This window comes from Pan paniscus, chromosome 20, assembly GCF_029289425.2.
Source record: "Pan paniscus chromosome 20, NHGRI_mPanPan1-v2.0_pri, whole genome shotgun sequence".
NCBI classification, from domain to species: domain Eukaryota; kingdom Metazoa; phylum Chordata; class Mammalia; order Primates; family Hominidae; genus Pan; species Pan paniscus.
Genome location: NC_073269.2, coordinates 52294063 through 52580903, shown reverse-complemented (window position 1 = coordinate 52580903; position 286841 = coordinate 52294063). Strand labels below are relative to the sequence as shown.

General features: G+C 47.5%; 6 protein-coding genes, 1 long non-coding RNA gene, 1 other non-coding gene and 1 pseudogene across 20 annotated transcripts; 5 read left to right on the top strand and 4 right to left on the bottom strand.

Moving 5' to 3' along the window:
- The first annotated feature begins 5327 nt into the window (after nt 1-5327).
- PNMA8C (PNMA family member 8C) lies at nt 5328-9989 on the top strand. Its single transcript, XM_055102987.2, has one exon. The coding sequence runs from the start codon at nt 6305-6307 to the stop codon at nt 6917-6919; it is 615 nt and encodes a 204-aa protein (XP_054958962.1). The 5' UTR covers nt 5328-6304; the 3' UTR covers nt 6920-9989.
- Nucleotides 9990-19141: 9152 nt separating this feature from the next.
- CCDC8 (coiled-coil domain containing 8) lies at nt 19142-24135 on the top strand. Its single transcript, XM_003846045.6, has one exon. The coding sequence runs from the start codon at nt 21927-21929 to the stop codon at nt 23541-23543; it is 1617 nt and encodes a 538-aa protein (XP_003846093.2). The 5' UTR covers nt 19142-21926; the 3' UTR covers nt 23544-24135.
- Nucleotides 24136-50556: 26421 nt separating this feature from the next.
- PPP5C (protein phosphatase 5 catalytic subunit) lies at nt 50557-94374 on the bottom strand. Of its 2 annotated transcripts, XM_003817491.5 has the most exons (13): nt 93957-94374; nt 87073-87314; nt 65530-65677; nt 64707-64828; nt 57800-57865; nt 57398-57496; nt 56367-56472; nt 54041-54183; nt 53823-53910; nt 52828-52868; nt 52547-52725; nt 51286-51367; nt 50557-51125 (listed from the first exon to the last, which is right to left on the bottom strand). In XM_003817491.5, the coding sequence occupies exons 1-13, from the start codon at nt 94075-94077 to the stop codon at nt 51063-51065; spliced, it is 1500 nt and encodes a 499-aa protein (XP_003817539.1). In that variant the 5' UTR covers nt 94078-94374; the 3' UTR covers nt 50557-51062. The 2 variants fall into 2 exon arrangements, with proteins under 2 accessions (XP_003817539.1, XP_063456493.1); XM_063600423.1 differs by having other exon boundaries at nt 50557-51367; nt 93957-94282.
- Nucleotides 94375-97691: 3317 nt separating this feature from the next.
- HIF3A (hypoxia inducible factor 3 subunit alpha) lies at nt 97692-180585 on the bottom strand. 12 transcript variants are annotated; one of them, XM_063600421.1, is made up of 15 exons: nt 180447-180585; nt 137260-137450; nt 135959-136104; nt 133057-133141; nt 132587-132699; nt 132003-132211; nt 129098-129204; nt 128713-128860; nt 120822-120940; nt 119417-119607; nt 115779-115883; nt 111929-112326; nt 110199-110316; nt 106105-106186; nt 97692-101601 (listed from the first exon to the last, which is right to left on the bottom strand). In XM_063600421.1, exons 1-15 carry the CDS (start codon nt 180449-180451, stop codon nt 101504-101506), a joined length of 2115 nt encoding a protein of 704 aa, XP_063456491.1. In that variant the 5' UTR covers nt 180452-180585; the 3' UTR covers nt 97692-101503. The 12 variants fall into 12 exon arrangements, with proteins under 12 accessions (XP_063456491.1, XP_034802764.2, XP_003817541.3 ...); XM_034946873.3 differs by lacking the exon at nt 180447-180585 and adding an exon at nt 144245-144324; XM_003817493.6 differs by lacking the exon at nt 180447-180585 and adding an exon at nt 144245-144324 and having other exon boundaries at nt 111929-112200.
- On the top strand, nt 134769-134876 carry LOC112437937 (U6 spliceosomal RNA). The gene has a single exon (XR_003026439.1). It is a non-coding gene; the product is annotated as a U6 spliceosomal RNA (small nuclear RNA).
- Nucleotides 180586-192082: 11497 nt separating the features above from the next.
- Nucleotides 192083-236965, bottom strand: LOC129394706 (uncharacterized). Its single transcript, XR_008622046.2, has 3 exons — nt 227748-236965; nt 220053-220158; nt 192083-196220 (listed from the first exon to the last, which is right to left on the bottom strand). It is a non-coding gene; the product is annotated as an uncharacterized LOC129394706 (long non-coding RNA).
- Nucleotides 236966-240108: 3143 nt separating this feature from the next.
- On the bottom strand, nt 240109-242027 carry IGFL2 (IGF like family member 2). Its single transcript, XM_055102859.1, has 4 exons — nt 242018-242027; nt 240925-240978; nt 240512-240779; nt 240109-240324 (listed from the first exon to the last, which is right to left on the bottom strand). The coding sequence occupies exons 1-4, from the start codon at nt 242025-242027 to the stop codon at nt 240306-240308; spliced, it is 351 nt and encodes a 116-aa protein (XP_054958834.1). The 3' UTR covers nt 240109-240305.
- A 17943-nt stretch (nt 242028-259970) lies between these two features.
- On the top strand, nt 259971-277047 carry LOC117977004 (homeobox protein TGIF1-like; annotated as a pseudogene).
- Nucleotides 276715-285999, top strand: IGFL3 (IGF like family member 3). Its single transcript, XM_008970706.5, has 4 exons — nt 276715-276739; nt 277043-277096; nt 277208-277478; nt 280154-285999. Exons 1-4 carry the CDS (start codon nt 276715-276717, stop codon nt 280167-280169), a joined length of 366 nt encoding a protein of 121 aa, XP_008968954.3. The 3' UTR covers nt 280170-285999.
- The last annotated feature ends 842 nt before the right edge of the window (nt 286000-286841 follow it).

The following is a 286841-nucleotide window of genomic DNA, read 5'->3' as shown; positions in this document are numbered from 1 at the left end:
TTCGTCATGTTGGCCAGGCTGGTCTCGAACTCCTGACCTCAGGTAATCCGCCCACCTCAGCCTCCCAAAGTGCTGGGATTACAGGTGTGAGCTACCACGCCCGGCTCGAATGCAAAATTTTTTATCACAAAATTAGACTTAAAAGAAATCTCTGTGGAAGAGCTGGTCCCTAAAACCCCTAAATGAGAGGGCACACTTCCCTTGTTTTCTCTCTACTGGAAAACCTGAAAAGTAGTATGTTAGTGCAACTGATGTTTATAAAGGAAGAGTCATGGTTGTTCAGGATCGGTCGGTGTTAAGCAGAAGGAGGTCTGCTATGAGCCACGTGGGATAAGAAACATTATGTGATTGGATCTTAGACAATTGTGGGTGAATCTGGGGAGGTGAGGACCCAGAAAGGGATGGTGGTCAAAACTAAAATAAGATAAAGATATCCATCTCACCCCAGTTAAAATAGTTTATATCTGGCCAGATGCAATTGCTCACACCTGTAATCCCAGCACTTTGGGAGGCTGAGGCGGGCAGATCACCTGGGGTCGGGAGTTCACGACCAGCCTGACCAACATGGAGAAACGCTGTCTCTACCAAAAATACAAAAAATTAGCCAGGCATGGTGGAGCATGCCTGTAATCCCAGCTACTCATGAGGCTGAGGCAGGAGAATTGCTTGAACCTGAGAGGAGGAGGTTGCAGTGAGCCGAGATTGCGCCATTGCACTCCAGCCTGGGCAACAAGAGTGAAACTCCGTCTCAAAAAAAAAAAAAAGCTTATATCCAAAAGACAGCAAAGAACAAATGCTGGTGGAGAAAAGGGAACCCTCATACTCTGTTGGTGGGAATGTAAATTGGAGATTCCTCAAAACTAAAAATTAAGCTAAAAATTGATCCTGCCATCCCACTGCTGGGTATATACCCAAAAGAAAGGAAATCAGTAGATTAGGGAGATCTCTGCACTCCCATATTTGTTGCAGCACTGTCCACGACAGCGAAGATTTGGAAACAACCTGAGTGTCCATCAACAGAAGAATGGATACAGAAAATGTGGTGCTTATACACAATGGAGTACTATTCAGCCATGAAAAAGAATGAGATCCTGCCATTTGCAAAAACGTGGATGGAACTGGAGGTCATTATGTTAAGTGAAATAAGCCAGGCACAGAAAGACAAACTGCATGTTCTCATTTATTTGTGGGAATTAAAATAATCAAAACAATTGAACGAGGGCAGGCATGGTGGCTCACGCCTGTAATCCCAGCACTCTGGGAGGCCGAGGCGGGTGGATCACTTGAGGTCAGGAGTTCCAGACCAGCCTGGCTGACATGGTGAAACCCCATCTCTACTAAAAATACAAAAATTAGCCAGGCGTGGTGGCGCGTGCCTGTAATCTCAGCTGCTAGGGAGGCTGAGGCATGAGAATCACTTGAACCTGGGAGGCAGAGGTTGCAGTGAGCCAAGATCACACCATTACACTCCAGCCTGGGCGACAGAGTGAGACTCCATCTCGAAACAAAACAAAACAAAAAAAACAGTTTTTTTTTTTTTTAACATATAGACAGAAGGTTACCAGAAGCTGGGAAGGGTCGTCGGGGGGATGGATGGGGGAGGTGGGGATGGTTAATGGGTACAATACTCAACACAAATAGAAAGAATGAATAAGACATACTATTTGACAGCACAACAGGTTGACTATTGTTAATAATAGTACATTTCAAAATAGCTAAATGAATGTAATTGGATTGTTTGTCACACAAAGAATAAGTTCTTAAGGGGATGGCGACTTCATTCTCTGCAATGTGATTATTTCTCACTGCATGCCTGTATCAAATATCTCGTGTACCCCATACATATATACAGCTACCATGTACCCACACAATTAAAAATTAAAAAATAAACTATATTCGTGATGGCAAAATAATAATAATAATATAGGGATGGCGGGATCTTGTTTAAAAGTTACTGAGGCTGGTGGCTCATGCCTGTAATTCCAACACTTTGGGAGGCCGAGGTGGGAGAATCACTTGAACTCAGGAGTTTGATACCAGCCTGGGCAACATAGAGAGACCCTTATCTCCAAAAAAAAAAAATTACTATCCAAGGAGCGCTAGGGTTGCTGGAGGAGGGGTGTATCAAAGTTTTTTTTTCTGTGACTAGTATTGGGTTTTAAGTCTCTGTAGGCCAGTCTGCTGGGCAATTTAGAAACTGAACCGGGACAGGGAGGACAAATTGGAAACTACAAGGACAATCTAGGCCAGGTGCGGTGGCTCACTCCTGCAATCCCAGCATTTTTGGAGATTGAGGCGGGCGGATCATTTGAAGTCAGGAGTTCGAGACCAGCCTGGCCAACATGGTGAAACCTCATCTCTACGAAAATACAAAAATTAGCTGGGCATGATGGCAGGTGCCTGTAATCCCAGCTACTCAGGAGGCTGAGGCCGGAGAATCGCTTGAACCCGGGAGGTGGAGGTTGCAGTGAGCAGAGATGGCGCCATTGCATTCCGGCCTGAGCAACAGAGCGAGATTCCGTCTCAAAAAAAAAAAATTAGAATCCTTGAAGACAAACTGGAAACCCCGCCCCCCACCAACATCTCTTTTCCCACCTTCAACCTCAATTCCACGCTTGACCTGCAGGGGAAGCTGGTGCCTTTTGCCCCCACAGAGCTGCTCCGGTGCTGGCCCCAAGTTCACCGACGCTGAAAAGGAGACCGGCAGGAGCAGGTGGAGTCCCAGAGGCTGCCCCAAGCCAACAAGGTGAGCCCACAGACCAGTCACGAAATGCATGAGCCATGTGGCACCCTGTGCAGACCTTCTCACAGCACCAGCCGCTGTGTAAATCTAATGCACATTTCTCTTTTAGACGACTCTAACCAACAGCCACCTGCAGAAAGCTATTCTAGGACACACAGGCCCAGCTTAGCTAAACTGGCACTGAACAAAATCAACATACAGCCCAGAGAGGGAACTGTCATCCAGAAACTTCACGACAGAACAGGAACTAAGCCGCGTGACACAATATGGGACCCCTTTCTCAGGGAACTCCATGGTATTGTATAATGTTAAATCTGTGTGCCCAGGAGTCAGGGTGCTGAGGCGGGAAGTCTAGCTTTGCCATTCACTAGCTGTGTGACCTTAGGTAAGTGAATTAACCTCTCTGATCTTTGGTTTTCCTGACTATAAAACCGGAGGCATCAGGCCGGGTGCGGTGGCTCACGCCTGTAATCCCAGCACTTTGAGAGGCCAAGACGGGCAGATCACGAGGTCAGGAGATCGAGACCATCCTGGCTAACACGGTAAAACCCCGTCTCTACTAAAAATACAAAAAAATTAGCCGGGCCTAGTGGTGGGCGCCTGTAGTCCCAGCTACTCGGGAGGCTGAGGCAGAAGAATGGCGTGAACCCGGGAGGCGGAGCTTGCAGTGAGCCGAGATCGTGCCATTGTACTCTAGCCTGGGCAACAAGAGCAAAACTCCATCTCAGGAAAAAAAAAAAATCTAGTATTGATGAGCATGTGGCGAAACTGGATTTTTTTTTTTTTTTTTACACTGTTTGGTGGGAGAATAAAATGGTACGACCAGTTTGGGAAACTTGTAGAATCTGCTAAGGCATTTGTTCAGGCTTAAAACTAATGGATATGTACATATACGTTCACCAAGAAACATAGACCACGTAATATGTGATTCCATTTATGTAAAATACAAAAACAGGCAAAACTAACCTATGCTGTTGAAAGTCAGGATAGTGGCTTCCCTTGAGAGGATACAGTGATTTGGAGAAAGCACAGGATATCCTCTGGGAATGCTATGATGTTCATTTACTGATTTGGGTGCTGGTTACACCATGTGTTCAGTTAATGGATTTTCATTTATAATTCGTGCACTTCTGACTACGTGCAAAAACAAAGTTTCAGGGGATGTCGGTTTCAGGTGTTGTTTGATCCTGAGGCATATGATGTCTTCCTGACTATGGCCTGGTTTCTGGTTGTTCCCTCAACTCTGCCTTCCTCTAGATGCAAAGTTCATCCTCAGAGTGTTTATTGGCTGGACGCGGTGGTTCATGCCTGTAAGCCCAGCAGTTTGGGAGGCCGAGGCAGGTGGATCACTTGAGGTCAGGAGTTTGAGACCAGCCTGGACAACATGGTGAAACCCTGTCTCTACTAAAAATACAAAATGTTAGCCGGGCGTGGTGGCGGGGGCCTGTAATCTCAGCTGTTTGGGAGGCTGGGGCAGGAGAATTGCTTGAACCTGGGAGGTGGAGGTTGCAGTGAGTCGAGATCGCGCCACTGCACTCCAGCCTGGGCGACAGAGCAAGACTCTGTCTGAAAGAAAGAAAGAAGGAAAGAAAGAAAAAAAGAAGGAAGGAAGGAAGGAAGAAAGAGAGAGTTTGTCATGCTTCCAAGACAGCCTCCTGCAGCTCCTATACTTAGTCTTTCATGTCTAGGAGGAAAAAGAGAGTCTTCCCCCTCTTACCAGTTGCAGAAATCCTTACCTTCATTCTGATTGGACTTACTGAGTTCACGTGTCTAACCTTTAACCAGTCTCAGAGAAGAGGGGCATATTACGCAGTAATTGCTTTTTGTCCAGGTTACCTGGGTGACCATTTCTGAACCAATCACTGTGGGAAAGGGGGTGAGATTATGCTAATTGGTTCAAGCCAATCAGGGCTTATCCCTGGAACTGGGGGTATAAAGGGTGTCGACCTAACCCAAATGTTTTGACTTTATTAATGGGGACTGGGGAGGAGAGGAATAGACATTGTGGATGTCATCACATGGGGGAGACATTTCTTATTTGTTTTTAAACATTTATTTGAAACAACCATAAACCTACAGAAGAGTTGTAAATATAGTATAAAGAATGTTTTCTCGGCCAGGTGCAATGCCTCTGGCCTGCAATCCTAGCATTTTGGGAGGTCGAGGTGGACGGATCACCTGAGGTTGGGAGTTCAAGACCAGCCTGGCTGACATGGTGAAACTACATCTTTACTAAAAATACAAAAATTAGCTGAGCCTGGTGGCACATGCCTGTAATCCCAGCTACTTGGGAAGCTGACGCAGGAGAATCGCTTGAACTGGGGAGGCAGAGGTTGCAATGAGCCGAGATCGGGCCACTGCACTCTAGCCTGGGCAACAGAGGGAGACTTCATCTCGTCATATCGCTCTGAATATTATTGTGTGTGTGTGTGTGTGTGTGTGTGTGTGTGTGTGTATGCTACATGCAAGAACATTCCACTGTAAAGATACATTTGTTCCCTTTGATGAGTATTATATGGGCAGGTACTTTGATAGTTCACATTCCTCACCAAACTTTGCATTCATGTGCTTATATCTACATCAACTCATAGATTCTAATTTTATTCAAGGGGTTATAATCTGTTACTTTCATTTTTAACGTTGATGCTCAAATTGTCCGAGGGTTGGCCAGTGGGAGCATTTCAGGCTGGTTCCTCTGTCTTTCCAGGTGTTCTCATTTTTTTTTTTAAATCACTTCCTTACTTTCTGACCCCAAAAGATGCCCCGGGTGCCTCTTGTACATTCGCTGTCCCCTCACCCCTGGAATCGGCTATTATTCAAAGGAGAATTGCGGGCGCTTCTGATGGCTGGTGGCCGACACCTCACCTCCGAATGACCCCCTCAGACTCTTGATTTCAATGCGGCCAGTCGGCCAATGGCAGAGGCGATGGATGCTCCTGCGGTTGCCATGGAGACCGCCAGGCCGCAGAGCGGAAGGAGGCGGTGACGTCACTGCGGGAGCAAGTGCAGCGGCCACATCCTCGTCCTAGTCCGGCCACGGGGCACTGAGTGCAACCTCTGGGCCAGCGGTGAGGGACGCGCCTCCCTGCCTGCCAGGGCCGCGCCTACGACACTCCGTTGGCAGTTGTCCCAGGGAGATCAGCAGTCCCAGATCCGGAGAGACCGCTGGGGCCTGTGAGACCTTCGGAGGCCACGCCAAGAAAGGGGAAGCATCATCTTTAGACCCTCCTTGGTGCAGCCTTGCCCAGGACCCGGGAGCCACGAGTCAGGTGGCAAACACCGCCTTCTGCTTCTCCACCACGCGTAAGTCCCTGGGAATCTTCGAGCCCACTCAGAGGGAGCCACAGAAGCCCCGACGTTGCACAGCCCTGCAGGCAGGGGCTGGGGGCATCCTTCACTGAGCTGGACGAAGGGGTCCTGGGAGCGGCCTCCGGCCCCTGAGGCCTCACTCTCTCGTAGCCTTTGGGAAGGAATCGCGGCATCCTGGATAATTTCGTGGATTCCCGAGGCAGCTCAGGTGTCCACCAGCGGGCATACTGCTGCCTCAAAGAGTTGGGCAAGATGCTGTTCGGGGTGAAGGATATTGCACTGTTGGAGCACGGGTGCAAGGCCCTGGAGGTGGACAGTTACAAGTCCCTGATGATCCTGGGGATCCCGGAGGACTGCAACCATGAGGAATTCGAAGAGATTATTCGGCTGCCCCTCAAACCTCTAGGCAAGTTCGAAGTGGCTGGGAAGGCCTATCTGGAAGAAGATAAATCCAAGGCGGCCATCATTCAGCTGACGGAGGACATCAATTACGCCGTGGTCCCCAGGGAGATCAAGGGCAAGGGCGGTGTGTGGAGAGTGGTCTACATGCCCCGGAAGCAGGACATTGAATTCCTGACCAAGCTGAACCTCTTTCTGCAGAGCGAGGGCAGGACGGTGGAAGATATGGCCCGGGTCCTGAGGCAGGAACTGTGTCCCCCAGCCACGGGCCCCAGAGAGCTGCCTGCAAGAAAGTGCTCTGTGCCTGGGCTGGGGGAGAAACCGGAGGCTGGGGCCACCGTCCAGATGGACGTGGTGCCACCTCTGGACTCCTCCGAGAAGGAGAGCAAGGCTGGAGTTGGCAAGAGGGGCAAAAGGAAGAACAAGAAAAACCGCCGGCGGCGTCACGCCTCAGACAAGAAGCTGTGAGGTGGTGGCATCGGGTGGGCGTGGGGAGTGTCTGAGGGGGTGTGGGTGATGACTGTGGGAGGGTAGGTACCACCTCACTACGTTTAAGGAGTGCGAGTGAGTGTGGGTAATGCAAGCGAGGGTGGGAATGACTCTAGTGAGTGGGTAACTTTGGAGTAAGAATGGATATCATTTGGATAGCACAGGTAACATCTGACTAGTGCGAAAGAGGTAGATATCTTTATCTGAGTTAACTAACTTGTGGGTTACATCTGAGTGGGTGTGGTTAACGTCTGGGTGCCCGTGGCTCATTTATTCATCCTACAGATATTTATTGCATACCTACTATGTTCCAGGTACTGTTCCAGGAGCTGGGGATATGGAAGGGAGTAAACTCAATAAAAATCCCTGCCTTCATGGCACTCAGAGTAAGTGGGCAATATTTGAATTACTTGGAGACATCAGAGTGAGCGTAGGTAGCATTTGAGTACATGTGGGTAACAGCTGAATGATCATAAAATCTGGTTGAGTGTGGATTGCTCATTCATCCATGTATCCATGCAACCAACAAAATTTCCTGAGGACCTACAGTGTGCCAGGCACTGGGGATACAGAAGGGGAATAAACAGACCAAAACCTTGCCCGTGACTCTCATAGTAGCTATTTGAGTAGGTGCGGGTAACATTTGGGTTACTTGAATACACGTTAGTGAGTGTGGGTAGCATTAGAGTGTGTGGGTGGCGTCCGCGTATAATTGAAAGTAGTTGTGGGTAATATTTGAGAGTGTGCGGGTAACACCTGAATATGTGTATGGGTATCATTTGAGTAGATGAGAGTAATTTCTAAGCGAGGAAGGGTCTCAAAGACCCACAAATATCTTCCGCCACCCGGGAGACCCCGCGGGACCAGCTGCGCAGGCGCAGTCAGAGCCAGAACCTAGCAGCGCGTCCGACCGTTGCTATGGAGACCACAGGCTGCCCCCAGGCGCCTGCGCCCTTTGCAGAAAATGGAGGAGGTGGAAACGGTCCTGGATTCCAAGGTTTTGCAGATCTCTTACTGGAGTTGAAGAAAACTCACGCAGACCCAGGAGGAACGTGTCAGGGAGATCCCTACTCGGGAGAAGGGCCGCCATCCTCCTTCGGTTGTCACCCACGGCCTGATTCTGGGGACAGCCTCTCTTGCTGGGGGGAGGCGGGCGGCACGGACCCCTCTAGCTTTGCGCCCTCCTGGGAATCCTGTTATTGCAAAGTCTAGAGCCGTTTTCTGTGTTTCAAAAGCATGTACCTTGAATGTACCTCTGGCACAAACTTGTTTGGAGTGGGCCACCCTGTTTTGCGCATGTCAAGCAGAAACCATGGCTGAGAGTGAGTTGCCTGCTCCCCACCTCTGAGGAACTCACTGATCTGTAAGCGGCTCTTGAAAAGCTGTCGCCTTTCTCTACACGGTGAGTCTCTCTTACAGAAGTGGTCAGAAGCGGGACCCTTCTGCCCCGATTGGCGCCTGGGGTGAGGGTGTGAGTCTCCCCAAGTTAAATTCCAGAAGCTCTGGCTTGGTGAGGAGGAGTGAACTCCACTCTCTAAAGAAGAGGCAAGGCTTCTGGGCAATGGTCCAAAAGGAGGTAAATAATTAAGAGGCCATTTTCAAGAGTTACCAATGAACGACGTTAACACTGAGGTGAAGAAGAATTTTAAAAATCAGGTAAAGTCCAAATACATGTGAGTAGGCAGATCTTTTGCTCAGAGGCAACGGACCTGTCAATTTGCAAACTTCTGTTAGTTCAAGGATCTGCAAAGGTTTGAGCTGAATCTCTTCAAAAATGTAACTTACACACAACACAAAGACTCAGCCTACCAAATTGTAATGTCAGAGACTCCTAATGTCTTTTTTTTTTTTTTTTTTTTTTTGAGACAGAGTCTCGCTCTGTCACCAGGCTGGAGTGCAGAGGTGCAATCTCAGCTCACTGCAACCTCTGACTCCCTGGTCCAAGCGATTCTCCTGCCTCAGCCTCCCTAGTAGCTGGGATTACAGGCGCGAACCACCACATCCAGCTAAATTTTGTATTTTTACTAGAGAAAAGGTTTCACCATGTTGGCCAGGATGGTCTCAATCTCCCGCCTCGGCCTCCCAAAGTGCTGGGATTGCAGGTGTAAGTCACTGCGCCCAGCTTCTCTGTTGATTCTTTTTTTTTTTTTTTTTTTTTGAGATGGAGTCTCCTTCTGTAGCCCAGGCTGGAGTGCAGTGGCACGATCTTGGCTCACTGCAACCTCTGCTTTCTGGGTTCAAGTGATTCTCCTGCCTCAGCCTCCTGAGTATCTGGGACTACAGGTGCGCACCACCACGCCCAGCTAATTTTTGTATTTTTAGTAGAGACAGGGTTTCACCATATTAGCCAGGATGGTCTCAATCTCCTGACCTTGTGATCCGCCCCCCTCGGCCTCCCAAAGTGTTGGGATTACAGGCGTGAGTCACCGTGCCCGGCCTGATCTTTCTATTCCTTGTAAATGCCCGGCCTGGGCTTACCCACTCGCAGAATATTGTACTACTGTGTTCGTTGTTGCATCCCAGAGTCTGAGCTTGAATAAATGCTACGAAAGCCTCCAGCGTGTTTGTTGCATGCTGCTCTCCCATCAAGGCATAATTGTTGTATAATAAGGGATAGTGTGACATTTCTTATCATATTGCAGCATGAAGACTGTATTTTGTGCTTATTGTGGATTTCAGGGGTATAACATTTATATTTGTGATACACAACATGCGTGGTTGTTCAATGTTGCCCATGAAATCAAAATCCTACCACTTCTCTTTCAAGATTTTCTGGACCAAAGTGTATCCTGGGACTTCAATGCAAGTTGTCATGCAAAACTGTCACCATTTGAAGCTACTTAGCTGAGTGAAAACATCACTGGTAGGGCAAATCCCAAGCAAAAATTCACAAGTAAATTGAATGTGCCAGCTGTTGGAGGGCTGCATCTGACTTCTGTAAACCCCTGATTTCAAAAGGGGGTCCAGCTAAAACTCTTCATTGTTCTTTGTGATTGAGATGCTCTTTTGTACAAATATGAACTCATAAAATAAATGTATGCTAATGAAATCATAGTCTGCCCCTTGACATATGGGGGGGAAATCCATGTAAGATTTAATGTGGAAAAATGATGTGGCTGCTAAAACGAGTACTGAAAACTGCTTCCATGGCCTGAAGTCTTCCAGGACTGCATTTATTTTTATTTTTATGTACTTATTTATTTTTGAGACAGAGTCTCTCTCTGTTGCCCATGCTGGAGTGCAGTGGCGTGATCTTGACTCACTGCAAGCTCCGCCTCCCGGGTTCACACTATTCTCCTGCCTCAGCCTCCCAAGTAGCTGGGACTACAGGCACCTGCCACCACGCCTGGCTAATTTTTTTGTATTTTTAGTAGAGTCGGGATTTCACCGTGTTAGCCAGGATAGTCTCGATCTCCTGACTTCGTGATCTGCCCGCCTCTGCCTCCCCAAAGTGCTGGGATTACAGGTGTGAGCCACCGCGCCCGGCGGAAACACAGCTTTCTTTTATCCTACGGACTTCTCAGGATGTCAGGTCATTTTCCAGTGGCTGGTGTGAAAGGTGAAACAGTTTAACTGAAATAAAAACAGTAACAGCTATCTTGTGTTCCAGGCACTATGCCACATTCCTTCATATCATTAACCCATCATATCCTGCCAACCCTGTGAGTTATGGCCCTATAGGTCCATAATCCCTTATAAAAACCCTCAGCCAGGTGTGGTTTCAGGGGTATATGTGGTTCAGAATTCAGAGTTTTGGATTTTAGAAAAATGATACAGTGACTATACCTTATATTGTAGAATTTACTTCCTAGGGGGATGCGGGAAGCCCTTATAATCCCATCAATACTTCTGTAGTGGGCTAGGTGCAGTGGGTCACGCCTGTAATCCCAGTATTTTGGGAGGCCAAGGTGGGAGAATTGCTTGAGGCCAGGAGTTCAAAACCAGCCTGGTCAACACAGCAAGACCCCTATCTCTACAAAAACTAAAAAAAAAAAAAAAAAAAAATTAGGCACGGTGGCATGCACCTGTAGTCCCAGCTACTCTGGAGGCTGAGGTGGAAGGATCGCTTGAGGCCAGCAGATCAAGGCTGCAGTGAACTGTGATTGCACCACTGCACTCCAGCCTGGATGACAGAGTGATACCCCCCTACATCTCAAAAAAAAAAAAAAAAAAAAGACCAGATAAGAGATTAGATTATCAAACTGTACTATTATTAAGATCATCATCTCATTCTACGGATGAAGAAAGTAAAGCTCAGAAAGGCTAAGTAACTTGTCTAAGGCTACAGAGCAAGGCACAACAGGAATTGAAAACAGGCCTCTGACCACATTCTGTGCTCCTAACACTGATTTGGGTCTCTCTCAGTCTGGGAGGCCCCAGCTGACATCGGAGTCATAGAGCATGATTTCTCTGGTAAACGGCTGGGCAGAAGAAATTCTTCAGGATTCCTTGAGAAACAAGCCAGAGGTGGGTGGCACTCTGAGGGCCTGTTTGAAACTGCAGTACACGCTCTGGTTCTAAGTGGGGGCTTAGAGCAGAGAATAATCTTCGTGCATATTGAATAATCATATCTACCCGGCACTATTCTAAGCATTTTACACAAACAATTAATTTAATCCTCATAAGACTCAACACCATGAGACTGATACAATCTCATTCTCCAGATTTGGAAACTGAGGCACAGAGCCACACGATTTGTAAACAGAGCCAGGATGTGAACCGGAACTGAGTCTACAAACAGCTAGACCACACTGCTTTTTTTTTTTTTTTTTTTTTTTTGAGATGGACTCTCGCTCTGTGGCCCAGGCTGGAGTGTTGTGGCGCGATCTTGGCTCACTGCAACCTCCGCCTCCTAGGTTCAAGTGATTCTCCTGCCTCAGCCTCCCAAGTAGCTGGGACTAAAGGTGCGTGCCACTACGCCCGGCTAATTTTTTGTATTTTTAGTAGAGTCAGGGTGTCACCATGTTAGCCAGGATGGTCTGGATCTCCTGACCTTGTGATCTGCCCGCCTTGGCCTCCCAAAGTGCTGGGATTACAGGCATGAGCCACCATGCCTGGCCCACTCTGCCTTTTCTAATAACTGTGAGCATTTACCATCCCTGGGTTCTGTGCCAATACCTATCATGGTCTCGTGAACTGCTCACAACCTGTCCATGAGGTTAAGTCTCATTACAACTGCCATTTTGCAGAGAAGGAAGCCAAGGCTCAGAGAGGTGAAGGAACTGACCCAAGATCACACAGCCACAGGGTGATAGAGCCAGAATTTGAACCCAGGCAGCCTAGCTCCAGAGCCCACGTGCTCCACCACATGGAGGGCTGGCACAGCACAAAGAGGAATGAGGTCTTGGTGAATCCAGGGAGACAGCACCCTGAGGCCTCCTCCGAACAGTCCTTGGTGAGAAACAGGGATTCTGAAGGCAGTCTCTGAGTCTCTGAGTGACCGACACATAACTTGTGATTCCGGCCAGGTGCAGTGGTTCACGCTTGTAATCCCACCACTTTTGGAGGCTGAGGCAGGTGGATCACTTGAGGCTAGGAGTTTGAGACCAGCCTGGCCAACATGGTGAAACCCCGTCTCAACTAAAAATACAAAAATTAGCCGGGCGTGGTGTTGCGCACCTGTAATCCCAGCTACTCGGGAGGCTGAGGTGGGAGAATAGCATAAAGCTGGGAGGCAGAGGTTCCAGTGAGCCAAGATCATGCTACTGCACTCCAGCCTGGGCGACAGAGTAAGACTCCGTCTCAAAAAGGAAAAAAGCATATATATATGTATATCCCAGCTGCATGTGCCCTCTGGTGCTGTGGGACCCCCGGCTGATGGGGCAGGAAGTTGGGGGGGACAGGGAAGGGGTGGGCATATGTGCCTAGGTGGGCACAGAGCACACGGCTCTTCACCTGCTGTTCCCTCTGACTTTCAGTCGCCCTTCAGGCTTTCTTTTTATTTTTTATTTTTTATTTTTTGAGACGGAGTCTCACTCTGTTACCCAGGCTGGAGTGCAGTGGCACGATCTCAGCTCACTGCAAGCTCCGCCTCCAGGGTTCACACCATTCTCCTGTCTCAGCCTCCCTAGTAGCTGGGACTACAGGCTCCCGCCACCACGCCCAGCTAATTTTTTTGTATTTTTAGTAGAGACGGGGTTTCACTGTGTTAGTCAGGATGGTCTCGATCTCCTGACCTCGTGATCCACCCACCTCGGCCTCCCAAAGTGCTGGGATTACAGGCGTGAGCCACGGCGCCCGGCAGCAGCTTTATTTCTAAGAACCAAAAACTAGAAACAACTCGATGACCAACGACAGGTGAATGAATAAACAAACTGCAATGTATTCATGCAACAGAATATGACCTAGCAACAAAAAAGAATGTACTGGCCGGGCGCGGTCGCCCTCCCAGCACCTTGGGAGGCTGAGGTGGGCAGATCATGAGGTCAAGAGATCGAGACCATCCTGGCCAACATGGTGAAACCCCGTCTCTACTAAAAAGACAAAAACTAGCTGGGCGTGGTGGCGGGTGCCTGTAGTCCCAGCTACTCGGGAGGCTGAGGCAGGAGAATTGCTTGAACCGGGGAGGCGGAGGTTGTGGTGAGCCAAGATTGTGCCACTGCACTCCTCCTGTCACAGTTTGGTGACAGAGTAAGACTCCGTCTCAAAAAAAAAAAAAAAAAGGAATGAACCTCAGATGCATACAGCAACATCGGTGAACCTCAGAAGCGTTATGAGGAGTCAAAGAAGTCAGACCAAAAAGGACACACACTTTATACTTCCTTTTATATAAAACTAAAAAAACACTATAGGGACAGAAATCAGAGCAGTGGTTGGGCACAGTGGCTCACGCCTGTATTCCCAGCACTTTAGGAGGCCACAGTGGGTGGATCACTTGAGGTCAGGAGTTTGAGACCAGCCTGGCCAACATGGTGAAAGCCCGTCTCTACTAAAAATACAAAAATTAACTGGGCATGGTAGCGCATGCTTATAATCCCACGTACTCCAGAGGCTGAGGCAGAATTGCTTGAACCCGGGAGGTGGAAGTTGTAGTGAGCCAAGATGGGGCCACTGCACTCTAGCCTGGGCAACACAGCGAGACTCAGTCTAAAAAAAAAAACAAACCAAAAACCCCACCACTTCCAAGGTGCCCGTCACCCATATGTAATTCCTAGGGCGCAGGACACTGTACAAGGATTCTTTCGCTTCAGGGATAATTATTCCTGACAGACAAGGTCACAGAATAAAATTAGCATGTTTTAATTTGGAATTGCCCTCACTGGACTCAGGGGAATTCGTGGCCACACAATGGGCTCTGTATTCGTTTCCTGTAGCTGTTGTGACACATTACCATATACTAGATGGCTTAAAACATCACAAATGTATTCTCTCATGGTTCTGGAGGACAGAAATCCAAAATCAAGCTGTTGGCAAGGCTGAGCTCCTTCCAGAGGCTCCAGGCAGAGGAACTTGCTTGCCTCTTCAAGCTTCCGGTGGCTCCAGGAGTTCCTTGGCTGCTGACTGCATCTCTCCAGCCTCTGCCTACAGGGTCACATCCACATCGCCTCCTCCACTCTGTACGGCTTTGCCTCTGTGTTATCTTCCTTGGCCTCCTTTTTCTTTTTCTTTCTTTCTTTTCTTTCTTTCTTTTTTTTGAAACAGAGTCTCACTCTGTCTCCCAGGCTGGAGTGCCTTGGTGCGATCTCGGCTCACTGCAACCTCCGCCTCCCGGGTTCACGCCATTCTCCTGCCTCAGCCTCCCGAGTAGCTGGGACTACAGGCACCTGTCACCGCGGCCGGCTAATTTTTTGTATTTTTGGTAGAGATGGGGTTTCACTGTGTTAGCCAGGATGGTCTCGATCTCCTGACCTTGTGATCTGCCCGCCTCGGCCTCTCAAAGTGCTGGGATTACAGGCGCGAGCCACCGTGCCCAGCCCTTGGCCTCTTTTTTTCTAAACTTTTTTGAGACAGCATCTCACTCTGTCACCCAGGCTGGGGTGTAGTGGTGCGATAATGGCTCACTGCAGCCTGGACATTCTATGCTCAGATGCTCCTCCCACCTCAGCCTCCCGAGTAGTTGGGACTACAGGCTTGCACCACCACGTCCAGCTAATTTTTTGTACTATTTTTGTAGAGATGGGGTTTTGCTATGTTGCCCAGGCTGGTCTTGAATTCCTGGGCTCAAGCGATCCACCCCACCGAGTGTGGAGATTGGGGCCAGGCATGGTGGCTTCCATCTGTAATGCCAGCACTTTGGAAGGCTGAGGTAGGAGGATCACTTGAGCCCAGGAGTTCGAGATTAGCCTGGAAAATATGGCGAAACTCCAACTTTACAAAAAACTAGCTGGGCATGGTGACATGGGCCTGTAGTCCCAGCTACTTGGGAAGCTGAGATGGGAGGATAGCTTGAGCCCAGGAGGTCGAGGCTGAAGTGAGCAAAATCGTATCACTGGGCGACAGAGCAAGACCCTGTCTCAAAACAAACAAACAAACAACAAACAAACAAACAAAAAGTGTGTGGAGATTGGAATCTAATAAACCTGAGTGATTCAAAGCTTGGCTCTGCCACTACCTAGCTGTGTGACTTTCTTTGGACTCAGTTTTTTTTTTTAATCTGAAAAATGGGAATAACACTTGCTTAAGGAAGGGTTCTAAGGACTGAATGAGAAAATGCACAGGGCCAAGGATAAAGTAGGTGCTCAGTAAAAATGAATTATTATCAGTATCACGTTCCTGGCTTGAAGGAATAAAGATGGAAGCTGTCGTGACAAACAAAAACAGACTGGCAAGCACTGATACAGAAGGACATTAAGTGAAAACACATTTTATAGTAATAAATCTAGTGCAATTCTCAGCATTCATTCAGTTAATAAATATTTGTAGCTCCTACCTGAAGTGTTCTAGATGCTGAGACTTCAGCAGTGAACAAACCAGACTCATATCCCAGACCTCATGGGGATAGTATTCTAATAGGGTGAAACAATAAATAAGTACATACAAATAGGCCCAGCGTGGTGCCTCTCGCCTGTAATCCCAGCACTTTGAGACCCAGAGGCAGGAGCATCAGTTGAGGCCAGGAGTTCAAGACCGGTCTGGGCAACATAATGAGAATACCTCTCTACAAAAAATTTTTAAAAATAGCCAGGCATGGTGGCACACACCTGTAGCCCCAGACACTCAGAAGGCTGAGGTGGGAGGATTGCTTGAGCCCAGGATTTCGAGGTTACAGTGAGCCATGATCATGCCACTTTACTTCAGCCTGGGTGACAGAGTGAGACCCTGTCTCAAAGAAAAAAAAAAAACAAAAACAGAAAGTGGTAAGTGCTGTGATGAAAATAATTTAGGATGATGGGGGAAAAAAATCTCTGTGAGATAAATTCTAAAATTAACATTAAAAAAAAAGCCAGGTGAAGTGGCTCACGCCTGTAATCCCAGCACTTTGGGAGGCCAAGGTGGGTGGATCACCTGAGGTTCGAGATCGAGACCACCCTGATCAACATGGAGACATCCGTCTCTACTAAAAATACAAAATTAGCTGGGTGGGGTGGCCTGTAATCCCAGCTGCTCTGGAGGCTGAGGCAGGAGAATTGCTTGAACGCGGGAGGTGGAGGTTGTGGTGAGTCAGAGATCGCGCCATTGCACTCTAGCCTGGGCAATAAGAGCAAAACTCCGTCTCAAAAAAAAAAAAAAAATTAATAAAATAAAATATAATTAACACATACACTAATGCAAGCATTTTTTCTCTGGAAAAATACAGAGATATTTAACTGGTTACTTTTTGGGGAGAGGCTGGAAGGTGGGGTTTGGGGAGAAGAATCCTTTTTTGAAAAAATTTACCTTTCTGTAACGTTTGCTTTTTCTGACCGTGTATCCTTTTTTGAGACAGGGTGTTACTCTGTTGCCCAAGCTGGAGTACAGTGGCACCACCTCAGCTCACTGCAACCTGTGCCTCCCAGGTTCAAGCGATTCTCCTGCCTCAGCCTCCCTAGTAGCTGAGATTACGGGCGCCTGCCATCGTGCCCAGCTAATTTTTGTACTTATAGTAGAGACGGTGGGGTTTCATCATATTGGCCAGGCTGGTCTGGAACTCCTGACTTCAGGCGATCGCCGGCCTAGGCCTCCCAAAGTGCTTGGATTACAAGCTTGAGCCACTGCCCCTGGCCCGTGTGTCTCATTTTTTTTTTTTAATGGCAACAAAATGTAGCTGGGTAGAGGGATTTCAGCCGTGTTTTGTTTCTCTTCCCCATTCTTTTCCAACTTTCCATTTATTTTAAACAAATGCAAAAGTGAGGCTACAGTTCTCGTTTTTATTATTTTATTCTGTGATGGCTGGAGAAGGGTCTCACCTGCCAGAGATCTGTGCAATTAAAAACACCCACAGCTGAACCGTTCAGGGGCTGGCAATTTTTTTTTTTTTTTTTTTTTTTTTGAGATGGAGTCTCGCTCTGTTGCCCAGGCTGGCGTGCAGATGGGCGATCTCCGCTTCCTGCAGCCCTGACCTCCCGGGCTCAAGCGATAGGCCCACCTCAGTCTCCCGAGTAGCTCAGACCACAGGCGCACACCATAATATTCGGCTAATTTTTAAATTTTTTGTGGAGACTGGAGTCTCGCTATGTTGCCCAGGCTGGTCTCCAATTCCTGGGCTCAAGCGATCCTCCTGCCTTGGCTTCCCAAAGTGCTGGGATTACAGGCATGAGTCACCGCCCCCGGCCGGAGGTTGACGATTTTTGCAAAAATGTGGAACATTTGGGATTTTCATTTCTTAGATTATCCACCTTGCGCCGCTCCCTGCTCCCCCACCAAATAAAAAAAGAAAAACAAACAAAAAACAAAACAAACAAACAAAACGAAAACCCTTTTATGACTACAAAACCCAAACGTCTCATCTGCGAGGTCACCACTTGGAAGGCACTGTCATGAGCCCTCAGACTTGAGATTCTTTAACCAGCATTCCTGAAACTTAGGTGTCCTTAGGATTTTTCATTTTTTGGTTTCTACAAACAGCTTTTCAGGGAAGCTGGCTTTGGGGATGAGGCCTAAGGGAGGCACCAGGGGCAGAAAAGAGGAGCTCCTGCCCTCGTCCTCCGTGGCGCCCCCACCCCCACCATCTCCCTGCAGCCTCGCCTCCGCCTCCGCCCCACCCGCTTAGCTTTGATCCGCGCGGAGGAGCGCGTCCCGTGGTTGCCATGGAGACCGCCGGACTGCGGAGGCCACAAACTGTGCGAGAGGGAGGCGAGGGGCGGGGCCGCGGGAGGCCCGGGGGCTGAGCGCGGCGGCTGGGACTGAGCCAGGGAGAAAGAGGAGAAAAATCCAGCGAAGCCCAACGACCTGGCTCTGCAAGAGAAAAACAACCTGAATAAGCCGGTAATTGTGAACAGGCCGCTCGCTGAGACCTTAACTTCCCCTAAGCCCCCACATCTTTTCTTTCCCTCTCGCCCGTCTCTTTTTCCTCCGTTCCCTCTTTAAAAATTTGCCTGGTTCCTTTATGAGTTAAATAAGATCACATTTATTTATTTATTTGAGACGGAGTCTCGCTCTGTCGCCCAAGGTGGAGGGCAGTGGCGCTATCTTGGCTCACTGCAACCTCCGCCTCCCAGTTCAAGCGATTCTCCTGCCTCAGCCTCCCCAGTAGCTGGGATTACAGGCATGTGCCACCACGCCCGGCTAATTCTTATATTTTTGTTCGTTTCGTTTTTTTTTTTTTTTTGTTTTGTTTTTGTGTTTGTTTTTGAGACGGAGTTTCGCTCTTGTTGCCCAGGCTGGAGTGCAATGGCACGGTCTCAGCTCACTGCAACCTCTGAATCCCGGATTCAAGCGATTCTCCTGCCTGAGCCTCCGGAGTAGCTGGGATTACAAGCATGCGCCACCAAGACAGGCTAGTTTTGTAGTTTTAGTAGAGGCGGGGTTTCACCATGTTGGCCAGGCTGGTCTCAAACTTCTGACCTCAGGTGATCCACCCGCTTCAGCCTCCCAAAATGCTGGGATTACAAGCGTGAGCCACCGCGCCCGGCAATTTTTGTATTTTTTAGTAGAGATGGGGTTTTGCCATGTTGACCAGGCTGGTCTCAAACTCCGGACCTCAGGTGATCCACCCGCCTCAGCCTCCCAAAGTGCTGGATTAAAGGCGTGAGCCACGGCGCCCAGCCTGAGATGGAGAATTTTCAAAAGAGTAGAGACAGATCGGACCTAAGTTTTTAAAAGATGCCCCCAGCTTCTGGATGGGGCCTGGATTGCAAGCAGTGATGGGGAGGCGGGGAGCCCAGTGAGGGGGATTTGTACACATCCAGGCAAGAGTGGCTGCAAGTATTGTGGCTGCTAAGTGGTTAAATGGTGCAACACATTTAGGAGAAGGGGATTAGCTGTGTCTTTAGCGTCGGCTAGTGTTTTAAATGCTAGTGCCCAAGATCTGGTTCTAATATTAGATCCACCACTCAGAGCTGTGCAACTTCAGACCAGCCTCAGTTTCCCCATCTGTAAAAAGATGATCGATGGCACTGGCCTTACCATGTACCTCTGAGGGTTCCTAACAACGAGGCCTATTCAACATGTCTCTGGATGCCTGGTTCCAAAGATGTGGACCAATGCTAGTCGCATGTACTGTAGCAGGAGAAGCCACGGACAAAACCCCTCAGACACCGGGTTAAGGAAGGATTTGGCTTTTTTCGGCCGGGAGCTTCGGCAGACTCGCCTCTCAACTGGCGGGAGCTTCGGTAGACTCGCGTCTCAAGAACCGAGCTCCCGGCCGAGTGCGACTAGCATTGGTCCACATCTTGATTCTTTTTTTTTTTTTTTTTTTTTTTTTGAGACGGAGTCTTGCTCTGTCGCCCGGGCTGGAGTGCAGTGGTGCGATCGCGGCTCACTGCAACCTCCGCCTCCCGGGTTCAAGAGATTCTCCTGCCTCAGCCTCCCGAGTAGCTGGGACTACAGGCACGTACCACCACGCCCGGCTAATTTTTTTGTATTTTTAGTAGAGACAGGGTTGCACCACGTTAGCCAGGATGGTCTCGATCTCCTGACTTCGTGATCTGCCCGCCTCAGCCTCCCAAAGGGCTGGGATTAGAGGCGTGAGCCACCGCGCCTGGCCATCTTGACTCTTTGGTCGACACAAAAGGCAGACTATTCTGGATTCAAATCCAAACTCAACCACTCCCCATGGCTGTGACCTTGAGAGTGTGGTTTTATGTCCTTGGGCCTCAGTTTCCTCAGCTGTCTAATGGGAATTGTACTCATGCTACCAGTCTCCTGTTATAGCAAGGATTTCCTGAGTTCATTCATAGAAAGCACTGGGAATGGTGCCTACTACATAGGAAGCGCCTCATAAACCGTGCCTATCCTTAGCCATCTCATTCTTTTTTCGAAGTTGCAAAATAGTTCACTGTAAGATACTACCATAAAATAGAGGCAGTCTCTACTCATGAACTTTTAGGGTTTTTTGTTGTTATTTGTAGGGTTTTTTTTTTTTTGCACTTTTGTTTTTTTGAGACAGTCTCCTTCTGTTGCCCAGGCCGGAGTGCAGTGGCGCGATCTCTGCAACCTCCACCTCCCAGGTTCACGCCATTCTCCTGCCTCAGCCTCTCGCGTAGCTTGGGACTACGCACGCACACCACCACACCCGGCTAATTTTTGTATTTTTTGTAGAGATGAGGGTTTCACCATGTTGGGCAGGCTGGTCTCGAACTCCTGGCCTCAAGTGTTCCACCCACCTGGGCCTCCCAAAGTGCTGGCACTACAGGCATGAGCCACCGCGCCTGGCCATGAACATTTGGGTTTATTCATCCCCTCAAAAATATGTATTGAGCCCTGACCTGCCAAGCGCCACAGTGGGACTGTTGCAGTCAGACCCCGGTACCCATTTCTCTACCCACGCATATAGGTGTACGGGTACCGATAGTCGCGTGAATTTAAAATGCTAATCTGTGGTGCCAGTGGCTCTCAAAAAGTAGAATCCACTAGCACACCCACCTCCCGGACTTGGCTGGAAACTTGCACATTTCGGATGGCAGGTTTGGGAACCGCTGCCTTTCAGGAAAGGTGCTGACGTGGGCCACTGCCGCTTCGCTGGGAAGCAATGGGCCCAGCTAGGCCCGGGGCGCGGCCACACCCCTGTGGGGGAGGGGAAGGAGGCCGCCCCGAAGGGAGTGGACAGCCCCCCTGTCAGTCTTCCAGAGTCTGGGAGTGTAAGATGAGACGGGGGAAGGTGGGCCTCATTCTGGCGGAGGGCAAGGAGGAACTTCCTGCCCGCGCGCTTCACCGTGCAGAGCTCTAAGCGCGCGGGCTGGCAGGCTGCGGCGCGTCAAGGTCAGCCTGGAGCTGGGTGGCGGCCTGCCTGGGGGCGGGAGACCCTACTGGGGGGCCGGGCTGGGGCCTCCCAGCGCCTCGGCCATATTGAATAGCCTCGACTGGACCGTCTTTGTCTGTGAAGTCCTGTCCCAAGTTCCAGCCGCGTCCTTGGGGCCTGGGGCAGGAAGAGTCGCTGGCAGCCCGCGCGCCCCAACTTGGAGCTGGGACACCACGTTTCCAGCTTGGAGTGGGCCTTGAGCCTTGGGACTGACCTCGCCCCCGGCTCACGTAGGCATCCTGGAAATTGATTCCCCCAAGTCCTTGGTGGGGGAGCCGGACTTGGTCAAGACTGTACTTGTTGCAGGCGAAGAGATTGGAGGCGTTGGCTCGTCCCTGGCTGGGGAGGTGAGACTCTCCGGTCAGCGTTGCTGGAACTCCCCCCATCCAGTCCCTCCCTCAAGACTAAGGGCTACAGTAGTTTGTTGGGGCTCATTGCCCCCTCACCCCAGATATCACCCTGGAGATCTTAAAGACTCTCGAGAAAAGCCACGTGGGGGGCTGGTTCCCCTGGGGCTTCCTGCCGTCCCCCGACTGCCTCATTCTTTGGAGCGTCCCCGATGTCTGCAAAGATGTGGATTTGGACGTCCTCGTGGAAGCCCTAAAGCCCGTGGGGACATTTAAGAAGATCGGCAAGGTGTTCCGCAAGGAGGAGGACTCCACGGTGGGGATGCTGCAGATCGGGGAGGACGTCGACTATTTGCTCATCCCCCGGGAGGTCAGGCTGGCCGGGGGCGTCTGGAGAGTCATCTCTAAGCCCGCCACCAAGGAAGCAGAATTTCGGGAGCGGCTGACCCAGTTCCTGGAAGAAGAGGGCCGCACCCTGGAGGACGTGGCCCGCATCATCGAGAAGAGCACCCCGCACCCGCCCCAGCCCCCCAAAAAGCCCAAGGAGCCCCGAGTGAGGAGGAGAGTGCAGCAGATGGTGACTCCTCCGCCCCGGCTGGTCGTGGGCACGTACGACAGCAGCAACGCCAGCGACAGCGAGTTCAGCGACTTCGAGACCTCCAGAGACAAGAGCCGCCAGGGCCCGCGGCGGGGCAAGAAGGTGCGCAAAATGCCCGTCAGCTACCTGGGCAGCAAGTTCCTGGGAAGCGACCTGGAGAGTGAGGATGATGAGGAACTGGTCGAGGCCTTTCTCCGGCGACAGGAGAAGCAGCCCAGCGCGCCGCCTGCCCGCCGCCGCGTCAACCTGCCAGTGCCCATGTTTGAGGACAACCTGGGGCCTCAGCTGTCCAAAGCGGACAGGTGGCGGGAGTATGTCAGCCAGGTGTCCTGGGGGAAGCTGAAGCGGAGGGTAAAGGGTTGGGCGCCGAGGGCGGGCCCCGGGGTGGGCGAGGCCCGGCTGGCCTCCACCGCAGTGGAGAGCGCAGGGGTATCATCGGCGCCAGAGGGCACCAGCCCGGGGGATCGCGTGGGAAACGCGGGAGATGTTTGTGTGCCCCAGGCTTCCCCTAGGCGATGGAGGCCCAAGATCAACTGGGCCTCCTTTCGGCGCCGCAGGAAGGAGCAGACAGCACCCACAGGTCAGAGGGCAGACATCGAGGCTGATCAGGGGGGAGAGGCTGCAGATAGTCGAAGGGAAGAGGCCATAGCTGACCAGCGGGAAGGGGCTGCAGGTAATCAGAGGGCAGGGGCCCCAGCTGACCAGGGGGCAGAGGCTGCAGATAATCAGAGGGAAGAGGCTGCAGATAATCAGAGGGCAGGGGCCCCAGCTGAGGAGGGGGCAGAGGCTGCAGATAACCAGAGGGAAGAGGCTGCAGATAATCAGAGGGCAGAGGCCCCAGCTGACCAGAGGTCACAGGGCGCAGATAACCACAGGGAAGAGGCTGCAGATAATCAGAGGGTGGAGGCCCCAGCTGACCAGGGGTCAGAGGTTACAGATAATCAAAGGGAAGAGGCCGTACATGACCAGAGGGAAAGGGCCCCAGCTGTCCAGGGTGCAGATAATCAGAGGGCACAGGCCCGGGCTGGCCAGAGGGCAGAGGCTGCACATAATCAGAGGGCAGGGGCCCCAGGTATCCAGGAAGCTGAAGTCTCAGCTGCCCAAGGGACCACAGGAACAGCTCCAGGAGCCAGGGCCCGGAAACAGGTCAAGACAGTGAGGTTCCAGACCCCTGGACGCTTTTCGTGGTTTCACAAGCGCCGGAGAGCCTTCTGGCACACTCCCCGGTTGCCAACCCTGCCCAAGAGAGTCCCCAGGGCAGGCGAGGCCAGGAACCTCAGGGTGCTGAGGGCCGAGGCCAGAGCAGAAGCTGAGCAGGGAGAGCAAGAAGACCAGCTGTGAGGTGAGGGCTAGAGACAGCCCATGGGCCCTCCCTCCAAGTGTGGGAGGGAGAGATGCTCTGCCTCTGAACTTCAAAGTGGAGGTGGAGTGCTGGCCACGTCTCCACCTAACAACCCTCTTTATTCTCTTGTTAAAGTTTTGTTCATGCATTGATTTTTTTTAAATTTTTTAGAGACAGGGTCTCACTCTGTTGCCCAGGCTGGAGTGCAGTGGCATGATCATAACTCACTGCAGCCTCAAACTTCTGGCCTCAAGTGATCCTCCTGCCTCGGCCTCCCAAAATGCTGGGATTACAGATGTGAGCCACCACACACACCATCTGATTTAAAAAAAAAAAAATACTGATTCCTTGTAGCAACCCAAAATATGTAAAGAAAGAATTCGATACAATGGGGTTGCGTCACCTATAGTTTTAATTTCCTCAAATGCAACTCAAGGTGCTCAGCTTGATAAAGGGAGAGAGGGAGGGCAGGGGAGAAACTGACTCCTTTTTCCATCTCTTTTTTGCCTGCACACTTAATGTGGACTGCCTCCTTGGACTTAAAAAGAGGGCTTGAGCCAACATGCAAATAAAAAAACATTTATGAACTGATTTCTTAGCTTTGGACTTGACAACTGACGAATGCTCTGGGGGTGACCTGGCCCTTGCTGTCCGTTCCACTCCCATCCTTGATGATGGAGACACCTGTGTTTATGTTGTCACTTTGCTTGCCATCCTCATGCCCCGGGCTCTGCTGGTTTGGAGGGGACAGGGGCCCTTGGTTTGCACACCTCACCCGATCTTGGTTATAAGGTACAGTAAAAGCGTCTGAAAAATGCATTCAAAACACAGATTCTGGGGCCCTCGGCACCAGAGGTGTGGATTTGCTAGCGGTGCCTGTGTGGCTCTGAATTCTGTTTGCATCAAGCTCCACAGACATCTGGGCAACTCGGCCACTGGACACATTGAAAAATCATTGCAATAGGAAAAGGCCCAAAAGAGGGGCTGTGGTTGGCCGGGCATGGTGGCTCACGCCTGTAATCCCAGCACTTAGGGAGGCCGAGGCGGGTGGATCACGAGGTCAAGAGATCGAGACCATCCTGGCCAACATGGTGAAACCCAGTCTCTAATAAAAATACAAAAATTAGACTGGCCTTGTGGCGCACGCCTGTAGTCCCAGCTACTCGGGAGGCTGAGGCAAGAGAATCTCTTGAACCCAGGAGGTGGAGGTTGCAGTGAGCCGAGATTGTGCTGTTGCACTCCAGCCTAGTGACAGAGTGAGACTCTGTCTCAAAAAAAAAAAAAAAAAGGCTGTGTGTATTGTGCATTAATTCCTGCTGCTTTTTTTTTTTTTCTTTTTGGAGATGGAATCTCACTCTCTGTCTCCCAGGCTGGAGTGCAGTGGCACGATCTCGGCTCACTGCCATCTCCGCCTCCCTGGTTCAAGTGATTCTCCTCCCTCTGCCTCCCGAATAGCTGGGACTACAGGTGTGTGCCACCACACCTGGCTAATTTTTGTATTTTTAGTAGAGATGAGGTTTCACCATATTGGCCAAGCTTGTCTTGAACTCCTAACCTCAGCTGATCTGCCCACCTCTGCTTCCCAAAGTGCTGGGATTACAGGCATGAGCCACTGCACGCGGCCAACTGCTTCCTATAATTGGGAAGAAACTGGGTTGCTAAAGCCCTGTGGAGGTTAGGAGGAAGCTGGGGGCCTGTATTGCCTTGTGTCCCCACAACCCCTAGCAGTGAAAAACAGCAAATGACCACACTCTAGCCTTGCTGAGGGCAGGAGAAAAGAGAGTTCATGGAGGTCCAAAGGCCAGTCTGTCTTCCTAACTGGTTGCAGCCCTGGCCTAAGTTTCTTATTTTTTTCCTCAGGAAAGTAAAGAATTCTATCCCACCACCCTCCTTTTGTTTTTCTCTCTTCCACGCTCCTCCCTCCTTCCCTCCCTCCCCTCCCCTTCCCTCCCTCCCCTCCCCTCTCCCTCTCTCCCTCCCCTCTCCCTCTCTCCCTCCCCTTCCCCCTCCCTCCCTCCCTCCCTCCTTTCCTTCCCTTCCTTCCTTCCTTCCGTCTTTCTTTCTTCCTCCCTCCCTCCCTCTCTCTTTCTCTCTCTTGCTTTCTTTCCTTTCTCTTTCTCTCTTTTCTTTCTTTCAAGACAGGGTCTGGCTCTGTCACCCAGGCTGGAGTGTGGTGTTGCAATCACGGCTCACTTGCACTCTTGGGATCAAGCGATCCTCTGGCCTCAGCTCTGGGATTATGGGAGGGAGCCACCGCGCCCCACCCCTGCTCTTTTCTGAATGGAGTGGTTACTGCTGGTGCTGCTTGCTGCGTGGCGCGCCGCATGGCCTTGCTAGAGCCCCTTTGTGCATGCTGGTGGATACTTGGCCGTGTAGTCCACGGCTCACAGCAAGAACGAGGCCCTGGGAGGTTTGGAAGAAATACAAGCTGTGGACCTCACCTGGAGGGGAGGCTTTGCAGGTGCGCGGAGGAAGACAGGCTGGGTGGGAAGGTTCTGGTTGGTGGTGGGGAAGGAGGCTGTCCTTTGTCGCTGCCCACCTCGGAGGGCAGAGGTCTCATGACCATGGGGACCTGGCCTGCCTGAGGAGCTGGAAGGTAAAAAGGAACAGCAGAGACAGATGTTTGGAGGGATTCGGAGACTGGAGGAGCCGACGGCATGAATGCAGGAAATGAAGGCTCAGAGCGAGTCTCTCTGCTCCTCCTCCCTGCAGCGCCCAGAGCTATGGGGGGAGGGGGGTCTCGGGGGAACATCAGGGGCCCACGAGAAGGAAAGTGGTGTGGACCCCAAACAAGTGGCAAGATGGATTTAAACGAGGAGCTGCGTGGATTTCACAGACATCAGGCAACACTGGGTCAGTCTCTCTCACTGCCATACACGTGTGGACACACACATAGACACATGCACACTCAGATCCAGGCACACAGGCACAGCACATACCACAGACACATGTACACTCAGGCACCACTGGCAGACCCACATTCACCAACAGACATTATGATGAATCTGCCCATACATAGACACAGACACGGACACACACATGTAGTACACACACGTGTACTCAGAGGCACACAGACCCAATGTGCTCCGGGAAGCCAACCCCCACACACTCACAGACCCATTCACACAAACACTGACATACTTGGAAATGTCAACGTGTTCACCCACTCAGGACCCGTCACACACTGCTAGATGCCGTTGGACACTTTGATTCCCTCAGCCAGATGGACACACTCACATGTTATCACAGAAACTCAAAAGCCAGGCAGTCACAGACACACAGATGCTTGCAGAAAGTTTCACAGCTGGGCGCGGTGGCTCACGCCTGTAATCCCAGCATTTTGGGAGGCCGAGGTGGGTGGATCACCTGAAGTCAGGAGTTCGAGACCAGCCTGGCCAACATGGTGAAACCCCATGTGTACTAAAAATACAAAAAATTAGCTGGGCATGATGGTGCATGCCTGTAATCCCAGCTACTCGGGAGGCTGAGGTAGGAGGAGAATCAGTTGAACCCAGGAGGTTGCGGTGAGCTGAGATTGCGCTATTGTACTCCAACCTGGGCAACAAGCAAAAGCCTGTCTCAAAAAAGAAAAAAGAAACAGTTTCACACCGTCTCCCTGGGTTTTTTTGTTTGTTTTTGTTTTTAGGCAGAGTCTCTGTCACCCAGGCTGGAGTGCAGTGGTGCGATCTCAACTCACTGCAACCTCTGCGTCCTGGGTTCAAGCAATTCTCGTGCCTCAGCCCCCCGAGTCTTATTTGTATACCCGGCCATCCCTGGGTCTTATTTGCATAGTCTTTCTGGGTGGCCCTGAGGCTTTGGGCAAGTCTATCCCCCACTGAGTCAAAATTTGTTCTCCCTCGAGTGAAAACAACCTTTTCTGAACTGTTCCCAGCATCCCCACCGTGAGCATTCAGGGAGGCCCCACAGGTAGAGGGAGCCCTCTAGTAACTGAGACAGAACAGAGTGTTCGCTATTATATTTCATCACAGGGGCCTTCAAACAGCACCTGCAGGGCCAGTCAGTCCCTTGATGCCTCTGGGGTGTGGTTTCAAATGCACGAAGGTTTCCAAGAGGAAGCCCAGGAAACCAGAGATTGGTCTCTGAATCAGCCTTCATCTGGACCAGTCCAGCTGCTCCTCATTGTTTTTTGTTTGTTTGTTTGTTTTTGAGACGGAGTCTCGCTCTGTCACCCAGACTGGAGTGCAGTGGCGCGATCTCGGCTCACTGCAAGCTCCGCCTCCTGGGTTCACACCATTCTCCTGCCTCAGCCTCCCGAGTAGCTGGGACTACAAGCGCCCTCCATCACGCCCAGCTAATTTTTTTGTATTTTTAGTAGAGATGGGGTTTCACTGTGTTAGTCAGGATGGTCTTGATCTCCTGACCTCGTGATCCGCCCGCCTCGGCCTCCCAAAGTGCTGGGATTACAGGCGTGAGCCACCGTGCCCGGCCCAGCTGCTCCTCATTGTTACCAAAGAGGAAAATAAGAGGCCACAGGTGATTCCAGAACACAGACATGGAAGGGAGGGTTGCCACCCTGAGACATGGGGGTGGAGGGGCTGCGTACAGTGTCTCACGCCTATAATCCCAACACTTTCTGGGAGTCGAGATGGGCAGATCACTTGAGGTCAGGAGTTTGAGACCAGCCTGGCCAACATGGCAAAAATCCGTCTCTACTGTAAATACAAAAATTAGCTGGACGTGGTAACAGGTGCTTTTAATCCCAGCTACTTGGGAGGCTGAGGCATGAGAATTGTTTGAACCCAGGAGGCGGAGGTTGCAGTGAGCCGAGATTGCACCACTGCACTCCAGTGTGACAGAGTGAGATTCTGTCAAAAAAAAAAAAAAAGACATGGGGGTGGAAGGATTTCTGATTTGTGGGTCCCCCTCCCAGGCCCACAGGGTGTGACAGGAGAGCAATTTGGAGCTCAGCTGCCTGGCTCCCCCAGCACCGCTCCTTGCAAGCTATGTGACCTTGGGCCGGTTACTTGACCTCTGTGTGCCTCCATGTTCTCATGGGAAAGGGGGACCATAGCAGAGCTTTCCTTCCAGCATTGCTCAGGGTACTGAAAAGGGTGTGATGTGTTCGTGCTCCAATCAACCCTAGGAGACATCATCTCGTCTTATTCCTGCTAGATATCAGCAGCGGCGAGTTTTTCACTGCACACATCGGCCTTGACAGAGACCCCAGGGCAGCAGTCCCCGCCCCGGCTGCCCCTGAAATGACCCGGAGCCCATGTCCAGCATGCACGCAGGACCCACTCTCGGAATCTCGGGATGGTGCAGGCCTCCGCTGGGGCAGCAACAGTCCCTAAAGCTTCCCAGGTGATTCCCAGCAATGGGCAGCCGGGGCTGACAACTGTGACCCTAGGGGTCCTAGGGACCATCAGACCCCACAGCTGGGGTCTCAAACTGTGATGCCGGACCGTTTCTCCAACTGGTCCCGTATCGCAGGTGCCTGGGGGGGTCCTTCGAAAATTCAGCTTACTGGGCTGCCTGCCCAAAGGGGTTCTGTAGGTCTCGGGTGGGCCCGAAAATGAGTATCGAGTTCCCAGGAGACGTTGGCGCAGCTGGTCCAGAACCTGACTTTGAGAACCGCTGTCCTGCCGCTTTCTGCAGTCTAGCGTTCAAAGGCCAGGGAAAACTTAGGCGCTTCGAGTGCTCGGGAAACACCATCGCTGGCACGATGTAATATTTATTTGCTTATTTTATTTTATTTATGTATATTTATTTTTGTATAGACGAGAGGCGGGGAGCGGGGGTTGGGGGTGGGTCCCTATTTTGCTCAGGCCGGTCTTGAACTCCTGGCGTCAAGCTATCTCTTCCCTCACGATTTTAACCTGCGGCCCTGGAGCGCCTCTTGGTGGTTAAATGGGGCGCTGCAGCTCTTGCGCGTTGACAGGCTCTCTGCATATCTATGTGTAGGAGATGTGGCCTCCTATGCAAGGGGCGAAGACCGAGCTGGGGAAGGCGGGGCCTCAGTGGAAACCGGGTCTGGGGAACCCGTTGGCGGTAGGGAGTGTCTTTTTCTGTCCCCGGAACCCAGACTTCTCCCTCCCTCCAGCACCTGGTCATGTCCCTAGGAGTTTTAGGGCGCCCCTGTCTCTGAGCTGGCTCTGGGATCGGGGTGGGGGCGGGTTCAGGATCGAGGTCCCTGCCTGGGCCCGCTCTCTGAAAGTCTACACGGCCAAACCTCCCCCACGCCTCCAGCGAACTCTGCAAGCTCATTTCCAGGCTGCCTCACTTTTAAACTCCAGGCACGTGGAAACCCAACCCGACAGCGACCACCATGGAGGCAGGTGGCCTTCTTTGGCCCCACTGCCTCCCCTACGCCAGCATCGAGCCTGGCACGGGAGGGGCAGTAGTCACACATTAATAGCCCCCTATTATCACACTCTGGCTTGGGGCTTTTAACCTGGCTCTTCCTGCGCCTCCCGTCATGCGCTTTCCCCAGGCATCTGCCGGCCGCAACCCCTCACCTCCTTGCGGTCTTTGGCACCTTCTCAGTGAGGGCTTTCCATGCCGCCCCGTTTACGGTGACTGCAAACCCTCTCCTGCCCCGGCCCTCCTCGGGCCCTGCCTGCCAGACTTTTGTCCCCAGAAGGCCTCACTTCCTAATGCGTGGATCTCCTCCTCATCTAGGAGGCGTACCCCCTGCCTCCCCACCGCATGCTCGCTCCAGGAGGTTCCTGTTTGTTGCACCTGGAACAGGGCCTGGGACGCCCCGGGACCCTTCCTTGCGAGACCTCAGGGCCTTTACGCAGCCACTCCTTCGATCTCAAACGCTCCTCCCCACTTCCTGGGCGCACTCCCTCCAGGGGGCGTATCTTTCCAGCACATTCCCAACTAGGCGCATCTGGGGTCGGCCTTCCCCAGTCCGGGTGGTTTCTTCCGACCGACCGTCAGCAGTCGACAAATAACTGAGCAGCTGCTGGGGCCGGGAACACCGCGGGGACAGGTCAGAGCTGACCCTGAGCGACTCTACTGCCTCTCCCCGCCACGCCCACCTGCCCCTTGCGAGGTAGGACCCCGCAACCACCACTTCAGAGTCCTCTGCAGGGACTACTGTTGCTATGGGAGAGGAAGCCAGAGGAAGGGGACGCCATCTGGGCGATGCTTGGGCCGTGGTGGCTGCAGAAGCAGCAGCAGCAGTGACGGCCACCGCCGCCAACCAAGAGCTTCTGCCTGGCCAGCGCAGCCACCTGGGCTCCGGGCAGCAGCATTTTCCACGTGGCTCCTCCAATCCTCACGAGAGAGCAGCTCCCTGCATTGCTAATGGTGAGCCCACCTGACTTCCTACTCTCAGCACTTCCTGATTGCAATGTCTGTATCACCAGTTTCCTCTATTAACCTTCCTGACAAGTCGGCGTGCTATTGAGAAACAAATGAGTGAACCAGGGGCAATCAGAGCTCTGAAAAATGAAGCGAGCAAGTGCAGAAAAGGTTACATTTTTTTTGTTCTGTTTTTGAGACGCGGTCTTGCTCTGTCACCCAGGCTGGAGTGCAGTGGCACGATCTCGGCTCACTGCCCCTCTGCCTCCCGGGTTCAAGCGATTCTCGTGCCTCAGCCTCCCGAGTAGCTGGGAATAGTGGCACGCGCCACCACGCGTGGCTAATTTTTGTATATTTTAATAGAGACGGAGTTTCTCCGTGTTGGCCAGGCTGGTCTCGATTTCGTGACCTTAAGTGATCCACCCGCCTCGGCCACCCAAAGTGCTGGAATTACAGGCGTGAGCCACCGAGCCAGGCTAGGGTTTTTTTGTTTGTTTGTTTGTTTTTTGTTTTGTTTTTGAGATGGAGTTTCGCTCTTGTTGCCCAGGCTGGAGTGCAGTGGTGCCATCTCCGCTCACTGCAATCTCCACCTTCCGGTTTCAAGCGATTCTCCTGCTTCAGCCTTCTGAGTAGCTGGGATTACAGGCATGCACCACCACGCCCGGCTAATTTTATATTTTTAGTAGAGACGGGGTTTCTCCATGTTGGTCAGGCTGGTCTTGAACTTCCAACCTCAGCTGATCCGCCCGCTTCAGCCTCCCAAAGTGCTGGGATTACAGGGGTGAGCCACTGCGCCCAGCCTGGGTTACATTTTTATAGGTGGTCAGGGAAGCCCTCCCTGGGAATGTGACATTTGAAGAAAGAGAACAGCAGTGCAAAGGCCCTGAGGCAGGAATATGCCTGGTGTGACCCGGAGACCTGGGTGGCTGAAGCCACTGGGGGAGACACAGAGAGGGAGGTGGGAAACAAGGCAGGGGGTGAGATGGAGGCGGAGTGTGTAGACCTGAGCTGTGCAAGAGAACTGCGTGCGATGGTGGCAGTGTCCTGCACCAGCACTGCGTGATGTGGTAGCCACTGGCCACGTGTGGCTCTTGAGCACTTGCGATGCAGCTACTGTGACTTCAGGATGTGGATGTTTAATTGTATTTAGTTACATTGAAATTAAAATATCCCCATGTCAGTAGTGGCTGCTGCACTGAACAGGTCCAGACCCTGTTACAGGGACTCTGGCTTTGACCTTTAGTGACATAGGAAGCCATAAGAGGATTTGAAGAGAAGAGGAGTCATTCGATGGGACTCAACTTCTTGGTCAAACCAAGTCATAAGGCTAGTCTGGATTCAAGCGGAAGGGAAATAGACTTCACCTCTTGACGGGGGGAGGTACCAGGGGCATACGGGGAAGGGAAGAATTGACAGCGGCTGTTTTTTGGAGACAATGCGCCACGGTGCGCCCCCTGGCGGCAGCTGGGAAAAGAGGCCCGGAGTCTAAGTTTCACTCGGAAATGGACACAACTTTTTCTTTCTTTGCTTTTTCTTTTCTTTTCTTTTCTCTTTTCTTTTCCTTTGCTTTTCTTTCTTTTCTTTTTTCTTATTCCTTCCTTTCCCTTCCTTCCTTCCTTTCTTTCTTCCTCCCTCCCTCTCTCTCTTTCTCTCTCTCTCTTTCTTTCTTTCCTTTCTCTTTCTCTCTTTTCTTTACTCTTTTCTTTCTTTCAAGACAGGGTCTGGCTCTGTCACCCAGGCTGGAGTGTGGTGTTGCAATCACGGCTCACTTGGACTCTTGGGATCAAGCGATCCTCTGGCCTCAGCTCTGGGATTATGGGAGGGAGCCACCGCACCCCACCCCTGCTCATTTCTGAATGGAGTGGTTACTGCTGGTGCTGCTTGCTGCGTGGCGCGCCGCATGGCCTTGCTAGAGCCCCTTTGTGCATGCTGGTGGATACTTGGCCGTGTAGTCCACGGCTCACAGCCTGGCAAGAACGAGGCCCTGGGAGGTTTGGAAGAAGTACAAGCTGTGGACCTCACCTGGAGGGGAGGCTTTGCAGGTGCGCGGAGGAAGACAGGCTGGTGGGAAGGTTCTGGTTGGAGGGAGGCTGTCCTTTGTCGCTGCCCACCTCGGAGGGCAGAGGTCTCGTGATCATGGGGACCTGGCCTGCCTGAGAAGCTGGAAGGTAAAAAGGAACAGCAGAGACAGATGTTTGGAGGGATTCGGAGACTGGAGGAGCCGACGGCATGAATGCAGGAAATGAAGGCTCAGAGCGAGTCTCTCTGCTCCTCCTCCCTGCAGCGCCCAGAGCTATGGGCGGGGGGGCTCTCGGGGGAACATCAGGGGCCCACGAGAAGGAAAGTGGTGTGGACCCCAAACAAGTGGCAAGATGGATTTAAACGAGGAGCTGCGCGGATTTCACAGACATCAGGCAACACTGGGTCAGTCTCTCTCACTGCCATACACGTGTGGACACACACATAGACACATGCACACTCAGATCCAGGCACACAGGCACAGCACATACCACAGACACATGTACACTCAGGCACCACTGGCAGACCCACATTCACCAACAGACATTATGATTAATCTGCCCATACATAGACACAGACACGGACACACACACGTAGTACACACACGTAGTACACACACAGAGGCACACAGACCCACTGTGCTCTGGGAAGCCAACCCCCACACACTCACAGACCCATTCACACAAACACTGACATACTTGGAAATGTCAACGTGTTCACCCACTCAGGACCCGTCACACACTGCTAGATGCCGTTGGACACTTTGATGCCCTCAGCCAGATGGACACACTCACATATTATCACGCAGAAACTCAAAAGCCAGGCAGTCACAGACACACAGATGCTTGCAGAAAGTTTCACAGCCGGGCGCGGTGGCTCACGCCTGTAATCCCAGCATTTTGGGAGGCCGAGGTGGGTGGATCACCTGAAGTCAGGAGTTCGAGACCAGCCTGGCCAACATGGTGAAACCCCATGTGTACTAAAAATACAAAAAATTAGCTGGGCATGATGGTGCATGCCTGTAATCCCAGCTACTCGGGAGGCCGAGGTAGGAGAAGAATCAGTTGAACCCAGGAGGTTGCGGCGAGCTGAGATTGTGCTATTTTACTCCAACCTGGGCAACAAGCAAAAGCCTGTCTCAAAAAAGAAAAAAGAAACAGTTTCACACCGTCTCCCTGGGTTTTTTTGTTTGTTTTTGTTTTTAGGCAGAGTCTCTGTCACCCAGGCTGGAGTGCAGTGGTGCGATCTCAACTCACTGCAACCTCTGTGTCCTGGGTTCAAGCAATTCTCGTGCCTTAGCCCGCCGAGTCTTATTTGTATACCCGGCAATCCCTGGGTCTTATTTGCATAGCCTTTCTGGGTGGCCCTGAGGCTTTGGGCAAGTCTATCCCCCACTGAGTCAAAATTTGTCCCCCGTCGAGTGAACACAACCTTTTCAGAACTCCTGTTCCCAGCATCCCCACCGTGAGCATTCAGGGAGCCCCCACAGGTAGGGGGAGCCCTCTAGTAACTGAGACAGAACAGAGTGTTCGCTATTATATTTCATCACAGGGGCCTTCAAACAGCACCTGCAGGGTCAGTCCGTCCCTTGATGCCTCTGGGGTGTGGTTTCAAATGCACGAAGGTTTCCAAGAGGAAGCCCAGGAAACCAGAGATTGGTCTCTGAATCAGCCTTCATCTGGACCAGTCCAGCTGCTCCTCATTGTTTTTGTTTGTTTGTTTGTTTTTGAGACGGAGTCTCGCTCTGTCACCCAGACTGGAGTGCAGTGGCGCGATCTCGGCTCACTGCAAACTCCGCCTCCCAGGTTCACGCCATTCTCCTGCCTCAGCCTCCTGAGTAGCTGGGACTACAGGCACCCTCCATCACGCCCAGCTAATTTTTTTGTATTTTTAGTAGAGATGGGGTTTCACTGTGTTAGTCAGGATGGTCTTGATCTCCTGACCTCGTGATCCACGCGGCCTCCCAAAGTGCTGGGATTACAGGCGTGAGCCACCGTGCCCGGCCCAGCTTCTCCTCATTGTTACCAAAGAGGAAAATAAGAGGCCACAGGTGATTCCAGAACACAGACATGGAAGGGAGGGATGCCACCCTGAGACATGTGGGTGGAGGGGCTGGGTACAGTGTCTCACGCCTATAATCCAAACACTTTGTGGGGGTGGAGATGGGAAGATCACTTGAGGTCAGGAGTTTGAGACCAGCCTGGCCAACATGGCAAAAATCCGTCTCTACTATAAATACAAAAATTAGCTGGACGTGGTAGCAGGTGCTTGTAATCCCAGCTACTTGGGAGGCTGAGGCATGAGAATTGTTTGAACCCAGGAGGCGGAGGTTGCAGTGAGCCGAGATTGCACCACTGCACTCCAGCCTAGGTGACAGAGCGAGATTCTGTCAAAAAAAAAAAAAAAAAAAAAAAAAAGACATGGGGGTGGAAGCATTTCTGATTTGTGGGTCCCCCTCCCAGGCCTACAGGGTGTGACAGGAGAGCAATTTGGAGCTCGGCTGCCTGGCTCCCCCAGCACCGCCCCTTGCAAGCTGTGTGACCTTGGGCTGGTTACTTGACCTCTCTGTGCCTCCATGTCCTCATGGGAAAGGGGGATCATAGCAGAGCTTTCCTTCCAGCATTGCTCAGGGTACTGAAAAGGGTGTGATTTGTTCGTGCTTCAATCAACCCTAGGAGACGTCATCTCGTCTTATTCCTGCTAGGTATCAGCAGCGGCCAGTTTTTCACTGCACACATCGGCCTTGACAGAGACCCCAGGGCAGCAGTCCCTGCCCCGGCTGCCCCTGAAATGACCCGGAGCCCATGTCCAGCATGCACGCAGGACCCACTCTCGGAATCTCGGGATGGTGCAGGCCTCCACTGGGGCAGCAACAGTCCCTAAAGCTTCCCAGGTGATTCCCAGCAATGGGCAGCCGGGGCTGACAACTGTGACCCTAGGGGTCCTAGGGACCATCAGACCCCACAGCTGGGGTCTCAAACTGTGATGCCGGACCGTTTCTCCAACTGGTCCCGTATCGCAGGTGCCTGGGGGGTCCTTCGAAAATTCAGCTTGCTGGGCTGCCTGCCCAAAGGGGTTCTGTAGGTCTCGGGTGGGCCCGAAAATGTGTATCGAGTTCCCAGGAGACGTTGACGCAGCTGGTCCGGAACCTGACTTTGAGAACCGCTGTCCTGCCGCTTTCTGCAGTCTAGCGTTCAAAGGCCAGGGAAAACTTAGGCGCTTCGAGTGCTCGGGAAACACCATCGCCGGCACGATGTAATATTTATTTGCTTATTTTATTTTATTTATGTATATTTATTTTTGTATAGACGAGAGGCGGGGAGCGGGGGTTGGGGGTGGGTCCCTATTTTGCTCAGGCCGGTCTTGAACTCCTGGCGTCAAGCTATCTCTTCCCTCACGATTTTAACCAGCGGCCCTGGAGCGCCTCTTGGTGGTTAAATGGCGCGCTGCACTTCTTGCGCGTTGACAGGCTCTCTGCATATCTATGTGTAGGAGATGTGGCCTCCTATGCAAGGGGCGAAGACTGAGCTGGGGAAGGCGGGGCCTCAGTGGAAACCGGGTCTGGGGAACCCGTTGGCGGTAGGGAGTGTCTTTTTCTGTCCCCGGAACCCAGACTTCTCCCTCCAGCACCTGGTCTTGTCCCTAGGAGTTTTCGGGCGCCGCTGTCTCTGAGCTGGCTCGGTGATCGGGATGGGGGCAGGTTCAGGATCGAGGTCCCTGCCTGGGCCCGCTCTCTGAAAGTCTACACGGCCAAACCTCCCCCACGCCTCCAGCGAACTCTGCAAGCTCATTTCCAGGCTGCCTCACTTTTAAACTCCAGGCACGTGGAAATCCAACCCGACAGCGACCACCATGGAAGCAGGTGGCCTTCTTTGGCCCCACTGCCTCCCCTACGCCAGCACCCAGCCTGGCACGGGAGGGGCAGTAGTCACACATTAATAGCCCCCTATTATCACACTCTGGCTTGGGGCTTTTAACCTGGCTCTTCCCGCGCCTCCCGTCATGCGCTTTCCCCAAGCATCTGCCGGCCGCAACCCCTCACCTCCTTGGGGTCTTTGGCACCTTCTCAGTGAGGGCTTTCCATGCCGCCCCGTTTACAATGACTGCAAACCCTCTCCTGCCCCGGCCTTCCTGGGGCCCTGCCTGCCAGATTTTTGTCCCCAGCAGGCCTCACTTCCTAATGCGTGGATCTCCTTCTCATCTAGGAGGCGTACCCCCTGCCTCCCCACCGCATGCTCGCTCCAGGAGGTTCCTGTTTGTTGCACCTGGAACAGGGCCTGGGACGCCCCGGGACCCTTCCTTGCGAGACCTCAGGGCCTTTACGCGGCCACTCCTTCGATCTCAAACGCTCCTCCCCACTTCCTGGGCGCACTCCCTCCAGGGGGCGTATCTTTCCAGCACATTCCCAACTAGGCGCATCTGGGGTCGGCCTTCCCCAGTCCGGGTGGTTTCTTCCGACCGACCGTCAGCAGTCGACAAATAACTGAGCAGCTGCTGGGGCCGGGAACACCGCGGGGACAGGTCAGAGCTGACCCTGAGGGACTCTACTGCCTCTCCCCACCACGCCCACCTGTCCCCTGCGGGGTAGGACCCCGCAACCACCACTCCAGAGTCCTCTGCAGGGACTGCTGTTGCTATGGGAGAGGAAGCCAGAGGAAGGGGACGCCATCTGGGGGATGCTTGGGCTGTGGTGGCTGCAGAAGCAGCAGCAGCAGTGACGGCCACCGCCGCCAACCAGGGGCTTCTGCCTGGCCAGCGCAGCCACCTGGGCTCCGGGCAGCAGCATTTTCCACGTGGCTCCTCCAATCCTCACGAGAGAGCAGCTCCCTGCATTGCTAATGGTGAGCCCACCTGACTTCCTACTCTCAGCACTTCCTGATTGCAATGTCTGTGTCACCAATTTCCTCTATTAATCTTCCTGACAAGTCGGCGTGCTATTGAGAAACAAATGAGTGAACCAGGGGCAATCAGAGCTCTGAAAAATAAAGCGAGCAAGTGCAGAAAAGGTTATATTTGTTTTTTCTTTTTGAGACGCGGTCTTGCTCTGTCACCCAGGTTGGAGTGCAGTGGTACGATCTCGGCTCACTGCCCCTCTGCCTCCTGGGTTCAAGCGATTCTCGTGCCTCAGCCTCCCGAGTAGCTGGGAATAGTGGCACGCGCCACCACGCGTGGCTAATTTTTTTATATTTTAATAGAGACGGAGTTTCTCCCTGTTGGCCAGGCTGGTCTCGATTTCGTGACCTTAAGTGATCCACCCGCCTCGGCCTCCCAAAGTGCTGGAATTACAGGCGTGAGCCACCGAGCCAGGCTAGGGTTTGTTTGTTTGTTTGTTTTTTGTTTTGTTTTTGAGATGGAGTTTCGCTCTTGTTGCCCAGGCTGGAGTGCAGTGGCGCGATCTCCACTCACTGCAGTCTCCACCTTCCGGTTTCAAGCTATTCTCCTGCTTCAGCCTTCTGAGTAGCTGGGATTACAGGCATGCACCACCACGCCCGGCTAATTTTATATTTTTAGTAGAGACGGGGTTTCTCCATGTTGGTCAGGCTGGTCTTGAACTTCCAACCTCAGCTGATCCGCCCGCTTCAGCCTCCCAAAGTGCTGGGATTACAGGGGTGAGCCACTGCGCCCAGCCTGGGTTACATTTTTATAGGTGGTCAGGGAAGCCCTCCCTGGGAATGTGACATTTGAAGAAAGAGAACAGCAGTGCAAAGGCCCTGAGGCAGGAATATGCCTGGTGTGACCCAGAGACCTGGGTGGCTGAAGCCACGGGGGGAGACACAGAGAGGGAGGTGGGAAACAAGGCAGGGGGTGAGATGGAGGCGGAGTGTGTAGACCTGAGCTGTGCAAGAGAACTGCGTGCGATGGTGGCAGTGTCCTGCACCAGCACTGCGTGATGTGGTAGCCACTGGCCACGTGTGGCTCTTGAGCACTTGCGATGTAGCTACTGTGACTTCAGGATGTGGATGTTTAGTTGTATTTAGTTACATTGAAATATCCCCATGTCAGTAGTGGCTGCTGCACTGAACAGGTCCAGACCCTGTTATAAGGACTCTGGCTTTGACCTTTAGTGACATAGGAAGCCATAAGAGGATTTGAAGAGAAGAGGAGTCATTCGATGGGACTCAACTTCTTGGTCAAACCAAGTCATGAGGCTAGTCTGGATTCAAGCGGAAGGGAAATAGACTTCACCTCTTGACTGGGGGAGGTACCAGGGGCATACGGGGAAGGGAAGAATTGAAGGCAGCTGTTTTTTGGAGACAATGCGCCACGGTGCGCCCCCTGGCGGCAGCTGGGAAAAGAGGCCTGGAGTCTAAGTTTGACTCAGGAATGGACACAACTTTTTCTTTTTTCTTTTCTCTTTTCTTTTCTTTTCCTTTGCTTTTCTTTCTTTTCTTTTTTCTTATTCCGTCATTTCCTTCCTTTTCCTTCCTTCCTTCCTCCCTCCCTCCCTCCCTCCCTTCCTTCCTTTCTTTCTTGTCAGAGTCTCGCTCTGTCTCCCAGGCTGGAGTGCAGTGGCACAATCTCAGCTCACTGCAACCTCCGCCTTCTGGTTTCAAGTGATTCTCCTACCTCAGCCTCCCGAGTAGCTAGGATTACAGGCTCCCGCCACCTCACCCTGCTAATTTTTTGTATTTTTAGTAGAGACGAGGTTTCACCATGTTGGCCAGGGTGGTCTCCAACTCCTGACTTCATGATCTGCCTGCCTCGGCCTCCCAAAGTGCTGGGATTACAGGCGTGAGCCAACTTATTAGTATCTCTGTCCTCTGGATCCCACGTCAGAATCGCCCAGGACTCAGATGTGGAATGGACACTTTAGTGGCCTGCAGATGGCAGCAGGGGGGGTTCACTATTTGTAACACAAAAAGGGATTTAAATAGTGCCTGCAGGGTCCAGTCCCCCAATTTAAACTTTGGCATTTGTGGTTTCAAACTCACAGAATCTGAACGGTTGCCCCAAAAGACCGATGTCTTGATTCCAAATCAGCCTCTATCTGACAGGCCCAGCTGCCACCCGCTGCCACAAAAAAACAAGTTCAGGGGAACAGTTTGGTTTTTTGTTTGTTTGTTTTTGAGAAGGAGTCTCGCTCTGTCGCCCAGGCTGGAGGGTGGTGAAGCGATCTCGGTTCACTGCAACCTCTGCCTCCCGGGCTCAAGCGATTCTTCTGCCCTTGGCCTCCCTAATGGCTGGGATTACAGGCTCCTGCCACCACACCCGGCTAATTTTTGTATTTTTAGTAGAGACGGGGTTTCACCATGTTGGCCTGGCTGGTCTTGAACTCCTGATCTCAAGTGATCCACCTGCCTTGGCCTCCCAAAGTGCTGGGATTACAGGGGTGAGCCACCGCCCCTGGCCTCACTCTTTACTACGGGCAGATTCATCATAGCCTTTGGGGTTGAACTCTGTAATTCTCACAGCAGCCCAGGGATGCAGCTTCCGTTATTATCATCCCCATTATATAGATGAGGAAACTGTGGCTCAAGGAATTGAGGGACCTCTCCAGGGTCACAAAGCATGGTGGAGACAGAGGCAGGGGCCTTAGCCAGGGCAGGACACAGAGGCAGAGGCCTCAAATGGCAGGATGAAGAAATGGAACGCCTTCCTATGAGAAGGAGGGAAGTAATGGAAGGGAAGGGAGAATAAGGGCCTATTTATCAATGAGGATAGGTCAGGCTTTACGTTTGCATCCAAGCTTCAGGGGAACCTTGAAGTCTTGGAAGTTCTTTTTTTTTTTTTTTGAGACGGAGTCTCGCTCTGTCGCCAGGTTGGAGTGCAGTGGCGCAATCTCAGCTCACTGCAACCTCCAGCTCCCTGGTTCAAGTGATTCTCTTGCCTCAGCCTCCGAGTAGCTGAGATTACAGGCACGTGTCACCATGCCCGGCAAATTTTTTTATTTTTAGTAGAGACGGGGTTTCACCACATTGGCCAGGGTGGTCTTGATCTCCTGACCTCGTGATCCACCCACCTCGGCCTCCCAAAGTGCTGGGATTACAGGCGTGAGCCACCGCACCTGGCTGGAAGTTTTTACTTTAAGAAGTCCCTGAAGGATGCAGACTAGGGGGCTATTAGAAAGAACAGTTGCCCAGGCGCAGTGGCTCATGCCTATAATTCCAGCACTTTGGGAGGCTGAGGCAGGAGGATGGCTTGAGCTCAGGAGTGAGAAAAGACTGGGCAACATGCTGAAACCCTGTCTCTACAAAAAATTAGTCGGGCGTGGTGGCATGTGTCTGTATTCCCAGCTATTCAGGAGGCTGAGGTGGGAGGAGATAGCTTGAGCCCAGGAGATGGAGGCTGCAGTTAGCTGAGATTGTGCTACTGCACTCCAATCTGGGTGACAGAGCAAGACCCTGTCTCAAAAAAAAAAAAGAAAAAAAGAAAAGAAAGAAGGAAAGAGAAAGAAAGAAAGATCCTTACAGGCCTGCCTAGAAAAAAATGTCCAGATAATAATGAGGAAAAAAATGATAGAAATACATATGTAGAATGAGTCCATTTTGGTTAAATAAATAAATTTATAAAACTAACATTTATCTCCTGCTAAGACATGCCAGGGATTGTCTGAATGTTTTTGTTCGTTTGTTTTTGAGAGGGAGTCTTGCTCTGTCGCCCAGGCTGGAGTGCAGTGGCACAATCCTGGCTCACTGCAAGCTCCGCCTCCCGGGTTCACGCCATTCTCCTGCCTCAGCCTCCCGAGTAGCTGGGAATACAGGCGCCCGCTACCACGCCCGGCCTGTCTGAATGTTTTCTATGGGCTTTGTCACTAATCCCACAACTGTTAACTATTCCCGTTTTACAGGCGCAGAGGTCGCACAATGCCCAAGGATGGCAAAGTGAGGTGGCAAACCTAGGTCTTCTGACTCCCGAGCCCAGGCTCTCAACCCCTGTGCCCTGGTGCAGGTGGCCCTGGACTTGCTTGGTGCACCAGACCTTAGTAATTCAGTCATTTTTCCCATAGCGCCCCCAAAGAAATACCTAACAGTTCCATTCTCATCTGGTGAGGTCTAAACAACCTAAGCTCTTATATCCTAAGACGTTAGTAGCCATTTGAAAATATGTAGAGCTAAGGAGTTTGAGATCAGCCTGGGCAACATAGCGAGACCTTGTCTTTATTAACGTAAAAAATGAAAATATAGACACATAAATTGAAAGAAAACAGTTTTTTTTACTTCATTCTTAACCGTATTTCCTTACTAAGGGGAACGTGTGTGCTTGTTAGGCACTGCACCAGTTCTCAAAACCCTGGGAACAGACTGAACACCGCCACCCTCAGTTCCTGGTTGGCATTGATTTTCTAGTGGGACTTGCCTTTTATCCTTGCAACCAATGAAAATGCAGGTTGGGGCCAGGCGCGGTGGTGCACGCCTGTAATCCCAGCTACTCGGGAGGGTGAGGCAGGAGAATGGCGTGAACCCGGGAGGCAGAGGTTGCAGTGAGCCGAGATCCCGCCACTGCACTCCAGCCTGGGCGACAGAGTGAGACTCTGTCTGGGAAAAAAAAAAAAAAAAAAAAAAGCACAGACAGCATATGTCCACTCCTGTGAACCATTCCATTTGGAATCATTTGGCACCTTCGTCAATAGGGTGTTGGGGTTGGGCACTATGGGACATTTTTTTTATTATACTTTAAGTTTTAGGGTACATGTGCACAACGTGCAGGTTTGTTACATATGTATACGGGACATTTTTAAATGTTTTATTTATGGATGTAGTAAAGATCCCATGGAGATCGAGATCTTGTACAAATATCCATCCTCATCTGTACATTTTTTAAAACAGGATAGGAACATTACAAGAAATAGCCCGTTTCATTAAATCTTCTGTTGTAGGAGTTTGCACATGTATGGCTTTTTGTAAAGTGGTTACTGAGACAACTTCAACAGTGGTTTTGAAAGATCAATCTGAATTTTCATAGGTTCAGCATTTTTTATTTTGCCCACATCTGTGGAAGAAGAGTCCCATACAGTGTCGGGGATCTCAGAGAGATCCATAAAAATCTATCTATCTATCTATCTATTTTTTTTTTTGAGACAGCATTTTGGCTGTTGCCCAGGCTGGAGTGCAGTGACGCAATCTCAGCTCACTGCAACCTCCGCTTCCTGGGTTCAAGAGATTCTCCTGCCTCAGCCTCTGGAGTAGCTGGGATTACAGGCTCCCACCACCATGCCCGGCTAATTTTTGTATTTTTAGTAGAGATGGGGTTTTGCCATATTGGCCAGGCTGGTCTTGAACTCCTGACCTCAAGTGATCCGCCCTGCCTTGGCATCCCAAAGTGCTGGGATTACAGGCATGAGCCACGGTGCCTGGCTGACACTGGGAATTTGAGATGGAGTCTCGGTGTATTGCCAGGCTGGAGTGCAGTGCAGAGGCGCGATCTCGGCTTACTGCAATCTCTACCTCCTGGGTTCAAGAGATTCTCCTGCCTCAGCCTCCGGAATAGCTGGGATTACAGGTTCCTGCCACCATGCCTGGCTAATTTTTGTATTTTTAGTAGAGATGGCATGGGGTTTTGCCATATTGGCCAGGCTGGTCTTGAACTCCTGACCTCAAGTGATCCGCCCTGCCTTGGCCTCCCAAAGTGCTGGGATTACAGGTGTGAGCCACCGCGCCCGGCCATAGTTCTTAAACATATAAGCAGGTAGAGTTCTAGATGGAGAATACTGGGATGTTCTGAACGCACCCTGGCCTTTGTTTCCTCTGAGACTCTGCCAAATAAGCTATGGGGTGTCTAGCCAGGGGGTTACCATTCTAGGATGCAGGGAAACACAGATCCTCCTCCATTATTGAACAGGAAAGAATGACTTACCCGAGCTCAAACTCAGACAGACAAATAGAAACAAACAGAATCGCCCCCTTTTGTGTGACAAACGGAGAGCTCAAAGGTGAAGAGAAGGAAGCTCAGATCCGAAAAAGACTTATCCCAAACCCCTTGGTTAGCAAGAAAGTAGTGAACACAGCTGGCTGTGTGGGTGCCCATGCCTGGTTACTCCCTGCAGTCAGGGCTCCTTGGGATCTTCTTTGAATCTCACTTCTAATTCCCCCAAAATGTCCAGAATAAAATAGGCTCCAATTAGGGGGGAAAAAAAAGTTTATTGTCATGCAAAAAGCATGAATCGTGATCCAGGAGACTTCAATCTGAGCGGTAAGCAACTCAGAGGCAGGCTGGTGTAGGATGGCTTAGAAAGCAAAAACCGGCCGGGCACAGTGGCTCACGCCTGTAATCCCAGCACTCTGGGAGGCCGAGTCAGGCAGATCACGAGGTCAGGAGTTCGAGACTAGCCTAGCCAACATAGTGAAACCCCATCTCTACTAAAAATACACAAAATTAGCCAGGCATGGTGGTGGGTGCCTGTAGTCCTAGCTACTCAGGAGGCTGAGGCAGGAGAATCGCTTGAACCCAGGAGGCAGAGGTTGCAGTGAATGGAGATTGCACCACTGCACTCCAGCCTGGGCGACAAGAGTGAGACTCCATCTCAAAAAAATAAAAAAAATAAAAAAAATTTTAAAAAAAGGCCAGGCGCGGTGGCTCACGCCTGTAATCCTAGCACTTTGGGAGGCCAAGGCGGGTGGATCATGAGGTCAGGAGATCGAGACCATCCTGGCTAACATGGTGAAACCCCGTCTCTACTAAAAATACAAAAAATTAGCCAGACGTGGTGGTGGGCGCCTGTAGCCCCAGCTACTCGGGAGGCTGAGGCAGGAGAATGGCGTGAACCCGGGAGACGGAGCTTGCAGTGAGCCAAGATTGCACCACTGCACTCCAGCCTGGGCGACAGAGCGAGACTCCATCTCAAAAAAAAAAAAAAAAAAAAAAAAAGCAAAAACCAGGAGGTGGCTTCACCTTCACGATGACCGACTATGATGGTGGGGGCTTCCATATGACAAGGGATCGGTTAAAAGTGATTGTCTTACATCCTTTTGGAAGGCGATTTCAGCTTTGTTTATGATTCTCAGCAGCATTTATTTACAGGGAATAAGCTAAGTTTCACTCACATTCAGAAATCAAACTAGATTAAGTTTTGTTTACATGGCCTAACTGCTTTTGTCTGCTTTGGGGAATTCTCAGTCCTGGTCTCCATTTTTAAAAAATTATTTATTTTTTGAGATGGAGTCTCGCTCTGTCACCCAGGCTGGCACGATCTCCGATCACTGCAACCTCCACCTCCCGGGTTCAAGCAATTCTCCTGCTTCAGCCTCCCGAGTAACTGAGATTACAGGCACCCGCCACCACACCTGGCTAATTTGTTTTTTGATAATTTTAGTAGAGATCGGGTCTCACCATGTTGGCCAGGCTGGTCTCGAACTCCTGACCTCAGGTCATCCGCCCACCTCGGCCTCCCAAAGTGCTGGGATTACAGGCGTGAGCCACCACGCCCCGCCCATGTTATTTTATTTTAACACAGATAACTGTCTTTGAGTTAGAGACAGGACTTTGGGGCCCAAAAGGGGCGGGAACTCCAAGGGGCTAAGAGAGGGGAGGCTGGGCCCACAGAGGAGGTCTGGAGGGGAGTGTCCACCATGCTATTTGAGAATCCAGCAGGCAGGGCCTTAAGAGCAGCTCCACTTTCCAAAAAGAGAGAAACTGCCCCAAATGGGCCATCAGGACAGCTCTGGGAAAGGGGCCCCAAAAAAACTCCTTTAAACATCCCTGTTTCACTGACAGGAAGACTTCGGCCCAGATTGGAGGGGAAACAGAGAAGCGTAAGCCTCAAATAGTTAGAATGGTAGCTGAGACCAAATTTTGAGCATTGGAAATGTTTGCATACCATACAAAGAAAATTAGAAAAATATATGGGGATTGGCGAAAAGGCACCCTCTTTCCCCAACACTTTGCCGCCATCTGCTGGAAGAGTGTTGTAATGACTATAAAACACCGTGGTGTTACAGCGCCCCCTAGCGCCATACAGTGGACAGTCAGAACAGTTCCAAGAGAATTTTTTTTTTTTTTTTTTTTTTTTTTTTTTTGAGACGGAGTCCCGCTCTGTAGCCCAGGCTGGAATACAGTGGCGCCATCTCGGCTCACTGCAGCCTCCGCCTCCTGGGTCCTGGTTCAAGCAATTCTCCTGCCTCAGCCTCCTGAGTAGGTGGGATTACAGGCACGTGCCACCATGCCCAGCTAATTTTTTTGTATTTTTAGTGGAGACGGGGTTTCACCATGTTGGCCAGGCTGGTGTTACACTCCTGACCTCGTGATCTGCCCGCCGCGGCCTCCCAAAATGCTGGGATTACAGGCGTGAGCCACCGCGCCCGGTGGAGAAATGTTAAAAAGACCGCTAACAAAAATGCTTTGAGGCCGGGCGCAGTGGCTCACACCTGTAATCCCAGCACTTTGGGCAGCCGAGGCGGGCAGATCACTTGAGGTCAGGAGTTCAAGACCAGCCTGACTAACATGGGGAAACCCCGTCTCTACTAAAAATACAAAAATTAGCTGGGCGTGGTGGCACACGCCTGTAATCCCAGCTACTTAGGAGGCTTGAACCCAGGAGGGGGAGGCTTCAGTGAGCGAGATTGCGCCACTGCACTCCAACCTGGGCGACAGAGCAAGACTCCATCTCAGGGAAAAAAAAAAAAAAAAAAAAAAAGCTTTGAGAATGCACAGCTCTGGGGGAAGTCGTGAGTTTTCTCTTCAGGGGTAAGGTTAGGGAACACCCATGTACTAAAAAGGGAAAAATCAGATTAACCAGGCAGGATAAATTCTTGCCATCATAACATTTTTGTTTGCTAAAAGGGGTCAAAAGCTTTTCCCCAAATATTATTTTAGCATTTGGCATCAAAGGTTTTATTATCTCCCACCGAATACGGTCTATCCTCCTTCCTAGTTGTGTGTCCTCAGGTATATTGCTGCTTCTGTGCCTCAGTTTCCTCATCTGTAAAATGGGGCTGTTGCAAGGACCCAAAGTGCCTGTAAACCGCCTGACACATAAAGTGCTCAATGCTACTGCAAACTGGCTCAGGGCACAGAATCTGCAGCCAGTCAGCTGGTGCTCAAGTCCCGTTCTGCCATTTGCTGGCTGTGTGACTCTGAGCATGTAACTTAACCTCTCTGTACTTCTTATCTTGCTTATCTGTAAAATGGGCATCTGAAAAGTGTCTGACTCACTGAGTTAGAAAGAAATGTTAATGCGTATAAACTCTTAGAACAGAGCCAAGGGGCCGGGCATGGAAAATCACCCTGCTGCTCTTCGACTCATCTGAGATGGGTGCCCACCCTGCCCCTCCTGGTCCCCTCAGGTTTTAACTGTTTCCACCCATTTTCCAGTGTCCAAATTCCTCAACCTGTTTACCCCCATCCGCTGGACCACGGAGATGAGAGCCACAGGAGGGTGTGGGCAGAGGGAACCATGGGCCCAGTTTCTCCATCTGTGGTGCTGGCCGGGAGGGGAGGGGTGGTGGCCTCTGTCCCTCTGGCTGCCAAGCAACTGACACCCCCCCACAGGTGGGAAGCAGGGGCCCCACCCGGTGCTATGGAGGTTAGGTCATCTTTCTGCCTTCCTTGGTGGCCAGAGCTTGGGTCTGTGATCTAATCATGGCCATTGACAGATGGGGGTGGGGGAAGACAGCGTGAAAGGGTCCAAGAGAACGACAGGGAGACAGAACTCAGGTCCTTCCTGCCTTGGAGTCTCTGTTCCATCCAGCTGGGCAGATGCCTGGGTCCATCCTGGTCGATGGGGTGGGGAGCACCTAAGACCCCCCCTCCCCCCGGTTCTCTGGTCTTCCCTTCACAGCTTCCTTTGTCAGTGGCGAGGCTTCTTAGGACCCCTAATTCATGTCCATGACTCCTGGGAGTCCACATCTGCTCCTGCCAAACCCTGAGACTCCCCAGCAGCCTCCGACACCATTGCTTAGTGTCCACAACTGCCCCCAGCATCTCCCCCACCTCCGTTTGCCTGGCACGTCCCCAGCGTGATGACCCCGATCCAAACTGTAACTAGAGTGGTGTCCCCTATTTTAGCAGACTCCTGTGCTCAAGCGATCCACATGACTCAGCCTCCCCAAGTGCTGGGATCATAGGCGTGAGCCCCCGTGCCCGGCCAGCCCTGGATGTTCATCACCTGCCTCTATGGGCGTCTCTCCGTCACACTCCCTTTTGGAAGTTACTGTTTCTTTTTGGTTCAATTCATTGCCTCTAACTTCAGAGCCCTACTCATGTGTATTTATCCCCCTTGATTCCCCAAAACTTAATCGGCTTACCCAGACCTTCCCCCATTAAATGCTTTCCCTCCCTCCCATGGCCCTTCCGTTTTCCCGAGCCCAGCTCTGTGGCGTTGATCTGCTCAAAGTTTTGGTACTTGTGGTGTGTGTGCCTGAGTCTCTTTGTTCTGACTTTACTGAGACATTGATCGCCGTAAAGGTCCCATCTCTTGCAGCATCTTCTGAATTTCTCTTCTCGTTTAAAAACTTCCTCCAATATCCACTTGGAAAAAGATAAAATTAGACCCATTCCTCACATCACATACAAGAAGGAACTCCAAATAGACTGGAGATCTTGACATAAAGAAGAAAACTGTACAAAACCCAGAAGAAACCCGAGGGAACTTCCCTGAAACCCGGGTGTAGGGAGAAGTACTGACTCCCACGCCAGCACAATTAAAGAAATACTGATACATTTGGCTTCATAAAAATAAACTTGTACTGTGGCAACAAGCCACAAGTGAAGTCTAAAGATAAAAGACAGTCTGGGATATATACTTTCAAATGGTTAAGGTGGTACAGTTTATGTTATATGCTTTTTACCACAATTTAACAAAAAAGGACAGAATGGGGGAAAATGATCTGCAACATACATCACAAGCATGGGGCCTCTGCTGTGTCCCCTCCGCAGCACTCCCTCTGGAGAACCCAGCCAGACCCGACAGGGAGAAGACGGCAGCCAGTCAGGGAGCACTCTTCAGACACGGGGAGCGGGAGGAGCGTGATCATCACAAACGTCCATGTCAAAGACAAAGCGGGGCTGAGGAAATGTTCCAGATTGAAGGAAATGAAAGAGACAATTGACTGTGTGGCAGGACATTGCTGAGGCAAGAGCTACAGCTGGAATGCAGTTGGTTGATTTAAATATAAACATTTAATGTTCCCTTGAGGGACCCAGCTGCCACGTTGAGAGAAGCTCAGGCCACATGGAAGCCACACACAGGCGTTCCAGTGCCGGCCCAGCTAACAGCCCACAGCAACTGCCGTCACGGGAGTGAGCCCCCACGGAGTCCAGCCGGGCGAGTCTTCGGATGCCTCCAGCCCCAAATGCCCCTGACCATAAATGCCTCAGCCCTCAGGTGCGCCCTGCACGGCCAAGCCCAGCCAATCACAGAACTGAGGAAGACAGCAAGGCATTCGTTGTTGAAGCTGAGGGGGTGGGGGGAGGTTAGGGTGTTTGTTATGCAGCTGTGCAGCATGGCTGCAGCCCTGACGGAAGAAAAGGCTGGCTCCTGGGAGGTCACTGGAGAGCCCTCGGTGTGTCCTCCCTCATAGGAGCGTCTCTTTATCTGGGGCCCTGGGCCACAGTGGACAGTCTATGCTAAGGATGTGATTTAGGGTGGGGGCCGTGGGTCTCTCTGGAGGCTACGGTCAGCCACGCGGGGTGAGCAGTCCCCATGACCAACCCCTGAAGAAAACCTTGGATGCAGAGGCCCAGGTGAGCTTCCCTAGGTGGCCACACTCCAGCACGCTGTCGCATCCATGCGGGGAAAATAAGCGCTGTCCACACAGCTCCACGGGAGAGGGCAGTGGGATGCTTGCGCCTGCCTCTTCCCTCCTCTCATTCTCATCCCCATATTCTTGCTATAATAGGCCCTAACTGTGAGGATAATGACCATACTGGGTCCTGGGAGACCTCCTGAACTGCAGCAGCAAGGAACCCCGACACCCAGTGAGTCTGAGAGCCTCACAGCTGCCCGCCTGGCTGACTCCCATCAGGTCTGAAGCACCCTCCCGACAGTCATGGTGGCTGTTTTTGTCTTTCCCAGGAGAAATGAATGGCACTGGCAACCTGGGCCTCGTGCCTGTTTTCCTGAAGCCATGTGTAGTTGGCTTCTGGACCGTGGCGCACCTGACCCCAGAAGGCGGTGCACTTACTGTAAGGCCGATGGGCCTTAGAGAACACCTACCCAGCGCCTACGCGCAATCAGGACCGCGGACGCCTCATGTCTGCCTGGGAGGCCTCCAAAGGGCCAAACGCTCCCGGACTCGGCCCTGCAGGAGTCATTTGCTGTAGACCATCCCCCAGTGCCACATACCACTGGAGAAAGCCGAGTCCAGAGGAGCTCAAACTTGAAAACACAATCTCTCTGGAGGGCCAAGGCCTGGCAGGGCAGCCTGAATGGAATCCAACGTTACCTGTGACTAAGAGCCAACTGGGAGTGAGACAAGGGTCCTCTGGTCTCCCTGGATGACAGGAGATGCGTGCCTCATCGTGTGATGTCAAGAACCACTGCTGGGCCTACCCTGAGCCGTGAGCAGGGAGCGGCACTGTCATGCTTGTTGCTGGAGCCAGCAAAGGATGAGGCTATGCCTCAGCTTCCGCTCCGCTCCACTCAGTGCTGGCCTCATCGCCCCACCCAGGAGGCAGAACTCTCCCCAGGAGCCCACGGTGCTGGGCAGAGGCAGAGGCCACTTGGGCGGTCAGCCCAGAGCTGGGTGGGCCCGGCCAGCGGGACTTTGCGGCCTCCCCACCCTCCGGATCTCCTGAGCAGGCGTAACCCAACCCGGGCAGCTCCTTCGGCTCCACCATCCAGAGACAAGCTGACTTCCGATAATGACTTTATTTTAACATATTTAATTACAGACATAAAATAGCTGGGGAGGGGGGTGAGCCCCAGCCTAGCCCCACCATGGGGCTATAGGAGGGGAGGCGCAGGCGGGGCCCCCCTGCTGACCCTCTCTCTGGGGGTCTTCCTATGGCGGGGCCCTATTGCTTGAGTGGGGGACGAGCCATGCAAATGAGGGGGGCAGGGCAGCCACTCGGCCCCACCCCACCCCGAGAACGGCCTCCCCACAGAATGCCCGGGCTGTGCCCCCAGCCCCAGCTGCTCCACCTCCTTCCTCTCTGTCCAGGGAGCAGACCCTCTGGCCAGCCCCTGACTCTGCCCCTACCCCCTCTGCAAACCTAAAGGGGAATAAATACAAACTTTACAAAGTAAAAGGGGGTCCAACATTGCCCTGGGGCGGGGCCTGCTCTGCCCCTGGCCTGGGGCCTGGGTCGGGTGGGAGTGGAGGGGCCCTGGGATGCAGGCCGCCCCGCCCGTCACCTCACATCATTCCTAGCTGCAGCAGCGTGTTGGCATAGGCCATGGGCTTGACGTTGGGATGAGGCTGTGGGACCAGGGCAGGTGGGATGGACAGAAGTCAGAACAGAGCCCCTGAGCACCCAGAGCACCCACCAGCAGAACCTACCCCTGCCCCTTACCAGGGTCTCAGCCTCCTTGTCCCCAGGCCGGGATGGGAGGGGCGGGGGCCCTGAGGGGTGACTCACCACTGCTGTGAACTGGTGGAACTGAGGCCGTAGGTCGGAGCCCTGGAGGTGGATGTAGGAGGCTTTGTTCCCCATCTGGTCGCTGCAGGGACAGGAGCAGAGTGGACAGTGTGGTCAGGGCTGGTGGGTTAAGAGAAGGAAGGGCTGGGCAAGAAGGGACAGAGGGAGGGACAGAGCCACAACAGACACAGATGGACAGAGAGACAGAGATGGGAAAGACGAATCCAGGGGAAAGAATGGGAGGGGCAGGAGGATGGGGATAGGGAAAAGAGGGTGGGAGTGAGGGAAGCAGGAGCAGGAAGGGGCAGGGCATAGCTCATGGAGGTGGATGCTCGCCAGACCCCACTAGGAATCTGACCACGCTTCTAGCTTTGCCCACCCGGAGATGCAGGGAACAGAGGAACATGTCACACGGCACCACGGGGATGCAGTCAGCCTAGTCCAGGACACAGGTGACTCGTACAGCAGGCAGTAACCTATTCTTCAACAAATAAATGATGCAGGTGGGGAGAGACAGGGAACTCACAGGCAAAGAGACTGAAAATGTCCTTGTTTAGGTCCTGTCTGGAAGAAGTCAGCTGGAAAAGACACTTAGGAGAGACCAGGAGAAAGAGAACTTGGCAGGATTCGGGTGGGGGCAAGGGATCAGCACTCGTGTGTGTGTGTGTTTTGAGATGGAGTCTTACTCTTGCCCAGGCTGGAATGCAGTGGTGCAATCTCAGCTCACTGCAACCTCTACCTCCCGGGTTCGAACAATTCTCCTGACTCAGCCTCCTGAGTAGCTGGGATTACGGGTGTGCGCCACCACGCCCTGCTAATTTTTGTATTTTTAGTAGAGATGGGATTTAACCATGTTGGCCAGGCTGGTCTCAAACTCCTGACCTCAGGTGATCCGCCCACCTTGGCCTCCCAAAGTGCTGGGATTATAGGCGTGAGCCACCATGCCCAGCCAGCACTCAAAAGTGTAAACACGATATTGTGGTTAAGAAAAAGATCCCTTTCCTTCTGAAAAGTGCTGGGCAATCAGTGGGAGAAAGGTGAAGTGCCAGGGGCTTGCTGTAACACAGGGCAGCTGGTCAGCACCCACAGGCTGGCCCCACTGGTGCTGCATGGGTGGGTGACACATACGGGGGTGTTCGTCATGTTCTTTTATCTGCTCTTGCCTGTCTTTGAAATGTACCATCATAAAAAGGCAAAACAAAAACCAAGACAAAAACCCATGGCTTGGTAGAGGCCCTGGGTGGGAAAGGCAAAGACATACCAGTAGTTGGGGGCAGAGAAGACGGTGACACAGCGGCCTCCGTGAGCCACCTCGTAGCCCTCAGCCTTGACTTCGTGGCTGCGGATGATATAGTCCAGGTTGTTCTCTTCCAAGAAGGCCTTGGTGACGTCAGGCCCAAACTGACAGCTCACGCCCCGCTTGCTGACCGAGCGCCCGTTCTGAGGGTGGGCAGAAGGGAGAGACGGGTTCAGGGTGACTGTCTGCCTCCACCTGCTGCCACAGCCCACACCCGCCGGCCGTGCCCCCCACCCTAGACTCACCTGCGGCTGTGGATCTGACCAGAGCAGGTCACACATGGGCCCTGGTGGGGAGCGAGGGAAACATTAGGGACCCGTCCACCTCCCCGGGGGTGGTCACTCACAGGCCGCCACCTGGCCCGGCCAGGTGCTGACCCCACAGCCCCGCCTGGGTGGGTGTTGGGCAGGGGACATCCAGCATGGACATGGACATTCAGGACAGGCGACTGTGATTCTGAGCCACCCCCACCCTCTCTGCTGATCTGCCCTCCAGACCCCATTCAATCCCCTGTGACCCCGAAGCCAGACAGAGCTTTCAATGTCACTATTCAGATCAGGCCCCTCTCCCACTCAAAGCCTTTGGTGGCTCCGCACTGCCCTAGGAACAAAGTTCCTCACTGGGGCCTGTAAAGCGCCATAGGATTTGGGCCCAGTGAACCCCATGTCCAATGTCAGCCCTCAAAGCACAGCCCTGCCCACTCGCCAACTTCTCCCTGCCTTAGGACCCCTCCTCAAGCCTGGAATATGCTCGCCAGGCTCTGTGCATGGCAGGTGCCTCTGCTTCCCGCAGTGTCAGCTCAAACCTCGCCTCCCTGGAGAGGCCTTCCTGAGCACCCGGCACCAGCCCACCCAATCCATGTCCTCTGCAGCACTCACAGTGTGCATGTGTGTGTGCACCTGTGGGTGAACTCTCTGAAGTGTGCCCGTCACTAGGACAGGAGCCCCAAGACCTCCCCTCCTTCCAGGGTTCCACAGCTGAACTCACAAATAAATAAGGACAGGTGTGCTCGGCGGTCACCGTGCCTTCGCCCCGCACCATGGTCACGACCGTGCTTGCCATCACAGCCCCATGAAGGAGGTGCACTGGCCCAAGTCGCAGGTGAGGAACCTGAGGCTCAGACCCGCTGTTTCTTGCCAAGGGCACAAAGCCCATCCTCTGAGGCAGGGCTGGGTTGTGGGGGAGAGCTCAGCCCAGGCTGCCCCTTTCTGCTGGAGATACCTGGCCCCGCGCTGCTCACCTGAATCTGGGGGTTGTCGATTCCGCTCAATTTTCCGGATGTCGTCCAGGGTGACACCGTCTTCACTGAACAGGCCTCCGTGCATGATCTGGGGAGATGGGGGATGCCGCTGTGAGGGAAGGTGCCACCCACCCACAGGCCCCAACTTCCTTCACCAGCATATCTGCCCAGGTGTGGCTGGGTGGGGAACCCACACTTGGGGCTCGCGCCGTCCTCACCAGCACTTTGCCGTTGATGCACTGGGCCAACGGGAGCCACTCGAACACCTCGCTAAAGAGCTCGTACATCTGGGCTGTGTACTTGGCCTTCACCTCACCCTCGAAACCGTAGATCTGGTTCATGTTGTCTGTCTCGTGGTTGCCTGGCCAACACGGGGACAGAAGAGAAAGCTCAGCCTCCAGGTACATCAGTGTCCTCCAGCCTGGCACCCTCAAGGCCCAGAACTGTGCATGTGTCCCTTGCCCCCATGGGCCTCGCACTTCCCACTGCGGTGCCTTCCAGACTGGAGGTACCAAGGGGGGAATCTTGACAAAAAGTAGGTCCATGGCTAGGCACCATGGCTCACGCCTGTAATTCCAGCACTTTGGGAAGCCAAGGCAGAACTGCTTGAGCCCAGCAATTTGAGACCAGCCTGGGCAATATACTGAGACCTCTCTATAAAACAATTTTAAAAATTAGCTGGGCATGGTGGTGCGTGCCTGTAGTGCCAGCTACTTGGGAGGCTGAGGCCAGAGGATCACTTGAGCCCATGAAGCGGAGGCTGCAGTGAGCTATACTCATGCTACTGCACTCCAGCCTGGGCAACAGAGCAAAGCAAGACCGTCTCAAAACCAAAAAGTAGGCCCATCTACAGAACATGTGCCCTAGCCCACCCCACCCTGAGCTCCATCCTTCTGTCTCAGACACAAGCACCCGGCCTCCTTCTTCCCTTCCAGAGCTTGGGGGCAAGGAGAAGGCTGCCCAGTCTCGCATCTGCTCAGACTCTGCTTGTCCGACTCCTCGGCCTGAGCACTTGTTGCCTCCTGCAACGAGGCCCACAGTGGGGCTTCCTGAGCTTTGACCCTGTGCTGGACACTGCTGCGTGAACCCTGTGAGCCCAGGGACACGGGCATGCAGGCTTCGCCCCAGCCTATCACTCACCTCCCAACTCACCCCGACCCCGCCATGGGCAGGGCCTCCCCTGTGTGGCCCTCACATCCCGGTGAGCTCCTCTTGTCTAATCTCATCTGGACACCAAGAAACCTACATTTTCAACACCCCTTGGAACCCCACCCACATCCCATGTCTCCTGATCTCAGCCACATCCAAAGGGGAGCTCCTCAGCTCCTGGCCACACCCTGCTCTACATGTTCCCGTCTTCGTCACTGGCAGCCCTAGCCCTCCAGATACTCCGGCCAAAACCCTAGAGGGCCCCTTTCGTTCCCTCTTTGTCTCACACCTGTGTCTGTTCCTCCAGCAAATACTCTGGGCTCTACTTCAAGTTTCTTACTTTTTTTTTTTTTTTTCAAAGAGACAGGGTCTTGCTCTGTTGCCCACGCTGGAGTGCAGCGGTGTGATCATGGCTCACTGCAGCCTCACACTCCTGGGCTCAAGCAGTCCTTCCACTTTGGCCACCCAAGAAGCTGAGACTACAGGTGCACGGTGCCACCATGCCTGGCTTTTTTTTTTTTTTTTAGACTGAGTCTCACTCTATCGACTAGGCTGGAGTGCAGTGGTGCAATCTCGGCTCATTGCAACATGTGCCTCCTGGGTTCAAGCGATTCTCCTGCCTCAGCCTCCCAGGCAGCTGGGATTACAGGCGTGTACCATCATGCCCGGCTAATTTTTGTATTTTTAGTAGAGACGGGGTTTCACCACATTGGACAGGCTGGTCTCGAACTCTTGACCTCAGATGATCCACCTGCCTTGGCCTCCCAAAATGCTGGGATTACAGGCATAAGCCACTGCGCCTGGCCTTTTAAAAAAATGTTTACTGGAGACAAAGTCTCACTGTGTTGCCCAGGCTGGTCTCAAACTCCTGGGCTGAAGTGATCCTCCTACCTCGGCCTTCCAAAGTGCTGGAATTACAGGTGTGAACCAGCACACTCAGCTCCAGGCTCTACTTCAATCAAGAGAACCCAAATCTGACACCAAGCCTGAATCTGAGGGGGCACAACTGCCTCGTCAACAGTCTCCTTACTCCCACCCTCAAGCCCTGGTCTGTTCACTCAGTCACTCAGCTTTAGTGTCAGATTTAGGGCCACCCAGAAGCCTGTTTCATTGCCCTTGTGCAAATTAGAAAAAGGGGCCCATCCTCACACCCTTGTTTGCCATCTGCTGAAAAATGGTCAGAGTAAACATCCATTTCTACACTATCTATGATGTAAACGAATCCTTTGGTGTGATGCTATTGTGCAGTGCACTACATACTCAATCTTAAAAGGCCGCCCTGTGCATGATCTCCGAGTCCACAAAATAAATACAGCTGCAACTATTATCCTTGCAGAGTGAGTGCCCCACTCAGGACCCCACAATGAACCCAAACCTTGTCACTTCCCAGCTCACCTCGAAGTAGGTGAAAGTGATCTGGGTACAGGAGCTTGAAGCCGAAAAGGGTGAGGATCACTTCTACAGAGAAGGAGCCTCGGTCCACGAAGTCACCATTAAATATCTGTCCTGCTGAGGAAAACATGGCAAGCGTGGAGGGGAAGGGGTGCGGTGCGGTGGGGTTGGGGGTGGTGGCAGAAGATGGGCCAGATGGGCTGCTCCTGCCTGGCCTCAAGCCTCCTGTCAGCACCTCCCAAGGAGTGAGGACTTGGCAGGGCTCAAGGGATCTGGGTTTCTAATCCTTTCCTCACTGTGGCTCCAGCCAGAGCTTGGCCGCTGAGCCTCAGTAGTATGGCACTGAGGACCCTGCCTCTTGTCTCCCGGAAAGCCAGTGGTGGGGAGGTGCAGGGACTAGTCAGTCCACCTCCTTCAGCTCTCCTCAGAGAGGCCTGGAGCCACGGGGGAGATGGGACACGGGCCCTCCCACTCAACAATGCATAGGCCTAGTGGCCCTACAAGTGGCCATTCATCAAGCAGATACCATAATACGGGGAAATACTTAGATAGTATCAAGCGTGGGCCAGGCCCTGTTCTTAACCTATCCTCTCAGTAACTGCTGAGTAACAAGGTTGCACGTATTATTATCCCTCTTTGCAAATGGGGAAACTGTGACACCAAGCAGTGAAGTAACCTGCTTCGGTCACACAGCTGGGAAGTGGCAAAGCCAGGATGGACCCAAGTATGGCCAGTGCCAGGTGCCATTCAAATGCGATCCTGAGGCAGACGAAGACAAGCCAAGACCCAGAGAGACGGAGCTACCAGCTCAGGTCACACAGCAGGTGGGTGTTGGCCCAGGCCTGTCCGAGCCTGGAGCCTGGGGTGCATGGCCAGCCTGCAGCTCCACCCACACCTTGGTGCCCCAGCGTGGCCAGGCCTCTCCTTTCCAAGGTCATGTCTTTTCCTGGCAGGGGCTCCTCCCACTCTGTGCAGACCTGAGGCTGCGGCTGGGGGTGGAGGTGGGGAGAGGGTGGCTCTGCTGAGAAGGATACATAGGGGTTGGTCTCCGAGGGTAAACCGTTGAGCTCGAATATGTTGAGGAGGTCATAGAACTGGCCATGGGTGTCCCCGCATACTGTAATCTTCTCTGTCTGAAAGAAAAGAGGCCAGCGGAGAGGGAGGGGCCCAGAGAGAGACGTGGGGAGGGGGCAGAGGTGAGGGGAAGGGTAAGAGTTCACAGTAGACCAAGAAGAATCATGCAAGAGACACAAGCAGGGAACACAAACGAAGACCAAGAGGCCAGGAGAGAAATGGGATATTCAGGAGGAAAGGCACAGGGGTGGGGTGTGAGGGAGAGAGGGAGGTGGATCCGTGAGTTCCTGAGCTCTGTGGCCCCTCCCCAGCCAGAGAGCCCACCCCCGCTGGCCCTCCCCGCACTGCCCCACAACGCGCACCTCTTTGAGTGTGGTTTCCACGAGCGTGCTCAGCTTGGAGAGGACCTCTTTGACCTGTACCAGAATCTGGAAGGCAGGGCAGACTCAGTGGGACCGGCTGCAGGGGCTGCTGCCCAACCCGGCCCCGAAAGCCTGGACTGCCCATGAGACGCTGCTGGGCTGAGGGCGAGGGAGAAGCAGGAAGAGAAGAAAAAGGGCAGGGCAGGCCTGGGGGAGCGGGAGCAGGCGGGGCCGGAGGCAGCCGCAGGCTTCTGTGGCCTGTGCAGTGCCGAAGCATTGCGATCGTTTCATACGAAAACCTGATTCTTGAATTATCTTAAAATACTCAGCATCATGTGGAAATACATGCATGAATCCAGATCGTAGAACATTTTATAAAAGAACTGGCCTGGACACAGCGCAATGTCACTGTCATAAAAGAGTCTCCCAAAAAAGAAGTGAGACTTTCTAGGTAAAAAGAGGTAAAAAGGCAGGTCATAGGCAACACTGGTGCTTTCAACGGACGCTGAATTTTTTAAAAGCAGCTAAAAAGGATGTTTTGGGGAGAGCTGGGGAGAATTAAAATACTAATAGATGTCTAGAAATGCAGATGATTTATTTTTCACAGATTGGAGATGACCTTGACAATGACATGCATATTTGTCAATGTTTCCAGATTTTCCGGATGGCCTGTGGACTGTCTACCTTAGTCAGTATTATCACATCGATGATGAATTTCTAAGGTAGGACAATTCAACTGTGGTCACACAAGAGGACGTCTTTGTTTTTGGGGAGATCCAGGTTATGATGGCTGCAACTTACTCTCAAATGGGTTAGGGGAAAAAAAAGGAAAAAGTATACACATACAAATGCATAAATAAGTAGACAGACACATAAAGTTAATGCATTAAAATGTTCACAAGTGGTGAATCTGTGTGAAGGGTGGACAGATGTTAACTGTACTGTTCTTTCAGCTCTCTGTAGGTCTGACGATTTCCAAAATAAGCTGGGGAAAAAGGTGTTAAGAAAATGCAGGCGGCATCCACTTCTAGTCAGAAGGTAGAAAAGTTACAAAAGACTGTCTCGCCCTAAAGATGAAAACAAGCCAAACAAGCAACAAAATCAAAGGTAAAGCCATCTGAGAGCTGGCAATGCAAAGGGACCTAAATTAATCAAAATGCAGACAGGACGAGCCCTTCCTTGGGGAAGGAGCCCACAGCTTTCACCCTGGTGCGAGGCAGCAGGGCGGGATGCCCTGCATGAAGGGAAATGAGTGGAAGTTCATGACCGCGTGGGGACTGGCGTGACAGATGAGGACTCCAGGGAGCCCCAGCACAGCCCGCCTCTGCCCCCTGCCAACTCCCTCACATGGGCTTCATGGAAGGTTGGGCGCGAGGGAGTGAGGTGCAGAGAAACCTCCTGAGGTACAGAAGTGGGGGCGAGACTGGGGAGCGGAGAGCACCCCAGTGGCCCCACAGTCTAGCGGCAGGGCTGAATACCAGAGGCCTCCCACAGTTCCAAAAGCTGGCGACTTTAAAACATAAAGACATCCCTGGAATTCTGCCAGGGCTAAGATCCCAAGCTCTGCTGAAGGGAAAGTCCTAATTCTACTCTGAACACATTTAAAGCCGGTGGTAAAGAAACTCCAATAAAAGCTGCCCCTAAACTACAGATGAGGTTCACACAGCCCCTCCCTCTTGTGGCTCAACAGGAGAAATGTGTACCATTTTCTTATTTGTTTATTTGTTTTAAGACAGGGTCTCACTCTGTCACCCAGGCTGGAGTGCAGTGGCTCGATCACAGTTCACTGCAGCCTCAACCTCCCAGGCTCAGGTGATCCTCCCCACTCAGCCTCCCAAGTAGCTAGGACTACAGGTGCCAACCACCATGCCTGGCTAATTTTTGTATTTTTTTTGTAGAGGTGGGGTTTCTCCAAGTTGCCCAGGCTGGTCTTGAACTACTGGGCTCAAGCGATCTGCCCACCTTGGCCTCCCAAAGTGCTAGGATTACAGGCCTGAGCCATGGTGCCCAGCCTAAGTGTGCCATTTTCTGAGGAAAAACTTTATTTACCTCAGTCTCTAATGTTCTTTTATACAAAATAGCTGGCATACAATAAAATTGTAAAACACATGAAGAACTGGTAACAGAGCAGACTCAGAGATGAACCAGATGATGGAACTATCAGACAGAGACTTTAAGATAACCATGGTAAATGTGTGAAAGGACTTCGTGGAAAAGGTGGACAACATGCATGAACACATGAGACACAGAGATGAAAAGTCTGTTAAAAAAAACACAACTAAATGAAAATGCTACCAATAAAAAATAGAATGTAAGAAATAAATAATTCATTTTTTGGGCTTAACGGCAGTTACAAAGAATCAGTGACCATAAGGACAACTGAAATTATCTGAACTGAAATACATAGAGGAAAAATCGTGAAAAGAATTAAAAAAATTCAGGTCATTAAGATCTAAGGAATAGTATCAAATAGTATCAAAGAACATGTTATTAGTTTTCCAGACGGAGAGGAGAGCAGAAATGGGAAGAAATATAAGAAATAATGGCTAAGAACTTTCCAAAACTAATGAAAGATATTAACCCACAGACTCAAAAAAAGCACATCAAAGCCCATCATAGTCAAACTACTAAAAACCAAAGATAAAATCTTAAAACCAGTGAAGAAAAAAACAGACTATATAGAACAAAGATATGAATGATTGCTGAGTTCTCACAGAAACAATGGAGGTCAAAAGGCAATGGGAAAAAAACACATTTAAAGCACTGAAAGAAACAATGTCAACCTAGAACTCTACATCCAGCAAAGACACCCCTAAAAATGAAGACAAAATAAAAACATTTTCAGGCAGACCAAAGCTGAGAGAATTAGTCTACAGCAGACGTGCACTGTAAGAAATACTAAAAGTACTCAGGCAGAAGGGGCATGATACCAGATAGAAACTCACATATGGAAGGAGAAACAAGGATTAAGAGAAAGGGTAAATATAAAAGACATTTTCCGTGTATTCATACGTGTATTTCTTTAGAAGACTAGTGTCTATTTAAGGAAATGACAACAATGTATTTATAGCAGATGCATAAGCATGACAAGAGCACAAAGGCTGGGAGAAAATAAAAGCAATCACAATATTGTAAGATTCTTTTTTTTTTTCTTTTGAGATGGAGTCTTGCTCTGTTGCCCAGGCTGGAGTGCAGTGGCACGACCTTGGCTCACTGCAACCTCCACCTCCTGGGTTCAAGTGATTCTTCTGCCTCAGCCTCTCGAGCAGCTGGGATTAAAAGTGTGTGCCACCACGCCTGGCTAATTTTTGTATTTTTAGTAGAGACAGGGTTGTAGAGATGGGGTTTTTGCCATGTTGACCAGGCTAGTCTGGAACTCCTGACCCCAAGTGATTCACCTGCCTTGGACTCCGAAACTGCTGGGATTACAGGCATGAGCCACTGCCCCAGGCCATAAGATTCTTATATTGTCCATTAAGTATCATATTATTATTTGAAAGTAGAATAGGACAAGTTAAAGTTACACATTGTAATCTTTGGAGCAGCCTTTTTCATCCAGGGTTCCGGGAAATGATTAAGCCCCACAAAAAATATTTCCAGTGATATCTGCTCAGTTCTCCCAAGGACAGCACACAGATTCACAGGAGAGGAGTTAATTCACTGCGGATATAATGGATGCCTAAGGGAGTTAGGGCTTAATTCTCTCTATACAGCCTCAGCTGAGAAGGGCTGCTCTAGAGCAACCATGTAACACTCCACCCCTCGCCACACACATTCAAAAGTATAACAAAAAATTCAATGAAACAGATGAAATGCTAAAAGATTCCTGATTCACACAAAAGAAAGTCAAAGAAGGAGAAACAAGGGGAAAAAAAAACAAATGGGACATATAGAAAAGAGATATCTAGACAGTAGATTGAAATGCAATCATATGATTGCTGATAGTTAAACATAAATGAACTAAACACTCCAATTAAAAGGTAAAGATTGGCTGGGAATGGTGGCTGACACCTGTAATTCCAGCACCTTAGGAGGCCGAGGTGGGTGGATTATCTGAGGTCAGGAGTTTGAGACCAACTTGACCAACATGGTGAAACCCTGTCTCTATTAAAAATACAAAGATTAGGCCAGGCATGGTGGCTCATGCCTGTAATTCCAGCACTTTGGGAGGCTGAGGCAGGTGGATCACGAGGTCAAGAGATCGAGACCATCCTGGCCAACATGGTACAATCCCATCTCTACTAAAAATACAGAAGTTAGCTGGGCATGGTGGTGCACACCTGTAGTCCCAGCTACTCGGGAGGCTGAGGCAGGAGAATCACTTGAACCTGGGACACAGAGGTTGCAGTGAGCTGAGATTGCGCCACTGCACTCTACCCTGGTGACAGAATGAGACTCCGTCTCAAAAAACAAAACAAAACAAAAATTAGTTGGGTATAGTGGCGTGTGCCTGTAATCCTAGCTACTCTGGAGGCTGAGGCAGGAGAATTGCTTGAATCCAGGAGGCAGAAGTTGCAGTGAGCCAAGATCACACCATTGCACTCCAACCTGGGCAACAAGAGCGAAATTCCACCTCAAAAAAAAAAAGGTAAAGATTGTCCAACTGGATAAAAAGGCAAGACCCAAGTATATGCTGTTTATAAGAAAAACATTTTAAATATAAAGATACCAATGGGTTAAATACAAAAGGGTAGAAAAGTTATAGCGTGCAAATATTAACTGTAAAAATCTGGTTTAACTATTTTAATAGAAAACAGGGATTTCAAGCCAAAAAGTACTGAAGTCACTTCATTATAATGAGTCAATTCATCAAGAAAGCATAACAATCCTAAATGTGTGCCTAATAAAAATTTCAAAATACAGGAAGCAAAAAATTGAGAATTATAGGGAGAAATAGGCAAATCTACAAGTATAGTCGGAGCTTTTAACAGCCCCCCTCAATAAATGATCGAGCAATTAGAAAAAAATAGGCTATAAAAGATTTTTAACAGCAGTCTCAACCATCTTGAACTAATTGACATTTATAGAGCCCTATGACTAACGACTGCAAAATACACATTATTTTCCAGTACATACTGCATGTTTGCCAAGACAGATCTAAAAATAGCCCCAATGGAATCATCCAGAGTGTGTTGTCTGACCAAATTAGAAATCAGTAACAGTAACATCTAGAAGTCCCCAAATGTTTGGGAGTTAAACAATACCCTTCTCAATAACCTATGGATAAAATCAGAAACCATAAAGAAAATTAGAAAACAATTCTAACTCAATGATAATGAAAATACGACATATTAAAATTCATGGGACGCAGCTAACTTACTGCCTGGAAGGAAATTTAGTTTTAAATGCTTTGTGTAGAAGAAAAGATGTAAAATTAACAGCATTAATGTCCATCTTCAGAAGCCAGAAGAAAGCAAATTAAACCTCAAGCATGCATAGAGAATAATGAATGAAAAATCAATGAAACAAAAGACAATCAATAGAGAAATTCAACATGAACAATGAAAACATGTTCACAAAGAGACTTGTCCAAGAAGTTCATAGCAGCTTATACTTATAAAAGCTACAAAGTAGAAATAACCCAAATGTCTCTCAAAAGAAGACTGCATAAACAAGTCATGGGCTGTTCAGACAATGGAGGACTTGAGCTACCGATATACACAACATCCATGTATGAATCCCACACACATTGTGCCACATGAAAGAAGAGACACTAAACGCTGTAAGCCCATACGACATTGACATGAAATTCAAAACCAGGCAGAATTAATTTACAGTGGTGAAAAATCAGATCAGTGGTTGCCCCTGGGATGGGAGTGAGGGCTGACTAGAAAAGGGTCAAAGGGAGCTTTCTAGTTGATGGAAATGTTCTGTAACTTGTTTGGGCAGTGGGCACATAAAACTCTAAAAACTCATCTAACAGGACACTTCAGATTTGTGTATTTTATTGTGCATTAATTATACTTCAATTAAAAACAACCAGGAATGTGGACATTCCTCCTCCTGTCTCACCTTTAACAACGTAATCATCAACAGCTAACCCATACAGAGCTCTAACCATGTGCTAGGCACTATTCGAAGCACTGACGTGGATTACACGCAGTTACTCCTTACAACAGTCCTTGGTGGAGACGGTATGATTATCTCCACTGTACAGAGGAGGAAATCAAGGCACAGAGAGGTGAAGCCATCTGCCCACAGGCACACAGCTAGTATGTGGGAAGGTAGAGATTTGAACCCAGGCCACTTGGCTCTCTAGGACCTATCAAATGGCGGCTTCCCATATTGCCTGCACACTCCTGTAAGAGTCACCTGCCTGTCAACCTGACTCACAAGAAGTCCCGCATCCTCATAACCAACCCAGGAGGTGGTGGATCTCAGCAGTTCCCCAAAACTATGGTAAGGTCCCTGTAGCCCTGAGAGGTCAGGGCAGGGGGCCTTGTCCAGATGGGATACCAGAGCCTGAGTCTCACTCAACCAGTTAACACCCTGTGGCCAGCTGCCCTCCTGGGTCGGGGAGGGGGTGGTCTCAGGACTAGGAGCGACCATCAGGTCCCAAACAACCTGCAACAACCAGCAGCCACAGACGCCCAAGAGCCTGGGATGAGAACTCAAAGCAACAGACTCTACTGCTTCTTCACCTTTCGCCCTGGGCCAGTCACCTGACCTCTCTGGCCCTTTGTCCCTGCATCTGTCAAATGGCACTGCCTGCCACCTCCCCAAACTGCTGTGGGACGAGATGAGATCATGTGGTAAGCCCTCGGCACAGTGTCCGGCACACGACTCCTGTTTGGTGTTGGCTGTCATGGCCGCCCTTCTCCTGTCGTTTTGCTCAGTGCCTGCGGCTGGCAGTGCTGTGATGCCATCCCAGGGTTCCCGGGTGCCCGGTACCTGACAGATGCATTACCTGGTAGGCACATTTCCGGTGCAGTTTCTTCTGGTCCTTGTACCACTGCATGAGCTCCTTCATGAAACTGATTGTCACTTTGCCGTCTTCAAGCTTGGGTCCGCTGTACTCATCCTCAATGGCTAGGGTGTGAACAACGGGACACTAGAGTCAGTGACCACAGCCACTGTGAGGGAGAAGGGGGTCTCGCTCCCAGGGATGGGGCAAACTTGGGTCTGGACACACAGGTCGAGAGAGGGACAGAGTGAGTGAAGAGTCCCCTCCTGGGTCAGGTCTGGCCCAGAGGCCTCTTCCTGACCTCCCTGTCTTCCTTCACCCACCCCCTTTTACTCTATTCAGTTTTATGGCACTTAGCACTATTCATTTCATGACTTGTTCATCATCTTATCTCCCTCCTAGAATATCAGCTCCATGTGGACAGGAAGGGTTTTGTTCATAGCTGTACCCCTAGTGTCTAGGACAGTGCCGGGCACATAGGAGATGCTCAATAATCATCTGTGGGATGATCCAGAACAATCCCTTGGATCTTCTCAGCACCTAGAGGTGAATCAGACACAGCCTGTGGGGACTGTGCTACTACCCGGAGGAAGGGCCCGTGAAATGGCAGGGGGTCCATGGCTCTCCAATCTCACTCACTGGGAAGCGTGAGGCCCAGCTTTGGGCTGCGGATGGAGCGCCCTGGAACACAGGCAGAGGAGCGATAGACAGCAGCCTGGGGACAGAACAAGGGGCCACCCCTGAGCCCAACCCCACCCCCAGGGAATGGAGAAGGTCCGTGTGGAATGTTCTGGGCTGGAGCGTGGAGCATCCAGGCCTGACTCACTCATGCTCTCGATGTCCAGCGAGTCCACCACGGAGCGCTTGTGCTCGTCGCCTGCGATGGCCCGCTCAAAGGCCTTCTGCTTCACGATCTTGTTGCACTCCTGGTATTTCATTTTGGCATCCTTGTCGTGGGGCTTCACCTTGACCACCTGGGTGGGAGGGAAGGGGCGTGCACACTGAGGCTGAGGTGGGGGCACAGCGGTTGCCCCCAGGCTGCCCAGCCCTGGGTTCCATGAAAGTGGAAGTCAGACCGCCTGGGCGCCAGGTGCTGATGGTGCAACCCTAGACGTGTTTAACTGCCGAGCCTTGGTTTCTGCACCCCAAAACTGGGCACAGCAAAGCTGCCCGCACGGGTGCACTTCATCAATCTTAGCTATGAGTGCGCTAAAATCAAACAACTGCCTGTCTGAGGACTGCGGGCTCAGCTTCAGGTGCCCTGTGAGAATCCCTGTGGGGTGAGCAGCATCCCAAGCACAGGTCCTGATGCTACTATGGTGACTACCAAGCTGGCGGAGCATGAGAGGAAGGGCCCGGCTGGGTCTACGGTCACAGAACAGCCCAGACTCACGCAAAGGGCCAATGACTTGCTGGACGACATGGACTCCCCAAGCTCAGGTTACCTAATCTCTAACAGGGAGGTGACACAGGGCTCCCCTGCCAGGGCTGTGGGAAGGAATAAGTAACACAGGGGGCCCGGCATGCAGCAGGGGCAGGCGGGCAGCAGCACCGAGTGCTGTCACTTCCCTCCCTCACGCTCTAGGGAGGCCCAGGACAAAAGATTTCCCTGTTTTGTCCACTGAAGAGAGGAACTGAGGGTCACAGATCCCTGAGTTCAAATCCGGGTTCAAATCCCAGCTCTGCAAGTCATGAGCTGGGTGACCTCAGGCAGGTGAGTCTGCCTCTCTGTGGCTCAGTTTCTCTCTGAGGTGGGACTGAGAACCATATCTCCCTCAAGAGGGCCACTGGGAGAGCTGCATGGGTGAATGCTTGTGAACCCTGCACAGTGGTGCCAGGTGAAAGGAAATTCCACGTGGGCGCCCACTGCTCTTCACGGTCCCCCTTCTGGGGCTGCTGCGCTGATGACCAGATCATACATGATAGGCATGGGGTGTTCAGCTTTGGGACATAGCAAGTTCCCAGTGAAAGGAGCCCTAGCCCCCCCACCTTATTTACCCCGATTCCTGCAAACTCTGATCTTCTAACCTGAAAAGCAGACTGGATTTGGGGGCTGGATTCAGATCCTGGCTCTGCTACTTACTTGCCATGTGACTTTGGGCAAGTGACTTCACCTGTTTAGTCACGTAGACCCCCGTCTGACCTGCCCACCATCCTTAGCCTCCCCAGGAGTGGACCCCCGTATCTCCTGTGCCAGAGGACAGACTGGGAGGTCCCAGGGCAGGCCCTCAAGGAGCACGGGTGGCCTCTGGTGGAAAGCCTGGCAGCGTGACTCAGAAACCTCCACAGAGACACCCACTGACCCCTGCAGGTTGGTGTGACAGAAGCAGGGGGTGAGGCTCATCCATGCTGGAAACAGGTGTGTGCGCCAAGCGGGGTGAGAAAAGCCCAGGCCCAGCAGGCCACGGCCTCCTCCCTGTCTGGGCAGGCCCAGGGCACCCTGCCAGGCAGCTCCACCTGGGCTGTGGGTGGGTGTAAGGCAGGGGAGGAAGACAGTGCCAGGCAGCCCCTGGCATCCTTCCCAATGAGGAGTGGTTATGTGCCCACACCCGGCTGGCATCCAAACCAGCATGTGGCCTGGCCCATGCGGCTCCTCCCACCCCTCTATACCTCCCAGCCAGACCACTCATGTCCCCGGCATGCTGGCTCCAGGCCTTTGTGCAGGCTGCCTCTGCCCAGAGCACCTCATTTGCACCTCCAGCTCCTCCTCCAGGTCTCAGCCCCACCGATCCCTCCTCTAGGAAGCCCCAGAGGCTGGGTCAGGCACCCTCTCTGGGCTCCCAAAGGCCCCTGGGCTCCCTTGTTCCAGCCGTGAGCCCTGCTGGGAACCGGTCTGTCCACCCCACTGGAAGGTGGCCCTGTGAGGGCAGGGCTGAGGCTCAGCCATAGCTGTGCGTGCAGCAGTCAATGAATTTCCCTTCCCCTCTTTCTCCAAAGAAATGAATGAGTGACTGAGCATTTCCTCCCCGCCAGTCTCCTGTTCTCCAGGGGTGGGCGGGCTGGGAAGGCAGATGAAGGCAAACAATGACAGTGCAGGGAGGAGAAAGGGAGTGGGAATACCAACAGTGGCAGCGGCAACAGTAATAATACACAGCTCACTTCTAGAGCACTTACTATGTGCCTAATATTGTGTAAGCAATTCACTTGCTCATTTATCCTCCATGCACCTCTACATGGCAGTGTTTTCACAATCCTCATCTGACGGACAAGAAAACCAAGGCCCGGGGAGGTGAAGTCACCCACCCAGGAAGCCAGGATTCCCTTCTCTCCCAGGCGAAACTGCGCCAAAGCCCAGGCTCCTGATTTCCGCCATGCACGCTGGGATGGGCTCCCCTTCCGCCACCTCCCCTCCCTGCCTGGGCCTCTCGTCCCTGGGGCACACCGCATGCCCTCCAGGGAGGCAGCGTGGGGCAGTGGTTATGAGCCTGGGCTCTGGGACTAGGCCTCCTGGGTCTGAATCCAGGCCTGCCAGGACAGGCGGCCTCACATCTCAAGCCTCCCTCAGTTTCTAGAAAGTAGGGGTGGTGCCAGCACCCCCTGGAGGATTGTCGTGAGAACTTAATGCCAGGCAGCAGCAGGCAAGTGCTCATCCCAAGGCCTGCTGCTACTGTAGCTGCTGCGACACGCAAGGTCTAGCTGGGACAGTGAAGATGCCCTGCTGGGCTCCTGCTCCTGAGGAAGGTCATTCAGTCCAGACCAGAAGGGACTCAGCTCCTGAAGGCCCACCGGGTCAGAACTTCACACTGAACTTTTTTTTTAAAGTGGCATTTGGATTGTATCAAGGTCAGTATTCTGACTGTGATATTTATGTAGTTATGCCAGATATACCTTTAGGGAAAACTGGGATTTCTGCATTACTTCTTACAACTGCAGGTGAATCCACAGTGCTAAGTAAACAAGTTGTTTCTAAAAGCATTATCTTCGGCGGCGAGTACTCATGGGTAATGATGTCTGGAGCTGGTGAAATGGTAACACAGGTTCACAATCCCCGAAGAAGCCCTGGGGGCTGGGTGTATTTGGGGATTGGGAATTTTTTGCATTTTAGTAAGGTGATTTGGTAGATGGCCGGGTGTGGTGGCTCACACCTATAATCCCACCACTGTGGGAGGCTGAGGTGGGAGGATCACTTGAGCTCAGGAGTTCAAGACCAGCCTGGACAACATAGTGAGTCCCTATCTCTAGAAAAAAATACTAAAAAGAAAAAGAAAAAAAATTAGCCAGGTGTGGTGGTGCATGCCTGTAGTCCCAGCTACTTTGGGGGGCTGAGGTGGGAGGATTGCTTGAGCCCAGGTAAGGCCGCAGTGAGTCATGATTGTGCCATCACACTCCAGCCTGGGTAACACAGTGAGATTCTGTCTCAAAAAAAACCAAAACAAAACAATACAAAAAAACCCACATGATTTGGTGTACATGCTCTATCATAGGACACCCCTGGCAGGTCCAGGGCAGTACCTAGTAATCACAAGCACACACACGGCCATTTCTGCAGCAAAACCTCCAGACATGCCACTGGAGAGTAATCAAGACCATCAGCAGCTTCTTAGTAGTTCAGGTCAGGTTTTGCCACTGAATGAGCTGCCCAAACTTACCAGAACAACTGTTCTTCAGAACTGCTTGGGTTTTAAAACTGAGGGTGAGGGATTATAGAGCAGCATCAAGATCCCACGTGGAGTGGACCCACAGTACAAGGTGTAACAGGGCATTCTGAATATCCCCAACATGCAGACAATGAGCAGCAGCCCAGAAGGGAGCCGTGCCCGCCTGAGGCATGCAGGCAGCTGGGGGAAGTCAGGTTTCCAGGGCAGGAAATGCCGCTGCTAGTGACAGCCTGAAGCCTGACATAAGGGTTTTTACCCTAGTGGGTTAGTTTCTGGTGAATGAGTTTGGCAAGTCATACCCAGCATTCTCTGTATAATAAGTCAGAGGAGAGACCACCAAGGTGCACTGCCTGAGCTAAGGGTGAGTGCTGTGCCGAGAAACTCGGACCCGCTGCGCCTGCCCTGCTTATGGCCTGACTCTGGGACAAAGCTGCCACCTCCTGGCTGTGCAACCTCAGTGGAGTGAGCTACCCTCTGGGCCTTGGTTTCCTCACCTATAAACCAGGGATAAAGAGAGTCTCCACTGCGCAGGGTAGCCGTGAAGATGAAATGAGTTATTACTGCATGAAGGTCACAACCTGGGCCCTGGTGAGCGCTGGATGAAATAGTGGTTGTGACTATTCCTGTTACTTTCACAGATCCATGCTGTAGGTGTACAGGCACTAGTATCCGCTTGCAAGGCAACACGCATTTCTAACTGACTGTGCTGGACTCTGATGTAAGGAACCCAAAGCCACAGAACAAAAATCAGGAGATCCCAGGAAGGGCTAGGGAGCGCAGACGGAGTCCCCCAGATCCGGCCTAGGTCTGCACCCAAGTTCCAAGCATAGACAGGAAAGAACGTAGGTGGTGTCTTCCGGAAAAGGACCCCGTGAGGGACAGATCCATCATGAGAGTCAGGGTTCTCCAGAGAGACAGAACCAATGAGAGAGAGACACACACACAGGCTGGACGTGGTGGCTCACGCCTGTAATCCCAGCACTTTGGGAGGCCGAGGTGGGCGGATCATGAGGTCAGGAGATCGAGACCATCCTGGCTAACATAGTGAAACCCCATCTCTACTAAAAATACAAAAAATTAGCGGGACACAGTGGCGGGCGCCTATAGTCCCAGGTACTAGAGAGGCTGAGGCAGGAGAATGGTATGAACCTGGGAGGCGGAGCTTGCAGTGAGCCGAGATCCCGCCACTGCACTCCAGCATGGGCGACAGAGCAAGACCCGTCTCAAAAAAAAAAAAAAAAAAAAAAAAGAGAGAGAGAGACATACACACAGTCATGAGCTGTATAATGATGTTCAGTCAACAGTGGCCCGCATATACAAGTGTGGTCCCAGAAGATAAACACAATGAAATAGTCCTATTGCCTGGTGACAGCACAGCCATGGGAATGTCTCAGCACAACGCCATTACTCACACAAATCCATGACGAAAAAAGAAGCCAAGCAAACCACCATGGACATTTTTCTGAAAAGAACCACACCTTCTCAAGGGCCTCACGCAGGTCCTTCAGGGGTATCCAGAAGGCACTGTCACCCTAGATGACAGCTCTATGCGTGTGACAGCCCCAGAGGACCTTCCAGTGGGACACGGTGTGGAGGTGGGAGACAGTGATACTGATCTCCTGACCCTGCGTAGGCCTAGGCTAATGTCTGCGTTTGTGTCTTCGTTTTTAACAAAAAAGTTTAAAAAGCAAAAGAAATATTTTTTCAACAGAAAAAAGCTTACAGAATAAGGATATAAAGAAAATATTTTTGTACAGGTGTATATGTGTGTTTTAAGCTAAGTGTTGTTACAACAAAGTGAGAAAGTTTTAAAAAATTAAAAAGTTTATAAAGTAAGTTACAGTAAGCTAAGGTTAATTTATTATTGAAGAACCAAAAACTTTTAAAAATAAATTTAATATAATCTAGTGTACAGTGTTTATGAAGCCTACAGACATACACATTACTGTCCTAGCCTTACATTCACTCACCACTCACGCACTGACTCACCCAGTGAAACTTCCAGTCCTGCAAGCTCTATTCATGGTAAGTGCCCTAAACAGGTGTACTAGATTTTACCTTTTTTTTTTTTTTTTCAGACGGAGTCTCGCTCTGTTGCCCAGGCTGGAGTGCAATGGCTTGATCTCGGCTCACTGTAACCTCCGCCTCCCGGGTTCAAGCAATTCTCCTGCCTCAGCCTCCCGAGTAGCTGGGATTACAGGCGCATGCCACCACGCCTGGCTAATTTTTGTATTTTTAGTAGAGATGGGGTTTCACCATCTTGGCCAGGCTGGTCCTGAACTCCTGACCTCGTGATCTGCCCGCCTCAGACTCCTAAAGTGCTGGGATTACAGGCGTGAGCCACCATGCCCAGCCTATCTTTTTTTTTTTTTTTTTTGAGACAGAGTCTCGCCCTGTCACCCAGGCTGGAGTACAGTGGCGCAATGTCCGCTCACTGCAAGCTCTGCCTCCCAGGTTCACGCCATTCTCCTGCCTCAGCCCCCAGAGTGGCTAGGACTACAGGCACCTGCCACCATGCCCGGCTAATTTTTTGTATATTTAGTAGAGACGGTGTTTCACCGTGTTGGCCAGGATGGTCTTGATCTCCTGACCTCGTGATCCACCCGACTCGGCCTCCCAAAGTGCTGGGATTACAGGTGTAAGCCATGACTTACCATCCCTTTTCTACGTTCAGATGCACAAATACTTACTGTTTTGCTACAGTTGCCACAGCATTCAGTAAAGTAACATGCTGTACAGGCGTGGAGCCTAGGAGCACTCGGCCATGCCACATAACCTAGGTGTGTATGCAGTAAGCTGTAACATCTAGGTTTGTGTAAGCACACTCTATGATGCTCACACAATGAAATCACCTAACTACACATTTCTCAAAAACTACCCCTTGTTAAGCAATGCATGACTGTACCTATGCATGTGGCTATATATGAGAGGGTGTTTATTAGGAGAATTGCCTCACTCCACACTGTCTTACCAATAAGTACAGAGTAGCTGCTTCATGCTCACTAGGTCCAATTAGCAAAATGCCATCAGTGTCGTGGACCAGTGTGATAGCTTGCAGAAGGGAAGGGTGATCAAGATCCCCATGAAGGAATACTACTTTACCGTAAACAAGAGCAAAATAATGTCTTTTGTAGACTTGGATGGAGTTGGAGGCCATTATTCTAAGTGAAATAACTCACTAATGGAAAATCAAACACTCTATGTTCTCACTTGTAAGTGGAAACTAAGCTATGGGTATGCAAGGCATACAGAGTGGTATAATGGAAAGTGGAGACCTAGAAGGGGGAGGGTGGGAGGGGTGAGGGGTAAAATCTATGTACTGGGTGCAGTGTACAGTACTCGGGTGACGGGTGCACTAAGATCTCAGACTCTGCCACTATACAGTTCATCCCTGTTATACAGTTCATCCATGCCACTAAAACCACGGGTACCCCAAAAGCTATTAAAATAAAAAGGTAACAAATTAATAAAAATTTCATTAATTTTTTAAAAAGAAAAGATCCCTGTGAGGGAAACTGTAACCCAGGGCTGAAGGACTGATATGTCCCTGAGGCAGGCAGCAAGGGTGTGGCACTGGCCTTGCCAACTGAAAGCAAACTGCTTCTGGTGGGTCTTATGGACAGGGATGGAGAAAGGACACTTGCCACATGAGTAGCTGCATGGCAGGTCCAGGAGATGCGTTCACCTGCTCAAGCAATGAAACCGCAGGCTACAGCAGCTGCAACTGGGGTCACCACCTGGTGAAGCTTACGATAATCCCCTGCCATTCTCCAGGATGCAGCCGTCTTCTGCATAGGCCAAACAGGAGAGTGAAGTGGGGGTGTGGTAAGGCTCTCCACCCCTGCAGCTTTCAAGTCTCTGATGGTGGCACTAATCTCTACAATCTTTCCAGGGATGTGCTGCTGTTTTGATTTACAATTTTCCTAGGTAGAGGCAGCTCTATGGCTTCCATTTAGCCTTTCCCACCATAATGGCCCTTACTCCACAGCTTAGGGAACCAACGTGGGGATTTTCCGCCAGCTGCTGAGTACATTTATTCCAATTGTGCAGCTGGAACGGGGGAAATAACCACAGGAGGGGTCCAGGGACCCACTCAACCCACTGAGAGTCGGACCTGAGCTAAAACTCCATTCATCACCAGGCCCCCATAAGCCCTTATTCTGACTGGGGCGCAACAGTCAGATTATTCTAATTGTGGATTTGCTTCTGTGTCCATGACAGACATCTTGCCTTCAGCAACTGAGTGCTGATACTTGGTCCCTGCCTCTCCAGGATCTAATTGTTCCCACTGCATGTAAGTTTTCCAACTGAGTGACTGCGGTTCCCACCGTAAGGTCCAGCTTGCAGAGAGGAGCAACCAGGGATGCCGGGGCCCCCTCATAAATCTGCTTCTCAAAGTATTGGTGAAAGGTGTGTTCTCTGGACCCTCCAGTGTGGGTGAGTGGGTTTTAAGTTACAAATCCACTCAAGCATTCCAATTTCCCTAAGCTTTTGATTCCCCGTCCTCTATGTTAAACCAAGAGAGACCGGGCATCTCCAGCTCACTCCTGGTGGGCCACCTTCTGATCCCTGTTTCAAACTGTCAGCATCTTCTCAAATTCCCCGAGCAGCAACATTACATGCAGAATCTGGGGAAGAGGGGTTGGGGAAGATGTTGGTGTGACTCTGCAGTTCTAGCCAAGGGAGAAATACGCTGGTACAGTGATTATAAATTTTATTTCTCTCTTTCTTTCTCCTACCTGATGTAATGGTCCTAGCACCAAGGTTCTATCTACAGTGCTGGAAGCAGGGATAATTCCTAAGAAACCGTAACTGTGTTTTTAAACCTTCTGTCAGAATTCCCAAGGGCCGGATGGGAGTGGGTTGTGCTTTCACACCATCTGGCGAAACTGGGGCTAACAGTGAACGCAGTTATATAGCCTGCTGATAAAAATAGCCCACTAGTCCCGCACCTATGTAACCCCACCCTATCTGAATGGAAGTGATCTAAGGGGAGGCATGTGCTAGATTAGTTTGCTGCCTATGACCTAGACCCAGCACAGTGGCCAATTGCAATGTCCCTTCGAAAAGGGTGGGTATGAGAAAGAAAAGTTATCTGGTGAGCCCCTTTAAATGATCAGGCCCAGAGAGGCACTGGAATAGGACAGCAGTCATATCCCACTTCTCACTTAAGAGAAGTACTCGTCACCTGAAGCCACGTGCTACGTGGACTCTAGACTGCCACCAACCACAGACACCGTAACTCACACCCTCTAGTTCCACAATGGATGGGCAATTATTAATCAATGTTATTTCTGTAAACCAATGATATTTCCTGCAAAACCCCTTTTATTATCACCCCTCTTCTCATTTGTCCTTTTTTTCTTTAAAAGCTCAAGCAGGCCAGGCATGGTGCCTCACACCTGTAATCCTAGCACTTTGGGAGGCTGAGGCAGAAGTCCAGGAGTTCGAGATCAGCCTGGGGAACACAGCAAGACCCCATCTCTACAATAAAGAAAAAAATTTGCCAGGCACGGTGGCATGCACCTGCAGTCCCAGCTACTTGGGAGGCTGAGGTGGGAGGATCACTTGAGCCCAGGAGTTTGAGGCTGCAGTGAGCAACGATGGTGCCACTGCACTCTAGCCTGGGTGACAGAGTAAGATTCTGTCTCTAAAAAAAAAAACAAAAACCACAAGCCTCCCCCTTGTTCTCCAGTGCTCTTTCCAAGGTAACTTGAAGTGTTTCCAGGGCTGCAATTCTCTCAACCCTGGCCCAAATAAACTCTATGTTAATTTTGCCTCAGTTTCTTCGGTTATGTCAATGTTTTCTGGCCCTGTGAGCAGGGTTCAGAGCTACCCACTCAGACACTGGGTGCCCCTGGATTCGATGTTCAGTACCAGAACAAACCCACTGTGTTCCTCCAACTCCACAGGTTCACTGGGGGCAAAAGGGTGAGTGCTCCTGAATCTGGACCCCCTCTCTTGTCAGATGAGGTCTAGACTTTATTTCAGTGGTTCTTTCTATCTCTCTTTTTCTAGAATGAAGGTTTCCATCTTTGTCTATGAGCAAGGGATTCGAGTTTCAGGGGGAAAAAAAGAAAACTGCCTTCTCCACCGCTGCTTCACAGCAGGAGGCCTGGGTCACAGTACTGGCATTCTGGCACTGGTGGCTGCACTTCTGGGCTGAAATTAGACAGCATGCTTTTTAAATTGCAGCTGCTTCTGACTAAGCTGCATGAGGGTAAGTCGTCTTGCCTCAAAGAGAAGAGAAAATTGCCCCCTTTGACCCACTGGATTCTTTAGGCAACCAGAGACTTTGCAGAGGTATGGGGACGTTTTTCCATGCATGACGTGTTGGAGTCTTAAAGGGCCTCCCATTAGGAAGAAGACCAGTAAGGACTCTTGCTTAGCTGGAAAGGTATGAATAAGGGACTGGTCACTCTGATACCTGAAGCACTCTGCTGCCACAAGGTGATAAGAGATTCCAAGACAAATAAGAACACGCCTCACGATTCACTGGTGACACCTGGAAGAGTGACACCCACAAAGCGGCACACCTCGACCCAATATACCGTCCTGGCCTTGGTCACTTTTGAGAAGGAAATTCTAAAATTAAAGGAGGCTGGGTGTGTGGCTCACGCCTGTAATCCCAGCACTTTGGGAGGCTGAGACAGGTGGATCACTTGAGGTCAGGCATTTGAAACCAGCCTGGCCAACATCGTGAAACCCCGCCTCTACTAAAAACACAAACATTAGCTGGGCATGGTGGCTCACGCTTGTAATCCCAGCACTTTGGGAGGCCGAGGTGGGCAGATTACTTGAGGTCAGGAGTTCAAAACCTGCCTGGCCAACATCATGAAACCCCGTTTCCACTAAAAACACAAAAAGTAGCTGGGCGTGGTGGCTCATGCCTGTAATCCCAGCTACTTGGGAGACTGAGGCAAGAGAGTTGCTTGAACCCAGGAGGCGGAGGTTGCAGGGAGCTGAGATTGCGCCACTGTACCCCAGGCTGGGTGACAGAGCAAGACTCCATCTCAAATAAATAAATAAATAAAATTATAGGAAACTGCTCATTGAAACTGAGCTTTCCCTTAAAGGACAGCCCCCCGGCCTCGGCCCCGAAACACCAGCTGGATTTATGTCTAATACCTATGGAGCGCCATCCTGCAAATACCTAGGTAAATGGACCCAGCGGCGTGAGATACCCCAAAGTGCAATGGCCCAAATGAGGGTCTTGAAATTCCTAAATTAATGTATTTGTGCACACAATTGGAAAAGGCAGGATTTAGAACCAGACAAATCGAATGGAGACCTACTTCCTGTTTGTCCTGGCTGCAATCTCATAAGAGATTTGAAAGGTACAATTATTTTTTTTTTTTAGGAAACTCCCCCAGAAAACCCTTTAAATGCTCAAACTGTCTGCTGAACTTGTCTGCTGCAAGATTTACAAAAGACAAATAGCTTTAAATAATGATTACCCTAGACCTCTAATAAACAAATATGCCCCACCTCCCACAAAGCAAACTCCTTGATGTGAATTTCAGAAAGGGAAAGCCAAGAAACAGATAGGTTTGCTATCTGTTTAAAAACATTTTTTTGAGACTAGAGAAGAGGTCTTGCCATGTTGCCCAGGATTCTGACCTCAAGTGATCTTCCTGCCTCGGTCTCCCAAAATACTGGGATTACAGGGGTGAGCCACTGCATCTGGCCGAATGTTTACTATCTGCCTGGCTAAAACCTGATTAAAAGTTTTTAAAGAGCTCTATAGTCAAAAGCTGACTTGATTAAAAGCTGATATTTGGCTACATATGTATGCACACACATACACACACACGTATATATATATTTTTTGATGCCTCTGTTCTCTCTGATTTCCTCTCTTCTCAAACTGCTCCTAACTATACACAATCCCTCTTTCTTCTTGTTGACATGATTTTTGTCAAGGATAATGTAAAACTTAATTGCTTTATGGAAAACAAGATCTCCTTGACTGGCTCCTCTAAGTCCTGTTCTTTGATGTACCGCTGTCTGTCCCTCCTTCCTCTTGCCACCTTTGGTATCACATGAGGGAACCTCTGTTTATCCTCATGGAGCCCCATGCATTGTGGGTAAACAGGCTCCTCTCAGGTCTAAAGCTCTATTCTCTTTTACATAGAACTCCTTGATATCTGTAACTTGTCGATACATACATGTGTACAACATGTGTGCTATATGTTGTGTCTACATATATGTTATGTCTATACATGTTTTTGTATATTATCTACATGATACAAAATTAAAGACAAATGAGCACTCACAAAATAGAAGGTAAACCGAGGCCAGGTGCAGTGGCTCATGCCTGTAATCCCAGCACTTTCGGAGGCTGAGCGGGGCAGATCACAAGGTCAGGAGATGGAGACCATCTGGCCAACATGGTGAAACCCCATCTCTACTAAAAGTATGAAAAAATTAGGTGGATGTGGTGGTGCGTGCCTGCAATCCCAGCTACTTGGAGGCTGAGGCAGGAGAATCGCTTGAACCTGGGAGGCAGAGATTGCAGTGAGCCGAGATCGCGCCACTGCACTCCAGCCTGGCGACAGAGTGAGACTCCGTCTCAAAAAGAAAAAAATAAAGAAAGTAAGCCCAAATATTTTCCAAGTTCACATGACCTGAGTAAATCTTTTGGCAAATAAAACTAGTTTAAAATTGTTGTTTTAATGAAAACTATGTCGGCGGCCGGGGGCAGTGGCTCATGCCTGTAATCCCAGCACTTTGGGAGGCCAAGGCAGGCAGATCACGAGGTCAGGAGATCGAGACCATCCTGGCTAACACGGTGAAACCCCATCTCTACTAAAAATACAAAAAATTAGCCGGGTGTGGTGGCGGGCACCTGTAGTCCCAGGTACTCAGGAGGCTGAGGCAGGGGAATGGCATGAACCTGGGCGGTGGAGCTTGCAGTGAGCAGAGATCGCGCCACTGCACTCCAGCCTGGGCGACAGAGTGAGACCCCATCTCAAAAAAAAAATAAAATAAAAAATGAATAAATAAATAATAAAAACTATGTTTTCTGAGTTACCAGCAAAATATGTATGTATCTAACTTTAAGGTTCTTACTTCTATGATACTTGCCTAACGTACAATAATAAAAAATGGTTAATAGAAAATTTAACTTGAGATGATGGTTGGATTTGTCTGTTTCACGAAATTTTCCCAACAATCACTAAAAATGAATAAATTAAATACATATAAACAGAATCAACTTTATAAATGAACTTTTAATAATAATTATGTTTTATAATATGCCTACTTAAAAAGGTTTCTCAAATCTTTTGGTAATTATGCCCTTAGGGTTTTACTAAGCTAAATTAATGACAAATATTCATTGACTATCTAGATCATTTCCAAATAAGAGATGATGCTAAGACAGTAACTACTAAATATGGCTTTTGACTTCTTATTTTAGAGAAACAAAAGATACTGAGATCTGTTAGGAAAAATGTCCTGTTCCATTGAAAAATTGTTCCATTAGAAACCCTATATTTCTAAAAATTATAAAGATGGCATCATAAATTACTGCTACATGACTAACAGTTAAAAATTGCTTACCTCTTAGGTTTTTGCTATGAATTACGGTTACTAAGAGTTAAAATTCTAATATGTGATAACCAAGAGAAACAATTCTGTATACAGAACGTCTAAGATGTGGTTTTGGTAAGGAAGGTTATACACAAGACAGAGGATGTGGTTTTGTTAAAGGAAAAGCAATTTTACTTAGTTTAGAGGTAAAGGTTGTATTAAATTGAAGGAATAAAAGAAAGAAAAAATGAGATAAACTGAATAGATATGGAAAGTAGGGAGAAAAAAGAATGGAAAAATTTATAAGTTATAAAAGATTCACGGAAATCTTATTTTGTATGGTCAAAGCTGATTGAGATTGGATAGTTTTGTTTATAAGGTTTTATTAAAATTAGCTTTACCATAAATAATACATTGATGCAAAGGAAGAATTTGTTTTTCTCTTTTGAACAAGATTTTGGTATAGTATTTTTTTTTTTTTTTGAGACGGAGTCTGGCTCTGTCGCCAGGCTAGAGTGCAATGGCACGATCTTGCCTCACTGCAGCCTCCACCTCCCGGATTCAAGTGATTTTCCTGTCTCAGCCTCCCGAGTAGCTGGGACTACAGGCACATGCCACCAAGCCTGGCTAATTTTTTTTTTTTTTTTTTTTTAATTTTTAGTAGAGACAGGGTTTCACCCTGTTGGTCAGGATGGTCTCGATCTCTTGATCTCATGATCCGCCTGCCTCAGTCTCCCAAAGTGCTGGGATTACAGGCGTGAGCCACCATGCCCGGCTGGTGTAGTATTAGTAAAAGATAATAAAAGATTTTTCGGCTGGGCGCAGTGGCTCACACCTGTAATCCCAGCACTTTGGGAGGCCGAGGCGGGCAGATCACGAGGTCAGGAGATTGAGACCATCCTGGCTAACACAGTGAAACCCCGTCTCTCATAAAAATACAAAAAATACGCTGGGCGTGGTAGCAGGCACCTGTAGTCGCAGCTATTCGGGAGGCTGAGGCAGGAGAATGGGGTGAATCCGGGAGGCGGAGCTTGCAGTGAGCCGAGATTGCACCACTGCACTCCAGCCTGGGCGACAGAGTGAGACTCCATCTCAAAAAAAAAAAAAAAAAAAAAAATTTTTTTTCACTTATCTTTTGGGTAAATTGCAAAACACAAAACAAAACAAAAATCCCAAAAAACAAACAAACAAACAACACAGAAAAAACAAAAAAGGGGAGAGGGAGAGAAAGATTCTGTTGCTCTTATGCTGTCTTTATTAGGTCTTTTGATTATTTGGGAAACTGAGTCTCCTCTCTACCAAAGAGTAAAGGTTTTTGCTTTTTGAAATCTTCTAATTAACACTTTGGCTAAATGAATGACTATATTATTTCACAGTGATGTGTGATCCTATTTTGATTAAGTGTTTCAAACCTTTGATGCATTTGTAAGGTTTACAAAACCAAATTTCAGGGCTGGGCGTGGTGGCTAACATGTGTAATCCTGGCACTTTGGGAGGCTGAAGCGGATCACTTCAGGCTAGTTCAAGACCACCTTGGCCAACATAGCAAAACCCTGTCTCTACAAAAAATACAAAAAAATTAGCAGGGTGTGGTGGCACATGCCTGTAATCCCAGCTACTTGGGAGGCTGAGGCACAAGAATCAACTGAGCCCAGGAGGCCGTGGTTGCAGTGAGCCAAGATTGTGCCAATGCACTCCAGCCTGGGCAACACAGTGAGACTTTGTCTCCAAAAAAGAAAAAAAAAAAAAAAGAAAAATCTAATTTCAAATTCTAAAATTAAGTCTTTTTGACCTCGAACTAACTTCTGGATGTCAGGGACCCCGGAAGACCAAGAGAGACATATTAGGCTTATCTGGGATGTTAAAAACCATATGGGAAGTATTGTCACGTAGGAAATGGTGCTGATCTTTTTTGTTATATTTGTATGGGTCTCATTAATATATGTTCCAAAATTGTACAGATTTCTAAAAAAGAAACTATGTCCTCATATATGTTATCAGTTATTAATTATGATTATTATATTAAATTGTATGCTGCAGAAATAGCCAAATTTCCTGGTCAATTGAGTCTTTAACCATGGCTGTTCTAAGTCCTCTGTCATACACAGGCAATTATTGTTTTACTTTAATTCTTCTCAAAAAGTATCTTACAGGCCGGGTGCAGTGGCTCAGGCCTGTAATCCCAGCACTCTGTGAGGCCGAGGCAGGTGGATCACCTGAGGTCAGGAGTTCAAGACCAGCCTGGCCAACGTGGTGAAACCCCGTCTCTAGTAAAAATACAAAAATTAGCCAGGTGTGTGGCAGGTGCCTGTAATCCCAGCTACTCAGGAGGCTGAAGCAGGAGAATCACTTGAACCCAGGAGGCAGAAGTTGCAGTGAGCCGAGTTTGCGCCATTGCACTCCTGCCTGGGCAACAAGAGGAAAACTCCGCCTCAAAAAAAAAAAAAAAAAAAAAGTCTAATCCGAAATTCCTCATTTTCCGGGAAAGCCAAATTAAAAGGAGTCTATATGGTCAGTCACTAATCTTGCTGTACTTTATGCAAATAAAGTATAACACTAAAACTTATTTTGAGAATAAATTGGTCTTGCTATTATTAGTGTCTTTGGTAAAACTGGGGGACTGGAGAGGAAAAATGATGCTTCAGTTGCACATCTGTGTTTAGATTCTAGCCCTGACCACTGTTTTTGGGTTTTTATTACTTGCCTACAGTTTGTACTGAATCTTGAATTCTATCTTGGCTACAGTAAGTCCCCAAAGCAGAAGCTGGGTTTCATTTTCCTCATGTTTTTAGTTGGCTCCCTAATTGGAAAAGGCTCTTTTTTTCATTCTGGCGTATACATTCTTGTTTTCATTATAATCCTTATGTGCATTATATTTCTACTATTTAAATTACTAATCTCCTTGTTTTACTTCCGAGAAAATGAAAATCATGGTATTCTGAAGACTAGAGATGACTGGACATGGAGACGCAGCTGTATAAATCAGTGACTTGATTCAGGTCTTCTTTTTGCCACTCTGTGAGGCCATCCTACTTCAGCTTTTGGACACACTGAAAATTCCTCACTGAGCCATCTCCTTCCCCCTCCCCAACATAGAACAGGCCTGTCCTAAAGTGAGCCTTCCTAGTGACGAGGGACACCCTGACACTCAGACTCTGATCAATGCTTTTAAAAAGAAAGATTTTGACCAAAAGGGAAAAATGAGAAAGAAAAGAAACTTTTCCTTGAGTAATGCAAACCCCCTTTAAATGATTGAGCCTAGAGAGGAACTGGAATGAGGGAGCAGTCATGTCCCACTCCCCACCTTGAGAAAAACTCATCCCCCGAAGCCACTGACCCTGTGGACTCAAGAGTAAGAGTCCAGAGACAGCTACACATCAACCTCACAATGCCATACACGGATGCCATCACTTACACCCTGTAATTTAATAACGCAGAGCCAATTACTGATCAATGTTATTTTTTAAACCAATGAGAATTCCTGAAAGACACCCTTTGTAATCACTCCTCCCCGATTTATCCTTTTGTCTTTAAACGCTTGAGCTTATCTGTTCTCTGGAGCACTTCCCGAGATAACTTGAGGCTCCCAGGCTGGTCCTCAACCTTGGCCCAAATAAAATCTCTACTTATATTAATTTTGCCTCAGTTTCTTCCTTTAGGACAACAGGTATAAATGAAGAAACGGAGGAACATTTACGGGGGTAAACGAATGAATAAATGAGTTATGAATTAAGAAATCTCCAGTATTACATTAACACTTTGAAAGAGGCTCAGAACAAGGGTGACATTGTCTCTTATCTCAATTATACCTAATGCCTGAAAGGGGGAAGCCATATATTTGCTGAGATCACGCCTGCTTTTGGAAATTGGCAAGACTGAATAGAAACCTGCAAACCTGACTGGCCTCACCCTGGGAGACATAATCATATAATATGATGAACTAATTATTAATGACCTAATGGAGTTCTAGTAACAAACTGGCCAGTAGTACCTTTTGAGTTGTATATTCTTTGGATATGAGGGAACTGTGTTTGAAGACCACGGGTGGCCAGCAGTACTGTGAAATACAGGTTTGATATTCATCATGTACTGTTTTCTGGCACACAACTCCTAAAATCTTTGGAATCTCCAAAGTGATGTGTCTTTTTGCATGCTCATGCGTTGACTAATGGCTAGCCACCCCTATGTAGTTTCAGGATGGGGGCTGGTCACTGGAATGACCAAAGTGGGCCTGTAAGGTTGGAATGTTTCAGCCCCACCCTCCAACCTCCGGGAGGGGAGAAGGGCTGAAGGTTAAGTTGATCACCAATGGCCAATGGTATAATTAATCATGTCTACATAATGAAGCTTCCATAAAAACCCAAAAGGACTGGGTCCAGGGAGCTTCTGAATAGCTGAACACATGGAGGTTCCTGAAGAGTGGTGCTCCAGGAGAGGGCACGGAAGCTCTGCACTCCATCCCACACGTTGCTCTGCGCATCTCATCTGTATCCTTTGTAGCAGCCTTTATAATAAACTGGTAAATGTGTTTCTCTGAATTCCATGAGGGAGTTCTCTAGCAAATTAATTGAACCCAAGGAGTGGGTCACAGGAACCCCAATTAATAGCCAGTCAGTCAGAATCACCGGCAAAATAACCTAGGTCTTGTGATCAGCATCAGAAATAAGGGACAAGCGGGGACTAAGTCCTCAACCTGTGGAATCTAATGCTATCTCTGGACAGATAGTGTCAGAATTAATTCAATTAGAGAACACCCAGCTGGTGTCCACTGCAGGATCGACTGCTTGGCTGCTGGTAGGGAGAGACCTCCACTCCCTTTCGTGACCAGTGGTCACAGAAACTTTCTGTGTAACTGTTGACTGAGAGAATAGAAAAAACACTTTGGGGCCGGGTGCCATGGCTCATGCTTGTAATCCCAGCCCTTTGGGAGGCTAAGGTGGGCAAATTCCTTAAGCCTAGGAGTTTGAGACCAGCCTGGGCAACATGGTGAAACCCCATCTCCACAAAAATTACACAAATTACCCGGGCTTGATGGCACACGCCTGTAGCCCCAGCTACTTGGGAGACTGAGGTGGGAGGATCGCTTGAACCCAAGAGGCAGAGGTTGCAGTGAGCCAAGATTTGTGCCACTGCACTCCAGCCTGGGTGACAGAGCAAGACTCTCTCTCAAACAAAAAAACAAAAAACAAAAACAAAGAAAAAACACTTTGGTTGTTATTCCTATATTCTCACCTCCTTTAACAGATGAGGACACTAAGTCTGAGAAAAAATGCACTAGGAGCCATGCAGCTGCTACCCAATCTGAGCTGGCTGTGAACCTAGGCGTCCTGGGCCCAGAGCCTGCCCCATCTAGCCCCTGCACTGGTGACCGCAGACTCTCTGCCTGCAGCCCACATGTAAAATAGGGATTTTTATATCACACCCATCACTCATCTGTACTTGTGTAAATGAAAAGTCATTTCCACAAAACAATATTTATACACACTTCCTCCAAACAATGAACCGTTTTTTCTTTTCTGTTTGATGAAGACAAAAGTGCTGAAGCTATTCAACTGATTGTGGCCCAGAAACAGTTACAAGCATGGACTAGGGGTTCAAGTCTCAGCTCTGCCACTTCCCTGCTGGGTGACCTTGGAGGAGGGACATCTCCTCTCTAGGCCTCAGTCTGAATTCAGGCTGAATTCAGGTGCACAAAGGGCTCCCAGCAGTGCTGGGCCCAGAGTGAGCAGACAGCTGAGGAAACCGAGGCTAAGGGGAGCTCCCCCGCCCAAGGCCAAGGTCACGTCTTTGCTCTGCTTCCCTGGCGAGCTTCTGGTCTAGGAGGAAACTCTAGCATCCAGCAAGCAGGAGGTAGAGTCTTGGGAAGATGAACTGTCCCAGGGCACATGGAGCCTGAAGAACTGCACAGAAAGGAGCAAGGCTGAAGGCCTGCAGGCATATGGATGGCCTGATGACAGGTAAGCCCTCATGTTCATGTGGGGGTCCCCAATGCTGCTGGGAGAGCCCCCATGGGGAAATGGGCCATGACAATTTAGGTGCTGGGTATTCTGTAAAAGACTCTGAATTACCCACCCCCTCAACCCTCCCTGCCATCCGCCAGGCCTGGGACACAGCTCAGACGTGGCACACCCACAAGATGGCTGAAGCCAACCAGCCCAGCCTCAGGGAGTATGCGGGGTTGGGCTCTAGACTGGGCCAGAGCCTTGAAAAGCCTGCTCCTTACCCTGGGGAAAGACACTCTTACAGCCCCACACTTGACGAAGACCCTGCCTGCAGCCCCTGCTCCTTACCCTGGGGAAAGATGCTCCTGCAGCCCCACACGAGATGAAGACCCTGCCCTAAACCTGTCCTTGGGGCTCCTCTCTTCTGCCCCACTGTCTCCCCAGGCCCCCTTCCCACCTGGAGCCCTGCCCCAACCCAACACCGACTGTCCTTGGTTACTCATTACTGAGCCCTGCAGCTCGTGACCTTTACTCAACCATGTCATCACAGCCACAGCCATCCGGAGGCGGCCACTCCTCTTGTCACCATTTTCTAGATTAGGACAGGAAGAGACAATGAGGGAGGGGCTTGGCCAAGAATGGCTTGGGAACCCAAGCTGGGAAGGCCTCTGCTCTGCTGCCCCTGCCCCCACCCTTCTAGGTGTCGCCCTAACCCCCCGCCACATCTCTGCCCCCATCCTAACATGTGTCCCCTGGACTCATGCTTAGCTCAAGCCTTCACCTGGCCTGAAGTCCACCCTCCACCCCAGGCCAGCGGCCAACAGCCAGGACAGTGTCTGAGCTGGCTCCACCGACTGCAGACTCGTGCTTCTCAACCCCCGACCAACTGCAGACTCGCGGCTCCCAGCTCCCTGGTTGCCCCTCCCTACACGACAGAAGCAGCTCCGAGTGTGATGGTTGCAAGGGAAGGAGGGAGTGAAGTGTGTCTGTGTGTGGGGGCAGGATAACGATCCTCTCGACACACACTGACCAAGCCCCCTGCTGCACCATCCCCATGCGCAGGACAAGCGCACAGCCCCGTCTCAGGGAGCGAACTCTGAGGTGGGAGAGATAAGGCCCTGAGGGCCAGGCCTCCTGGGTTCAAATCCCAGCTCTGCCACTAACCAGGTGGGGGTCACTGGGCAGGTGACTTCACCCCTTAGGGACTGTTTCCTCATCTGTGCAAGGGGAGTAATCCCAGTTCCCACGTCCCAGGGTGCTGTAATGATTCAGCCAGCCTCCCTCAAGGAAGATGCAGAGCACACCTGGTGTGAAGGTGTGTGCTTGCTCTGCAGAGCCTCATACCGTCAGGATTTTCATTAGGTGGGTGAGGGCACTAGCGAATTCTCACTGTGCCCTAGGTCCCCTCCCTCATCAGCATATCACTGTCTGCTGTCCCTGGCAGCGTATCACCCTTCTTGTTTTGTTTCTTTTTTTTTTTTTTTTTTTGAGACAGGGTCTCACTGTGTCGCCCAGGCTGGAGTGGAGTGGTGAGAGCATAGCTCACTGTGGCCTTGAGCTCCTGAGCTCAAGTAATCCTCTTGCCTCAGCCTCCTGAGTAGCTGGGACTAAAGGTGCGTGCCACCATGCTTGGCTAATTTTTGTATTTTTTGTAGAGATGAGGTCTCCTCCCTACGTGGCCCAGGCTTGTCTTAAACTCCTGGGCTCAAGCAATCCTCTCACCCTGGCCTCCCAAAGTGCTGGGATTACTGTCGTGAGCCACTCTGCCCGACTGCCCTTCCTCTTTTCTTCAAAGTGCAGATCCTCACCTGCAATTATTCTGCTAACCTATTCAGTGGTGGGTTTTCTGCCTGCCCCTGAAAGACAAGCTCCACCAGAAGAAGAGAGGCCGTGTGGCTCCTGTCCAGCACCAGCACTAACAATGACAGTAACCATCAGGTGAACCATCACAGGACACTGACCCCGGGCCAAGTACTGGTCTACTTGTGTGAAAGGCAAAAGCTCACTTTTCCTCACCGCTACCCTTGAGGCTGATCCTCTTGTTCTCCTCATTTCACGGATATGGAAAGGAAGGCGCAGCGAGGCGGGGTAACTGGCTCAGGGTCACAAAATGTGAGATGGCTGAGCAGAGCTGTGGCCTGGGCACTCTGGCCTGGGCCCAAGGCCCCACAGGCACTTGCTGGCTGGCTGAGTGGTAAGTAGAGGAGTGAATGGCTCCTCACACCCGTCCCCGCCAGCCCAGCCCTCAGTATCTGCCTGGCTCAGGTGCCAGGCCTGGCCCACTCCCCAGCTCACCGTCTCGTAGTCTCGCAGCGCGGCCCGGAACTTGCCCAGTGCCATGTTGCTGGCAGCCCGGCGGTAATAACCCTTGATGTACTTCTTGTCCAGCTCGATGGCCCGCGTGGCGTCTCCCAGCGCGTAGCCATAGCACTCGGTGCGCAGGTAGGCCAGGCTGCGGTTGCCATAGTAGATGGCATTGCTGGGGTTCAGCTCGATGGCCTGGCTGTAGAACTTGATGGCGTTCTCGTAGTCCTTGGCTGCGGAGACAGAAGAAGAGGCATGAGGCAGTGCTCCAACCCTGCGAGGACAGGCCCTGGGCTGGGTGATGCCCAGTCTCCCTGTTCACAGATGGGGAAGCTGAGGGCTACCCTGAGCCCAGAGACATCTCTTCAGCCTGCCCCTCCTGCCTGTCCCAATCAACCTAGCTCAGGGCTTGTCCTCTCGGCCACAGTCTCCAGGACTCCACACACCCGCCCGCCCACCCCTCCAGCCCCAAGCTGGGCACTAGCAGCAGACTGAGGGAAGAGCACTCCGATAGCAAGAAGAGCAGGTGCAGAGGCCCAGAGGCGGCTGAGCCTTGTCTGAGGGCCAGTGAGAGCTGAGGCAGCTGGGTGGAGTGGGCAGGGGGAGGACAGATGAGGCAGGGAGGCTGGTGGGACAGATCCCTGGGCCCCGGGCAGCCACAGTGAGGTCTGGACACTGATGTTCTAAGTGTGGAGTGACAGGATGTGACATCTGGCCAAGGAGGAGAGGTCGGATTTTATTTGAGATGAGCTACAGCTGTACCCTGCAATTTACCTCGTGACCTGTGGAATCCTCATGTCTCCACGGGAGTAAGGACCATCTGGTGCTCACTTTACAGACAAGCCATGGAGGTCTTGCTCAAGGTCAAATGCCCTGTCTGCACCTGCAGAGCCAGGCTTGATCCCTCCCTCGTGCCCATTTGACTGGCAGGAGAGCCAAGGCTTAAACAGCCTTAGAGGCTTGTCCCCACTGGGGGCCGTGATGTACCAGAGCCATGCAGGGCTTTAGTACACAGGTCCCCCTTCACTGAACTCTCACAAGCCCAGGGAAACTGCATTAACCCCCGTCTCCAAATGTGGGGACTGAAGCTCAGGGAAGAAAGGCCGGTGCTCAAGGTCACACAGCAGGTGACAAGTGGGCCTTCTTTTTTTTTTTTTGAGATGGAGTCTTGCTCTGTCGCCCAGGCTGGAGTGCAGTGGCGCGATCTCCGCTCACTACAAGCTCTGCCTCCCAGGTTCACACCATTCTCCGGCCTTAGCCCCCCGAGCAGCTGGGACTATAGGCGCCCGCCACTATACCCGGCTAAGTTTTTATATTTTTAGTAGAGACGGGGTTTCACCATGTTAGCCAGGATGGTCTCGATCTCCTGACCTCGTGATCCTCCTGCCTTGGCCTCCCAAAGTTCTGGGATTACAGGCATGAGCCACCGCGCCTGGCCGACAAGTGGGTCTTCTGAGCCAGGCCAAGACCAAAAGGCTCCCACTCTCATGCCCCATGCCATGGTGACCTCTGGGCAGGAGCGTGGCACAGGGGTAAGCACAGAGGCAGGAGTAGGTGGCCTGGGCCCAGTCCCTAGCTCTGCCTCTTACTACCTGGGTATCCCTGGGCTACTGAGGAACCCCCTGTGGACTAGGGTTTCCTAGAGTCCTTCTACCAGCAGCCCTGAACAGAGTCCCCACCCTCACTCCCATTTTAATGTTCTCAACAGCACTCCGAGAGTCCTTCTACACACAGCCCTGCCCTCCCAGGGCTTACCATCCAGTGGAGGAGACAGATCCATCCCTAGACAGTGGTGCCCAGTGTTTAGGGTTGGGGCAGCTCGGAGGGGACACTGGGGCTGAGACCTGGAGGATGGGAGTCAGTTGGGTGAAGAGATGGAAGAAGAGAGTCCCAGGCTCCATGAGTGGCTCCAGAGGGAAAGGAAGGAGGGATGCAGAGAGAGATGAGGACTGACATTACAGAAGGGAGAAGCTGGGTCCTGGGGATGTGGCCAGCAACAATCTAACAACAATCCTCTTTGCCACGCTAACTCCTGGCAATCTTTCAAATGCTCACATGTCCCCTCCTCCGGGAAGCCCTCCTTTACTCCCAGGCTGGGTCAGGCCCCCGGCTGGGCTGCCCCAGCCCCTGGGCTCTCCTGTGCGAGCCCTGTCCACTCTCATCGTCACTGTTAAGTAATGAGTGTGTCCCTCCAGAGCTGTAAGCCCCAGGAGGGCAGGGCCCGGGACTTCCCAAAAACAAGCAAGGGCAGAACCGGGCAGCCCAGATCTGACCGACCCTCCCTGGAATGCCAGCGCCTTCGAGGACTCCTTCAGGCCTCCTGGCTGTGGTCCAGAGGCCGCCTGGCCCGTGCTCCTGATGGGGCAGCTGTTACACCAGTGGCACAGGGAGGGGATCCTGGAGTCTCAGGGCCTGCCACCCGGCTCTGCAGATCTCTAACTCGAGGCTGCAGGCAAATAGCCTCCTCTTTCTGAGCTCTGCCTCACTGGGTGGCCGTGAGGGTTTTACGAACTTGTGTAAGAAAACTGGCTGCAGCAAAAGAAGCAGGCAAAAGAAGTGAATGCGTGAATGACTAAATGAAGGCAGGAAGTGAAGGGAACAAGAGGAAATGGGAGGAGGGTTTTACGAACTTGTGTAAGAAAACTGGCTGCAGCAAAAGAAGCAGGCAAAAGAAGTGAATGCGTGAATGACTAAATGAAGGGAGGAAGTGAAGGGAACAAGAGGAAATGGGAGGAGCCTGTACTGCACGGGTCGACCCACATGCCATATCCTGGTCCTGTTCTATGCGCTTTACAAACAGGACCATATTTAAGCCTCAAGACATTCCCCATTTTAGATGCAAGGAAACAGAGGCCCAGAGAGGTTAAGTCATTTGTCCAGGCGTCATCAAGCAGGTAGAGGAAGACACAGGGTTTGAACCCAGGCAGCCTGAGCTCTCAACCATGGCCTGCTTCCTCCCCACAAGCTCTTATACCTGGAGCCTCCTTAGGGGTTAAGCATAAGCCCCCACCCCCCATTTTACAGAAGCAGGGCACTGAGGCCCACAGAGAGGGGAAGACAGTTGAGACACTTCCCTTAGACTCGGACATGAGATGGGGGACGAGGCTCTGCCCCCAGGATTTCTGGAATAGGCCTGAACTTACAGAGCAACCAGCCACAGTTGAGGGGACAGTCCTCTGAGCCTTGGGACCTCTCTTCTCCCTGCTGGGGCCCCTCTTCTCCTCAACAGGGCCAGTACAGCTTGGGAGGAACCTGAACGTGGGAGCCAAGCACGTGGCGAGGAAGGGGATATCCGGGCCCTGCTGCTCACACACTCTGACCTTGGGCGAGTGGTTTTTTCACTTCTCCGAGCCTTGCTTCCTTTATAAAACAAACAGGGCCACTCCTAGCCATCTCCCAGCCCCCGGGGAGGATTAAACCCCACAGTGTACCTGGCCACCACAAGGCTCAATTAAGGTGAGCTGTCATTATTCTTTTTTATTGTTATTCCCACAGCCCTGGAGCCTGGGGCTCTGTGCCTGCTACTGCCTGACAGACAGCAAGGGGCCTGGGCCAGCAGGGCCGTTCTCCTCCGTGCCAGCTCAGTGCCAGGCCCCTCTGGCTGCCTGCCCAGCCCCAGGACTCCTGAGAGCCTGGATCCCAGGTCCTGGGGGGCAACGGGCTCCTCCCAATGGCTGCTGTGGCCCAGAATTCTGATGCGGCCTCAGCAGCAACCCCCATGCAGGCTGCTCCCATCCCAGGGAATTCCACCTTCCACCCCATCACCCAGCTGAGACAGCCTCATCCTGGACTCCTCTCCATCCCTCAGCCCCCAAAGCCCGGTAGTCACTTCACTTATTCTGCCAAGTCAGCCTCCTGAACATCTCTCAGATTCAGCCACTCCCTTCTCACCCTCCAGCCCCACCCAGCCCTGGTCTGGCCTCTCCTGCCCAGGTTCCTGGCTCAGCCTCCACCTGGCCTCGCAGCCTCTTGTCCTGCCCCTCCAGAGGGGTGTTCCTAAAACACAAACCTGACCCTGTCCCTTCCCTACTCAGAACCTCCCAGGGCTCCCCAGAGCCCCACCCCCAACCGCCACCCCACCCCAGAAAGCCCTGGCTCCTTCCCACAGCCCTGCGCAATCTGCTCCCTGCAAACTCATCATAACCTCCTCCAGCCTCCTATGCTGTGGCCCCACTTATGGCCTCCATGCCAGGCTCTGCTCACCTTTGGGCCTTTGCCACCTGTTTTTGTTTTTTTTTCCCCTGCCTGGAGTACCGTCCACCCTCCCTCCAGGCAGCCACTCTCACTTCCTCCCTGAAACACTTCTTGAATCGATTTCTGTCCCTCCAGCCTGGCTGGCGATCACCACCCCTCACCTGTCCACTAATCTAGACTCCTTCCTGTCTTACCCTGGAGTCCAGTCTCTGCATGGCAGCCAGGGATCTTTTCTGAACACTAACTGAACCACAGCACCCCGCTCTTGAAACTTCCCATGGCATCGACCACCCCCAGGATGACACCCATATTCCCCAATCTGACTTCCAAGGTTCTACCTCTGGCCTCATCTCTCACTGGTCCTACCTCCCTCTCACGGCTCCCACCGGATCAAACTTCTCCACACTTTGCTTCTGCTCCCGTTGGAGGCCAACTCTCTTCCAGGGCTCCAGATCCTTCCCACGTCCACCTTCTCCAGGGTTTTGCTGCTGCAAGTCTCCCCCCTCCCGTGCAGAATCAATTCTCCATCTCTATTGGACTCTACTGTCTTCCATCCTTACAAAAAATCCATCTTTCCCTGACACTGCATGTTCTCTCTTTTTTTTTTTCTTGAGACGGAGTCTGTTGCCCAGGCTGGAATGCAGTGGTGTGATCTTGGCTCACTGCAGCCTCTGCCTCCAAGGATCAAGCGATTCTCCTGCCTCAGCCTCCCAAGTAGCTGGGACTACAGGTGTGTGCCACCACACCCGACTAATTTTTTTAGCAGAGATGACGTTTCACCATGTTGGCCAGGTTGGTCTCGAACTCCTGTGCACGTTCTCGTCTTACCACCCTCCCCCATTTCTCCACTCCCCTTCAGAACCAATACTCCTAACACTTAACATTTGCTGTCTCCACTTCCTCCCCTCCCATTCACTCTTCAGCACCTCCTGGCTGCATCACCCCCATCACTCCCCAATAACTGCTCCTGTCAACATCACTACCAGCATCCATGGAGCCAAAGCCAATGGCCAGTGTTTGCCTTGGCAGCATCGGACTAAAGGCACCAGCTCCTTGTTCTAGAAGCGCTCTCTTCTCTCAGCCTTCCCGACACCTTTCCTGGCTTCCTTTCCACCTCACTAAGTGCTCCTCCTTAGCCTCACCCTCTTCCATTTGGGTTCTGTCCTAAGTCCCCACTCCAGACCCTCTTACTAGATGATCTCATCCATTCCCAACCATAGTTTGATCACGCCCAAATTCTTCTCCAGTCCAGACTGGCCCATTTACTTACTCAATGTGTCTTCTTGTAGGGCCAGGCGTGGTGGCTCATGCCTGTAATCCCAGCACTTTGAGAGGCCGAGATGGGCGGATCATCTGCGGTCAGAGGTTCAACACCAGCCTGGCCAACATGGCGAAACCCCATCTCTACTAAAAGTACAAAAATTAGCTGGGCATGGTGGTGTGCGTCTATAATCCCAGCTACTTGGGAGGCTGAGGCAGGAGAATCGCTTGAACCAGGGAGGCGGAGGTTGCAGTGAGCCGAGATTGCGCCATTGCACTCTAGCCTGGGCAACAAGAGCAAAACTCCCGTCTCAAAAAAAAAAAAAAAAAAAAAAATTCCAAACTGGTCTTTGCAATGACTCAGGGAGACCCTGCATGATCTGGTCTCTGTCCTAATCTCATCTTGTTATTGGTCTCCCCCTAAGTAGCCAAAGCCCCAGCCATGCCAGTATCCTTTCATTCCCCATCCCAGGGCCTTTGCACAGGCTGCTTTACCTCCCTGAAACACTCCTCTCCAGTTCTCCCTCTGTGAGTGTCAGCTTAAACGCCTCCTGCTCAGTAAGGCCTTCCCCCACTACCCTATCTAAAGTAGCCTCCAACCCTTATTCTCTACTTCATCACACTGCTGGTTTGCTTTCAAAGCACTCATCACAATTTAAGTATTTTACTTATTTACATGGTTTTTTTTGTTTTTTTTTCATGTTTGGTTCACCTGCAAAATTACAAGCTAAGGACAGGGCCACATCTGTCTCATTCACTGCTATATCCCCAAAGTCAAGCACAGTCCTTGGCACATAACAGGTAGTCAATAAATATTTGTTGAATTAATGAATGAATGGGTGCCCCACACTTGACTCTCAATATTCTAAGTGATACTATTCTTAAGGATCCCCACCCCTACTCCCAAGGCCCCCACCATCACATTCCTTTTCCTCGGGTCAGCCCAAATCTCCTACTTCCTTGTTCCCCCCATCTAATGATCCATTCCCCACCCCCACGATTGCCTTCTCTATTGGGACTGTGCCTCCTCTACCCCCTACTTGGCGGCACCCACCCCAGGACTCCCCATTTGGTAGCGCCATCAATCACTCCCCGACCACATGTCACTGCCTGGTAGCGCCCTCTACAGGCCTCACGTTTGGTAGCGCCCTCATTCCAGTCCCCCTCTCGCCCCACAATTGGTGGCGCCCTGCTCAGTCTCTCCACTGAGTAGCACCCGCTCCGCACGCCACTCCTAGGTATCACTCTCCGAAGCCCCCTATGTCGCCCCTTGGCAGCGCCATCCTGGACCTCCCCACGCCCGGTCACTTGGTAGTGTCTGCCCCGCGCCCAGGCTGCAGCTCCGCGTTGCTATGGTTCCGCGCGGGCCCGGCACCCCTCAGCCTGGGCCACTGTCCACCCTCCCTGCCAGGCGGGCGCACCTTTGAAGTAGTCATTGGCCTGAGTCTTGAGCTCCTCTGCCCGCTTCAGAGCTCCATCAGCCGGGGGTTCGTCCCGGGGGGGCTCAGCACACTCAGTCCTCTCGCCCTCCGCCATCGCCATGCCGCAAAGCGACCCCTACCCTGGCAACGGCCTCCAGCGGCACCCGGCCGAACCGTCGCGAAGGAGCGCCGGGTGGCCGCCGCCGCTGCCGCACAAGTGTCGTAAAGCGCGGGCCCTGAAGGCGCCCTTCACGCGCCTGCGCAGGTCCCTTTCGCCATAGAGCGCGCGGAGGACAAGGTGACCAGAGGTTCCCCAGACGGTACCCCTGGTAGAGAGAGCCAATAGGAAATGAGAGAAGGGGCGCGCGGGGAAACAGACGTGGTGTGGCCTCTCCTCCCAAAGTTACCGTGTTCCAAGGCTGTAAAAAGTTTCTCGGTTCTGAAAGTGGGATTTCCCCGCTGTCCTCTAGGGTTGGGGGGTGGGTTGTGAATGTCGCTGGCGGGTGTGGCTGTTTTGCAAGGCAGCGCCATGCCCTACGCGGAGCCGGACCCGGGCGTCGAGCCCTATTGTCGACTACCTGTGTGACCTTGAACAAATCTTCCCTTCCTCTCTAGGGCCTCAGTTACCCATCTCTGAAAAATGAGTGGTTTCTCAAGCCAAAAAGGGTCCAACCTTGAGGGTCAGTGTTTGAGTTTTTAACTGAAGGCACTCTGGATTTCAAGTCCTGAGCAAGGCTTAGAAGTGTGTTGCACCATCTCCTTTCTTCCTGTGTTCAGCTTCCCAAATCCTGAATCTTCAAATAAACTCTCCTGTTTGTGTTTTTACAGATTCTCTTGTCTGAGATCACAGCATTGATTGCATGCACTCTGCCTCCCTCCAGTTTACCCTTCACTTTTTTTTTTTTTTTTGAGAGGGAGTCCCCCTCTGTCGCCCAGGCTGGAGTGCAGTGGGGCCATCTAGGCTCACTGCAACCTCCGCCTCCCGGTTCAAGCGATTCTTCTGCCTCAGCCTCCCAAGTAGCTGGGATTACAGGCACCCGCCACCATGCCCGGCTAATTTTTGTATTTTAGTAGAAACGGGTTTCACCACGTTGGCCAGGCTGGCCTCGAACTGCCGACCTCAAGCTATCCGCCCGCCTCGGCCTCCCAAAGTGCTGGGATTACAGGCGTGAGCCACCGTGCCCGGCCGAGGGATCTTTCTAAGACATGATAAAACCGTGGCATACCCTCGCTCCCAGGCTTCCATGGCCCCAGCACCCTTAGGAGAAAACCCAAACTCCTGATTAGGAGACCCTGAATAGTCTAACCTCAGGCCGAATAGTCTAATCTCCAGATTCCACCCCTTTGCCAATCCCCACCTGCCGTACACCCTTCCAGTCTGTCCTTTCTAAGCCCTCATGTAGCACTAAGTCCTGTAAGGCTCTGGATCCCCTCCTGGAAGCACACTCCCAAACCTATCTATCCCACTCCCAAACCTCTTGTTAGTCCAACCCCATCTTTCCCACTGGCCCCCAGCACAACCAACAATCACCCTAAAGGGCAGATATTAGTATCATCTCCATTTTACAGATAAAGACACAGACTTGCCGAGGTGTTTGACGAAGGTCACGACAACATAAGAAGGTGACAGAGCCAGGATCAGGAATCCCATCTAATTCCTATGTCCTTCATTGCCACGCTACTGCCTCTGTAGGTGCCAGAGCCCATCTTGGTGGGTTAGTAAATTTTTCTTTTGTTTGTTCGTATTGTTTGTTTTGGGGTTGGGGGAAAAGGAGCTGCCATAGTGGATTTGAATTGTGGGTTTGAGTCCAGCGGAATCCTTCCTGACTCTGTGACCTTGGGCAAGTGATCACCCTGTTCTAAGCCTCAGTTTCAACCTCTGTAAAGTGGGGATAATAATTATCCCCATCATACAGGATTAGAGGAGAGTTCGATAACATGAGTACAGCATTTGTCAGGGAGCCTGACACAGAATAGTACTTTTATATTGACTCCATCACAAATACTCAAAGTGGGCTGGGTATGGTGGCTCATGCCTGTAATCGAAGCACTTTGGGAGGCCAAGGCAGGCAGATCACTTGAGGTCAGAAGTTCAAGACCAGCCTGGCCAACATGGCAAAACCCCGTCACTACCAGAAATACAAAAATTTAGCTGGGCATGATGGTGCGCACCTATAGTCCCAGTTATTAGGGAGGTTGAGGCAGGAGAATTGCTTGAACCTAGGAGGCGGAGGCTGCAGTGAGCCGAGATCGCGCCACTGCACGACAGCCTGGGCTACAGAGTGAGACTCTGTCTCAAAAAACAAACAAAACAAAACAAATATTCAGAGTTGGGCAGAGTGCCTAGTGCTGTGATGGGAGGGGGCTTCCAAGGGGAGCTTTTAGGGGCACTTTACCCAATTGGAGCAGGCAGGGAAGGCTTCCTGGAGTAGCTGGTACCTAAACCAAGATGTGAAATATGAGTAGGAGGTAACCAAGTGAGGAGAGAGGGGAAGGGAGAGAGGCATTTCAGGCAGAAGAATAGGAAGTGCAAAGGCTTGAGAGTGTTTTTCTTCCCTTGAAGAGATTCCTATGTGCAACCCTGTATGGGGGGTAATGAGAGTGACGTACATGACAACAGACACACCCACCTGCACATGAGTCCTTGGACACACACACTTGCACACACATGCTCACTTAACTGTGGGCAATCATGTCACACAGACACACATTGGTACCCAGAATTACAGCATCAAGCAGTCCCACACATGTACACAGAATCACATCATACAGACATACATAGGCAAAAAAAAAAAAAAAAAATCACAGCACCTTCCACGCTCAGAAACACAGAAACCCAAAATAACCAGAAACACACATAAGGCAGAATCACTTCACCCAGATACTAATATGCACTTGTAGAAGGAATCACAACCCCACCCACCCGCCACAACACAGGTTCACAGAATGTCACGAAGACCCATACACATACACAGAATGACACTGTGCACACACTCGTGTGCACGCACACACACACACACAGATACACAGAATCAGAAAGTAACATGGGGCTGGTGCGGTGGCTCAAGCCTATAATCCTAGAACTTTGGGAGGTTGAGGCAGGAGGATCGCTTAAACCCAGGAGTTTGAGACCAGCCTGGGCAACATGGTAAGGCTCTGTCTCTACAAAAAAATGAAAATAATTAGCTGGGCCTCGTGGCATGCACCTGTAGTCCCAGCTACCGGGAAGGGTGAGATGGGAGGATTGCTTGAGCCCAGGAGGCTGCAGTGAGCCGTGATCACACCACTGCACTCCAGCTTGGGTGAGATAGTGAGACCCTGTCTCAAAAGAAAGAAAGAAAGGGCCTGGCATGGTGGCTCATGCCTGCAATCCCAGCACTTTGGGAGGCCGAGGCAGGCAGATCACCTGAGTTCAGGAGTTCGAGACCAGCCTGACCAACGTGGTGAAACCCCGTCTCTATTAAAAACACAAAAATTAGCTGGGTGTGGTGGCACATGCCTGAAATCCCAGCTACTTGGGAGACTGAGGCAGGAGAATCGCTTGAACCTGGGTAGTGGAGGTTGCAGTGAGCAGAGATTGTGCCACTGCACTCCAGCCTGGGCAACAGATTGAGACTCCAAGAAAAAAAAAAAAAGAAAAGAAAGAGGGAGAGTAGAAGGAAGGGAGGAAGGAAAAAAAAAGACACTCAGCCACACTCCCAGAGGAGATCCAAAAGATGAGTCAACACGCAGAGCTCTGGTGCCTACCAAGGTGAGGTCTTTATGGTGTATAGAGATTGGTGAGTTTCAGAGCCAGTGTGGCCAGTCTAGTCCCTCCCCTTTCCCTAGCCCAGCACAATTCCCTCCATTGAGGGCCCGCATCACCTCCAGAGGGAGGAGGGAGGGGTCAGACCCCCCCATAGCACCAATCTGGATAGGCCACTCTCTGACAAAACAGAGCGAGCAGTGCCTTCCACAAACGGGGTAAATGGGGCTAAGAAGAGGGGAGGCCTTTTCCTGTGGGAGACCAAGAGTAGCACCATTTGTAGAAAGAAAGCTGGGGGGTAAGGGAGGCACATAGATGGTGGCAGACAGCTGAGGGGTCCTGGCTTCTCTCCCCACCTGGCAATATGCAGACAGCACCGTGCCTGTGCATGTGCCTGTGCGGCTGGAGAAGTCTTCAGATTGCAAACCACCCAAGGGGTGAGGGAGCCCCAGGTGCCCCAAACATGTGGGGTAAAGTCAAGGTAAGTGCATGTCTGGAGGGCTGGGGTGGGAAGTGGAGGGGGTTCTGGGGCACAGAGATTGTAGGCAATGAGAATGGAGAGGCATGAAGTCCAGAAGCAGCACAGCCTAGAGGGTAGGGATCTAGAATGGAAGACTTAAGACTGAAAGAAGGAATTGGGTAAGTTCAGTGGGGTGGGAAGCCCAGAATAGATTTAGGAGGCTGGGGTCTGGAATTAGGGAGTTGAGGTTATAAGATTCAGAACCAGAGGAATCTTTAGGGAAAAGTCTAGATTCCAGAATCAGAAGCATTTGGAGGCTGAATTATAGAATCAGAGGAATTTGGATCTGAAATCAAAGGCAGTTGGAAGCTGTGAGGCTTAGAAGCAGAGGAATTTATAGAATAAAGCATAGAATTAGAAAAAACCTGGCTGGGCTCAGTGGCTCATGCCTGTAGTCCCAGCACTTTGGTGAGGCCAAGGAGGGAGAATTGCTTGAGCTCAGTAGTTCGCGACCAGCCTGGGCAACATGGCGAAACCCCATCTCTATTTTTTTTTTTTTAACAACAAAAAAAAGGAAAAACAAAAGCCTAAAATCTGAATTCTAGAACCAGAGAGATTTGGGAACCATAAGATCTAGAATCAGAAGGAGTTGAGGGTGGTAAGATCTAAAACCAGAGAAATGTATAAGGCAAAGTCTAAAATCAGAAGATATTTGAAGGCTGAATTCTAGACCCAGGGTAATTTGGAGTCAGATCTTGAGTGAGGAGGAGCTGGAAATGATGAAGTCTAGAGCCAAGGGAACTTACAGAATGAGGTCTAGAATCAGAAGGCACTTGTAAGTCAGTTCTAGAACCAGAGAAACAGCAGATCACCAGATCTTGAATCAGAGGACCCTGGAGGTGGCACCTTCTAGAAGTTGTGTAGTCTGGAACTAGTGAGTGGTACAGGTCATGAGGTTCAGAATCTAGGAGAACTAGAGCATCGTCTGGTTCTAGAAGAACTGGTTATTATAAGATAAGGACAGGGTCGGGCACGGTGGCTTATGCCTGTAATCCCAGCACTTTGGGAGGCTGAGGTGGGTGGATCATCTGAGGTCAAGAGTTCAAGACCAGGCCCTCCAACTTGGCAAAACCCTGTCTCTACTAAAAAATACACAAAGGTAGCCGGATGTGGTGGTGGGCTCCTGTAATCCCAGCAATTTAGGAGGCTGAGGCAGGAGAATCGCTTGAACCAGGAGGCGGAGGTTGCAGTGAGCCTAGATGGCGCCACTATACTCCAGCCTGGGCGACAGAGAGACTCCATCTCAAAAAAGAAAAAAAAAAAAAAAAAAGAAGAAAAAAAAGATAAACACATCAAACTCTCTGTACTTGTTTTTGATGAGAGAAAATGAGTCTTGGTTATAGAGAACTGCAGAAGAATAAGCTGAGCCTGATAAGGTCTAAAACAAAAGTGATTTAGAAATTAAGAAGTCTGGCCAGGCATGCTGGCTCACTCCTGTAATTTCAGCACTTTGGGAGGCTGAGGCGGGTGGATCAGTTGAGGTCGGGAGTTCAAGACCAGCCTGGCCAACATGGTGAAACACTGTCTCTACTAAAACTTAGCTGGGCATGGTGGCACACGCCTGTAATCCCAGCTATTTGGGAAGCTGAGGCCCAAGAATCGCTTGAACCCAGGAGGTGGAGGCTGCAGTGAGCCGAGATTGAGCCACTGTACTCCAGCCCGGGTGACAGAGTGGGACTCTGTCTCAAAAAAAAAAAAAAAGAGAGAGAGATTAAGAGGTCTGGATTTGGAACCAAATGTATTACCGATCAGGAGAACTGGAACCAACAGGAAGCTTGGAGTTGTGGGGTCCAGAACCAGAGGAAATCACTGAATATAAGATCTGGAACCAGAGGGAGTTGGAGGGTGTGAGATCTAAAACAAGAGGGATTAATTTATAGGAAGAGGTCTAGAACCAGAGGAAGTTAGTGAATTCTAGAACCAAAAGAATCTGGTAGTCATAGACTATAGAGCCAGAGGGAGTTAGAGGCCCAGAACCAGACAATTTTTGGGGATCGTAAGGTTTGAAAACAGGCAGAATGAGAGGCTGGTGAGGTCCAGAACTAGAAAGAGCTGAAGACGGTGAAATTTGAAGCAGAGGGATTTGGAGAAAGTGAGTTCTAGCCGGGTGCAGTGGCTCACGCCTATAATCCCAGCACTTTGGAAGGCTGAGGCAGGTGGAGCACTTGAGGTCAGGAGTTCGAGACCAGACTGGACAACGTGGTGAAACCCCATCTCTACTAAACATACAAAAATTAGCCGGGCAATGTGGCACATGCCTGTAGTCCCGGCTATTTGGGAAGTTGAGGCAGGAGAATCACTTGAACCCAGGGCGCGGAGGCTGCAGTAAGCTGAAATCGCGCCACTGCACTCCAGCCTGGGTGACAGAGCAAGACTCTGTCAAAAAAAAAGAAGAAGAAGAGGAAGAGGAGGAGGAGGAAGAGGAAGAGAAGGAAGAGGAAGAAGGAAGAAGAAGGTGATCTAAAGCAGACCACACTGGAGGTTGTGTGGTCTAGAACCAGTGCAGGTGAGAGGTTATACAGTCTGGAACTGGAGCAGGTTGGAGGTTGCATAGTTTGGAAGCAGAGGAACTGGGAGGCTGCCCCTGAAGTAGGAGGACCATGAATGAAGTCAGTGTCCAGGCAAAGCTGGGGGCGGCAGGAAGCCCAGAGCGCAAGGGGCAGGCAGAGCTGGCGGGCAGCTTGGGGTCTTTGGCCTCAATCGGAAGTCACTGGGGGTGAGGTCTGGCCCAGAGCCTCCCCGCACTGACACCTGAGGAGGGGGAAGATCAGAGTCCCACATTCTTACAGACCCCAGGCAATTCATCATGATTAAAAACCATATCATAAAATTGACAAAAATAAAAATAATAATACAAGAAGGATAGAAGGAAACGTGATCACGTTGACCCGTGGATCATTGTTCTCCCCAGAACCTGGAAACACAGATATGACCCCCCCAACCCTCCCCACCCCTGATTCCCCAAAATAAAGCCAAGAGAGGCAGAGAAAGGGATAATGAGGTAACCAAGTATTGAGAACCCCAAGAGAAATCCTGAGAGGAGGAGGAGGGGGCCAGGGACCACCTCCCAGAGGTCACTGAGCTGAGACCACCCCAGAGAGCCCCCAGATTGGGAGCAGGCAGAGGGGTGAGGGCTGAGGTAGGCCCGAGGTGGGCAGGGGGCACATAGAGGAGAGAGGGTCCCCTCTCCTGGCGCCCCCATCCTGTGCGTTGGCTGCCGGCGTGGAGTGTGGTTGAGGTCCTTTCGGGGGGAGGAGAAGGCAGATGGGGAGAGGAGCCGGCTCAGTCAGCCTGGGCTGAGCCTGCCCTTGGCTGGAAGGGGCCCCCGGGCTGGGTAGTGTCCTCGTCTGAGTACGGAGAGAGCAGTGAGGGGCGCAGGCCTGCAAAGATGAAAGATAAATGATAAATGAAAGGTAAAAGACGAAAGATAAATCACAGGACAACCATAACCCCAATGTCAGGAATAATGTTTAAAATCTTAAGGAAATTGAACACTCGAACAAAGGATTTTTAGTAATTTTACTTTTGCGCAGAGGGGTGCCTCTTTGGCTAGTTCATGAGAGCACACTGGAACAAAGGGGCACAAGAGCCTTTATTTTTGACACAAGTCTTGTTTTTGTACTTTTTTTTTATTGGCTGGGGTCGGGTTATACAATTTAAACTAATTTCGGTTGGCTAAACATTTGATTTTTTTTTAGATAAGGTGGACACGTAAAAGAAAGCAGAGAGGAAAGGGGAAGGGGTGTCTGTGATGAGTTAGAAAGTTAGTCCTTTTTTTAAATAAGGAAAGGAATGTGAGCTGGTATTGATAACGCCTGGTATTGTGGCGTGTCTGGGCATTTAACAAAGGCAAAAAGGAAAAAAGGAGAAGAAGGGAAAAAGGTGGGGGGTACTATGAATTAAAGAATAAAAGATTGATCGGGTTATTTGAAGAGAAACCTCATCATATCCCACACCAACCCGTCTCCCCTTCCTGGCAGTTAAAAGCCTGGGTGGTGAGGCAAGCCTGTCTGGATTCAAACGGCAGTGACGTCTTGGGCACGTTCTGCTCTCTGAACCTCTCTGGGGTGTTCAGGGCTGCGGTGAAGAACCCGAGTCCAGAGTCAGATGCTGCCCTAGTTTGAATCCAGGCATTGCTATTTACTTGCTCTGTGACCTGGGGCAGGTGGCTTCATCTCTCTGTGCCTCAGTTCCCTCATCTGTAAGATGGGCTAATAACAGCACCTCCCTCTTGATTTACTCCTCTGTTGTGAGGAATAAATGAGTAAATCCATGGAAGGTGTTTTGAACCATAACTAGTACTGGTGAGAAAGCAGTTAAGTCAGCTGTTGTTACTTGGGAAACCAGGATACTCACACATACTTCATTTATGAGAGTTTATTCATTCAAAACATATTTACTGTCAGGCGTGGTGGTTCATACCAGTAATCCCAGCACTTTGGGAGGCCAAGGCAGGTGGATCGCTTGAACTCAGGAGTTCAAGACCAGCCTGGGCAACATGGTGAAACCTTGTCTCTACAAAACATATAAACATCAGCCAGGCATGATGGCACATAGCTGTAGTCCCAGCTACTTGTGGGAGCTGAAGTAGGAGGATCACTTGAGCCCAGGAGGTCGAGGCTGCGGTGAGCCGTGTTTGTGCCACTGCACTCCAGACTGGGTGACAAAGTGAAAACCTATCTCAGAAAAAACAAAAAACCCAACACGTTTACTGAGCACCTACTTTGTGTCAGGCACTGTGCCAGGTGCTAGAGACACAGCAGTGACCAGGATGGATGAATCTCCCTGCCCTTATGGGACCGACACTCCAGTGAGAAGTGCCAATTGGATCAGGTGCATACAGGATTTAGCACAAAGCTAGGCACAGTGCGAGTGCGTGAATCTTAGCTCCTCATTCACAAATATGTGCCGAGAACTTCCTCTGTGCTTAGCCACCGCCCACCCATGTGCACAAAGAAGAGAACAGCAGGGACCCAGACAGCCCTGGCCCCTGCCCTTGAAGGTCTCATACCCAAAGGAGAAGACAGACAGTCATCAAATGATGACACAAAGGCCTGTGTAATTATGGAGTGTTATAAACCATGAGCATATGAAGTTAGGCAGGGCTTTGTGTAAGGAGGAATATTTGGTTTGAGATCTAAAGGATGTGGTAACATGGCAAAGAACAGAGGGAAAAGTATTCCAGGCAGAAGGATCAGGATAGGCAAAGGCCCTGAGGCAGCCTCCTCAAGCAAGGCGACTTCAAAGCCATCACAATGCCCCACTGAGGCTCCATGCAGTCAACCCTCACCTTTCTCTCCTCTCTGCTTCAGCTACATTGGCCTTGCTTTTCCCCAAATAAGACAGAGACAGCCAGGCACAATCTCAGCACTTTGGGAGGCTGAGGCAGGAGGATCACTTGAGCCCAGGAGTTTGAGACCAGCCTGAGCAACATAGCAAGACCTCTTTCTCTACAAAAATTAAAAAATTAGCCAGACGTGATGAAGCGCACTTGTAGTCCCGGCTACTCAGGAGACTGAGATGGGAGGATCGCTTGAGCCCAGGAGTTCAAGGCTGCAGTGAGCTGTGATTGCACCACTGTGCTCCAGCCTGGGCAACAGAGCAAGACCCACCCTGTCCCCCCACCCCCCAAAAAAGTTAGATACAGTCCCCACCTAAGGGTCTTTGCACTTGCTGTTCTCTCTGCCTGGGACACTCTTCCCCCCGATATCGTCAGGACTCACTCCAGGTCTTTGCTCAGCTATCACCTTCTCAATGAAACCACCCTGATCATACTGTTTAAAACTGAAACCCCCCTACTCCAAACCTTTTTCCTTGCATGCATTATTTCCCCGTTACACTTATTTTCATCTCCCACTCTTTTTTGTTCATTTTTTTATATTTATATTTTTATTTTTTGAGACAGAGTCTTGCTGTGTTGCCCAGGCTGCAGTGCAATGGCGTGATCTCAGCTCACTGCAACCTCTGCCTCCTGGGCTCAAGTGATTCTCCTGTCTCAGCCTCCCGAGTAGTTGGGATTACAGGCACCTGCCAGCGTGCCTGGCTAATTTTTGTATTTTTAGTAGAGACAGGGTTTCACCATGTTGGCCAGGCTGGTCTTGAACTCCTCACCTCAGGTGGTCTGCCTGCCTCAGCCTCCCAAAGTGCTAGGATTCCAGGCATGAGCCACTGCACCTGGCCTGTTTGTTTAGAGACAGGGGCCTGGTGTGGTGGCTCACGCCTGTAATCCCAGCACTTTGGGAAACTGAGATGAGTGGATCGCTTGAGCTCAGGAGTTCAAGACCAGCCTGGGCAACGTGGTGAAATTCTGTCTCTACTAAACACACAAACACACACACGCACACAAACACACAAAGTCGAGTGTGCTGGTGCCCACCTGCAGTCCCAGCTACTTGGGAGGCTGAGGTGGGAGGATCGCTTGAGCCCGGGGACACAGAGGCTGCAGTGAGCTGACAGTGCACCACTGCACTCCAGCCTGAGTGACAGAGCGAGACCTTTCTCAAAAAAAAAGAGAAAGCCTGTAATCCCAGCACTCTGGGAGGCCAAGGTGGGTGGATCATGAGGTTAGGAGATTGAGACCATCCTGGCTAACATGGTGAAACCCTGTCTCTACTAAAAATACAAAAAATTTGCCGGGCGAGGTGGCGGGCGCCTGTAGTCCCAGTTACTCGGGAGGCTGAGGCCAGAGAATGGCGTGAACCTGGGGGCAGAGCCTGCAGTGAGCCAAGATCGCACAGCTGCACTCCAGCCTGGGTGGCAGAGCGAGACTCTGTCTCAAAAAAAAAAAAAAAAAAAAAGAGAGAGAGAGAGAAAGAAAATAAAAATGTGAAAATAAATAAATAGAGACAGGATCTCGCCCTGTCACCCAGGTTGGAGTACAGTGGTGCAGTCACAGCTCACTGCAGCCTCGAACTCCTGGGCTTAAGCAATCCTCCCGTCTCAGCCTCCCAAGTAACTAGGACAACAGGTGCATGCCACCACACCCACCAGGTTTTTAAAAATTTTTTGTAGAGATGGGGTCTTGCCATGTTTCCCAGGCTGGTCTCGAACCCCTGGTCTCAAGTGATCCTCCCCTCCATAGCCTCCCAAAACACTGTGATTACAGGCATGAAACACCCTGCCCTCTTGCACTCTTTTTTATTTGAGACAGGGTCTCGCTGTGTTGCCCAGACTGGAATGCAGTGGCACCATCATAGCTCACTGCAGCCTTGAACTCCCAGGCTCAAGTGACCCTCCCACCTCAGCCTCCAGAGTAGCTGGAACTATAGGCATGCACCACCATGCCCAGCCAATTAAAAAATTTTTTTTAGGCTGGGTGCAGTGGCTCACACCTGTAATTCCAGCACATTGGGAGGTCAAGGCAGGCAGATCACCTGAGGTCAGGAGTTCGAGACCAGCCTGGCCAACATGGCGAAACCCCATCTCTACTAAAAATACAAAAATTAGCCAGGTGTGGTGGCACACACCTGTGATCCCAGCTACTTGGGAGGCTGAGGCAGGAGAACCGCTTGAACCTGGGAGGCGGAGGTTGCAGTGAGCCGAGATCATGCCACTGCACTCCAGCCTGGGCGACAGAGTGAGACTTCATCTCAAAAAATAATTAAATAAATAAATAAATAAATGTGATCATAGGCGTGCAGGCTCCAGAGACCTAGGCTCGGGCTTCCACCCCAAAGGGCAGCCTTGGAGAGCCCCTGCCTCCCTTAGGGGCTCTCTCCTCCACAGTGCCCATGAGAAGAGAGAAGAGACAGGAGCTGCTGTTTCCACCAAGGTCACCTCCAAGCACTGACAGTCCCCCAGCACCTTTGGAATGGCTCCATCCCTCTCGCACCTCCCGGGGGAGAAGGTGCTCTGGGGCTCTGGATATCCAGGTTGCTACTCACCCAGGGGCTCATTCAGGTTCAGGAGTGGGGTGCTGGGGTCCTGCAGGCTCCCTGGGGCTGGTCCTCCTGTCAGAAGGAAACTCTGTGGGAGAGAGACAAAGCCACCACCATCATCATTATCATCATTAGTATCCAAGGAACAGCCGGGCGTGGTGACTGTAATCCCAGCACTTTGGGGGGCCGAGACCAGAGGATTGGGAGGATCACTTAAGCCCAAACGTTTGAGACCAGCCTGGGCAAGATAGTGAGATCTCGTCTCTACAAAAATTTAAAAATTAGCTGGGTGTGGTGGCATGTGCCTGTAATCTTAGTTACTTAGGAGGCTGAGGTGAGAGGATCCCTTGAGACCAGGAGGCTGAGGTTGCAGTGAGCTATGATCGTGTCACTGCATTCCAGTCTGGGTGAGAGACCCTATCTCTAATGAAAATAAAAATAAAAATAAAATAAAAATAAGGGCAAGTGCAGTGGCTCATGCCTGTAATTCTAGTGCTTTTGGAAGGCCAAGGTAGGAGGATCACCTGAGGTCAGGAGTTTGAGATCAGCCTGGGCAACATAACGAGACCCTATCTCTACAAAAAATTTAAAAAATGAAATAAGCTGGGCATGGCGGCTCATGCCTGTAATCCCAGCACTTTGGGAGGCTGAGATGGGTGGATCATTCGAGGTCAGGAGTTCGAGACCAGCCTGGCCAACATGGTGAAACTCCATCTCTACTAAAAATACAAAAATTAGCAGGGTGTGGTTGCGCATGTCTGTAATCCCAGCTACTTGGGAGGCGGAGGTAGAATTGCTTCAACCTGGGAGGAGGAGGTTGTAGTGAGCCAAGATCGTGTCACTGCACTCTAGCCTGGTAGACAGAGTGAGACTCCATCTCAAAAAAGAAAGAAAAGAGGCCGGGTGCGGTGGCTCACGCCTGTAATCCCAGCACTTTGGGAGGCTGAGTCGGGCAGATCACGAGGTCAGGAGACCGAGACCATCCTGGATAACACGGTGAAACCTTGCCTCTACTAAAAATACAAAAAAATAACCGGGCGTGGTGGCAGCTGCCTGTGGTCCCAGCTACTCGGGAGGCTGAGGCAGGAGAATGGCGTGAACCCGGGAGATGGAGTTTGCAGTGAGCCGAGATCGCGCCACTGCTGCACTCCAGCCTGGGCGACAGAGTGAGACTCTGTCTCAAAAAAAAAAAAAAAAAAAAAAAGAAAGAAAAGAAAGGAAAGGAAAAGAAAAGAAAAAGAAAGGAAGGAAAAAAATATATATCCAAAGAAAAGATGGTGCAGTAGTTAAGGGCTGCTGGGGTCCAGTGGCCACCCATTTGTGGTGTGACTTTGGGTCAGTCCCTGTCCAGTCATCCTACTTGTGTTCCTCCAGAGCCTCATTCCCCCTTCTCCTTCTTTCTTCACCCGAGGACCTGTACACAGAGACCGTGACAGCGTGCAACTTTGCTCCGTGTGTTCCTGTTGGTTAGCTCACGGGAGACACCAGCAGGTAGGGTATTTATTCGTCTCTGTGAGTTGGCGGTGTCCCTCCATGGAAGGTTTCAGCCCTCATTAGCTGGACTCCACTCGCTGCAGGATCCGGTGACCACCCCGCCCTGCACCTTCAGGCCAGGGCTGATGCCCACTTCCCATGCTGTGCCCCAAGGTACTGCACCAGGCTTGCTGATTTCCCTACACTATGTTAACACCTTTTTCAACAGTCCTGTTATTAAATTCTCCTCAACACTCCCTCTGAGTGTGCTGCCTTTCCTGTGCAGACTCTGATACAGTTGTTTAACTTCTTCTGTGTAAGTGTGTATAACAGTAACAAGAACATTTCAATAGTAGTTGTGGGGATTAAATAAGTTAATCATGCAAGGAATTTAGTGCAGTCAGTGTCTGGCACATGGTAGGCACTTAATAAGTGTAAGCTGTTATATATGTATATACACATATATACATATATATACACACATATATACATATATAGAGAGAGAGAGAGGTTTTTTTTTTTTTTCTGAGAGGGAGTTTCACCCTGTCCTCCAGGCAGGAGTGCAATGGCGCGATCTCGGCTCACTGCAACCTCTGCCTCCAGAGTTCAAGCAATTCTTGTGCCTTAGCCTTCCGAGTAGCTGGCACTATAGGTGCGCACCTACACCCGGCTAACGTTTGTATTTTTAGTAGAGACAGGGTTTCACCATGTTGGCCAGGCTGGTCTTGAACTCCAGACTTCAAGTGATTATCCCGCCTCATCCTCCCAAAGTGCTGGGATTACAGGCGTGAGGCATTATGTCTGGCCTGTAAACTGTTATATTATCAACCACATCTCATATTCAAACAACCCTTTGCAGAGTGAAGAACCAGGGCACTGCTGTAAGCACTAGGGGGCCATGAAAGGTCCTAGAGGGAGGCCTTGCAGAAGTGACATAGTCCAGGCTGGCTTTTTTATTTTTATTTTTTTGAGACAGCATCTTGTGCTGTCATCTAGGCTGGAGTGCAGTGGCACGATCATGGCTCACTACAGCCTTGACCTCCCAGGCTCAGGTGATCCTTTCACTGCAGCCTCCTGAGTAGCTGGGACTACAGGCACATGCCACCACACCCGCTTAAATTTTAATTTTTTTTTTTTTTTTTGTACAGACAGCATCTTACTATGTTGCCCAGGCTGGTCTCGAACTCCTGGGCTCAAGTGATCCTCCTGCCTTGGCTTTCCAAAGTGCTGGGATTACAGGTGGGAACCACTGCACCTGGCCCAGGCTTTTGAAAAGGGTATTGTGGTTGCTGTTGTGCAGAATGAATAGCTGGAGAGACTGGAGGAGGGACACTGCGGGGAGGCTGCTTTTGTTTGTTTGTTTAGATGGAGTTTTGCTCTTTGTCACCCAGGCTGGAGTGCAGCGGCAGGATCTCAGCTCACTGCAATGTCCGCCTCCCGGGTTCAAGCAGTTCTCCTGTCTTAGCCTCCAGAGTAGCCGGGATTACAGGCGCCTGCCACCATGCCTGGCTAATTTTTGTATTTTTAGTAGAGACGGGGTTTCACCATGTTGGCCAGGCTGGTCTCGAACTCCTGACCTCAGGTGATCCACCCACCTCGGCCTCCCAAAGTGCTAGGAATATAGGCGTGAGCCACCGTGCCCGGCCCTTTGGTTTGTTTTTGTACACCATTTATGGTCAGCCCACTGAGTGTCAGCTAAGGGCCTAATTTCCTTTAATCCTCATGGCAGTCCCGTGAGATGTAACTATTCCCACTTTCTGGATGAGGCAACTGAGGCTCCACGTGGTGACGTCACCTGCCCAAGGTCAGGTGGCAGTTACTGGGTGGCAGACCTGGGACTTGAACCCAGGTCAGTCTGATTCTAGTGTCTGCACTTTGAACTCTGCACTAGTAATCCAAGGCCAAGACCTGTTCTAGTTTGGGGAGGGGGTCCCATGGGAGCAGAGAAGATCCCTGCAGATACCAGCCACATGCCATTTCTCCCCTTAGCCTGCTTAATTTTTCCTTCTTTGCACTTATTGCCTTTTTTTTTTTTTTTTTTTTTTTTTTTTGAGACGGAGTTTCGCTCTTGTTGCCTAGACTGGACTGCAGTGGCACGATCTCAGCTCACTGCAATCTTCTGTTCCCAGGTTCAAATGATTCTCCTGCCTCAGCCTCCTGAGTAGCTGGGATTACAGGCATGTGCCACCATGCCCGGCTAATTTTGTATTTTTAGTAGAGACGGGGTATCTCCATGTTGGCCAGGCTGGTCTCAAACTCCCGACCTCAGGTGATCCACCTGCCTCGGCCTCCCAAAGTGTTGGGATCACATGCGTGAGCAACTGCGCCCAGCTGACTTACTGCCATCTTACATGTATTTGCAGAGTTTTGTTTTTTTTTTTTTTTTTGACAAGGTCCCATTCTGTCGCTCATGCTGGGGTGCAGTGGCGCAATCTCAGTTCACTGCAGAGGTTTTTAATACCCATTAGTGAAACCAGAAGATCAGGCTTTAGTCTCAGCTGGCCCACTGACTTTCTGTATGACCCTCAACCAGCCCCTGCCCCTCTCTGGTTTCCTATCTATAAAACAGTAGGTTTAAGCCAGCTAGGTAATGAGGGCCAGAGAATCCCATTAATCCCCCAACACACCAGGCTGAGGGGAAACAGCAGAAAGTTTTCGTGTTCTGGGCTGGGGGACCTTTTGGGAGGTCTCACTCCCAGCAGCTCCACTCCCTCGTCCTCGTCCTCTGAGCTCTGGGCCAGGGTCCTGGAGGAAAACAGGCAAGAATCTCAGGACACAGCAAACCTGGGCAAGTGTGGATAACAGTGTAAGCAGGTGATGAGCATTCGTTCACTCCCCTGAGCACCTATTTATTCCTTTAGTCATACACCCACCAGTCCATCCATCCATCCACCAATCCATCTTCTCATTTACCCAATGATCCATCACCCACCCACCCAAACAACCTCCATCCATTTATCCTTCCATTCATCCACCTAGTTGTCCTTTATCTATCCATCCATCCTTCCACCCATCCATCCATCTGCCATCCATCCACCATCTGTCTGCCAGCCATCCACCATCCATCCATCCATCCATCCCTCCATCCATCCATTGATCCACCCATCCATCCATCTGCCATCCATCTGCCATCCACCATCCATCCATCCATTAATCCATTGATTCATCCATCCATCCATCTGCCATCCATCTGCCAACCATCCACCATCCATCCATCCATCCATCCACCATCCAGGCATCCATCCATTAATCCATTGATTAATCCATCCACCCATCCATCCACCATCCATCCACCATCCATCTGCCATCCATCCACCATCCATCCAACTATCCATCCATTCATCCCTCCATCCCTCCATCCATCCATTGATCCATCCATCCATCCACCATCTATCCTTCCTTTCAGCCACCCATCAATCCGTTGACCTATCCATCAATCCTTCTGTCTACCCAGACATCCATCATTCATCCATCCATCCATCCACACATACACACATACATACATACACCCTTTCACCTACACATCCATCCATCTGTCCTTCCATCGACCTATGCATCCATCCACCTGTCCACCCATTAAAGTGCCAACTATATTCATTAATAATTCCCTCCCTCCCTCATTTAATAAGTATTTATCAGGTACCCACTTTATAGCCAGTACCAAGCTGGGAGCCTTGGGAGATACCAAGATGTATCCATAAGGATAAGACCACTCTGGATTCGAAATGAGCACATGCTTGCAATTTAGTTCTAGACAGTTTCTTTTCTTTTTTCCTTTCCTTCCCTTCCTCCCTCCCTCCTTCCCTTCCTTCCTTCTTCTTTCCTTCCTCCCTTCCTTCCTCTCTCTTCACTCTCTCTATCTTTTTTTTTTTTTTTTCTTGATAGGGTCTCACCGTTGCCCAGGCTGGAGTGCAGTGGCACAAGCACAGCTCACTGCAGCCTCGATCTCCTGGGCTCAAGAGATCCTCCCACCTCAGCCTCCCAAGTAGCTAGGACTACAGGCATGCACACCACACCCAGCTTAGATAGTTTCTCTGACACTGCGGCAATGCTTCTAAACTCTGACAAAAATTGTCACCAGATCAGATATAATTATGTTCAAAAGGAGAGAGCCCTGGTTGACAGGTGGGATTTGGATAAACAGTGAGAGCAGTGGAGGGCACTCCAGAAGGGGTGTACAGCCTAGGCAAAGGCATAGAGATTGGCACAAACTTGGCATGTGCTGGGCCCACCGAGGTCCTGGCTGGAGCAGAGATCAGGGTTAGAGAAATGGTGAGGGATGAGGCTGAAGCTGGAGGCAGGGGCAAGACGGGGTGAGGGGATGCTGCCTTGATGTCCCCCCTTTACTGTGGCTCACCTCTTCCGAGCCCCAGCCATGGGAGAGGATGCTGAGGGATCCCCTCTGGAAGGGCTGGAGCAGCTCAGCCGGGGGTCACTCCCCCAGCGGGGCAGCAGGGAGGGCTCAAGGGCTGGAGGTGACAGGCCATGGAAGCTCCGAGCACGGGGCCGGGGGACAGCCCCCAGAGGTCTGTGGTAGGCCCTGGGTAGCTGCTCGCTGGCGTTGAGCTGGAAGTCATCATCCATGGAGATGTAGGGGGCCAGCATCTCCAAATCCAGAGCATCGGCATCCTGCGGAGGGCAGGAGGGAGGTAAGAGGATGAGCCTTGGACTTGGGTGGACCTTGGCTGAAGTCCCAGCACCATCACTTCTGAGTTCTGTGCCTGTGGTCAACAGTCTGAGCTTCAGTTTCCTCATCTGTAAAATGGGTATAAGGACTCCCTGAAGAACATGTTAGAGAAATCCTAAACTGGGTCAGAAGCATGGTAGCTCACACCTGTAATCCCAGAGCTTTTAGGAGGCTGAGTCGGGAGCATCACTTGAGGATAGAAATTAGAGACCAGTCTGGGTAACATAGTGAGACCCCCACCTACACAAAAAAGGAAAAAAATTAGCCAGGTATGGTGGCCCATGCCTGTAGTTCAAATTACTCAGGAGGCTGAGGTGGGAGGATTGTTTCAGCCCAGGAGTTTGAGGTTGCAGTGAGCATGATCACACCATCGCAGTCCAGCCTGAGTGACAGAGTGAAATACTGTCTCAAAAAAAAAAAAAAAAACAAAAACAAACCTAAATGCCTCAAAGAAACCATTGGTCAAAATCTGAACATTGAGAAGACTCAGTGAGGGCTTAGAGAGAAGTGAGAAACATATCACTGGAAACCAGAGGAAAGATAATTTTTGTCCTGTAGTGGCTGAAAGTTTAGCAACACTGTTGCCTGCAGTTATGTGGAAAGTAGAAAATATAACAAATACACGAGGTGATCCAGCTAAGATTCCCAGCCAGAGTGTTGAAGGGGCTGCCTGATTTCATCTTGTTACTTATAGTAAAAGGCAAGAGGAGAGAGAGATAAAAAAATATTTCTCCTAAAGGAAGAAATGTTAAACATGAAGGAGATAGTACTTGAAGGTTTTGAAGATTCTCAACCTCCTTGTGTAGTGAATAATTAACTTTACCCAAAGAGAGGTCTGGCTTTTGTCCCAGCTCCTGGAAGTTAACCTCTAAACCTCTGGAATTTTCTGAGTGATAGCAGTGTCTTTGCTATTCACTGTGGGTCCTTTGGATAGTTTATGCTAACCAGGTGACTCATGGTGAGCCCCTAGATAGTTTTTGCTAATGAGATAACTCAGGATGGAGGCTGGCCATGCAGAAAGAACCACCATTGTGATTAGAGGGTTGGGGCTTTGGCCCACACAAAATCAGCCGGATCCAGGGAAGGTAGAGGTAGCATTGGAGACTGAATTCAATTACATGGGCGGTAATTTGCTCAATCATGCCTATGCAATGAAACCCCAATAAAAACTCTGAACACTGATGCTTTGGTGAGCTTCCTGAGTTGGCATTACTCTCCACATATTGCTACATGTCAATACTGGGAGGACAACATGTCCCTGAGGAGAAGAAAACTTTCCATCTGGGACCCTCCAGTCCCAGATTCCACCTATGAATATCTTCCTTTGTCTGTTTCTGATTTGTATTCTTTCATTATAATAAAACTACAATCTTAAGTATAGCACTTTCTGAGTACCATGAACACTTCTAGCAAATTATCAAACCTGAGGGAGTCTACAGGAGTCTGGGAATCTCCAAATTGGTAGGCAGCTGGTCTAAAGTAAGGGTGACCCTGGGGACCCTCAAACTTGTGTCTGATGTCAGAAGTCTTGGGCAGACTTGGCAGTCTGGAGAACCATGCCATTAACCTTGAGTTTGGCTGACTGCAGGAGCCCTCCAGATGGCAAATGATGCTAACATTAAGAAGTGGTCTCTGAGCCAGCCTGGTGAAACCACATCTCTACTAAAAATACGAAAAGTTGGCTGGGCATGGTAGTGGGCACCTGTAGTCCCAGCTACTCAGGAGGCTGACGCCAGAGAATCACTTGAACCTGGGAGTTGGAAGTTGCAGTGAGCCAAGACTGCATCACTGAATTCCAGCTTGGGTGATAGAGTGAGGCTCCATTTCAAAAAAAAAAAAAAGAAAAAAGAAAAAAAAAGTGGTCTCAGAGCAATGAAGAGCACCCTTGGGCCAGGCACAGTGGCTCACACCTCTAATCCCAGCACTTTGGGAGGTTGAGCCTGGGAGTTCAAGACCAGCCTGGGCTGAGACCCTGTCTCTATTTTTATATATATATATATTTTTTGAGACAAAAGTCTAGCTCTGTCATCAGACTGGAGTGCAGTGGCACAATCTCGGCTCACTGCAACCTCTGCCTCCCTGGTTCAAGTGATTCTCTGGTCTCAGCCTCCCGAGTAGGTGGGATTACAGGCATGTGCCACCACACCTAGCTAATTTTATTTTTATTTTTAGTAGAGACAGGGTTTCACCATGTTGGCCAGAATGGTCTTGATCTCCTGACCTCATGATCCACCTGCCTCGGCCTCCCAAAGAGCTGGGATTACAGGCGTGAGCCACCACGCCTGGCCCCCAATTTTTTTTTAAAGTCCTAATGAAAGAACTTGTGATATTTTCCCACATGGATTTCAAAACTGCTATGGACCAGGGATATATGCATGCCCCTCTTACCCCTCCTTTTTGAATAGTAGTGTCTATTCCTGTCTCACCACTGTATATTGAGTATGTGGGTGACAGATGACTTGTCCCCATTAGTCCACAAGCCAAAATGTTGAGAGGAACTGTACTCAAGGAGCTTCCCCAGCACCAAGACCAGATTCAGATGATCAGATTCTGGACTTCAAGCTGATGCTGTAATGGGAAGAAACCTTGGGAGACTTTGGGGGACCTTGAGAGGTGGGTGAGTGTATTTTGCATGAGGGAGAGACATCAATCATTGGAAGTTCCCAATGATCCCTGCCTCTTGATGTTCACACTCTTATGTTATTGCCTCCCACAGTGTACAGGATTGGTCTATATGACCAAAACAATATGGTAGAAGCGATGGTTTGTCACTTCTGAGATTAGGCCATGAAAGACTGTATCTTCAGTCTGGGACTTGTACTTTCTATCTCTCTACTTCTCCATTTGTCCCTTTCTCTCTTTGTTGGATTGTTTGCCTTAGGGAAGCCAACTGCCATGTTGTGAGGACACTTAGGGAGTCTATGTAGAGGTTCACGTGATGAGGAACTGAGGCCTCCAGCCAAAGCAAAGTAAGGGATTGAGGCCTGCCAACAACCTCATGTGTGTGAGCTTGGAAGAAAACCCTCTAACCCCAGATGACTGTAGCCCTGACTGAGAGTTTGACTTCAACCTCATGAGAGACTCAGCAAAAACCAGCAGATAAGGTGCTCCTGAATTTCTGATATTCAGTCACCATGTGACATAATAAATAGTTGTTGTTTTAAGGTGTTAAGTTTTTAGGCAATTTGTTACACAACAGTAGATAACTAATACATCATGCTGCTGTCATTTTATCTATGCATTCAATAAATCATCCATCCAAATATCACCCATCCATTTTTCATCCAGCTATCAAAATATCCATCCAAACATTCATCCACCTACCCACCCATCTATCCATCCATTAAAATATCTGCCTAAACCTCATCCATTCATCCACCGTCATCCACCTAATGAATACAATGGTCCATCCATCCATCCATTCATTCCTTTAACCATCCCACTACCCTTCTCTAAAGCCACATATGTGAATCCCCAGAACACAGGGCTGAGGATTACTCCCTTCCATGCCAGCCCTTACCTGAGCTATATCTAAATCTGTCTCCACTGCCTCAGTGTCTTTCCCGGAGGTGAAGAGTCTGTGCACATTCTCGGTGCCCACAGGTAGTTCATCTGGGAGATCAGCCTGTGGAGAGATGGAGTAGAAACTTCAGGAAATCTTGAGCCTGGGAGGTATCAACATTAAGACAGTCTGCAGCTCAAGGGTAGAAGTGGGGATCAAATGCCAGGCATCTGGGGCACAAAGGGGGTCCAACGGCAAATGTAGATGAGTTTTGAACCTGGGTGTTCAAAACTCAGAATGCCTGGGTGTACATAGATGGATGGGGCAAACATGGAAGTTCCAGTTAGAAGGATCAGAGCCTGGCTGGGCTCAGTGGCTCACACCTGTAATCCCAGGACTTTGGGAGGCCAAGGTGGGTGGATCACTTGAGGTCAGGAATTCGAGACAAGCTTGGGCAACAGGGTGAAACCCTGTCTCTACTAAAAGTACAAAAATTAGCTGGGTGTGGTGGCCACATCTGTGGTCCTAGCTACTAGGGAGGCTGAGGCAGGAGAATGGCTTGAGCCTGGGAAGCAGAGGCTGCAGTGAGCTATGATCATGCCACCGCACTCCAGCCTGGGTGACAGAGTAAGACTCTGTCACACACACACACACACTATATATATGTATATATACATGTGTGTATATATATATGTGTGTATATATATATGTGTGTGTGTATATATATATATATATAAATAAAAACATGAGCTTGAGGCCAAGACTTTTTTTTTGAAAGGGAGTCTTACTCTGTCACCCAGGTTGGAGTGCAATGGCGTGGTCTCAGCTCACTGCAACCTCCACCTCCTGGATTCAAGTGATTCTCCTGCCTCAGCCTCCCAAGTAGCTGGGATTACAGGCGCCCTCCACCACGCCTGGCTAATTTCCGTATTTTTAGTAGTGACAGGGTTTCACCATGTTAGTCAGGCTGGTCTTGAACTCCTGACCTCAGATGATCTCCCCACCTCAGCCTCCCAAAGTACTGAGAGTACAGGCATGAGCCACCGCACCCAGCCTGAGGCCAAGACTTTCAAACAAATCCTCTGGGGTTAAAGGTCTTGGAGCCTGGAGTTTAGTGGGGAAACAATGGAGAGTTCAGCTGTCTCAGGGGTAAAGGATGAGGTCAAAGGTCACAGTCTGTATTTCTCTGGAGAGAGGATATTTTCTTGGGGTGGAGAGTGGGGATGAAGACAGTCAACACTGGATAACATGGACCCACTGAGGTCAAAGGTCAGACTATCTTCACAACAAATAGTGATAGTAACTGGTATGATCTGTTGAGCACCAATAGGTGCCAGGCCCCTACTGAGTGCTTCTCATGAATACTGTCACTTAATGCTCAGAATAACCAATGATGTGGTGACATGTTATTATCTTTCTTTTATAGGTGAAGAAATTAAGGCCTCAAGAACTTGCTTGCCCAGCCAGGGTAACGTGGCTGATAAATGGCAGATTTAGGATTTAATCCAGGTCTGTATAAATCAGGATATTAGACATTTTGACTCTTTGAGGTCAAAGTTCGGAGAACTGGATGCTTAGTCACAAGCTGGAGTGGGAGGAGGGTCACCTGTGCCAGTTCCAAACATCCCAGGTTAGGGGCCTGATAGGGTTTGGCTGCGTCCCCACCCAAATCTCATCTTGAACTATAGTCCCATAATTCCCACACACTGTGGGAGGGACCTGGTCAGCGATAATTGAATCATGGGGGTGGTCTCTCCCATACTGTCCTCGTGATAGTGAATAAGTCTCATGAGAGCTGATGGTTTTATAAGGGGAAACCCCTTTCGCTTGGTTTTCATTCTCTCTTGCCTGCCGCCATGTAAGACATATCTTTCACCTTCCGCCATGATTGTGAGGCCTCCCCAGCCATGTGGAACCGTGAGTCCATTAAATCTTTTTTTCTTTATGAATTACCCAGACTTGGGTATGTCTTTAGCAGCAGCGTGAAGACAGACTAATACAGGGCCTGTGGTGTTATTTTATACACACCTATATATATGATTTTGTGCATGGTTCCTGGGTCAAACTCCCATGGCCCTTGTCTTTTGTTAGAACAGTCTTTTATTAGAACAGTCTAGTAAAACAGTTCTAACAGTCTTTTGTTAGAACACTGGGTGTGTTAGGCCTCAGGAAACAGAACCTCTCCAGCCTTCTTCTGCCCTCGTTTCACCTGCCCAAAGGCAGGTCTCTAATCTTCCCCTGCCTTTTTGATTGTGGGTCATAAGACTGTCCCCAGAGGCCGGGCGCGGTGGCTCATGCCTGTAATCCTAGCACTTTGGGAGGCCAAGGCGGGTGGATCATGAGGTCAGGAGTTCGAGACCAGCCTGACAAACATGGTGAAACCCCGTCTCTACTAAAAATAAAAAAATTAACTGGGCGTGGTAGTGTGCGCCTGTAATCTCAGCTACTTGGGAGGCTGAGGCAGGAGCACTGCTTGAATCCAGGAGGCGCAGGTTGTGGTGAGCTGAGATCATGCCATTGCACTCCAGCCTGGGCGATAAGAGCAAAACTCCGTCTCAAAAAAAAACAACAAAAAAAACCACTGTCCCCAGAGAGGGTCCTGCCCGATACCGTGGGGGAAGGAATGCTGATGTCATGAAGCTTCCATAAAAACCCAAGAGGACTGGGTTGGAGGGGCTTCCAGATAGCTGACCCATGGAGGTTTCTGGAGGGTGGTGCCCGGGACGGCATGGAAGCTGCGAGACCCTACATTCCTCCATACCTCACTCAATGTATCCCTTCATCCGTATCCGTGCAATATCCTTGACAATGAACCAGTAAACCTAAATAAGTGTTGTCCTGATTACTGTGAGCTGCTCCAGCAAATTAATCAAACCCAAAGAGCCAGGTACGGTGGCTCACACCTGTAATCCCAGCACTCTGGGAGGCCGAGGCCAGAAGATCACTTGATGTCAGGAGCTCGAGACCAGCCTGGCCAACATGGTGAAACCCTGCCTCTACTAAAAATACAAAAAAATTAACCAGGTGTGGTGGCATGCACCTGTAATCTCAGCTACTTGGGAGGCTGAGGCAAGAGAATTGCTTGAACCTCAGAGGTGGAGGTTGCCGTGAGCCGAGATTGCGCCACTGCATTCCAGCCTGGGTGACAGAGTGAGACTCCATCTCGAAAATAAAAATAAAAATAAAAAAGAAATTCTGGAGGCCCAGACTTGTGACTGGTGTCTGAAGAGCAAGGAGCAGCCTTGGGGACTGAGGCCCAACCTGTGAAATCTGACACTATCTCCAGGTAGATGATGCCGGAATTGAATTGGAGGACACCCAGCTGGTGTCCGCTGCTTGGTGTGTGGGAAAAACTGCCCACATTTGGTCACAGAAGTCTTCTTCTGTGTTGACGATTGTTGCATTATTAGGAGAGCAGAGGAAACACATAGCTTGAGAGAGTTTTTCCCTAAACAGAGCCAGACTCTGGAATTCTAACAATTGAAAAATCTGGATCTGCGTCTTAAAGGAACCTCAACCCCATCTCATCCCAACCTCCCCACTACACAGATGGAGAAGCTGAGGCCCAGAGAACAGTCAGGTTTAAGTCACAGGCCAAGACCCCCTGAAGGACTGAGCACTGGATGCTGAGGGCTCACGTGGGTGGGATGGCTTACCGAAAGAGGACTTTGGGGGCGCCGTGTGGCCAGCGGGGTGCTGGGAGTGGCCGCTACTGAAGCCCCATCCAGGATGGGTCCCAGGAGGCGACGGAGGTCAGGGCTGCAGAAACGGCGGGGGTCAGCGGCCAGGGCAGCCTCGCTCAGGGAAGGCGGGTGCAGGAAGGCAAGGATCCGGGGGCCAGGGGCGTCTGCAGGACACATGGAGATGGGGAGGACACGGGCTGGTGACTGAGGGCCGAGGGCCAGAGCCCTCCATACCAACCCCAGGAACGCAGTTGACATCTTCAGCAAGTCAGGATGGCCACTGTTCTTAGGGTGAGGGCAAGGAAGGGGCCTGGAGGACCCCTGCTGGGCCAGGTGTAAACTTTATTTTTATTTTTGAGATGGAGTCTTGCTCTGTTGCCCGGAATGGAGTGCAGTGGCACTATCTCAGTTCACTGCAGCTTCTGCCTCCTGGGTTCGAGCAATTCTCCTGCCTCAGTCTCCAGAGTAGCTGGGATTACAGGTGCCTGCCATCACACCCAGCTAAGTTTTGTATTTTTTATAGAGACAGGGTTTCACCATGTTGGCCAGGCTGATCTCAAACTCCTGACCTCAAGTGATCCGCCCACCTCGGCCTCCCAAAGTGCTGGGATTGCAGGCATAAACCACTGCTCCCAGCCCGGGTGTGAACTTCAGTGGCCAGATTGTGGTGAGGCTCTGAAAGGTCCGAGGGGAAGGGATTGGTGGCTCAGAACAGCATTTGGCCATTCAGCTCTGGGGAGCTTTCACCTTAGGAGAAAAGACTGGCCCCAAGCCCTCAAGGAGGCTGTAAGGTCCCCAGAGGTTAAGACAAGGCCCAGAGCCAGCTCTGAGCCAGAAAAGGAAAGGATATTATATCAGCAATCCCACCCCACACCCAGGAGCATGGGTGGCCAGCAACAGCTTGGAGAAGGTGAGGTCTTGAAGGATAGACCGGGAGGGAGGCTCATCCAGGATGGCAGGAGAGTGAAGGAAGAGGGAGAAAGGAGCCAGACTTAGGAGGATCGAGATTACTGGAAGCCAAAGAGCAGCAAAGCCAGAACAGGGAAGAGGCAGAAGCGTGGGGGCAATGTGGAGCCACAGCAGGATTTAGAGCAGAGGCCAGCAAGAGACTGAAGCAACCACGCCATAGCCACAGAAGGGGAGGGAAGACAGGAGAGAGAAGAGCATTCTGGGAAACTGCATGTGCAAAGGCCCTGAGGCACGAGGCTGGAGTGTTCCAAGGGCTCTTAGGAGGCTGTGTGTTTTGGAGGCTGAGTGCGCAGGGAAGGGAGGCAGGAGGCAGGTCCCACAGGGCCTGGTGAGCCATGTTAAGGTGCTTGGGCTTTCTCCCAAGGGCCCTGGGGACACAACCCCTCCCGGCCCCAGCCCTGCCCCATACCAAGGCTGTCCGCAGGGTTAGGGGTGTCCTTCTGAGAGGGGGCGCCCCGCTGAATGGGTCTGCGAGAGTGTTGCTCCGTTTGCTCCAGGGACAGCACCACTCCGGTCTCTTCCACCCGGCTGGGGTACAAGGCAGAAAGGGAGGTGGGAGTCAGGGAGGGTCCTTGGCTCCAGTCCAGAAAGCCTGTTCAGGTGATGTCCTATTACAGAAGGCAATGGCGCCCAGGGGCTTGGAGGGCATTTTGCAGAAAATAATTGCCCACATTTATTTGTCTCCCATAAGGGTTTCATTTCTGTTGACTGCTTTTTATTCTGACAGCATTTTATTTTTTTAAGACAAGGTCTCACTCTGTCGCCCAGGCTGGAGTGCAGTGGTGCGATCTCGGCTCACTGCAACCTCCGCCTCCCAGGTTCAAGCGATTCTCCTGCCTCAGCCTTCCGAGTAGCTGGGATTACAGGTGCAAGCCCCCATACCCAGCTAATTTTTGTATTTTTAGTAGAGACGGGGTTTCACCATGTTGGCCAGGCTGGTCTCGAACTCCTGACCTCAGGTGATCCACCTGCCTCAGCCTCCCAAAGTGCTATGATTACAGGCGTGAGCCACTGCACCCGGCCTATTCTGACAGCATTTTTAAAAGAAAGTTAAGTTTGTCCCTTCCCAACCTCCTTCTGTAAAAGGAAAGGCAGAAAAAAGAGCTGGCATTTAGCACAGCCTGGGCAGAGAGGAGGAAGACTGAGGGAAGGGGGTGGGGCGGCACTGAAAGACAGAAGCGGGAGGAGACCTAGGAACAGAGAGAGGAGGCCCAGGGGCAAAGAGAGGGGTGAGCGAAAGGCTTCAGAATAACTAAATATTCTCTTTATAGATTTTTACTTATAAACATATTCTTAGAAAGGTATTGATGAAAAAATATATTTTTAACATAGTCTTCATTACATGACCAAATAGGAAGAATTCATAGGGCTGTAATTTTTATGAATAAGATTTTATTTATGCTGTTTCTATTCATAGATATTTTTCATATTCAAGGGAACAGGTTTAGAAATACATCCTTATGTCCCCGGCACCTCCCTTCACACAGTCTCTGGCTGCAGAGACAATCTAAATGCTCGTTGTGCAAGTTGGCTTTTGGAGAGTTGGGTGGGGCTGAGGATCAGGTCCTCATTTGTATCTCATCTGCATAACCCCCTTCAGGACAGGAGGCAGGTGGGCCTGGTCTTCCCACCAGCTCCTTGAGAAGCTATGACCTCTCCCCACACTCAATAAACCCTCCCTGGGCTGGAAACATCCCAATTTAGGCTGGATCAAAGCCACCCTTATTCCCCTGAAAGATACAAGCACACACAATCGAACTTGTACACACACTCGGTACACACAGGCACAAACAGGAGCGCTCACATACACCTGAGTGCATATAGGGACACATATGCTCACATGCTCCATACACTTGGGCTCGAATATGTGCACGTGTGACACATTCAGTTAACTCATTCATCATTCCACAAATATATCCTCATCAGGCACTACTGTGTAGTGGTTCATAGCAAGGACTCTGTAGTCAGTGGCCTGGGTTCAAATCCCAGCTCTGCTACTTACACAGTGGTGTGATCTTGAATATGAAAATAAAATGTATTATTAAAATTAGGCCAGGCGTGGTGGCTCACACCTGTAATCCCAGCACTTTGGGAGGCCAAGGCAGGTGGATTACCTGAGGTCAGGAGTTCAAGATCAGCCTGGCCCACATGGTGAAACCCCATCTCTACTAAAAATACAAAAATTAGCTGGGTGTGGTGGCATGCGCCTGTAGTCCCAGCTACTCAGGAGGTTGAGGCAGGAGAATCACTTGAACCCCAGAGGTGGAAGCTGCAGTGAGCCGAGATCGCGCCACTGCACTCCAGCCTGGGTGACAGAGTGAGACTCCATCTCAAAATAAATAAATAAAATGAAATTTAAAAAATAAAATTAATTTCACCTGCTTCTGTTTAATTTTTTTTTTTTTTTTTTTTTTTTTTGAGACAGGATCTCACTCTGTTGCTCAGGCTGGAGTGCAGTGGTGCAATCTCAGCTCACTGCAGCCTCAATCTCCCAGGCTCAGGTGATCCTCCTGCTTCAGCCTCCTGAGTAGCTGGGACTACAGGCATATGCCACCATGCTGGGCTAATTTTTAAATTATTAGTAAAGATGGGGTCTCCCTATGTTGCCAAGGCTATTCTCAAACTCCTGGCCTTGGCCTCCCAAAGTGTTGGGATTACAGGTGTGAGTTACCATGCCCAGCATTCTGTTTACCTTTTTAATGTGGTTCCAGCCTGGGTGGCAGAGCAAGGCTCTGTCTCAAAGAAAAAAAAAAAAAATTCCAAATGACATATGTGGCTGGCATCATGCTTTTATTGGACAACGTTGTGTTAGATAGTGGTAATACTAGGGAGGGCCAGGCACAGTGGCTCACGCCTGTAATCCCAGCACTTTGGGAGGCTGAGGTGGGTGGATCACTTGAGCTCAGGAGTTCAAGACCAGCCTGGCCAACATAGTGAAACCCCATCTCTACTCAAAATACAAAAATTAGCCAGGTGTGGTGGCGGGTGCTTGTAATCCCTACTTGGAAGGTTGAGACAGGAGAATCACTTGAACCCGGGAGGCTAAGATTGCAGTGAGCTGAGGTTGTGCCACCGCACTCCAGTCTGGGCAACAGAATGAGACTCTGTCTCAAAAAAAGAAGAAGAAGAAAAAAAGATAGTGGTAAGTACTACAGAGAAAATAAAGCAGTGATGGGAGTTTGCAATTTTGAAAAGGACGATCGAAGAAGGCCTGGCTGAACACACAAGTTAATAGGATAATTACAAATGGTTTTAAGTGCTCTGGTGCAAAAGTACAGGACACCAGGAGAGAAAATGGGCATGGGGGGCACCTGAGCTCATGTAGGGGCTCAGGAAAGAGGGTCTCCAGAAGTGATGTCTGAGCTGAGACTGGAAGGATGAGCGGGCATGACTCAGGAGAAAGGAAAGGAGGGAAGAGAGCATTCTGGGAAGGAGGAACTGCCTGTGCAAAGGCCCTGAGATTTGGAGGGTAAGTGAGAAGGGGAGGGAGGCAGGAGCTTCACAGGGCCTGGTGAGCCACACCAACGCCCTTGGCTTTTCTCCTGAGGATACTGGGGAGCTTCAGAAGGGCTCTGAGAAGGGTAGAGACATGAGGCATAAGTTGATTTGTAGGCCTGGCATGGTGGTTCACATCTGCAATCCCAGCACTTTGGGAGGCTGAGGCGGGAGGGTCACTTGAGCCCAAGGGTTTGAGACCAGCCTGGGCAACACAGGGAGACCCCATCCCTATTTTTAAAAAATTATAGGCTGGGTACCAGGGCTCACACCTGTAATCCCAGCATTTTGGGAAGCCGAGGCGGGTGGGTGGCTTGAACTCAGGAGTTTAAGACCAGCCTGGGCAACATGATGAAACTCCATCTCTACAAAAAATACAAAAAAAATTAGGCATGGTAGTGCGTGCCTATAGTCCCAGCTACTTGGGAGGCTCAGGTGGGTCAGGGCTGCAGTGAGCCCTGTTTGTGCCATGGCACTCCAGCCTGCATGACAAAGCAAGACTTTATCTCAAAAAAATTTATATACATATGTATATGTTGATTTGTATTTCAGAACATTCTTCCAGATCTAGAAAAACCCCTAAGGCTTTAGAAAACTGGTGCATGTCCTATAAGATAACCTTCAAAGAAAAGGTGTAATTCTTTTTTCTTTTGTTTCTTTCTTTTTTTTTTTTTTTTTGAGATGGAGTCTCACTCTGTCTCCCAGGCTGGAGTGCAGTGGTCTGATCTCCACTCATTGCAACCTCCGCCTCCCGGGTTCAAGTGATTCTCCTGCCTCAGCCTCCCAAGTAGCTCAGATTACAGGCACACGCCACCAGATCGGCTAATTTTTGTATCTTTAGTAAAGACGGGGTTTCACCATGTTGGTCAGCCTGGCCTTGAACTCCTGACCTCAAGTCATCTGCCCACCTCAGCCTCCCAAAGTGCTGGGATTATAGGCGTGAGCCACTGCGCACAACCAAAAAGCTATAATTCTAACTCTGCCTCATAATGTTGTCATGGATACCTCTGCATTTCTAAATGGTGAAAAGCTTCTGTGACACATGATGGAAAAAAAAAGCCCCATCGTGATTTTCCCACTGCACATCTATTAGAATGACTAAAAGTAACACCAAACCCAAACACCCAGACAATGCGAAATGCTGGCACAGATGTGGAGCAACTGGAACCCCCATACATTGCTGATGGGAATGCAAAATGATACAGCCACTTTGGAAAAGAGTTTGGCTGTTTCTTTTTTTCTTTTTTTGGAAATGGTGTCTCCTTCTGTCGCCCAGGCTGGAGTGCAGTGGCGTGATCTCAGCTCACTGCAACCCCTGCCTCCCAGGTTCAAGTGATTCTCCTGCCTCAGCCTCCTGAGTAGCTAGCACTACAGGCATGCACCACCACACCAAGCTAATTTTTGTATTTTTAGTACAGATGGAGTTTCACCATGTTGACCAGGCTGGTCCTGAACTCCTGACCTCAGGTGATCCACCCACCTTGGACTCCCAAAGTGCTGGGATTACAGGCATGAGCCACCGCACCCTGTCCTGGCTGTTTCTTTCTTTCTTTTTTTTAATTTTTTGAGACAGAATCTCACTCTGTCACCCAGGCTAGAGTGCAGTGGTGTGATCTCAGCTCACTGCAACCTCCGCCTCCTGGGTTCAAGTGATTCTCGTGTCTCGGCCTCCCAAGCAGCTGGGGTTACAAGCATGTGCTACCACACCTGGCTAATTTTTGTATTTTCAGTGGCGACGGTGTTTCGCCATGTTGGCCAGGCTGGTCTCAAACTCCTGGCCTCAACTGATCTGCCCTCCTTGGCCTCCCAAAGTGCTGGGATTACAGGCATGAGCCACTGTGCTCAGCCATGGCAGTTTCTTAGATTAAATATACACTTACTATATAACCCATCCATTCCAATCCTAGCTGTTTACCCAAGAGAAATGAAAACATGTGATCTCATAAAATCCTGTATGAGAATGTTTACAGTAGCTGTTTTTTTGTAATCACCCAAACTTGGAAACAGCCCAGCGTCTTCCAACTGGTGAATGGATAAAAAAACTGTGCTCCATTCATACCATGAATACTATTCACTATTTACAAAGGAACTACTGATATAAACCACAACATGGGCTGGGCGCGGTGGCTTACACCTGTAATCCCAGCACTTTGGGAGGCTGAGGCAGGAGGATCACCTGAGGTCAGGAGTTCGAGACCAGCCTGGTCAACCTGGTGAAACTCCTTCTCTATTAAAAATATAAAAATTAGCTGGGCGTGTTGGTGCGCACCTATAATCCCAGCCACTTGGGAGGCTGAGGCAGGAGAATCACTTGAACCTGGGAGGCGGAGGCTGTAGTGAGCCAAGATTGCACCAGTGCACTCCTGGGCAACAGAATGAGACTCTGTCTCTAAAAACAAAACAAAACAAAAAAATCAAGAAAGAAAAACCACAACATGGAGGAATTTTAAATATATCAAGCTAAGTAAGAGCCAGGCCCAAAAGGCTACATACTGTGTGATTCCCTGTATGTGACCCTCTGGAAAAAGCAAAACTCTGGGGTCTGAGGACAGTGGTTGCCAGGGATATGGGGGTGTGGGAGGGGTTTACTACAAGAGAATATTTTTGTGTAAAAAATTGTGGTAATGGCCAGGTGTGGTGGCTCATGCCTATAATCCCAGCACTTTGGGAGGCTGAGGCAGGTGGATCACCTGAGGTCAGGAGTTCGAGACCAGCCTGGCCAACATGGTGAAACCCCAACTCTACTAAAAATACAAAAATTAGCTGGGCTTGGTGTAATCCCAGCTGTAATCCCAGCTACTCAGGAGGCTGAAGCAGAAGAATTGCTTGAACCCGGGAGGCGGAAGTTGAAGTGAGCCGAGATCGTGCCAGTGCACTCCAGCCTGAGTGACAAGGGCAAAACTCTGTCTCAAAAAAAAATAAAAATAAAAATAAAAAAATCGTGGTAATTGTGTAACCACACTAATTGGTCAATAGCTGGATTGTGATAGTGGTTACACAATTGCATGCATGTGTCAAAATTCACAGAACTGTGTACCATAAAGAGAATTTACTGCATGAAAACCATATATATTTTTGTGGTTTTTTTTTTGGTTTGTTTTCAGGTTTTCTGTTTTTCTTTTTTTGAGATTGAGTCTTAACCACTTTGCCCAGGCTGGTCTTCACCTCGGAGGCTCTAGCCATCCTCCTTCCTTGGCTTCCCAAAGTGCTGGGATTACAGGCGTGAGCCACTGTGCCCAGCCATGGCAGTTTCTTAGATTAAATATACACTTACTGTATAACCCATCCATTCCAATCCTAGCTGTTTACCCAAGAGAAATGAAAACATGTGATCTCATAAAATCTTGTATGAGAATGTTTACAGTAGCTGTTTTTTTGTAATCACCCAAACTTGGAAACAGCCCAGCGTCTTCTAACTGGTGAATGGATAAAAAAAAAACTGTGCTCTATTCATACCATGGAATACTATTCACTATTTACAAAGGAACTACTGATATAAACCACAACATGGGCCGGGTGCGGTGGCTCATGCCTGTAATCCCAACACTTTGGGAGGCTGAGGGGGGGTGGATCACCTGAGGTCAGGAGTTCGAGACCAGACCGGCCAACCTGGTGAAACTCCTTCTCTATTAAAAATACAAAAATTAGCTGGGCGTGTTGTTGCGTGTAATCCCAGCTACTCAGGAGGCTGAAGCAGGTGAATCGCTTGAATCTGGGAGGCAGAGGTTGAAGTGAGCCAAGATTGTGCCAGTACAATCTAGCCTGAGTGACAAGGGCAAAACTCTGTCTCAAAAAAAAAAAAAAAAAAAAAATCGTGGTAATTGTGTAACCACTATTATAATCACACTAATTGGTCAATAGCTGGATTGTGATAGTGGTTACACAACTGCATGCATGTGTCAAAAATTCACAGAACTGTGTACTATAAAGAGAATTTACCATATGCAAACCATATATCTTTTTGTGTGTGTGGTTTTTTTTTGGTTTCTTTTCAAGTTTGTTTGTTTGTTTGTTTGTTTTTTTGAGAATGGGTCCTAACCACTTTGCCCAGGCTGGTCTTGAACCTCGAGGCTCTAGCAATCCTCCTCCCTTGGCCTCCCAAAGTTCTGGGATTACAGGCGTGAGCCACATCAAAATTTAAAAAGCAAAAAAGACCCCATGACTCTGTTACACTTCTTATTTTAACTTGAATATAGAGTCCTTTTGTTTGTTTGTTTGTTTGAGACAGAGTCTTGCTCTGTTGCCGAGGCCAGAGTGCACTGACGCAATCTCGGCTCACTGCAGCCTCCACCACCTGGGTTCTAATGATTCTCGTGCCTCAGCCTCCCGAGTAGTTGGGATTACAGGCATGTGTCACCACACCCGGCTAATTTTTGGTATTATCGGTAGAAACAGCATTTCGTCATGTTGCCCAGGCTGGTTTCGAACTCCTGAGCTCAGGCAATCCGCCCACCTCAGCCTCCCAAAGTGCCAGGATTACAGGCATGAGCCACCATGCCAGGCCAAATAAAGAGCCCTTTCTAATTTGAATTAACAATCCACTTAAGCAGAGGTTCACGCAAAAAAAAAAAAAAAAAAATTAACAGTCTACACACCCATACACATACCTGTGTCCATGCAGACACACACACCGGCATTTACTGGTGACACACATTCCTCATATGTGTACACGTGCACACTCCCTCACATACACTTATGCGTGATACACATGCATGCTCATACGCACACACACACACACACACACACCTGTCCACACATGCAGATCAGGCCCACACACAGCCACCCCAGCCCCTCCTCCTGCTTACCTGATTAAAAAATGGACACAGACGATACTCTCCGACTGGGGGCCCCGTCCCCCTGACACCACTGTGGCCTGGGTCTGGGTCCACAGGTAGCCACCACTCCGGGCCAGGAAGCGATACTGCCCTGTTACTGCCTGGCCCTTGCTCAGCACTGAGGAGGGGGATCGGGAGGGGTCAGGGCCACCAAGGGGGCAAATGGGGAGAAAAGATCTGGGGACTGGGTATGAGGGGGCAAGGAAGGAGACAGTTCCTTGGGGCTTGGGGAGCAGGGAGCTGGTGTTGAGGTGGGGAGGCAGTGCATCCTGGGGTATGGGGAGCTGGGGGGACCTGGTGTCAGCTGGGGGCCATGTGGCAGCTGGCTTCGCACCTGGGGAAATGGGATACATACAGGTGTGGATGCTCTTGCTGACCGCATCGGAGTCCAGCGCGTGGATGTACTCGTAGGCGGAACAGCCGATCAGGTCATCGGGACTATAGCCAGCCACTTCTGCAATCCTGGGGGTGGGGCGGAGTGGGGTCTGGTCAGGATGCTACTGGATGAGAGAGAGGGTAGGTAGAGGGAAGTAGCAGCAGAGGACACAGAAACAAAGCCAGCAAGATGTCGAGAAGGATTGTAACCGAGAGAAAAGGAGTAAGAAACAGAACAAGAGGAGTGTGGTGGGTTGAATAATGACCCCCAAAGATGTCCACATCCTAATTCCCGGAATCTGTAGATATGGTCTCTTATGTGGCTAAAGGGACTTTGCAGATATGATGACATTAGAAGTTTTTTGTTTGTTTTGTTGTTTGTTTTTTGAGGCAGGCTCTCGCTCTGTCACGCAGACTAGAGTGCAGTGGTTCAATCATGGCTCACCACAGACTTGACCTCCCAGGCTCAAGCAATCCTCCTGACTCAGCCTCCTGAGCAGTTGGGACTACAGGTGTGTGCCCTGCCTGGCTACTTTTTGCATTTTTTTTGTAGAGATGGGGGTCTCACTATGTTGCCCAGTCTGGTCTTGAACTCCCAGGCTCAGTCTTCCTGCTTTAGCCTCCCGAAGTGCTGAGATTACAGGTGTTAGCCACCTCGCCCGGCCTGCCTAACGTTAGTCTTGAGATGGGGAGATGGATGCAGGTGGGCCCAGCTCTAGGAGCTGGAAAAGGCAGGGAAACAGATTCTTTCCTGGAGCCTCCAGAAGGAACACAGCCTTAATTTGGCCTGTAAAACTCATTTCTAATTTCTTTTTCTTTCTTTAAGATGAGGTCTCACTATGCTGTCCAGGCTGATCCGGAACTCCTGGCCTCAAGCCATCCTCCTGCCTTGGCCTCCCAAAGTGCTAGGTTTATAGGCGTGAGCCACAATGCCTGGCCTCATTTCAAATTTCTGACCTCCAGAACGGTAAGACAGTGAGTTTGTGTTGTTTGGAGCCACTGAGTTCGTGGTAATATATTACAGCAGCAACAGGGAACTAATACAAGGGAAGAGAAGGGGTGGAGAGGGGAAGAAGAGCTAAGAAAAGACAGAAAAAGAGACAGCATGCATGACACAGGAGAGAGGAAGAGAGGGGAAGAAAAAAACACAAAAAGAAAGAGAAGAATGAAAATAAATAAAAAGTAATGAGGACGATAGGCCGGGTGCGGTGGCTCACGCCTGTAATCCCAGCACTTTGGGAGGCCGAGGTGGGCCGATCACCTGAGGTTAGGAGTTCAAGACTAGACTGACCAACATGGTAAAAACCCATCTCTACTAAAAATACAAAAAGTAGCCAGGCATGGTGGCAGGCCCCTGTGATCCCAGCTACTCGGGAGGCTGAGGCAGGAGAATCACTTGAACCCGGGAGGTGGACATTGCAGTGGGCCAAGATCCTGCCACTGCACTCCAGCCTGGGTGACAGAGCAAGACTCCACCTCAACAACAACAACAAAAAGTAATGATGACAATAATGATTTAAAAATTAGATACTTGTGCTTTGCACCGGGAAACTCACTGAGCTGCTCAGAACGACCGTACAAGGCAAGTTCTGTTATGATTCCACAGGATAGGTGAGGAAATTGTGGCACAGAGAGGTGAAGTCATTTGGCTAAGGATACACAGCCAAGACTGACACTCAAGCAGGCTGAATCCAGAGTCACCGTTCCTAAGCATGACACCAGGGCGAGGGATAAGACAGAAGAAGGAAGAGAAGGACAGAAGGAAGAGAGGGGGAGAGAAAAAGAGATGAAAGGAAGGATAGGGGGTGAACAAATAATAAGTTTATTTTATTTATTATTATTATTTTTTTAGAGACAGTGTCTCATTCTGTTGCCCAGGCTGGAGTGCAATGGTGCAATCATGGCTAACTGCAGCCTCAACCTCCTGGGCTCAATTATTCCTCCCACTTCAGCCTCCTGCGTAGCTGGGACTAAAGGAATATGCCACCCTCCTGACAAATTTTTTTTTTTTTTTTTTTTCGAGACGGAGTCTTGTTCTGTCGCCTAGGCTGGAGTGCAATGGTGCAATCTCGGCTCACTGCAACCTCCGCCTCCCGGGCTCAAGCAATTCTCCAGTCTCAGCCTCTCGAGTAGCTGGGATTTTAGGCATGCGCCACCACGCCCAGCTAATTTTTGTATTTTTAGTAGAGTTGGGGTTTCACCATGTTGGCCAGGCTGGTCTTGAACTCCTGACGTCAGGTGATCCACCCACCTTGGCCTCCCAAAGTGCTGGGATTACAGGTATGAGCCACTGCACCCGGCCCCACTTGGCTAATTTTTTTGTAGAGACAGGGTCTCCCTATGTTGTCCAAGCTGGTCTTGAACTCCTGGTCTCAAGCAATCCTCCCGCATCGGCCTCCCTAAGTGCTGGTACTGCAGGTGTGAGCCACTGTGCCTGGCCTATTGACAATTTATTGAATGCTTCCTGTGTGCTGGGCACCATATTAACTGCTTGACACAAATTGACTCATTTAAGAAAAGGGACAAAGAGAGACAGACACTAAGAGAAAGACTCAGAGACAGAAAGAGAATGAAAGATAAAAGGAGGCCAGGTGCAGTGGCTCACACCTGTAATCCCAACACTTTGGGAGGCCGAAGTGGGAGGATGGCTTGAGCCCAGGAGTTTGAGAGCAGTCTGGGCAAATGGCAAGGCAGCGTTTTTACAAAAAAAGAAAAGATATAAAAGGCACGTAGAAAATTCAGAGACAGGCAGGCACACAAAGAGGGAGAGAGATGGATGAAGTGAGAGAGAGAGAGAGAAGGAGAGAGAGAAATGCGGGGGTGTGGAGGTGGGGAGGGAAACAGCACTTGAACTTGGGCAGAGGGAAGAGGGGGCCCCTGCCCACCTGTCGTCACAGTAGGTGAACTTCATGTCCAGGCTGTGGCGGCTGAGGAAGACCCCTCGGCCCAGCGGGGGCTCCAGGCTGCCTGGGTGGGGGATGGCTTCACAGATGAGCACCAGGCACTGCAGTGGGGGCTCTGAGTCAGGGCTCCCAGCTGGAGAAGTCTGTGCAGGGGGCTTGTAGGCCCTCATATGTCCAGAGCAGTTCAGCACCTGGGGGCCGAGATGAGGGGACAAGGCAGTGGTGCCTCTGGGCCTGAGACCACCCACGGGGTTGGAAGATGCATCCTCAGGGCCCATCAGGGAGCTGAGATTCCAACCCCATGAAGACTCCAGGTTCAAAGGGACTGAGGATCCCCAGCCCCAGGCCCATAGGAACCCATCCTAAGAGAGCTTACAGGAGCCCCAGGTCCCAACTCCACAGACACCCATGCTCCTCGATGCCCTGAGACCCGCTAGACCTGACCTGAGTGAGCCCCGCAGGGTCCCCAGCCCAGGAGATGCCTGGACTCCGGCACCCTTCAAGATCTTTCGGGGCTCACACCCAGCCCCAGCGTCCCCGCCCTCCTCTGGCCCGGCCCCACGCACCTTCCAGGTGGCCGCCTTGAGGTTGAGGGTGCGCCCGCGGCTGGTGAGCGTACTCTTCATGCGCAAGGAGAAGCACCGCTCCGTGGGGGCCTCCACCTTCCTCCTGGACAGGGCTGGGGAGGCCCGGGGGCAGCGGGGAGGTCACAGGCAGCTACACACAGGCCCAGTGCCCTCCGGCACCCTGGCTGCTCAGGCCTCCCCAGCTCCATCCCAACAATTGGGACCTGGAACCAGAGAGGGTCCCCCAGGGGTAGTATGTGTCCCCTCGGACCCCCCAGGGCAGGGCTGTGTCCCCTCAGACCCCCGCAGGGCAGGGTCTTTGTCCCCATAGACCCCAGGGCAGGGCCATCTCTCCTCTTCCTACTTGTCTTAGTCTGGTGTTCCACAGGAGGTGGGGATATGCTGAGGGAGGGGTGGAGCCTCAGCTTCCTCCTCTGTATGGTGGGGACAGAGGCCTCCAGGGAACTCACTCTGCTGGGGGGTCAGGGCGTCCTGAAGCTCCTCTTGGTCACAGGGGTGGATGAAATCAAAGATGCTGTGTCCGATGAGCTCCAGCTGCCAGGGATGAGAGGGGTGGGGGTCTACCAGGGCTTCTGACCCATCTCCTCCATCCCATCCTCATTCCCCTGCTCCAATTCATGAGCCTGGATGATTTCACCAGTCTCCCCATTCATTTATCCATCCATTTGTCCATCCATCCATCCATCCACCCACTGAGCAAGCATTTATTCAGTACATACCAAATGCCAGGCCCTCATCTATCTATCTATCTATCTATCTGTCTGTCTGTCTGTCTGTCTACCTATCTGTCTATCTATCTATTTTTTGAGACAGGTCTTGCTCTGTTGCCCAGGCTGGAATGCAGCGGGGCAGTGGTGCGATCATGACTTCCTGCAGCCTCAACCTCCTGGGCTCAAGCGATCTGATCCTCCCACCTCAGCCTCCTCAGTAGCTGGGACTACAGTCACACGCCACCACACCTCGCTATTTTTTTCTTTTCTTTTTTTTTTTTGAGATGGAGTCTCGCTCTGTTGCCCAGGCTGGAGTGCAATGGTGTGATCTCAGCTCACTGCAACCTCCAGCTCCCTGGTTCAAGTGATTCTCCCACATCAGCCTCCCGAGTAGCTGGGACTACAGACATGTGCCACCACACCCGGCTAATTTTTGTATTTTTAGTAGAGACAGGGTTTCACCATGTTGGCCAGGTTGGTCTCGAACTCCTGACCTCAAGTGATCTGCCTACTTTGGCCTTCCAAAGTGCTGGGATTATAGGTGTGAGCCACCGCATCCAGCTTTTGGCTAATTTTTACAAATTTTTTTGTAGAGATGGGGGTCTCACCATGTTGCCCAGGCTGGTCTCAAACTCCTGAGCTCAAGTGATCCTCCCACCTTGGCCTCCCAAAGTACTGGAATTATAGGTGGGAGCTACTGCACCTGGCTCTTCTAAATGGTATGGACACGGTGACCGCACACACAAATCCCTGCCTTGAAGAGCTTACTGGCCAGTGGGGTGAGACAGACAGTGAATGAAAGAACAAATAACAACAATATAACAAGTAACATGAAGAAAACAAAAGCAGTACAAGGTAACGCAATGATGGGAGGCTGCTTTAGACAGAGTGGTCTAGACAGTTTCTTTGAAGAGGTGACATTTAAAAAAACTGCTGAACAAAGCAAGTGAGGTGGCCTTATGGCCCTCTGGAGTAAGAGTATTCTAGAAAGAGGGAATAGTAAGCGCAAGGCCCCGAGATGAGACTCCATTCAAATCACACTTTTCTGGCAGGCAGAAAACCCAACTCTTCATTTCAATTTAGGAAATGAGCCTGGTGCTGGGAGGAGGGGACACAGATGAAGGTGGACCCTATTGGCTCACCATGTGAATGGTGCTGGTGCTGGTGAATAGGGAAAGAGGGAGATCTCGCTCCTCTGACAACATCTCTTGTAGCTGGAGTCGAATCCTGGCTGTGCCACTTCCTAGCTTTGGGACCTCGGGACATTCATCTCTCTGGGTCCAAAAAGCTCACTCACACTAACAGAGAAATTAGTACCAGGAGTGGGGTAACGAGCCAGAGAAAAGGAACAGATACCAACTATGGAGCCCATTTATGTGAGATAGAAAAAAGAATGGGAACTTTCTTCTAGGCCTTGCTGTAAGGATGAATTAAAGTTAGTTCTACTTTCTATGCTTGCTTAGGCAGCATGTATGCTAAAAATTGGAATAATACAGAGAAGATTAGCATGGCCTCTGCACAAGGATGATATGCAAATGCATGAAGCCTTCCATGTTAATTAAAAAAGTAAGTTCTACTTTCTAAATGTCTCTTATTCCTATCTTTCCATCCCCATGGTCCTTGCCCCTATTCCTCTTCTCCCACCTGAGATTGGCATCTACCCATTGCTGATCTTTCAACCTCTGATCTCACTCCCTCCAAATCTACCTCCATGCCGTACCTAGAGGATCTTTCAAAAATGTAAATCTGATTCTACCTTTCTGGCACAACCTCTCCACTGCTTAAAATCCTTCTATAGCTCCCCAGGGCCCTGGAGATAAAGATAATTTGGCCTTAAATTTGGCCACAGTCTACCCTGATGACCTCTCTAGCCTTTTGTCTCTCAGCTTCTCCTATTGCACTCTGCACCTAGGAGGATAAACTTTTTATTTTATTTTTTTGTTTGTTTGTTTGCGACTGGGTCTTGCTCTGTCACCCAGGCTGGAGTGTACTGGTGCGATCTTGGCTCACTGCAACTTCCACCTCCCAGGCTCACGTGATCTTCCCACCTCAGCCTCCCAAGTAGCTGGGACCACAGGCATGTGCCACCACATCTGGCAAATTTTTTGTATTTTTGGTGGAGACAGGGTTTTGCCATGTTGCCCAGGTGAAACACTGAACTCCTGAACTCAAGCTATCCTCCCATCTTGGCCTCTCAAAGTGCTGGGATTACAGGTGTGAGCCACTGCACGTGGCCAACTTTATTTCCCCAAATTATTCTGTTTTTGTTTTCCTCACCTCTTGGCCTTTGCCTCCTCTGTTCCCTCTGTCATGTACATTCCTGATCTTCACTGATCCCATCCATTCTCCATACCCTTTGACCGGCTAAGTTCTTCAGATTTCAGCTCAGATGTATTCTCCTCCAGGAAGCCCTCCATTCCCACTCAGGCTGGGTCAGGTACACCCCACCCCTGTGCTCTCACAGCCCCCTAGACTGTCCCATCCCAGCCCTGACCATTCTGGGTCTTCCTGTCTAGTGACATACCTATATCCCCTTTGTATTGTGAATCCCATAAAGGTAGGGCTATGGCTGTCCTGGTCACCACTGTATCCCCAGCATCACCAGTACAGGGCCAGGCACAGAGCAAGGAGCTCCTCTCACCTGACTGAGGCCCAGGTGTTTGCTGACATTCTCCGACAGGTAAGCCATGTCTCCCTCGGCGGTGAGCACCATGACGAAGCCCTCCAGGGCCTTCAGGTAGCAGGCATCCAGTGGTTCTCCCCCTGCTCCCACCTGGTTCCACTCCCCTGGTGCCCGGGGCAGGGGGATGGGGGCATCTCTAGTCAGTTATGGACTGAATTATGGACTGACCCTGGGCTAGCCTCCCTCTGCCTTTCCTCATTCAGAGAAACTTACATGCACCCCCAAGGAAGTGGGGGTACATCCTAGTGGCCTGGATTCCCAAGGAAGAAAGCAGGACCAAGAAGCACTGGAATTAGAAGCAGGGCCTCGCAGGGTGGCAGAATTCTAAGGAAGTAGGAGTCTCCCAAGGGAACAGAATTCTAAGGATGTGGGTGGGCCTCCTAGGAGGACAGAATTCTAAGTGGATGGAACTCCCCAGGGTCAAAATATGAAGGGGCCAGGGCCTAAGGGGAATTGTAATATAGAGCTGAGGGGGAAGCCTCGAAGGGGTTCAAAACTCATGGAGGGCAGGACCTTCCAGAGGGACAGAACTCTAGAGAAGCAGGGACTCCCAGGGAACAGACTTCTAAGGGGGTAAAGCCTCCAAGAAAAGTAAAATGCTATGGGGCAGGGAAGTCAAATGGACAGAGCCTCCCAGAGAATAACGCTACTTCCCCCGCTTTCAGGGTCCTGGGATTCCACGGGGTTTATGTGTGAGTGTATGTGTGTGTGTGCACGCGCGCGTGCACGTGCGTGGCAAAGCTCGCTGCAGGATGCAATTCTAACTGGGTAGAAATTCAAGGAGATGCCTACTAAGAGAACAAGTGATGTAGAACTAGAGGGGTGGGGAAGGGACAAGGGAGTCTCAGATACAGTAACGAAAAGTTGGGCGGCGCAGCCTCCCAGTGGATATATTATGAGAGACCAGGGCCTATCCATCTGGGAGAGTCTCCTAGAGGACCAAATCATAAGAGTTGAAGGGTTAGCGGATTTTCTGAGTCCTAAGGAGGCGGGGCTTCCAAAGGGCGCGTTCCAGGGGCGGGGCCTCACAAGTGATAGACTTCGAAGGGGGCGGGACTCCCAGCAGGCCAGGAACTCAAAGGGGGCGGGGCCTCCCCGGGGAAGTCGATTCCAGGGGGTGGGGCTCCGCCGAAAAAACGTCACCAGGGGGCGGGGCTTTGTCAGAATAAGGCTTCCCGGAGGAGGGGCCTCCCTGGGATGTAGTTTTTTTCCGTGGGCGGGGCCTGACTAAGACGGGAATTCCCGCGGGCGGGGCTCACCTGCGGCGCAGAGGCGGTGCATGCGCAGGTAGCTGATGGTGAGGCGCATGATAGAGGCCTTGTCCAGGTGGGCGCTGACGCCGCGGGCGAAGGGCAGCGTGTGAGCCAGCTGGTACAGCACCTCGGTCTCCTGGCTGCGCCGGCTGCGGGCCGCATCCCGGGACTTTTCCTTGCGCAGCTCCGTGGTCGACCTGAGGGCATGGGCAGCATTCACTGGTGGTGACTCGGGAAAGAGAAAAGGAGGACGGGACGAGCACGTGGGGAGCTGCCACGTGGGGCCGGGGCTCGTGGAGTGCTGGGCCGCGGCTGCGCAGGCCTCAATGTGTGGCCCTGTCGAGTTCGCGGCGCTCCCTGGGCCTGGAAGGGCTACACTGTGGAGCCCTTCCTAGCCCTGATTTTACCTGTGGTCTTGCCAGTCCATGGTGCCTCCGGCGCCTCGCTCCTCTCTGTGGCGCGCCTAGGGCCGCTCTGTCCCCTCCCTGACTTATCTGCAGTTTATTTCCCGGGCTAGGGACGCCTGGGGGACAGGGAGGGCCCCTGCTGGGAGGGGGCTGGCTGAGCTGGCCAGGGGCCAGAGGAGGGAGGGCCCACGAAGGAGAGGCCTACAGCCTCCCAGGCCTCCTGCCCTGCAGTTTCCCAGAATCTCCTCCTCTGCCCTTTTCCCTCAACTGAACCGTCCTGTGAATCTTGGAACATAGATCTCAAAGTCTAACGACGAACCACCAACAGGGGCCCTAAGAGGGGCAGGGACCCGCCAGGGTGACACAGCAAAGCAACCTGTTCTGTTTACCACTCACCCTGCCCTGTAATCCACTTCAAATACCTACATTTTGCATGTGGGGTTGGAAGAATAAGTGTCGTTTTATCAGAAATATCTGCCACTTATCCAGCTTTTACTATTTTGTCACTCCCAGTGCCAAGTGCGAAACTTATATTAACCCGCCTAATGCTCAGGCAACCCAGAAGGAAGTTGATAACGTCCCATTGAACAGATGAGGACACCGAGGCTCAGAGAGGTGCAGTGCCTGCCCACAAATAGGGAAGCCTGCCTTTAAACAATGGTCTACCTAAATTCTCAAATTTTCTCTCTCTCTATGGGCCTGGGTTTATGTCCAGAATTTTAGCTCTTCTCCCTGTTTCTGCCACTGTCTTCAAATTCAAACTCCAGGTCTGTCTGAACCCAAAGTTTCTCTTTTCTTTTCTTTCTTTTCTTTTGAGACAGGCTGTCGCTCTGTTGCCCAGGCTGGAGTGCAATGGCATGAATATGGCTCACTGCAGCCTCAATATCCTAGGCTCAAGCCATCCTCCAGCCTCAGCCGCTTATGTAGCTGGGACCACAGGTGCGTATCAGCACGCCCAGCTAATTTTTGTATTTTTTGTAGAGACAGTGTGTCATTTTGTTGTCCAGGCTGGTCTTGAACTCCTGAACTCAAGTGATCCTCCCACCTTGGCCTCCCCAAATTCTGGGATTACAGGTGTGAGCCACCACGCCCGGCCTCTTTACTTTCATACAAAATTATAGCCGGAAGCGGCTATAATTTGGGAGGGTGAGACAGAGGATCACTTGAACCCAGGTTTGAGGTTACAGTGAGCCATGATTGTGCCCCTGCACTCCAGCCTGGGTGACACAGCAAGGCTCCGTCTCTAAAAAAAGACAAAAAACAGGCCGGGCGCGGTGGCTCACGCCTGTAATCCCAGCACTTTGGGAGGCTGAGGCGGGCGGATCACGAGGTCAGGAGATCGAGACCATCCTGGCTAACATGGTGAAACCCCGTCTCTACTAAAAATACAAAAAATTAGCTGGGCGTGGTGGTGGGCGCCTTGTAGTCCCAGCTACTCGAAAGGCTGAGGCAGGAGAATCGCTTGAACCTGGGAGGTGGAGGTTGCAGTGAGCCAAGATCGCGCCACTGTACTCCAGCCTGGGTGACAGAGTGAGACTCCGTCTCAAAACAAACAAACAAAAAACAAAAAAAAGACAAAAAGCAAATTAACAAAAATAGGCAAAATAAAAAATTATTATATGATGTATTACATCTACTATATTGTATATATAATCTAGTGTAGTATATGGTATATATAGTCTCATCTATATTTATATTGATAAATATTACTATTAGTAATAGGCAGCGGTCATTTGCTAAGCATTTATGTGCTTGCCACTGTACTATATATTCTACATGTATTTATCCAATCCTCAGGGGACCCCTAGGAGGGAGCCATTTTATTTTGTATTTATTTTTTAATTTTTAATTTTTAATTTTTTTTTTTTTTTTTTGAGACGGAGTTTCGCTGTGTCAGCCAGGCTGGAGTATAATGGCACGATCTTGGCTCACAGCAACCTCCGCCTGCCGGGTTCAATTCTCCTGCCTCAGCCTCCCGAGTAGCTGGGATGACAGACATCTGCCACCACACCCGGCTAATTTTTGTATTTTTAGTAGAGATGGGGTTTCGCTATGTTGGCCAGGCTGCTCTCGAACTCTTGACCTCAAGTGATCTGCCCACCTCAGCCTCCCAAAGTGCTGGGATTACAGGCGTGAGCCACCATGCCCGGCGGAGGGGGGCATTTTAAACTTCCACTTTACAGTGGGGAAACTGAGCTTCTGAAAGGTGAAGTCCTTGCCCAAGAAGCCCCAAAGCCAACAACTGGCCGAGCTGGGATTTGAATCTGGGCGGTGAGTTTCCAGTCTTCAGGCTTTTTCTCATCCCCTCCTTGGGACCCATCCGAGGGAAGCAGAACCTCTAGGAGGGGACACTGTCCCTTCTTAAATTCAAGAGCAGAGGGTGCTTCTGGGGTGGCATCAACCCCAGCCTCAGGCAAGAGACCTGTGGCCCCACCCCCCAGGGCAAGGGGATATTTTCCTGTCTGGAGACAGAAGGAAAATAAAATCCTCAGTACAGCAGGGAGGGAGGCACAGAAAGGGGCAGTTTGGATGGAGGGTTGGAGCAGGGGAGATACGGCCCCTGTCCCCGTCCCCTCCCTCCTGGCTGGTGGGGGCAGGGGCCTCAGTCCTGCCTGCCTGAGAGGACATTCCGTCCTGTTCTGTTCCAGCCCTGTTTGTCTTCCTGCCCAGAGGGTGGGGGCGAGAGGGCCTCACGGAGCTGGGGGCCCGACAGAGGGAACAGGGAGTGGGAACTGGCAGGGAGGTGGGGCCAACGCCCCACCTCCCAGGCAGCTGGGCTCTGTAATCCTCTGTGGCTGGGCTGCTTCTTCCATAGAAGGAGCCAGCTGGTGGCTGCGGAGGGACCCTCCTTTCAGCTCCCAGCCTGCCCTCTGGATGTTCTACTGGGAAGTGTGGGTCTTTCCCATTACACAGACTGGGGGCTAGTTCCTCTGGCTCAGGGTTCCAATCCTGACTCTACTACTTATAAACTCCACTACTTATAAGCTACTACTTACAAGCTCCACTACTTACAAGCTATGTGACTGCTTATAAGCTGTGTGAACGTAATCTTGCTCTGTTGCCCAGGCTGGAGTGCAGTGGCTTGATCTTGGCTCACTGTCACCTCTGCCTCCCAGTTTCAAGCGATTCTCCTGCCTCAGCTTCCTGAGTAGCTGGGATTACAGGCTCCTGCCACCACACCTGGGTAATTTTTGTATTTTTAGTAGAGACAGGGTTTCACTATGTTGGCCAGGCTGGTCTCGAACTCCTGACCTCAGGTGATCTGTCTGCCTCAGACTCCCAAAATGTTGGGATTACAGGCATGAGCCACCGCGCCCGGCCAAGGTTAGACTTACTGTTCTCCCTCTGTGCGTATCAGAGATGGAAAGCATGGGCTTAGGAGCTTCTTGGGCTTTAGAGTAACCTGTGGATTACTCTACACGCCCCATAGTGTGGTGTGTGCATGCAATTACATACATGGTTTTTACACAAGCATCTTAAAAGGAGGACTAAATAACAGTGATACTGTAATAATGATAGCATTGGTGTGTTGAACACTCACGGAGCTAGAGAACCCATTAAGTCCTTACTACTACCCTATTGAGCAGGAGAAGTGATCTCTCCTTTTAAAGAGGCAGAAACTGAGATTTGGAGCAATGGCATCCCCAGCCCAAGTAACCCAGCGCCCTCCATCGACACTGAACTATGTTCAACCACTTCTCAGTGAATCCGACCATGTTCCTGCAATGACTTTCCCCATTTTCCGGATGAGGAAGCAGGCCCAAAGAGGTGATGAAACTGAAGCCACACAGCTTTTAGTAGCAGAGACAGGATTCAAGCCAGGTCTGTCTACTCTGACTTGAGCTCAGTTTGTGGCACACCTGTTGGGTGTCCCGCCCCCCACCGTCTGCTTCCTCACTACTGGCTCCTCATCTTGATCTGGGGTGGTGGAAAGGGAATGTGATACCCAGTTTTCTTTTTTTTTTTTTTTTTGCGACAAGGTCCGGCTCTGTTGTCCAGGCTGGAGTGCAGCGGCCTGATCTTGGCTCACTACAACCTCTGCCTCTCAGGCTCAAGCCATCCTCCCACCTCAGCCTCCTGAGTAGCTGGGACTACAGACACTCACCACCATGCCTGGCTAATTTGAGTATTTCTAGTATAGATGAGATTTTGCCATGTTGCCCAGGCTGGTCTTGAACTCAAGCAATCCACCCACCTCAGCCTCCCAAAGTGCTGGAATAACAGGCCTGAGCCACCGTACCCGGCCTGCCCGTATTTCCAGGATCTGAAAGTGAGGCTCAGAGCGGCAGTCACTGACACAATTCCACACCACCAGGAAGTGGGTGAGATGGGATTTGAACCCTGTCTTTGGGGCCTGTGCTCTTGGCAGGTGTGCCCCCCACCCAAGAGGCCCCTGCCCTGCCCCTCTTTTGCCTAGCAGCCTCCGTCCCTTCCCCCGTCACACCCCTGCTGCCTCCAGATCGCCCCAGCTGGCCCCATGCCCAGTCCTGGTCCAGCCCCCTGGCACTCTGCCCAGCTTGGGACGTGCAGCTGGAACCCTGCCACCCTTCCTCCGTGTTCCAGCCAAGAACAGGGGGTGGGGCCAGGGCTTGGCGGGCTCAGGGTGAGGCCTGAGAATGGGGGTTGGGGCCCAGTGCCCCCCTCCAACCAGGAAGGAGAGAAGTTCACCTCTTCCCTGCCCTGAAGAATTTGCCACCCATGAGGAAGGCATAATAAAAGCAGGCAGTCCCTGCCCACATTCAGGGCTACTTCTGGGCTTTTCTATTCTGACACCCAGCTGGGTATTGGGGGGGGGCGTCTTACAAAAAGCACAGAGGATTTGGTGGGTGGGGGCTTAGGTTGTAGCTGGGCAAGGATGCCTCTTGGCATTGCAGAGAGGTGTCCTGAGAGACCAGAGGCAGGGTTTGGGTTTGCAAAGGGACTTGGCATGGGGGTCTGGGGGAGTCTGTCTGCCCCCCGACTCTGCCTGTTCTCAAGGACATGGTAATCTGGTAGGGTGCTGGTCCCCAAAATCCTATCTTCTCCGGGAATACTACCTCACTGGGCACTCTGGGCTGCAAGCCGTACCCACCAGGGACTTCCCAAGAGCATCCTTGGCCACAGTGGGATGGCAGCCAGCCCCAGCTAGAGGAAGGGAAGGGGGAAAGGGGGTGTTGGGGGCCCACTCACCATCGCCCAGGCCCCCGTTGGCTGAAGGGCCATCCAGGGGGTGCAGGAGGGGATGCGGCGCAGCCAGGACCCGGGTGCGAGTTACGAGTGGGTGCGCGCGGCGGTGAGATGACTCCACAGGAAAGGGCCGGCCTTGGGTGGGGAGGGGGGGCACCCGAGCTCAGCCAAGAGGGGCCCCCACCCAGCCAGGAGGGGGCGCTGAGAGGGGCGGGACGACAGCTGGCCCAAAAGGGGTGGGATAGAGTTCCTTGTTAGGCCCAGAGCCAGGGCCTGGAATAGAGAGGGGGACAGGGGAGAGGATGGGGGGGGGTTAGAAACATGGGGTGTGCACGGATCCAATCAGGCCTGAGAAGCCAGGGAGGAGGGAAGGGGGTGAGGCTTACTGGGTGCCTCACATTGGACAGGGAAAGCTGAGGACCTAGAACATTTTCCAGGGTCCCATGGGAACATGGCCAGATAAGACCCCCCCCGGCAGCGGCCCCAGGGCACAGGTTCCCCTGTGTTCCAGCAGAGCTGCACCTGCTGGGCAAGTGAACCCAGAAACCCACCCTCTGCCCGGGATGACCCCATCTGAGTACTGCGGCAGGGGGCGCTCCCATCACAGCCTGCAGGCTCACAGCACCCCGCCATGGAGTCTCCCCAAAATAAAGCTTGGATGAGGCTCCCCTGTCTCTCAGGATGGGGGTGCAGGGGTGAGATGAGGGGCTGGACTTTGGGAAGTGGGTCCAGCTTGTTTCCCTGTTATTTAAGGGGGTGACTCTGGCTTTTGAAAGGATACAAAAAGTCTCTTGGGAAGGGTCCCAGACGGCTTCTGAAAGGGGCTCCCCTCTGCCCATTTCTAGGGAAACCCAATGTTTAGGAGACTGTGTCAGGAAGCATACTATTAGAGGAGATCTCTCCTCTCTTGAACTCAGGAGCTGAATGCCATTCCAAGGGACTCCCTATATGTGGGAAGGCTCCATTTAGGGGTATCCCATATCACCGAGGATCCCAGGCACCTGGTGGCAAAGAATACCCTCAATTTTGGGGGGTTCAGAGGCCAGAGGGATCAATATGTGGAGGGCGAATATCTCCCGCAGAAGCCTGGGGACTGCTCAAATGCAATCACCCCTAATTTATCAGGAATCCCAAGTTCCACCCCCAACCAGGAGGGTAAATGAGCCTTGGGTAGCGAGAAATCGGGAACCCCGAAGCCGCTCTTGGCCAGAGGGGCGGGGCAGCCAGAGACGTAGGGAATCCCCCACCCCTGCAGTCCCTAAGGGTGGAGAGTGCGGTGGGGATGTGCCTCTAACTGCGCGCCCCGGGGCGTTCTTGGCTCGCACCCGCGAACCACCCCCGCCCCAACAATCCAGCTCAGGGGTCTCCAGGAGGAGAGCCCCCCAATGCCCAGAACTCCTGCCCCCGAACTTCAGTACCTTGCGCGCTGCAGCCCCAGCGCCATGGCTCGCCAGTCGCCGCTCCGGAGCCCTCGGAGGCCCCTAGCCCCCTCCCCGGCCTTGCGAGCCCCCTCCCCAGCTCCTCCCCAAGCCGCTCGGTTGGCTGTGCCGCGCCAGGCCCGCGGCTCTGATTGGGCGAAGGTATGTCACTCCTGAAAAGGGGGCGGAACCAGAGGAAAAGACTTGGAAAGGCAAGGGGGGGGGGGATACCGTGTAATACACACCCCCCAACCACGCCCCTCGCCGCGGACTTCCTCGGCAGTGTATCCCGCACCGTCGGCTGAACGCGCCTTCTCTAGTCCAGCCTCTGAAGTGCCAACGCCAGTACTCTTCTGAACCCACTCAGTTCACTCTGCTCTCGGGACCCCAGTCCCCAGCCTCTAACCCCCACCTCTTCTCACCTTTCCATTTCCTAACCCCAGTTGGGCCCCTCTGACCTCCAATCCCACCCCTTCCAAACCCCTAGCCCTGCCTCCTCTATCCCTTCTAAGGTATTCACAGAGTACCCCACATCCCCTCCCCACCCCCCAACTCCCAACCCCAAACCAGTTCCACAGTCCCTGGCCCTCTGGCACCTACCCTTCTCTCTCACTCCCCAGCCCCTCCCTGCCACCCCAGTCCCATACCCCACCTCGCCCCCATTCCTCCAGTCTGCACCCTCTGCACCCCAGCTTACCTTCCCTACCCCCTCTACTCCACCCTAACCTCTTGGCCTCTCTGACTCACTTTTCAGGTTCCCACTGATGAATAATTAAGCTTATGTCAAGTAAATATGTTTTAACTCAATCACACTACTTCAAAAAAGAGCCGAGAAATGTATTTTTTTTAACTAGTCGACTATGAAGGGAGAAGTACAAAGATACCAAGCAAGGGTGAAAGCATTACAGTTGGATAAGGAACAGAGTGTGTGTGTGTGTGTGTGTGTGTGTGTGTGTGTGTGTGTGTGTGTGTGTTGGACCACTATTCTGGATTTGGTTGGCAGGGAAGAGGATACTACAGCAGAAGTGGCCTTGTTGAACCTTGAACTTGCCAGGCAAGTTGCTCACCTTAGGGCCTTTGCACTTGCTGTTCCCACAGCTTAGCACACTCTTCCTCCAGGAATCCACACGGCTCCCCGGCTCACGCCAGTTCCCCACTCTGTTTTCTTTTGGGAAACCACTTCTCTGTCCTCTTCATCTATTTAATTTGAATAGGGCTTGGCCACTGCTCTGCCTTCGCCAGCTCCAGGGATGGACATAGGATCCAAACCTGGCTAATCAGTTGAGTCTGCTTCCCTGGCCACAGTGATTGGTTCAGGGAAGGCACGTTTCCTAATTTAGCCCAATGAGAATCAACCCTGAGACATTTGCTGAAACCATTAGGAAAGAGGATTTTCTATGTCTGCTGGAATTGCTGGGCAGATGCAGCAGATGGGGCTCACACTGCCACAAAGAGAGGAGAGGCTTTATGAGATGAGGTTCAGTGCAAAAGAGATTGTGCAGAAATGAACGATTGTGAAAGGCAGTTTTGACACCAGCACTTGAGTGCCTGGATCCAGCCATACCTGAACTCCAGTTTAATTCTTGGATTTTCAAATGAAACCCACAATGGGCTTTTTTTTTTTTTTTTTTTTTGCTGTTGCTTTTGTCAAATATTGCTTCATTCACTATTGCCTTATTTGCTTTGTGCTTAGATTCGTTTGAATGGATTTTAGATACTTGCACCCAAAAGAATCTTGATAGAGAAATCAGCTTTCAACCCTCAGTGTGGAGGCAGGTGGGATGTTAGAAAAGGAGCAGTCTGAATTATAAAGGGGGGCCGGCCATGGTGGCTCACGCCTGTAATCCCAGCACTTTGGGAGGCTGAGGCAGGCAGATCACCTGAGGTCAGGAGTTCAAGACCAGCCTGGCCAACATGGTGAAACCCCATCTCTACTAAAAATACAAAAATTAGCTGGGTGTGGTGGCACACCCTTGTAATCCCAGCTACTCGGTAGGCTGAGGCAGGAGAATCGCTTGAACCCAGGAGGCAGAGGTTGCAGTGAGCCAAGATCATGCCATTGCACTCCAGCCTGAGTGACAGAGTAAGACTCTGTCTCTAAATAGATAAATAAATAGTAGAAGGGGCTGCAGAGGAAGCATTGTTCTTAGAGCTTCTTAGGGTTTAGGTAAGGACATGGGGTAGAAGAAATGTTCAAGGGAGAAACTGAGGAAAGGGAGTGGTTGTTAACAAGGCAACGAGAGTTCCAGTGGGTGTGTTGGAAGAGTTTGGAGGGGGCAGTAGTTGGATGATAGATTCAGTGGAAGAACTCATTGATTTTGGTATGAGGGAGTCGTAGCAGAGAGCCAATCGGAGGGATTTACAGTGCCCAAGAAAAGCTGGCACTATTTCAACAAACATTAAAATAGAACTAACACTTTACATACAGAGATGCAACAGGTGTCTCTCTGTGATGTAGGTTAGCGTTAAACTTTGCTCAGAGGTTCCCAGCAGCTAAGGCAATAAGGGAAATGTGTCCGTTAAAATGATTTCCAATTTTTGCTAAAGGATATGTTCTTGTTTGTCTGAAGAAACAAGTTTTGTACCTGGAACTGAAGTTAAGTGGGAATTTAAGACCTTTTAATATTAAATTGTAGAGTGGTCTGAGCTGCCAGGAACTGTGGGAGCTTGGTGGAAGCACCTTACCCACCCTGTCGGGGCTGTCAGAAAGGTTTATTGTGGAAGGGGCATTTGGATGCAGACTTAAGAAGGAATAACAGTGAGGCAAGCAGAGAGAGGGTTGGGGACAGCCGAGTGCAGTGGCTCTGACCTGTAATCTCAATGACTCAGGAGGCTGAAGGGGGAGGATCGTTTGAGGCCAGGAGTTTGAGACCAGCCTGGGCAACATAGCAAGATCCCATCTCTTAATTTTTATTTTATTTATGTATGTATTTATTTATTTTTTGAGACTGAGTGTTGCTCTTGTCGCCTAGGCTGGAGTCCATTGGTGCGATTTGGCTCACTGCAACCTCTGCCTCCCAGGTTCAAGCAATTCTCCTGCCTTGGCCTCCTTAGTAGCTGGGATTACAGGCATCCGACACCACGCCTGGCTAATTTTTGTATTTTTAGTAGAGACGGGGTTTCACCATGTTGGCCAGAATGGTCTCAAAATCCAGACCTCAGGTGATCCGCCCATCTCAACCTCCCAAAGAGCTGGGATTAGAGGCATGAGCCACTGCACCCGGCCTCTATCTCTTAATTTTTTTTTTAACTTTGCCAGGCATGGTGATGTGCACCTATAGTCCCAGTTACTTGGGAGGCTGAGACGGGAGGATTGCTTGAGCCCAGGAGCTGGAGGCTGCAATGAGCTATGATTGTGCCACTGCACTCCAGTCTGGGCAACAGAGTGAGACCTCATCTGTAAAATAAATAAATACATGAATGAGAGGGCTGGGGGAAAAATATTGTAGGCAAAGGGAAGATAATACAACAGTTTGGAGGCAAAAGAGAGCTTGGCACATTGAGGGAACTGACAGGTAGACAGTGGTTGCAGCCTGGAGTATAAAGAGAGGAGATGGGAAGTGATGGTGGAGGGGTGCGTCGGGGTGAGATCAAACCAAGTCTGAAAGCCATTAAAGAATCTCGGGCATTCCCCAGGGAGCACTGGGGAGCCATGGCCAAGTTTTGAGCAGGACAGAACACAACATGTGCCTGATAAGGATTCCTCTGGGAGCTGGGTGTGGTAGTTCACACTTGTAATCCCAGGTTTGGGAGGCCAAGGCAGGAGGATTGCTTGAGGCCAGGAGTTTGAGACAAGCTTGAGCAACATAGTGAGAGCCCATCTCTTTAAAAAATTTAAAAATTAGCTGGGCATGGTGGCATGCACCTGTAGTCTCAGCTACTCAGGAGGCTCAGGGAAGAGGATTGATTGAATCCAGGAAGTTGAGGCTGCAGTGAGCTATGATCCTGCCATTTACTCCAGCCTGGGTGACAGAGACCCTGTATTAAAAAACAAAACAAAACGAAACAAAACAAAACAAAATCCTCTGGAAGGTGGATGACAGGGAGTGAGATTAGAGATCAGAGAGCAAGAAGGAGGCTGGGCTGGAGTGGAGACCTGGGTGTAAAGAAGAGATGCCTGGGCCAGGGAAGGGGCCATGGAGATGAAGGAAAGGGGATGGATTGAAGAGATATTGAGGTTCATCATTAGTAGAATGGATAAGCAAATTGTGGTATGCCCATGCAGTGAATACTATCACCAAGAAAAAAAAAATGAAGTATTGATACACATATATCATGGATGACTCTCAAAAACCTTATGATGAACGAAAAAAGCTAGACACAGTAAAGAACGTATTATGCAATTTCATTTAAATGAAGTTCCAGAACAAGTAAGGCTCATGTATAGTGGAAAAAACATCAGGGGAGTGCTTCTTTATCTTGACAGAAGTTTGCGTTATACGGGTATATGAATTTGTCAAAACTCAGTGAATGGCACACTTCAGATTTGCACATCTTGTATGTAAACTGTACTTCAAAATAGAAAATAAAGAATAGTAAACAAATACCGATAGACACTCTGAAGGACTTAGGGGGCAGTGTACTGGTGTCTGCAACTTTCACTGAACTGCATCAAAACTAAGCTGGAGGGATGGATGGATGGATGGATGGATGGATGGATGGATGAATGGATGGAGTAATGGATGGATGGATGGAGGGATGAATGGATGGAGGGATGGATGGAGGGGTGGATAAATGGATGGATGGATGGTTGGGTGGATGGATGGTGTAATGGATGGATGGATGGATGGATGGGTGGTGTAATGGATGGAAGGAGAGATGAATGGATGGAGTAAGGGATGGATGGATGGAGTAATGGGTGGATGGAAGGATGGAGGGATGGAGGGATGGATGGAGGGATGGATAAGTGTATAGAAATATAATTAAGCAAATACAGTAAAATGTTTAGAGTGGAGTCTAGGTGATTGGGGAAAGGGTGTTCATTGTAAAATCCTTCAACTTTTCTGCATGCCTGAAATTGCTCATAATAAAATGTTGGAAGAAACAAGAAATGTTTAGGAGGCAAGAGGGACATGGTTTGGAGAGTGATTGATTAGTTGGTTGATCATCTGGTTGTGGAGATAAGATTTTTTTTTAAAGTATCTTCTGCCTTTGGCAAATGGAAGCCTTCATGTTTTTAGGGTGAGTTGGGCTCTTTTCCTGTTACCCTCCTCTTTTCTTTCCCTTGGATCTATTCTTCCAACAATATATGCACCCATTAATCCATTCATTCCTTCCATTTATACCAACAAATATTCACAGAGTGGTGAACATATGCCTGGCACTGTTGTAGGCACCGGGGATACAGCAGTGACCAAGACAGATAGAGATCCCTCACCTGCCCTCATGGAACTTACACTCTAGTTGGGCAGACAGATTATACACAAGAAACATAAGTGAAATATGCAATCCATTAGATTATGCTAAGTGCTCTGCAGAAATGGAACCCAGGGAATAAGGACGGGAAGTGATTTATTTTGTGGGGAGGGAGGGGGAGTTGTAATTTTAAATAGTGTGGTCATGGAAGGGCTTATTGAGAAGATGACATTTGAGCAAAGACCTGATCATGAGGTGGGAGCTATATAGAGTTCTGGGGGAAGAGCCTTCTGAGCTGGGAGAACAGCAAGTGCAAAGGCCCTGAGGTGGGACTTGTTTGGTAAATTTAAGAATCAGCAAGGAGGCCAGTGTGGCTGGAGCAGAGGGGTGGATGGGGAGAGTGGGATAAGAGATCAGAGAGTCAATGTTGACAGGAAACCGTGGTATTGGCAGATCATGTAGGAAGGATCTTTTAGATTAAGTATAGACTTCGGCTTTTACTCTGAAGGAGATGGGAACATGGGAGGCTTTTAAGCAGGAAAGCAACATCTGAGTTAGGTGTTTTTTGTTTGTTTGTTTGTTTGTTTTCTGACAGATTCTCACTCTGTTGCCCAGGCTGGAGTGCTGTGGTTCAATCTTGGCTCACTGCAACTTCTACCTCCCCAGTTCAAGCAATTCTCCTGTCTCAGCCTCTCGAGTAGCTGGGACTACAGGTGTGCGCCATCACACCCAGCTAATTTTTTTGTATTTTTTGTAGAGATGGGGTTTTGCCATGTTGGCCAGGCTGGTCTCAAACTCCTGACCTCAAGTGATCCAACTGCCTTGGCCTTGCAAAGTGCTGGGATTACAGGCATGAGCCACTGTGCCCGGCCTGAGTTAGGTTTTAAAGAAGGGAAAAGTCTTCAACTAGGAAAGAGCTGGAACTTCCCTAGTTTACAAACCACCCCAATGAAAAGATTTGCTTTGCTCACAGATCTGCAATCTGGGCAGGGCTCAGCAGGGATGGCTCATCTTTGCTGCACTTGACACCCCTTGGGGTGGCTTAAAAGGCTGTGGACTGGAATGATCTGAAGCTTTCTCACTCATCTGTCTGGCAGTTGATGCTGCCTATCAGCTGGGACCTCACCTGGGCCCTGTGGCTGGAACTTCTACTTGTGACCTTTCCCTCTGGCTGCTTGGGCTTCCTCATATCATGGCAGCTAGGTCCCAGAGGCCAGTGGTGGGGAGGGGGTAGGGAGAGGGAGGCTGAGAGAGAGAAGGGAAGGGAAGGGAAAGGACAAGCAGAAGCCGTGTCTGCTCTTATGACTTAGCCTTGGAAGTCACGCAGGCATATAGTGTCACTTCTGCACCCCCCCCAACCCTTTTTTCCCCCTCTGTCAAGGCAATCACAAAGTTCTGCCCAGCTTCAAGAAGAGGAAAATACTCTGCCTTTTGATGGGAGGGGCAAGCTACCACAAGGGAGAGCATGTGAGACTCAAAATATTACTGTGACCATTTCCAGGAAATGTCATCTGCCACACTTTTCATAGCAACGTATCTAGCTATGAAGCACCGTATCTAGCTAGGTCCCATAGCCCCTGGGACCTAGCTGCCATGATGTGAGGAAGCCCAAGGAGCCACATGGAAAGGTGATAAGTAGATGTTCCAGCCACAGGTGCCAGGTGAGCTCCACCTATGAGTGGCAGCCTGGAGGTGGAGTCATAGGCCTTGGGATACTGGGGAATAAATGCTTGTCTTATTGATGGAAAGAGGGTTCAGCAACAAAAACTCAGAACTGTGCATGAACCCAATTCTGATAAGCCAGTGTTGCTGGCCATGGTCTCCTGCACATCTTCATGGATATTCTACTTACCATCAGGTCTGGTTGTCTTTATTGGGTGTGACTCACATCCTATTGGCCACAGGAAGTCACATGACCAACCCTGACCTCAGTGGGTCAGGGAATGTATTTGACATACTCAAGAAGACATGTAAAGTCACATGGTACAGTCATGGATGTATAATTCTATAACAAGGAGGAAGGGTGAGTTCACTTCTGTTGACTCATCCTCCCTACTGCTCAAGGCTGGGGAGAATTGCTCCTGACCTATTCATAGCTACCTCTTGTGATCGGATTTTATCTCCAGTCTCCCCTTGCCCAACTCTGACTCCTAATAAGGTCCTTGGATTTAAAAAGTCCAGCTGCCACCCCTGGAACACTGCCAGGGGCAGAAAATCCCTCCAAACCTAAGCCAAGGCCAACCCAGAATCAGGTGATGGAAATAAACAGCACCAGTTCCAAGCATGATGCACAGGTCCTGTGCCAAGCGCTGTCCTGAGCCCTTGGCATTCCTGTTCACATTGGAATGTCACAGCAACCCCATTAAGTGGGCTCCAATGTTTTCCTATAGTGTAGTAGTTGGGATCCTGGGCTCTGGAGCCAGGCTGCCTGCATTCTAATCCCATCATTTACCAGCTGCATAACCTTGAACAAATTACTTAACCTCTCTGTGACTCATAGAGTTAGTTCCGTCTGTCCGTCTGTCTGTCCATCCGTCCATCCATCCCTCCCTCCCTTCCTTCCTCTCCTTCTCTCTCTGTCTCTCTTCCTTCCCTTCCTCTTCCCTTCCTTTCCCTTCCTTCCTTCCTCCTTCCTTCATTTCCTTTTTTTTTTTTTTTTGAGATGGAGTCTCACTCTGTCGCCCAGTCTGGAGTGCAATGGCATGATCTCAGCTCACTACAACCTCTGCCTCCCGTATTCAAGTAATTCTCGTGCCTCAGCCTCCCGAGTAGCCGGGATTACAGGCGTGCGCCACTATGTCCGGCTAATTTTTGTATTTTTAGTAGAGACGGGGTTTCACCATGTTAGCCAGGCTGGTCTCGAACTCCTGACCTCAGGTGATCTGCCTGCCTTGGCCTCCCAAAGTGCTGGGATTACAGGTATGAGCCACTGCATCTGGCTTATTTCCTTCTTTTGAGAGAGGATCTTGCTCTGTCGCCCAGGCTGGAGTACTGTAGCATGAACACAGCTCATTGCAGCCTTGACCAGGGCTCAAGTGATCCTCCTGCCTCAACTTCCTGAGTAGCTGGGACCACAGGCGCAGACCACCACACCCAGCTAATTTTTAAAATTATTTGTAGAGACAGGGTCTTGCCATGTTGCCCAGGCTGGTCTGGACCTCCTGGGCTCAAGCGATCCTCCCACCTCAGCTCCCAGAGTGCTAGGATTACAGGTGTAAGTCATTTCTTTTTCTTTTTTTTGAGACAGAGTTTCGCTCTTGTTGCCCAGGCTGGAGCGCGGTGCTGCGATCTCGGCTTACTGCAACCTCTGCCTCCTGGGTTCAAGCGATTCTCCTGCCTCAACCTCCCGAGTAGCTGGGATTACAGGCATGCCCCACCATGCCCCGCTAATTTTGTATTTTTAGTAGAGACGGGGTTTCTCCATGTTGGTCAGGCTGGTCTCGAACTCCCAACCTCAGGCGATCCGCCTGCCTCGGCCTCACCAAAGTGCTGGGATCACAGGCGTGAGCCACCGCATCTGACTGAGTCATTTCTGAAAAGTTCATTTGATTAAAAAACAAAACAAAACAAAACAAAACCAAAACGCCCTCATGGTAGCTTGAATTATTGTTTCCAAATCTCCACTTCCTCCTTGTTATAGAATTATACATCCATGACTGTACCATGTGACTTTACAGGTCCTCTTGAGTATGTCAAATACATTCCCTGACCCACTGATGTCAGGCTTGGTCATGTGACTTCCTGTGGCCAATAGGATGTGAGTCTCACACAATAAAGACAAGGAGACCTGATGTGTCTGCTGGTGGAAGGACGCAGACCTAGGAAGTATTTTCACCAAAATAATTGAACCTGAAATTATTCGGCTTCCACGTGTAACTACTGGTGTACAGGAAAGGCAGGGAACAGAGGAATATGTTAAACCATGCCATAAAGAAGAATCGATCATATATAGACTGGGGTAGACTATCACGGGTGCCCAAACTTTTGGCTTCCCTGGGCCACATTGGAAGCAGAAGAATTGTCTTGGATCTCACATAAAATACCCTAATGATAGGTGATGGCTTAAAAAAAAAGGTCCATGGCTGGGCGTGGTGGCTCATGCCTGTAATCCCAGCACTTTGGGGGGCCGAGGCGGGCAGATCACCTGAGGTCAGGAGATGGAGACCATCTTGGCCAACATGGTGAAACCCTGTCTCTACTAAAATACAAAAAATTAGCCAGGCATGGTGGTGTGCACCTGTAGTCCCAGCTACTCGGGAGGTTGAGGGTTGAGGCAGGGGAATTGCTTGAACCCAGGAGATGGAGGTTGCATTGAGCTGAGATCGCGGCACTGCACTTCAGCCTGGCGACAGAGCAAGACTCTGTCTCAAAAGGTCTGTGTATAATTTTGGTGATATCTACTACCACAGACAAGCAAAAAAGGAGGTGGGTGTATCATTTGAGACCAAGAGTTTGAGACCAGCCTGGCCAAGATGGAGAAACCCCGTCTCCACCAAAAATGCAAAAATTAGCCGGGTGTGGTGGCGCATGCCTGTGGTGGCAGCTACTCAGGAGGCTGAGCCAGGAGAGTCGCTTGAACCCGGGAGGCGGAGGTTACAGTGAGCCAAGATCATGCCATTGCACTCCAGCCTGGGCCACAGAGTGAGACCCTGTCTCAAAAAACAGATGAATAAAAAAAAGATAAGCAAAAGAGTCCTTGCATTTAAAGGGTTGGACACCCATGCTAGACCATGCTGTCCAACAGAACTTTCTATGATGATGGAAATGATCTTTATCTAAATTGTCCATGTGGCTACTGAGCACCTGTAATGTGGTGAGTGTGACTGAGGAACTGAATTTTTTATTTTTTCAGGTAGTTCTTTAATATTATCATTTCGAGACAGCATCTCACTCTGTTGCCCAGGCTGGAGTGCAGTGGTGTGATCATGGCTCACTGCAGCCTTCACTGCCCAGGCTCAGGTGATTTTCCCACCTCAGCCTCCCATGTAGGTAGGACTACAGGTGCATGCCACTGGGCCTGGCTAATTTTTTAATTTGTATTTTGTAAAGATGGGGTCTCACTGTGTTGTCCAGGATGGTCTTCAAATCCTGGCCTCCCACCTTGGTTTTCCAAAGCATTGGGATAACTGGCATGTGCCACCTCACCCAGCCCTGACACAGAACTTCTGAGCTTCGTTGGGTTTAAAGTTTCTCTCTTTTCTGCTCTGTTTTTTTTTTTTTTTTTTTTTTCAGACGGAGTCTCGCTGTATCACCCAGGCTGGAGTGCAGTGGCGCGATCTTGGCTCACTGCAAGCTCCGCCTCCCGGGTTCACACCATTCTCCTGCCTCAGCCTCCCAAATAGCTGGGACTACAGGCACCCACCACCATGCCCGGCTAATTTTTTGTATTTTTAGTACAGACGGGGTTTCACCGTGTTAGCCAGGATGGTCTCAATCTCCTGACCTCGTGATCTGCCCGCCTCGGCCTCCCAAAGTGCTGGGACCACAGGCGTGAGCCACCGCGCCTGGCCTCCTCTGTTTTGATGATGAAAGGCTGTCTTACTTTCTTGTAGCTTGCTGAGCGCCTGCACTGGAAGGAGTTTGGTGGTGTGTCCCAGGAATCCAGGAATTGGGAGAGAGGGTTGTCCCATCATAACGAGGATGGGGCAGTGATTAAGAACATTAGTTTTTGAGTTTGAGAGACCTGGGTCAAATCCAGGCTCTGTCACTTACGTGGCATATGGCTTTGGGAAAGCTACATCCTGTCTTTATGACTCAGTTTTTCCCATCTGTATAGTGGGATCATTAGTTCTTACCCATAGAGACTGTGGTATGGATTAATTAGATCAGGCATGTGAGTGCTTATCACAGTGCCTGGCCCTCGTCTGTTCAAAGTATTTGTTGCCATTTATTCGTTCATTCAAGCATTTAATTTTTTTTTTATTAGATAGAGAAGATATCTCACTATGTTGCCCAGGCTAGTCTCAAACTCCCAGACTTAAGTAATTTTCCCACCTTGGCCTCCCAAAGTGCTGGGATTACAGGTGTGAGACACTGCACACAGCCTCATTCTAGCATTTATTTATTTTTTTAGAGATGAAGTTTTGCTCTTGTTGCCCAGGTTGGAGTGCAATGGCCCTATCTCAGCTCACTGCAACCTCTGCCTCCCAGCTTCAAGGGATTCTCCTGCCTCAGCCTCCTGAGTAGCTGGGATTACAGGTGCCCGTCACCACGCCTGGCTAATTTTTGTATTTTTAGTAGACACGGGGTTTCACCATGTTGGCGAGGCTGGTCTCCAACTCCTGACCTCATGTGATCCACCCACCTCAGCCTTCCAAAATGCTGGGATTACAGGCATGAGCCACCAAGCCTGGCCCTCATTCAAGCGTTTATGATGCGTCTGTTCTCTGCCAGATACCGGGACACAACTTAATCAGAATGGCCTCAGCCCATTGAGGGGCTCCAGCCTGGAGGGTGGATGTATGGGGCTCAGATAGACGCTTTCACACCCAGTGCAGATGTGTGTGCCCACATCTATATATGCCTATGCATGTGTCAATGGCACACAGGCAGGTGTCATGTCACTAGCTGCCATCAACACACAAGTCAGTATCCACCCATGTGAATTCTGACAACTACACGTGTCAGTACATGCCATCGTGTTAAGATCTGTGTTTTAGCCTTAGGTGTGCCTTGATAGTAGCATGGTTACCGATGACGGCACGTGGACGCATGTTGGTGCTGATAGTGACTGATACTGACACCTGTACACACTGGGGTTCTTTAAAGAAGAGCAGCTGCCTTTAATAAAATGTGAGTGCTGGGCTGGGTGTGGGCTCAGGCCTGTAATCCCAGCACTTTGGGAGGCCGCAGCAGGTGGATCACAAGGTCAGGAGTTTGAGACCAGCCTGGCCAACATGGCGAAACCCTGTCTCTACTAAAAATACAAAAATTAGCCAGGGGTGGTGGTGTACACCTGTAATCCCTGCTACTTAGGAGGCTGAGGCAGGAGAATCACTTGAATCCGGGAGGCGGAGGCTGCAGTGAGCTGAGATCATGCCACTGCACTCCAGCCTGGGTGACAAGAGCAAAGAGCAAGACTCCATCTCAAAAAACAAACAAACAAACAAACCTTGAATGCTGAACTCATGTTTATGGTCATCACATGCATGTATGCAAAGGTCTCGTATATATCACGGTTCCCTGTGCAGATGCTGATGTCTACTTGATGCTGATGCAGGTGACTGCCCTGGACAGCGGTGTGATGGAGACTGTGGCCCTAGTCCCCTGCTGTTGGCCTCAGTGTCTCCCAGGAGGAGAAACTCTCTCCAGACTCTGGGTGGCCAAGGGGCCCCTCCCAGGCCCTGCACCCTCACCTCTCCTGCAGGCACCTTTTTTAGGGCTCAGTGAGTAGCTCTTGGAAGCTGGGAGGTATTTGCAAACTTATGGAGCTTCCGGTAATTAGTGGCTGAAGCCAGGGACTCCAGGCATTGTGCGATGCACGCATAGCTCTGGCAAGGAGGGGTTTCCTGTATCCTGTTCAAGTCCTCTTGTACAGGAAGAATCTGTTAACAATCATGGCAGGCCATCTTAGATAGAAACAACAAGAACATTGCACCTTTTTTTTTTTCACTCTGTTGCTCAGGCTGGAGTGCAGTGGTGTGATCATGGCTCACTGCAGCCTCAAATTCCAGGGCTCAAGCAATCCTCCTGCCTCAGCCTCCAGAGTAGCTGCGGCCACAGACGCATGCCATCACACCAGGCTAATTTTTAAATTGTTTTTTTGTAAAGATGGGTTCTCACTATGTTGCCAAGGCTGGACTTAAACTTCTAGGCTCTGGCTGGGCCTGATGGCTCACACCTGTCATCCCAGCACTTTGAGAGGCCGAAACAGGTGGATCGCTTGAGCCCAGGAGTTGGAGACCAGACTGCGCAACATGGCAAAACCCTGTCTCTACAAAAAATACAAAAATCAGCTGATAGGAAACAAGCATAAGAAGAAGAAGAAAAAAAAAATTAGCCAGGCATGGTGGTGCATGCCTGTAGTCCCAGCTACTCCAGAGGCTGAGGCCAGAGAATTGCTTGAACCTGGGAGGTGGAGATTGCAGTGAGCTGAGATCATGCCACTTTACTCCAGCCTGGTGACAGAGTGAGACTCTGTCTCAAAATAAATAAATAAATAAAATAGTCCGGGCGTGGTGACCCACACCTGTCACCCCAGCACTTTGGGAGGCCGAGGGGGGCAGATCACAAGGTCAGGAGTTTGAGACCAGACTGACCAACATAGTGAAACCCCATCTCTACTAAAAATACAAAAAATTAGCCTGGCGTGGTGCTGCGCTCCTGTAGTCTGCACCTGTAGTTCTCAAATAAATAAATAGAAATAAATAAATCACCTTTTCTGCTGTCTTAAGGAAAGAAAATAAACAAAGCTACTAGGTTTAAGCAACCCTCCTGCCTCAGCCTTCCAAATGCTGGGATTACCAGGTGTGAGCTACTGTGCCTGGCTGCAGCATTTTATTTTATTTTATTTTATTTTATTTTATTTTATTTTATTTTATTTTACTCTATTTGATTTTATTTAGAGATGGAGTCTTGCTCTGTTGCCCAGGCTGGAGTGCAGTGGCGCGATATGGGCTCACTACAACCTCTGCCTCCTGGGTTCCAGTGATTCATGTGCCTCAGCCTCCTCAGTAGCCGGGATTACAGGCGCCCGCCACCATGCCCGGCTAATTTTTTTTTTTTTTTTTTTTAAGTAGAGATGGGGTTTCACCATGTTGGCCAGGCTGGTCTCAAACTCCTGACCCCAAGTGATCCGCCTGCCTCGGCCTCCCAAAGTGCCGGGATTACAGGCGTGAGCCACTGCGCCTGGCCTGTAGCATTTTAACTCACTCTGACTTTTCTGGGAAAGCAACTGTTACACATGGATCAAAGGAACATAGCACCCTCTTTCGGACAGAAGCTGGTATTGGGAAAGTTCTCCACTTCAGAGAATTGTATGGCCCACATCTACCCCTCTCATGGTATTTGAATCTCAGATGATGTATGCTGATCACTCAGCCTTGGCTTCTGCCGTAGTCTACATAGACATAGGAACACTCTTATTTAGTTCTTATTTCAAAATGTTGACTCTAAAGAAAAACAGACTTTTGACTGAATATTGTCTTATTCACCTTAAATACAAACTTTTAACTCATCAAAAGAAGGGATATCTGACTCTGTATGTCTGTGAGCAGAATTGCATTCAAGCTTTGACCTGGCAGGACACCTCTTATCTATGAGAAATGAGAGGCTCACCCTACATCAACCACAATTCCGGCCAGGCGTGATGGCTCACGCTTGTAATCCCAGCACTATGGGAGGCTAAGGTGGGTGAATCAACTGAAGTTGGGAGTTTGAGACCAGCCTGGCCAACGTGGTGAAACCCTGTCTCTACTAATAATATGACATTTAGCCAGGTATGGTGGTGCGTGCCTGTAGTCTCAGCTACTCGGGAGGCTGAGGCAAGAGAATCGCTTGAGCCTGGGAGGTGGAGGTTGCAGTGAGCCAAGATCACGCCACTGGACTCCAGCCTGGGCGACAGAGTGAGACTCCATCTTAAAACAAAACAAAACAAAACAAAACACCCCCCCATCCACACACAATTCCAAGTTCCAAACAACTCTGAAAAGGTAGAGATTGTTGTATAACTTATTTGGTGGCAAAACTTGACCTGAACTAACACAAGGCTATTTTGGCAATCTTCTATATTTACTCCACGTTTCTGTGAATAGCCCTCATTTCATTGCATAAATGTTGATGTGTTTGATTCCAGGAACTATCCTGAACCCAGTTGGGGCGTTACATTATATGTGCCATAGACATGTGGTACTTTTTTTTTCTTTTCTTTTTTTTTTAATGGAGTCTCACTCTCTCGCCCAGGCTGGAGTGCAGTGGCGCAGTGTGATCATGGCTCATTGCAGCCTCAACCTCCTGGGCTCAAGTGATCCTCTTACCTCAGCCTCCTCAGTAGCTGGGACTACAGGTGCACACCATGACGTCCAGCTAATTTTTAAAATTGTTTGTAGACACAGGGTCTTGCTCTGTTACCCAGCCTGGTCTCCAACTCCTGAGCTCAAGCAATCTTCCCACTTCGGCGTCCCAAAGTGGTGGGATTACAGGTGTGAGCCACTGTGCCCGGCCGATATGTCACTTAAAAAATCCAAACATGACTGGGGGCGGAGGCTCACACCTGTAATCCCAGCACTTTGGGACACTAAAGTGGAAAGATTGCTTGAGGCCAAGGGTTCAGGACCAGCCTGGGCAACATAGTGAGACCCCCATCTCTATCAAGGATGAAAAAATTAGCCGGTGTGGTGGCCTACACAGCATAGTCCAGCTGCTCGGGAGGCTGAGGTGGGAGAATCGTTTGAGTCCAGGAGTTTGAGGCTGCAGTGAGCCACAATTGCACCACTGCACTCCAGTTTGAGCAACAGAGCGTGGACCTGCCTCAAAATAATACTAATAATAGTAATCATAATAATAAAATTAAGGAGTTCTGAGACCATCATTTGGGAGCTGCTGGCAGCTAAGCCCTAACTAAGCCTGACACGCCCTCTCGTGGCAGAAATTAGGATGACTCTGATACTATACTTACATATGAGGGTCACATTGGCTACATATTTTAGTAGCCTGATTTCTTTTTCTTTTTTTTTCCTTTTTTTTTTTTTTGAGACGGAGTCTCGCTCTGTTGCCCAGGCTGGAGTGCAGTGGCGCGATCTTGGCTCACGGCAGCCTCTGCCTCCCAGTTTCAAGTGATTCTCCTGCCTCAGTCTCCAAAGTAGCTGGGACTACAGGCGGGTGCCACCACACCCAGCGAATTTTTTTTTTTTTTTTTGAGACAGAGGTTCGTTCTTTGTTGCCCAGGCTGGAGTGCAATGATGCCATCTCGGCTCACCGCAACCTCCGCCTCCTGGGTTCAAGTGATTCTCCTGCCTCAACCTCCCGAATAGCTGGGATTACAGACATGCGCCACCATGCCCGGCTAATTTTGTATTTTTAGTGGAGACGGGGTTTCTCCATGTTGGTCAGGCTGGTCTCGAACTCCTGACCTCAAGTGATCCGCCCACCTTGGCCTCCCAAAGTGCTGAGATTACAGGTGTGAGCCACCACACCCAGCACCAGTAGCTAGATTTTACATACTAATATCTCCAATTCACTGAAAGATTATGTGCCAGAAACTGTTTTAAACATTTCACATCACATAATTTAAAGTTCTTTTAGACAAGGTCTCACTCTCCCAGGATGGAGGGCAGTGATGCAATTTCAGCTCACTGCAGCCTTGATCTCCTGGGCTCAAACAATCCTCCTGCCTCAGCCTCCTGAGTAGCTGGGACCACAGGCATATGCCACCACACCGGGCTAATTTTTACTTTGTCTTTTTGTAGAGACAGGGTCTCACTATGTTGCCCAGGCTGGTCTCGAACTCCTGGGCTCAAGTGATACTCTTGCCTCAGCCTACCAAAGTGCTACAGGTGTGAGCTACTGCACCTGGCCTGGCCTTTATAGTTTTAACCCGGGTTTCCGTTATCCTCAATATGATTACTTATTGGATCAATCTCTTGGATCAGCTTGGCTCCTACAGGGAGCAGATGCTGAGAGAAAGGTGGGAGTTGTCTCACTTCTTCTCATGAGATTTATTTATTTATTTATTTTGACATGGAGTCTAGCTCCAGGCTGAGTGCAGTGGCATGATCTCAGCTCACTGCAACCTCCGTCTCCTGGGTTCAAGCGATTTTCCTGCCTGAGCATCCCGAGTAGCTGGGATTGCAGGTGCGTGCCACCACGCCTGGCTAATTTTTGTATTTTTAGTAGCGACGGGGCTTTGCCATGTTGGCCAGGCTGGTCTCGAACTCCTGACCTCAGAAGTGATCCACCCACCTCGGCCTCCCAAAGTGCTGGGATTACAGACATAAGCCACTGCACCCGGCCTTTATGAGATTTAATCTTCTGGAAGTGACTAAGTGACAACATGAAGTTGATGCCTTTGAAAGAATTGATTACCTACACTTCCTGAGAGACGGGCGCATGCCACGCCATGCAGGGGAAAGCACCAGGTTCGGTCAGCAGGCGGGAGAGAGAGGGAAAGCCTAGGCCAGGGCCTTTATTGCGGTTTCCATGGGAAAGGCAAGGCAGGGAAGGGGAAACAGCTCAGGATTGGCCGCTTTGAATGATGTCAGAGACTCGAGAATGCGCGGCTGGTCTTCAGTGGTCCAGTACCTGGCCCTGAGTGATTTAGGCAGATTGATGTGTGAGGGTCAGATAGAGGAGGTGGCTGGGGTATGAACTGGGGATGGAATGGAGGGTTTGTAATATGATTTTTGTATGCCTGTAAAGGATTTCGGGGGAGATGTTAACCACTTTGGCTGTGTAGGGGCAAAGAGGGAACACATCCTCAGTCACCCTCTGAAGGTTCACTGAAAATGAAGTGACAAAAGGCAGACTAGTAGAAGAAGGCAGTATATAAATGTATTTTTAACATGCATTGCCCAGGGGACTCACAGGAGAATGATTACCCAATAACCCAATGGCGTACAGATACTTCTTAGCCTTTTTCATAGGGGAAGGGGACATGGGGGAAATATGGCAATTTGCGTGATATTCAATGATTTTTAGGGGGAAATGAATGGCCCTAATGCTCAGACAACGGTTAGTGTCAGGCCTCTGAGCCCAAGCTAAGCCATCATATCCCCTGTGACCTGCACGTACACATCCAGATGGCCGGTTCCTGCCTTAACTGATGACATTCCACCACAAAAGAAGTGAAAATGGCCTGTTTCTGCCTTAACTGATGACATTATCTTGGGAAATTCCTTCTCTTGGCTCATCCTGGCTCAAAAGCTCCCCTACTGAGCACCTTGTGACCCCCACCCCTGCCAGCCAGAGAACAACCTCCCCTCTTTGACTGTAATTTTCCTTTACATACCCAAATCTTATAAAACGGCCCCACCCCTATCTCTGTTCCCTGACTCTCTTTTCCGACTCAGCCCGCCTGCACCCAAGTGAAATAAGCAGCCTTGTTGCTCACACAAAGCCTGTTTGGTGGTCTCTTCACACGGACGCGAGTGAAATTTTGGTGCCATGACTCCGATCGGGGGACCTCCCTTGGGAGATCAATCCCCTGTCCTCCTGCTCTTTGTCCCACGAGAAAGATCCACCTATGACCTCAGGTCCTCAGACTGACCAGCCCAAGGAACATCTCACCAATTTTAAATCAGGTAAGCGGCCTCTTTTTACTCTCTTCTCCAACCCCTCTCACTATCCCTCAACCTCTTTCTCCTTTCAATCTTGGCATCACACTTCAATCTCTCCCTTCTCTTAATTTCAGTTCCTTTCCTTTTCTGGTAGAGACAAAGGAGACATGTTTTATCCGTGAACCCAAAACTCCGGCGCCGGTCACAGACTCGGGAAGACAGTCTTCCCTTAGTGTTTAATTCTGTGGGGACGCCTGCCTGATTATTCACCCACATTTCAGAGGTGTCTGACCACGTGGGGATGCCTGCCTTGGTCCTTCACCCTTAGCAGCAAGTACCACTTTTTTGGGGGGCAAGAACCCCCCAACCCCTTCTCTCCATGTCTCTACCCCTTCTCCACTTTCCTGGGGGGCAAGCACCCCCCACCCCTTCTGTGTCTCTACGCTTTCTTTTCTCTGGGCTTGCCTTCTTCACTATGGGCAACCTTCCACCCTCCATTCCTCCCTCTTCTCCCTGAGCCTGTGTTCTCAAAAACTTAAAACCTCTTCAACTCACACCTGACCTAAAACCTAAACCCCTTGTTTTCTTCTGCAACACCACTTGGCCCCAATACAAACTTGACAATGGCTCTAAATGGCCAGAAAACAGCACTTTCAATTTTTCCATCCTACAAGATCTAAATAATTCTTGTCGTAAAATGGGCAAACGGTCTGAGGTGCCTGATGTCCAGGCATTCTTTTACACATCGGTCCCTCCCTAGTCTCTGTTCCCAATGCAACTCGTCCTAAATCTTCCTTCTTTCCCTCCTGCCTGTCCCTCAGTCCCAACCCCAAGCATTGCTGAGTCTTTCCTCTTTCCAATCTTCCTTTTCTACAGACCCATCTGACCTCTCCCCTTCTCCCCAAGGCTGCTCCTCACCAGGCTGAGCTAGGTCCCAATTCTTCCTCAGCCTCTGCTCCCCTACCCTACAATCCTTTTATCACCTCCCCTCCTCACACCTGGTCCAGCTTACAGTTTTGTTCTGTGACTAGCCCTCCCCCACCTGCCCAGCAATTTCCTCTTAAAAAGGTGACTAGAGCTAAAGGCATAGTCAAGGTTAATGCTCCTTTTTCTTTATCCCAAATTGGATAGCGTTTAGGCTCTTTTTCATGCAATATAAAAACCCAGCCCAGTTCATGGCTCATTTGGCAGCAACCCTGAGACGCTTTACAGCCCTAGACCGTAGAAGGTCAAAAGGCCATCTTATTCTCAATATACATTTTATTATCCAATCTGCTCCTGACATTAAATAAAACTCCAAAAATTGGAATCTGGCCCTCAAACCCCACAACAGGACTTAATTAACCTCGCCTTCAATGTGTACAATAATAAAGTAGAGGCAGCTAAGCAGCAATATATTTCTGAGTTGCAATTCCTTGCCTCCACTGTGAGATAAACCCCAGCCACATCTCCAGCACACAAGAACTCCAAATGCCTGAACCGCAGCTGCCAGGGGTTCCTCCAGAACCTCCTCCCCCAGGAACTTGCCACAAGTGCCGGAAATTTGGCCACTGGGCCAAAGAATGCCCACAGCCTGGGATTCCTCCCAAGCTGTGTTCCATCTGTGTGGGACCCCACTGAAAATCGGACTGTTCAACTCACCTGGCAGCCACTTCCAGAGCCCCTGGAACTCTGGCCCAAGGATCTCTGACTGACTCCTTCCCAGATCTTCTCGGCTTAGCAGCTGAAGACTGACACTGCCCGATCATCTCAGAAGCCTCCTGGACCGTCACAGACGCTGTAGGTAACTCTCACAGTGGAGGGTAAGTCCGTCCCCTTCTTAATCAATACGGAGGCTACCCACTCCACATTACCTTCTTTCCAAGGGCCTGTTTCCCTTGCCTCTATAACTGTTGTAGGTATTGACGGCCAGGCTTCTAAACCTCTTAAAACTCCCCAACTCTGGTGCCAACTTAGACGATACTCTTTTAAGCACTCCTTTTTAGTTATCCCCACCTGCCCAGTTCCCTTATTAGGCCGAGACACTTTAACTAAATTATCTGCTTCCCTGACTATTCCTGGGCTACAGCCACACCTCATTGCCGCCCTTTTCCCCAGTTTAAAGCCTCCTTCACATCCTCCCCTTGTATCCCCCGACCTTAACCCACAAGTATAGGACACCTCTCCTCCCTCCTTAGCGACCGATCATGCACCCCTTACCATCCCATTAAAACCTAATCACCCTTACCCCACTTAATGCCAATATCCCATCCCACAGCATGCTTTGAAAGGATTAAAGCCTGTTATCACTCTCCTGCTACAGCATGGCCTTTTAAAGCCTATAAACTCCCCTTACAATTCCCCCATTTCACCTGTCCTGAAACCAGACAAGGCTTACAGGGTAGTTCAGGATCTGTGCTTTATCAACCAAATTGTTTTGCCTATCCACCCCGTGGTGCCAAACCCATATACTCTCCTATCCTCAATACCTCCCTCCACAACCCATTATTCTGTTCTGGATCTCAAACATGCTTTCTTTACTATTCCTTTGCACCCTTCATCCCAGCCTCTCTTCACTTTCACTTGGACTGACCCTGACACCCATCAGGCTCAGCAAATTACCTGGGCTGTACTGCCGCAAGGCTTCACAGACAGCCCCCATTACTTCAGTTAAGCCCAAATTTCTTCCTCATCTGTTACCTATCTTGGCATAATTCTCATAAAAACACCCATGCTCTCCCTGCCAATCATGTCCGACTGATCTCTCAAACCCCAACACCTTCTACAAAACAACTCCTTTCCTTCCTAGGCATGGTTGGATACTTTTGACTTTAGATACCTGGTTTTGCCATCCTAACAAAACCATTATATAAACTCACAAAAGGAAACCTAGCTGACCCCATAGATCCTAAATCCTTTCCCCACTCCTCTTTCCATTCCTTGAAGACAGCTTTAGAGACTGCTCCTACCCTAGCTCTCCCTGACTCATCCCAACCCTTTTCATTACACACAGCCGAAGTACAGGGCTGTGCAGTCGGAATTCTTACACGAGAATTGGGACCACGTCCTGTAGCCTTTTTATCCAAACAACTTGACCTTAGTGTTTTGCTTAGCCCTCATGTCTGCATGTGGCGGCCACTGCCACCCTAATACTTTTAGAGACCCTCAAAATTACAAACTATGCTCATCTCACTCTCTACGGTTCTCATAATTTCCAAAATCTATTTTCTTCCTCACACCTGACACATATACTTTCTGCTCCCCGGCTCCTTCAGCTGTACTCACTCTTTGTTGAGTCTCCCACAATTACCATTGTTCCTGGCCCGGACTTCAATCCGGCCTCCCACATTATTCCTGATACCACACCTGACCCCCATGACTGCATCTCTCTGATCCACCTGACATTCACCCCATTTCCCCATATTTCTTCTTTCCTGTTCCTCACCCTGGTCACACTTGGTTTATTGATGGCAGTTCCACCAGGCCTAATCGCCACACACCAGCAAAGGCAGGCTATGCTATAGTACAAGCCACTAGCCCGCCTCTTAGAACCTCTCATTTCCTTTCCATCGTGGAAATCTATCCTCAAGGAAATCACTTCTCAGTGTTCCATCTGCTGTTCTACTACTCCTCAGGGATTATTCAGGCCCCCTCCCTTCCCTACACATCAAGCTCGAGGATTTGCCCCCACCCAGGACTGGCAAATTAGCTTTACTCAACATGCCCCGAGTCAGGAAACTAAAATACCTCTTGGTCTGGGTAGACACTTTCACTGGATGGGTAGATGCCTTTACCACAGGGTCTGAGAAGGCCACCACAGTCATTTCTTCCCATCTGTCAGACATAATTCCTTGGTTTGGCCTTCCCACCTCTATACAGTCCTATAACAGACCGGCCTTTATTAGTCAAATCACCCAAGGAGTTTCTCAGGCTCTTAGTATTCAGTGAACTGAGGGTCTTTTAAAAACACACCTCACCAAGCTCAGTCACCAACTGAAAAAGGACTGGACAGTACTTTTATCACTTTCCCTTCTCAGAATTCGGGCCTGTCTTCGAAATGCTGCAGGTTACAGCCCATTTGAGCTCCTGTATGGACAATCCTTTTTATTAGGCCCCAGTCTCATTCCAGACACCAGACCAACTTGGACTGTGCCCCAAAAAACTTGTCATCCTTACTATCTTCTGTCTAGTCAACTCCTATTCACTGTTCTCAACTACTCATAAATGCCCTGCTCTTGTTTACACTGCTGGTTTATACTGTTTCTCCAAACCATCGCAGCGGATATCTCCTGGTGCTATCTCCAATCTGCCACTCTTAACTCCCTCTTAAAGTAAATAAATAATCTTTGCTGGCAGGGCTATGCTGAACCTCCTTAGGCACTCTCTAATTGGATGTCCTAGGTCCTCCCAATTCTTAGTCCTTTAATACCTGTTTTTCTCCTTGTCTTATTCCGTTCTTTTTTCAATTCATACAAAAGCGTATCCAGGCCATCACCAATAATTCTATATGACAAATGTTTCTTCTAACAACCCCACAATATCACCTGTTACCACAAATTCTTCCTTCAGCTTAATCTCTCCCACTCTAGGTTCCCATGCCGCCCCTAATCCTGCTCAAAGCAGCCCTGAGAAACATCGCCCATTATCTCTCCATACCACCCCCAAAAATTTTCGCTGCCCCAACACTTCAACCCTATTTCGTTTTATTTTTCTTATTAATATAAGAAGACAGGAATGTCAGGCCTCTGAGCCCAAGCTAAGCCATCATATCTCCTGTGACCTGCACGTACACATCCAGATGGCCGGTTCCTGCCTTAACTGATGACATTCCACCACAAAAGAAATGAAAATGGCCTGTTCCTGCCTTAACTGATGACATTATCTTGTGAAACTCCTTCTCCTGGCTCATCCTGGCTCAAAAGCTCCCCTACTGAGCACCTTGTGACCCCCACCCCTGCCAGCCAGAGAACAACCTCCCCACTTTGACTGTAATTTTCCTTTACATACCCAAATCTTATAAAACGGCCCCACCCCTATCTGCATTCGCTGACTCTCTTTTCAGACTCAGCCCGCCTGCACCCAGGTGAAATAAACAGCCTTGTTGCTCACACAAAGCCTGTTTGGTGGTGTCTTCACACGGATGCGAGTGAAAGTTAGTAAATAATTTTCTTTGCCAGTTGAATAAGATGGAGAGCAGACAGTGGTTTGGGATGCAGTTTGCCTGGCTTTCAGGTGTGGTGTTTTATTTTCAGCCTTTTTCTCTGTGATGTAAGTTTTTCTTTTTTTTTTTTTGAGACAGAGTTTTGCTCTTGTTGCCCAAGCTGGAGTCCAATCTCCAGTGCGATCTCAGCTCACTGCAGCCTCCGCCTCCTGGGTTCAAGTGATTCTCCTGCCTCAGCCTCCCGAGTAGCTGGGACTACAGGTGCATGCCACCATGCCTGGCTAATTTTTGTATTTTTAGTAGACACGGGGTTTCACCATGTTGGCCAGGCTAGTCTTGAACTCCTGACCTCAGGCGATCCACCCGCCTCGGCCTTCCAAAGTGTGGGATTACCAGCATGAGCCACCGCACCCGGCCTTGTGATGTGAATTTTAATCTTCTAGGGTTAAGCAAATTTCAGAGAAGGCAACTGTGTTACTCTTTGGCAGGTCCAGTTTCTTGATAGATGAGGGAACTTTCTTCTTCTCCCTCCCCTCCCCTCCCCTCTCCTCTCTTTCTCTCTTTCTTTCTTTCTTTCTTTCCTTCTTTCTTTCTTTCTCTCTTCTTCCTCTTCTTTTTTTTGAGACAGGGTCTTGCTCTGTCACCCAGGTTGGAGCTCAGTGGTGCAATCTTGGCTCTATGCAGCCTCGATCTCCCAGGCTCAAGCGATTCTCCAACCTCAGCCTCCCAAGTAGCTGAGACTACAGGTGTGTGCCACTACACCCAACTTATTTTGTTTGTTGTGGAGACAGGGTCTCGCTGTTTCCCAGGCTGGTCCTCAACTCCCAGGCTCAAGCGATCCTCCCACCTCAGCCTCCCAAGCAGCTGGGACCACAGGCACACTTGACCACGCCTGGTTAACTTTTAACATTTTTTGTAGAGACAGGGTCTTCCTGTGTTGCCCAGGGTCGTCTCAAACCCTGGGACTCAAATGATCCTCTGGCCTTGGCCTTCCAAAGTGCTGAGATTACAGGCATGGGCCACTGCATGTGGCCTGGTTTATTTTCTTACTTTCCAGATATGTCAGTTTTGCTTGACAGAGAGAAGCTGAGGTGGGCAGAAAAATACTCAGACTATGATTCAGAGCTGAAAGAAAATCTTGGCAAACCTCAAAGGGTGCTTCACAACAAAGATTTTCCACTTGAGGAGTCCTGCGTTTGGAAGAAATGTCCAGGTCATTGGCCAGGGAGTGCACGATCTGGTCTCCCAGGCTATGACAGATCCTGAAGGTATTACAGCTAAAGTAAAGCTAACTATGCTCTGTAGCTGACCCGTGGGTGACATGGTTTGGCCCTGTCCCCTCACCCAAATCTCATCTTGAATTGTAATCTCCAGGTGAGGAGGGAGGGACCTGGTGGGAGGGGACTGGATCAAGGGGGCAGTTTCCCCCATGCTGTTCTCATGACAGTGAGTGAGTTCTGATGAGATGTGGTTGTTTCATCAGTGTCTGGGAGTTTCCCCTCCTCACTCTCTCCTGCCACCACGTAAGTAAGATGTGCCTTGCTTTCCACTTCATCTTTTGTCATGATTGTAAGTTTCCTGAGGCCTCCCAGCCATGCAGAACTGTCAGTCAATTAAAACCTCTTTCGTTTATAAATTACCCAGCCTCAGGTAGTATCTTTATAGCGTGTGAGAACAGACTCATACAGTGGGCTTCCTTTCTTTTTTTCTTTCTTTCTTTTTTTTTTTTTTTGAGATGGAGTCCTGCTCTGTCCCCCAGGCTGGAGTGCAATGGTGCGATCTCAGCTCACTGCAACCTCTGCCTCCTGGGTTCAAGCGATTCTGTTGCCTCAGCCTCCCGAGTAGCTGGGACTACAGGCGCGTGCCACCACACCCGGCTGATTTTTTGTATTTTTAGTAGAGAGGGGGTTTCACCATGTTGGCCAGGATGGTTTCGATCTCCTGACCTTGTGGTCTGACCACCTTGGCCTCCCAAAGTGCTGGGATAACAGGCAGGTGTGAGCCACTGCGCCCGGCCAGTGGGCTTCCTTTCTTACAGGAAGATCTGAGCAGCACACATCCGTGGTTGCCCATCTCCGAACAGAACCAGTTTCCATTTGTTGCCAAAGCCCTGCAGAGATAAACTCCTCACACTGCCATACAGCACTTAGAAAATCTCTTTCTGTCTCTCTCCCTGAGCCATAGTTTTCTTACGAGACTGACATCTTAAGGTGATTTTGTGATTTAATTAACTAATACATGGAAATACAGAACTTGAATAGTATTTATTCAATAAAAGAATGCTTTCATGTTATTGCTGTTGTCCTGGTGTAATACCTAACCTTGTTTTAATATGAATAGACTCTCCCTTAGCTGAGAAAACCGGACGGACTCCATTTGGCTCCTTCATTTGCAAGACATGCAGGACTCCTTACCGACCCCCTTCCTCAAGGAGTTAACTCATGTAAGCTGACTCTCAGCATATCAGAGAGTCCAATTAACTGATAAGGTACTGTGGCAATCAATGTCCGTAGTTCCCAGGAATTCGCTCAGGAGATGGTGCCATAAAGCCCCCATGTTTGTGTCCGGCAGAACCCTCACGCCTATCACCTTATGATGAATTTAAAGCCCCTGCACCTGGAATTCTTTGTTTTCCTGTAACCATTTGTCTTTTTAATTTTTTATCTGTTTTACTTCTGAAAGATTGTTACAGCTAGATTCCCCCCCTCCCCTCTCTAAACCAACGTATAAAAGAAAATCAAGCCCCTTCTTCGGGGCCGAGAGAATTTCGAGCGTTAGCCGTCTCTCGGTCGCCAGCTAATAAAGGATTCCTGAATTTGTCTCCAAGTGTAGCGTTTCTCTAACTCGCTTGGGTACAATACTGGTAAATGTTTTCTTGTTGTTTTTCTTGTTGTTGTTGTTTTTGGAGACAGGATCTCTTTCTGCCACCCAGACTGCTGAGCAGTGGCGTGATCATGGCTCCCTGAAACTTGGAACTCCCAGGCCCAAGCGATCCTCCCACCTCAGCCTCCCAAGTAGCTGGGACCACATGTGCATGCCATCATTCCTGGCTAATTTATTAAAAAAAAAATTTTTTTTTTTAAAATAGAGATTGGGTCTCCCTCTGTTGCCCAGGCTGGTCCCCAACTCCTGAGCTCAAGTGATCCTCCTGTCTCATATCTAAGAGTCTTTTAATAAATCCTGACAGAAGATGGAAAGCTGAAGACTAATACTTATAAAAACAAGAAGGCCGGGCGCGGTGGCTTATGCCTGTAATCCCAGCACTTTGGGAGGCCGAGGTGGGCAGATCACTTGAGGTCAGGAGTTCGAGACCAGCCTGGGCAACATGGCGAAACCCTGTCTCTACTAAAAATATAAAAATTAGCTGGGTGTGGTGGTGTACTCCCAGCTATTCAGGAGGCTGAGGCAGGAGGATCTCTGGAACCTGGGAGGTGGAAGTTGCAGTGAGCCATGATTGTGCCACTGCACTCCAGTCTGGGTTGACAGAGTGAGACTTAGTCTCAAAACAAAACAAAAAATAAAATACAGTATTCTTAGATATGATACCAAAAACATGAACAACAAAAGAAAAAAATAGATAATTTGCATTTCATCAGAATTAACACTTGTGCTTCAAGGGATACAGTCAAAAAAGTGAAAATAACACACAGAATGGGAAAACCTATTTGCAAATCATGTATCTCATAAAGGACTTGTACCTAGAATATAGAAAAAAACTCCTGCACTTCAATAATAAGACTGATAAATCAACTAAAAATGGTCAAAGGATCTGAATTGACATTTCTTCAAGAAAGATATACAAATAGCCAATATGCAATGAAAATATACTTGACATCATTAGTCTCCAAGGAAATGCAAATCAAAACCACAATGAGATGCCTCTTCACACCCACAAGGCTGGCTAGAACCACTTCACACCCACGAGGATGGCTAGAATTAAAAAGTGAGAATGATAACAAGTGTGATGAGGATATAGATAAATTAGAGCCTTCTGGCCGGGCGTGGCAGCTCACGCCTGTAATCCCAGCACTTTGGAAGGCCAAGGCAGGTGGATCATGAGGTCAGGAGATCGAGACCACCCTGGCTAAACAGTGAAACCCCGTCTCTACTAAAAATACAAAAAAAAATTAGCTGGGTGTGGTGGCACGCACCTGTAGTCCCAGCTACTTGGGAGGCTGAGGCAGGAGAATTGCTTGAACCCGGGAGGTGGAGGTTGCAGTGAGCCAAGATTGTGCCACTGTACTCCAGCCTGGGTGACAAAGCGAGACTCCATCTCAATTAAAAAAAAAAAAATTAGAGCCTTCATACATTGCCTGTGGAATGCGAAACATTTCAGCTACCACTTTGGAAAACAGTCTGGTGGTTTCTCAAACAATTAAGCATAGAGTTAACATATGACTAAAAATCACAGGGATTGGAAAGGAAGAAATAAAATTGTCCTTATTTGCAATGACATGATTGTCTACATAGAGAATCCCAAGGAATCTACCAAAAACCAAAAAATAAAACCAAAACCTCAAGACAGAAAAACCACAAAACCTCCTACAGCTAACAAGCAAGCTCACCATGGTTGAGATAGACAAGATAAACATACAAAATCAATTGCATTGGTATAGATCAGTGATAAACAGCTAAATTAAAGATAAAATCAATACCAAATACAACTGCTTAACAATGAAATATTTAGGTGTAAATCCAATATTATATGTACCAAGCGTGGGCAACATAGTGAGACCCTATCTCTATAAAAAAAAAATTTAGCCAGGTGTGGTGGCATGCACCTGTGGACCCGGCTACTCAGGAGGCTCAGGTGGGAGAATTCCTTGAGTTTGGGAGGTGAAGGCTGTAATGAGCCATGATGGCACCACTGCCCTCCAGTCTGGGTTACAGAGTGAGACCCTGTCAAAAAAAAATGAAGAAAAAGAAAGGAAGGAAGGAAGAGAGAGAGAGAGAAAGAAAGAAAGAAAGAAAGAAAGGAAAGAAAAAAATCAAAATGAAACAAAAAAAAAGTACCAGACTTGTATCCTGAAAAGTAAAAGCCTCTGATAAAATAAATCAAATACTCTCTAAAAGAATGAAAAGGTATAGTATGTACATGGACTAGAAAGCTTAGCATAGTAAACATGTCAATTTCCCCCTAAATAAATACACAGATTGAACACAATTCCTTTTTTAGATATCGACTAGATTATCCTAAATTTTTTTATGGAATGGCAAAGCAACTAGAAAGTGTAAAACAATTTGAAAGAAGAAGAATTGGCTGGGTGCCATGGCTCATGCCTGTAATCCCAGCACTTCGGGAGGCGGAGGCTGGTGGATCACTTGAGGTCAGGAGTTTGAGACCAGCCTGACCAACATGGAGAAACCCCGTCTCTACTAAAACTACAAAAATTAGCTGAGTGTGGTCATGCACGCTTGTAATCCCAGCTACTTGGGAGGCTGACACGGGAGGATTGCTTGAACTTGGGAGGCGGAGGTTGCTGTGAGCCGAGATCACACCACTGCACTCCAGCCTGGGTGACAGAGCGAGACCCTGTCTCAAAAAAATAAATAAATAAATAAATAACCCAGAATAAAGTGAGAAGAGTCAGTCTACCCAATTTAAAGACATCTAGCTGCAGTAATCAAGACTGTGTGGTATTACTGGCAGAGGAATAGAGAAAATAATAGAATAGGAACAGAATAGAGAACTCAGAAATAGACCCACACAAATATGTGCAACTTTTTTTTTTTTTTTTTGAGACAGGATTGCCCAGGCCGGAGGGCAGTGGAGTGATCATGACTTACTGCAGCCTCGAACTCCTGGCCTCAGGTGATCCTCCCATCTCAGCCTCTCAAAGTGTTGGGATTACAGGCGTGAGCCACTCTGCCTGGGCCTGGCTGATTTTTGACAAAAGCACAAAGGGAAATCAATGGAGGGAAGAGAGCTTATTAACAAATGGTGCCGAGCAATTGGACATCCATAGGAATAACAAAACAAAACAAAACAAATCAACCTCTCTCCTCTCTCACATCTTATATAAAAACTAACTCAAAATGGATCACAGACTTAAATGTAAGACATAAAACTACAAAAATTTTAGAAATGAACATACAAGAAGATCTTTAGGATCTAGGGCCAGGCAAACAGTTCTTAGATTTGACATCTGAAGCACAGTCCATAAAAAGAAAAATTGATAGTTTGGATGTTATGAAAAGGAAAAACTTTTGCTCTAAGAAAAACCCAGTTAGGCCAGGCACAGTGGCTCACATCTGTAATCCCAGCACTTTGGGAGGCTGAGGTGGGCAGATCACAAGGTCGGGAGATCAAGACCATCCTCGCCAACGTGGTGAAACCCCTTCTCTACTAAAAATACAAAAATTAGCTGGGTGTGGTGGTGCACGCCTGTAGTTCCAGCTACTTGGGAGGCTGAGGCAGGAGAATTGCTTGAACCCTGGAGGTGGAGGTTGCAGTGGGCCGAGATCGCACCACTGCAGTCCAGCCTGGGCAACAGAGCTAGACTCCGTCTCAAAAAACCCCCCAAAAAACAAAAAACAAACCCAGTTAGAAGGACAGATAGGCTATAGTCTGGGAGAAAATATTTGCAAAGCACATACCTGACAAAGGACAATTATCTAGAAAATGTAAAGAACTGTGAAAACTCAATAGTGAAAACAAAATCCATTTAAAAAATGGGCAAAAGACCTGAAGAGGATCTGGCATGGTGGCTCATACCTGTCATCTCAGCAGTTTGTGGAACCAAGGTGGGAGGATTGCTTGAGCCCAGGAGTTCGAGACCAGCCTGGGCAACATAGTGAGACCTTGTCTCTATGAAAAAATCAAATGAAAATAAAAACTTTTTAAAGACATGAAGAGACATCTCAATGAGGAAGAGATACAGATGACATGCAAGCAGATAAAAAGATGTTCAACATCATTAGCCATTAGGGAAATGCAAATTAAATTAAAATGGCTAAAAATTTTGAAAACCGCAACGCCATTAAAAGCTGGCAAGGGTGGAGATAAATTGGATCATTTATACATTGCTCTGAAAAACGGTTTGGCAGTTTCGTAAAAAAAAACCTCAACATCCAGGTTGGGTGCAATGGCTCATGCCTGTAATCCCAGCATTTTGAGAGGCTGAGGTGGGAGGATTGCTTGAGCCTGGAGTTGGAGACTAGCTTGCACAACATAGTGAGACCCCCATCTCTATGAAAAAGAAAAGAAAAGAAAAAAAAGAAAAAAATTAGGCAGGCGCGGGGGTGCGGGCCTATAGTTCTAGCTACTTGGGAGGGTGAGGCAAGAGGATCACTTGAGCCCAGAAGATTGAGGCTGCAGTGAGCTGAGATCACACCACTGCACTCCAGCCTGGGCGACAGAGCAAGACCGAGAGTCACAGATGGCCTGTTCATTCCCTGCCTGTCTGGGGATGGGACCAAAGGCATATTATTTGGGACAGGTAAAAATCCTGTCAGTATATATGCTCATGTACAAGGACGATTAGCAGAAAAAGTAGTTGGAATCCCCTCGTGTCAAGGACAGGGAGAGAAATAGAAAGAACTTCATTGTTTTGTTTTGTTTTAAATAGAGACGGGCTTTCACCATGTTGCCCAGGCTGGTCTCAAACTCCTGGACTCGAGCGATCGCTGGGTCTTCCAAAGGTCTGGGATTACAGGCGTGAGCCACCCTGCTGGGCTGAAATAGGAACTTAAAAAATGAATATGCCCCCCCTCCACCACATGGGGGAGCCATAATCCACGTTAATATTTCAGAAGCAGGCCCCACAAGTGAGTCAAATCAGCTCTGATGTCCCTCCAGGCTGAGGATGTAATTTAGAGGCATTTAGAAAATTCAGCTGAAACTCATACAATTGCCTAAATGAACAGGTCTCCGAAGGATTTTCTTTCTCCAGTGTGGTTTGCCTAATTTTGTGGCCTCAGACAGCTGCTAACATTGTCCAAGTTTGAAGGTCCCAAATTTTCTGGCATCTTCAAAAAGATGCCACCTGCCCCCTTCACACTGCCTGGGTCAAAATATTGTGTTTTGCTTTTTGTTTTGAGATGGGGACTTGCTATGTTGGCTAGGCCGGTTTCAAACTCCTGGCCTCAAGTGATCCTCCTGCCTTGGCCTCCAGGCTGGAGTGCAGTGATGCAATCTCAGCTCACTGCAACCTCCGTCCCTCTGGTTCAAGAGATTCTCCTGCCTCAGGCTCCCGAGTAGCTGGGATTACAGGCACCCGCCACCATGTCCAGCTAATTTTTGTATTTTTTTTTAGTAGAGACCGGGTTTCACCATGTTGGCCAGGCTGGCCTCAAACTCTTGACCTCAAGTGAACTGCCCGAATGGGCCTCCCGAAGTGCTGGGATTACAGGTGTGAGTCACCGTGCCAGGCTTTGTTTCCCACCTTCTAAAATCCCATACAGGGTTAGATTATATGTGGGAACTGGCCATGGGACCAGTCGCTGGTGGGCGCCACCCCTTATAACAGAGAAAGTTCCTAGTAGGTGTAGCTAACTGATTAACCTTTAACCTCTGCATTCCAATTTATTGGAGCTCCCATACAGATATGTGACTTTGCACTAGAGGATCTGAGATATATATGTGTGTGTGTATACATGTATGTTGAGATGGAGTCTCACTCTGTCTCTGTCGCCCAGGCTGGAGTGCAGTGGCGCCATTGCGGCTCACTGCAAACCCCACCTCCTGGGTTCAAGCAATTCTCCTGCCTCAGCCTCCCAAGTAGCTGGGATTACAGGTGTACACCACCATGCCTGGCTAAATTTCGTGTTTTTAGTAGAGATGGGGTTTCACTGCATTGGCTGGGCTGGTCTCGAACTCCTGACCTCAGGTGATCCACCCACCTTGGCCTCCCAAAGTGCTAGGATTACAGACGTGAGCCACTGCGCCCGGCCGAATCTGAATGATATCAATTGAGGTATTGGAAAGCACTAGAAAATTCTATGAGGTATCACATGTTCTATGAGGACCCCCACTAAAGCAATAGTGTTACTCTCAGCGCTTCTGTAAGGGACACTGCAGTATTGATGCTCCTGTGTTTTCTCACAGAATTACCCCATTAACCAGGGCAATCTAGTGGAGTTAGGATGAGGATTGTGTCATAATTCGAGAGAGCTGGGAAGATGGTCCTTGGGCTCCCTGGATCAAAATATTATAGAGTTTTATTTTTCCAGAAGAACCAACCAATGCAGGCAGAGCAAGCAGCCCTGGAGTTGGGCATTAAACCATCAAGGATGTGGCGACTTAATAGCACGAGGCAGTGACAGCTGAGCATCAAGGATGGAGTCTCCAGCCCTGTGTGGCAGAGCTGCTCCCTCCTGCCTGGCATTGTGGATCCCAAAAGTCCTCAACTTGCTCCTCCACAATTGTCAGGGGAGATGGGTTCCTGGCCGGTCCTTTGTTTCTGGCTTCCAGAACACCCAATTGCAGAGATAATTTTCTACCTCTAGGAATGGTGTCTGCTCTGATTCTGTACAAAAATTCCAGGAGCAGGGCCGGGCATGGTGGCTCACACCTGTAATCACTTTGAGAGGCTGAGGGGGTTTGGATCACTTGAGGTCAGGAGCTCGAGACCAGCCTGGCCAACATGGTGAAACCCCGTCTCTACTAAAAATACAAAAATTAGCTGGGTGTGGTGGTGCACACTTGTAAACCCAGGTACTCGGGAGGCCAAGGCACGAGGATCCTGGGAGGAAGGGGTTACAGTGAGCTGAGATCACGCCACTGCACTCCAGCCTGGACGACAGTGACACTCTGTCTCAAAAAAAAAAAAAAAAATTAAAATTAAAATTAAAAAAAGAGAAAATTTTAGGATAAGGTGCTATGGAGAAACCTCAGAAAAACAGCCAAAGGTGACAGAATTCTTGAATAAAAATGGGTCATAGGGATTTGTATCAAAATAAGTTGACGGTGTTTCCAGTTTGTTGAGCAGAGCAGCCACGTGAGGGTTTTGGGTTCCTGCTCTCCTCCTCCCGTCCTCCCCCTCCCCCAAACGCTCTGCTTCATGAAGTGGGGTTAACCAGGGTAGGGATGTGGTCTGACCACTGTGAAAATCAATATTATTTAAAAGCCACTTGAACCACAACAGCACTTTAAGTGATATGACTGTGATCTGAGTCACATACGATTACAACTTCCGTTTCTCACATTACAGGTCAACTCACTTTCTTCTTCTTTTTCTTTTCTTGTTGTTGTTTGCTTTTGAGACGGAGTCTCGTTCTGTCGCCCAGGCTGGAGTGCAGTGGTGTGTTCTCAGCTCACAGTAACCTCCACATCCCGGATTCAAGCAATTCTCCTGCCTCAGTAGCTACCCAGATCTCGAGTAGCTGGGATCACACCTGGCTAATTTTTGTATTTTTAGTAGAGACGGGGTTTCACCATGTTGGCCAGGCTGGTCTTGAACTCCTGACCTCAAGTGATCCACCCGCCTCGGCCTCCCAAAGTGTTGGGATTACAGGTGTGAGCCACTGCGCCCAGCCTAATTCATGTTCTTATTTTTCTTGTTCTGTATAATGACTAGGGAGAATTAAATCACTTTGGGGCAAAAATCACTGCCTTCTGGTGTTTGTTTGTTTGTTTGTTTTTAGACAGGGTCTGGCTCTGTCACCCAAGCTGGCAGGTAGTGGCGCGATCTCAGCTCGACTCTGCCTCCCGGGTTCAAGTCATCCTCTTACCTCAGCCTCCTGAGTAGTTGGGACTACAGGTGTGTGCGACTGTGCCCAGTTCATTTTTGTATGTTTTGGTAGAGGTGGAGTTTTGCCACGTTGCCCAGGCTGGTCTTGAGCTCCTATATATAAAATGTCATATGTATGAGACACATATATATGACATTTTATATATGTATATCATATATGTCATATATATCATATGTATATCTCATATATATGTCATATATATATATATATATGACAAAGACAGAGGACTCTAAATAAATGTATGCACTTCTTTAGAGACAGGGTCTCATTCGGTTGCCCAGACAGGAGTGCCGTCTACTCTACTTCCACCCCCAGGGCCAGACAGGTGACGCTTTGGCCTCTACCTGGGAGACACCAGAGCTCACACTGTGGGCACCTCTGGAGCTGACTGGGGAGATTTTCCTGAATCCTCGGCTCCCGCTGGGTCTGGACACCCTGTGGCTCCCTTGTCACAGAATGGCCTCACACCTCTTCCGCTGTCCTGGGCCGTCGCACTGATTCATGTCTAGAAGGGGACCAGGTCATACAGCAACCTTCGGTGCATGTCTCAGCTCTAGACCCACAGGGTCAGCTGTAAGACTGTGGCTGTGTGAGTGTGGGAGGGTGAGGACGACCCCAGGAGTGTCCTGCAATTTCCTATTTGCCAAAGAAGCCTCCATTCTGGAGGAGAGAGGGACCGAGGGTGGAGGGAGCATCGGTCCTCTCCTGGCTCTCAAAGGACCTGGCATCAAATCCACCATGACACATACCCTGTCTGGGACCTGTCTCGCTCCAGGGCCCAGCATGTCTCTGCAGGAAGGCAGGGCATCCCACGATATCACCAGCTCCTCTAGGAGTATAGGAGCCAAGGAGCTGCTGAGACCTGCTGATCACCCACTCACTCCACTGCAGCCACCCCAGAGCCATGGCTCCCGAGGCCATGTCCTGGGTAAGGAGGACAGGACCCCATTCCCACCCGAGCCCATCTCCCATCTCAGCCACCACCGAGGCTCACTCCCCACCCCAAACTACACCTCATCCCTGTTCCCATGCCCGGCCTCTTCCTCAGACATTGCTCCATCACAGCAATTCCCCATCCACAGCCCCCGGGTCAGCCCCATCCACAGCCATTTCAGTCCCCAAACTACTCCCCAAAGTCTTGCCTAGCGCTAGTTCCAATCCCAGCCCCATCTTTTTCTAAATGTTGGTGCCAGTCACACCCATAGCACAGCACCAGTCTCAGCGCAGCCCCTTCCCTCCCTGACCCCAGCTGAGCCTCCAGCTCTGAGCTCCTCCAAAACCAGGAAACAACCACATTGCCCTGAACCCTAGGCCCATTTCTTCTGAGAGTCCTGCCTGCACCCCTTGACCACAGAGAGATTGAGGGTGGAGGGAGCATCGGTCCTCTCCTGGCTCTCAAAGGACCTGGCGTCAAATCCACCATGACACATCCCCTGTCTGGGACCTCTCTCACCCCAGGGCCCAGCGTGTCTCTGCAGGAAGGCAGGGCAAGGTCAGCTTCTAGCCCTTCCCTGAGTCTCAGTCAGGGCAGAAACTCCCTCGGAGCCCCCCTTCCCCAGGCTGGGCTTCCAAGGATCACCTGTGGTTTCCTGATCACCCCCTCTTCCCCTTCCCTCTCCCACAGCAGTCTTGGCCTCTCTGCATCCTCAGGCTCCTCTGCTCACACGGAGCCCCAGGTGAGCCCAGGAGGGACTGGGAAACTGGGGGATGAGTGTGGCCCCCAGGGGACCCCCGGCTGGGACCCATCTACCAACCATCTGACCTCACCAGCTCTGTCTCCTCCAGTGGCCCCATAAGTGCTTACCTCATGCTCTGCCAGCGGCATGTGGGAAGTGGGGACAAGCTCTACGACCCCTTGCGGCACTGTTGCTATGACAGTGCTGTCGTGCCCTTGGGCAGGACCCAGAAGTGTGGAAACTGCACCTTCAGTGTCGCTTCGAGAAGTGCTGGCCCGGTCCCTCAGCTCCCAGGCGTCCCTCATGGTGAAGACGAAAGGCCAGAAGTGCTCCTCAGCCCTGACCTCGGGTGACAGGCTTTCTCGTAGGTGAGATCCGGTCCTCTCCATGGCATTGTGGGTGCAGGGGAGCGGGGCGCTGCATACCTGTTCTGCGCTGGGTGGAGTCCCCGTTCTCCGTGTCTCTCTGTCTCTGTCCTCCCGCCTCTAGGTAGTGTCATCTTCATTTATAATGGCGTTGTTTTAAATTTTAATAATAGACAAAAAAGGCCGGGCGCGGTAGCTCACGCCTGTAATCCCAGCACTTTGGGAGGCTGAGGCGGGCGGATCACGAGGTCAGGAGATCGAGACCGTCCTGGCTAACACGGTGAAACCCCGTCTCTACTAAAAATACAAAAAATTAGCCGGGCTTGGTTGCAGGCGCCTGTAGTCCCAGCTACTCGGGAGGCTGAGGCAGGAGAATGGCCTGAACCCAGGAGGCGGAGCTTGCAGTGAGCCGAGATCTCGCCAATGCACTCCAGCCTGGGTGACAGAGCGAGACTCCGTCTCAAAATAATAATAATAATAAGAGACAAAAAAATCTTCTCTCCCTATTACACTCTATCAAGTTTTACTTGACAATATTTGTGCAGTTAGCTTTAACATCTCCAAAGTAATTTTCTAAAGCTTCCTCCTGAAAAATAGCAAAATTTAGAAGTGCAGATTGAGAAGAAAATTTTTTGTAAATATTGTTTGGCTTTGGGAACAATGACCAAAATGTTTAATACTTCCCGTCCCAGAGGTTTATTTACATTTTTTTTTTTTTTTTTGCCTCTATTCAATCCACCTCTCCTTTTCCCTCCACTTGTTTCTCTTCCTCCATCTGTTTTGATTTCCCTCTCAGAACCTCGCTCTTTCAGCATCGTTGTCACGAGGCAGTGGCAGCTGAGCGCCGAGGGCGGGGTCTCCAGCCCGTGCGGCAGAGCTGCTCCCTCCTGCCTGGCAGGAGTCCATCAACAGATAAAGCTAATAATGGCAAACTGATATATGAGAAAGGTGACATTATACATTAGAAGAAAAGGGATGAAACTAGTCAACAAGTAATTTTAGATTCAATAGGCCACATAAGGATGCAGAATTTATTTTTTTTCTGGTGACTCAAAGCCAACAAGAATGAAGAAGTGGCCAGGTGGCTGGGCAAGGTGGCTCACGCCTGTAATCCCAGCACTTTGGGAGGCCGAGGCGGGCGGATCACGAGGTCAGGAGATCGAGACCATCCTGGCTAACACGGTGAAACCCCGTCTCCACTAAAAAATACAAAAAATTAGCCAGGCGTGGTGGCGGGCGCCTGTAGTCCCAGCTACTCTGGAGGCTGAGGCAGGAGAATGGTGTGAACCTGGGAGGTGGAGCTTGCAGTGTGCGAGATCGTGCCACTGCATTCCAGCCTGGGCGACAGAGCGAGACTCCATCTCAAAAACAAAACAAAACAAAAACAAAACAAAACAAAACAAAACAAAACAAAACAAAACAAAGTGGCCAGGTGCAGTGGCTCACGCCCATAATACCAGAACTTTGGGAGGCTGAGGCAGGCAGATCAGCTGAGCTCAGGAGTTTGAAACCAGCCTGGGCAACATAGTGAAACCCCATCTCTACAAAAACTGCAAAAATTAGCAGGGCATGATGTTGTGAGCCTGTAATCCCAGCTCTCGGGAGACGGAGGCAAAAGAATCGCTTCAGCCTGGAGTTGGAAGTTTCAGTGAGCCAAGATCCCACCACTACACTCCAGCCTGGGTGCCACCCTGCCTGGCCCAGGTTTATTTACTTTTTAAAATTAGATCCAGTTTTATGTTCTTAAGTATCACTTTATGGTTTCCTTACCACAAATCTTACATATTTCTTGATACAATTAATTCCTGTGTAACATAACCTTTTGCAATCCTCTACTTTTTTACATTTCAATTCCCCTGGTTATTGCTAGTATAACATTATCTGTTGATGTATGTACATTTAATTTATATTCAGTCAAAATATTAAATATTCCTAATCCATTTATCTTCTTTTAAGGCAAATCTTTTGGGTTTTCTGGATATACAAACATATTGTCTAAAAATAATAATATCTTTTCTTCCAGTGCTCATTTCTTTTCTTTTCCTTTTTTTTTTTTTTTTTTTTTTTTTTGAGGTGGAGTTTTGCTCTTGTCACCCAGGCTGGAGTGCAATGGTACAATCTCGGCTCACTGCAACATCCGCCTTTCAGGTTCAAGAGATTCACCTTTCTCAGCCTCCCGAGTAGCTGGGATTACAGGGATCCACCACCATGCCTAGCTAATTTTTGCATTTTTAGTAGAGATGGGGTTTTGCCATGTTGGCCAGGCTGGTCTTGAACTCCTGACCTCAGGTAATCTGCCCACCTCAGCCTTCCAAAGTGCTGGGATTACAGGCGTGAGCCACCACACCCGGCTCTAACTCATTTCTACATATTACTGTATTGCGATAGTTAACAACACCAAAGTAATACTGAATAATAGAGATTGAAGAAGACATATCTGTCTTATGTGGATATTAAGGAGAATAATATGATGATTTCTGTTGGTTTATAATAAACATCTCCAAATGTATAAAGGTTTTAAAAATCATATTTTACTTAGTCATACTTTCATATTAGAAATTTCTGCTGAAGGTATTTCATCAAATTATTTATTCATAATTATATATGTATAAAATCATATGACTTTCCTCCTTTAATTAGTTTGGTTAATTAAGTCAGTAGCCATTTGCTGAGAAAGTACGGTGTGCCTGCTGCTATTTGGGATCTGAGGACCCAGCACTGAACCAAGATGTTAATTCCATAATCTCAAATTCTATTGGTCATTTCAAAAATTAAAAAGATAAAAGGCCAGGCATGGTGGCCTGTACCTGCAATCTCCGGATTTGGGGAGGCCAAGATGGGAGGATTGTTTGAGGCCAGGAGTTTGACACCAGCCTGGGAAACAGAGTGAGACCCCATCTCTACAAAAAATTAAAAAGTTAGCTAGGTGTGGTGGCACCTGCCTAGGTACTCAGGAGGCTGAGGCAGGAGGATCACCTAAGCCCAGGCATGGAGGCTGCAGCAAGCCATGATTGTACCATTGCACTCCAGCCTCGGTGATGGAGTGAGCTTCTGGCTCAAAAAAGAAACCACCAAAAATGAAAGAAATAGGGATAGTTCCAGTGGCAATAGTTCTATGACGAAGAAACATATTATGAAGGCATAGGGTGATGGCTGATGCTATTTTAGAGAGAATGGTATGTGAGGCTGCCCTAAGAAGGTGATATCTCAGTAGAGCTCTGAAGGGAGTTGGGTTAGAACACTGTGAAGAACGCAGAGGGCGGTAAGGTGGGCAGTGCTGTGTGAAGACGAGTTAGGGCAAAGCTGGTACTGCCTTATGTCCAGGATGGCATTTTTTTTTGAGGTAAAATTCACATAATGTCAAATTAAGTTTCTAAAAATGTACAACTCAGAGGCAGTGAGTGCTTTCACAATGTTGTGCAACCATTACCACTATTTCCAAACAATCGCATCCCCCTAAAGGAACCGTGTATCCATGTAGGAGTCACGCCTCATTTTCTCCTTCTCTCAGCCTCCAGCAACCACTAGTCTTCTATCTCTACGAATTTGTCTCTTCTGAATATTTTGTGTAAATGGATTCATGCAGTACGTGAGATGACAGGCTGGATGGGGCTCGTATGTGAGCCCTTAGTTGACAACACTGAGGAGCGCTAGCTGTCACAGGGACAATGTTTATTATAGAAAGGATTTATGTAAAAAAAAAAAACAAACAAACAGCTGGCTATGGTGGTGGTGCATGCCTGTAGTCCCAGCTACTCTGGAGGCAGAGGCCAGATGATTGCTTGAGCCCAAGTTCATCCAGCCTGGGGAACATAGTTGAGACCTTGTCTCTGGAAAAAAAAAAAAAACCAAAACCAAAACCCCCAAAAACCCTGTTCTCTTTTATCTCCATGGAAGAAATGAGCCCAAGGAGGGCACCTGGAGAATCCTCAGCGTGAGAAGTCCAGCATTCGCTGATGCATCCAAACTAGTGCCAGCATTAGTTTTGCCCAAAGTGTCACAAAGTCCCTCATGGAGTTATCTCTTTCTGCTTTTAGAGAGGTGTTAAAGGAGAGTGGTAAATAATAGGTTTTGGTTTTATTTATCCACTTAATGAAAAGTAAAATGTTTACTCAGTACCTCTGTGTACCTGGCCCTGTGACACAGGGTGAGGTCACTGTGTTGCTCACGGTTTGTTAGTGTGTAGAAATGCAATAGAGTTTTGAGTGTCAATTTCACACTTTGCAACTTTGCTGAATTTTTTGTTAATTTTTTTTTTTTTTTTTTTTTTTGAGACAGACTCTCACTCTGTTGCCCAGGCTGGAGTGCAGTGGTGCAATCTTGGCTCACTGCAACCTCTGTCTCCCAGGTTCAAGCGATTCTCCTGCCTTCATCTCCTGAGTAGCTTTGATTACAGGTGCGTACCACCACACCCCGCTAATTTTTTGTATATAGTAGAGACGGGGTTTTGCCATGTTGGCCAGACTGGTCTTGAACTCCTGACCTCAGGTGATTCACTCACCTCGACCTCTCAAAGTGCTGGGATTACAGGCGTGAGCCACTGCGCCCGGCCTTGTTTGTTAATTCTAACAGGTGTTTTATTTGGGGTGTGTGTGTGTGGAAGGTTTAGTGTTTTCTATATATAAGATTATGTTTCTGTGAATAGAGATGCTTTTACCTCTTCCTTTCCAATTTGGATGCTTTTAATTTTTTTAACCACCAAAACAATTCTCTATTTTTTTTTGGTCATGAAGTCCTTGTAATGATAGTAGGGCTTGGTACCATATTGGTGTCACACTCTGCCAGTCATCCAAAGAATATGCCAGACTTTTCTTTGTTTCAGCTCGTGTGTCTACTAGTGCGTCACTGGGCCCATCAGGTGGCTCACCAAGAGAATTTCAGTAACGGATTTCGGCTCTCTGTGCATAATAGATGACAGTCCTTACGAAGGATTCCGTTTGTCTTATAGCTGAGAGATTTGAACCTGCTGCAGATGTCACATTTACATTCTTGGATGGGTTTTTATCATCAGTTTCACCTCCTCCTCCTCTTCTTCCCCCTCCTTTTCTCTCTGGATGCTTTTAATTCTTTTCTTTTCTCTTGTTTTTTCTAAAGGTTCTGGCTAGCACCTCCAGTACAATGTTAAATAGCAGTGGTAGAAGCAGGTCTCTTTGTCTTGTTCCTGATCTTGGAGGAAGAGCCTTCAGTCTTTCACCCTGGAGCTCACGGCCTAGAGAAGAAGATGCAGAAATGAGCAAATTATGCAAATTAATGTATCATTTCAATTAGTGATATGTGCAACAGCAAGTAGCATAAGACATATTAATGTGTAGAATTTTGTCTCGGAAGGAGGAGAAACTTTCTCAAAGAATCTGCGTCCTGAGTAATTGGTAGGAGTAGGAAATCTATTAAGGTGATAGATACTCTGGCAGGGATTGCCCTAATTTCTTTTTGGCATTGGCCCCACTTAACAACGGAATAGGAAAACCTCCAGGAAGGAAGGAAGCTAAAGAAACCGGACTGGTTAACCAAGGAACCAGATCTGTTGCCTAAAAGTGAATCATCAAGTTCGTGGCTATTCCTGTAGGGCATGGTAAATGCCCACAACACATGGCCCTGAAGTTTGTTCTTCTTTCTGACTTTGATGGAGTTCAATTTATTGGTGTTTACTATTTTGCCTGGACTTTTGGTGTCACATCCAAGAAATCTGCCAAGTCCAATGTCAGGAAGCTTTCTCCCTATGTATTCTTCTAAGAGCTTTATAGTTTTAACTTTTGCATTTAGGCCTTGGATCTCATTAGTTTTTTGAACTAATTTTTGTGTATGGTTAGAGATAAGGGTCCAACTTCATTTTTTTTTTTTTTTTTTTGAGATGGAGTCTCGCTCTGTTGCCCAGGTTGGAGTGCAGTGGCATGATCTCGGCTCACTGCAAGCTCCGCCTTCCAGGTTCACACCATTCTCCTGCCTCAGCCTCCCAAGTAGCTGGGACTACATGTGGCTGCCACCACGCCCAGCTAATTTTTTGTATTTTTTTTAGTAGAGACAGGGTTTCGCTGTGTTAGCCAGGATGGTCTCAATCTCCTGACCTTGTGATCTGCCTGCCTCGGCCTCCCAAAGTGTTGGGATTACAGGCGTGAGCCACCGCGCCTGGCCTGTTCTTTATTTTTCAAAATTATTTTGTCTATTCAGGGTCCCTTAAGAGTCCATGTGAATTTTAGGATTTTTTCTGTTTCTGCAAAATTGTCATTGAGATTTTGATAGAGATTGCTTTGAAGCTGTAGATCACTTTGGGTAGTATGGACATTGTTACAATATTAAATCTTCCAACCCATGAACACAGACTGTCTTTCCATTTATTTGTGTCTTCATTACTTTTTTTCAACAATGTTTTGTAGTTTGCACTATACAAGTCATTTGCTCTCTTGGTTAAGTTTATTCTGAATTATTTTATTCTTTTTTTATTTTTATTTTTTGAGACAGAGTCTTGCTCTGTGGCCCAGGCTGGAGTGCAGTGGCACGATCTTGGCTCACTGTAACCTCCGCCTCCCGGGTTCAAGCAATTCTCTTGCCTCAGCCTCTGGAGTAGCTGGGATTACAGGTGAGTGTCACCATGCCCAGCTAATTTTCGTATTTTTAGTAGAGACGGGGTTTCACCATGTTGACCAGGCTGGTCTTGAACTCCTGACCTCAAATGATCCACCTGCCTCAGCCTGCCAAAGTGCTGGGATTACAGGCATGAGCCACCATGCCTGGCCTGAAGCACTTTATTCTTTTTGATGGTATTATAAATGAGGTAGTTTTCTTTATTTCCTTTTTGGCTTGTTCATTGTTAGTGTATAGAAATGCAAGAATTTTTTTTTTTTTTTTAAGTTGAAGTCTCGCTCAATATCCCAGGCCGGAGTGCAGTGGCACCGTCTCAGCTCACTGTAGCCTCTGCCTTCCAAGTTCAAGTGATTCTTCTGCCTCAGCCTCCCGAGTATCTGGGATTACAGGTGCCCACCACCACACCCAGCTAATTTTTGTATTTTTAGTAGAGACTGGGTTTCACCATATTGGCCAGGCTGGTCTTGAACACCTGACCTCAGGTGATCTGCCCACCTCGGACTCCCAAAGTGCTGGGATTACAGGTGTGAGCCACCACACCCGGCCTAATTTTATATATACAAATATATAAATATCTCTCTCTCAATAGTGGTAGAACATACATTTTTTTCAAGTCTATGTTAAACATTTATGCTAAATTGATCATATGTTGGGACATAAAGAAAGTCTCAGCTTCCAAAGGATGAATATTATTAAAAGTAGGTTTTTGAGCTGGGTGCTATGGCAGATGCCTATAATCCCAGATACTCAGGAGGCTGATGTGGGAGGATCACTTGAGCCTAAGAGTTCAAGTCTAACCTGGGCAACATAGTGATACCTCATCTCTAAAGAAATGTTCTCTGGGACTCCCAGCTTCCAGTCAAGCATGTAAGAGGCTTGGAACTCATCACTGCATCTTAACAGAAAGTGAATACTGAACAAAGAGAAAATTAACAATTCTTACATCCATTAGAGGAGTGGGATCACAGGGCAAACCACTGCCCTTAAGATTTCTAGAGACAGGTAGGTGGATACAGAGAATCAAAACTACTGCAACAGAAACCCATGACCAGAAACCCCTGTGGGAAGCAGTACCAGGATAGGAAAACATGAAGTCTAACGAATGAATTCCTGGAGGCTCAGGGTGGAGCAGTCTGAGAATTAAAAACTCCAGGGGGCCCAGTCTAAGGGGAGCCTCTGCACTTTTCTAAGAGTTTTACCTCCAGGAACCTATCAGGTTCTCACAGTGAATATGGGAGAAAAATCTCCTTCATGCTCTGGCATGAAGTGGGAAGGGGGAAAGTAACCGCTGCGAAACACACCAGAGTATTCTGTTCTTCTTAACAAGCTCTGCCATTAAGAGAAAGCATTTTACCAGAGTCTAAATTATTAGGGTTTTGTCAGAGCCTAAATGACCTGGAGGAAGAGAGTATTATTTTTATACAGGACAGTAAACAAGTATTCTTTGCTCTAAAGGGAAACCTTACCTCTATCTTCCAAGGCAGTTCACTACACAAACATCCTTGAAAAGAGTGTGGAACAAAAGGACAGTCAATGCCTCACTGCCAGGCCAGCAAAAATGCAAGAGATCCATGGGGAATTGTCTCTGACACCAACAAACCAATATTTTTGCAAAGTAAATAAACACATGAGCAAGGTGATAATAGTGTGCCGGAAAACGCTGCCCTGCTGCAGTGGTGACTGTGATAGTCCCGGGTGTCTGGGAAGACACGCCAGGATCACAGAGTGGGGCCTGGTTTTAGAAGAATGCAAATCTGGTCATAAGTTTCACTGCTTAAAATTATTGAGTGATGGCCAGTCGCGGTGGCTCACACCTGTAATCCCAGCACTTTGGGAGGCCGAAGGAGGGTGGATCACCTGAGGTTGGGAGTTCAAGACCAGCCTGATCAACATGGAGAAACCCCATCTCTACTAAAAATACAAAAAATAAAAATAAAAATAAATTAGCTGGGTGTGGTGGTGCACATCTGTAATCCCGGCTACTTGGGAGACTGAGGCAGGAGAATTGCTTGAGCCTGGGAGGCAGAGGTTGTGATAAGCCGAGATGGCGCCATTGCACTCCAGCCTGGGCAACAAGAGCAAAACTCTGTCTCAAAAAAAAAAAAAAAAGAAAAGAAAAAACCAAAAAAATTGTTGAATGACTCCCCACCACCTCTAGGATGAAACCCAGGCTCCCAGCTTGTCCCACAAGGCCCTTTGCTACCTGGGCCTGCCTTCCCCTCCAGCACCTTCTCTACCTACACCCACGGTGTCCCTTTTTCATCCAACCAAAGAGTCACTCCTTGAAACAGTGCAAACAGGCTTCCACAGCATGACTCACCTACCAGCACCTGCTCCTAGTAACTTAGTTCCCTTCAGGGTTTCTCCTTCTCCCAACCTTCCCACCCTGCTTCCAACTTCCCTCACTGATAGAGAATTAAGGACTCACTCTATGCATCCCATAGGACTCATGCTTACCTCTCTCATTGTCTTGTCTTGCCATTGGTCACTCTCCTGGGTATTTGCCCAACCCAAATGCACCCTAAATTGTTAGAGATATGCATGCAAAGCATAAAACTTTCAGCACATGTTTTTTGAAAATTAAAAATAAAAATCTCCTTCCCCTCCTTTTATCTCCCCCCTCATTTGCTCGTTTGCACTCCTCAGAGACCAATGCTGTTAGCAGTTTCTGCCTTTGGTACCTTTGAAGTTTCCTATCATACTCTCATAATTCTCTCTCGTGACTTTAGGGACCCAGGTTTACCATTACTAGTTGTGGCATTTCAAAACGTACTTAACCTCTCTGAGCTACAGTTTCCTCTTTAAGCACAATGAAATGACGTATAAGCATCCAGTAAAGTCAACGTGTTTGTAAATATCATGTAAACTGGGAACCCCACACATATGTTGGGTCATAAAGAAAGCCTCAGCTTGCAGAGGATGAACATTATTAAAAATAGGTTTTTGAGCTGGGCACTATGGCACGTGCTTATAATCCCAGATACTCAGGAGGCTGATGCGGGAGGATCACTTGAGCCCAAGAGTTCAAGTCTAACCTGGGCAACGTAGTGAGACCTCATCTCTAAAGAAATGTTCTCTGGGACTTCCAGTTTCCAGTCAAGCATGTAAGAAACTTGGAACTCATCACTCCATCTTAACAGAAAGTGAATACTGAACAAAGAAACAATTAACACTTCTTCTTATATCCATTAGATAAGTGGGATCACAGGGCAAACCACTGCCCTAAGATTTGTTGACACAGGCAGGTGGATACAGAGAATCAAAACTACTGCAACAGAAACCCATGACCAGAAACCCCTGTGGGAAGCAGTACCAGGATAGGAAAACATGAAGTCTAACGAATGAATTCCTGGAGGCTCAGGGTGGAGCAGTCTGAGAATTAAAAACTCCAGGGGGCCCAGTCTAAGGGGAGCCTCTGCACTTTTCTAAGAGTTTTACCTCCAGGAACCCTATGAGGTTCTCACAGTGAATACCGGAGAAAATGTCCTTCATGCCCTGAGTTTTGAGCTGTCTGAGAACATGACAGCCCTGGAACAGGTCCAGTAGCATCCTACTAATCTGTCAATGCTTTTATTTTGTTATGCTTTCTGTGGCTTTTCATGCCCCACCCTTTTTAAGAAACCACTACTTCTGCACACCTCCCTAAATATGGGTCAAGTTCATACCCTATAATAATCTCCTGTGTAAAGTCACTGACCCATTTCCACTGCTGCTCTCTCATCTGCTGCTCTGAAGCCTAAACCATGGTGCCCAGAATCTTCGGTAAGTCATCCCCAGCCCCAAGTTGAGCTAATGCCTAATGTTATCCCTAAGGTACCTCTGAACTTCAAACTTAATTTTCTCTTTTCTGTTTAATTCTCTGTTTCCCACCTCATAATCACCCGTGTCCTCTCTGACTGCATTGCAATCTCTCTCCCCACCTGCAAATTCCAGAAGCTTAACCCTTTCCAGAGCCCTCCCTGCATTTCCTCACCTGCCAAGCCCAGTCCCCAGGACCTACATCCAGAGTCAGTCCCAAAATCCACTGTGAGCTGTTACAGCAACCAAAGAAACTCAGAGACATCATCTTGTGCCCCAGTGATTATGATCCGGTGACCCCAGAAACATTGTCATTCTCCTTCTGCTCTCAGCTGATCTTTGTTTTTGAACTCCTGGGCTCAGACTCAGAAGGGACCACAGATGAGAAGGGGTGTGGTGAGTGGAGGGAGAAGAGAGGAGGAAGGATTATAGCACTGTGGATAGGGTTGGGGGCTCCCAGAGGTCCCCTGCCAGCTCATCAGCTCTGACTCTTCCAGATATTGGACTGTGGTTGTGCCAGTTGACACTCCAGAGTGGAGACCAGATCTGCAATCTCTTGGGGCTGTAATAAGGAGGTCATCCTGTCCTTGAACAAGACCCAGCTCTGTGGTCCTAACTGCACTTCTGGCCCTGCTTCCAGCACTGCTGACTGGAGCCCCTGGGCTCTCAGCACCAGGCAGTAGTGAGGCTCCATGTCCCAGGAGTGAGGCCTGACTACCCCAGGAGTGTGCTCAAGTAAGGGCAGCCCAGGCGGTGGACGGAGTTTTGTTGTGTGTATTCCATCAAGGTGAGCAATGCCTGCTGTGTTCACTAACTTCTTTTTGCGCAACCATCAATCTCTCTCTCTCTCTCTCTCCCCCTCCACTGCCCCACTCTCCTCTCTTCCCCTCCCTGTCTTTTCCCTCCTCTCCTTCCTTCTCTTCCTCTCTCAAGTTGAAAGAAGAGTAGCTCAGTCATCTTCCGGAATTGCTTTTTAGCTCCGAGTCACCTGGCTCCACAGCCCCCAACCACCGTATGCCTACTTAGCTGTTCCTCCCCTTCCCCTCCACCCTCACCCTTGGCAACTACCAGTCGGCTTTCCATCTCTATGGATTTACCTATCTGGGACATTTCATATAAATGGAATCACACCATATGTGAACTTTTGTGTCACTTTCGTTTTTTTTACTTTGTTTATTGTTTTCATTGTTACAATTTCTACAATTGTATCCCCATTGTAGAACTTATTAGTATTTCATTCCTTTTTATAACTGAATAAATTCAATTGTATCCATGTATCAGCATTCATTTATCCATTCATCTGTTGATGGACACTTGGGCTGTTGTGAATAGTGCTGTTATGAACACACATATACATGTATTTGCTTGAGAACCTGTTTTCAATTATTTTGGGGTGTACATGTAGGAGTGGAATTGCTGTGCCGCATGGTAATTCTGTTTAAGTTTTTGAGGAACTGGCAAACTGTTTTCCACAGAGCCGCATCAATTACATTCCCACCAGCAGTGTATGAGGGCTCACATTTCTCTCCAGATTCTTCAACCTTTGTTATTTTCTGTTTTCCTGTTTATTACAGTCATCTGGGTGGGTGCATATGATATCCTGTGTAGTTTTAATTTGCATTTCCTTAATGAATAATGACGCTGAATATCTTTTCCATGTGCTTATTGGCCATTTGTACTCCTTTTTGAAAAAAGTTTATTCAGATTTTTTCCATGTTTTAATTGGGTTGCTTATTTTATTATTATATAGTTGTAAGAGTTTTAAAATATATTCTGGATACTCATCCCTTATCATATATATGATTTGCAAACACTTCTCTCACTATGTGGATTGTCTTCATTTCCTTGATGCTTGCAGTGCATAGGTTTTTAATTTTTGATGAGGTCTATTCTTCCTTTTGTCTCTTGTGTTTTTGGTGTAATATCTAAGAAAATATTACCTAACTTGAGGTCATCAAGATTTACTTCCACGTTTTCTGCTAGGAATTTTTTTAGGAAGTTGACAAAGAATAATTGTTTATTCACATTGGGTAAAATGTGATGATTTAATGTAGGCTTAACTTGTTGAATGATTAAATCAAGTTAATTACACTATCTATCACCTCAGGTACTTATAATTTTTTTATTTTGTTTATTTTTTGTTTTCGTAGAGACAGGGTTTCATTGTGTTGACCAGGCTGGCTTGAAACTCCTGGCCTCAAGTGATTCTCCCCACTTGGCCTCCCAAAATGCTGGGATTACAGGCATGAGCTACCGTACCTGGCCCTAAGGATTTTTAACATACAAGATCATGTCATTTGCAAATAGAAACCATTTTACTTCATCTTGCTCAATCTGAATGCATTTTCTCTTCTTGCCTAACTTTCCTGGCTTGAACCTCCAGAGCTATGTTGAATAGAGTGGTAAGAGTGAATATACTTATCCTGTTCCTGATGTTAGGGGGAGAGGATTCAATCGTTCACAGTTAAGTATGATGTTAGCTATGAGTTTATTGTAGATGCTCTTTAACAGGTTGAGGAAGCTCTCTTCTGTTCCTAGTTTGTTCTTTGTATTTTATCATGAAAGAGTGTAGATTTTGTCAAATGCTCTTTCAATATCATTTGAGAGAATTATGTGACTTCCTCTATAGTCTAGTAATATGGTATATTATGTTGATTGATTTTCTTATGTTGAACCAACTGCATCCCTGGGATAAATCCCACTTGGTCATGATGTATCATTGTTTTTTGTTTGTTTGTTTGTTTGTTTGTTCGTTTTAGGAGTCTCGCTCTGTCACCCAGACTGGAGTGCAGTGGTGCGATCTCGGCTCATTGCAATCTCCACCTCCCGGGTTCAAGCAATTCTCCTGCCTCAGCCTCCCAAGTAGCTGGGACTACAGGAGCGTGCCACCATGCCGGGCTAATTTTTTGTATTTTTAGTAGAGACGAGGTTTCACCATGTTAGCCAGGATGGTCTCGATCTCCCGACCCCGTGATCCACCCACCTTGGCCTCCCAAAGTGCTGGGATTACAGGTGTGAGCCACTGTGCCCGGCTGATATATCATTCTTTATATACACTGCTGGATTTGGTTTGCTATATTTTGTTGAGGATTTTTGAATTTATGTTCATAAGAGATGTTGGTCTATAGTTTTTTCTTTTTAATTTCTTGTGATATCTTTGATTTTGGTGTTAGGGTAATACAGACCTCAGAGTAAATTGGAAAGTTCTGTTTGACTTTTTTGAAAAGTTTGTGAATGATTGGTATTAATTCTTCTCTAAATGTTTTGTAAATTTTACTGTCTGGGTCTGGAGGAGCATTTCCAGTATATGAGCATTCCCCTTTCTCTGCATCCTTGCCAGCATCTGTTATTCTTTGTCTTTTTGATAAAAGCCATTTTAACCGAAGTGGGACATCTCAATGTGGTTTTGATTTGCATTTCCCTGATGATAAGTGTTGTTGAACATTTTTTCATATATCCGTTGACTATTTGTATGTCTTCCTTTAATACATGGCTATTCAGACCTCTTGCCCATTTAAAAATCAGATTCTTTATTTTTCCCAGCAATACAATTACATACATATTGTTTCATGCCATGACTTTTAAAACCAGTTAAGGGAAGAAGGGTAAGAAATAAGCGATTATGCTGTTTTTATAAGTAATTACACAATTACATATAAGCAATAATTATATAACATGCATACAAGTAATAATTACATAATTACATATGAACAATTATACCTTTCTTAGTGCTCTCCAGAGGGTGCAGCCCTGAGCATACGCACTGTCTCTCTAACTACTCCAGATAATTATGGCATAAGCTGGCCTCTTTTTGACTGTCCTTTCCTTGATGTTTCTGTTAAGCTTCTGGCTCTTCTGCCTCTGTTGGTATCACTTGCATCTGTTAGACTCCTCTTATTGTTAATTGATTGCTCTATTCTTTTTAATAGGCCTATAGCACAATGCATAAATCATTCTGTGGGCTGATTAAAGTCTAGCTTCTTTGCCAAGTCAGAGTGTTGCCAGGGTTTGAGGCTGTCTCTCACTCCAGGAGGGCCCTTCTTAGTTATCTCTTTTTCTGATTATCTCTGTTAAGCTTCTGCCTTGTCTTTTTGTTTGTTGTTGCTACTGCAAACCCTTTTTTTGGTTTTCCAGCACCAAAATTTCCTCTTTTTTCAATGTCATTAAGCGTCAACTTTTCCACACTCTATTTCAAGGAAAGCCAGTTTTAGGGAGACTTGTGGAGGGAGCTCTCTGTTCTGATGGCCTCCCTCTCCCCCGGACAGAACCGCTGAGCCACTGGACTGGAGCTGGTGTCAGGGACAGCAGCTAGCTTCTCCTGCAGCAATGTCTTTCCTCTACAGCTAGAACACTGGGAGGGGGTGGTAGCTGCTCGTCTTCTCGGTTTGCCCTTTCTTGTGTGGAACCTCTGCCCCATGAGTGAACTCAGGCAGGATCAGTGAAGCCCAGTGTGCTTGACCTGCTAAATCTGGCGTGGAACTTCCATGCTAGGAGGAGGGGCTGGATGGGAGAAGGAGCCCCGGTGCTGTAAGCCACAATTTCTAACTAATATAGCACATCCGCAACATGGAGACAGCAGGATAAAAGATGCTGGTGCACTGCCCTTTCTGGACTGAAACTGTAGCCCTAGGCTGGGAGCTAGGGAGAGGTGGAGTCCCATTTTCTTGACTGTGACTGACCATAATAGAGCTTCAATTACACAGAGTTGGCTGGGGATGTGGGGAATAGGAGTAATTTGTGGCTTAAATGCCCTCAGACTCTTGCTGCTGTTTACAGATTGAGTATCATGTCTTTTTCTTTTTCTTTCTTTCTTTCTTTCTTTTTTTTTTTTTTTTGAGACAGAGTCTCACTCTGTCACCAGGCTGGAGTGCTGTGGCGTGATCTTGGCTCACTGCAACCTCTGCCTCCAAGGTTCAAGGGATTCTCCTGCCTCAGCTCCGAAGTAGCTGGGATTACAGGCATGTGCCACCACACTCGGCTAATTTTGTATTTTTAGCAGAAACGGGGTTTCTCCATGTTGGTCAGGCTGGTCTCGAACTCCCGACCTCAGGTGATCTGCCCGCCTCGGCCTCCCAAAGTGTTGGGATTACAGGTGTGAGCCACCGCACCTGGCTAACAGAATTTCTTGAATAAACATTTCTTCGTTTGCGGTATGCCCTAAGGACAATTTCCAGAGACTTAATTAGTTGTTTTTATAAAAAAATTTTTTTTCACCAGTTAAATGGTTGTTTTGCTGGGAGGAGGGCTCCCATGCTCTTCACACTGGCTTTTGGAAATCCTGCTTTATAGTTTGAAATCTTTTGCTTTTAAGTCTATGATCCATTTCAAATTAATTTTCACATTTGGTGTGACATAAGGGTCAAGATATATTCCCCCCATATAGATATCTATTAAAAGGACTAATGTCTATCTGGTGAGTTGTAGTGGTACATTTGTCACAAATCACTGATTGTCTATGTGTGGATCTGTGTCTGAACTCTGTTTTTTTCCATTGATAAATTTGTTTACCTTATGCAATACCACACCCTAAATTATTATAATTTCATAAAAATTCATGATCTGTTAGTGTAAGTCCTATAACTTTGTTTAGTTTCTTCAATATTGTATTGTCATTTTCATTTTCTGTCATTTTCATTTTCTGATCCTTTTTTTTTTAATTTGTGCAAGTAGAGTCAGGGTGTCACTGTGTTGCCCAGGCTAGTCTTGAACTCCTGGGCTCAAGTGATCCTCCTGCCATGGCCTCCCAAAGTGCTAGGATTACATGTGTGAGCCACCACACCTGGCCATCATTTTCTGATACATTTTAGAATCAGTTTGTTAACTTATACAAAACCTTGCTGTAATATTTATTGAGTTTGCCTTGAATATATAGATCAATTTGGGGAACATTGACATCTTTATTACATTGAGTCTTCCAAAGCATAAATATGGTTTATTTCCCATTTGTTTAGGTCTTCTCTAACATCTTTCAGCAGAGTTTTGTAGAGGTCTCTCACCTTTCTTTAGATTTAATTCTAGGTATTTGTTATTTTTGATGTGATTGTAAATGGTAATGGAGAATTGACTTCTATCTAGAGCCACAAAACAAACCTCAACGAGTTCTAAAATCTTGAAATTTAACAGAGTGTGTTGTCTGACCATAATTTGATCAAACTAACGATTACAGAAAGATCTCCAAGCACTTGGAAGCTAAGCAACACAACTCTAAATAACTCATGGTTTAAAGATGAGTCTCAAAGATTTTTAAAAGTATATTTAACTTAATGAAATGAAAATACAATATATCAAAATTTGTGGAACATATATAAAGCAGTGCTAAGTGTGAAACTTATTGCACTAAATAGTTGTATTAGAAAAAAGGAACAATCAGGTAAGGCACAGTGGCTCAAGACTGTAATCCCTGCACTTTGGGAGGCCAAGGCAGGTGGATCACCTGGGATCAGGAGTTCAAGACCAGCCTGGCCAACATGGTGAAACCCCATCTCTATCAAAAATACAAAAATTAGCCGGGCATGGTGGCAGGTGCTTGTAGTCCCAGGTACTCGGGAGGCTGAGGCAGGAGAATTGCTGGAGCCCAAGAGGCGGAGGTTGCATCGTGCCACTACACTCCAGAATGGGTGACAAGAGTGAAACTCCGAGAAAGAAAGAAAAGAAGAGAAAAGACAAGACAAGGAAAGGAAAGGAAAGGAAAGGAAAGGAAAGAAAGGAAAGAAGGAAGGAAGGAGAGGAAAAATCAATAATCTAAGCTCCCACAGCAAGAACGTAGAAAAAAATAAGAGAGCAAAATAAACCAAAGCAAGGAGAAGGAAGGAAATAATAAAGAGGAAAGCAGGGGTCATGAAAATTGAAAACAGAAAAACAGTATAGAAAATCAATGAAATAAAGAGTTAATTCTTTCAAAATATCAATAATGTATAAATTTTTGGCAAAACTATCAAAAACAGAGAGAAGACACAAATTATCAATATCAATAATGAGACAGGAGATAGCACTATAGGTTTTGCAGACACTAGAAGACTAATAATGGAAAACTAGGAATAACTCTACACAACTGGACAACTTAGATGAAATGGACCACCCACTTAAAAGCACAAATGAGCACAACACACCCAATATGAAATACATCATTTTAGTAGCCTTATAACTATTAAGGAAATTGAATTTAGAATTTAAAATATTTCCGAAAAAAGAAATCTCCAAGCCCAGATGGTCGACTTGAGGATCTACCAAATGTTTAAAGGGAAATTAACACCAGTTCTGTACCATCTCATCCAGAGAATAGAATAGGAAGGAATACTTCCCAATTTATTTTGTGAAATCAAATTACTCCGTTACCAAAACCATAAAAAGACAAAGAACAATGACAACAACCAAGCAATAAAACTATAGATGAGTATCCCTCATGCAAAAATCCTTGGCCAGGCACGGTGGCTCACGCCTGTAATCCCAGCACTTTGGGAGGCCAAGGCGGGCAGATCACCTGAGGTCAGGAGTTTGAGACCAGCCTGGCCAACATGGTGAAACCTCATCTCTACTGAAAATACAAAAAATTAGCTGGGTGTGGTGGTGCACGCCTGTAATCCCAGCTACTCACGAGGGTGAGGCAGGAGAATCGCTTGAACTCAAGAGGCGGAAGTTGCAGTGAGCCGAGATCACATCACTGCACTCCAGCCTGGGCGAGAGGGAGACTCCATTTTTTAAAAAAAGAAAAATAAATTCTTGACAAAATATTTGTAAATGAAATTCAGCAATATAACAAATAATTACACACCATGACTATGTAGGCTTTATTCTAGAAGGTAGGCCTGGCAGAATATTTCAAAAATCACTATCAATATAATGCACCATATTAACACGCAAAAGAAGAAAAATAACAGGACCACATCAATTGATGCTGAAGAAGCATCTGACAGAATTTAACACCCATTCATGATAAAAACGCTCAGAAAAGTAGGAATGGGGGGAACTTCGTTTAGGATTCTAAGAATGTGGTGAAGTTTACCGGTTGGGAAAAGGATGGAGCAGCTGTTAAAGATTAACCATGATTAAGATTAAGGTGATTAGGAAGGAGGAAGGAAGATAAGGAAGACTGGCAAGGAGAGAGTAGGGCTGTAGAATTGTTTTAGAGATAGGATTGGGCTTGAGTAGGTCTTGTTTTGTTTGCTTGCTTTATTTTTTGAGACACGGTCTTGCTCTGTTGCCCAGGCAACAGATTTGGCCATTCAGGCAATTGTTTTTTATTGAAATAGCCTGCCTCGTTAACCACATTATTCCTTTATTTAGATGAGTCCATTAGTACATTTTATGTTTCTAGCCCTCTTTCTTAATAACCCAGTTCCATTTAAGCTATTTGGAATGTGAGTTTCAAGATGTTTTGAATTCTTATCTCTTCATATGTGACTTCTGATTGAAGACGGCTTTTTTTTTTTTTTTTTTTTGACGGAGTCTTGCTCTGTCACCAGGCTGGAGTGCTATGGTGCAATCTCAGCTCACTGCAACCTCCGCCTCCTGGGTTCAAGCGATTCTCCCGCCTCAGCCTCCCGAGCAGCTGGGACTACAAGCATGCGCCACCACGCCCAGCTAATTTTTTGTATTTCAGTAGAGACAGGGTTTTACCATGTTGGCCAAGATGATCTCGATCTCCTGAACTCGTGATCCACCCGCCTCAGCCTCCCAAAGTGCTGGGATTACAGGCGTGAGCCACTGTGCCCGGCCATTTTTTTTTTTTTTTGAGATGGAGTCTGTCTCCCTTGCCCAGGCTGGAGTTCAGTGGTTCGATCCCGGCTCACTGCAACCTCTACCTCCTGGGTTCAAGTGATTCTCCTGCCTCATCCTCCCAAGTAGCTGTGATTACAGGCACATGTCACCATGCCCAGCTAGTTTTTGTATTTTTGTAGAGACGGGGTTTCACCATGTCGACCAGGCTGGTCTCAAACTCCTGACCTCAAGTAATCCACCTGCCTTGGCCTCCCAAAGTGCTGGGATTATAAGCATGAGCCACCGCGACCAGCCTGACTTCTGATTCAAGACGGCTTTCATAACACTTGTTTATCTACCTTAGATTCCTTGCTTAATCATTATAATTACAGCCTGCTGATTTCCATTGTCCTTTGTCTCCCCACTGTTTGGTAAGACTCATTTAGGAAAACCACAGCCTTATCTAAATCCAGTTCTCCACCTATCCTCTTCCTACATCTTTGAAACCATATATGGCTAGAGAAAAATACAAAACACATTGACTTGTAGTGAGCCAAGGTGTAGCCTGCAAGTGGTAGAAAAATCTGGCTGCAATGGGCCAGATGGGGAATCAACAGGTATACAGCTTCACTGTAGCGAAAATAGTGTGTAGTAAGAACACAGAACACCTGCTTAGAGCTATATCATTGTTAGATAAATGCCGATAGCAATATTACACGTATTAGTCTGTTCCCATGCTGCTAATAAAGACATAGCTGAGACCAGGGTAATTTATAAAGGAAAGGGGTTTAATGGACTCACAGTTCCACGTGGCTGGGGAGGCCTCACAATCATGGTGGAAGACGAAGGAAGAGCAAAGATATGTCTTACGTGGTGGCGGGCAAAGAGAGAAAGAGCCGAGAGAAAGGGGAAACCACTTATAAAGCCATCAGATCTCGCGAGACTTATTCACTACCGCAAGAATAAGTCTTACATGGGGAAACTGCCCCAAGGATTCAATTATCTCCCACCGGGTCCCTCCTACAACATGTGGGAGTTATTGGAGCTACAATTCAAGATGAGATTTTGGTGGGGACACAGTGAAACCATATCATTACACAATGCATAATAATGTTCATGCGCTTCTTAACTGATAACACAGAGTCGGGGAAGCCAGAGGGGATTCCCCTGAGTGTCTCCCTGAGCTGCTCGGGGAAGGTGTAATTTACTTATACCTTCCCCAAGTAAAGAGAAGCAGCTGTAAAATGGAGACGACTCCCCAGAATTGCCAGAATTGAATCTTTTCAAATATTTGTATGATTTGCTTTCAAATAAATGGCACCTAGCTGAGATCTTTGCTAATGTCTTGCAATACTTGGTGGAGCAAAAAACATTCCAAATTGATTTCAAGAGTTGTCTGTTTAAGTAGTAGAAATCAAGTGATTAAGCTCATTGTCTGAACATTCTGTGTGGCCACAAGGGAGACACAAGGGCTCCATGGCACTGTATGGGAGGTATGAAAACGAAATAGAGATAGCTAAATGACATGCCCAGGGCAGCTCGCCAAGTAGATGCAACCAGAGAGAGCAAGAATCAGAATTTGTGCTGAGAAAATGACTGAACTTAGTTAGACTGTACCATTCATGAGAATGACATGGAAATGCACATTCCAGAGTACTGTATCTTGATTTTCCCTGCCTCTATTTTCTGTCGGAGCAAATTAATTCTGAACACAGTTCATGGCTGTCTTCTTTTCCTTAGGCTCAGCATAGCTGTCAACAGTCTCCTACCTTGTAGGGACAGCCTGCTGTTTCTCATATTCCATAGGTCTAATCTATTGTTGACTTACCCAACCTCTCAAGGAGAAAATGCCAGTGCACTTACTTTATCTTTCGATAACTCCCTTCCTGAACTCCTTATCAATATGAAACTCACCCTGTTGAAAGACCTAGATGGAAGATATTACAAGGAACCAACAGGAAATTCAGGAAAAGTGAAAAATTTTTTTTACCAAATGATAAGTTTTATAAGATAAGAATGAAAAGTAGTTGCTATACAGGTAAAATTGGTGCAAATAATATATTGTTACACCAGAAGGAATTTGATGCTCTGAAAAAATTTAACCAGGAATCTGCTTTGCAAAAAAAACTCAACATTACATATGATGAAGATTAATGATATAAACCCCCTTAATTCAAAAGGTCTTATTTTTGCTTTGGGTTAAGCATGCAGAAATCTGGAGTAGTCCTTGGCAGGGAATGTTCTTGCTGTTGACTCCAGAGATATGGACTTTGGAAGTAGAAGGCATTAACCTGGCTCTAATTGAATGGTTATATAGTCTAAGGTAGAAGAAATTGTGTAAAGCCTAATGGCCAAAAGTGGCAAATTGTCCTGATTATCAAGGGGGGAATTGGGTAGCTACCACACAATGGGCAGAAGAGAGTATAACTATACCACTCACACAAGGCATTCTGTGGGATGCCTCTTAGAACTCCCACATCCCATAGTAAAACATGGGAAAACTGTAACAATTCACTACAGAAAAGACTCCTAATGGCATATATACTTCAAGAATGAAGACGTGGGTAATTTTACCAGGTTAAAAATCACAACCAGAGCAAAGCAAAGCAAAGTCCTCTGTGAATATACAAGGAGGCCACAAGAATAAATAAAGAATAGCATGGCTGGAGGGAATAGACACAGAGAAGGAGTTGGACTACCAATCTGGGAAGTGGCAAGGGAAACTGAGTCACTCACAATATCCTCTATTCACCTTATCTTTTTTATATATGGAGTTGTAGAGAAATCATATCTGCAACAAGAGAGGGATGTAAAACAATTCTATTAAAGAGAGAACGAGGCTGCAGTTGGGACAAGAAAATGTTGGGAATTACTAGGGAGATACTTAGACAATGCATGGGAGGCCTACTTAAGATGGAAATGAGGTTTCAGGTGATAAAATGGAAAAAAATTCAAAAAATGGCAGCACTCTAAGCAAGTTAAGGAGAACATCTGATGCAAGAGGTTGGTTTGTGGAGGGAGACAGAAAGACAGTGAATCAACTGAACTTAAATAAACTAATGGTATTGCATGTAAAACTTGAAGACTGAGTTCAAGGTCCCAATGAATATACATTTTTTTTTTTTTGAGATGGAGTCTCACTCTGTCACCCAGGCTGGAGAGCAGTGGCTCGATCTCGGCTCACTGCAACCTCCGCCTCCCAGGTTCAAGCGATTCTCCTGCCTCAGCCTCCCGAATAGCTGGGACTACAGGCACGTGCCACCATGCCCAGCTAATTTTTGTGTTTTTAGTAGAGATGGGGTTTCACCATGTTGGCCAAGATGGTCTCGATCTCATGACCTCGTGATCCGCCCACCTTGGCCTCCCAAAGTGCAAATATAAATTTTAATTTTGTACTGAGTTTGGAGTTTATAGACCCTAAACTGCATTCTAACAATGGAATGATTGATTTTTTTGGGGGAGAGAGGGAGAGGGTGATTCATGTAAGGATGAAGAGAAGACAATATAGTCATTAAAAAATAAAAAAAAATCACAATCAGATGAGGTGTTTGCTGAGAGCAAAGAGATTATAGAATGGAGTGAAAGACATTTTTTTTCGGGTGGAGTTTTGCTATGTTGCCCAGGCTGGTCTTGAAATCCTGAACTCAAGTGAGCCTCCTACCTCAGCCACCTGAGTCGTGGGAATTACAAGCATGTGCACTGTGTCTGGCTTGAAAGATGAAATTTTTAAATGCCAGCTTTAGCCTCAAGGCCAGTTGCTGAAGCAAGGACTAAGTTGGACTTTTATATAATCTTCCTCACTTTGAGGTGAACATATTTTATTTATTTTTTTCTTTTTTTTTCAGACGGGGTCTCACTCTGTCATGCAGACAGGAGTGCAGAGGCGTGATCTCGGCTCACTGCAACCTTTACCTTCCAGGCTCAAGTGATCCACCCGCCTCAGCCCCCTGAGTAGCTAGGACTACAGGCATGTACCACCATGCCTGGCTAATTTTTTTTTATTTTTTGGAGAGATGGGGTTTCACCATGTTGCCCAGGTTGGTCTCGAACTCCTGGACTCAAGCGATCCTTCTGCCTTGGCCTCCCAAAGTGCTGGGATTACAGACATGAGCCAACATGCCTGCCCTATGTGGATATATTTTCTCTTTCTTTTTTTTTTTTTTTTTTTTTGAGACGGAGTCTCGCTCTGTCACCCAGGCTGGAGTGCAGTGGCACAGTCTCGGCTCACTGCAAGCTCCGCCTCCCGGGTTCACGCCATTATCCTGCCTCAGCCTCTCCGAGTAGCTGGGACTACAGGCGCCCGCCACCACGCCCGGCTATATTTTTTTGTATTTTTAGTAGAGACGGGGTTTCACCGTGGTCTCGATCTCCTGACCTCGTGATCCACCCGCCTCGGCCTCCCAAAGTGCTGGGATTACAAGCGTGAGCCACCGCGCCCGGCCTTGTGGATATATTTTCTATGTTAACTGATTCCGTTGCTGTTTGTCTCAATGCCTTCATACTCCTCTATCTAGTATTGGTTTATATTGTTTGATTCTTGGTATTTACAGTATGAAATAGTAAGAGAGGTTGTTAATCATCTGGGAGATGGACAATGCATTTTCAAACCCCTCTTCTCTAGAGAAGATTAAAAGTCTTTGGGTGGTAAAACTGATAGTTGCATCACATTACTTGGAAAATGGTATTGTTGCTGCCTTTATTTTGAAGTTGAAAATGTCTATAATGGGTGTCAATAGATGCTTATTTTTGAATGGGGTGGACTGTGCTAGACTTTCTATTATCACCTTGTCCCCAACACCCACTCCCTTCTGAGATGGGAACCACATTTTCCAGAATCACTTCCCCTATATGGGGCCCAGAAGGTGAATTGCATGATGTGAAAAATTCAGGGATAATGGGCACTATCATCATGTCCTCATGCAATTCACGTTCTGACCCCTCATAAAGCGACTACATTAGTCCATTTGCATTGCTATAAAGAAATCCCCAAGGCTGGGTAATTTATAAAGAAAAGAGATTTAATTGGTTCGTGGTTCTATAAGCTGTATACAGGAAGCATGGTGCCTGCATCTGCTTCTAGTGAGGGCCTCAGGAAGCTTACAATTATGGCAGAAGGCAAAGGAGGAGCAGGCACGTCACATGGCAAGACAGGGAGCAAGAGAAATGTCAGACTCTTGTTACCAGCTCTTGCACAAACCAACAGGGCGAGAACTCACTTATTACTATGGGGAGGGCACCAAGCCATTTGTGAGGAATCTCCTCCCATGACCAAAACACCTCCCCAGGCCTCACCTCCAACATTGGAGATCACACTTTAACATGAGAGTTGGAGGGGACAAACATCCAAACTGTATCACAGACAAGGGCAGGTATTTGTAAGTTTTCAAAACCGGAGCTAGACTGTGCCCCAACCACAGATGCTGTGCCAGATGTTGTATCTTTATTGGGGCAAATCAAAACAGTGTTTGATCCTTGGTATGCAATTATTGATCTGGCAAATGTGTTCTTACCAAAACCCTTCAGTAGGAGTGGAATTCTGCTTCCAGAAAGATGAGGTAGGCATATGTTTCCATATCTCTCCTGCTCAGTACAGCTATAAAACAAGCATAAGAAGACTCAGAAAGGTAGGGTAAGAAGGCAGACGAAGGGAGGACCTTGGGACCACAGAAATGGCAGAGCAGGGAGTTTCCCTGAGTTTTCTTTTTTGCCTCATATATCCTAGATGCAACTCATGAGAAGCTGGAGGAGCTGGAGAAGCTGGCAACTCAAAAAGGCCAAAGGGTGCAGACAATAAAAGCCCCAGACAAGCGTATAGAACCACACGCCGTCTTTTTACTTGCCGTAAGTGTCACATTTTTCTTCTTTAATGTCACATAAGAGCAATATTTCCTTCAGGTATCTAATCACAAGAACCACCACAAATTCTAGATCCATGAGACCAGTCTTTCCGTGGAGAATTCATGTAGAGATCCCTGATCACACACTTGTCAAATAGAAAGTTTCCCAGAAAATCAGATACCATGTGTTATGAAAGAAAAGAAAGTATCTAGTCACTAAGCACCTAGTTTAGAATAAAACGCCAAACACCCAGTTTAGAATAATTTCCCAAAAAGTGTTTTCCTAAAGTAATTGAAATTTTGAAAATTGTATGAGGAGAAAGTACATTTGATTTTCTTCCTTCCTCTGACTCTTGCATCCTTCATTTTCCTGCTGCCTGTGTTAATCCCCCAGGACTGCCATAATCAGGGGCACCAGAGGGGTGGCTTGAACAGGAGAAATTGATTTCCTCACAGTTCTGGAAGCCAGAAGCATGAGATCAAGATGTTGGCAGGATGGTTTCTTCTGAGGGTCTATCTCTTGGCTTATCCATGGCCAACTCCTCCCTGTGTCTTCACATGGCCACTGAGTGTGTGTCTGTGCCCTAATCTCCTCTTCTTATAGGGACACCAGTCAGCTTGGATTAGGTCCTGCTCATATGACCTTTTACCGTAATCACCTTTTCAAAGGCCTTATCTCCAAATACAGTTATATTCTGAGATCCTGGGGTTAGGACCTCAACACATGAATTTAGGGGGAGACATAGGTCATCCCATATTAATGTCCAAACAAAATTTATTACTTCACATAGTCATGCCCCAAATGAAAATTAAACAACTCAAAATTAAATAGAATTTTTAAATTTCATCATTTCTTTATTACTATTTTATTTTTTTAATTTTTTTGAGATGGAGTCTCGCTCTGTCACCCCGGCTGGAGTGCAGTGGCATGATCTCGGCTCACTGCAAGCTCTGCCTCCTGGGTTCATGCCATTCTCCTGCCTCAGCCTCCCGAGTAGCTGGGACTATAGGCACCTGCCACCACGCTGGGCTAATTTTTTGTATTTTTAGTAGAGACGGGGTTTTGCCGTGTTAGCCAGGATGGTCTCGATCTCCTGACCTCGTGATCTGCCTGCCTCGGCCTCCCAAAGTGCTGGGATTACAGGCATGAGCCACCATGCCTGGCCGATTTCTTCTTTTTTTTTTACTATTAATGTTATTTTTTATGAGAGACAGCACGCCAAGTATTGCTATAAATATTAGGATTAATTCTACTGATGTACTTCATGATCATGTATATTTTATAAAGATTTATTAGATCAAAAATTGTAAGATTTATCTTAAAGTTCTCACTCTTGGATTAACTGTACATTTTTAGCACTATTTTTATCTATTGGAATATTTTCATAGCTATAGTTAGTAAAATTCACCATAATCATTAATTAGAGCCATAATTACTTTTATAATAAATATACATTTATACTTTAACTGATTGATAGAACATCAACCTAAATATCCAAAAGGAAATTTTTAATCAAGTGACTTCTAGGAGGGTGCCTGTTCTGATGGTGGCTATTCAGGAACAAAGAGCAAATCTGAAGAAAAGGCCTGGTTCCCACTCTGGCCACACCTGTTGCCACACTGATGGGATGTGCTGATCACAGCAAGATCACAGTCAGGATAAGTGTGGGGCCAGCAATGGCCTTGCTCAAGGCACTTTGTGCTGAGGACACGTGACAGCCTGTGTGTGTGTGTGTGTATGTGTGTGTGTGTGTGTGGTGTGTGTGTGTGTGTTTGCTTCTGTTTTTCTGTGGGTAAATACATGACCCAGTAATTTCTCAAAATAATTTTATTCTTACTACATAAGATCCACTCCAACACAGCTCTTTCTGTTCTGCTTTCTTGTTTATTGGATACCTCTTCAGGCCTAGGACGGCTCATGGAGGAGACAGGGACTCTCCCCAGGTCGAAGGCCCAAGGCCTGGATGATGGGGTGGGGCCCAGGATGGGTGCCAGGGGTCTGGAGGACATGAGTGGATGAAGGCCCCGGGCTTCAGCTTCCTCTTGGTGGAATGTGGGTGATGAGGTCCGACCATGCAGCGCTGCTGTGAGGACCGGTTAAGAGGATCCCTGGGAGGTGGCCGGTGACTTGGTACCGTCACCTCAGTGACTGTTCTTCATCCTCATGGATGTTCAGAGAAGACTGGTTCATTCCCTCTGGTGGCCCTGTCTGTCCACCAGACAGGACCGATACATCCTCTGAAAATTTCTTCACTTTAGGCAATAGCACTTTCATTCTTTTCCAATTCATTTGATGCCATTTAAATCGACCTGGTGATTCTGGGAAGCCCGGGATTCCTGTCCCTTTGAGGAGACGCCAGGTGCCATCTGTGCACATGCGTGGCATTTGGGCGGGAACCCAGAGCCCCGACTCTGGGCTTGTTGAACTCAGGTCCAAGGAGGGATTCACTACGTTGGTGTAAGGTGCGGTCTGTGTTTCAGATTCTCGTGCCAGATGAGGTGATGCTTTAATGTCAATACCTCGCGTTGGGGGAAGGTGGAGGATCTGGACCAGTGGTGTAGGAGGCCAGGATGGGGCGGGACCCAGACACATGAGGATTCCGGGTTTCTCAGAAGGACGGAGCTGAGCGAGGCCACTCGGCGCACGCGCGGTGCCTTGGGCGCCTACATCCAGATGTGCATCTTCCGTGGGGGCGTCCCGGGGCGGGGTCTGAGCTGGGAGACCTGCCTCTCTCCTGCTCTCCTAGAGTCACTTAAAACTTTTTAGTTTTCCATTTAAATGACCAAATGAGATCATTTAATGGGGTGGTGGGGGGAGTGGAGGCAGGGAGAGTCACAAACAGAAAGCGGCCAAGACAGCTGTGGGAGAGGGAAGGGGAAGATGGGGTGAGTGGACAGCCACAGATACGACTGGCACTGACATTTAGAAGGAGACTGGGTGGAACCAGGGCTCGGTATGGCTTTAGGCAGTTCAGAAACCGAAACAGGGCTGTGGATGGGGCTGACCCGGGCGCTGTGGATGGGGAATTGCTGTGAGCAATTCACGCCTGGAGATTTGGCTGGGCGTGGGAACAAGGATGACTACTGAGCCGGTAGCATCTACAGTGTGAATATGCTGCACGAAGGATGACTCACCAGCGGGGCAGGACAGAGCGGGACGACAGGGCATTTCACAATCAGTGTGACATGCAACTTTAAAATTTATGAACTGTTTTTTCTTTGTTTTGTGTTTTGTTTTTGTTCTTTTGAGACAGAGTCTTGCTCTGTCCCCCAGGCTGGAGTGCAGTGACATGATCTTGGCTCACTGCAACCTCCACCTCCCGGGTTCAAGTGATTCTCCTGCCTCAGCCTCCCAAGTAGCTGGGATCACAGACACGTGCCACAGCACCCGGCTAATTTTTGCATTTTTTAGTAGAGATAGGATTTCACCATGTTTTCCAGGCTGGTCTCGAACTCCTGACCTCAAGTGATCTGCCCACCTTGGCCTCCCAAAGTACTGGGATTACAGGCATGAGCCACCATGCCTGGCCTCTGATATTTTCATTTAATATTTTCAGATCACAGTTGATCATGGGTAACTGAAACCTACGCCAAAGTGAAAGTGGAGATAAGAGGGAACTACTATACCACAATTTAATACTCAGCCACTAGAAAGGCTGGGATGACTCCATGCTTTGTTCTTCAAAAATACTTCAAATAATTCTATTTAAAAAGCAAAAGAGACCAGGTGCAGTGGCTCACACCTGTAATCCCAGCACTTTGGGAGGCTGAGGTGGGTGGATCACAAGATCAGGAGTTCGAGACTAGCCTGGTCAACATGGTGAAACCCCTGTCTCTACTAAAAATACAAAAGTTAGCCGGGCATGGTGGGCACCTGTAGTCCCAGCTACTTGGGAGGCTGAGGCAGGAGAACTGCTTGAAACCAGGAGGTGGAGGTTGCAGTGAGCTGAGATCATGCCACTGCACTCCAGCCTGGGTGACAGAGCGAGACTCCATTTCAAAAAAAAAAAGCAAAAGAATGAGGCATTTATGTAAAGTTATAACAAACAAAATATTTTCAGAAAAGCAATTCCACAATGTTTAATGTAATTTGAGCATCAAGCATTCTTCATAACTCTTTACAATTATTGATTCATCTTGTCTGGGTTTCATCATCATTTTACAAATGAGGAAACTGAAGCACAGAGTGGCTTCATAACTCACCCACAGTCACAGTCAGTGAGGCAAGGTCAGGGTTTGACCTGGGAGCTCTAGCCACAGGGCACCTGCACCCCGGCCCCTGCTGCCCACTGTTGTGTCCCTGTGGGTGTGCTCTTCTAGGCACGTTTGGAACCCTGAGTTCTCACCAGAGAGGACAGTGAATCACTCCAAGGAGAAAGACAAGGGCTTAGAGTGGAAAAGGAGCTTTGGTTTTCACTTTATTGCTGTGCTGATGAAGTTTTAAAAGAACACCTCTCACATGTATAAAATAATGGAAAACAAGCTATGCCAAGAAGAAAAGTATGAATCAAAAATTCAATGATTACAAATAAAATAGTAAATAAGATTACAAAAGAAAATCAGATACTTTTAGGCAAACTATGTAAAAATCCCATATTTTACAAAAAGAGTAATCAAATGATGGGGGGAGAAGAGAGCTAATATTTAATGAAATTATGGTGGTCACTGTGAGACAAAGTAACAAACATGAGAAGCCGGTTTGCTCATTTCTGCTTCCCAGCATAATTTCACAAGGCCCCTGAGTCTGTGATGACCTGCGGCTCTCCAAAAACATGCTTTCTTTCGGAGAAAAAAAGGAGAGAGAAAAGGGCTCTCATGTCTCTTGCCCTCCCTGTCCCCTGCAGGTGCTGAGATTGAGAACTCAATCCAAAGTTTGACATAAAGACACACCACAGAGCTCGGAGCTTTCTTTCCCAGGATGCACCTATCCACTCTGGCAATGTTTACTTGTTCCCACCACCACCTAGTCCTGTCCACCTTCCCTCATCCTCATCCTCACTTCCTGATCTTCTCTTTAGCCCAGTTCAGGTTGAGGCCAAACTTGAATCTGACCCTCACCCCGCCCTGGGAGGGAAAATCCAGTGAGGAATAGCATTCCTTCCAGTGAGGCATACCCTGGAGTCTACATCGGCCTCCCAACCCCAAATCAGTCTCTTTTCTCCTCTCCCTCCCATTATGGCCCTGCGTCTTCCCTTTCTGGGCTGAGTTTTGTAGTATCTGTTTTCTGTGGGCTCTTGAAATTATACTAGAAGTATGATTTTTCCTTTATTAATTCTATATTTAATAACTTTTTTGTTAAATTTAGAAAGGAAGATGAGATATCTCTAACATATCTAGAATGAAGTCTTTCTTGACATGACTCAGAAAAACATACCTGCTTCTCCCCCACTTTGAGGTCCAGTCCATTGAGAAATGCTGGCATTGTGGGGATGGTGCATACTGAGGGGCCTGAGGTGAAATGGAGCTTGGACTGGAGGCTCAATCATTCCTGGTGTTCCTAGCATCACAGATGACTCAGCGGGACTCCCGAATAGTCAACCCTTCTTCTGAGGGCGAGGGCCAGAGTCTCAGGGATTGTCTTTTCTGAATTTTTCTTTTTGATAGTAAAAAGATCCAGGTCCGTGATTTTGCAGAATACCCTAAAGCCACATGCATTTTCGGTCTCTTCAAAGTCAACCCCCACCCTCCATGGGGGAAGGAATGATGCAAGCCTCTTTGCCCCACGGGAGAGGGTTGGGGGATTACCAGGGGGCGTGATAAATATCCTCAGCCTTGGCAAAGAGGGCTGGGAGGGTCTGTGGTAGGCTGCAGATACAGTCCAGATTATCTCTCCTTCCTCATTCACACACTTGCAAAATATGACTTTATGTCTATTAAGATTTGGTATCCATGTCCCCATTCCCTTGACTGTCTGCACCCTGTGGAATTTGTGGTCTATAGGACACTGTGGAGTGATTGATCATGTGCCAGCTTTGAGTTGAGACTTTGCTCAAGGACTCTGGTACTTCCACTTTCTCAGGAAATTAAAGCAATGTGAACACCCTCTGGCCAGCCTGTTGGAGGGTGAGAGACCACATGGAGGAGACAGAGCCCTGATGTCCCAGCTGAGGACATCCCAGAAGAGCCTATTTCCAGACAACTGAGGACAGGTGAATGAGTTCTTTGTAGATGAACCAGAATCCAGTCTATCTACCTGCTGAGCACAGACATGTGAGCGACCCCCCCATCAAGGTCAACTGAGCCTGGCCCAGATCAACAGAATCACGAGATGACCTATGGACTCAGGAGCAATCACGATGTGGTTGTTCCATGACACTGAATGTAGAGGTCGTTGATTCTGCAGCACCAGCAAACTGACACATAACACCGTGTTTAATATTGGGTTCTGGGCTTTGGGGTCCCTGCAGAGTTCCTGATTTCAGCCCCGAGGGCTCATTCACAAATTTATTACTCAGATTCTACCCTGTCAAACCAGGACGTGTTACTTACACATTTCCCAGTGTGGGCAGCAAGCCACCCAGGTGCCGAGGCAAGAGACCGAGGGCACAAGCTGTTCCAGTATAATAAAGAAAACATATAAAATAAGAATAGTTATACTAGATATAGATCGTAGATATGATTATATATGAACATTACTAATCATTAGTTTGTAGCAATTACTCTTTATTCCATTATAATAATCATCTTCTCTCTACAATTATAACTTAAGAGAAACCAGGCCATATAGAGATAGGAGCTGAACGGACACAGTGAGAAATGACCAGAAGACAAGAGTGTGAGCCTTCTATTATGCCCCGACAGGGCCACTAGAGGGCTCCTTAGTCTAGCATTAACGCCAGTGCCTGGGAAGATGCCTGTTACCTAGCCGACTTTGGTCTAGTGGTAGCATCAGTGCCTAGGAAAAGCACCCACTACTTAGCAGACTGGGAAAAGGAGTGTCCCTTTCCTCGGGGGAGTTAGAGAAGACTCTGCTCCACCACCTCTTGTGGAGCGCCTGACATCCGTCAGGCCCGCCCGCAGTTATCCAGAGGCCTAACCATCTCCCTGTGATGCTGTGCTTCAGAGCAGTCATGCTCCCGGTCCGCTTACATATTCCATCCTGTACACCTGGCTCTGCCTTCTAGGTAGTAGCAGAATTAGTGAAAGTACTAAAAGTCTCTGAAATGCAAAAATAAAGGCATAAGCTGTCTCCTTTCTCTCCACCTCGGCTGCCAAACAGGGAAGGGCCGCCTGTCCAGTGGACACATGACCCACATGACCTTACCTATCATTGGAGATGGCTCACACTCCTCACCCTGCCCCCTTGTCTTGTATCCAATAAATAACAGCGCAGCCTGGCATTCGGGGCCACTACTGGTCACTGTGTCTTGGTGGTAGTGGTTCCCCGGGCCCAGCTGTTTTTTCTTTTATCTCTTGGTCTTGTGTCTTTATTTCTATGATCTCTCGTCTCTGCACACGGGGAGAAAAACTCACAGACCCTGTAGGGCTGGTCCCTACATCCCAGGACTCTCTATCCCACTGTGGAAGACTTCGCAGTTGCCCGCCATGCTCCCACAAAGAGCTGGCCACCTGCCCCAGGATGAATGGGGGCTCTGTCCGAGTTGCTAAAGGCGTGCCTCTGGCCATATGCTGGGAGGCAAATGAGCTGTCAGGCAAGGGTAGGAAATATGTGGGCATCAGAGGACAAACAAGGAGTGAGGTGCCTCCCACCAGCCATACATCTGAAGTGCTGTCAGATGGCCATAGGGGCCAGCTGGGTATGGGTCCCCAACAACCAGGAAGGACACTGAGCATCTGAAAACCATTGGTCATGGAACACAGAACCCACGGGGAACACTATGGGTTCACAAAGACCCAGGAGCTCTATTGTAAGCCTCAGTATAGAGAGAGGAACACACTGAGCTTCTGATCACCCATTATCAAGGCTGTGCTGCTTTATGTTGATAGTCCAAAATTATCCTGCATGGGAGTTGGTCCACACAAATTATAATCACAAAGGCAATATAGAGGAGAGTGGGGGGGCGGTCACAGGAATGAGCGTCATGGTGGCTGGGGATGGACCTTTCACTTAGCTGATCATGTGCAAACAGCAAGATTCATGATGAACTGCTCCACCACAAAACAAATAAATGGGTGTCTACAGTACACACATTGGGCCCCCCACTAACCCTGACATGCACAAGATGCCCTGGGGTTACCTGCCTTTCTGGGGGCTGGACCAAGGACCGATCTGGAACAGGTAAAGATAGGGAGAAACAGGTATTGGGGGAGGGTGAAACTGGAACTTTTGGAGACTCTCATAAATTATTCAAGAAAGCATTAACCCCATTTATGCCTAGTGTTCCATTATTGGAATGCTAAGCATGTGGGAATTATTTATATCCTATTGCTCAAGGTCATCACCAAGGTCCGATTTTTCAAATTTAAAAACTGTAACCTCAGATACAAATGGGTTAATGCTCACTGTCTCTGATCAGGTAGCACACACCAGCAACACGATCTCAGGTTTAAATGGGTTAATGCTCACCATCTCTGATCAGGTAGCACACACCAGCAGCACAACCTCAGGTATAAATGGGTAAATGCTCACCATCTCTGATCAGGTAGCACACACCAGCAGCACAACCTCAGGTTTAAACGGGTTAATGCTCACCATCTCTGATCAGGTAGCACATACCAGCAGCATCGACTGGGTCCAACCACCAGCAGGTCTGACATCTTTCAAGTGCTAAAGAAAAGCCAGGTCTGGTCTCCCTATAAGCAAGTGCTCATCCTTAGGAAACCCCCCTTTCTAATGTCTCCCCACTGTGAAATACTTTACACTATCTACCAGGTTCCTCCTGTTTTATAATCGTGTGATCTGAGAGCAAAATTTAAATAAACTTAGGTTATTTTTTTCTTTCACACTGAAGAGCAGGCTCGTTAAGAGAGCAGGCATCTTGTCTTTCCTGTTAGCCAGGGACTCCCTGTGCCCCTAAACAATGCCTGACACGTAGCAGCGGACTTCAGTGTTTTTCAATTGTACACTTTAGGGAAGGGTAGAAAAGAGACGCCTAATTTGCTAATTAACACCCCATATCTGTCCCTGTAGCCATCAAATCTACGCTGTGCTGAAAAGCCTTCCTTCTTGTAATATCTTCTGGAAGGCCAGACTATCAACTGGATAGAGGTTTCCTGGGGAAGGAGGACAAGTGACTAGGAGGAGAAACGGGATGTGATGTTCATTTTATCAGCTGGGCTTTGATAAACTTATGGACAGTGAATCTGATAAGCAGCCTCCATGTGGGACCATATCCAGGCCGTAGCACTCTTTCCCTGCAGGAACAAGGTCAAGGAATTTATTCCACAATAGCATGGGGTCAACACCGATAAGAGCCTGCCACCGCTGCCAGGGTCCTGGAACGCTTCTGTGGACACCGCAGCTGGGTAATATCCCATCCAAAATTCTCCGGAGCGCCAGAGAAAACCGTCTAAAAGTGACTGCCAGGTGGCGCCCGACAAGTGGCGTGGACGGCACCAGGTCTGATCTGGGTCTTCGGGTCGGCGGGGGTGCCCTGCCTGCGGCCTGATCCACGGCCGTTTCCTGGTGCCCCTTGGACGGAGTTTCTTCACCCAGGGCTGTCGGCACGCAATCAGCCTGGCCCCAGTAGGGAGTCTTGGGGAAATTTGGGGCGAGCCTCCTGTGATCACTGGGCCCTGCCAAGCAAAGGACACACTCACCTCGAGCCTTCCTGGCTAGAACAGGAGGTTCCCGTGACCTGGAGAATGATTAGGAAATTTTCCCAGAGTCTCGTAAAGACTACCCAGCACCAGATGGGACCGAGGCCGGGCCGATGACGCCCACCATAGGCCTCTCAGGCCATCACTGATCTGTCCCTTCCTTCAGAGGGAGTCTTAAAAATTTCCCGGGGCTCATAGGACTGCCTGCCTGGCATGTGCATGACCTTGGGAGGCCGGGGTGCAAGGTGTGTGTAGGGGACCCTCTGTCGTCAACTTCAGTAAATCAAACCCATTTCATGGATAAACTTTAGTCAATGTTATAACAACAATAAACATCAGTAATAATAACAACAATAATAATAAAACGACCTCAATGATCCAAGCTCACTGTATAGAATGGGTATATTAACCAGGTCCAGTATTTTCAAAGCTCTGGGAATAAACAGGCTTCTCTGCAGAAGAACTTAAGGACCAGGTCTCCTCACATCCAACTTTTAGAAAGAGAGGTGCCCAGTATTGGCTCTGACCACGCTGTGTGACTGCTAGACTCCCACACCACCCTACAGTTCCCACCTTTATCCAGTAGAGGGAAGAGCCCAGGTTCCTTGACTTGGCAGCGGCTATCTGGATTTTCTAAGGGAGAAAGAGTGAAGGCGGGTGCCTAAATCTCCCCATCATTGCCTCCTCCCCATGTCTCTGATTCTGAGCACCCACAGTGGCCCTTCCCCAGGCTGGACTGGAGGCATGGCCCACCCTAAGGAAGGGCAGTAGACACAAGGAGACTGAGCTGGCAGGCAGAGAGAGGAGCAGCTGCCCAGAAAAGAAGAGAGGAACTGAGAGGGAGGGGGGTAGAAAAAAGGAAGAAACTATCAGCAGAGTGAACAGACAACCTATAGAATGGGAGAAAAATTTTGCAATCTATCCATATGACAAAGAGCTAATATCCAGAATCTACAAAGAACTTAAACAAATTTACAAGAAAAAAACAAAAAACCCATCAAAAAGTAGGCAAAGGACATGTTCAGACACTTCTCAAAAGAAGACATTTATGCAGCCAACAGACACATGGAAAAATGCTCATCATCACTAGTCATCAGAGAAATGCAAATCAAAACCACAATGAGATACCATCTGACGCCAGGTAGAACGGCAATCATTAAAAAGTCAGGAAACAACAGAAGATGTGGAGAAATAGGAATGCTTTTACACTGTTGGTGGGAGTATAAATTAGTTCACCCATTGTGGAAGACAATGTGGCGATTTCTAAAGGATCTAGAACTAGAAATACCATTTGACCCAGCAATCCCATTACTGTGTATATACCCAAAGGATTATAAATCATTCTACTCTAAACACACATGCACATGTATGTTTATTATGGCACTGTTCACAATAGCAAAGACTTGGAACCAACCCAAATGCCCATCAATGATAGACTGGATAAAGAAAATGTGGCACATACACACCATGGAATACTATGTAGCCATTAAAAAAAAGGCTTTTCAGGGACATGGATGAAGCTGGAAACCATCATTCTCAGCAAACTAACGTAAGAACAGAAAACTAAACACCACATGTTCTCACTCATAAGTGGGAGTTGAACAATGACAACACATGGACACAAGGAGGGGAACATCATACACCGGAGCCTGTCGGTGGGTGGGGGACTGGGGGAGGGATAGCATTAGGAGAAATACCTAATGTAGATGACGGGTTGATGGGTGCAGGAAACCACCATGGCACATGTATACCTATGTAACAAACCTGCACATTCTGCACATGTACCCCAGAACTTAAAGTATAATTAAAAAAGAAAAAAAAAGAAAAAGGAAAGCAGTGACATTGAAAGAAAGAGAGAGGCACATATAATTTTGAACTACCCAAGTAGACACCATGCATTTTGTGGGTGATTATGACCCACAAGCAAAATTATACATGTGTCGAATGCAATGAAAACCTTACCAGAACAAAATTAAAAGTGTGTCCAATAAAATTAGAATTAAATAATGAGAAAACGTGATCTCCATCATCACTGGAAAATTAAGAAATATGCTGAAAGATATCCCTTAAATCAAATAGGAACTCAAAAAGTAAATAACCAATTTTGGGGGCAAAAACCGATGCAACTAGAAGGGGAAAAAATGCTGAAAACCTAGAAGGCTGGAGAAATTAGAGAGGCATGGGAGTGATGGGACTGAGGAATTAGTAGAGAAGCGAAAGACAAGGAGAAACCTGTGACAAGAGTCTGCAAGGCTGGGCATGGTGGCTCATGCTTGTAATCCCAGCACTTTGGGAGGCCGAGGCAGGCAGATCACCTGAGGTCAGGAGTTCAAGACCAGCCTGGCCAACATCATGAAACTTCATCTCTACTAAAAATACAAAAATTAGCCAGGCATGGTGTCAGGCACCTGTAATCCCAGCTATTCGGAAGGCTGAGACAGGAGAATCGCTTGAACCCAGGAGGCGGAGGTTGCAGTGAGCAGAGATCACCCCATTGTACTGCAGCCTGGGTGACAGAGCGAGACTCCATCTAAAAAAAAAAAAGTCTGCCGAAAGAAGAGAGAGACAGAGTAGGGGAGAGACTGGGAGACAGAAGAGGAATCAGGAGAGACTGGGAGGGGTAGGCTGAGGCCCAGCCTGGGAGAGAGGAGAAAGAGTGGCTGGGAGGGAAGAAATGAGAGAGGGAGAGAAGGCTGGAGAGAGAGAGAGAGAGAATGGAAACTGGGAGAGTCTGTGATATGCTTTGGCTCTGTGTCCCCACTCAAATCTCATCTCGAATTGTAATCCTACATGTCAGGAGAAGGACCTGGTGGGAGGTGATTGGATGATGGGGGCGGTTCCTTCATGCTGTTCTCATGATAGTGAGTGAATTCTCATGAGATCTGATGGTTTAAAAATGTGGCACTTCCCCTGTCTTGCTCTCCTGCTGCCATGTATGACATGCCTTTGCTTCCCCTTTGCTTTCCACCATGATAATTGAGGTCGAGTTTCCCGAGGCCTCCCCAGCCATATGGAACTGTGAGTCAATTAATCTCTTTTGTTTATAAATTACCCAATCTCAGGTAGTAGCTTTATAGCAGTGTGAGAATGGAGTAATACAGTCTGGGAGAGATGGGGAGAAGTGGGAAGCATTGAGAAGAGTACGAGGAGAAAGGGAGAAAGGGATGAGGTGAGGAGAGACTAGAGAATGTAAGGAGAGACAAGAGAGATGACAAAGAGAGGCAGGAGAGATGGGGAGAAACCACAAGACAGAGGGCAGGAGTGTAGGGAGAGGAGGCAGGGAAAGGCAGGGCCACACTGACCCAATGTCCTTCAGCAGGTGGATGGAGAAACTAACGGCAGTACAGTCATCAGCAAAGTCCTGCTCGGCAATGAAAAGGGACGATCTGACACATGCAACACCGTGGCTGACACGTGCATCAAGAAAGAAAGGATCCAATCTCCAACTCACACAAGTTCAGTGCACTGAACGGATGGAGTTTACTGTACGTACATTATGCCTCAATCAACTCAGCTGACAAAAAAGGACTTGAGCTATGCCTGTCACATTATAAGTTTTTTCTTGTACTTGGCTCAAGTTTTCTTTTAGCAAATAGAAATTATGTCAAGATCTCAATATAAACAGTAATTAAGAATGCACTAAAAAAACACAAGCAAATTGTGAGAGAAAAAATGTTTTGGGCATCCAGAATTTTTTTTTTTTTTTTTTTGAGGCAAAGTCTTTCTCTGTTGACCAGGCTGGAGTGCAGTGGTGCGATCTTGGCTCACCACAACCTCCGCCTTCTGGGTTCAAGCAATTCTCTTGCCACAGGCTCCCTGGTAGCTGGGACTACAGGCATGCACCACCAAGCCTGGCTAATTTTTGTATTTTTAGTAGAGACGGGGTTTCACTATGTTGGCCAGGCTCATCTCGAACTCCTGACCTTGTGATCGGCCCACCTCGGCCTCCCAAAGTGTTGGGATTACAGGTGTGAGCCACTGCGCCTGGTCCAGAATTCTTTATCCACTGAAAATACCATTCAAAAATAAAGATATAAAATGAGTACATTTTTATGCACACAAAAGTTCAGGGAAATTGTTGCCAGTGAACATGTATATAGGAGATGCTAAAAGGAAAGCTCTTCCTAATGAAGGAAAATGATGTCTGACTGGAGACCAGATCTGGAGGGAGAAAGGAGAGGTGCTGGGAAGGTAATCAGGTTGTAACAATCCTACAAGTTCACCTTGCCCACTGCCCAGAGAGCCAAATATACTGAGAACAACCAGTATTGTTGCAAAGACTTTTGTTATTTCATGGCTAGCCAAGCAAGGAAAACAGAGAGAAACTCCTCAAACCCGTCTCTCCAAGAATTTGGGGGCCAGGGCTTTTTAAGGATCCTTTGACAGGCAGGGAGCTGGGAAACTGAAACAGTTGATGACATCACAGGGACGTCTAAAGTTGTCTTCACGCAGCTGAGTCAGTTCCTGGGAGGGAGTCTCAGGACCAGGCGGCAGCCCTGGGTCTGCCGAAGTGTTAAATCTGAAAACTCTCTCAAAGATCAGTGCTTTAGGTTTCACAATAGTGATGTGATCTACAGAGGTAGTTGGGGAAGTTATAAATCTTGCAACCCCCTGCTACGTGACTCTGGGGCAGGAAGCAACTTATAGAAAAACAAGTTAAGTGATGGCAGGTCATTGTTTGACCACGCCTATTCTTTAGCAAAATTCAAGTCCCCTTCCATAATTTTAAACTCACCTTATGAATGTGGCTTCAATCTCTGGACAAGAAGGAGGGTCAGTTTCCCTTGTCTGCAAGTTGAACTATAAGTTAAATTCCTCTCATAGTTATCTTGGTCTCTGTGCTGGAATAAGAAAAATAAATAAATAAATAAAACAGAAAACACACAACGCACAACCAAATGTAGCAGTGAGGCTGGAAGCAAGATGGAGTCAGTCATGTTTGATTTCTCTCCTTACTTATAATTCTGCAAAGGAGGTTTCAATGTTGGGATGGCAAATATTAAGTATCAACTTGATTGAATACAAGAATGCAAAATATTGTTGCTAGGTGTGTCTGAGAGGGCATTGCCAGAGGAGATTCACATCTGAGTCAGTGCACTGGGAGCAGCAGACCCACCCTCAATCTGGGGGGGCACCATCCAATCGGCTGCCAGCCCAGCTAGGAAAAGTAGGCCAAAGAAAACGGAATGAGTCAACTTGCTGAGCTGTCCAGGCCTTCATCTTTCTTCTGTGCTGGATGCGTCCCTGCTCTTGAACATCGAGACTTCAGGTTCTTCGACTTTTGGACCCTTGGACTTACACCAGTGGTTTGCCAGGTGCTCTCAGGGCTTCGGCCACAGACTGAAGCCTGCACCGTCAGCTTCACTGTCATATTTTTCAGGTTTTGGGACTCAGACTGAGCCACTGCTGGCTTCCTTGCTCCTCAGCTTGCAGATGCCTATTGTGGGACTTCATCTTACAGTCATGTGAGTCAATTCTCCTTAATAAACTCCCTTTCATATATACATATATCCTATTAGTTGTGTCCTCTAGAGAACCTTGACTAATACAAATGTAGTAAATATAAAAGGCTATTTTAAAATTATCAAAATACCGCTGGGCGCGGTGGCTCACGCTTGTAATCTCAGCACTTTGGGAGGCCGAGGCAGGCGGATCACAAGGTCAGGAGTTCGAGACCAGCCTGGTCAATATGGAGAAACCCTGTCTCTACTAAAAATACAAAAATTAGCAGAGTATGGTGGCAGGTGCCTGTAGTTCCAGCTACTCGTGAGGCTGTGGCAGGAGAATTGCTTGAACTCGGGAGGTGGAGGTTGCAGTGAGCTGAGATCGTGCCACTGCACTCCAACCTGGGCAACAGAGCGAGACCCTGTCTCAGAAAAAAAAAAAATCATCAAAATACCAGTGCCTCAGTAAAGCAGGTGTTTTCTTGGCTCTCAATCAAGATGGAGTTAGGGCTAGTCTGAATACGAAACTCCATTGCAGCATTCCTGTTTCTCATATATGAATATATACATCACAGATGTGTGTATTTGTCTTCTGGAGAGATGGTGAGGTGTTACCAATGAGAGGGAAAACCCTGGGGGAATCTCTATAATCTCTGCCACCCCCAACCAATAGCAATGTTTTTTTGTTTTTGCTTTTCTTGAGACACAGTCTCACTCTGTCGCCCAGGCTGGAGTGCAGTGGCACAATCTCAGCTCACTGCAACCTCCACCTCCCGGAATCAAGCAATTCTTATGCCTCAGCCCCCCGAGTAGGTGGGATTACAGGCATGCACCAACACTCCCGGCTAATTTTTGTGTTTTCAGCAGAGATGGAGTTTCATCATGTTGGCCAAGCTGGTCTTGAACTCCTGACCTCCCCTCCTGGCCTCCCAAAGGGCTGGGATTATAGGCATGAGCCACTGAGCCCAGCCCAACAGCAATGTTTGTCCTCAGATGCCACTGTTCAGTAAACGATCCACCCATCCTCATAAATGCTCTTCCATTCTACCCTCTTTCCTGCTGTGCTCGGATTCATCAGATCCGATGTGAAGCCTGACTGAGCAGAGTGGAGACCAGCAGCTGCACGTCAAGTAAGGAGGACCCCACCCGAGCCCAAGTCAGGCTGCTCAGATCCTTCCCCTCCTGCAAACCCCTGCCTCTCACAGACCCTGCACACCACAACCAGCTCTGCTCAGACTCCTGCACCCCTGCCTCTCACAGACCCCTCACCCCATGACCAGCTCTGCTCAGACTCCTGCACCCCTGCCTCACAGACCCCCCACCCTATGACCAGCTCTGCTCAGACACCTGCACCTCTGCAGCCCTGCCTCTCACAGACCCCGCACCCCATGACCAGCTCCGCTCAGAGCTCACCCTGCAGTCCTGCCTCTCACAGACTCTGCACCCCACAACTAGTTCTGCCCAGACCCCTGCATCCCTGCCTCTCACAGACCCCCCACCCCACAACCAGATCTGCCCGGACCCCTGCAGCCCTGCCTCTTTCTCCTCCTCTCCTCACCTATCCTCGTCTCTCCCACCCTGGTCTTCTCTCTCTGCCTCTTCTCTCTGCTCTATTCACTGTGTTGATGAAAAAACCAAACTCTGTAAAATATTTAAAGAGGTTTATTCTGAGCCAATGTGAGTGACCACAGTCTGGGGAACAGAGTCGAGGAAGTTCTGAGAAAGTGTGCCTGAGTTGGTCAGGTTACAGCTTGTTTTTATATATTTTAGGGAGACAGAAGCTACAGGCAAAGACATAAATCAATACATGTAAGGTATACATTGGTTCAGCCTGAAAATGCAGGGCATTTTGAAGTGGGGGCTTATGGGTCATTGGTGGATTCAAAGATTTTCTGATTGGTTGAAAGAGCTAAGCTATCTCTAAAGACTTGAAGTCAGTAGAAAGTAATGCTTGCGTTCAGATAAGGGAAGTTGTGGAAACCAAGGTTCTTTTTATGTAGATGAAATCTCAAGGTAGCAGGCTTCAGAGAGAATAGATGATAAAGGTTTCTTTTTAGACCTAAAAGGTGTCAGACTCTCATTTAATCTCTCCTAGATCTGGGAAAGACCTAGAATGGGAAGGAGATTCTGTACAGTTGTAAATTTCTCCCATAAAAAAATGTAGGGCCATTTTAAAATATGTCAAAGAATTATATTTTGGGGCAAAATATTTTGATTTCCTTCAGGGCTGGCTATCTGTAGTGTGATGTTATAAGACAGTCAGGTTGAAATTTGGTATCTTATTGTCACAGAGTCTGTTGTGTTAGCCTTACGATCTCTATTTTTTTTTCTTTTTGAGACAGAGTCTTGCTCTGTTGCCCAGGCTGGAGTGCAGTGGCACGATCTTGGCTCACTGCAACCTCCGCCTCCTGGGTTCAAGTGATTCTCTTGCCTCAGCCTCCTGAGTAGCTGGGATTACAGGCATGCGCCACCATGCCCGACTAATTTTTGTATTTTTAGTAGAGACAGGGTTTCATCATGTTGGTCAGGCTGGTCTCGAACTCCTGACCTCATGATCCACCCGCCTCGGCCTCTCAAAGTGCTGGGATTACAGGTGTGAACCACCACACCCGGCCACGCTCTCTATTTTAATGTTAATGATGGTCAGTTGTGCCTAAACTCCAAGAGGGAAGGGATTGAACACAAGGGGTGTCTGACCTCCCTTCCCATCATGGCCTGGAATTTAGTTTTTCAGATTTCTCTTGGGTCCCCTTGGCCAAGAGAGGCTCTGTCCAGTTGGTTGGGGAGCTGAAGATTTTATTTTTGGTTTAGAGCTCCTCCTGGTCTCTCACTGCCCCACTGCATCTCCCAGCCCATCTGCAGTGCCCCTCATCTCCCCCAGCTGCAGCCTCCATCCTCACCCTCCTGTGTCCAGGTGCAGGTGGAATCACAGGACAGCAGGGAGTGAGGGGTAGGAGGACTCTCCAAAGGGATTTGGAAGGGTCCCTGGACCCTAAAATGTTGGGGCTCTTGACTACCTTGGACCATGTCCCCCAGAGTTTTCTCATTCTTTCTCATTCTTTGATGGCCTGATGTGCATAATTACATCTTTTTTTATTCTTATGTGGAGTATTTTATATATAATGCGTATATATATATATATGTATATATATATTACATTGCCTGATTCATAGTTCAGTACACATTTGATAAAGGATTAAGTAAACTATCTGTATATTGTTTTGAGACGGAGTCTCACTCTATCATCCAAGCTGGAGGATAGTGGCACGATCTCAGCTCACTACAACCTCTGCCTCCCAGGCTCAAGTGATCCTCCCACCTCAGCCTCCCCAGTAGCTGGGATTATAGGTGCCCACCACCACACCGCTAATTTTTGTATTTTCAGTAGAGACAGGGTTTCACCATGTTGGCCAGGCTGGTCTCGAACTCCGCCTCAAGCAATCTTGCCACCCCAGCCTCCCGAGTAGCTGTAACTACAGGTTTGCACCACCATGCCCAGCTATTTTTTTTGTTAGTAGAGGACAGGTCTTTTGAAACAATCCAGTCAAACAAAATTAAGGGCTAAAAAAGAATGAAGAATGAGCAAAACCTTCAAGATATCTGGAACCACATAAAGTGATAAGGGCAGTGGGTAGGGTAATGCGTGTGCTTAGAAGAGCTTGGAATCCCCTTTTCTTCTCCCAAATGGGCAATAGATTCAGTCACATTGCCTCCAACTTGGCCTGAATGTGGGGGTGCAGCCCAGTGATAAACTGAAAATGGTGCTTTCGGCCTTGGACCAGAGAGGATGGGGCGCCTCTCAGGCAAGCAGCATGGGCAACAGGCTGGAGGGAGTGTGGTCCGGTCACATCGCAGTCTCAATAGCAGCCTGCTGCAGGGTGACAGGGACCCTCCCAGGGGTGAATGACAGCCCCTAGGATCCCCACTTCCCCCTAGGAGCAGCACCCACATGTGTAGATCCCTGGAATCTGGGCTCTCAAATGGCTCCCAGTTGAGGTTATTCCAAGTTCAGATGCCTGTGGGCTTCTGTGAGGGCTCCCTTTCTGCAGCAATGGCCCTGTGCAATCTTTAGGCAGCTCCGCATGTCAGGCCTGTGGCCTTAGTGGTTGAGGGTTTCTCCCAGAGTCAAGATCATAAAAGCTCATTTTGGATCCCTGCGGGTTTCTCTCTCACTGTTTTCCTGCATCCCAGAGCATCTCCAGCTCTTAGTGTGTCCCCAAGTGGGCGAGTGGCCTCAAACCCTCTTATTACTTACTTCTGCTGTTTCCTGTCTCTTGCCTGGTCAATGCTAGAATTCTCTCCTAAACAATATATTCAAAATGTGAATATTTACTTCCTGTTTTTGTTCCTCTCTGCAGAAGAGGCACATACTACCTGCATCTAGTCATCCAATTGGATCCTTCTCCAGTTTTTTCTTTTCTTTTCTTTTCTTTTTTTTGGCATTAATTTTGATTTTTAAAAATAGTGCCGGGCCGGGAGCGGTGGCTCACGCCTGTAATCCCAGGACTTTAGGAGGCCGAGGCGGGCAGATCACGAGGTCAGGAGTTCAAGACCAGCCTGACCAACGTGGTGAAACCCCATCTCTACTAAAAAACAAAACAAAACAAAAATTAGTCGGGCGTGGTGGCATGCACCTGTAATCCCAGCTACTCAAGAGGCTAAGGCAGGACAATCGCTTGAACCAGGGAGGTGGAGGTTGCAGTGAGCTGAGATTGTGCCACTGAACTCCAGCCTGGGTGACAGAGCGAGACTCCATTTCAAAAAAAAAAAATAGTGCCAGGCACGGTGGCTCATGCTTGTAATCCCAGCACTTTGGGAGGCCGAGGCAGGAGGATCACTTGAGGTCAGGAGTTCGAGACCAGCCTGGCCAACATGGTGAAACCCCGTCTCTACTAAAAATACAAAAAAATTAGCCAGGTGTGGTGGCGGGCGCCTGTAATCCCAGCTGCTCGGGAGGCTGAGGCAGGAGAATCGCTTGAACCTGGGAGGCAGAGGTTGCAGTGAGTAGAGATCATGCCATTGCACTCCAGTCTGGGTGACACAGCGAGACTGTCTAAAAAAAAAAAATTGCACAAAGTATTACTTATCTTATTCATTTTTTGGCACAAAGTATTACCTTACTCATTTTTTGACACCCTCTTAAATTTTGCACCACAGATGTATACCTCTCTCATTCAACTCTATTCCCTGCCCTGCATGGAGGCATTGTAGAGTGATGTTTAAGAACCTGGGCTCTACAGTTAGATACCTTGGGTTCAAATGCTGATTCTGATTCTTACTATCTTTGTAGTCCTGAGTCAGCTACTTAACCTCACTGTGAATTATTCAATTTTATTATCTGTAAGTTTGAAATAGGAATTAGTATTAACAGATAAATGTGTTGGGAGAATAAAATAAGGTAATACATATAAGAAAATGAGGGTAATATTTTGGATATATTATGTGCTCGATAAGTGTTAGTCATTATTATTTTTCAGAGACAGATTCATGTATTAATATATTACTTCTCTGGGAGGAATATATAGACCAAGTTATGAATAATTTACTAATTTTTAAAAACTCTTCTATCATTCTTGCACTTCTCAGACTTCAAATATCACAATATTTGAACACCCAGATTCTTGACAAGCAAGCTTTAAAGATTTTAAAATTCAGATAATTGGTCTTGGTTTGTAGTAATATCAGACCTGGTAATTTGGATCAATCCTTTTGCTAAAGACAATAAAAGAAGCTGAACAAAATACAAAAACATCTTAAAAGCATCAATGACCTAACAAGGTAATGAGCAATTACCAAGCCACATTCCAGAAGAGGATGGGAATTTAGAGAGTTAATCTGGGAATTTGGTTGGAGTCACCTGCCAATTCCAAAGAGGGTCTGAGAGACTGGGCTGCATTTTTGACAGCTCCCAACCCCAGGGTTAGAAGCATAAATGTCAGAGGATATCAAGTGTGGGGAGCACTGGGGAAAGGTCTTTCCTATTGCCCTACCCACTCCTCATACATTTATTATATGGAGGTGCCTTTACTTGTCACTAGGGAAAATTGAGGATGAGTCCTCAATGTTTTCCCACCAACATCCAGTTTTTCCATGATTGGGAAACTTCCAGCTATGCTGAGGGTGTTACCAGCCACTTATTTCTTTCCCACCTGATATTTTATTCCTCCTCCCTCTATGTAGTTTTTGTTCTGGAAAAACAGGGAGGAAGAGTTCTTACATAATTGTAATCTCGTGTCAGATCTCAGGATGTGGATCTCCAGAGCCAGCCACAAGGGCGGGTCCCCTGCACTTAGAAGGGCCCGGTGTTGGTTTTATGCTTTGCTGTCACTGTGTTGAAATCCAAAACACATATTAAACAAGCAGCGCTGCGTGTTCACTTTGCACTGAGCCCTGAAAATTCTGTGGTCGGTCCTACCTCAACTCCAGGTCCTGTGATAGCTCACTTGTGCTTTTCTGGGTGAGGAATAGGTGGGTCTGTATTCGCCAGTGCTAAGTCCTTTCTCAGCCCAGGCAGCCAGGGGTGCTACCTGCTCATCTGTCCTCTTTCTGCTCCCTCCTCTAGGTGGCCTTCCAGGACTTGACTCCATATGCATGTTCTCGTCCATGGGCTCATACCCAGTCCAAAGGACTTTACCCCAGCTCCACCTTTGCCCAGACACACTTGAGGCTGCAGGGTTTTGGTAAGAACACAACTGCCAGATCAATAATTGCATACGAAGTATCAAACTCTGTTTTGATTTGCCCCAATAAAGATACAACATCTGGCACAGCATCTGTGGTTGGGGCACAATCTAGCTCTGGTTATGAAAGTTTACAATTTCCTGCCCTTGTCTGTGATACAGTTTGGATGTGTGTCCCCTCCAACTCTCATGTTAAAGTGTGATCCCCAATGTTGGAGGTGAGGCCTGGGGAAGTCTTTTGGTCGTGGGAGGAGATTCCTCACAAATGTCTTGGTGCCCTCCCCATAGTAATAAGTGAGTTCTCACCCTGTTACTTTGTGCAAGAGCTGGTGACTTGAGTCTGACATCTCTCCTGTTCTCTGTCTTGCCATGTGACGTGACTGCTCCTCCTTTGCCTTCTGCCATATTGTAAGCTTCCCAAGGCCCTCACCAGAATCAGATGCTGGCACCATGCTTCCTGTACAGCTTATAGAACCGTGAGCCAATTAAATCTCTTTTCATTATAAATTGCCAAGCCTCAGGTATTCATTTATAGCAATGCAAATGGACCAACAGAAGTAGTCTGCTTTATGATGGGTCAGAACGTGAATCACATGAGGATACGACAGTGCTTGTTATTCCTGAATTTTCCACATCATACAATTCACCTTCTGGGCTCCATATAGGGGAAGTGATTCTGGAAAACGTGGTTCCCACTTCAGAAGGAACAGTGGTGTTGGGGACACGTTGACAACAGAAAGTCTAGCACAGTCCACCCCCATTCAAAAATAAGCATCTATAGACATTTTCAACTTCCAAATAAAAGCAGCAACAATACTATTTTCCACCTAATGTGATGCAACTATTCATTTTACAACCCAAAGACCTTTAATCTTCTCTATGGAAGAGATATTTGAAAATGCTAGTCCGTCTCCCAGATGACTAACAACCCCTTTTGCTATTTCATGCTATAAATACTAAGGATCAACCAATATAAACCTATATTAGATAGAAGGGTATGAAGGCATTCAGACAAAAAGCAGAGGACTCAGTTAATACAGAAACTATATTCACATCAGCTGGGCATGGTGGCACATGTCTGTAGAGCTACTCAGAGGGCTGAGGTGGTAGGATTGCATGAACCTGGAAAGTGAAGGTTACAGTGAGCCGAGATCGCACCACTGCACTCCAGCCTACATGACAGAGCGAGACCTTGTCTGAAAAAAAAATATATATATACACATCAAAGTGAGGAAGATTATATAAATATCTAACTTAGTCCTTGTTTCAGCAGCTGGCCTTGAGGCTAAAGCTGGCATTTAAAAATTTCTTCTTTCAAGTTAGACACAGTGGCACATGCCTGTAATCCCAGCTACTCAGGTGGCTGAGGTGGGAGGCTCACTTGAGTTCAGGAGTTCAAGACCAGCCTGGGGAACGTAACAAAACTCCACCTGAAAAAAAATTTCTTCCACTATCCATTCCATAATCCCTAAGCTCTCAGCAAACACCTCAACTGGCTGTGATTTTTTAACCTGGTGAAGTTACTCACATCTTCATGAAGTATACATTCCCTCAGGAGTCCTTCCTGTAATGGATTATCATCATTTTCCCATGTTTTACAATGGGATGTGGGAGTTCTAAGAGGCATCCCACAGAATGCCTTGTGTGAGTGGTATAGTTATACTCTCTTCTGCTGATTGTGTAGTAACTACCCAATTCCCCCCTTGATAATCAGGACAATTTGCCACTTTTTACCATCAGGCTTTACACGAATTTCTTCTACCTTAGACTATATAACCATTCAGTTACATCCAGGATAATGGCTTCCACTTCCAAAGTCCGTATCTCTGGAGTCAACAGCAAGAACACTTCCTGCCAAGGACTACTCCAGATTTTTGCATGCTTAATCCAAAGCAAAAATAAGACCTTTTGAATTAGGGATGTTTCTATCATTAATCTTCATCACACATAATTTTTTTTTTGCAATTCAGATTCCTGGTGAAAGTTCTTCAGAGCTTCAAATTCCTTCTGGTGTAACAATATATTATTTGCACCAATTTTACCTGTATGGCACCCACTTTTCATTCTTATAAAACTTATCACTTGGTAAAAAAAATTCTCACTTTTCCTGAATGTCCTGTTGGTTCCTTGTAATATCCTCCATCTAGGCCATTCAACAGGGTGAGCTTCATACTGATGGGGAGTTCAAGAAGGGAGTTATCAAAAGATAAAGTAAGTGTACTCGCATTTTCTCCTTGAGAGGTTGGGTAAGTCAACGATAGACTAGACCTATGGAATATGAGAAACAGCAGGCTGTCCCTATAAGGTAGGAGACTGCTGAGAGCTATGCTGAGTCCAAGGAAGAGAAAGCAGTTGTAAAATGTACTCAGAGTTAATTTGCCCTGACAGAAAATGGAGATAGAGAAAAATAAGACACAATACTCTGAAATGTGCATCTCCATGTCATTCCATGAATGGTATGGTCTAAGTTTGTTTTCTCAGTACAGATTATCTTCGAACTCACCTGAGTGAGCAAGTCACCACTCTTGCCGAGTAGCTTCTTCTCTCTGTCAATCTGAACCCCACCCATAATCTGGTCTTGAATAGCACCTCCCTCTGGCTGACTCCCCTTGACTTAGCTCCTGGCTCTTGACCCAGAAAGTGACTCATTCAGGCTATCACTTATCGGGGGAAGCAGCCCCTGATAATTCAACGTAGGCTGTTTTCTGTTTTCCCTAAGTGTCGGCCAGTCTGGGAAATAAAGGGAAAGAGTACAAAAGAAAGAAATGGTAAAGCTGGGTGTCTAGGGAAGACATCACAGGTCGGCAGGTTCCATGATGCCCCGAGCCGTAAAACCAGCAAGTTTTTATTAGCAATTTTCAAAGGGGAGGGAGTGTACAAATAGGGTTTTATTAGCAATTTTCAAAGGGGAAGGAGTGTACGAATAGGGTGTGGGTCACAGAGATCACATGCTTCAAGGGCGACAAAAGATCACAAGGCAGAAGGTCAGGGCGAGATCACAAGGTCAGGGCGAAACTAGAATCACTAATGAAGTTTCATGTCCCGCCGTGCACACACTGTCATTGATAAACATCTTAACAGGGTTCAAGAGCAGAGAACCGGTCTGACTAGAATTCGCCAGGCTGGAATTTCCTAATCCTAGCAAGCCTGGGGGCGCTGCAGGAGGCCAGAGCGTGTTTCATCCCTTATCTGCAACTGCATAAGGCAGACACCCCCAGAGCGGCCATTCTAGAGGCCCCCCTGGGAATGCATTCTTTTCCCAGGGCTGTTAATTATTAATATTCCTAACTGGGAAAAGAATTCAGCAATATTTCTCTTACCTGTTTTCGGTAATAAGAGAAATATGGCTCTGTTCTGCCCAGCCCACAGGCAGCCAGACTTTAAGGTTATCTCCCTTGTTCCCTGAAAATCACTGTTATCCTGTTCTTAAGGTGCCCAGATTTCAAATTGTTCAAACACACATGCTTTACAAACAATTTGTGCAGTTAACGCAATCACCACAGGGTCCTGAGGCAGCATATATCCTCAGTTTATGAAGATGATGGGATTAAGAGATTAAAGTAAAGATAGGCATAGGAAATTATAAGAGTATTGATTGGGGAAGTGATAAATGTCCATGAAATCTTCACAATTTATGTTCTCTGTTACGGCTTCAGCAGGTCCCTCCATTCGGGTTCCCTGACTTCCCACAACAATCACTGATACACAACAGTGAGTGACACCAACACAAGGAGTCTCAAGCTTGAGAGCCCGATTCTTACTCTCTCTCGGTGCACCCACTTAGTAAGCTACCCTGGACATGTCATTTAGCTATCCCTATTTTATTTTTCATATCTCCCATATGGTGCCATGGAGCCCTTGCATCCCCCTTCTAGCCACCCAGAATGTTCAGAAACTGAGCTAGTCATTCAATTTCTACTACTTGGGCAGAAAATCTGAGATCAATTTGGAATGTTTCTTGCAGGACATTAGCAAAGATCTCAGCTAGGTACTATTTATTTGAAAGCAAATCATACAAATACTTGAAAAGATTAAATTCTGGCAATTCTAGGGAGTTATCTCCATTTTTTTTTTTTTTTTTTTGAGACGGAGTCTCACTCTGTTGCCTAGACTGCAGTGCAATGGCACGATCTCAGCTCACTGTAACCTCTGACTCCCGGGTTCAAGCAATTCTCCTGCCTCAGCCTTCTGAGTAGCTGGGACTACAGGTGCCCACCACCACACCTGGTTGATTTTTGTATTTTTAGTAGAGACGGGGTTTCTCCTTATTGGCCAGGGTGGTTTTGAACTCCAGACCTCAGGTGATCTGCCCACCTCAGCCTCCCAAAGTACTTTATTTAAATAAAGGCATTATTCTTTGCTCACCCATTTTCTCATACAATTATTCCTAGTTTTGTTCTCATTAGGTCTCCAACACTATCACCAATACAGATTTATTTATCCACCTTGAAAATAACTATTCACTCTCTCTCTCCACTTTCTTCTTTTGAGTGGCATTATTTTTGCTTTAGAGTGTATGGCCTTTATTTTACTTTGTATTTTTATGGTCATTGTTCTTTCTCTATCACTGCATTCAATTGAAACAATGTTGATATTTCTACTGTCTTCAGGTTGATTCACCTAATTTAGTCCACTGAAATTCAATTTATATTGGATTGGGCAATTCTATTTTTAAGGTCTTAAAGATTTCTGAAAACATTTTTAATTTATTGTATTTTTTAGAGATAGAGTCATGCTCTGTTGCCCAGACTGGAGTGCACTGGTGCAATCATAGCTCACTGCAGCCTTGACCTCCTGGCTCAAGTGATCTTTCAGCCTCAACCTTCTGAGAAGCTAGGACTACAGGTACATGCCACCAGACCTGGCTAATTACAAAAGAAAAATTTGTGGAGCTAGGGTCCCACTACGTTGGATATAGCAACCAGTGGGCAAACAAACACATAGTTTCCAAATAATCTTAGTGGAGAAAAAAGGTACACATATACATACACATACATATACACACACACACACACACACACACACTCAATCTACTGATCTATTCAGGAAAAATAAGTACAGAAAAAAAAACAGGGAAAAAAATTACACCATGTAGGGTATGCCAACCTTAAAGGAAGAAGCTGAAGCAAAATTATATAAGTAGAACTTTATTTGGGCCAAGCTTGAGAACTGCAACCTGGGATCATGGATGCAAGTTGCAGTGAATGCACATTCTGCTTAGCAGCAGTTACAAGTGGATGTTTAAAGGCAAAAAAGGGGGACAAGCAGTGGGGTTGATACAAAGTTGTTTGTCAGGAGTTTTCATGGGTTTACAGAAATGGCACTGGTTAGTGACTGGCTACATATTATTAAGTTATAGGGTGTGGGTTATAGTGTCAGGTGTGGCATTATTAGGTTAATTTATGGCTACTTGTGGCAATAGCAAGCAGTTTCCAGAGATGAAGATATAGCTCAAAGGGAGGAGTATGACATGATTGGATGTCTCATTTTAATGCCTCTCTGGGCCTGAAAATTGAAAATATTTTCATTCCTTAGATAAAAGTTCTTTTCTCAAAAACATAAGAGTGAAATGCTTTAAATAAGACCAGACATTTGCCCAGCAACTGCCTGTCCAAACTCAAAACTGATGCCACCCTTGTTATTAATCTTTTTAACCAACGATAATGTTTTTCAAAACAATCATGTAATCCTTGTCTGGGTATGGCAGCTCATGCCTGTAATCTCAGTGCTTTGGGAGGCCAAGGCAAGAGAATCATTTGAGGCCAGGAGTTTGAGACCAAGGTGGGCAACACAGCGAGACCCAGTCTCTACAAAAAATACAAAAATTAGCTGGCATGGTGGTATGTGCCTGTAGTCCTCGGTATTCACGGCTTTGACTTTGTTTTAGCCTTTCCTCCTTCTAGATAACACATATTAAGATATCATAGTAGGACACTTAGGCTGCCATAACAAAATACCACAGACGGGGTGGCTTAAACAACAGAAGTTAATTTTCTCACACTCTGGAGGTTGGAAGTCTAAGATCAAGGTGCTGGTCAATGCCGTTTCTGTTGAGGGCTCTCTTTCTGGCCTGCAGACAGCCGCCCTCTCACTGTGTGCTGACATGGCCTCTTCTTTTGCATGTGCAGGGAGAGAGTACAAGCTCTCTGGTGGCTCTTCTTATAAGGACACCAATCCTATCAGGTCAGGGCCATACCCTTATGACCTCAAGCACTTCCTTAGAGGCTCCACATTCAATTACAGCTACAGTGGGTTTCAGGGCTTCAACATATAAATTTTGAAGAAGACATAAACACTCAGTCCATAATAGATAATGTATTTTTGTCCAGTAAAGTGTGAGCCCTGGTCCCCATCCATATCGGTAGGGGATGCCATATGCTGCACACAGCTGCTCTAGTCTTTTTATGGTGGTTTTCTGGGTGGCACGCTTGCTGGGATATGCCTGCATTAGCCCCATTGTAGGGGTCTGCACAAGTCAAGGCATAGCAGCAGCCATCAGATACGGGCAAAGGTCCTATATAGTCTACCTGCCACCACGGAGCCAGGCTCCGACCCTGGCTGATCTGCCCAGTATCATGCAGCAAGGGGCTGCGGCTCTCCTGCACACACATAGGACATTATTGACAGATGCGTACTATGTCTTTATGTCATAGTGGTGGGCACCAGTTCTTCACTGTGGCCCAAAGGGTACCTGTTGCGGGAAGTCAGGGACCCCCAAACGGAGGGACCGGCTGAAGCCATGACAGAAGAACGTGGACTGTGAAGATTTTATGGACATTTATTAGTTCCCCAAATTAATACTTTTGTAATTTCTTATGCCTATCTTTACTGCAATCTCTAAACATAAATTGTAAAGATTTCATGGACACTTACCACTTCCCCAATCAATACCCTTGTGATTTCCTATGCCTGTCTTTACTTTAATCTCTTAATCCTGTCAGTTGAGGAGGATGTATACCATTCCAGGACACTGTAATAATTGCGTTAACTACGAAAATTGTACAGCATGTGTGTTTGAGCAATATGAAATGCGGGCACCCTGAAAAAAGAACAGGATAACAGCAATTGTTCAGGGAATAAGAGAGATAACCTTAAACTCTGATCTCCAGTGAGTGGGGCAGAACAGAGCCATATTTCTCTTCTTTCAAAAGCAAATGGGAGAAATATCACTGAATTCTTTTTCTCAGCATGGAACGTCCCTGAGAAAGAGAATGCGCACCTAGGGGTAGGTCTCTGAACTGGCCCCACCCCCGGGGCGTACCTGTCTCTTATGGTCGAGATTGCAGAGGTGAAATAAACTCCAGTCTCCCATAGCACTCCCAGGCTTATTAGGAAGAGGAAATTCCCACCTAATAAATTTTGGTCAGACCGGTTGATCTCAAAACCCTGTCTCCTGATAAGATGTTATCAATGACAGTGGTGCCTAAAACTTCATTAGCAATTTTAATTTCACCTCAGTCCTGTGGCCCTGTGATCTCACCCTGCCTCCACTTGCCTTGTGATATTCTATTACCCTGTTAAGTACTTGATGTCTGTCACCCACACCTACTCTTACACTCCCTCCCCTTTTGAAAATCCCTAATAAAAACTTGCTGGTTTTTGTGGCTTGTGGGGCATCACGGATCCTACCAATGTGTGATGTCTCGCCCGGACGCCCAGCTTTAAAATTTCTCTCTTTTGTACTCCGTCCCTTTATTTCTCAAGCCAGCCAATGCTTAGGAAAATAGAAAAGAACCTACATGATTATCGGGACAGGTCCCCCGATAGGTATCTTGTTCTTAATGTCCTTTTTGTTAGCCAGTGGGCCACATCTTCTGTTTCTAACACCTTTTTGGAAGTTAGAAACAGAACTTCCTCCAGTAGGTCAATGAGGGATAGCTAGTCCACCTGCTGATTTCCAGGTGGTACAGGTGCTGTGCAGGCATCCACATGCTAGGCCATTATATGCATGTCCCAGATACAATGGAGAATGTGCTTCCACATGTCAGCCTCCCCAAAGGGGGTGGCCAGCTACCATCCAATCCGGTGTTTCCCACTGTAGTAGCAACATGGTAAGTCCCTTAAAGATGGACCAGCTATTGATGCACAGGACTATTGGGTCCGGCTCACAGAAGAGACAATCCAGGTGGCTCACAGCTCAGCCCATTGGCTATTATGTCCTTTGCCTGTATCAAGCCGGATACTATCAGTGGATGGCTGGATGGCCATGGCTATCCAAGTGCAGGCATTGCCTCGTGACAAGCCACCTTTGTACCAGGCCTGGTCAGAAATTGGGCCCTGTCCCTCTTGCATGAGGAGGTAATTTGTGGAGGCTCAGTGTCTGTGTCAAAGGCCCTCCTTCAGCTGTCATGTAGGTGACAGGGCCACGCACCAAATGGAGCCCTGTGCTAGTTAATGTGCTCCCTGTGCTAGTTAATGTGCTCCTCTGTGCAAGCATGCATGCTATTTGGCCACACACTGTGTCTGGGCATTCCCAGACTTTGGTTTCTGGAAGGTGTCCTTCAGCCAACCTGCTATGGGGTGCTGGCTGCAGACTAGAATGGGACCCCCTTTGTAACATCCTCCCCTTGTTGTAAGGCATGATATGTAGTGTAGCATTGTTCATCCATGATTCTACAGATAACTTCAGCACCCTTCCATAGTTGGGACCGGAATACTACAGGCACATATCTGTGTCCTTGCCTTTGCCACAGGCTGCGCCCAAACCTCTTGGAGTAACTGGCTATGTCAAATTTACAAGGCCGTCCCTGCCCTAGAACACCCAAGGTTTGTATTCACTTCACTGTGAGTTTAGCTTATCCAAAGGCATCATCCTCCTTTGTGGACCAGTCCCAGTGGGCCCCTTTCTTGACTAAGCAGTACAAGGGCCTAACAAGTTGGGCCACATGGGGAATAAAAAGACACCAATACCCTAGAAGGCCTAAGAAGGTTTGCAACTGCTTTGGTGTGGTAGGACATGGTTAGGCCTACACCATATCTATAATGACAGATGGAACAACTTTAGTCTTACCTGACCAGATGACACTCAAGTATTTGATTGATAAGCCTGGACCCTGAACTTTGTCTACATTGACCGCCCATCCTCTGTTCACGAAGTGAGACAGCAAGGTGGGGCCTGCAGTTTCTAAGCTGAAAAAAGACTCAGAAGTTAGTGATATCATCAATGTAATGGAAAACACATGCCTTCTCCAGAGCACTCCATCTACTCAGGTCAGCAGCCACTATGAGGTTATGTAAATATCCCTCACGCAAGACGTAAAGGTCTATTGTTCTCCTTTACCAGGTGACTGTAAATTGGTCTTGACCCTCTGAGGAAATGGGGATGCTGCAGAAGACACTGGCTAAATTGATAAAATGGTATGTACCAAGTGCATCTCCTATCCTCATCAGGAAGCAGGTGATCAACTGGGGCCTCCAGCCACCCCTGCTGATGTTCTCCAGCTGACAGAGGTTTGAATTCTCCCTGGGATGGAACCCCCAGAGGGAGGGGTGGGCTGCCATCTTTGCTGTTTGGGTAACTTAGCTGTTTCGGTAACTTAGCTGTTTCAGCCTTTGGGTATTGGAGAGTCTGAGCTGACTGGGGGCAGAAGAGGTCCCCCCGCACAGCACAGCTGCTCCACCAAAAGGTGGTCAGACTTCTTCTTTAAATGGGTCCCTGATCCCATTCCTCCTCACTGGGTGGAATGTCCCAACCAGGACCTACAGTCACCCCTGTTTGTGTTCTCCATCCTACAGAGATTTGTAACCTCCCTGGGACAGAGCTCCCAGAGGGAGAGACGGGCCACTATCTTTGCCATTTAGATGACTTAGCTGTTCCAGCCTTTAGGCCTCAGAGTATCTGAGGAACCAGGGGCTGACATGGACCCCCAGCACAGCACAGCTGCTCTACCAAAACATGGCCAGACTGTTTCTTTAAGCAGGTCCCTGATCCCATTCCTCCTCACTGGGCAGGACCTCCCAAATGGGGTCTTCAGCCACCTCCTACAGGTGCCTTTGCATTGGCAACAGGCCTGTATCATCCTGGGATGAAGCTTCAGGGAGGGACTGCTGCTATTTTTGCTGTTTCACAGTCTTCACTGGTGATACCTCCAGGTACTGGACTATCTGAGGCAACTAAGGACTGGAGCAGGCCCCCAGAATACCACAGCAGCCCGACAGAAAAGAGGACAGACTGTTACATTGGTGCCCATTCCCATGTCTCCTCATCAGGCAGATTCTCCAAGCCTAGGCCTCCAGCCACCCCCTGCCAGAGCTATGAAGCCAGTAGCAACTCAGCAACTCCATGAACAGAGCCTCCAGTGCCATCTGAAAGCCTCTCTGCCACTGCCTCTGCAGTGGAACTGTCCTTGCCACCCTCAGACTAACAAAGGAGCAAGGGCCCTAAGTGCTTTATTCACACCTCCAACAAGCTGCAGTCAATCCAAGGAGAGGAGATCAGTCTGTTTCCCATGGGTCCCATACTCCCTCTCCCACTGCTCATCACCAGGCAGGGAACCCCTGGCATGGACCCACGGCACAGATGCTCCACCTTGGGCTGACTGCACTGAGTGACTGCTGACCTTCATCTCTCTGGAATGGAGCCCCCAGGAGACAAGCAAACAACCCTTGGCCACAACCACTAATAAGATCCCTTCCTCTGCTGCTTCCAACTTGAGGAAGGAACATAAACACTGAGATCACCCCAGAGTTCCAGTGGGCAGCCCAGGAGTCCCAAGTCATAATCACAGCCAGCACTCAAGAGGGAGAGGAACCCACACTTTCAGAGCATTGTGAGAAAACACAGCTGCAACTGTGAGGAAACATAGGGGAGCCATACAACTGACCAATAAGCCTAAGTGCCACCTGCTGGATCACACCCCAAAGCTTCAACATAAATAATACCTTACTAACATATCCAGCCTCTGAAACCAGAGACAAGAAGTCAGCTTCAAATAAAGACCCCACACAAAGCCTCAGCCCAGGGAAAACATTCAGAAAAGAAGTCTATTGACTGTACTTAATCTACACTGAGGTTAAAGAAACACCCACACACAGAGATGAGAAAGAAGCAATGCAAGAACTCCAGTAACTCAAATGGCCAGAGGGTCATATGTCCTCCAAACGACCACACTAGTTCTGCAACAAGAGTTATGAACCATGCTGAACTAGCTGAAATGACAGAAGTAGAATTCAGAATACAGATAGAAACAAAGATCACTGAAATTCAGGATGGCGGCAAAACCCAATCCAAGGAAAACAAGAGTCACAATAAAGTGATACAAGAACCAAAGGACAAAATAGCTGGTATAAAAAAGAACCTAACAGGTCTGACAGAGCTGAATAACACAACACAAGAATTTCACAATGCAATCACAAGTATTAACAGTAGAATAAACCAAGCTGAGGAAAGAATCTCAGAACTTGAAGACTGGTTCTTTGAAATAAGAGAGTCAGACAAAAATAAAGAAAAAAATAAAAATAAAAATAAATGACCAAATCTCCAAGAAGTATGGGATTATGTAAACAGGCTAAATTTATGAATCACTGGCATCCCTGAAAGGGAGAGGGAGAAAGCAAACAACTTGGAAAACATACTTCAGGATATTGTCCATGAAAACTTTCTCAACCTTGCTAGAGAAGCCAACAGACAAATTCAGGAAATACAGAGAACTCTTGCAAGATTCTACACAAGGAGATCATCCCCAAGACACATAATCATCAGATTTTCCAAGGTTGAAATGAAAGAAAGAATGTTAAAGGCACCTAGAGAGAAATGGCAGGTCACCTACAAAGAGAACCCCATCAGGCTAACAGCAGACTTCTCAGCACGAGCCAGAAGAGATTGGGGATCTATATTCAACATTCTCAAAGAAAAAGTCTTCAACCAAGAATTTTATATCCAGCCAAACTATGCTTCCTAAGATCCTTTTCAGATAAGCAAATGTTGAGGGAATTCATTACCACCAGGTCTGCCTTACAAGAGATTTTGAAAGGAGCACTAAATATAGAAAGAAAGACCACAACCAGCTAATACAAAAACACACTTAAACACACAGACCAGTGTCACTATAAAGCAACCACACAAACAAGCCAACATAATAACCAGCTAACAGCACAATGACAGGATCAAATCCACATATATCAATACTAACCTTTAATGTAAACAGGCTAAAGGCCTCACTTAAAAGACACAGACTAGTAAGCTGGATAAAAAAGCAAGACCCAATGGTATGCTGTCTTCAAGAAGCCCATCTCACACTTAATGGCACTCATAAGCTCAAAATAAAGGAATGGAGGAAAATCTACTAAGCTAATGGAAAACAGAAAAAAGCAGGAGTTGCAATCCTAATTTCAGACAAAGACATTAAACCAACGAAGATAAAAAAAGAAGGGCATCACATAATGGTAAAGGGCATCACATAAATTCAACAAGAAGACCTAATTATCCTAAATATATTTGCAACCAACAGAGAAGCACATAGATTAATAGAGGAAACTCTTAAAGACCTTCAAAGAGACTTAGACTCCCACACAATAATAGTGTACTTAAAAACTCTCCAGCCTTTCGTTTCAGCAGAGCTGAGTTCAATCTCTTTCCTCTTTCCTCCATTGCAATAGTCTTGAATAGTCTTCCTTGCCTATTTAAATCCAAAAAAAAAGAAAGGAGACAACATTGGGTACAGGTGTGTACATTGGAAAACCCACTTTATTTCCTGATAAACTACTGTCATTCTCCATGTCCCATCAGTCTCCCACATGGGCCATACAATGGCTTGGAGCTGCACCATTTTGTAAATTCCTCAGGCTTCTTTACTGTTACACATATTACCCTAGCCTGTGTTTCCGAGATGCCTCACTGAAAGTTGATTTTCTTTCTATGTCTTCTCAGGGAAAACGTCTTCTGCTGCAGAGAAAAAGAAACCAAGAAATTAAGAATAACAGACAAGGAGATAACTGAAAATATTTGAGAAACTGCTAGAGATTAGACTACAGGGCCAGGGCTCTTCAAAAGGAGTGATGAAGACATCTAGACTCCCCTCCTCATTTCCACCTCCCTTCCCCCGACCCCCTGGCCAGGGACAGGTCCCTACCTTTCACATTTACTGGAGATGGGAGATGAGTGGCACTGGGAATTCACACCCTGAACCTTCAGCTTCACAACAAAATCGTTTGTGAGGCCAAAGGACTCAGGACAGCAGAGCTCAAAGCAGGGCCAGAAGGTGCAGTGGGGACCACATTGGCGGGTCTCGCTCAGGGACACGATGGCATCATCGTAACAGCACTGCTCCAAGGGGTTGTAGATCTTGTCTCCACACCTGGGTGCCGGCTGGCACAGCCATGGTTCTGAGCCAGCGGGAGCTGGACAGATGGACAGACATTGTTGGTGTGAGCTCAAGGATAACCAGGCACTACATCCCCCAATCAGGAGCCCTCTGTGAACCCCCATGCCCACTTTCCAAAGTCAGCCTCCTTCCTCTTCACTCTTGCCCATCCTTGTACTCACCGATGACTTCCCTTGGACACAAGAGGAGGAGACAGACTGACACATAAGCAGGAGCTGGGAGAGAAAGAAAGGAGGTTAAGGATGGGGCTGGAAGTGTGGCCACTAGGTTGATCTCATGGAGGGCAGGCCAGGGTGGGGAAGGCTTAGTTCCAGATTAGCTCTAAAGGCTTGGGTTTGGAACTATCTTTGCATAGGATCTAACTGACACAGTTAAGAGTCCAGACAGCAGGGCCAGAGAAGCATGGACCCTTCTAGGAAAGAAAATGCAGGGAAAACTCTTGGAATATCTTCGTTTATGATTCTAAGAATATGGTGAAGTTTACCAGTTGGAAAAAGGAGGGAGCAGCTGTTAAAGATTAACCATGGTTAAGATTAAGGTGATAAGGAAGGAGGAAGGAAGCTGAGTAAGACTGGCAAGTGGAGAACTGGGGTGCAGGATTGTTTTGGAGATAGGATTGGGCTTGAGTAGGTCTTTTTTTGTTTGTTTGCTTTTTGTTTTTTGAGACAGGGTCTTACTCTGTCACCCAGGCTGGAGTGCAGTGGTGCCATCTTGACTCACTGCAGCCTCGAACTCCAGGGCTCAAATGATCCTCTCACTTCAGCTTCCTGAGTAGGTGAGACTACAGACATGTGCCACCATGCCCAGGTAATTTTCTATTTTCTGTAGAGACGGAAAGTAGGTCTAAAATTTGGGGCTCTCCTCATTTGTTTTGCAGTTTCTGACACCATGACTGTGGGTGAAGGTTAAGAGATAAAGGCAATGGAAAAAAATGATGGAATATGAAGGTTTTTTTATGGATGCAATCACCTAACATAGTGATCCAAGTTCAAATATTCCATGATTGAAAGCATGTACAGGCAGGTGAAAACATGTACAGGCAGCTTTAGAAAGCATATACAGGCAGGTGACAATGAGGTTATGTGAGCAAAATAATAGGAAAGGTGTTCGTTTTTGTCTTCTGTACTTGCAAATGAAAAATGTTCCCCTTATACTATAACCTTTTTCCTCTCCTGGGCTACTCCATATCAGAGAGTGAATGCAGCCAAGTCCTACTCCATGTTGTGGCTTGAGGAAGCTGATGGCCTCCAGTACCACCGGCCATTACCAATTAACATGAAACTAGAGAAGGTGGCTCTTCCCATCTATTTTAATCCCCCTTCTACTAAACACCTTCTAATTCTGTATTTCCCAGGCACTGTATCCTTAGAAGTTTCAAAAGATGATGCCCCAAACCACTTTGTTTACTCCCTGGAGAACTATTTGGAGTCATATCCACAGTTTTCACGTGATCTAGCAGAAGTGCACAGGCACCATAAACTCCAAAAGAGAACCAGAGAAGAGTGACAGCTGCGATTTTTTCATGGAGTTGTTGTGAGGATCCAAAGGGCATGTAGTTCTAGAGTACAGATTGTAATAATAGTAATAATAGTAAGTGGCAGATGATACGTGATACAGCACCTGAGAGTGCAGCCCAGATAAACAAAATCACAAGGTAAACCGATGCCTATGAGGAAGGCAGCAGATCTGGCAGGACCCGGGCGGTAAGGAAGCCAGCCCTCAGTGATGACGACTGATCTGACACTCCATCCCCCACCTGCTGCCACAACTTGTGGGGGAGCCCTTACTCCTAATCATCCTGACCGCATCAGTAACCTTAGGGAGGGCTCTTCTCTCCCAAGCTCCATTCTTAGCCTCCCATGCACGTTGAAGGGTACTGGCCTCCTTTACAGAGCCTAAGAAGATCAAGAATCTGGATATTCTTGATGAGCCTCACCTGCCAGCTTGGTTATTCAAGAAAAGTTGTACATGAAATTAACAAGAAAAGGTACAAGTGTCAAAACTGTTTTAGCTATTCTAATTCCTCTGCCTTTCCATATAAATATAGAATCTTGTCTATACCCACCCGCCCCCCAGAAAAGAAAATCTTGCTGGGATTTTGATAGAAATTGCAATCAGGCTGGGAGCGGTGGCTCACACCTGTAATCCCAGCACTTTGGGAGGCCAAGGTGGGTGGATCACGAGGTCAGGAGATCAAGACCGTCCTGGCTAACAGGGTGAAACCCCATCTCTACTAAAAATACAAAAAAATTAGCCAGGTATGGTAGTGCGCACCTGTAATCCCAGCTACTGGGGGGCCTGAGGCAGGAGAATCACTTGAACCCGGGAGGCGGAGGTTTGCAGTGAGCCAAGATCGCGCCACTGCACTCCTGCCTAGGTGACAGAGTGACACTCTGTCTCAAAATAAAATAAAATATAAATTGCAATCAATTTGGGGGGAACTAACATCTTTACTAGTTGAGTTTTACAACCCATGAAAATGGCATGTCTCTCCATTTATTTCTTTCAGGAGCATTTTGTAATTTTCAGCATATAAGTCCTGTACATGTTTTGTCAGATTTACACCTAACTTTTTCATTTTTGAACAATTGCAGGTGCTATTTTGTTATTAATTTCAATGTCCACATGTTCATTATTGGTATAAAGAAACACGATTGATTTTTTCTATGTTGATCTTGCATTCTGAAACCTTGCTAAACTCACTTATTAGTTATAGGAGTACATTTTTAGATTCCTTGGGACTCTTTACATAGACAGTTGTGTGGCCTACAAATAGGAACAGTTTTATTGCTTCCTTTCCAATCTGTATAAATTGTAATTCTTTTTTTCCTTGACTTATTGCCCTGGTTAGAATGTCCAGCAATACACTGAATAAGAATGGTGAAAGCAGACTTCCTCTCCTTTGCTCAATCTTAGGTGGAAAGCATTCACTTTTTCACCATTACTTATTATATTAGTTGTAGGGTTTTTGTAGATGGACTTTATCGAGTTGAGGAAATTCCCCCTATTCCTGTTTTTCTGGGAGTTTTTAAAATCACGAATGGGTGTTAAATTTTATCAGATGCTTTTTCAGCATCAATTGATGTGATCATGTCATTTTTCTTCTTTAGCATGTTAATATGATGGATTACACTGAGAGTGATTTTTGAAATATTCTGCCAGGCTTACATTCTGGAATAAGCCCTACATAGGCATGATGCGTAAGTATTTTTTTATATTGCTGAATTTAATTTACAAATATTTTGTCAAGGATTTTTGCATGAAGGATATTGGTCTATAGTTTCATTGCTCTGTTGTTATCATTGTTCTTGTTTGTCTTTTTATGATTTCAGTAGCAAAATAACTCTGATTTTATGAAATGAATTGAATTCCCTCCTATTCTATTCTCCGGATGAGATTGTGCAGAATTGGTGTCAATTTCTTTTTAAACATTTGTTAGATTCTCAAGGGCAACCATCTGGGCTTGGAGATTTCCTTTTTAGGAGATATTTTAAATTCTGAATTCTATTTCCTTAATAGTTATAAGGCTACTAAAATGATGTATTTCATATTGGGTGTGTTGTGATCATTTGTGCTTTTAAATGGGTGGTCCATTTCATCTAAGTTGTCAAATTGTGTAGAGTTATTCCTAGTTTTCCACTATTGTTCTTTTAGTGTCTGCAAAACCTATATCTCCTGTCTCATTCCTGATACTGACAATTTGTGTCTTCTCTTTGAATTTTTGAGAGTTTTGCTAAAACTATCAAAAGATTATTGATCTTTTCAAAGAATTAACTCTTTATTTCATTGATTTTCTAGACTGTTTTTCTGTTTTCAATTTTATCGACTCCTGCTCTCCTCTTTATTATTTCCTTCCTTTTTCTTGCTTTGGGTTTATTTTGCTCTTTTATTTTTTCCTAGCTTCTTGATGTGGGAGCTTAGATTACTGATTTTTCCTTTTTTCTAATATAACTATTTAGCACAATAAGTTTCACACTTAGCACTGCTTTATATATGTTCCACAAATTTTGATATATTGTATTTTCATTTCATTAAGTTAAATATAGTTTTAAAAATCTTTGAGACTCATCTTTAAACCATGAGTTATTTAGAGTTGTGTTGCTTAGCTCCCAAGTGCTTGGAGATCTTTCTGTAGTCATTAGCTTGATCAAATTATGGTCAGACAACTTATTCTGTTAAACTTCAATACTTTAGAACTTGTTGAGGTTTGTTTTATGGCTCTAGATAGAAGCCAATTCTCCATTACCATTTACAATGACATCAAAAATAACAAATAAAACTCTGCTGAAAGATACTAAAGAACACCTAAGTAAATGGGAAACATACCATGTTTATGCTTTGGAAGACTCAATATAACAAAGATGTTAGTGTTCCCCAAATTGATTGATAAATTCAATGCAAATTCAATAAATATTACAGCAAGGTTTTGTATAAGTTAACAAAGTGATTCTAAAATTTATCAGAAAGTGATGGTTGGGCACGGTGGCTCACACCTGTAATCCTAGCACTTTGGGAGGCTGAGGCAAGAGGATTGCTTGATCCCGGAGTTCAAGACCAGCCTGGGCAACACAGTGACACCCTGACTCTATACATATTTTTTATTTTTAATTACCAGAAAATGAAAATGACAAGATAGCCAATACAATATTGAAGAAACTAAACAAAGTTATACGACTTACCCTAACAGATCAGGAAATTTCATAAAACTATAATAATTTAGAGTGTGGTATTGCGAAAGATAAATAATTTTATCAATGGAATGAAACAGAGTTCAGATACAGATCCACACACAGACAATCAGTGATTTATGACAAATGTACCACTACAACTCACCAGGCAAAGATTAGTCCTTTTAAATAGATATCTATACTGGGGGGGAATGTATCTTGACCCTTATCTCACACCAAATGTGAAAATTAATTTGAAATGGATCATAGACTTAAATGCAAAATATTTCAAACTATAAAGCAGGACTTCCAGAAGTCAGTGTGAAGAGCATGGGTGCCTTCCTCCCAGCAAAACAACCATTTAACTGATGAAAATTATTTTTTTTATAAAAACAACTAGTTAAGTCTCAGGAAATTGTCCTAAGGGCATACAGCAAAGAAAGAAATGTTTATTCAAGAAATTCCACTCAATCTGTATAGGGCAGTGAGAGTCTGAGGGCATTTAAGCCACAAATTATCCCTATTCCCCACATCCCCAGCCAACTGTGTAATTGAAGCTCTATGCTGGGTAGTCACGGACAAGAAAATGGGACTCCACCTCTCCCCAGCTCCCAGCCTAGGGCTACAGTTTCAGTCCAGAAAGGGCAGTGCACCAGCATCTTTTATCCTGCTGTCTCCATGTTGCGGATGTGCTATATTAGTTAGAAATTGTGGCTTACAGCACCGGGGCTCCTTCTCCCATCCAGCCCCTCCTCCTAGCATGGAAGTTCCACGCCAGGTTTAGCAGGTCAAGCACACTGGGCTTCACTGATCCTGCCTGAGTTCACTCATGGGGCAGAGGTTCCACACAAGAAAGGGCAAACCGAGAAGACGAGCAGCTACCACCCCCTCCCAGTGTTCTAGCTGTAGAGGAAAGACATCGCCGCAGGAGAAGCTGGCTGCCGTCCCTGACACCAGCTCCAGTCCAGTGGCTCAGCGGTTCTGTCCGGGGGAGAGGGAGGCCATCAGAACAGAGAGCTCCACAAGTCCCCCTAAAACTGGCTTTTCTTGAAAAGAGTGTGGAGAAGTTCATGCCTAAGGACACTGTACAAAAATATCTGAAATTTTGGTGCTAAAAAACCAAGAAGAGGGTGGTAATTCCATGACAGTAGTAACAAGAAACAAAAAGACCAGCCGGGCGCAGTGGCTCACGCCTGTAATCCCAGCACTTTGGGAGGCTGAGGCGGGCAGATGACGAGGTCAGGAGATCCAGACCATCCTGGCAAGCATGGTGAAACCCCGTCTCTACTAAAAAAAAATACAAAAAAATTAGCCAGGCGTGGTGGCGGGTGCCTGTAGTTCCAGCTACTTGGGAGGCTGAGGCAGGAGAATGGCGTGAACCCAGGAGGCAGAGCTTGCAGTGAGCTGAGATCGCGCCACTGCACTCCAGCCTGGGCGACAGAGCGAGACTCCGTCAAACAAAACAAAACAAAACAAAAACAACCAAAAACCAAAAACCCAGGCAGAAGCTTAACAGAGAAAATCAGAAAAAGAGATAACTAAGAAGGGCCCTCCTCCTGGGGTCAGAGACAGCCTCAAACCCTGGCAACACTTTGTCTTGGCAAAAGGGTTAGACATTAAGCAGCCCACAGGCCTATTAAAAAGAATAGAGCAATCAATTAACAATTAGAGGAGTCTAACAGATGCAAGTGATACCAACAGAGGCAGACGGGCCAGAAGCTTAACAGAAACATCAGGAAAAAATAGTAAAAAAAGAATGAGTTCCTGTCCTTTGCAGGGACATGGATGAAGCTGGAAACCATCATCCTCAGCAAACTAACACAGGAACAGAAAACCAAACACCACATGTTCTCACTCAGAAGTGAGTGTTGAACTGTGAGAACACATGGACACAGGGAGGGGAACATCACACCCAGGGGCCTGTCAGGGGCTGGGGGGAAAAGGGAAGCAGCACATTAGGACAAATACCTAATGCATGCGGGGCTTAAAACCTAGATGACGGGTTGATAGGTGAAACAAACCACCATGGCACATGTAACAAACCTGCATGTTCAGCACATGTATCCCAGAACTTAAAGTAAAAAAAAATATATATATATATACATACATATATAATTTGTAATAAAAAGGCAAAAGCTACCCCAAAAGAACCCAGCTAAAACCATAATTATCTGGAGTAGTTAGCGATCCAGCACTCATGCCCAAGGCTGCACCCTCTGAAGAGCACTAATAAAACAGAATTGTGTAATTATATAAGCAATTATATAACTTGTAACTACTTATTAAAACAGTATAATTGCTTATTTCTTATCCTTTCTTCTCTTAACTGGTCTTAAAAGTAATGGCATAAAACAATATGTACATAATTGTATTGCTGGGAAAAATAAAGAATCTGATTTTAAAATGGGCAAAAGATCTGAATACCTAGTTCTCAAAAGAAGACATACACTCAAGTATATGAAAAAAGTATATGAAAAAATGTTCAACATTACTTACATTAGGGAAATGCAAATCAAAACCACAATAAGATACCTCATCTCAGTTAAAATGGCTTTTATCAAAAAGACAAGAAATAACAGATGCTGGCAAGGATGCAGAGAAAGGGGAATACCCATACACGGGAAATGCCCATCCAGACCCAGATGGTGAATTTTACAAAACAATTAAAGAAGGCTTAATACCAATCATTCACAAACTTTTCAAAAAAAACAAACACAACTTTCCAGTCTATTCTGAGGCCGGTATTACCTTGATACCAAAACCAGACAAAGACATTAACAAGGAAAAAAAACTACAGACCAACATCTCTTATGAATATAAGTTCAAAAATCCTCAACAAAATAGAGCAAACCAAATCCAGCAGCATATATAAAGAACGATATGCCATGACCAAGTGGATTTATCCCACGGATGCAAAGTTGGTTCAACGTGTGAAAATCAATTAATATAATACACCATCTTACTAGACTATAGGAGGGAGACACGTAATTCTCTCAAATGATACTGAAAGAGCATTTGACAAAATCTACACTCTTTCATGATAAAATACAAAGAACAAACTAGGAATAGAAGAGAGTTTCCTCAACCTGTTAAACAGCATCTACAATAAACTCATAGCTAACATCATACTTAATTGTGAACGATTGAATACTTTCCCCCTAATATCAGGGCCAAGACAAGTATATCCACTCTTACCACTCTATTCAAGATAGCATTGGTGGTTCAAGCCATGAAAGTTAGGCAAGAAGATAAAATGAATTTAGACTGAGAAAGATAAAGTAAAATGATTTCTATTTGCAAATGACATGATTTTGTATGTTAAAAATCCTAAGGACCAGGCACAGTGGCTCACTCCTGTAATCCCAGCATTTTGGGAGACCAAGTGGGGAGGATCACTTGAGGTCAGAAGTTTGAAACCAGCTTGGTCAACATAGCGAGACCCCATCTGTATAAAAATAAAAACATAAAAAAATTAGCCAGGGATGGTGGCACATGCCTGTAGTTCTAGCTGCTCAGGAAGCTGAGGCAGGAGGATTACTTGAGCCCAGGAGTTTGAAGCTGCATTGAACTATGATCACACCACTGCACGCCACCCTGCATGATAGAGTGAGATTCTGTCTCAAAAAAGAAAAAGAAAAAAAACCTAAGGAAGCTACTATGACCTAAAGACTAACAGAAAAATTCAACAGGATTGTAAGATAAAAGAGATCAACATATAAAAAGCAATTGTATACACCAGTAAAAAACCATCTAAATATGAAATTAAGAATATAAGTCCACGTACCAAAGAGAATAAAATACTTATGAATAAATTGAACAGAAGAGGTGCAAGATTTGTGCACTAAAAACAACAAAACATTGTTGAAAAGAATTAAGAATATGTAAATAAATGGAAATACATCCATGTTTGCAAATTGGAAGACTTAATATTGTTCAGGTGCCAAAAATCCCAAATTGATCTATAGAATCAATGCAATCCATATCAAAGAACTTTTGTGAGATGAAGTGTCACTCTGTCACCCAGGCTGGAGTGCAGTGGCATGATCATGACTCACTGCAACCTCCGCCTCACAGGCTTAAGTGATCCTCCCACCTCAGCCTCCCAAGTAGCTGGGACTACAGACGCACACCACCATGCCTGGCTAATTTTTGTATTTTTTGGTAGAGATGGGGTCTCACCATATGGCCCAGGCTGGTCTCTTAACGCCTGAGATCAAGCCATCCACCTGCCTTGGCCTCCAAAAGTGCTGGGATTACAGGCGTGAGCCACAGCACCCAGCCTTCTCTGAAGAAATTAATCAGTTGATCCTAAAACTCATATTGAAACATAAAGGACCGAGAATAACTAAAACGATCTTGAAAAAGAACAAAATTGTAGAATTGATACTTCATGATTTCAAAGCTTACCACAAAGCTATAGTGCAGTGTAGGAGCTGACACACAGGATAGACATATAGATCAACGAATAAAACTAACAGTCAGAAAATAAACCCTTAGATTTGTTGAAATCAAATTTCAACAAAAGTGCTAGGACTATGAAGTAAGGGAACAAATGATTTTTCAACAAATGGTGCTGGGAAAACTGTATATTCATACACAAAAGAGTGGGCAGAAAGAGGATCTCTTCCTCATACCATACACAAGGATTAACTCAAAATGTAGCACAGACCTAAATACGAGAGCGAACATATAAAACTCTTAGCAGAAATGTAAAATAAGCAACCCACAGAAAGACAAATACCACACCGTCTCACTTGTATGTAGAATCTAAAAGAGTTGAACTCATAGAAGTAGAGAGAAGGGCAGTTACCAGAGGATTGGTGTGGGCAGATGGGCAACAGGGAAATAAGCAAATGATATGAAGTTACAGTTAGACAGGAAAGATAGGTTTTAGAGATCCACTGCAGGGCACGGTGACTATAATAAATAATAGTGTATTGTGGGCTGGACGTGATGGCTCATACCTGCAATCCCAGCACTTTGGGAGGCCAAGGAGGAGGGTTGCTTAAGCCTACAAGTTGGAGACCGGCCTGGGCAACACAGTGAGACATCGTCTCTATGAAAAACAAAATTAGCATGGTGTGGTGGTGCGTGCCTGTGGTCTCAGCTACTTGGGAGCTGAGGTGGAAGGATCACTTGAGCCTCAGAGGTAGAGGGTGCAGTGAGCTGTGATCACACCACTGCACTCCAGACTGGGCATCAGAGTGAGACCCTGCCTCTTAAAAAAACAAATGGTGTGTTGTATATTTCAAAATTGCTGAAGAATATATTTTAAATGTTCTAGTGACAAAAAATAATAAGTATATTAGGTGGTAGATATGGTAATTAATTTGATTTAATCATTTAACAAGGCAAACATACATTAAATCATCATATTTTACCCCATAAATATACACAATTATTCTTTGTCAACTTCTTAAAAAGATTCCTAGCAGAAAACATAGAAGTAAGTCTTAATGACCTCGAGTTAGGTAATATTTTCTTAGATATTACACCAAAAGCACAAGAGAGAAAAGAAAGAATAGACTTCATCAAAAATTAAAAACCTATGCACTGCAAGCAATAGCATCAAGGAAGACATTAGTGGATTGAAGACAATCCACATAATGAGGAAAGTATTTGCAAATTATATATATGATAAGGGATGAGTATCCAGCATATCTTCTAAAACTCTTACAACTAAATAATAATAAAATAAATAACCCAATTTAAACATGGAAAAATCTGAAAAAACCTTTTCTCAAAAAGGAATACAAATGGCCAATAAGCACATGGAAAAGACACTCAGCATCGTTATTTACCAAGGAAACGCAAATTAAAACTACACAGGATATCACACCCACCCACCCAGATGACTGTAATAAACAGGAAAATAGAAAATAACAAAGGTTGAAGAATCTGGAGAGAAATGTGAGCCCTCATACACTGCTGGTGGGAATGTAATTGATGCAGCTCTGTGGAAAAGTTTGCCAATTCCTCAAAAAGTTAAACAGAATTACCATGTGGCGTAGCAATTCCACTCCTATGTGTACACCCAAGATAACTGAAAACAGGTTCTCAAGCAAATACACGTATACATATGTTTGTAACAGCACTATTCACAATAGCCAAATGGTGGAAACAGCCCAAGTGTCCATCAACAGATGAATAGATAAATGAATGCTGATACATGGATACAATTGAATTTATTCAGTTGTAAAAAGGAATGAAGTACTAATAAATTCTATAATGGGGATATGCCTTGAAAACATTAAGTTAAAAAAAAAAAGTTACACGAAAGGTCACTTATAAATGGTGTGATTCCATTTACATGAAATGTCCCAGATAGGTAAACCCATAGAGACAGAAAGCAGACTGGTAGTTGCCAAGGGTGAGGGTAGAGGGGAAAGGGAGGAACAGCTAAGTGGGCATGCGGTGGTCGGGGGCTGTGGAGCCAGGTGACTCGGAGGTAAAAAGCAATTTTGGAAGATGACTGAGCTACTCTTCCTTCAACTTGAGAGAGAAAGGAAGAGAAGGAAGGAGAGGAGGGAAAAGACAGGGAGGGGAGAGGGGAAGACAAGAGAGGGGGATGTGAGACAGAGGGACACAGGGGGAGGGGGAGGGGGAAGAGGGGGAGAGGGGAAGAGGGGGAGAGGTGGAAAGGGTGAGGGGGGAGAGGGAGAGAGAAAGAGAGAGAGAAAAAAGAGAGGGAGAGGGAAAGAGAGAGAGAGAGAAGAGAGAGAGGGAGAGAGAGAGATGGTTGCCTAAAAAGAAGTTAGTGAACACAGCAGGCATTGCTCATCTTGATGGAATACACACAACAAAACTCAGTCCACTGCCTGGGCTGCCCTTACTTACCCAGCACACTCCTGTGGTAGTCGGTCCTCATGCCTGAGACACTGAACCTCATGATTTCCTGGCACTGAGAGCCCAGGAACTCCAGGCAATAGTGCCTGGGCTACAGGGCTGGGTCTGGTTCGAGGGCAGGATGATCCCCTCATCACAGTCCCAACAGATTGCAGATCTAGTCTCCACTCCTGAGTGTCAACTGGCACAACCACAGTCCAATATCTGGAAGAGTCAGAGCTGATGAGCTGGCAGGGGACCTCTGGGAGCCCCCAACCCTATCCACAGTGCTATAATCCTACCTCCTTTCTTCTCCCTCCACTCACCACACCCATTCTCACCTATGGTCCCTTCTGAGTCTGAGCCCAGGAGTTCAAAAATAAAGATCAGCTGAGAGCAGAAGAATGACAGTGATTCTGGGGTCACAAGATCATGATCATGGGGCACAAGATGATGTCTCTGAGTTTCTTTGGTTGCTGTAACAGCTCAGAGCAGATTTTGGGACTGACTGTGTGCAGGTTCTGGGCATTGGGCTTGGCAGGTGAGGAAATGCAGGGAGGGCTCTGGAAAGGGTTAAGCTTCTGGAATTTGCAGGTGGGGAGAGAGATTGCAATGCAGTCAGAGAGGACACGGGTGATTATGAGGTGGGAAACCAAGAATTAAATAGGGAAGAGAGAATTAAGTTTGAGGTTCAGAGGTACATTAGGGATAACAGTAGGCATTAGCTCAACCTGGGGCAAGGGTTACCTTACCGAAGATTCTGGGCACCATGGAGCTTCAGAGCAGCTCATGGGACAGCAGCAGTGCAAATGGGTCAGTGACTTTACACAGGGACTTATGTAGGCTATGAACTTATCCACATTTAGGGAGGTGCCCGGAAGCACTGGCCTCTTGGAAAGGGTGCGGCATGAGAAGCCACAGAAAGCATAAGAAAAAAAATGCATCAACAGCTTAGTAAGATGTTCCTGGACCTGTTCCAAGTGGCTGCTACCTTCTCAGACCTCTTGAAATCTCAGAGTAAAGGCTTCCCTAGAACCTTTCAAAGCCGTGAGTGAGTATCATTCTTTGAACTCTGCCCACGGCAAAGCGACTTGAAAGAGATTCCTTGGCTCTCACTTATCTGAGAGCATACTACTCACCAAACATCACAGCTGGTGATGAAACTTCATATTCATCCACCCTGAAGTTTCAAGGGGTCCCTCTACTCCCCATCTCAGTCCGGCTCCAGACCTGCACTATGAGAAACAAACGCACCCGTCCAAACCCAAAGAATGGACTCAGAGACACAGAAAACAGTGGAAGCAAGACTTTTAATGACGGTCTTGCAAGATTGAATGTCTGGTAGGCAGGCACACCCAGTACGGTTACAACAAGCAATTTATCCCCTAGTGCACAGGTCTCTCCCCTGGTTCCTCGTAGGCTGAGTACGATGGCGTCACAATCTTCCCAGACGTCGCCTATTGGTTGCTGGGTTGAGGCTTTTAGGTGTTTTCTTTAGGATTGTCTCACTGCATTTTGTTGCAGCCTATAATGCATTGCAATCAAAGCCAGCTCGGGGACTTTTCAAGTATTTGACTTACGACCTAGGTAGTCAGGCAAGCTGATAAGAATAGATAAAGTGAGCTATTTTGCTGGCTAGTAAACTTTCATTCTAGACTAAACTCTGGTTTGGGAGAGGGTAACTAAGGGGACCCTGACAAGCATGCACCAGCTATGGGCCTAGTATATTCTGTCCTTCCATAGTTTGTGGGCCTCAGCCTATCTGAGGTACTTTGTCTTGGAAATGGACCACCATATCCATTATTATAATTGTAGACAGCACTGTCTATAATTCTTCAGAGTCATTTAGGGGAAACTGTGAAGATGCAGCATAATCTAGAAAAAGAGCAGGGGCTGTAAAAACCCTGCCAGGGAGAACAGAAAAGGAACAGACAGTGATAGAATAGACATCTGGGATTCATAGAATAGATGGAAAGGCAGCCCCTTTTTGTTGTTGTTTCTGGAGTGCTTTGTCCAAGGAAACGCTCCTTCTATGTTTCTTACTGTTATTTTATTGTCACCATCACTATTATTTGTGTCACGGGATACCATGTGGGCTATTATTAGAATGCGCTCCTGTGTTTTCCATTGACTTCCTTCCCATCCCACAGTGAGATGGGTGGGAGGGTGAGACAGAGATCAGGAGAGGTGTTAGGGCTTTATAAAAGTGCATTGTTAGTAGAAGAGTTCTGGACCTGATAAGTGAATTTAGAAAGGTTGTAGGGTATGAAGTTAACACACAAAAGTCAACTGTATTCCTTTATACTGGCAAGAACTAGTGGATACAATAATTTAAAGAAAAAAATGCCATTTACAATACCCCCTCCCCAAAAACTGAACTGGTATACTGTAAATCTAGGAGAACATGTAAAGGATGTGTATGATTAAAGTATTCAAGGAAACCTTAAATACAGAGTGGTATATCATGTTGTGGTTTGGAATCTGAAACTCAGGTAAGATGCCAATTCTTTCCAAATTATCTACAGATTTAACACAATTCCAATCAAAACCCAAGCAGGATTTGTCTGAGAGAGAAACAAAATAACTCTAGAATTTATGTAGAAAAGCAACGGAAACTAGAATGGCCAACACAATTTTGGATGAGGAAAGATGGTAGAGGACTCACACTATCCAATTTCACAATTACTCAAGCTACAGTAATGACAACAGTGTAGTACTGGCAAATGGATAGACATGGATAGACACATAGATCAATGGAACAGAATAGGTTCCAGAAATAAACCCAAACAAATATAGTAAATTGTCTTTTGGCAAAGATGTAAAGGCAATTCAATGGGGGAAAAGATAGTCATTTCAACAAACGGTGTGAGACAATGGGCATGCATATGAAAAAAAAAAAAAAGAAGACTTCTACCAAAGCTCACACTTTATACAAAAGTTAACTCCAAATGGTCTAGATATGAAAAGTAAAACTACGTATTTCAAGAGGAAAGCATCAGAGAAAACATTTATACCTTGGGAAAAGACATCAAAAGCATTATCCATTTTTTAAAAACAGATTGGACTTATCAAAATTTTAAAGTTAAACTTGATGAACAAATTGTTAAGTGAAGCAACAGACAAGCTACCAACTGCAGAAAGTGTCTGTGAATCACATCTCTAACATAGGACTTGAATCCAGAGTATATGAAAAACTCTCAAAACTCAAAGTGAAACAACAAACAAAATCATTAAGCATCGGCAAAATATCTGAACAGATGCTTTACAAAAGAGGACATACAGATAGCAAATAAGCACATGAGAAGTTGTTCAACACCATTAGCTATACTGGAACTACAAATTAAAACCAGTGAGATACTATCTCCCATCTACTAGAATTGGTAAAATTTAAATATATATATTAAATAAATAAATAAATACACACACACACACACACACACACACACACACACACATATATATATGAGTGTGTCCTTAATTCTCTACCAGTGAGGGAAGCTGGAAGCAAGATGGGAAGGTGGAGAGAAGAAACCCTGAAAGGAACTAAGAGTTACTGGAAGGAGGGCTTTAATCTGGTGAGTGGGTCACTCACTGGTAGGTAAGTCATGTGTGGAAGCCTGTTTGGGGTGTTGCAAGGATTGACTGTGTTGGACTGGACGAGGGAGGGCCACTGGGGGTGTAAGTGAAAAAGTACCAGAGTATGTGTATTTAGATATTATGAAATTATACACAAACATATATGAAAGAGAGAGAATATAGACAATACCAAGTGCTAACAAGCAAGTAAAGACACTGAATTTCTCATATTTTACTGATGGAAATGAAAATGGTATATATATATAACTCCGAAAAACATTTTAGCTGTTTTTATAAAATTATACATTTACCATACAACCCATCATTCACACTCCTGTGTATTTATCCCAGAGAAATGAAACTTATGTTCCCACCAAAAAAGCACAATCGTTCATAGTATTTTACTTGTAATAGCAAAAAAGTGGAAACAACTCAAATATCTATCAACAGGGGAAATGGGAGACACACCGTGGTACACACACAATGGAAACTTTTGAGCAATAAAAAGACAAGGAACTATTTACATACACCATGACTTGGCAAGATCTCAAAGGCACCGTGTCAGATACAAGAAGTTGGTCTCAACAATTACATAGGTAAGAATCAACTTAGCCTTTCCTGTGACACTCAGGAAAGGCAAAACTATAGGAAAGAGTGAATGGCAGGGGTTGGGGTTGGGTTTGGGGTGATGGAACTGTTCTGTAACCTGATTTTGATCGTGACTACATGAATCTATACCTGTGTTTAAATCCATTAAGTTGTGCATAGAAAAAAGTCAACTTACTGTATGTTTTTAAATAAAATCAGGGTGTGGAAACTGACCTTTGTATTCACTTATTTATTCAGAAATAATTTTGAATACATATTTTATACTAAGTGCTGTTCTAGCTGCAAAGAATATAGCAGTGAGCAAAATAAGGGGTTTAATTTTGTTCAGAAGACACAGAAAATAAACATCGAGTAAGTATATATGATATGATATGATATATGATATGATATGATATGATATGATATGATACGATACGATATCAACCAATGATGTATGCCATGGAAAAAATAACAAAGGAGTTTAGGAGATAGAGAATTACGTGGACAGGCATCAGCAAGTCATGACTTGAGGGTCGACTGCCAGAAGCTAAGAATAATTGTGTTGTATCAATGGTCAAAAAGATCAAAAGAGGAGTAACATTTCATGACACATTTAAAATATATGAAATTATATGAATTATATGAAGTTGGCATTTCAGTATCTGTAAATAAGGTTTTACTGGAACACAGCCATATTCACGCATTCATTCATGTATTGTCTTCATGCTTCTTCACTACAATGGCAGAACTGAGTGGCTGCAGAAGAGACTTATGTTTTGCAAAGCCTGACTCTTTACATAAAAAGTATGCCAACCCCTGCTGTAAACAATGCTAAGTGAAGGTGGTCAGGGAAGGCCTCTGTGATGAGTTATCTTCTGAGCAGAGGCCTGACAGAGGTGAGGGGTGGGCCCACAGGTTACTGGAAGAATCCCCTAGGGTTCTAGCCCCAGTTGGGGTTGCCTGCATGGGGCATTCAACGAATAACAGAGGCCATGTGTTGGGTCAGAGTGAGGGAATGTGAAGTGGCAAGTGATGGGTCACAGTAGACCAAGGGCCTGTTTATATAGCTCAGTAGGCCACTGTGCACAATCTTGATTTTCTCTGAGCCACAGGGAAGCCCTTGGAGGGGTTTGAGCAGAGACAATATCTATAGTGCCTGGCAAATGGGAAGGGGTTTATAAATGTGAGCCGTTGTTATTGCCAACGATACCATCTGATAATACAGTTGACTCTTGAACAATGTGTGGATTGGGGTGCTGACGCCCTTGGGCAGTTGAAAATCTGCATATAATTTTTGATTCCCTAAAAATGTAACTACTGGCTGGGCCTGGTGGCTCACACCTGTAGTCCCAGTACTTTGGGAGGCTGAAGCAGGAGGATTGCTTGAGCCCAGGAATTCAAGGCTGGAGTGAGCCATGATTGCACCACTGCACTCCATCCTAGGTAACAGAGTGAGACTCTTGTCTCAAAAAAAAAAAAAAAAAAAAAAAGAAGAAGAAAACAAAAAACGTAACTACAAATAGCCTACTGTTGATGGGCAGCCTTACTGATAACATAAACAGTAAATTAATACATAGTTTGTATATTCTATGTGTTATACACTACATTCTTACAATAAAGTAAAACAGAGAAAAGAACATGTTATTAAGAATCACGAGAAAGAGAAAATATATTTACTATGTGTTCAGTGGAAGTGGATCATCATAAAAGTCTTCATCCTTGTCTTTACACTGATGAGGGTGATGAGGAAGAAGAAGCATTGGTCTTGCTGTCTCAGGGGTGGCAGAGGTGGAAGAAAATACAAATGGACCTGCATAGTTCAAGCCTGTGTTGTTCAAACATCAACTGCAGTAACATGTAACAGTCAACCCCTGCATTTCCACCCAGCAACCTCACACAGCCAGTGCATTTATAGGAGTTAAATGAAATTTTCTCTCATTTTGTAATGTACAGGTATTCTTCACTATATAAACTTACACTATAACAATATTTGCTGTGAAGGCTTGACAGTGATAAGCTAAATGAGATTATCTGTATCAAAAGCTGTTATAATGTGCATGTAGAAGCCAGTGGAAGCTTTTAAATTGGCAGTACAGGCAAAAGGATGCAGAGTGCAATTAGCCAATGTCAGCAGCTCTCTGGGCTTGTTTGTACATACAGAGCAGTATCTCTCATCTTCCCTACCATTTTAAGGAGGGTTTCACCCAGCATAGGTCCCAGTAATAATGTCTGTCAGCCACCAGTCGTGCTACCTACTAAAGTCCAATTTAAATAGTCTCTTTCATATAATAATTTAAACATAGATAGATAACATACCTGTATATTTATATTACATCACAGTGCATTGTTTTTTCATTGCAGAAGGAATAGATAATTTGATTCAGATATTACACAACATATTTCTTACTTCAGATACCCATACTCACCAGTGAGTAAATGTTCACAAAGAATAACTCTTCTCAATGCTATATTTCACGTAGAAACCCTGGATAGACTACTAGAAAGCTTTTTAAGAGTATTTTTGTAATGTTTGAGGAAATTACCTGGTGGCATTAACGGGGCTAGGAACATTATTATTTTTGTCACTTAAAATAATAGAATGCAAGTTTCTACATTCTGAAAATTTTCCATCCAACATACTTCCCAAGATGGATTCACTTGGCATGATAAGGGGTGTGTGTGGGGTCCCCAGTTTACATGAACTTTATATACACATTTACGTTATTGGATGCTTGTAAGTCATTATTTCATTGTGCTTAAAGAGGAAACTGTAGCTCAGAGAGGTTAAGTAAATTTTAGAATTCCACAACTAGTAATGGTGTACCTGGGTCCCTAAAGTCATGAGAGAGAATTATGAGAGTATTATTGGAAACTTCAAAGGTACTGAAGCCAGAATCTGCTAACAGCACTGATCTCTGAGGAGGGCAAATGAGCAAGGGAGGGGTGAGGTAAAAGGAGGAGAAGGATACTTTATCTGTAATTTTTAAAAACCATATACTGGAAGTTTTGTTCTTTGCATGCATATCTTTGATAATTTAGGGTGAATTCGGGTTGGGCAAATACCCAGGAGAGTGACCAATGGCAAGACAATGACAGAGGTAAGCATGAGTCCTGTGGGATGCATAGAGTGAGTGCTTAATTCTCTATCAGTGAGGGAAGCTGGAAGCAGGGTGGGAAGATGGGGAGAAGGAGAAACCCCGAAGGGAACTAAGAGTTACTGTGAGGAGGGCTTCCAGCAGGTGCTGGTAGGTGAGTCATGTTGGTGAAGCCTGTTTTGGGTGTTTCTAGGAGTGGCTGTCCAGCTAGATGACAGAGGGCCACCGTGGGTGTAGGTGGAGAAGGTGCTAGAGGGAAAGGCAGGCCCAGGTAGTGAAGGGCCTTGTGGGATGAGCTGGGGAGCCTGGGTTCCATCCTAGACATGGTGGGGAGTCGTTCAATAATTTTAAGCATGAAACTCATGACCAGATTTGCATTCTTCTAAAACCAGGCCCCACTCTGTGATCCTGGTGTGTCTTCCCAGACACCCGGGACTATCACAGTCACCACTGCAGCAGGGCAGCGTTTTCCGGCACACTATTATCACCTTGCTCATGTGTTTATTTACTTTGCAAAAATATTGGTTTGTTGGTGTCAGAGACAATTCCCCATGGATCTCTTGCATTTTTGCTGGCCTGGCAGTGAGGCATTGACTGTCCTTTTGTTCCACACTCTTTTCAAGGATGTTTGTGTAGTGAACTGCCTTGGAAGATAGAGGTAAGGTTTCCCTTTAGAGCAAAGAATACTTGTTTACTGTCCTGTATAAAAATAATACTCTCTTCCTCCAGGTCATTTAGGCTCTGATAAAACCCTAATAATTTAGACTCTGGTAAAATGCTTTCTCTTAATGGCAGAGCTTGTTAAGAAGAACAGAATACTCTGGTGTGTTTCGCAGCGGTTACTTTCCCCCTTCCCACTTCATGCCAGAGCATGAAGGAGATTTTTCTCCCATATTCACTGTGAGAACCTGATAGGTTCCTGGAGGTAAAACTCTTAGAAAAGTGCAGAGGCTCCCCTTAGACTGGGCCCCCTGGAGTTTTTAATTCTCAGACTGCTCCACCCTGAGCCTCCAGGAATTCATTCATTAGACTTCATGTTTTCCTATCCTGGTACTGGTTCCCACAGGGGTTTCTGGTCATGGGTTTCTGTTGCAGTAGTTTTGATTCTCTGTATCCACCTGCCTGTCTCAATAAATCGTAGGGTAGTAGTTTGCTCTGTGATCCCACTTATCTAAGGTTGTTAATTTTTTACTTTGTTCAGTATTTACTTTCTGTTAAGATGGAGTGATGAGTTCCAAGCCTCTTACATGCTTGACTAGAAACTGGGAGTCCCAGAGAACATTTTCTTCAGAGATGAGGTCTCACTATGTTGCCTAGGTTAGACTTGAACTCTTTGGCTCAAGTGATCCTCCCACCTTAGCCTCCTGAGTATTTGGGATTACAGGCATGTGCCGCTGTGCCCAGCTCGAAAACCTACTTTTAATAATGTTCATCCTCTGGAAGCTGAGACTTTCTTTATGACCCAACATATGATCAATTTAGCATAAATGTTCCATGTAGACTTGAAAAACATGTAAGTTCTATCATTTTGAGATATATATATATATGCTGGGCGTGGTGGCTCATGCTTGTAATTCCAGCACTTCGGGAAGCTGAGGTGTGTGGATCACCTGAGGTCAGTTCAAGACCAACCTGGCCAACATGGTGAAACCCCGTCTCTACCAAAAATACAAAAATTGGCCCAGGATGGTGGTGCACACCTGTAATCCCAGCTACTCAGGAGGCTGAGGCAGGAGAATCGTTTGAACCCAGGAGGTGGAGGTTGCAATGAGCTGATATCATGTCACTGCACTCCAGCCTGGGCGACAAGAATGAAACTCCGTCTCAAAATATATATGTATGTGTGTGTATGTGTGTGTGTGTGTGTGTGTGTGTGTGTGTGTGTGAAATACATGTGTATCTCATACTATATACACATATATACATATATACATATACACATATACATATATACATATACACATATAAATATATACACACATATAAATACATACACACATATAAATATATATAGACATATACACATATAAGTTTGGTTATGTGTGTTAGTTGCATTGTTCAAATTTTTAGCCCATTCTGATTTTTTGTTCTCCTTATTACATAAGCTATCCCAAAAAGTGTATTAAAGTCTTTCACCACAGTTGTGAACTTGCTTATTTCCACTTTTATTTTAGTTACTTTTTTCAAGCTAAGTAATTAGGTATATTCAGATTCATAATTATTATATGTTCCATTTGGATTGATCCCTGTGTCATTATTACTTGTCCTGCTTTATCTCTAGCTTTATCTTTTGCATTAAAGCCTACCTTGGTATTCACTTAGCTACAGTAATTTTCTTTTGCTAGTGTTTGCATGATGTATCTTTTCTACATACTAATTTTTAACATTTCTGGAACCTCATATGTAACATAGATTTCTTACATGTGCATAGAGATTCTTTCTTAAATTCAGCCTTAAAATCTTAGAATTCAATTTGAATGATTTCGTTTTTTTTTTTTTTTTTAAATTGGTTTTGATTGGGGAGAGGAGCTGAGATGGCCAACTAGATGCAGCCAGGAAGAGCTTCTCCCACCAAGAGACTGACCATCAAGAAGACCAGCATACACCAAGCAGATCTTCGAAAGGAAGGCATTGAGAGTGGAGTGAGGGAGGCAGGCCCTCAGCTGCAAGGGGAGGAAGCTGGAAACCCTGCACAGGGTTGCTGAGCATGAGGACTTGTTCCTGGCCCCGAACAGCTCCTGGGGAAGTGGGGAGTTAAATAGGCATGGAGTGGCCCACTCTTGCCAGAGACCTCCAGAATCCTAGCTGCAAAAGGTCCCACAGCCCCCATGGACATTTGCGCTGGCAGAGAGAGCTGCTTGGAGAGTTGGCAGGGACAGGACTCTAGCCTGTGTGGAGCCCAGAGAGTCTGGTTTGGAAACAGCTGCAGTGGAACATGGACAGGGATGCTCATTCTCCAAGGCTCATCTTGCTCCTCTAGGTGGCTTTGGCCTTTCTTGACTGTCAGACCTGGACAGAATAGGACTATCTTGCCTAGGGGATGGGGCCAGTCTCATACGAGTGCCTCTCAGTGTGCTGGCCTCTCCCAAGTTCCCTACCCGCCACATCTGTTTGCAGCAAAGCCTCAGTTGCCAAACTGGGATGCTTCCCAGGGGCCACTGCCTTAGCCCTTTCACCAGTAGACCCTGTCCAACTATCAGAGAGCCTTTGCAGATAGGTCCCACCAGGACACACCCAGACAAAGCCTCCTCTCACCACTTTGCCAGCAAGCACTCACCCACAGCCTCCCCTCAACACTTTGCCAGCATGCACATGCACACAGACATCAATGCTCCACCACCACCAGCACATGTGTGAGTGAAGATCCCACTGCTGTGACCCAGATGAAGCACTTTTGTCAACACCCCACGTTGGAGTGTCGTTGCTAGCGAATGGGGAACACCTTAGCCCCTCTAGTGCAGTAGGTGTTTAACCCTGAAGATCCAGGGGACAAAGCCATGGGCCTGGTACCAGCTCCCCAGGGTTAGACGATGCAGCCCAGAAGTGCTGAGCTGAGCCTTGGCCCCATGAAATCATCCAGAAATGAAACCAGTTGACTAAACCCAACTTATACCATAGTTAAACCCTCAAGGGCATCAAAGAATGTAAAACCCAAAAGCCCCATCCAAAGGACAGCAACTTCAAAGATTAAAGCAACTTCAGCCCACACAGATGAGAAAGAACCAGCACGAGAACTCTGGCAACTCTAAAAGCCAGAGTGTCTTCTCACCGCCAAATGACTGCACTAGCTTCCCAGCAATGGTTCTTAACCAGACCGAAATGGCTGAAATAACAGACAGAATTCAGAAGCTGCATGGCAATAAAGATCGTCAAGATTTAAGTAGAAAGTTGAAACTCAATCCAAGTTATCTAAAGAATCTACTAAAATGATTCAAGAGCTTAAAGAGTAAACAGCCATTTTAAGAAAGGACCAAATAGATCTCACAGAGCTGAAAAACTGACTACAAGAACTTCATAATATAATCAGAAGTATTCACAACAGAATAGACCAAGCTGAGGAAAGGATCTCAGAGCTCAAAGACTGGTTCTTTGAATCAACTCAGTCAGATAAAAATTTAAAAAAGAATTTTTTAAAATGAACAAAACCCTCTCCTTGAAGCCGGGGACCGAGGCTGGGCCACACTGGCCGCATAGGTGTCCCCATCCTGGGGCACGCAGGGTCCTGCTCCTCTGCACCGACTCATGGAAACAACGAAAGGTATTGTTGCAGCATCTGGCAGTGAGACGGAGGATGACGATTCCATGGACATTCCCTTGGACCTTCCTTCATCCTCTGGCTCAGGCAAGAGAAGGAGAAGGGGCAACCTGCCCAAGGAGTCTGTGCAGATTCTTCAGGATAGGCTGTATGAGCACCATTACAATGTCCATCCTTCCCAGCAAGAAAAAGCACTGTGGTCCCAGCAAACATATCTGTCTACACTACAGGTCTGTAACTGGTTCATCAATGCCCGCCACAAGCTTCTCAGATAAATGAGCTTACGAAGGAGATAATATTTCATGTGGTGTACGCATCCTGACATGCTGAGAAAGGATGGCAAAGATCCAAATCAGTTCACAATTACCCGCCGTGGGCCCAAGATTTCTGAAACAAGCTCTGTGAAGTTGGTGATGGGCATCAAAAACTTCATGCCAGCTCTAGAGGAGACCCCATTTCATTCCTGTACAGCTGGGCCAAACCCAACCCTAGGGAGGCCATTGTCTCCTAAGCCGTCTTCCCCAGGATCAGTTTTGGCTCGTCCATCAGTGATCTGCCATGCCACTGTGACTGCATTGAAAGATGTCCCTTTCTCTGCCAGTCAGTTGGTGTGGGACAAAACACAGATATACAGCAGGTAGCAGCCAACAACTTTACAGACACCTCTCTCATGTGCCCAGAGGACATGTGTAAATCTGGACCAAGTACCAATACACAGAGTAGTCTTTTCAACACTCCTCCCCCTACTCCAACGGATCTCAACCAGGACTTTAGTGGATTTCAGCTTCTAGTGAATGTTGCACTCAAACGGGCTGGAGAGACAGAGCTTCAGCCGAAACTTACAGCTTAACCCATTTTCAAGCAAAACAGTTCTCAGAAATGTCATGATTTCTGGGGTGATGGCAAGAGATGAATTGCATTATTTTTTTTTTTATTATTAATATTTGCACATGGGATTGCTAAAACAGCCTCCTGTTACTGAGATGTCTTCAATGGAATACAGTCATTCCAAGAACTATAAACTCAAAGCTACTGCAGAAACAAAGAGTATTATTTTTTAAATGTTTATTGGTAGATTATTCATAATGCGAGATGGCTCCCAATATCATGTGATTTTTTCCCCTTTCCTTCTCCTTTCTTATTTTTTTACACTGTGCAATTCTTAGAGAACCTATAGCATCTTTTCATTCCCATGTGGAACAAGATGCCCACATTCTGCCTATTTAATAAATTTTCAATTCTTGTTCAAACAAGTATGAATCTAGTTAATTGATGACTTTTTTCATGACATAATATTTTCTTAAAAAAAGAATGAAACCACCAAGAAATCTGGGACTATATAAAGAGACCAAACCTACCACATATTGGCATCCCTGAAAGAGAGGGAGAGAGGGCAAGCGACCTGGAAAACACATTTGAGGATGCTGTCCATGAAACTTTCCCCAACTTTGCTAGAGAGGTTGACATTCAAATCTGGGAAATTCAGATAACTCCTCTGAGATACTATACATGAGGACCATCCCCAAGACACAGTCATCAGATTCTCCAAGGTCAATGTAAAAGAAAAAATATTAAATGCAGCTAGAAAGTAGGGGAAGGTCTCCTGGCAAGGGAATCCCATTAGGCTAACAGTGGACCTTTCAACAGAAACCCTACAAGCCAGAAAAGACTGAGGGCCTGTATTCAGAATCCTTAAAGAAAAGAAAGTGTTTGCTGCCACACTTTGAAAAATGTTGACATGAGTGAAGTCTGGAAGCCAAGAATTGTTAGATAATTGTCAGCTAATAAACATTTACACAACTGTTACCGGAAAAGAGATACGGAGTCAGGAGTCAAAGGCAGTGGGATGTTTCCACTCAGGGCTGCAAGCCTGTCCAGGAAAGTCTTCCCTTTGAGGTGGAAATTAGTTCTAGATCTACACAGCCACAGAAGACTGGAATGGAGATAAACTTGCTATTCCTCCAGCATGTTTCTTGCATCAGTGAGGTCCTACCTCCCTCACTGAAGGACCTCAGATCAAAGGTCTCAGGAACTTGTGTCCTACTTCAGTGAGGTTCCTGTAGGAAGTGACTGAAACCTTTTATCTAACCCTCTTCTCTCCCCTACACTAAAGGGGATGGTTCGGATGGTTCAGAGCAGGGGTTCTGGCTCTCGGGGGAGATGCAAACAACTCTGACCATGAGTTAAACCCTGTAGTTAATGGATACCAAATAGAGAAATACAGACTCTAAGAAAACACAAAGCACTATCCCAGTTGGGAGGGCACAAAGGAGACATGATCATCAAAAGCAATGTGGGATTCTGGATTGGATCCTGGAGCAGGAAGTGGACATGAGGGGACAACTGATAAAATTAAAATAAAGCCTGTAGATTCATTAATAGTGTTAGTCAATATTCATTTCTTGCTTTCAATAATTGTATTAAGATCATTTAAGATGTTAACATTATGAGAATCTGTGTGAAAGACAGAAAGAAACCAACTGTACAACTTTTTTGTAAGTTTAAAATTCTTTCAAGATAGTAGTTAAGAAAATTTTGTAAATGATACCTACAGGTATTATCAAGATAGTGACAGTGAATATTCATTAAAGAGATAATCAGGATGCCCAATGATGCTTCCTTGTGCCTAAAACTGCAATTACAGAGCTGCTCCTCTTCTCAGTATTATGTACCTGGGGCTCTCCTTGAGACAGAGAAGAGTCAGGGCTTGGCTTCATCTCACCCCTACTAGAGCAGGGGTCCCCAACCCACAGGCCATGGACTGGTACCAGTGTGTCTCCTTTTAGGAACTGGGCTGCATAGCAGGCAGTAAGCAGTGACTCAGTGGGTGGAGCTTCATCTGTATTTACAGTTGCTCCCCATCACTCACCTTATTGCCTAAGCATAGCCTCCTGTCAGATCAGTAGGAGCATTAGATTCTCATAAGAGCATGAACCCTATTGTGAACTGTGCATGTGAGGTATTTAGGTTGCACATTCCTTATCTAATACTCCTTATCTAATATGAGAATCTAATGTCTGATGATCTGTCACTGTCTCCTGTCACTCCCAGATGAGACCATCTAGCTGCAGAAGAACAAGCTCAGGGCTCCCACTGATTCTACAGTATGATGAGTTGCATATGTAATATATAATGTATATTATTTCATTATATATTACAATGTAATAATAATAGACATAAAGTCCACAATTAATGTAACGTGCTTGAATCATCCTGAAACTATCCCCCTCCTCCTTTGTCCATGGAAAAATTGTCTTCTTTGGGAAACCAGTCCCTGGAGCCAAAAAGGTTAGGGACTGCTGTACTACAACATTCCTGCTGATCACAAAACCCACGCCACTACCTCATTGCTAATAGTCCTTTTACTTAAAGAATCCCAAGAACTGGTCTTAGGAGACAACCAAGATTCCAGAAAGAATGTTGAACAACTGATTCACAGCCTTGCTGCCACAGGCCAGACCACCAGGTGGTCTCTTCCTCAAGAAAACCATCCTAAGCAGATACTGCTGACCTGCATACCGTACACCTCTCCTGCTTTGCCCAGCCCAGCCTGCATACCCTACCCCTGATGTCAATTCCCACACTTTGCCTAATAGTTTAAAAAAAGCCCTACCAGCTCTTTTCAGGGAGTCATCAGGGAATTCTTTCTCTCTTGTGCTGCCTCTCTTATGTCCAGGAATAATCTCCAATGAAGCTTTGTCTGGGAAAACTATTTTGACCTCATGTCAGTTTCTGTTGCATTGAGAGCCCAAGAACCCATGACCAGTAATGTATTATTTAGGGGCTTGCCTGGGATCATGGTGTAGAAAATAAAATAAGTAGAGGTTCCTCTTCAAAGGTACTTTCCTCCCAGTCTAATTGAGAATAGATAGTAACCTCTCTTAGAAGCAAAATTTACTCAAAGACCTGTGCTAATATTCTTAAATATCTGCTAGCCGTAATAAAGAAATCAATATACTCTGCATTCTTAGCTACCACATTTTAGCCTAGATATTTGCCCTGGCATGCCTGAACAGGCCCAAGCAAGCATTAGGTCACAGCCTATTCCTCTTCCTTATTTGGAAGTGCTTTTGCCTCTCTCAGCATTCCACAAGTTACTTCCTGTCTTCCTTTGTTCTCCTCTGCCTTTGCCTCTTTGGGGAAGTTCTAAGTTGCTAGCCAATCAGGTCAAGTACAGAATGTGAGGTCCCATTCCAGCCAACGGAAGCCGGACACAGCAGTAGGGTGGCATATCAGGTTACAAATGACCCTGTCTACTTTGTTCGTGTGTGCTCTCATGGCAAGACTGCTAGCAAGCGGCCCTCTCTCTGCAGAAAGTAAACTAGCCTTGCTGAGAGATCCTTTGTCTCAGTGTTGATTTTTGTGACACCGAGCACCCATTCCCAACAATGGGATGTGGGGAGCCTTTCTCTCCCTGAGGGGGAGACTTGTGAGCTGATGGGACTGCTGGACAAGATCCCTTCACGGCTGACAAGCAGCTGCCTGAACTTCTGATTCAGTGTCGCCATGCTGGTTGAGTCTTTCTCCAGCCTGCCAGCCCTCCTTGCCTCCCCCCATCCCTCCTGCAGGCAATGCTTTTCTCCCTTCCCTTCTTGCTTTCTCTCCTTTTCACTTCCTAACTTTTCTGTCACTTAGGGTGCCTTGTCTCTCCTCTCCTAATCCTTAGTGGTTTGGGTCACATGAACAGATATCTGTGAGGGACAGGTTGAGATCGTTGACTACCTGGATCTGATCAACTCAGCAGGCAGTGGGACAGAGTGTACCTTTTCCCTGGCCTAAGTTGGTTTGGGTTCCAGTCCCAAGAAAAAATTCTATCCATCCCTCCCTCCCTTTCTCCCTCCTTCCCTTTCTTCTTCTTTCCTCTCCCTCTCCCTCCCTCTCTCCCTCTATCGTTTTCCCTCCCTCTTCCTCTCCCACTCTCTCCCTCTATCGTTTTCCCTCCCTCTTCCTCTCCCTCTCTCTCCCCTTCTCTGTCATACTGGCCCTCAATCCTGTAACTCTATTCAAAACCCCTCACCACTTCACTTTCTCTTTGCCACACCATGTGAGGAGGGGAAGCCTGTGGACTTTTCTGTCATCTGTCTGTCTGGGTGTGTGAGTCTATCAACTTTGGGTGCTGGCTTTTTAAGGAGAGAATTGACAGCACGTGGAACCAAAGTTTGTGTCACTTATGTCCCAATGAATTTTTTTCTTTCTGTGCATTTAATTCAATATCTTATTTTCCCATGCAACCCACTGGTTGGCCTCTTGTAAAAAGGAGAGACTTTTGCCTATGGTTCCATGAAATGGAAAGCGATCATTTTCTTTTGTAACGTGGCTTGGCCCCCACAGCTATGCCACAGGGAGCAAGGTCACCAAAGTTGCTCAGAAAAAGAGAACCCAAAACCGTAGCATGCCAGCAAAAGGGTAAGAATTTCTTATCAGCCAGGCTTCTGGACTTTCTCGGTGTGTGTGTGAAAACTGGTTAAGTGAATGACAAAATTCACTGTTTCCCTCCTCTGCAAGGCTTTAACCCATTTCCTGTTGGCCAAGAATATTCTTATCTTTAATACTAATGTAAAATCGTATACATTTCTGTTATGTTAGTATTAGAGACAAGTTCTGTTTAGAAACAACTCCAAGAACAGTTTTGTTTTTGTTGTTGTTGTTTGAGAGGGAGTCTCGCTCTGCTCCCCAGGCTGGAGTGCAGTAGCATAATATTGGCACACTGCAACCTCCACCTCCTGGGTTCAAGCGACTCTCCCACTTCAGCCTCCCGAGTAGCTGAGACTACAAGCATAGGCCACCATGCCCGGCTAACTTTTGTATTTTTAGTAGAGACAGGGTTTCACCATATTAGCCAGGCTGGTCTTAAACTCCTGGCCTCAAGTGATCTGCCTGCTTCAGCCACCCAAAGTGCTGGGATTACAGGCATGAGCCAAGAAGGGGTTTTTATGTTTTATTTTCACATTGAAAATCAGTCATATTCACTTCAGCCTCGAAGAGCATGTTTATGTAAAATTAAATGGGTGTTGACAGCAAACTAGACCTAATAAAAAAAGAAGTCGATAAACCTCTGAGACAGAAAGTACTAAAACATTAGAATGCTCATCTTTTCCAAAGCCAAACAATGTTTACAAAAAAATTTCATCTGAATTCCCATTTTTAAATTTTGCTATTTTTTAGGAGGAGGGTTTAGAAAATTACTTTGGAGCTCTTAAAGCTGACTGCACAAATATTGTTGAGTAAAGCTTAATGTAGTGTAATAAGGAGAGAAGTTTTTGTCTATTATTAAAATTTAAAACAAAGCTACTGTAAATGAACCAGACACTACCTAGAAAAATTACACATAAATCAATTGAACAGAGTCCATCAACAGATAAAGCTAATAATGGAAAACTGAGATATAAGAAAAGTAACATTGTACATTAGAAGAAAAGGGATGAAACTAGTCAACAAGTAATTTCAGATTCAATAGGACATTCATTAGCAAGAAAATTAACTTAGACTCAGCATCACATCTTATAGAAAAAGTTATATGTGAATCAAAATGACTAAAAAGAAAGTAAAAATATAGAACTATTCATAGAACTTTAAGTTGGAGATGGCCTCCTTACATAAGCGGAAGCCAAAAAGTGGAAAGAAGATGTAGGGCAGTGGTGAAAGACACTGCTGCATAAAAATTTAAAATATCTCAAAAAAGAAGACTCCACCAGCATTACTGAGAAACAAACACAAAGGCTTGAAAAACATGCGAGGAAAACATATAACAGACAAAAGGTTAGTATCTCCAATATACAAAGAGCATTTATAAATTAATAAGAAGGAAGCAAACAACCCAAAACAATTATTCTGAATAGTGTATCATTTACAGAAAAGGAAATATACATCATTAAACACAAAAATAATGAGAAATACTGGGAACCTTCATCCAAGCTCATAAATTTCTTCTAATCTTAGTTCTTGCTCACTTTATTTTTTAATTTGGAACCTACCAAAGATAATAAATTCCTCTTTTTGCCACAGCTTAAGCTAGTTTAAACTGGCAAGCAACCACTTGCAAGTAACCAGTTTATAAACATAATGAAAAGGTGCTTCCAAGAACCTCAATATACAACATGTAGACAAACAAATGCCATATTTTAAATAACATGGTATATTCTTTAACTCATCATCTGATGCTTGCTGGGGGAACTAAAATATTTATCAAAACTCTAAAGAAGTTATTGCCCTGTGAGATAATGAAAAAGGCTGTTTTATAGGAAACGTGTACTTCACCCACTTAGTTCAGGAGATCATACCCTGTAGTATTTGGTTTAAATAAACAGTGAACCTGAACCGTTGAAACTGCATGCAGTCCATCTCACATGCAATTACACCCATAGGCTCAAAATAAAGGGATGGAGGAAAATCTACCAAGCAAATGGAAAACAGAAAAAAGCAGGAGTTGCAATCCTAATTTCAGATGACTTTAAACCAACAAAGATAAAAAAAGACAAAGAAGGGTATTATGTAATAGTAAAGGGTTCAATTCAACAAGAAGGCCTAACTATCCTAAATACATATGCACCCAACACAAGAGCACCCAGATTCAGAGAGCAAGCTCTTTGAGACCTTCAAAGAGATCTAGACATCCATACAATAATAGTGGGAAACTTCAATACCTCACTGACAGTATTAGACAGATCATCGGGTCAGAAAATTAACAAAGATATTCAGGACCTGAACTCAGCACTGGATCAAATGGGCCTGATAGACATCTACAGAACTCTCCACACAAAAGCAATAGAATATACATTCTTCTCACCACCACATGGCACACATTGAAAAATCGACCACATAATCAGACACGAAACACTCCTCAGCAAATGCAAAAGAACTGAAATCATAACAACCACTCTCTCAGACCATAGCACAATCAAATTAGAAATCAAGACTAAGGAATTTGCTCAAAACCAACAATTACATGGAAATTGAATAACCTGCCCCTGAATGACTTTGGGGTAAATAATGAAATTAAGGCAGAAATCAAGAAGCTATTTGAAACTAATGAGAACAAAGATACAATATACCAGAATCTCTGGAACACAGCTAAGGCAGGAGTAAGAGGGAAATTTATAGTACTAATTGCCCACTTCAGAGAGTTAGAACTCAGCTTCACAACCTAACATCACAACTAAAAGAACTAGAGAACCCAGAGCAAACAAACCCCAAAGCCGGCAGAAGACAAGAAATAATCAAAATCAAAACTGAACTGAAGGAGACAGACAGACACACACACACACACACACACACACACAAATCAAAAGATCAACAAATCCAAGAGTTGGTTTTTTGAAAAAAATTAATAAAATAGATAGAACACTAGCTAGATTAAAAAAGAAGAGGGAAGATCCGAATAAATACCATTAGAAATGTAAAGGGGGATATTATCACTAACCCCACAGAAATAATAACCATCAGAGAATATTATCAACACCTCTATGCACATAAACCAGAAAATCTACAAGAAATTGATATATTTTTGGACATATACACTCCCAAGATTGGACCAGGAAGAGATTCAGTCCCTGAATAGACCAATAACAAGTTCTGAAATTGAATCAGCAATAAATAGCCTACCAACCAAAAAATTTCCAAGACCAGATGGATTCACAGTTGAATTCTACCAGATGTACAAAGAAGAGCTGGTACCATTCCTACTGAAAGTATTCCAAAAAATTGAGAAGGAGGGACTCCTCCCTAACTCATTCTATGAGGCCAGCATCATCCTGATATCAAAACCTGGCAGACACACAACAAGAAAAGAAAGCTTCAGGCCAATATCCTTGATGAACATCAATGCAAAAAATCCTCAAGAAATCCCGGCAAACCGAATCCAGCAGCACATGAAAAGCTAATCCACCATGATCAAGCAGGCTTTATTCCTGGGATGCAAGGTTGGTTCAACATATGCAAATCAATAAATGTGATTCATTGCATAAACAGAAGTAAAGACAAAAACCACATAATTATCTCAGTAGATGCAGAAAAGGCTTTTGAGAAAAATTCAACGCCTCTTCATGTTAAAAACTGTCAATAAACTAGGTATTGAAGAAATATACTTCAAAATAACAAGAGCCATCTGTGACAAACTCACAGCCAACATTATACAGAATGGGCAAAAGCTGGAAGAATTCACCTTGAAAACTGGTACAAGATAAGGATGCCCTCTTTCACTGCTCCTATTTAACATAGTATAGGAAGTCCTGGCCAGAGCAATCAAGCAAGAGAAAGAAATAAAGGGCATCTAAATAAAAAGAGAGGACATCAAACTATCCCTGTTTGCAGATGACATGATCCCGTATCTAGAAAACCCTACAGTCTCCACAAAAGCTCCTTCAGCTGATAAGCAACTTCAGCGAAGTTGCAGGATATAAAATCAATGCACAAATGTACATTTTTTGTACAATGTACAAAAATCACTAGCATTCCCATACACCAACAACAGTAAAGCCAAATCAGGACTGCAATTCCCATTCACAATTGCCACAAAAAGAGTAAAATACCTAGGAATACAGCTAACCAGGGAGGTGAAAGATCTCTACAAGGAGAACTACAAAATAATGCTCAAACAAATCAGAGATGACACAAAAAAGTGGGAAAACATTCCATGCTCATGGATAGGAAGAATCAATATCGTTAAAAATGGCCATACTTCCCAAAGTGTTATGGGATCCTTGGGGTGTTGCTTCACCAATCAGAAACTTCTGTGGCCAGTGGCTCCTTTGCTCAAGTAACCAAATACCACCTGTACCCCAATAACTTATGAAAAAATTAAAAGTAGATTTTTTAACATTTAAAAAAAGTAAAATTAGTGACTCTAAAAAAAAAGAAATTGCATGCAGTCTGTCTGTTGTCTATCAATCTAATATCTATCTATTATCCAACCACCCATCCATCCATCATCTATCTACCTACCTACCTACCTATCTACCCACCTACCTACCTACCTATACATCTTACCTATCTACCTATACATCTGTTTAAGAACAATTTTCTGGGAGGATTGATAATTTTCATTAAATCAGCAAAAATTGTCCGGGACCTAAATTATGTTGAAACTTAGTGCCAGACAGAAAGTTATTTCTTCCTTCAAGAAAATTTAGACTAAGAATGATTGCCTATGACCTAAATTGTCAATAGTTCATGGAACAAGATGTGTATATTTTGTTCTTTCTTTCTTATTCTCTTTCTCTCCTTCCTTCCTTCCTTCTTCTTTCTTTGCAACAGCATCTCACTCAGTCACCCAGGCTGGATTACAGTGTGCCATCACAGCTCACCACAGCCTTCTGAGTAGCTGGGACTGCAGGCATGCACCACCACGCCCAACTAATTTTATTTTTGTTTTCTGGTACAGACAGGGTCTCGCTTTGTTGCCCAGGCTGGTCTTGAACTCCTGGCTTTAAGCTGTTCTCCCGCCTCAGCCTCCCAAAGTGCCAGGATTACAGGTGTCAGCCACTGTGCCCAGACTGTTTTGCAGCTTTCTTAAGAAAGCACAGTTGAGGAGAGAAAATACTAAAAGCTTGACACACGCCAGCTACTGTGCTGGGAGCTTTTCAAGTGTGACTTCATCTGATCCTCATAAATATACTAAGTTTCAAATTAGAATGACTCTCCTCCACTCAGAGATGTACATATATATTCTACATTCCCATACCCTTGAACTAGTGATGCATCTTATCATCAATAGGGTCTTGCAATAGCTGTCAGACAAGCAGAGTGACATAGCTGCTGCCACTTGTACAGGGACGAACTAAGTCTTCAGGTTAATATTCTTGACACTTCAATTAAGTTGTGTGGATTGCTTATGTTTCATGTGTTGAGTGTAACTGTCATTTTAAATATCAGAAAACACCATGATTTGGCTTGTGTGTTGTGTGTGCAGAATGACACATTAATAGAAGACGATGACGTAAATTTACTGTTAATGAAGCACATGCTCATTGTTTTAGGAATGAACCCAAGTACATATTTTCTTGCAGATCAACAACCAAGTGCTTTATGGGGCACAAGAAGATAAAGGGATGAAGAGTATCACATTTTGTTTCTGAGACAGGCACAGAAGGATTGCCTAGCACAAGGAAAACAACATAATGAAAGGCAGAAGGAGTTGTCAAAATCTCTAGGAATAGATGAAAGAAAATTCAAAGAAAGAAGGGGCTAGTGTCACCAGTTCAATGATAACTTGCAGTATGGGTGTCAGCAGCTTAGAATAAAACCAAACTTTGCATGACCAATGCTGTTGGTAGAACTGAGAATGATGTTGTGTAAGAAAGCACAGGAACCAATCTGGGGTTGAAAGATGATTCACAGGAGGCAGTCTCCAAATGTGGAGACATTTTAAGAAATCTTTAACAGATTTATTTCCCATATATTTTTATTTTTCTATTCGCCTTCCAAAAGTCTATGTCTCAACATGTTGCAAGAAGCTCTGTTAATAAACATTCTAAGTGATGAGATTGCATCTTAGAGTTGCAAAACAACGGTGTATCTTTCAATAACATCTTAGTGTTAATGAGATACAACATAAGGATTTCTCTAAATGATTATCATTATAAAATGCATTAAAAATTATCCCTTCAAGCTGCCCCTTGCCACTTCTGTAAGATGAAAAATTAAGTATACATTAACTTCCCAATGCCCAATAGTAAAGCTGAAGTTTCATTTGGAATAAGAATGATAATTGTATATTAAAGATATTATTATTTGTCCTTTGTATTTTACCTAATCAAACTCAAACGTTTCTTTTTAACATTTGGTAGTAAACAAGCTGACAGCCTGGGCTCACTAGGAATCTTCACATTGTTGGCCTTCTTAGGTTCCGGGGTAGGGAAGAGCAGCCTTGTGCATCCAAACCACACCCCACACCTCCGCACATGTACAGGAAGCTAAGAATGAAGCTCAGAAAAGGAGAACCATTTCAAAGGCTATGGTACAGGCTGGATGAACTTAAGTCAGCAACTCTTCCCTATGCTGTGCCAGCAAGTGGAGGATGGAAAGTCTGGCCAATCCTTAGACATTTTCTGATTGAATCATCACACATCCATGAAGACTGAGGTCCTTTCCACAGCTTCGGGATTATTTGAATTTGTCCAAGCCCTTCCCTAGCTGGCACTTGCCTGGCAGGCCTCAGTTTGCCCTGTCCTTCCCTCTGTCTGCACACCTAAGTACTACACACACCTAAGTACTACATCACATATCATTGGCCACTAATATAATATGATTATGAAAAGCAGGTGTTTAGTACTTTCCCTGACCATGTAACTAAGATGCTGGAGGTCTCTGAATCCTCACACCAAGCACACCAGGAGATTTGGGCCATTGCTATTCTCCACCCCTACCCCCTTTATTGGAGTTTCCAGAGCCGTGGCTCAACTGCTAGAGCAGGTGACAACTCTAATGACTCCAGAGCAAAAAATAAAGTGGCTTCATAAAGGGTCCCCTTGACATTTCCAGAGACATCGTGCTTGGGGAATATAGAAGAAGCAAGTATTAGGAAGGGGAGGATGTGAAACCAGATGGGGAAGTGGCTGAAGCATTCTCTCTGATTGGAGCTTAGTTGGGCACTGTCTCCTCAATGTCGGAGCTTGAAAACTCTTAGAAGCCTAACTTGGAGTAGGACCAACCTACACTCATTCACCCTGAGGTCTGCAATAGTATATGGAGAATGCAATGAGTCAGTCTGCAGCATTCGGCTCTGTGGTCCCTTACGCCACCCAGTCTCCTCCTTAAAGAAACTAAGGAATGTGCTTGGGAGACTTTGGTTATCTTCAAGGAATGTGCTTGGGAGACTGCAGGTGGCATGATCAGCAGCCATCCAATCAGTAAACTTACCAGGTTAACAGACAACCCCATTTAGGCTGTCTCCATAAGTTCCAGCCTTTTACCACTCTTCTTCAATTCTCCTAGAGCATCTTTGGAAGCATGAGGCCACGATGCTGCATCTTGGGCAAGTAGGACCCCAAATCCAAACATCATCTCATCTCATCCCCAGTGCAGCTCCCAAACCTCAACCCAAGTTATTCCTCTTTATCTCTAACATTATTCCAGCCTCCTGTGCCCTACTAGTCACCTCAATGGGTGACTGAGCGTGCTGCTCAGGGCCTGCCTGAACGGGATCCCATACAGACTTAGCCCCAAGTGATAATCTCCACCTTTAAACCACCCTAACCTCTGTTTGTTTGTTTGTTTGTTTTTTCCATACTTGTCACATTCTCAGCTCCATGTTCAACCTTTTTTCTTTCTCCCTTAGCTCTTGTCTGCTGGATAACAGTCTTCCTCCTCCAGTGTTCAAAAGGAACTACAGGTAAGGACAGGGCAGGGAAAAATGAGGAGGGAAGAGGTGGTGTTGGGAAAAGAGACTGGGAATTGAGTATCTGTTCTTCCTTGGATGTACACCATCAATGTCTGCCCCCAGACGCTCCTGTTGGCTCAGGACTGTGGCTGTGCCAGCCGGCGCCCAGGTGTGGGAACAAGATCTACAACCCTTCAGAGCAGTGCTGTTATGATGACGCCATCTTATCCTTAAAGGAGACCCGCCGCTGTGGCTCCACCTGCACCTTCTGGCCCTGCTTTGAGCTCTGCTGTCCCGAGTCTTTTGGCCCCCAGCAGAAGTTTCTTGTGAAGTTGAGGGTTCTGGGTATGAAGTCTCAGTGTCACTTATCTCCCATCTCCCGGAGCTGTACCAGGTAAAGGTCCCTACCTTGCTCTTAACTAAAGGAATGAGGGAGGGATGAGGGATACAGAGGGCTTGAAGAGGAACTCCTGTTTGTGGAGTTCTAACGGCAAAAGAGTCAGGCTGGTGGGAGCAGGGGAAAGCAAAAAGAAGAAGCATATAAGCTATAAGTCTGCCTTTCTTCATGGTCGAGGACAAACAGTCCTCCTGCATAAATAACTCACAATCTTCTTGCACCCAGCTATCACCAGATACTCAGCTGGTAGAAAAATGCAAGCAGTGCAGTTGCCTTCCTGATGTAAAAAAACATGCTAAATAATCCAGTGTCGGGAAGACAAGGATGTTTTGCTTCTCTAAAGAAGCTTATAATAATATACAGTATATGTATATGCAGGGAACAATTGGTCAAAAGTGGCTTTTTGTTTCCCCAAGGGGAAAGACTGGCTTTGTAATTATAATTTTTCCTTACTTTACTTAAAACTGGTAGAGTCTAAGTATTGTATGAAGTGTCCATGATTCTGTCAGTAAATTTGAGCATATTTTTATTAGTTAATGTCAGTTTAAGTAGTCCTTTTGTTTGTTTCTATTTTTAAGATGAATTTTAAATTCTATCTGAAATCAGTAAGATACCTGGAGAAAAACTGCAGTGAGAGGAGGTCAGTATCCTTTTTCAGGAGGAACTGATATCTCTGGCTAAATATCTGTCCTTTTATTATGGTTTCTAAATCAGTTATTTTCTTCAGCTTTAATTTCATAAAATTAAAAAAACTATTAAAAAATTCCTGTAGCTGTTGGAATAATTAAAAATTCTGGTGCAGTGGTGGTATACCAATCTTTAGAATTCTTAAGTAATCTAATGTTTCAAGTTGAGGTCATGCTTGGGAAAATCATGTCATAGCATTTACATTATTTTCAAATGTCATTTTTTTTACCCTGGAAAGAAGTAATAATGTTCATCATAACCCTAGCAGTCTGGATAGTGAGCTAAACAAACCCTTGGAAGATTACATTTTAATCAAGTAGACTAGGAATACAAAAAACAAGTCCTTCCTCCCCTTCCTCCCACCTTTACAATCTTACTGGAAGGGTGTTCAGAAATTAAAGTTTGTGTTTGCTAAGACTTTATTCTGTTGGGGGTTTTAAGAGGTAATACGTGTAATGTAAAATGTATGTAAACCATTGCAGTTTTTTGGGGCATTTTTCCATGCAACAGTAAGTTGTCTGACAGTAACCGAATGTAACTTACAGAAAGTAATTAAAAGTTATATTCAGAATAATAGCAATCAGGCCTTGGATGTTCTTTATTAAACTCTTTTCAGGCAGTAAACTTTACCAAAAAAATCTGTCATTTTCTAAAGTCCTTGTGCTAAAACTGTTGACTATGGAAAACAAACATCAAAAAGGAATGTTTTTAGTCTGCTGCTATTATTAACATTTATTATCTGTATCTTTTGGCTCAGGAAATGACTTCACCTATTTGTTCCATAAGCTGATCTTTAACAGGGTCAGCTAGCTAACTGGGCTGTGTAAACAGATGTGCTGGGAGAAAATTATAATATTTAGTATTTGTCCTAAATATCAAAAATATTTTGACAAGTTTCTTTTTAAGATAGTTTCTAAAACCTACCCTGGCTAAAGATGTTTTGTGCAAATTATATATAGCCTGCCTGATCTACCAACATGGCACAGAGAATCACAATCAACAATGTGGGGAAAGTCAGGGCAATGGAAGTGGATGTACACTTTTTATTTTGAGGGCTTCAACCAAATTGTCTTGGAATTAAAGGTGTATTTCTGCAGCTTTCAGTACAGAGGAAAAGAAGAAAGTGAAGCTGTGTCAGTTTTAACATTAGCTATATCACAGCATGTTTTAAAAAGATAGATGAAGTCATTTGCATAAAGGTACAGCACTGAAATACTATGTTGTTTGTTTTTACATTTTTACATTTTAAAAATGCAGTAAAAGCCAAGTTAAATTTCATTAAAAAAGAAATATGCAAATCAGCTCACTGCAACCTTGCCATTATCAGTACTCTAAGTAGCTCTCTCCAGCACAAGCACCATCCTATAAAATCCCCAGCAAGCCTTTGTCTCTTTGCAGTCAGCTCCGCACTTGCTGTTTTGCCTTTGCTTTCTTGCAACCATTTTTCTACGTTTTCTAAAAAATCTGCCTTTCTTTACCTACGTTTTCTAAAAAATCTGCCTTTCTTTACAACTGTCTTGGTGAATTCTTTTTACTACTCACGTGACACTAACCTCAGATAGTCGTCACCTGCGACACCGTTGTTTTATCTCTGGCTAATTCTGACACTTTCCTCTCTTCTCCTTGTCTTTGTCTCATAATTCCTCAATTTTTCTTTCTCCACAGCTGAGAGAAAATACTGCTCCTCTCGGTGAGCTGTTGAGATGCATCTTGGGAAGATGCTCAGGCTATGAGTGTTGGAGTAAGTAGGATGGGAGGAAAATCTTAGAAATTTTCTTTTCTTCTTCTTTTTTTTTTCAAGACAGGATCTCACTTTGTCACCCAGGCTGGAGTGCAGTGGCATGATCTCAGTTCACTGCAGCTGCAGCCTCAACCTCCTGGGCTCAAGTGATCGTCCTACCTCAGTCTCCTGAGTAGCTGGGACTACATGCACATGCCACCACATCTGGCTAACTTTGGTTTTTTGTTGTTTTTTTTTTTGGTAGAGACAGGTTTTCATGATGTTACCCAGATTGGATTCAAACCCCTGAGCTCAAGCAATTTGCCTGCCTTGACCTCCCGAAGTGCTGGGACTATAGGAGTGAGCCACCACTATAGTGGTGCCTGGAACTTTCTAAGCGCTGAAAAATGTACATGTTCCATCAAATATGTATCTTGAAATGCAAATAAATTATTTTAAAAAGGGCTACAAGTTGGATATGAATTAAAAATAAACCTAAGGCTTCTTAAGTTTATCTTTTAATTTTTTATTTTAAATTGACAAATTATAGTTGTATTTATGGGGTACAGCATGACTGATGAATTCAATGTGGAATAATTAAACTTAAGGAAATTAACATATCTATTACCTTCAATATTTCTCATTTTTCTGTGGTAAGAACACTTGAAATTTACTCTCTTAATAGTTTTGAAATATACAATACATTGTTTTTTTACTATATGCATCATGCTATGCAATAACCAAATTATAGAAGTTTATAATATCTGTATCTCCTTGGTAAATTTCTCATTCATATCCCAAACTGAATTTCTGATTTCTCTGTATTGGTTTTCAGATTTCTATTGCATTGCATTTTCTTTAAGATCAATATTTTTAATTCTTTATCTGGCATTTTGAGGAATTCTTTGTTATTGGGATCTGTTGCTGGAAAATTGTTATGATCTTTCATGTGGTGTCCTATCTTCCTGCTTTTTCATGGTGACTGTGTCCTTCTGTTGATATCTACACATCTGGTGTAGCAGTCAGGTCTGTTAAAGTCAAGTCTGTTAAAATTGCTTTTGTAGGGGATAATTTTTTCCTGAGGATATATGTTGTTAAGACACTTTGATTTGGGGCACTGTGATAGGAACAGGAGGCACGTCCTGTACCCATAAAAACCCCAGGCTCCACTGGCAGACAGCAGACAAGGGGAGAAGAGACGAAGCAGCTGGACATCGGAGACTACAGTTGAACTTCGGAGAGAAGCAACTTGACTTCAGAGGGATGGCTCGATGACATAGCTTTGGAGAGGAGCCCAGCTGGGGATGGCCAGACTTCAGGGGAAGAATGCCTTCCTGCTTCATCCCCTTTCCAGCTCCCCTTCCCGCTGAGAGCCACTTTCATCAGCAATAAAATCCCCCACATTTATCATCTTCAATTCGTTCATGCAACCTGATTCTTCCTGGACACTGAACAGGTGGACACTGAACAGGAGCTCAGGATACAGAGGGCTGTCACACCGAGCTGTTCAACACCTAAGCCATTCATGGATGGCAGAGCCAAAAGAGCACTGACTGTAACACTCCCTCTGAGGCTTCATGAGTTGTGGGCATCCCCCAGATGCTGCTGCAGGGCCAGTACACAGTTGTGCTCCTGCCAGTGCCCAAAACACACCCACCCCGGCTCCTGCATCCCCTTGCCGGCAAGCTCCACCCCCACCCCACCCCACCCACTGGTGAGCAATTGAGCACTACAGGCTGAGCGAGTGAGGCACCTCTGTCACAAGTCTCGTGAAGGGGTTAGGGAAATTATCCCAATTGACCTGCAGTAGAGTGGTCTTTGCATGACTTCTTTGGCAGTATTCAGGGTCAGTGGTATCTGTGATTTCCTCAGTGGCTTAAGCTACAGCTATTAGTTGAGGTTGTAGTAAAGTTTAACTGGGAACTTGGACGTCAACTAAGCCAGTCTTTGGCCCCAGTAGGAGCAGCAGTGGGATGAGAGTGACTGTCTTTAGGCCCCAGAGCAGCATACCCTGGCTCCAGTTAGTAGGTTCTAGGGGCTGATTCTTGGGCCTCCAGATGTCTGGCTTAGAAGCTTGCAGTGGGAGCAATGATCCCTGTGTGTGGGCAGGTTCTCAGACCTCTGGGCAGCTGGTGTGGCATGGGAGATAGCAGTAGCAGTGGTAGAACAGCTCACTGGGACCCAAGCCCTCCATGTTGGTGTTACAAGAAGATGCGATCAGTTGGCAGGCTTGTCCCCAGTCCCACAGTCACTTGTAGCACTGCAGTGGTCATTGTCCTAAGTGTGGTGTACCCTGGAGAGCTTGGACTACCCTGTTTGGTAAGAGAGCTTAGTCTACCCTGTTCCTCTCCCAGCAGGGTGTGGAACACATCACCTCAAACTCACCTGGAGGGCGGGGCACAGCCAAGTGTTAAACTCTCAAAATGGTGCCAGCTGTGGGCTTGTGACCAGACAAAACAGAGATCCCTCCCAGAAAAGCATCATCCCATAGCAGGGTGTTGAGTATTATCCTGAGTATGTATAAGGGAGTCTGGACTCCCTGTCCCTCCTAAACCAGGCCACAGCTGCAGCCACGTCAACTCAAACTGAGGCCAAGGGCAGGGCACAGCCTGAACTTAAACTATGGAAACTGCACCTTGGGCCTGCAACCAGAGAGGCTGAGGTCCCTCGCAGGCAAGCAGCATGGGCAAGAAGCTATGGGGAATGCAGTCTGCTCACGTCTAAGTCTCAACTTCAGCCTTCAGCAGGGAGGCAGTAACTCTCCCAGGGGTGCATGGGAGTGCCTGGTCTCCCCTCTGCCTCATTGCAGCAGTACAGTGGCAGCAGCTGTCTGTAGATACCTGATGTCTGGGCTCTCAAAATGGTGCCCATCTGAGGCTGCCCAGGGTTCAGATGCCTGTGGGAGTGTGTGGGGGTTCCCTTTCTGGAGCAACATCTTTGGGCAGCTTCATATGTCAGGCCGGAGGCCCTAATGAGTCCAGGGTTTCTCCCATAGCCAAGATTATAAAAGCCTGTCTGGGAGTGTGGAGCCCAGGGGCTTTCTCTCTTACTGCTTCCCCACACATTCCAGGAGCCTCTCCCAGCTCAGTCAATCCCAGGTGGGCAAGCTGCCTCAAACCCTTTTCTTACTTCTGGTGCTTCCCATCTCTTCTCTGGTGAACCCCAGCATTCTCTCCTAGACCATTTGTTTGAAATGTGAGTATCTACTTGCTATTCTGGTTTTCTCTGTGGAGGAGACAAACATACCTGCATCTATTCAGCCGTTATGATTCATCTCCAAAGTCTATTCCAAGTTATAGAAGTTTGAAAGGCTGCTTCTAGACTATCGGTGGTTTAATGTTAAAGACATTTATGAACACTAAACTTCTCTTTAAAATTTTTTATTGTTTTAATTGCCTCCTGTTTACCTTGTTTATAAGAAAAGGATTCCCACCCTAGGGCTGTGGGGATGGCAAAACACAGGACGTTAATTCTGGGTGGATAAAATCAACAGTAGATTATTAGCCCCACGTATGCTCACAGCCTGAGGGAGGACACTGCATGCTAAGTATGGCCACAAAGGTTGCATTTAGGAGCACCTAACAAGCAGGGGCTATGGAAGGCAGGCTCTGTAGTGTCAAGAGAGTCAGGTGGTCCCTGGTTCCTGCAGGAAGAAGTGCTATCTCCATTCTGGGGCCTGTAGTCCCAAGCAAGATTCATTTTAAAAATGAACAGATGGTAGTCCGGGCGCGGTGGCTCACACCTGTAATCCCAGCACTTTGGGAGGCTAAGGTGGGTGGATCACGAGGTCAAGAGATCGAGGCCATCCTGGCCAACATGGTGAAACCCCGTCTCTACTAAAAATACAAAAAAATTAGCTGGGCGTGGTGGCACGCACCTGTAGTCCCAGCTACTTGGGAGGCTGAGGCAGAAGAATCACTTGAACCTGGGAGGTAGAGACTGCAGTGAGCTGAGATTGTGCCAGTGCACTCCAACCTGGCGACAGAACGAGACTCCATCTCCAAAAAAAAGAATGGATGGATTCACAGAATGAATGTGACTGGGCTGCTTGAGTGATTTCAGGGTCTGGCAGGGAACTAAAACCAGCTATTCAGGAATAAACAGGAACTGTAACCAGTCTCCTTGATAAGGAGGGTTGTTTGGCTAAGGGACCTTATCCACAAGAGCAGAGTGAGGGGAAACTTTGTGGTTCAGACTTGTAAGGCCCTCCCAATGTCCCCAGCTATCAAGGATGTATATAATGTTGGGCCTTAATTTTAGGTCTTATGCAACACTTATGCACGAAGATGTTTACACATGCTTGTGCTTCTTAGATAATACAGTGTTTGTTTGAAAGGTAGAATTAGGAAACAACAACAAAAAATCAAAGGTAACACAATTCTCCCACACAAACTGAATGTTTTAAATCTCTTGACTAGAAGTGCAAATTTTTTTTTTTTTTTTGAGACAGAGTTTCATTCTTGTTGCCCAGGCTGGAGTGCAATGGCGCGATCTCAGCTAACTGCAACCTCCGCCTCACGGGTTCAAGCGATTCTCCTGCCTCAGCCTCCCAAGTAGCTGGGATTACAGACACCCACCACCATGCCCTGCTCATTTTTGTATTTTTAGTAGAGACAGGGTTTCACCATGTTAGTCAGTCTGGTCTTGAACTCGTGACCTAAGGTGATCCACCTGCCTCAGCCTCCCAAAGTGCTGGGATTACAGGCATAAGCCACTGCACCTGGCCCAAAATGCAAACATTTTTAAAATGAATCTTGCTTGGGATTACAAGCCCCAGGATGGAGATAGCAAAAGTTAGAAGTTTGATGTGGGTGGTGAATCTGCTAACAGAAGAATGCTAGGCATAAGGAGACAGATGAAGTTCTAGGAGCTAAACTGGACCTCAGAACCAATGCCAGCAGCAGGAATTGTCAGATTGTCCATCAGTGGTAGAATTTTTACACTGCCTATGTCCCTGTGAAGATCTAATTTTCTTGACTGCAGAAATCTGCCCATGTGTGAGAACAACAGCGTGGTGTAACTTCCTGGGCTATGCCACTCAAGGAGGATTCTCTGAAATGCTGTAGGAGACCCCCTAGTGTCAATGTGACACCTGGAAAGCCAGGTACTGTGGCTCATGTCTGTAGTCCCAGCTACTCAGGAGGCTGAGGCGGGAGAATCACTCGAGCCCGAAAGTTCCAGGCCAGTCTGGGCAATATAATGAGACTCCATCTCTATTAAAACAAAAACAACCTGGAAACTATACAGGGGTGTGTGTGTGTGTGTGTGTGTGTGTGTGTGTGTGTGTGTGTGTGTGTGTGTGTGTGTGTGTGTTAGCTGAACAGGACACATTCGTAAACTAAAGTTGGTAACAGAAGGGATTGGGGTAGGGCACAATGGCTCATGCCCGTAAGGCACAATGGCTCATGCCCGTAATCCCAGCACTTTGGGAGGCCAGGGCTGGAGAATCACTTGAGCCTTGAGTTTGAGACCAGCCTGAGCAACAGAGCGAGAATCTTGTCTCTACAATTTTTTTTATATATACTAGCCAGGCTTGATGGCACATGCATGTAGTCCCAGCTACTTGAGAGGCTGACGTGGGAGGATCCCTTGGGCCCAGGAGTTTGAGGCTGCAGTGAGCTATGATTATACCACTGCACTTTAGCCTGGGTGACAGCACAAATTCTGTCTCTAAAAAATCAAGCAAGCAAGCAAACAAACAAACAAAAAACAACAAAAAAGAAGGGACTGGAAACCACCAATTCAATCAGAAAAAATAATTGGCTTTTAAGAGAATTCTTCTTGGCCTGGTGCAATGACTCACACCTGTAATCCTAGCACTTTGAGAGGCAGAAGTAAAATGATCACTTGAGGCCAGGAGTTCAAGACCAGCCTGGGCAACATAGTGACACCTCATATCTACAAAATATCTACAAAATATAAAAATTTAAAAAGAGAGAAATCTTCCTAACTGCAGCCTCAATTAACCTTTATTCTCTAGGTATATTGAAAAACTTACTGAATAAGCTTAGCTCAATTAAAGCTTAAAATTATTTTAAAAATAAAGTACCTTACATAATGAGAAAAAAATAGTCAAAATAAAGCTCAAGATTTTAAGGCTTCATTTTAGAATCAAATCCTTGCCTACTTTTACTCCAATCAATTAAGTTTATGCCAAACCAGTATATAAAATTTTTACTAGTTATTATAATTGCCTAATTTAATATAAGATAAACAAGTTAATTAATTTAACTTGTGTAAGTTGTACAATATAAATAATTTAATATAAGTTAAATTCGAGTGTGAAAAGATTTACTGGCTCTATTAAAACTAAAAATAATAAGCAAGGTAATAGGTATGTTAATTAGCTTGATTTAATCTTTCCACAAAGGTACCACTGTAGGTTGGTATGACTTTCCCAGAACTCCGTTACATGAATTAGAACATCACATTGTATCAAATAAATGCACACAATTATAATTTGTCCATTAAAAAAATACTAATTGGCCCGCTTCAGTAGCAAGCACATGTAATCCCCACAACCCAGGAGGCTGAGGTAGGAGGATTCCTTGGGGCCAGAATTTCGAGACTAGCCTGTGCAACAGAGTGAAACCTCATCTGTAAAAATTTAAAAATTGTTCTAATTAGAATAATACTAATTAAAAATTACTTTAACTAAAGCAAATGCTTTGGAAAGATTCAATATATCTGAATCAGCAAAGAGACATTGTTCTTATTTGCTAGAGGCAAAGCAATGTATTTTTTTAATTACTAAAATCTAGGATTTCCCAGTCAGACTATTACGTAAATGTCCTTAAACTCATAGCATTTTTACAGAGAACCACAGGTAGATATTGCCAGCAATGCATTATCAACGGTGTTGCTGCCAGAAAGACAATGAGAGCTCTTTTCTGTAAGCTCACACTCACAGAGAAAATTATTTGGTATGTCTTAAAAGACTGGGAAATGAGGAG

What these genes read in the sequence shown, in the direction of transcription:
- PNMA8C (XM_055102987.2), top strand. Translation starts at nt 6,305, where the DNA reads ATGCTGTTCGGGGTGAAGGATATTGCACTGTTGGAGCACGGGTGCAAG.
- IGFL2 (XM_055102859.1), bottom strand. An exon ending in GTGTCCAAGGGAAGTCATCG is followed by an intron (nt 240,780 to 240,924) that starts GTGAGTACAAGG and finishes CCATCTGTCCAG; the next exon opens with CTCCCGCTGGCTCAGAACCA.
- CCDC8 (XM_003846045.6), top strand. Translation starts at nt 21,927, where the DNA reads ATGCTGCAGATCGGGGAGGACGTCGACTATTTGCTCATCCCCCGGGAG.
- HIF3A (XM_034946873.3), bottom strand. Translation starts at nt 144,270, where the DNA reads ATGGCGCTGGGGCTGCAGCGCGCAAG. An exon ending in TAACCCTGCGGACAGCCTTG is followed by an intron (nt 119,608 to 120,821) that starts GTATGGGGCAGG and finishes TGTGTCCTGCAG; the next exon opens with ACGCCCCTGGCCCCCGGATC. An exon ending in ATGGCTGGGGCTCGGAAGAG is followed by an intron (nt 110,317 to 111,928) that starts GTGAGCCACAGT and finishes GTTTTCCTCCAG; the next exon opens with GACCCTGGCCCAGAGCTCAG.
- PPP5C (XM_063600423.1), bottom strand. Translation starts at nt 94,077, where the DNA reads ATGGCGATGGCGGAGGGCGAGAGGACTGAGTGTGCTGAGCCCCCCCGG. An exon ending in GGCCAATGACTACTTCAAAG is followed by an intron (nt 87,315 to 93,956) that starts GTGCGCCCGCCT and finishes CTGTCTCCGCAG; the next exon opens with CCAAGGACTACGAGAACGCC. An exon ending in CGCTGCGAGACTACGAGACG is followed by an intron (nt 65,678 to 87,072) that starts GTGAGCTGGGGA and finishes CCTCCCACCCAG; the next exon opens with GTGGTCAAGGTGAAGCCCCA.
- IGFL3 (XM_008970706.5), top strand. Translation starts at nt 276,715, where the DNA reads ATGAGGCCACGATGCTGCATCTTGG. An exon ending in GCCACGATGCTGCATCTTGG is followed by an intron (nt 276,740 to 277,042) that starts GCAAGTAGGACC and finishes TTTCTCCCTTAG; the next exon opens with CTCTTGTCTGCTGGATAACA. An exon ending in GTGTTCAAAAGGAACTACAG is followed by an intron (nt 277,097 to 277,207) that starts GTAAGGACAGGG and finishes GTCTGCCCCCAG; the next exon opens with ACGCTCCTGTTGGCTCAGGA.